General features: G+C 33.1%; 2 protein-coding genes across 3 annotated transcripts; one reads left to right on the forward strand and one right to left on the reverse strand.

The window, feature by feature from the left end:
* Nucleotides 1–16953: 16953 nt before the first annotated feature.
* On the forward strand, nt 16954–69776 carry LOC129218837 (sulfotransferase 1E1-like). Its single transcript, XM_054853159.1, has 7 exons — nt 16954–16966; nt 19862–20064; nt 26525–26651; nt 44834–44928; nt 59198–59381; nt 68152–68282; nt 69640–69776. Exons 1-6 carry the CDS (start codon nt 16954–16956, stop codon nt 68268–68270), a joined length of 741 nt encoding a protein of 246 aa, XP_054709134.1. The 3' UTR covers nt 68271–68282; nt 69640–69776.
* Nucleotides 68366–209231, reverse strand: LOC129219458 (ETS homologous factor-like). Of its 2 annotated transcripts, XM_054853854.1 has the most exons (9): nt 208997–209231; nt 130363–130441; nt 114382–114538; nt 111495–111749; nt 109823–109972; nt 104675–104779; nt 103104–103184; nt 85506–85701; nt 68371–69762 (listed from the first exon to the last, which is right to left on the reverse strand). In XM_054853854.1, exons 1-9 carry the CDS (start codon nt 209083–209085, stop codon nt 69648–69650), a joined length of 1227 nt encoding a protein of 408 aa, XP_054709829.1. In that variant the 5' UTR covers nt 209086–209231; the 3' UTR covers nt 68371–69647. The 2 variants fall into 2 exon arrangements, with proteins under 2 accessions (XP_054709830.1, XP_054709829.1); XM_054853855.1 differs by lacking the exon at nt 85506–85701 and having other exon boundaries at nt 68366–69762.
* Between the last annotated feature and the right edge of the window lie 79127 nt (nt 209232–288358).

The raw sequence follows: 288358 nt of genomic DNA on the forward strand, positions 1-288358 counted from the left end.
GATTACGAAAATACGGCTTTGAAACGAAAATACAGCTAGAAACAGTAAGACTCGAAGTGTGGTTGAAAACTTACTCAGAAATTACGCAAAAAAAGAAAGAAAGAAGAATGAAATCTATTCCCAGACGTTTAAAAGGTGTTCTTGATACTGCATGATATTCTATTAAATAATAACTTAATAAAAAGTTAGATTATTCAATAATATATAGACATTTTTTAAAGTGTACGAAGACTTTTGTGAGATAAAATTTCCGGCACTTTTTAGTTTTTGATTTTTAAAAAATTAAGTTTTAACATTTTTTTAAAAAAATTCATGTAATTCTGTTGAAAATTGATCATAGATCTTATAATTAAATACCTATTCCGAAATATTAATTCTAATCAATGGATAGAGTCCTATATCATTGAAAGTCGTGGGTGTACGAACACTTTTGGGAGCCACTGTATATTGTTTATAAGTTTAGAACAGCGATTCTCTCTTGGTGGTTGTGTAAACCGGTACCGTCCGAAGGAAAATTTGCCGGTCCTCAGGGGTTTTTGCTCGTCCTCGATTTAAAATCTATATAAATAAAACATTCAATATATATATGTGTGTGTATGGCTCCCTATACAAATCCACAGTTTACGTCGGATCTCGAACAATTTGGCAGGGAGGTAATGGAGCACCCACGAAAGAACGTAAGGGGGTTTTCGAACGCCAAAAAAAGAACCGAACCGTTTGAATTCAAATAATAAGATCCTAAAATGGCTTTTTTCTATAATATGAGGGCAAAATAATGCTCACAAAAATTAGAATAAAATATCCATGGAAACCTCTGATTTTTCTGCATCATTTGTTCCAATGTCTCAAGGTGATTAGGACGTGAGTGTACAACTGTTTTTAACTAATTTCAATCTTAAAATGTAGGTAAGCCTTCAATTTGAAATTCATTGCTGCTTACGGTCATTGTTGAACAATGATTTTATTAAAATTAGTAGCGTGAAGAAAATCATTGAGAAGAGGGATCTCTTGCCGTTTTTTTTTTTTTTTTTTCTCGAATATGAACAAATAAAACTCTGCGTTTTGTTTTGTGGCTTTTTCAATAATTGGGAGATTTAAAAATTTTCTATTTTGGTAACTTTTCCTCGCTTCGTCAGGAACTTTTGCAGATTTTTTATATTTTTTAGCCTGATCGTTTGACATTACTTTTATTTTCGAGGTAGACCGAGTGAAGCCCGGGCAACGCAGCTATGAAGTAAACAAATTAAAAATTCTTTATTCAAAAACAAATAAAGAAATAAATAAAGTCTAATAATATCCTATGTAACGATTTTTGCATGAATTTGGTGATTAATTTTCAAAATTGTCTGATTTTTCTCAAATGTTCACTTACTTATGGATCAGACGTGGCTCCAAGGGAGGGGCAGGGGGGGCAATTGCCCCCTCGTCGGAAGCGTCTTGCCCCCCCGTCGGGGAAAATTTAGTATTTCGTCGGGGAATCTGTTTGCTTTGGCGTTTATCGTAAATAATAAAATTTTCTCATATATGAACTAGAAAAAAAAATTAGTAGAAAAAAGTAGAAGTATCTTATATATATATATATAAATGGAAACAAAAATCAATCCCCTTTGAGGCAAGTTTAGCCCGAGTCCGTATAACGTCGTCCAGATGGTGACAAAATATAGCTATTACGGGGGAAATGGTGTGTTTTGATCCTTGAAATTTCTGTTTGTCGATGCAGGGTGTCGATGAGCTGGTTTTGACCTCAGGGTGTCCACTTAGACTAAAAGAGTACCATCCCCGTCCCTGCAGAATGCAGTGGTGATTAACGGTCAGACCTAAGGCGTCGTCATCGGGTTACAAGAGAAATACGTACTGAATGACAATAGCCAGGACGAGACGAGAGGGGATATGGGGGGGGGGGGGTTGTCATCGGGGAAGAAAAAACATGCTTCGGAGATTTTTGCTTTCCTATTACATTCGCTAAACAGCTCTTCATCAGCACGTCAAGTGTGCAGGATCCCGCAGACGCAGACCGCACTTAGTACTTTATTTTCACTCAGAAGTTACAAGTAAGTTATTACTATAGTTATTTACAACTTTTCTGATTATTGTTGATTATTCTGCAACAAAACATATCGATGAGTAAACGATTTTTTTACCTCATACAAGGAAGTGTACTAAAGTAGATTTAATGTTTTAATTTTTTAGTGCAATGATGTCTTGTCTTCAAATGCTAAATGCAGGAAAAAAATTCTTTGGACTAATATAATAAAAGCAAATAGATGTTTAACATTTTAAATACATTTTTCTCAAAAACTTATATTGATCTTGTTTGTAGGCTGCATAATAGTTTTGTTGGGAATGAAGAATGATTTACTAAACATTCAGGCTTGGCACAACTAAACAATCATTAGATTATTAAACGTCGGGTTGATAATGCATCGGGTTTGGGTTCTTTTTGAGAAAAATGCTTGGGGGAGGGGGAGGGGCAAACCTTTTGGAAAAGGCAAAATTAAATAAATAAATAAATCATGTGTTAAAAGCAATTGAAAACATACATTTTGCTTCCTTTTTTTTTTTTTTTTTTTTCAGATGTTATCATGTAGTCGAAACTCATGTTTCTAACTTAAAGTAAAAGCTGCGCTTAGCCCAGACCGCTGTAATCATTTGATCGGACCAAGTCCAATTCAAAAGTCAACATTGCTCCTTCGAGATCGATCAAACCAACTTACAGACTGATACCAGACTCAATCTTGTTTAATTTTTTTTTTTTTTTTTGCAAGCTATATTCTTTTTTTTTAATATACTTTTTTTTCAAGTACTAAAATAGTGTACAAAAGCAGTGCTGCGCAGTCGGAGTCGGACAGATTTTGGAGACAAGGAGTCTGAGTCGGCATTTGTAGGTTAAAAATTCCAATAGTCGGAGTCATTTTCCCTCAATGCCTGTAACACTGCCAGTGATTGCGGGGTCGGAGTGAGAGTTGGAGTCGAACTGATTTTAAGGTAAAGGAGTCGGAGTTGAATTGTTTTTCGGTGAGTTAGAGGGGTGATTAAAAATTAATTGTATCGAAAGCCAATGTGAGCATGAGCACGAAGCAATGCGTTGTCTTTTCGTTTCCCGCGCTGTTTCTCTCTGTCGACTGCTGTCATTGGTTTTTCGAATCAAAAACAATTTTTACTGTGTATTATCTTAATTTTTGAAAGAGTTTATAACTCAAAAAAAGTTTTTTTTGCCTATTTCTGTCCTGATATTTTTGTAGTTGCAACTACATCTTATAAGGCTTCAAAATGCAGAATTTTATATCTATTTTTCAAAATTTCCTCCGGGGAAGAAATCCCCGGGCCCCCTACAATTGGGAATATTTTATACTCCACTTAAAGGGGAGTCATGTGTGACTTTCTTGATAACATTTCCCCTCTTAAGGTCAATCCAACACAGCACATCAGGGAAAACACATTAAAACACGATCATCAAAAATTAAAGTATTGCTGTATGTATCAGATGAAAGAGACCGACATTGTCAAGGAGAAAAAAATTATAAAAAAAAAGTACCTCTCTTACACCACCGAGAGAAACGTTGTTAAAACTGCAAAAGGGGCCCCACACCTAAAATGGCTTAGGGCCCCGTTAAGTCTAAATCCGGCCCTCCGACTCCGTAGATCTGCAAAAATGATCTATGTAGATAAATTTTGGGGTAAGGCTTTGAATTTACATTTTCCCCCTTTAGTCTGGAAAGAGAATTAAAACTTGAAATTTGAAGTTATGACCATTTCAACTGGCATGTTCAATAAAAAGTTTGAAACTAATGGTTATGCATTTTCGAATTATGAATGCTTCAAAAAACTTGAAAAAAGTTAGGTATATAGTTAATTTAAAAAAAAAGAAAAGAGAAAAACCTTACACAAAAGAAACTGGTGCAATTAATGTTAATCACTTTGATACTTAATAAGTTTGTTTATGACGTAATATCGTCGGCACTATGCAAAACTACCGAATGTAAAAATTGGCTCTTTTCAGGAGAGCCGAAACAATATTTTTGTCCACCAGACGCTTTAGTTATTTTCAATTTTTTGATTTTTATAAATAACATTAAGTGTAAATCTTATTGTTTGAAGTACAGTAAACTCTCGATTATCCACGAGTGGATTATCTGCGAAAGTCTCGGAAAAAGAAAAAAAAATAGTTGAAAATTTTTGTTCTTCAAAAACGCGGATCTGAAATCAATTCGTTCCAGATTTTTTTTCCCTTTCCCACGACAAGTGCTCCTTCTCAAAAAACGTGAAAGTCGGTATGCATTGTCATCAACTTCTCTTTGACGACACGTGCCTCAAGGGAAAGCGTTCAGCTAATTTCGGTAAAACACATGTGTTTACTGAAGACCCCTAGTTTAAAAGAGCATAAGACATTATCTTTATCATCTGTTCCGATTGAGAAAGGTTAAGAAAACGCCTACAGGTCTTCTGGGAATTCTCTGATGGGGTCTTTTTTGTTGTGGTCACACACTGTTTTCACTTCTGGGCTGTTGAATGTTTTAGGTTGACGGAAAGTTCCTGATTTAAATTTTAGTTTATTTTAATTCTGTAGAACTTGAGATACACATATTTTTTAATGCCGCATCTCTTTTAAACGTTTCACGTTTTATTTACAATACAATCATTCTCAAGCAAAAGATAATTTCTGTCTTCTTTACCTCTGGTTTTAAACCTTTTTCGGATTATCCGCGGTACCTGAGCCACTCAATTCAGTTGATAATCGGGAGTGTACAGTAGTAATAGCCCTTTTTGAGTACTACGGCAAACCATTGAATTTGAAAAACGAGATTCGCGATTTTTCACCTTCGTTTGTTACCGAGTTTAGCATAGTGCCGATCATATTATCAAGTTTCGTTTTTTTTTTTTTTTTGGATTACACAAAACACACACATTACTTTCGTTTAGTACATTCAAAAACTTAGAACCAACGGGTGAGGAGTTGAAGTCGGACTGATTTTGAGGTAAAGAAGTCGGAGTCAGGAGCCGAAGGTTTAAAAATTCAGCAGTCGGAGTCGATCATTTTCCCTTAAAATCCCCTGCCAGTTCTTGTGGAATCAGAGTCGAAAGCTCTAAAATTCCCGAAGTCGGAGTCTGTCATTTTTCTTGCTTAGAACTGCTGGTGTGACTATTCATTTCAATAATTTAAATCTCGCTCACTACATTTTAACTTTTATTTTCTATTTCAAACATGCTTCGGCGGCCCACACATTTTCCTCCAAATAGCTGTGATTTGTACGATGATATTTGTAAAAATCTAGGAATGAAATATGTGTGCAGCTCCTATGAAACTATCATGATTATTTATCTGATTAGCCCGGTTGCCCGTCAGCTCCATCCACCACCAGCTAGGCCTAATCGATGTAGACCTTTTATTACCATACAAATTAATTAAAAATCGTAAAAATTTGCACCTTTTCTAATTTTTTTAGCGCAAAATTTTTACCCGTTCCCAGTTTCTATTTGTTATCAAATAAAATACTTGTAATGGGTTTTAGCAAACTAGGCTCTTCAAAATATTTTCAATTTTTTGTCTTGATTCTGCTTTGCGCTAGCAAAACTTAGTAGTTGTAATCGTCTTCCCTTTTCCATGCTTTCCCAAGTTATCCCGGAAAAATAATATAATGAAAGAAAATATAAATAAATTTAATTTTATACGTGTTCTGACTCGCGAGGTTCATCTTAATATAAAGCTAGGCATCGGGCTCAAGTTTCTTTTGAATTTTTTAACTTAATATTAGTTGCTCTTTTTTTTTTGTTTACTTAAGATGTGGGTTTCTCTGCTCCCCAATAAATATTTTGAGCTAGTGGATGAGCACTGCTATAACCTTGAGCCATGGGAATTTCCCTCCGCAAATTTGTGTGTTTATAAGGTTTGATTACGGAAGGGGGGGGGGAGGGACCCTCAGTATCTTAATCGGTCACTAACCCCATCACTCTAACGTTACCAAACATGACCTACAATTGCGTTTTCGATTCTTTAATTTTAAAACTTTTTCGGGGGTGCACCTCGACTCTCACTCCCTATAAAATACCATTACAGATCGACTAAAAGTTCGTTTATTGGACTTCAATTTCTTAAAATTCTTTGGGGGTGAGCACCCAAATCCTTCTCTCCATGAAATTACCGAAGATCATCTAAAATTGCGTTTTCAGAGCTACAATTTCGAAAAATTTCCGGGGGGGGAACCCCCGGACCCCCCCTAATTTCTACAAGCACAACTAAATTCCTGTTGTTAAGTTTCTTTCTCTGCATAAAATTCTGTTGGGCACACATTTATAATGATTTTACATCATAGTCAGACTTTTCGTCAATATCTAATTCTCATACCAGTTCTAGTTTATTGATCTCGCATGACCCTGCTCACAAAAGCCTAGTTTCATGTTTTTCATTTAAAATTTGATTTTTTTCCCTACATATTTCATTTTATCTATTTTAAATTTTTTATTTTTTGCTTTTAATTTTTATAGGGAATTCGTGTCCTTAGAAGCAAAAAATGATTAGTTTCTTTATCACTTGAATTGGAGGGGGGCAGAGCCTGATTACCGCAGGGGCATGTGGGGCACAGGCCCTTCCTCTTAGATTTCAGGGGGGCCCAAAATAACCTTAATTTATCATGTTAATTAAAAATAAATAATGATTTCACTCAGAATCTAGAGTACAATGATATCATTGATAGTTTTGCAAATGCCAAAACAAGGAAAAAATCTATTTGTTGTTAAAAATTCGCCTTAAAAGTGTGATCTCTTTGCAAATCAGAAAACCACTCCAAATTTAGTCTGTATTTACTATTAAAAGTTATATGATAGATCATTTTGGTATTTACGGTTTATTGCAAAGTTTAACCACATTTATATATTTATCGTATACTACTACATATCTTCTACTTTTTAAATGTATATATTACATTGTGATATGAGGTACCACCAAATTTATTACGGTTGTGTAAAAATGCAAGTAACGAAATAAATATTTTATTGCTTCAACATATAAAAAAAAAGCTGGAATGGGGGGGGGGGCACAAAATGAATTTCCTGAAATAGAAATGTGCCCCATGTCCAATGTCAGGATGATCAGGCTCCTGGGGGGGGGGGGAATCTTGCAAAGGTAAAATTTGGCTATGCCCCCCTGTCGGGCAAGTTTGCCACCCTGTCGGGGATTTCCTAGCGCCACCACTGTTATGGATAGTTGTTACAACAATTAGCTATCTACAACCTTTGCTATGAAATGTTTTGCAACACATCTTTAATATGTAGTAAAAAAAAAACAAAAAAAAAAAACCCCGGTGCCCATTAACTTTTTCCACAACAAGCCGCGAGTCTAGTATTTACACTTTTTTTTGAGAAAAAAAAACAAAAAATAAGAAGAAAAGATGGGGGGAGGGAAGGGGGGTGGGGGGATTCTCCGGTCCGAAAGTTTTTTTTAGCAGATTTTTCAGGTTCTGCGAGTTAATTTCTTTTTTTTTCATATTAAAAAAATAAATAAATAAAGAAGAGAAAAAAAAAAACTGACCGGTCATGGAGTTCTGTTAAAAAGATGTTGCCGGCCCGCGGGTCAAAAAAGGTTGAAAGAAAAATCAATTTGGTGCTTAGGTATTATAGTAGTTAGTCACTGGCGTAATCAGAATTACAATCTGGGGAACTGGGGCGTAGCCTACGGCTCCTGCTTTTGAAATGCTCCCAAGTGGCTACGATTTTGATTTAGCCAATGGCGCACATGGCATCCCCGCAACCCCGCGGTGCGGTGGGGTATAAGGGAGTACGTTCAGAAAAATAAGCTCTATGGTGAAATTTTTAAAAAATCTTGCGGGGGGGGGGGGGGAGAGCATCAAGGTCTATCTACGCCTCTCTCCCCATATTTTAGTCGGATCCTGCATATGATTTTGATTTCAGTTACAGTTGAGGTAAACCTAACCTGACAGCGTCGTGATGTTGTCATTAGGATCTGCTCAGCCTTCAAAATGCTGCCAGGTTAGGTTTGCCCCATCGACAGTTACATTTTGTAAACAGACTCTTCTTCAATTGTAAATTTGTTGTAGACGTCGGTTCCGAATGACAATATAACATATACGAAGCATTCAAGTTTATCGTTTAACAAAAATAAAATTGCTGTTGAATTTTTTACCGGCTTGAACTTATTAATACAGAACATGATAAATTATAAATGTTTCAGTCTGAATTTCATTGCTAGAAAACTTTGGTTTTAAGTTGGTTGGAGCCAAGGAAACACTAGCACACCCAAGTAAATGGGTTTGACTCAAGCCATACGTAATGAAAGTTAATGCCCCAGCTTTTGGCTACCATATTAAAATTTATGCAGCAAAACTATAAACCGTTAGTTTGTAAAAAAATAAAATAACATTACTTGTCATAGTATATAATCATGTAGCAAATACTAAGCTTCGCAGTTTTAATAAGCAATCTAATTGTCCATAGATTATAAAGAACTTCATGTTAAAGTTTGTGGTAAGGGAAAGTTATTTCAACTTCCATCAATTTTTGTTTCTTTTTTAAAATCTTATTTTCTTAAGTTTTAAATTAAATTGATTTAATTGCGCAGTTTTAAAAGTTGAACAGCAAATTTCAATAACTAAACTAGTTGACTAGAATTTACAAAAAATATAACGTCTGTCTGAACATAAGTAAATATTTCGAAATTTCGTAGTAAAATGCTTAGAGGTCCTTTTGAAGCTAGGAGAATTTCAAAATGGTTTTCAGAACAAACCTAAGAAAAGAGAAAGCCAAATGAATACATTCCAGCTGTCATCCTCAACCTACCCCTTGCACCTTAGGGACAGCGTCCCCTCCCACTCTTTAGAAACTATCGCACACTGGATCCCCATAATGGATTGATTGATCAAGCAGAAGCTCCTTTGTAAAACGAAAGAAGTAGCAACCCAGGAGGTCCCGGAACCAAATGCATTGCTGGGAAGTGAACATTTCTCTTCAAAATGTTTACGCATAAAATGACCTTTTTTGGTGAAGAAGTTCCCACAGTAAAGAGGTTAAGAGAGATGTCAGGGTTTGGTTGGCTCCAAGTAATTTTTTGACCTTGAAGATTTAAAAACCAAATTCCATTCTATATGTATAAACGTTAGAAGAAGAATGGTAATTTGCTTTCTTTAGAATTGTTACGGAGATGTTTTCCGCATATTAAATACGCAGTATTTGAAGTTTATCATTTATTTATTTATTTTTCAGAATTGCACTTACGTTGGTGTTAATTGTGTAGTAAAAAAATTGGCATTGCTGCTAAGTTTTAAGATTTTTTTTATCAATACTAATAAAGAAAGTAAAAAAAATAATAAAAGTAAATATATAAATGAAATTAAAAAGATAGCGCTGGAAATTCCTGAAATTTCGGAGTTTCATGTAAATTTCCGCATTGCCCATGTAATACGAGTAGATCCTGGGATAGGGGGTCCTTGATCCTTACGTTATTGCGGACTGCTAATAATCATTAAAAATTTGTACTTTGGTTCCCCACTACCTAGTTCCTTTCTCTTGATCGGAAGTTATAGGATACAGCAGGTATCGCCTTAGATATGGATTTAAAAATTTTTAGCTGGCTGTATGTTTTATTTTTTTCTTCAGGAAATTTATTTGAGACTAGTAGTTTTGGGACTTAATAGGGATGCTAAAAGCCTCAGGAAATTCCCCCCTATACTACCTCAATTGCACTGAAAGTAACTCTATACCCGCCAGATTAAATATCAGTTAAGCATATTATGATTAATATCAGTTAAGTTCATTTGAACCTTATTGAGCAATCACGATTGCTTATTGTTCTCATTTGACCGTTTTTGGTGTCCGTGCCTTTTTCAACTTGGACCAGACGCTTCTGTAGCGCCACCGCCCACCGTCCTCTGCTGGCGGCGCGGCGCGACAGCTCCGGTTTTGAGCTATCTGCTTTTCCTGATCGGAGGCGTCCATGTCCTACACACACGCACATTCACACACATACACACACACACGATTTCACACAGGTCTACGCACACACACAACTATGCACACGTAACCGCCCAGGAGGAGAGGCAGGATTGGGGGGGACAGGAGCCGTTTCTAGAAACAATAACTCCAATGAGTAGGGTCCTGTCTCAGTTCGTGATTGCGAAAAACATAATTTGAACTCAAAATTTCAGAATTCAAATTAATTTTTTTTTATTTCCTTTATTTTCTTTTGTGAGGAAAAAAAATATTTTTTTAGAGCGGGGCCCCTGCTGGCGCGGGGCCCCATTGGGATCTTTTGCTCAAATCGGCTTAAGGCCGGCTCTGTTAATTCACTGACTACAGTAATTTCTGGAAGGAACACTGCGGCGTCTGCATGTTTAAAAGTTAAGTATTCGTAAGTGACTTTTATGCCATTGCAGCATTTATGATCGACCTTTCTTTTTTATCGCCCCGACTTCAGTCCTACTGTTTTAACGAAACAATAAAGAAACAGATACTGGCCCATTCTGATGCAATTATATATTATTTACCCCTCAATTAGAAGCTTTAATTAAAGTAAACAGCCGACTGTTCAAAAAGTGCGTGAAAAGCCGAATTTCCTATTTGCCAAGTTTTTATATAGTTGATTACAAGTGAAATAGAGCTCTATTTAAACAGAAAGGCAATGAAAAACCATTAAAGGAACGTAAGGAAGCAAAAAATGAAAAACCTGTACACTGTACATATTTTATTCATAGTACAAAATAAAAGGCACAGATAACAGAAATTCGCAAAAAACGGATTACTTCAAAAATAATCATGGAAACAAACTTTTTTTTATACATAAATATGATTATTGTTCATTCTAAATCATAAACATGATTATAAAATTTATAAAATTTCATTTTCCTTCGTTGCAAAGAGTGTATTTGCAAAAAAAAAAAAAAAAAAACACGGCAAAACCTAGATGTGCAAAATGTTCCCGATTTTTTAGAGAAAAACCGGAAATCAATTTAAATGCGAGATTCCGTTTTTATTTCTATGCATTTTCAAAAGTTGGGGGATAGAGCCACAAGCAAATATGTACTGTTTTTTTCCTTCTTTTTTAATGGGTATTTTCTACTCTGATAAATCATCAATATCGAGGAGTTTGCTCATAATTTTTATGTGCTGCATTTATGGCAATGCGGCATTTCGGAACATATAATTTTTTTTTGACCGACTCTTTTCGGGGGTGTGGCAGTTATACCGGTGCGGCATATTTGCTGTAATCTATTGTACTCAGGGCGCCTGATCAAAGGGGGGGGGGGGGGGTTAGAAGAGATATATGCTGGCATTTGATACCAGGTATACTCCCCCTCACTCTGAATTCTGTGAACAATTTCCGAATGAATACTGTTGTCGTATGATGAGGATCGAACGAAACTACATGTCTTCGCTTTTATGCACAGAGAAACATTAGTAACTGATCTTTGGCATTGATAAAAGTGTTATGTTTACCATGCATGTATTTTTCCCTTTTTTTTTTCAGTGACAAATTTTGGAACAAGGAAGAGGCAAAAAATCATCAAACCAATATTGCTTGATTCAAATTAAAACTGGCCCGTCATTCTGATTTTCCCCCGGGGGTGGCTAGCAAAGAATGTATACTGAATGCAAATTTTATCTGAAAACAAGAAAAACCGCACAAACTTGTATAGTTAAGCATTAATTTGCCAAAAGCCAGTGAAGGGAGAAATTGACCCCATTGACCCCCCATAAATGAAGTGTCTGAAACAAAAATGTATGTTGAATGTTAAAAGTGCACAACATAATACAAACCCTATAGTGTACTTATTTCGTTATTTATTTAGTTTAATTATTTTAATATAAATTTCATGTCCCATATTTAAGAACAAATTTATTTTAGTTCTGCATTTTCAGTCTTTTTCCATTTTTTTTTCCAAATTCAAACACCTGCCTCAGTTTATGCAAGAATGCATGTCAGCTGCTGATTATTTTTAACTAAAACTAATTTAATATTTGCTTTGCTTTTTGTATCATAGTTTATGACAACAGGAGCTGAAAGCGTTATTATTTTCAAATGATAAATGGATGCTCTAGAAGGAATGTTTTTGACAAAACAAATTTTTGACAAAAATGGTTTTATTGCACCAACATATGATTTTTTTTTTCTTTTTGCGATTGCTATATTGCATTTTATTCTTTCACACTTAAAAATTTTATTACTGTATTGTTGAAAAATGTTTCTTTGTTCATATTGGATTTTATTTTGATATATCTTTGTTTCCACCAGTTAATTTTTCATACTGATGATTGTCAGCTTGTTTCTTTCATTTTGTTTTTTTTCGATTCGGCCTTTCATTAAATCCCTTTAATACTTCAAAAGTACTGTAAGTTTATTTTTGGGACAGTTTTAAATCAAAAATACTGTTAGGCTTGCCAGACGTCCTGGTTTTTAATCAAAACCCTAGCGTTCCGGACAGTTTGCTTCACGTCCCGGAAAACGATAAATTTGATTATAAATGACCAAAAAATTCCAAAATTAGTTAACTCTGAATGATTATTTCGAGTAATCCTTTTACCATTTGTATCATTGACTTGTAAAATTAATACCGGATTAGCTTGTGAGGATTTTTGCAACAAGATTAAGACCAAAAAAGACTCTAAAAAAAATCCTATAAAATAAAAAATGTATCTCAATATTGTTACATTTTTTATTCCTAATTCAAAGTATTTTTTTAGCTGAAATAAATTGTAAATATTTACATCTCAGAAGTGAAAAGTTCAAATTTTAGCTGCTTATGTCATTTTTTATCACCCTTGTTTTGGTTCATAATTAGTAACTATTTGTTCAAAGCATTGAGAATATACTACCCTATAAAACGCTTTTTAAATCAGCCGGGGGTGTTTACCTCTTTGAATACTAGCGACGCGGGGGAGGAGGGGGGCAGTCCAGTGTCCTGGTTGAACATTTCAAAAATCTGGCAAGCCTACTGTTGGTTTATTTTACATTAGAAATAAAATTTACTCTAAATTTGTATCCTCTTGACGTGTGTGTAGTCCCATCTCTTACTTTTTATTCCTACTTTTTTAAGTGATTTTTTTCCTACTTTTTCAATTTTTGATTCTTTATTTCCTACTTTTCCCCTCCAAAAAACCACGAAGGGGTCTGGGAAAATCTATGTCCTTGTTTTTTGACAAAAATCTCACAACTTCAACTATGGCTGAAAATAAACAAGGAGGCTCCCTTGTATCATGAAAAATAAAATTTGATGTCATTACTGCAACGTGTTAGTGAGGAATAGCATTTTAAGTTTAGGTCACGGAGGTGGGGCATTTTTTGTGTGACATGACTACTGTATTCAGGGGTCTGGCCAGAGGATATTTGGGTCCGTTAACGGACCCTTCACAAAAATCCGATCAACCAAAACGGACCTTTCACAAAATTCCGATCAAACAAAACGGACCTTTCACAAAATTCCGATCAAACAAAACGGACCCTTCACAAAATTCTGACAAACAAGATCGGATCTGTCACAAATTGTTTATTGAAAGAGCAAATTTGAAAGCAAAATAATGCATATTTCTGTGTATAAACCGATCATTTTTGGAACCTTTTTTTAAGTCAAGTTAGAGGGATCAGCTTATACAAGATCGGCTAATTTCGAAAAAAAGAAAGAAAAAATCGGCACTCTTGCGATGCTCCTGCAAGCGATAAATAATTGCTACTGTCAAATAAATATAATGGTTGTTTGTTTTATCACAGCTAATTAGCAGCGGTGTTGTTGTAATCTTTTCTGAAAGGCATTGGTAAGCACTCCCCCCCCCCCCCCGCTCATGATTTAATAAACAATAATAATATATATCTGCGAAATTGAACTTAGAACTGCAAAGGGATAGTAAGGGTGAGGAAAAAATATGATCGCTTCAGATAGGGTTACCAACTTCAAAACTATCACCACTTAGCGTCTGGCGTTGAACCTTTATAATAACTTGATTAGAAAATATTCTCATCATTTTGTCGGCTAGTCAATATTTGCGTTTTTACGGTGCGGTGCGATGTTTGTTATTTTGGGAGGAAAATTATATGGATTTTGATTTTTCGATGCTAACAAGGATGATTAACTTTAAATAAACTCTTTTAATTACCGTTTTTTCTTTAGATGTCTACATTTTGAAAAATGCAATCTTTTAACATCCGATATGAGAATCATATTTTGTTCTTTTTTCAAGCTAACTTCGCTTTATTAGGATTCAAATAAATGAAAAGTCTCTTTATTTCTGTTAGAACTCTCATTTCAAGTTTTTAAAGCAAAATTCCATTTTTCTGTTATGAGTCAAAACTTAAAATGCTGAATAGATGGTTTATTTTATTTTATTATTATTTTTTTTTTTTTTGGGGGGGGGGGGGGGGTCAACTGTGTCCACAGATATTAATGATATGTTATCATAAGGACTCTTAAAATGCAATTTTAAAATAATTTTATCAAAAATATTTCTTTTACAAGCCGTTTTTATACTTTTGATGCCTTCACTTTGAGAATTGCGATCTCTTTGAATCCGCTATGGGAATCCGATTTTTCGAATTTTTGATGATTATTACGCTTTGTTAAGAGGTAAACAATTGAAATATCTCTTTATTTTTGTTAAAATCACGGAATTTATAAGTTTTAAATGAAATTCTGTGCTTTTTAAGAGTGTCTTGGGTCAAAAAGTTGAATGCTGAACCCTATTCTGAATTTTGTTTAATTTATTTATATTTTTGTTACAATTATTTTAAATATTGTACAGAAATATATCTAGTATACAAATTCAACATAATGCAGAATGGTAGATAAATATTGATACTTGAAAGAGCGATGCCCCCCCCCCCCGCCAAATATCAGAAAAAAAATCCAGAATGATTTTCTCGCCATAGAAGAGGAAAACACTCAACTTTAAGTTTAATTGATGCAGTTTGTGCCATCTCTAAATTCTAAAATTTCGTTTTAACAAATTTTTTTTTTTTTTTGGCGAAATTTTTTGATTTTTCACAAATTTAATTCTTTTTTCACAAAAATATTTGATTTTTCACAAAAAACGGACCCTGTGAAAAATCCTGGACAGACCCCCTGGTATTTTAGAAAAAGCGTTACTATTTAACATAAATTACTGTTATGAAGCTCAAAACCAATGATCAATGAGAGACATCAATTATAACAGTATGGTACCTACATTAAATACATTACTGCATTATAATAGCAAGTAGATATTGTGAACTTAATTATAATTTTTTAAAATGATGAAGATGATAGTTTATGCAGTGTGAGAACACCCCCTCTTTCTGGCCTTTTTAAGTCACAATGAAAGAGCAGCTTCAATTTTCATGATATTTGTATTTTGCTCGGACACTACTATGAGAGCTTCATTAAAACTAAGCTCTGAACGTTTTTGGATTTGGTTTTTCTTGAATTTTAATTGGTACGTATCAGAGATTCACTCATACCTAATTGTTGTGCAACCTTCGAAACACTTTTTAATTGTTCAAGCATATTGAGAATATTGACCTTTTCTTTAATGGTCAGAAACTTCCTTTTTTTCTTTTCCCTACTTTAGACAAAAAAGCGCGTTTGGGAGCCCTTCTATTTTATCAACGTTCATATGAGGCAGTGAGAAGCAAAGGGATGCAAGTGGCAAAATTAAAATTTTTTAGTTAACTAGTACAAATGGTAGGTGAACCTCTCCACTGTCTTGGGGCAAGATATAGTACTTTTAGCCCTGGTAAGTGCTGTGTTATACAGCATGATTTAGAAATTTTTTTCAATGAAAGCCTACCTAGGACCTTATCTTAAAATGTATTTTACTCAAAACTTGAAAATGTCCGCTTGCATCCCTTTGCTTTTCACTGCCTCCTACGTAAAATGAAAAAAAAAAAAGTTAAGAATCAGAGCTGTTATTTGTATAAGCTGAAGCAAAGTGTTTGTTTAGACTAATACAGTGTGTGACCTTCTGCTTTCAGAAATGCTAAAGAGATGAAAGTCCATTCATAAAACCAATATTTAGTGTCAACGAAGCCTATTCTAACGCTCCGCCGCTCCTTTCAAAAAAATTTCATGTTGCAGGCGAGCAATTTGTGTCGACAATAAAAAAAATCATTACTCAATGAAAAACTCATGTTATAGCCATTTGGTGTAAGTCAGATCGCGTTTGTAGCGGGATCCGACAGTATTGTGAACCTTAATACCTTAGTTTATATGGTACTTACAAGGCCGATTATGATCAGAAACCTCACTCAGAAGAAAAGTTCAGGTTGCCCTACTAACCCATTGATCAAAAGTATACTTGCAACTGTTGGTGAGATGCAGTTTTACCATTACTGGTACATGCGAAAGTTTATTTGTTTAGCATTTGACGAGATAAAAGAACAGAATGAGATATAATCAATGTGTTCAAAACAGGTCACCTCTTTCACTTTAAGAAATATATTTGCTCTTAAGCTTTTTTTTCTTTGAAAATTGGTTTTATAGTTAGAGGTTGCCCTCCCAAAAAGCAATGGCACCGTTCCAAAGCCCCAAGAGCGAGATTGCCCCCCCCCTTAAAAAGATCTTCAATGACCCAGTCTGCACCGTGATCCACCTAACTGGGCACTCTTCTTATAGTCGCCCAAGATTATCTTTAGCAACACATAGTGACATTTTAGTCACTAAAGCATATCCTCCAAAGATCAAATATTGATGTGAAAAATTGTTGAGTAATTCTAAAAGGTAAGTAAGGTTTAGTGAGACAGCAAAAATGGTTCTAGCAAAAATTATTTCGAAGGGTGGTTCAAGCTTTTTGTCTCCGATGCCCAGATGTTTTGCAATGACAATAAGTTTCAAAGCACTCACAGAAAGATCAGTTCTCGTAAATGTTTCTGCATTATATAAAGATGAAATCACACATGTGGTGACAGTTCTCAATCTTTGTCATTTTGAAGGTTCTTACAGCCTCCAAAAGAAATGAGAACCCCCCTCCCAAGCACCAATGGTAATGGCCCAGGATGGTATTATTCGGTATACATTGGAATTGTGGGCTCTGATGATGAGAATAAGGATTTTAAATTTAACCTGAATATTTATGTTTGCTGAGAAAAGTAGATCTGAAAAAAGAAAGAACGGGAAAAGAGTGAAGAATTTTAAAACATGAATTTTTTCTGATTTTTTTTTTCTCTCAGAGTGGGGGGGGGGGGCAGAAGTGCGTGACCTGTAGCATTTGCTACTTCTGCTCTATGACTAATCTGGCCCTGAGCACAGCAGCCAGGGTTGTATTTGTCCAGGAGCATCCTCGCTCCCTCCCCCCTCTCCCAACATTTTAAAGAGGATCTAAATTTTCAAAAGGTTTCCGGAGGAGAGTCTTTAAACCCCATCCTGTCACCCAGCAATATCAGATGCATTAGAGGTAGTCCAAATGCAAATTTATTTTCAGGTGACTGACCTTTTAAGTCTCACTTCCACATCATAAGAGAGTGTCGGAAATTTCGTTTTTGGGACCTTAAGTTCTAAAATTTTTCTCTGCACTGACCCTGATTTCAGCCCTCCTCTCAGCTCATTGAAAACCGTCTAAGATTTTGTTTTTTGGACCTCAATTTTGAAATTTTTTCCTAAGAGCTCAACCCGATATCAGCCCTTCTTCAGTATTATTAAAATAATCCAAAACAGTTTTGTTACGAATTCAATTTTGAAACATCTACAGAAGAGAGTTGCCGAACCCTATCCCTTCTCTTGATGTCATCAGGGCTTCCGATTGCATGTTTAAGTCTTCAATATCAAAACCATTTTGGAGAAGAATGGCTAAACCCCATCCATTTCCCGAATGTCAAAAAAGATGTGCAACAATTTTTTGGTCTTCAATTTCGAAACGTTTCCTCGCTAGAGTCACCAATCACCCCTACATCAAAAAAAGAGAAAAGATCGTTTGATATTGCGTTTTCGAACCTCAATTTCCAAAAAATTCTAGGAGAGCAGTTCCGACTCCCATTGTTAAAAAACATCATTAGTAAATATTGTTGAAAATTTTGTTTAAGATTGATTTTGACGGGGGGGAGGGGGGTTGAGAGTCTCTGAAAGCATTCCTTTCTCTAACATCATCAAAGAAAACGTACAATTCCATTTTCTATTCCAAAATTTAAATTTTAGAGCCTGCTAAAATTTAAATCTTTGAATGGAAAATCTGAACTCTAAAATGGAAACCCTGTCTTTCCTTTCCATGGGATGTTGATCTTGTTGGAATGTGCTTAAGTGACATTAATGTAAAAATTTTCTATGTAAGTTTTGTTGCAGGAGTTTTCATTAATTTTAACAAACCTATGTTTAAAATAAAATTAAATTTAAATGAAGAGATAAAATTATGTTTTTAGCTTTATTTTGGAATAAATGTAGCTTCCTTAGTTGTAATGTTGCAGAACGGGGAAACTTTTTACAAAAATAACTAAAATAAGAAACGTTTTTTCATCATCAATATAACTTATTTTTCAATAATAAAAAAGATTTTTTTTTTGCTTTCTAATAATAAAATGTTTTTAATTTACTATTTAATTAGTACAACTTGAGGACTTTGTATTTTCCAGGGATAATGTTTTACTTCATTCAAAAAAAAATAAATAAATAAATAAATAAATAAACAGACTATGACTCCGGGACCAGATGATATTTATCCAAAAATTTTTGTTGAGTGTGCAGAGGAATTAGAAGATGTAACTATAAATATTTTCAATGCTTCTTATAACACGGGGACAGTGCCAGAGGATTGGAAGCTGGCTAACATTACACCGCTGTTCAAGAAAAGGTCTAAAAGGAGCGCGGAAAATTATAGACCTGTGAGTCTAACTTCAGTGGTTTGCAAAATTTTTGAAACATTGACAAAAATTAAGATAGTAAATTTTTTAGAGACTAATAATTTATTGACTAGTTTTCAGTATGGTTTCAGGAAAGGTAAATCTTGTGCAATTAATTTATTACATTTCAATAACAAAGTAACCATGGCTTTAAACAATAAGAAGCCTGTAGATGTTGTTTATATTGATTTTCAAAGAGCTTTCGATAAGGTACCACATGTTGCTCTACTTAGCAAACTAGCTGATATAGGAATAGGAGGGAAAATTTTTTATTTGAGTAAAAAACTGGCTGATCGGAAGGAAACAAAGGGTAGTTGTAAGGGGAAATTATTCTAAATGGAGTGAGGTTTTAAGCGGGGTTCCTCAGGGATCAGTGTTAGAGCCTGTTTTGTTCATAGTTTCTATTAATGATGTTCATAAAAATATTTCTGGGAGCATGAATTGTTTTGCTGATGATGTCAAAGTTATGGAGATTGTAGAAAATGAAGAAGAAGCAAATCAGCTGCAAGAGGATTTAGATCATATTATGGAATGGGCTGATAATTGGGGTATGGCTGTTACTGTTCGGAAATGTCAAGTGCTACATTTAGGGCATGGAAACAAGTGTACAAGCTATTATTTGCAAGGTTCAGTCATTAGTCAGGCAGAAAAAGTTACTGATCTGGACGTTTAAATAAGTCAGGATTTAAAGTTTAGTCAACAGTAAAGTTTAGTCATTCAGTTGTTTAAATTTATTAAAATGAAAGATGTTACAGGGCTAAAGTTTAGCAGGACAAGGGGTCATTGTTTTAAGGTATTTAAATCTCAAGCTAACATTGATATCAGGAAAAATTATTATTTTAGCAGGGTGGAAACTTGGAACAGCTTACCGGAAGAGGTGGTAATGAACAAGGGAGTAGATAGTTTTAAAAGGGTCATTGTTCTTCACTGGAGTTTGTAAATTGACTAGGACCAGCCTAGCTGGGCCCAGAGCTTGTTGCTGGTCGTCACTTTTGTATTTGTATTTATTTGTATTTATACAAAACAATTTCCTTTTTTAATCCCTTTTTAATGAATTTCGCCCAGGAACTACATGGCTTCAAGAAATTGTATATTCTATCATGAAGGGTATTGAAAAGTCTGAAACTAGCATTGAAGATCGATTTCCATATTTAGAGTTTATATACCCAGGTTTATCATCAATTGAAAAAATTACTGAACAGAGGTTTTTGAAAACTCACTTGCCATATTCCTTGTTACCAGAAAGTGTACATCAGAAGAAGCCTCGGGTAAATATGTGCACTGAGTTTATTTTTATTTTATTAATTTATGCAATTTTATCAGAAAATTCAAAAAATATTCCTGTGCTTTTAGTTTATTTAATCAATTTACTTTTTGAGTTTAACTTAAACTCAATTTAAAGTACATTAAATTTTAATTTATTTTGTATAATTTAATTTTTAAATTTCGGTTTATAGCTTTTATATACAGTAAACTCATGATTGTCTGTGGAATAGGGTGGCTTGGTAGCCGCGGATGTGAATTCGCAGATAATCTGCGAACTAGGTAAAAATGATGCTAGTGTAAGCAATAGCTTAAAAATACTAATAACACTTGCACACATTTAAAGTACAGCATTTAATAAGTGTACGTAAAAATGCATATAAAAGCTAAAAAAGGATTGTTCATTATTGTACAGATTACACACATATGCAAGCAAATCATGCAACTAGATTACCTGCAACAGATAAAACAAGGTTGTGGCAAAAACACACTTGGGAGGTGCGTACATTTTGTTCAAGACTGATCCACTCACCCGTTTATGCATACAAGTAGTGTAGATCTAAAAATCAGTAAATAGTGCAGATCTAACCATCAGTAAATAGTGCAGATCTAAAAACCAGTAAATAGTGCAGTTCTAAAGTAATAAGTAGTGCAGATTTAAAACTCAGGTTTCAACTAGTCAGATTTCGGCGACTGTGCAAAGTTATGTCATTGGAAAAGAGGGAAAAAAAGAAATAGGAATATCTAAAAAAAAAAGATGTTTTGCACTTCTTAAGATAAAATGTGTGTTTTTAACTACATTCAATTTATTATTGCCTTTAAAAAAATAAATAAAAATAAGTGTGAAAGGCTGCTTCACGGTTAAGCACTCACAGATAACTGAGTTTACTGTAGGCTAGTTCATAATAATACATTTCTATCTGGTAGTATAAAGCTCAGAATAAAAAAAACCTATCTATGTATAGTTAAAGGAATTTTTTAATTCATGTCTTGAAGATGCAACTGTTCTTGGGTTTTTTAACGTAGTTGCCATTTAAATTCAGGACCTTTTCATTATATTTTACTGCATGGTATTTTGACTCTTGCATATAACATTGTGACCAGATCGGCTAGTGGGGCATTCCTGATTGGACCGACTGCCAACTGGGCCACCAGCATTTTTTTTTTTTATTAAACTTGAAAAACATTTGAATTCACACCTAACATTTTTAGTGTCCTAATAGTAACATTTAAAAAAAAAAACATGTAATTTGTTTACTTTCTGTGAAAAAAAGTTTGGAAACAGGTTTACTTTTTTTCAATCCTAAGCAGGGAGCAAAGTAAATAGCTGAAGTCCACTCATGCAATTCCTTTCCTCTCTTATCAACTTTCTCTCCAAGAGCTCTAAGTTTTTACAGCTCTTGGGGCCATGGCTCCCACTTTGAGGAAACGGGAGGGGGCCAGAGAAATTGGGGTCTGACACGCCCTGATAAAGGGCCCAGTACTAAAAATACTTATATTTGTACATCTATTTACAAAAATTAAAGGGGTCTACACCATTAGACAAAATGGCCCCAGCCCTGCCGTAAATTAGTGGGCTATGCTTTGGGATGTTGATTCGCCTCAGAGCAACAATAAGATATCTTAGTGTTATTTCTAGGATTAAATATCTTACTGTTGATCTGAGGCAATGACGGTATACACAGGGAAGGGGGGGGGAGAGAGAGATAAGGGACATCTGTTGGCCCGGTTCCGAGCCTGAAGGGAGCCTGAGATTTTTTTTAATGAGGGGTGAAATGTATGTAGGGACGTAGGGGGTAAACAAGATGGAGGGGTGACCCGTAAAAGTCATTTGTGACTGGCTCCAAAATTTCTGTACATGCCCCTTGTATTCACTGTTTATGTCAGATTCAACTAAATGCTGTCAGTAGGCAAGAGATTTCATTGATGTATTGTAAATTGTCGCTATATGAGTATTTACATCTCGGAATTGCATACGGGAATGCAAATCTGGAGTAGGATAAACTGAATGTGAAACAGAACAAAATTTCAACTTAGAAGGGAGAGTTCCTGAATATAGGCGGGCTTAGGACTGAGTTCAAGGGGGGGGGGGGGCAAGGTTATTTTTGAGCAGCATTAGATGTAATCAGGGCCAGATTTAGACTAAATGGGGTCCAGAAGTATTTGAAGTATAAGGTCCCTTTGTAGTTCTAAACTCACCAACGTTAGTCTTAAGTCTACAATTGAGGGCTTTGATGCAAGAACCAGTTACATCCAAACTTTTTCCTTTTTTTCAATTCAGTTTTGCGTGTGGAGAATACAGATGTTCTGATTGGTGCAACAACGAGACACTAATATAAGATCAGACCTCTGCTTTGTAGCAAATATTGTGGGAAAGATATTGCTCTTTCTGTCGGACACATGATGTTATTTGTTGGTCTTACCAAAAATGAGTGAGTCTGGACTTACCTGGTTCTTGCATCAAGGCCCTCATTTGTATTTTTCAGATTTAAATTTCGAAAAATTGCCCCACAAAGTTTGCGAACCTTCCCCATTCCCTTAATGTCACTAAAGATAGCTTAAAATTTCACTTATAGAAATTTCCTTGGGAGAGCTGCGTAACCCTTTTTTCTGCACTATAGCCTAAAAGATTTCAGTTCCAGAAAAAAATGCCCAGAGGGATCTAATGTTTCCCTCAGACCAAAAAAGGGGGCAGTCTGCTTTCAAACAAAAAGGTGCTTTTTAAGAGAAGTTTTGTCAAATAAAAAAGGTGCTTCTTTTACTTTTTGGTACACTAGGTACATACAAAGTTCAAGTGTTTTCGGTAGTAATTATTTTTTTTAATATTAAAAATCTTTTTGATGTTTAGTTTTAAAGTTAATGCAAAAAACATTCAGATATATTCTAATCCAATTCTCATGAATAAGTGTTTCAAGGACAGGCTTGTGTGAATTTTTATCTCTTGGAAACAAATTTGCTTTTGTGAAGTTTTGTTTAAATTTTTAAGAGGCGAGGAGAGTTGATTAAGTTAAGAGTGGAAGTTAATTTAAAAGCGGAAAGGGACGGCTTCTTCGTAAAAAATCTTGGAGGAAATACTCGGGGAAAATTGTTTCCTCTCCTTTTAATGTTTCCAAACATATTATAAGATTATGTTTTTAAAATTTCAATGTCGAGAAGTTCCAAAAGAGAGTTTCCATATTCCCTGTAAGAACTAAATGTAGTTTAAAATTTGGTCGAGTATGCTTCAGTCTTTAAAATGCTTTCAAATGAGATTGTTGATCCTCCTATTGTCTCAAATGTGACCAAAGATAGTTTTGCGTTTTTAATAGTTCAAAGTCTAAACGTTTTTGTAGAGATCTCTTGATGCTTCCCTGTTCCATTAATTTTACCAAGGGTAGCCTAAAATTGCATTTCTAAAAATTCCCATTTCGGAGAATTACCGGGAAGAGCCTTGACATTTTGTTATAAACAAAAATAGACTAAAATGGACTTCATTAAAAAAAAAAAGTTAAGAAAACAAAATTGTGTGTGGGGGACCCCTTCTTTTTCCTCTTCTCTCGTTACCAAAAATTCTAAAATTGCGGTTTTTGACATCAACTTTGAAAATATCACTTGGAAGGGAAGTGGAACCCCTTCTCCCGATTCTTTTCTCCTTAGACCTACATAAATCAACCAATTTCGAAAACTTTCCGGTGGGATTTACCTGATGCTTTCCTTTCCTCGTATCCTTCCTTTGTTGTCAGTATAGAAGCCTAAAGATGTGCCTTTTCAGACTTATAACCATTAGTATCCTTCTTTCAAGCCACATAAAAAAAAATCAGTGTTAGCTTTATTTTACATTTCACATTTTTCTTTTTTTAGAACCTAAAACTTGATTTATAAACTTAAAGGTAAATAGGAACTAGCGGTAGTTTAATGTGTTTGCTCGACTCGGAAGAATCAAGATCCGGTACTGTTTAATTTAACTCTTTCAAATCACAGAGGTGGGCCGCAATATTCTTTTGCCGACTGGGCCAAAGGCAGCTAGTCCGCCCCTGCCCCTGTGCATAAAGCTCAGGCAACTGTAGGGTCAACCAACCTGTCATTGCATTTAAGCCTTTTGCAATTTACAATTGAGGCAGTGTGTGTGTGGGGGGGGGGAGGGATGTAAGTGGAAAAATTAAAAATTTGGAGATAACCAGCACCCAGGGTAGGTGAACCTCTCTTCTGTCTTGGGGCAAGAGATGGTACTAGTAGCCCTGTTAGTTGCTGCTATACAGCATGATTTAAAAAAACTTTCAATGAAAGCCTACCTAGGATATTATCTTTAAAAGTGTTTTACTCAAAACTTGAAAATGTCCACTTACATCCCTTTGCTTCTCACTTCCTCAATTTATGATGAATGTCTGCTGACAGAAATTTTTCCCAAAAGTCTCATTTACAAGCCTTATAGTTGACAAGATTTTCAATAGCAGCATATGTAGTCACATGTTAGGACACATGAACCATGATACTAATTACTTTGTGTGAACCGGATAATGATCAGTGATTGTTAACTCATGGGACCAAACAAGTATTTCATGTGAAGCGATATTTCACGTTAAGCAATTTCGTGCTAAGACTACACCAGTAAAAGCACTGCCATATGATATTTTTACTCGGATATCTGGAAGCTCACCGAATCTCCTATTGATTGATATAACATCTGCACTCCACCTATTATTGCAGAGCCGTGCCACATCAGAATTTACTTCATGAAAATACCTGGTTTTATCTTTTGTGGTCACAAAAAAAGACACCAATTTCAAAATTTTCTAAAAAAGAGAGAGATTTCAATTTATTTTTGGAAGAATTTCAACAGTTGACTAGACGGAAGTCATTTTGAAGATACTTCTAGTAGCAGAGCCGAATTTAGCAGACTTAAAATCTGCCGACCCTTCTCCCCTCCGTTTGAAATTTCTATCTACTTACCTTGAATGTCTCTTCTAAAGCTTCCTTAAAAATGATTTCAAAATTCAAGCTAATGAAAAACAAAGTCTAATTACATTGAGCAGCAAAAAAAACTCTCAAAATGCTTCTGATACCATTCTTGCTGATTCCTATGTAAAATAAACTCCTGAATCCAAATATGACCCCCGTTTTCACCCATCTCTCTCCATTTTGGAGATAGTGCCCCCTCCCTCCCATTTTTTTTTCAGTTGTTGACAGTTTTATAGCCATTGTTTTATTTGGAGCGGAAGAGAGCATTATAGTAACTGTGAATATTCTTTTGAGAGACTAGAGAAGAGATAATAGTTCAAAAGTATGAACATTTGTAGCAAGGAGGGACCCTCAGGATGGTACTCCCCCCTAAAATATTTTAAAAAATCATCAGGCAATCTTTTTTTTCCCTGTTTTTTTCTTTCAAATTTTTTCTGTTACTTTTCGGTATAAAACCAAGGTATTGCCCTCACTTCTATGAGCCTCAAAATGCTCACATTGCAAAAAAAATCTTGGATGCACTGCATATTGCATACAAATGGCATCGCAGATCTTCAGTCACTCACAAACCTTCCCGAATTTTCTATATTTATTGAAGTTTCATTTACAGATGTAATAAAGATTTCAAATAAAATTAAATATGCCTGTAATTTAGCATTAATATGTATTCTGGGGATTCACCGCCTCCATTGTTTATCCCTTCTTGATGTAGTGATAAAATTTAATGATAAGAAAGTCATCTCACCATAAAAAATCTAAATACTCTGTGATATTTTGTTTTCAAGAATAGTAAAAAAAAGTGGTTAATTTAAAATTTTGTCGCCCTAAACAACTTCCTACTCTGCTTATTTGGAAGTTGGGCCCTGTCTAGTAGTCTGCTATTTCTGTCTCTGGTTTATGCTTTGGAAATTTCTCTCTCAAAGTTTTATAAACTTTTATTATTTGATTTTTTAAGCTTTGAAATTCAGTATAAAGTTTATTTTTAGCATTTATGTTGTAAACCTTAGTTATTAATAATTATTTTGATGAAATTAAATTGATTTTATTGTTTGAAAAATTAATATATATAAAATTTAGTTTCAAAATTTTGTAGTATTACTTAAAGTTTTGTATTTTTAGTCTTAAATTACTTATTCACAAATAAACATCTTTAAAAACTGAGAGTATTCATAGTTACTACTATTTTCATAAAGGATTTACATATTCATCTCTGAAGATTTTTTTTAAACTGATTTCTCTTGGTGGGTGGAGAATTAAAACTGAAATGAGGATACAACTCTCAGTAAAAGGATTTAACTTAGAAAATTTTTAACCATTAAATCTGTGTCTAGATATCCCATTAATTCCATTCCTGCTGTTTTTTCATCATATTTGCTGAAATTTTAATGATCTGCATCTGAAACGGATACATTGATCTATTTCATTAATGCATGTCAATGTGGTAAATTTATTTCTTGTCAAATTATTTTTAATTAGGTAATGCATTTAGTTTGAAGTACTGACAAATGTTTGGAAATTTTTTGCTAGATAATTTACATGATGAGAAATCCAAAAGATGTGGCTGTTTCCTATTATCATTTTGTTAGAATGATGACTATGACAGATTATGTTGGTGATTTTTCCAATTTCTTTCAAGATTTTTTGAATGATGAAGGTAAGAACTTTTTGTTTAATTTTTCTTTGTTTTTTAGCGCTCAGGGTGCCTAGATTAGCCACCTATGGCCGCTCAACCTGCTTAGATCAGGTTGGTAGACAACTCGAGTGCCCAAAATATGGGAGTACACTGCCTTCTCCATGTACTTGCGGCCTGAGGCAGCTTCAGTTAGTGAATGCATTTTAATTGATGTTTTTGGAGCATAAATTACAATCCTTTGAATGAAAAAATGAAAAAGCGTTGCACCAAAAACACACTTTACTTAACTGGCTTTCACTAGAAGTGAGCATTATTGGCTAGCATCAAAATTTACTTAAGCCACTTTTACTCAAAAGATTCATTTTCCTCTTGTCAGTTTAGTTTGAAGCAGAGAAAAAAAATGATCGACAATCTGTTAGTAGCTGAATGTGAGATTTTGGATGAATAAAGGAGGGAAAAAAATGAAGCTTTTAGTTAATATCTGTGCTAATTACAAGTGTACAATGATGCAATTTGGCCAAGCATGATCCCCAAAATATTGCAAATCTATCGATACTTGGTTTTATTGTGCATTCTTAAAGTTTGAATGACATAGATAGATAGATAAATACAGTCAGATTTTAATATAATAGATCAGTGGTTCCCTAACTTTTTGAGCCCATGGCCCCTCTACAGGTTGACTGACACTAATCGTCCTCCCCCGTTTCTTCCTTGAAAAAACCTTAAGTTGGCACTAGTGAACATCGATATTATTGAAAATATAAATGTTAAATTTTAATTTTAAATGAAGTGTACACAATATATAAAGCAATCTTATCCAGTCACTCTTAATCTTAATACTAATAATAATAACAAAAAGAAGAATAAATAAATAAAGGAAAGAACCTTTTTACATATATTTCTTGCTTTCTTCTACACAACAAACTGAAATTGATAGCCACTTGTAGGGAAATACTTAACTAAGATCATTGACATACTTTTCAAAAACAGAAGTACAGTTTTATGTAATAATTTTCTTTTTTAAATTGAAATCCGGGATAGTTAAAAACACTGACATTTTAAGTTAAAAAACCCCAGGAAATTTGAAATTTCATGAACTTGGTGATTAGTGTTGAAATATTTCCTTAAGGTTCAACCGGGGTATGAGGAGGAAGCTCGTGAACTTCAGTTTGTTTTTTTTTACTTGTGATTCATAGTCAGAACTCGGGACAGTCAGTTTGGTGTACATTTTCAATTTTCATATTTGTTGGCTTTTTTATTATTATTTTATCTTTTAAATACTCAGTGCCCCCTATTGTCCTTCAAAAATTTATTGCCTCCTTGAGGGACGAAATTGCCCTTCAGGGGCAATCACCCTCGGGTTGGGAATCACTGTAGTTGATGAGTACTTGTAAAAGGTACATGACTACTCTGCAAAGTATATAAATTTCTTTAAAATGCATTAATAACTTTTTTTTTCTTCCAGGGAACTTAAAAATTTTCTTTTTTATGAGCACCTAAATTTTTATTGCAAGTTGTTTTAAAATAATGTTTAATGCTAGACAAGAATGAATAGAAAATAATGTGAGAGTAGGCGAGAACTAAAAATAATAGTAAAGCTTTTGTGCATAACACAGACAAATGTCAAATGTAAATCAACCCCTATTAGGGTACATGGGCTAAAAATGATTAAATTGTATCACTTTTAGTTTTTATAACTCAGTTTAAAACTAACGTGTTTCCTCTTTTTCTGTTTTGAAAACTGGTTGTTGTACATCAGGATGAACCTCTTACATAAGAGTACAGTAAATAAATTGTATTGTAGAATTCGCTGTACAGAATTGAATTTGTATTAAATGTAAAGTCATGTGAAGAAATTCATGTACATAACTGCAACATCTGAATGGTAACTCATTTGAAGTTAAATAAGTTACCTACAAATCAGAGAAAAACTGTTAAATAATTTACCTATAAACCTTATAAATATCACATGAGTAAAAATTTTATTTGAGTTCCATGCCACTGCTTTCTGTTAGGTTTGCACAGGATCTGGCTTTGAAATATTGCATCTGAGAGCTTTTTATTCTGCTTTGATTGTACAGATCAATCAAACCTTCTGCATTTTGTGAAGACTAAAGATTTAAATATAAAGCCTTGCTTCTAAGACTTCAATATTATGTATTGTAACTTTAATCTTATTGGCAATTGTTAAGAGTCATAAAATTCCATTTCTTAATCATTTCCAGGTTGTTCGGTTTTTTCTCGTTAATTAACAAATGACGTATTCAGTGTTTTGCAAAGCAGGAGGTGATTTAATTCATTGCCTGTGAAAAAAAATCTACGGTTGTGAAACTAACAAATGTAGATGTGTCAGTTAGAGTGATTGTCTATCAATCGTTTAAAGCCCGTGATAAATGTTTACTAAAAATTTCAGCAGGCATGTACAGTGTATTGAATATCTTTTTTCATAAGATTCAATTTCAATTGTTAAACAAATCGTTTCACAGAGCTTCAAAATATCAAGTACCAGTAGCCTATAGAAGGAGACCAAAACTGAACAGCATACTCCAAATGAGGTCTTCCCAAACTTCTATATACGGGCAGAAAAACTTCTTTAGATTTGAGGAGATAACAGTCTCACCAAACTCAAACCACTGATGATGGCTGCAGCAAAGCAAGCCGAAACGTCTGGAATTTCTACTCCAATTAGACCACAGCCAATAAGCCAGGAAATGTTATCTCCTCATATTGACGCCGGCCGTGAAAGCCTTAAACAGTTCTTTAGATTTGTTTGAAATAGATTTATTGATAAACCCAAGCATCTTATTGACTTTGTTACTAGCTATGCTGTACTGTGTTGACTAAACTTGAAATCCTGACTTTTTTTGACGCCTAGATCTGTAACTTTTTCTGCCTGACTAATGACTGAACCTTGCAAATAATAACTTGTACACTTATTTCCATGCCCTAAATGTAGCACTTGACATTTCCCAACATTAACATCCATACCCCATTTACCAGCCCACTCTATAACATGATCTAGATCCTCTTGCAGCTGATTTGCTTGTTTTTCATTTTCTACAGTCCCCATAACTTTGACATCATCAGCAAAACAATTCATGTTCCCAGTAATATTTTTATGAAGATCGTTTATAAAAATAATGAACAAAACAGGCCCTAACACTGATCTCTGAGGAACCCCGCTTAAAACCTCACTCCATTTAGAATAATTTCTCCTTACAACTACCCTTTGTTTTCTTCCGGTCAGCCAGTTTTTTTTCCTAAGGAAAATTTTTCCTCCTATTCTTATGTCAGCTAATTTGCGAAGTAGAGCAACATGCAGTACCTTATTGAAAGCTTTTTGAAAATCAATGTAAACAACATCTACAGGCTTCTTATTGTCTAAAGCCATGGTAACTTTGTCATAGAAATATAATAAATTAGTTGCACAAGATTTACCTTTCCTGAAACCATACTGAAAACTAGTCAATAGATTATTAGTCTCTAAAAAATTTACTATCTTAATTTTTATCAATGTTTCAAAAATTTTGCAAACCACCGAAGTTAAACTCACAGGTCTATAATTTTCCACACTCCCTTTAGACCCTTTCTTGAAGAGTTGTGTAATGTGAGCCAGCTTCCAATCCTCTGGCACTCTCTCCAAGTTATAAGAAGCATTGAAAATATTTACAATTGCATCTGCTAATTCATAGCACATTCAACTAAAATTTTTGGATAAATATCATCTGGTCCCAGGGCCTTATTCTCTTTAATTTTTTTCAAATGAAGTAAAACATCATCCCTGGAAAATACAAAGTCCTCATTCTGTACTATAGCTTGCGTCTTGCTGGTGTCAACTGTTGAGATACAGTTGTCGTTAAAAACACTCGAAAAAAGTTATTAAGAACATTAGCAATATCCTATCGCCCTGAATTAAAATTCCATGCTCATCAACCAGCAGCCCAATATGACTATTTAGAACATTTCCCGAATTAGCGTACGCAAAAAACCTCTTAGGATTCCAGTCTGCGTTATCTGCCAGTCTTTGCTCCAACTCTGTTTTCTGTATCTGTACCAAATACTTAAATTTACGCCTTGCCTTAAAATATTGGAGCCTATCTGCACAGTGACCAGTTTCTTTAAACCTATGAAATGCGCCTTGCTTGTAATTTAGAGCGTCTTTAGTTTCCCTGGAGAACCACATCGGCCAAATTTTTGTGTTGACACCCTTTCTATTAAAGGGAACATGGTCCCCAACCATTTTCGCTAGATTTTTCTTAAACTCTGCCCACTGAAGATTCACATCGCTATTGTCCAATCCGGAAGAAAAACTGCTTTTAAACTCCACCTAAGTGCCACAAAATCAGTATTTCTGAAATTGGGCTCAAACCTAAAATTCTCTACTTTGTGCATATCTAATTTAATCCCAAACCTAATACTGTTGTGGTCACTATCTCCAATGTGTTCCCCTACACATAACCTTTGAACAGAACCTTCCATGTCACAGAAAACTAGATCCAAAATCACGTCCTGTAGAGTACCCTGAGTTACAATTTGATCTAAGAAACTCATCAATTACTTTCAAAAATTCCTCTGCTCTGCTATTTCTGTGGTAAAAATTATTCCAATCAATTCCTGGAAAATTAAAATCTCATTAAGATGACTGACCCCTTGCTTGAAATGTCACTACTAATACTAAACATCTGTTCAACTTGACCCTGGCTTAAGTTGAGTGACCTATAAATGTTCCCTAAATGTAATTTTTTGCCCTTATTAACCGACTTCAAAAAAGGAGGTTATGATTTCGTATTGCAGCTTTTTATGTGTGTTTTCCAATTATTCCAACACTACTGGACCGATTTGAAAATTTTTTTTTTGTTTGGAAGGGTATACTTCCCAGATGGTCCCATTGTAATTTGGTCTGGATCTGATAAGGGGTCCTGGAGAAATCCAAGAAACTTTAAATTTCATATGTCACGGTCACGTGCTTTTACTGTGATCAATGTATTTTCACACCTAAGGTTTTGGCTTTCTCTTGAATGATATTTAATTCTCGCGGCACATGGATGATTATTTTTTGCAACGATGCACAGCCTGTTAATTTTTTATTGTAGGTGTTACTAATGTATTTATTACTACGTAGCAAAGCAGTAAATTAAATATATTTTGCTACTTTAAAAGTTGAATCAATGACTTTAATATTTTATTTACTAATAAATGACTTTATTTAGGCACTAAAATATAAAGTTCTTTATTTAATATTCCAATTTTTAAATATATTTAGTGTTCAATTGAGGGGGAATTGAATATAGAACACCCCTCCCCCACAATTTAATTCATATTCTTTAATAATATACATTATAACTGTGTATGATTGCTGAAGTTTGACCAATATTCTGGATTTACTATTTCACGATGGCGCCAGTTCAATTTGAAATTAGGGTTATATTAATTAGCAGGCTTCAAAAAAAGGAGGAGGTTCTGAACTCATTGGATTTGTTTTTTCTTTGTACAATGTTCCATAAATACTTGAAGACACCTGTACGCAGGGGCGTGCACAGGGAGGGGGGAGGGACACCTGTTGGTCCAGGCCTGAGCCTGGAGGGAGCCCAATATTTTTGTAACTAACGGTGAAATATAGGGGTAAAGAATATGGATTGGGGCCCGGAAAAATCATTTGTGATGGGCTCCGAAATTTCAGTGCACGCGCCTGCCTGTACCGATAAGGAAAAGTCTTTTTTTGTTTGAAACAGCATAGTACCTCGGCGGTCTAATGTTAATCAAGTTCAGGTTTGATGAAATCGAGGGAACACTTCAAATATCATACTCACATTTAAATCGATTTGTACTTTATTAACTTTGTATATCGTCTCACTTAGTGAACCGGTTTTTATGCTTTTTTTGTTTAGTGGTGGTTTTGTTAAGGGGTGGTCTAACTTAGGTTCCAAATCTTTGATTTACCCTATTTGTTCTTTAGGGAAAAGTTAAGGGTAAAACAATAAATTTCATGCAATTTCTCTCACAAACGATTAAATATAAAACCCATTGATAAACATAGGCCATAAAACAAAGGTTTATACTTTCTTTTAAAAAAAAGTACTAAAAATATATATTATTAAGAGTAATGATAATGAAAATTTTGAATTAAGGATTCTCTGAAGCAAACATAAAATTCATTCTAGTGGAATTTTTAATCTTCATCTATAGTGGGGCCATGTGAAGAAACATGCAACTTTTATCATGAGTTACATGACACTAATTGCGAAACATAAATTACAATTTACAATATTACAATTCTGAAATTTACAATTTTACAAATTTAAACTTAAAGCAATTTCGTTTTTTTTCGTGACTCGTGCATTTGCTTTTGGAAAGCAAACTTTGATAAAGTTGAACAAATGATGAAGACAATTTTTTTTGTACATAGTTACGCATTTCAAAAAGCCTCTCTTCACAGTCATCGGAAGTCTCCGAGACGCTCGCCGTGTTATTTATACCACTAAAAAGCAAAAAATAAATTACTTTTAAATAAATAAAAAAAAAAACGCCTTCAAAAAATACCCAGGAACTAAAAAGCAAAAAATAACTAATTACACTTACATTCTATTTCCTACCCAAATTAGAAATGAAATTTATTTTACAATTCCAGTACAAAAATCAACTAAACTAAACACTGAATTATAAAATAAACACTGATTTAAATTACTATACGATGAATGATTTTAAATACCTAACTAATTATATACGATCTCTTAATTTTTAATAACCTTTTGAAGTCGGGGCCTCCTATAAACTACTACCTAACGTAACTGAGTAGGTTTAGTTTTAAAGACTAATGTCGCGTATAGTTAAATTAGTGTTTAATTCAGGATTCGGTGGGTTGTCAGTTACATTATGTAGTTGTTTATAGGAGGCCCCGACTTCAAAAGGTTATGAAAAATTAAGAGATCGTATATAATTAGTTAGGTATTTAAAATAATTCATCGTATAGTAATTTAAATCAGTGTTAGTTTTATAATTCGGTGTTTAGTTCAGTTGATTTTTGTACTGGAATTGTAAAATAAATTTCATTTCTAATTTGGGTAGGAAATAGAATGTAAGTGTAATCAGTTATTTTTTGCTTTTTAGTTCCTGGGTATTTTTTGAAGGCGTTTTTTTTTTTATTTAAAAGTAATTTTTGCTCATCAACTCCAGCCAAATCATATCAATTTCATTAGGTTTATCATTAATTACCATTTCATTGCAAGTTAAAGTGTTTCTGACATAAAATAAAACCCCACCACCTCTTTTACCTACTCTATCTTGTCTAAACAAATTATACCCAGCAATAGATAATAAATCTGCATCATTTTCAGTAGCCCATGTCTTGGTAACTCCAATAATATCTAACCTCTTGTCCATTATTATGCTTTTCAATTCTTCCATCTTGTTCCTAATACTACGAGCATTGGTATAAAAAAACCTTATGTAAGCCCATCTTACTTTCATCATCATGCTGTGTGATTATTTGAATCCCAACTGTTAAAATCTTTTCTCTTATTAGCCACCCTATTTCCGTTTCTACTAAAATCCCAATAGTTAGCACCTTTTCGAATTCTGCTCCTTAAACCATGCCCTCCCTCTTCCAACTTAGTTTTTTGATTCTGAAGCCTCTAAAACCAAACCACTAACCATTTTGACCCCTGTAGAACTCAGATGCAGGCCATCCTTAGCAATCCAATCGCGTTTTACATTTACTCCACACATCAATAAATCTGATACTATGCTTTACGCAAATTTCCTTGAGTACCAGGTTCATACACCTAGCCCGTTGGTTTAACCAACTCCTATGCACTCCATATCTGGGAAGCAAACAAACCACTTGGAAATTTGTCAAACTGTCGGTTGCTTTGTCCAACAGGGAATCCCATTCTTTTGTAAACTCATAGTTGTTACTATGGCCTACATCATTAGTTCCCACCCACAAAGTAACTACATCCTATTAATTAAAACCCCCCTTCTTTTTAGCAACCATATTTACATCTCTCACCCGAGCTCCTGACAAACAACATCTAGCCACCTTACGTCTAACTCTGCCTATCGAGTTTCCCACCTCACACACCATTGAATCTCCCAAAATTATACCCTTTGTTTCCCAGTCTGTTTCGTCAGCAATATCTTTCCCCTTTACCTCTGGAATATTCCCACTATCTAACACACAGCTAATGCCCACCTCCTTCTTACTAACTTCCCCCTTTCCCCCTGGAGTGTTTACCCCATCTACAATCCTACAGCCTAATGCTAACTCAACATCCAAAGTTTTTTTTTTTATTTCCAATGGCACATTTAAAGACAGTTGAATATCAAAAGAATAACAACAAAACTATAAATGAAAACGAGCAATCCAATAGCATTCCCAGATGGATGTCCGAGGGAGAGCAGGATATCTGAACAAATGAGGCATGTCCATTACTTCGTGGAGATCACACAAAGTGCAGAAAGGGTCAGGAACCACGTTGATACGACAGAGATGTTTTCGTAGGCAATCATGGCCAGATAATAAACGAAACATGGCGACAGATTTCATCCTAGGCCAAATAGGGACATTCAGAATCAGCTTAAACCATGGTTTATTGCTGTTGCGATTTTTGAGTTCTTCGTGAAAAGTGTCTTTAAAGATTTTCTTTATTAAGCTTTTGATGTTACTAAATGGAAGCTTAGGATTGGTTCTCTGAAGAACCGATGCTCCCTTTTTGGCCAAAAAATCAGCCATCTCAGTACCTTGGATTCCACAGTGGGCCGGAATCCACTGAAGAACAACTGTCTTATTATTTCTGGCCATAGGCAGATTTAGGACTGAGTTCCTGGGGGGGGGGGGCAGTATTTTTTTTTTGGAGCAACATTTTTAATTGCCCTCCCCCCCTCCCATGTTTTTGTCTGTTTTCTGTGACGCGTAAGGCCATTCTTTATTTTTTTATGTGTCGTTTTCATTACTGTGAGTAATCATGCTGTCCTTTTTAAATTGACCTTAAAAGACAGGGGGCTGGTATAAAGAGAGTAACGCAGTGCTCCCTTTTATGTGTCGTTTTCATTACTGTGAGTAATCATGCTGTCCTTTTTAAATTGACCTTAAAAGACAGGGGGCTGGTATAAAGAGAGTAACGCAGTGCTCCCTTTTAAGTGGGATATAGAATATCTCCAGTTTTAGGGGGCCCGGGGGTTACTCCCCCGGAGGAAATTATCTAAAATGGATATAAAATTCTGCATTTTGAAGTCTTATAAAGGTTAATTGGAAATAATAGGCAAATAATTTTTTTTTAATTTTTATGCTTTAAAAGTGCTTTGTGATGCAAGTTAATACTTTAAAAGAAATGGTGCACAGATTTAGAGAATAGGTATCAAGAGAGTAACATACTACCCATTTGAACAATTCTTAATTTATACACTTGAAAAGAAATAAAATTGAAGCCCACTTTGCTTAGGAGTTTCAAAGACTTGTCTAATTATTTTCAAGGTTTGGTTGGTTAGATTGGGTTTTTGGTTCAAGAGCCCTTGTAGGCTATACTGCGCCAATTCTTTTCAGGGATTTTAGAACCTAACAATAATTTGCACTTTCCAGTCTCTGAAATTAAGTAGTAGATTATACACTTGTACAGTACTGTTCAAACTTTGTAAGAAATGGCTATTTTAAGTTTAAAAGAAAAAAAAACTTTAATTTCCTATTCAAAAAAGAAAAAATCATGATTTTTTTTTGTTATAAGATTTTGGAAGATAAGTTGTTACTATATAAACTCCTCCCAAAACTGGGCGGCATTGTCCCCTTTGTCCCCTCCCTCCCCTATAAATCCACCCATGCTCTTCTGAACTATTCAAAAACGGAAAAATAATGATTTTTTTTTTTAATTTTTGGAAGATGTGTTGTTACTACATAAAGTCCTCCCAAAACTGGGGGGGCATTGCCCCCCTCTGACCCCCCATAAATCCGCCCATGTTTCTGGCAAGCCGGTTAAGGAGCTTCAAACAATTATCGGTGGTTAAAGTTCAGGAGTGGCTAGGTGTATCAATAGCTTGGAGTGCAGCCTTTGAGTCCGTTAATACAACTGCTTTTGAAAAAGAGTCTAAATGTGACTGGAGCTGTGACAGGGCCTGGCAAATGGCAGCAATCTCGCCATCAAAAGCTGATCTATGGTTGCCAATGGGGTTGTAAAAGGAAAAAAGTTCACAGTAAACACCAGCACCAGTATTAACACATCCATTCACTTTAGAGCGTTCAGTATATATTCTCAACCATTTCTCTCTGGGGTAACAGGATTCTATTGTTTCAACCTCCAAAGTAGTCATCCAAATTTTGATTGTTGAGTGTTCAACACACTTGGTGCAAATGAAATCCTTCTCAGACTTCTCCTTCCTCTTAAACAAACAGAGCATCTGACATAAGTCACAAGAAATCCACTTGTCCCCTTTACCACTCTTAACCTCCTTCAAAATGCATATAACCCCCATTCTAGCTCAAAATGATACACTTAAAAAGTCAATACAAAAATGCAAAATTGAAGAATTAATGCTAATTATTAGAATTAGAAAGCATTGGAAGTAAAAGATACAAATATTACTAAATCCTAAAACAAGCAGTAAATTAAAATAAACAAGTTACACACTTAACAGCACACTCAGGATTAACAACAAAGAAGTCAGCACAATTTAAGTCTTAGCTTCAAAGAATAGAAAAACACTTTAAGAAAGCAAGTAAATCAAAAATAAGATTTAAAAGCTCAAAAGTACTTAATTGTGTGATAAAATACATTAAAAATACTGAAACTAAAGCAGTAAAAATAAACAATTACACTAAAAAATCACTTATCTCAGGAGCTGCAAAAACTCTTCCCAGCAACACTAGCGCCCTCTAGTCCCATTTCCCTCCCCCCCATACCTCCATTTTTTTTTGCAACTTCCTTCTGATAGGATATTTGTGAACTATATTACTTTGTAATATTGTTTTTAAATGCTTAAATACGATCCACATGAGGAATAGTTCCGCAAATAATTTTTACTTATTTTTTCCTTTTTGTCAAATTCTTTTCTATCCACTGTTTTGTGTTGGTTGTAGTGCAGAGTCGGGAAAAAGGAGTACATAGCATTCGTTTAACAAGAACCAATTTAATATCTTAAAAACATTAAACAAGTACGAGCATTGTAAAGAACTAAAAACAAGTAAAAAACATTCAAAGATAAAACTTCAGCATGACAAGTCAAGAAAAAAATGACTAGCTGCTGATTGCCGTGTGCAGGCTTTTTAAAACGTCAACACTGGCGAGTCGAGTTGAGTTGTACTCTGCTATCGCTGCAAACCAACTTCTACAAGAGCCGCTGCATACTCCCCCTCCGGTGTTAACGCAATCTAGCTGGTAAACACCACATGACCTGAACGTGTCATCCGCTCAGACTCCGCAACAGCGAGTGGCTGTACAGGCCGTGGTGCAGATGACGATGCCTCTGGCTCTTCATGGGTTATCACGTAAGCAGGTTTAACATGATCCACTGACACTGGTGTTGACATTCCATTAATACACAGGTGAAAAACTTTATGTGATCTCTGCTCAACAAAGAAAGGACCATCATAAGGGGCTTGAAGTGGACGGCACCCCATATTGCGACGAAGAAAAACATGGGTACAGTTCTTCAAATCTCGGTTTACGAAAGTTTTTCTTTCGCCATGTCTCTTTGGGGCAACGGGACAGAGAGCTTGCATGTGTGTTCGCAACTTATTGACAAAATCGCTTGGTTCAAGTGGTTGCCGAGAAGGATCCAAAAATTCACCGGGCACACGAAGTGTAGACCCAAAAGCCAATTCGGCAGGTGTGCAGGCTAGGTCCCCCTTCGAGGCAGCACCGAAAACCAAGGAGAATCACAGGGATAACTTCAGTCCACCGCTCAGTGGCGTAACACTTGATAGCAGCTTTGAGGGGACGAAGCAACTCCTCTATCAAGCCGTTTGATTGAGGGTGGTAGCTGATCGTTCTAGACTTATGAATTCCCAGGTGCTTCGCAAGGAGCGAAAAAGTGCAGACTCAAACTGTCGTCCTTGATCAGTGGACACCACTGAAGGTACTCCATACCAGGAAATCCAACATGTCACAAATGCTTCTGCAACAGACTCTGCTGAGATATCTTTGATGGGTTGAGCCTCAGGCCAATGAGAAAAACGGTCTATCATTGTTAGGCAGTAGGAATAACCATTGAATGGAGGTAATGGGCCAATTAAGTCCAAATGGACATGATCAAATCTACTGGAGGACTCTTGAAAATTTGCTAGTGGTGCTTTTGTGTGCCTATGTATCTTAGCCTTTTAGCATGGAATGCAGTATTTTACCCATTTGGCGATATCTGATGACATTTTCTACCAAACAAATCTTGATTTAATCATAAGTTGTGTTTTGCGCACACCAGGGTGTATGTAATGAAACAAAAACATCTTGGCGACAACTGATAGTCACGAAGGGTCGAGCACGGCCTGTTGACACATCACATGTTAATTCAACATTGGCTTCCGGAAGGGTAATTTTCCTCAGTTGCAAAGATGTATCCTTATCCAAAGACAAAAATGATTCCAATTCCTTGTCTACACCTTGCTCTGCTGCAATTGCCACAAAGTCAATAGTTGCTGGAACATTTATGGCAGTATGCGAGACATGATGTCTGCAGTAATGTTTTCAGAACCTGGAATATGTACAAAAGATGTTGTGAACTGTGAAGTAAAATCCAGTTGGCGGATCTGCCTCAGCGAACACTTATCATGCCTCTGGCGGAAAGTAAACGTCAATGGCTTATGATCACTGTACGCTGTAAACTGCCTTGCTTCCAGCATATGGTGAAAGTGATGAATAGAGGAGTATAACGCAAGCAGCTCATGATCGTATGCACTATAGGAAAGTTCAGAGGAAGACAGCTTTCTAGAAAAAAACCCAAAGGTTGCAATTCCGACTCCACAATTTGATGTAAAGCTATGCCAATGGTATAGTCAGAAGCATCAACATGAAGTGCCAGGGCCGCTGATTTGGAAGGATGAGCAAGCATTGTAGCATTAGCAAGGGCCTGCTTACATTGTTGAAAGGCCTCGGCTACTCTGGGGGACCAGGCGATCTTGCGTTCATCTTTCTTCTTCTTCGATCCCTTCAACAAATTGTGTAGCATTATCTGTTTATCAGCTGCATGAGGGATGAAACGACGATAAAAGTTCAATAGGCCCAAGAATTTTCGAAGATCAGCCACAGTTGCTGGTTGTGGATAGTTCAACACCGCCTGCACCTTGCCTGGAACTGGCCGGATACCCTGTGGTGTTATGAGATGCCCGAGAAAGGTTAGCTCTGAAACACCAAACACACATTTGGAGACATTTACTTTCAATCCATAACGATTAAGACGCTGGAAAATTTCACGCAAATGTTTTTTGTGATCTTCTTCCGAATCCGAAAAACAGAGTATATCATCCAAGTAGGCATAGCAAAACGACAGTTCTCTCAAAACTTCATGCATAAAACGCATAAAGATCTGTTGCAATGTTCATAAGACCAAAACTCAGTTTAGTATACTCAAACAATCCCCAGGGTTCATAACAGCAGTCTTAGGTATGTCAGACTCATTAATTGGAATTTGATGGAATGCCTTAAAAATATCAACTTTAGAAAAAATTTTCTTCCCATGGAGTGCATGTGCAAAATCATGTAGATATGGTATAGGATAACTGTCAAACTCCGTCACAGCATTAAGTCTCCTGTAGTCTCCTACAGGGCGCACAGATTAATCCTGTTTCGGCACAACATGTAGAGGCGAGCTCCATATGCTCTTCGAGGGTCTAATGATGCCCTGAGCAAGGAGAAATTCGAACTCCGATTTAACAGCATCGTATTGCTTGGGATGCAGGCGTCTTGGCCTAGAAGTGACCGGTGGACCCTGGGTCACAATATGATGCACAGTATTGTGTTTTGATGACTGGCCCAAGAGTGACGGATTTGTAATTGCTGGGAACTCGAGGAGAAGGCTACTGAACTTGGTGGATGAACAAATTGTCAACACCGAAGAGTGTAAAATGTTCTTAGAAATCACCGGTGTGTGAAGAGATGTCTCCATATTAATTAATCTTTTCTTTCTAAGATCAACCAAGAGGCTGAAGTGCTGCAAAAAATCAGCACCAATTATAGGTGAAGACATGTCGGCCACTACAAAAGACCACAAAAAAGGTTTATGCAGTCCGAGATCAACCTGTCTGTTAAATATTCCATAGGCCAAAATTTTTAGTTATTGTCTGCAAATAAGGTAAAGTCAGAACGAGGTCTACAGTTCTTGTGTGCCGGGGGAATCACAGACATTTCACTCCCTGAATCAATGAGGAATTTCTGTCCACTTCTGCGATCTGTAACAAATAGGCGACTGGTCTTCCTCACAGGCTCTGACATGCCAGCTATGACAGAGCTTGAGCATTTTTTTGTTGATAGGCACATGGTTCAACACATCTCCTCGCACGATCACCGAAACGCTGATGATAAAAACAAAAACCACTGCTTCCAGATCTTGATCTACTACGACCGCTATTTTTACTATCCTTCAAATTCGGGTAATATTGGCGCTCCCTCTTTAAATCCGCCACTTGTAGGGACAGCTTATCGATTTTCAAGGCAAGCTGCTCAAAAGAAGGAGTTTTAGGTGAGTTACTGTCAGAAGGGGTGGTGGCGTACACAGGTGATGGCTGCACCACCTCTGCTATCCTGTCAGCAATCACTGCCAGCTTATCAAGGGGCTCAGAAGACGCAGAAAGAACCACCTGAATTTGTGAAGGTAACCTCTGAAGCCATAAAATCTGTAAAAAATCATCAGTGACTTGACCCTCAGCTGCCTCTTTCATTTTCGTCAGCAATTGACTGGGCCGCTCGTCACCCAAATGCAGCTCTGTAAGTAGTTTTTGCAGCTTTTGGTGTTTTGAGTCCTCAAGACGTTCACAAAGTGTTCTATACTTCTCAGTTTGCGGTGGAGTTACGATTATGTCTGACACTCGTGAAAGAATTTCAGCATCTATATTTGCGACCAATGCAGCATATTTCGTGCTGTCAGCAGTAATTTCACTTAGAGCAAAAGCGTTGTCACACTGAGCTATCCAAAGTCCAATAGTAGACTTCCATAGCGGAGGAAGTCACAGAGCGATACGGGAGACCTGCACAGACTTGCCGTCCGCTTCTTGCATATTTCAGTCCAACTCCACAAATAAAACAGCTAGCAAAATTAACGCCAGGCGAAGAGGAAGCACAGCAGCTGCAGAACAATAATTAGCGGTCACATGGCTTTAATGATGGCAAAGTTCAGAAACACATTTAACCACGTTTTTAAGTTCAGAAACACCAGATGCAGAGTCAGAAAAAGGAGCACATAGCATTCGTTTAACAAGAACCAATTTAATATCTTAAAAACACTAAACAAGTACGAGCATTGTAAAGAACTAAAAACAAGTAAAAGACATTCAAAGGTAAAACTTCAGCATGACAAGTCAAGAAAAACATGACTAGCTGCCGACTGCCGCGTGCAGGCTTTTTAAAACGTCAACACTGGCGAGTCGAGTTGAGTTGTACTCTGCTGGCGCTGCAAACCAACTTTTACAAGAGGCAGTTGTTTTAATTCTTAATTTTGAAAGTATGGCAATTGTGGGCAATTACTGTCTCAGTTAAGAATTTTCTAAACTAAATGTACTTAGTTGAATGTAAGCAAAATTACAACTTTCAGAAACACTGATTATTATCATCTATATACACTACTTGAATTCAAAAACTAATTTTCCTGAAGCGAATCGCAGTTATATTACATTAAATTAAATTTTGAAGCGTAAACATTATGTAATTCTATACATTTTTCAGTGTCCTTTTTGGCGGTTCTCCTACTGGCATCGTGATATATTTACCATTCATATGTGCCCGTCCTTCAATATTCAGTTGGAAGGAGAACCTTCAACCATTCTGTCATTGCGGATGCAGAGTACTCAGGGTTTGTTTTTATGTATACTATAAGAACAAAAACGTACGAAACAGTAACTGTTAGCGAAGACAACATATTAGTTTTTAAAAAAGTATAAAGACATGTATGCATAATTTATAGCCTGCGTCACTCAGTAAGAATCCACCTTTTATATAATGAAGGAATTTTTCAAACAGGTGCAGTGGTTCCGGAGATTACTTCGAACATATAAGCACACAAAAATCCGCTCTCTCTCTCTTCATAATATTAGTATATATTCGAGTGCTCTTGACTTATTTTTTGCAAAGCATAATGCAGTCAAACCTTGACAGTGGCTGCGGTTCATGAGGGGGGAGGGGCAACCGCCCCCTCACTTTTTATGGTTAATTTATTTATTATATTTTCCAATTTAGGTACCAAAACTAGAAATTATAAAGAAAGCAGAAATGTCAAAATTTTCGGAACAAAATTATTTTACTTTGTATATCTGTTTACAAAACGTTATTTAACACAAGCAATGATTTTTGATCTATGTATTCATTGTTTAGATATTAGTAAATCAATTGTTTTACTTAATCAAGCCATACTTGTTTAACCCACCGGTGTTGCCTTGACGCAACAGTCAGTAAGAATAATCACAAAAAGTTCACTATAGAACTTATTTTTGTTTTGATTCCTGTTTAGATTTAACATGCCCACTTTGAGGACAGGAGGTTTATTTTTCATAACTGATCAGTTTTCAAGCTAGAACGAGAAAACAGGTTCTTTATTATGATGTGTTTTTAACTCTTACAAAATGGTTTGTGAACACTTAAATTGAACATGCTTGAAGATAAAGAAAAGATCATTGAAGTTTGTAAAGGAAAAAGGAAGTCAACTTTGCTGTTCATTGATCGAAATATTAAAAAACCAGTAAGGGTGTTTTACTTTAGTAATTTTACTATAGTAATTTTACTCATGTAGTTCAATGCTTATACACTTATAAAATTGGGCTGAAAATGTCCCTTCTCTCCAATCCTCCCGATCCAATTACCCAAAACTTTGATTTCTCACACCTAACTGGTTCCAAGGATGTTGGACAATCAGAATTTTTCTCTACTCTATGTAATCTATCATTAATGTATTCTGTTTTGATCAGTCTTTTTAAATGTAATATGTTAAAGTTTTTCACTGATTATAGGAGTTTGTTACAGAAAATCTTAGTATACTGAGAAAAGACACTTATAAAGATTTCAATAAAACTACTAATGTCAGTAAATTTTAATGTGAACACTATGTGATAGGGGACTCCTGCTTATCATATTTTGTTCTAGCGTTTGGAATGTCTGATTAGAAAAATCATTTGGTATTTACTGACTGTGAGTGTTCCAATATCTTCCATTAGTGTTGTTGCCACTCTGCTCTTTATTTACACTGAATAGGGGAAAAAAATCTAAAGCAGTATTATCAGCTGAGTCACAGCCCTAGTATTGAACAATATTTTGCAAGAACTGCAATAGCATTTATATTCTGAAAGCTCCCTTAGCTACTCATAATAAAGTTTACTGATTCAGTTTTATTAAGGGCTTAATGTCTACATAATTTATTGAAACAAGCATATGCTCAATCCTGATAATTGTTTCACAAAAAATACTCTTGATAAGTGGAAAATTTATCACTTTCCTGTACTGCATTTCATGCAACTTATATACTATCACTTGATGTATCAAAGAAATTTGTTATTGAATTATTTTATGTGAAAAGCTTTGGAAAGAGACTCCTACTTAATTAAAACCCTTATGCTTCACCAGTTTTATGCAAATAGCAAGCAGTAATAGTTTTATGAGGTGAGAATCAGAGCTGTTGTTAAGAATGTCAGCAATATATTTTGAGCAAAAAGAACTGTAGTTAAGAGTATGTAGTTATTAATATTTTAAAGATTACTACCTTCAGTTTGTAGTACTCTTTCCCATGGTTGCAGGTATCTGTTTGAATTTTTTGAGTAGAGTCTCAAATTATAACTCATATTAGTACATTATATTATGTGAATGAAATCAAAATTGTCAGTATTTTTACTTTCTTACTTTGAAATATCCTTATCAAACTATTTTTAAGTAAAAGTTAAGGATAGCTTCATAATAAGTATTCTTATCGTAACCAAATTTTTTGAAGCATTGTTTTTAAAAGTTTATATGCACTTTGTTTGTTATTTTGCTAAATAGATAATATCTTGTTAAAATATGGCAATGTTTTCCTGTGTGTATTGATAGTGCCCTATGGCCCAATTTGGAAGCATTATGCTGATGTTTGGGAACATAAAGATGAACCTAATGTTTTGATTTTGCAATATGAAGATTTTCACAAAGTAAGTGAGACATAGTTTTTACTTTACTAAGTATCATATTGCTTTAGAAAAAGTATGAATATAGTAAATGTACTTCAAATGAGAAGTTCTAGTACATGGAGTGTGTGGCCTGCTTGTGCTATGTTCTTGTATTTGAACATGTTTTTGCAATTGTTCCTGTATTTAAGCAAACATTTTTATGGTATAGATGCAAATTGCAAATTTTTCATTTTCATTCATGCTTTACAGGAATTTAATGTTCAAACGGCAGCTACGGCATTTGGTAATCTGCAAAAATCACACTAGCAGAAAAGCTAGTATTCATTTTTTTAGAAAAAAAAAAAACTATTATTTCAAGACTTTCTTTAAAGAAAAATTTAGTCATTTATTTAATGCAGTACCCATGTTTAAAACAGCTTGTCTGTGGGGATGTGATATCGGTATCGATATATTTGAAAATATCAATGTTTTTACCTTAAATATATTAAAAATAAATTTCTTTAACATCAATGTTTTGTTTTTAATGTTGTTGAACACAAAAGTATTAGAGAAACAAAAATATACTTCTACTTACAAAAATTCAGTTTTGATGAAAATTTAAGCTGCATTCAATGATTGCAGTATCCATTCCATTGAGAATATTTTTCTATATGTTTTTATTTGAAAAGAATTTCACTGGAGAAAGGGGGTAAACTCACATTAAGGGTTAAATTCCAAGCTGGGTTGACGCCCAGTGCTGAACCTTCCCTGATGCAATGCAATACACCTATAAACCGCTGTCAGCCTCCAAACCCAGCCATATAAGGGCCTGCTCTGTGCTTCTCAAAAATGTAAGAAAAGGTCCCTGAAAACAGCCTCTTAAAAATTTTGGATGACTTTGTTTCAGCCATGCCCCCCCCCCCACACCTGGTGGGTACTCCTTGTTAATCTATATATTACAAATAAAGCAATAATTAATCCTTGTTAATCTATATATTACAAATTAAACAAATATGCATTTGCATATTAATATATTTTAGTCCTAACTGTACCTAATTAAAATTAGCAAAACATTTTTTTCTCAATAAAATCCCACATGTATACCTAATATTGCATGAGCCTCTTAGCAAAGGCAATACCATTTAGTTCATCAAAAGAAAGAGTGAGGTAGAGAGTTATGGTTTTTTAATCATTAACTTTTGTAATTTTGGGGTTCTTAATTTGATTAGAAAAGTGTATAATTAAGTATGTGATAATTATGTTATATACTTTTCTGGGATGTTTTAATTACTGTTATCTATTTCATTAAAATTTACAAAAATAAGGAGACATTGAAAAATAGACTTCAGGATATTGAATTCTGAGAGAGAGACAAGTTAATTATTTAAAATTCAGTTTTGATTCCACAGTTGAGCAATTACAGATGAAGCATTTCAGCAATTCCAAGGACACTTCTTATTTAGGCTTGAAAGAGTTTGTTCTTAATAAGTAGTTAGGCAATGTTTTAAATTCTTATTTCCATGAATCTCAATATTTCTCACAGACAAAGAGGAAAATCAAGAGGAATTTTAATAAATGAAATTTAAACGCCTGATCTGAGAAAAGACAATTGTGTATGGGGAGGGGGAGGAATGGGACAGCTGCATTTATAGGTCGAAATAAAATGAAAAATAAATTTCCAATTTGTCTGGTAATTGTAGCATCTTTAGACTCTCACTTGACACTACTCTTCCACATCTACTGGACAAGATGAAATAATTTCTCATGCTTTATTTTGGCTTTTACAGACCTGCCAACTCTCCCGTTTTTTACTCCATTCTCCCGGTTGTACGTTTGAGTATCCATTTCTCCCGTTTTTTTACTCTTTTTGGGTTTTTTTCTTTTTTTTTTAAAATTAAACTTAATTTTCTTCCTTAAAATACTTACTCACAGCCCTAATAGATGGCGTGACTAACAGAACAAACCCGCACTGCTCAGTGAGCTTACGTTCGACGAGCACGACCAGTTAGTTAATCACGTGACAGCTAATGATCACGTGCTCAATCAACCAATCAACTGCTTAGAATGGTGATGGATGCGGTAACCGGTTGATCATAGAACGGTGCGGTTAGTAACCGGTTACTTACCGGTCGACCGGTGAGGTTCGTCGAACGCAAGGTGAGCGGCAAACATTCGATGGGGGCGTTCGGAGTGTCGACCGAAATGCTTCCGGCGATGGTGTTTTGGTTTAACTCCACGTTCGCACTTCTACTTCTCTCTCACGCATGCGCCGTTTACGCGGTATCGTTCAGTTTCAGACGCATGCTAACTGCGCCGCGTGTTTTCATCTTGTTCCTTGATCGACCGCGTGCGTTGTAGTTTAACATTCATCTTTAGCGATGTCTGAAAAAATGAAATATCTACAAACTTATAAGAGCTATTATACGAGTGAATTCTCTTTCATGAAAAAATCAAATAAATACTTGTTATAACAATGTTTTTTACTTATTATAGCATCGTTTAAAATCTCCCTTTTTCTCCCTTAAAGCTTCGACTGGATCTCCCGTTTTTTCTTTTCATAAGGTTGGCAAGTCTGCTTTTAGATGTAGCTGTACCACTCTTCCCCACAGTCCTATTCTTCCTGACTCTTCCCTAATTGTTGTGATTATTATAAATGTGATAATTATAAATAAGTAAATATACCTTTGAGAAAAACAGAACATTAAAAAATTCTCTCAAAAATAACATGAAAATATCATGTAAAATATTATCATATAACTTTATAAGATTACAATCTTAATGACCAGGCAAAAATCTCCTTGGACCAGTCACATTTTTTGCAAACTGGTGCCAGTCCGGTGGACCAGTGGTTGAGAATACCAGTTTTAAAAGACATGTAACTTTCATTTCAAGACAAAAATCAAAATACTTACTTATTGCAAAACATCATCTATTGTGATACTTTTAGTTAAGAAACTCTACTGAAACCTAATTCTAAGACTTTTTCTCCTGCCAAACTTTTTTATGAAATAACTTGAAGTCTAAACTAGTTTTTAATAGAAATAATAATTTACTAAGATCACTACTGAGAGATGCAGACTGAAAAAACAATGTTGGGAGACAGCTAACGTGGTCCTAGAATGGCAGGGAGAGCGTGGAGGGGAGCGCCCCCCCCCCCCAACCAGGCAAGTGACATTGTCTGGATTGCTGTTCAATATCTGCGCAGGAGAGTTTCTATGGCTTAGCGCCACCGGAAAACATTGACTGAAGCTGACAGTTTTTTTTCTGCCACATTTTCAGTTCGACTGAAAAAATACTTCGTCTATTATATTTAAATACTGATTATTCATCAAATACCAAAAACCCATAAAAATGTAACTTTTTCATTATTTTGGAAAATTTTGGGGCCCATAAGCGACCGAAAGATATTAGCTGATCAAAACCAAATTTAAATACAATGCTTTGAAGCTCTGTTTAAAGACGTTACAAATTATTACACTAAAAAAAAACATCAAATTAAAATTTTTCAAAAAAATCTTTAAAATGTTTTTTTCATATTTTGTCAAACTTTAGGCCCCATGCGCGAACGGAAGATGTCAATTGATTTCCATAATTCTTTTTTTCCTTTGTTTGTCTTTACGCAACTTTGCCGTGCTATTACAACTTCGAAATAAAAAAGAGTTTTTTCAGCCTACCCTAGTACACAGTAACAAGATTTAACTACGCAAACTCCATGCCCGCAACACAAGATTTTTTAGAAACCAAGTGTGGGGCGTAAGCATGAGCTTCATAAATAGACTTGCATTCCCGTAGGCTCACTAAAAGTAGAAGTTCCCACACTGTACAAGTCTAAAAGTTGATCTGTTAAGTCTATGCAGATAATATCTCATGCTGTTGATTCACTTTTTTTATTTTAAATGAAAATTAATTAACTATAATGGCAGCTAAGTGCACTGCTTCATCTAAAGCTAATGAAGATGGAACGAGAAAGAGAAAGTTTCTTACTGTTAAAGAAATATTTTATGCATTGTAGCAGTATTTTATTTTGAATAACAGCCTTTTTGAAAAATACAGAATAAAACAACACAAAGTTTTCACTTGTACAGGGGGTCTGAGAATATATCCTTCAAGTCAGGTTAAACTCCACTATATATATATATATATATATATATATATATATATATATATATATATATATATATATATATATATATATATATAAAATAATAATAAAAGTGAAAAATATTGAAAAGACCACACCAAGAGCCCATAGATGCGCATCGCAGCAAAACTAAAAAGCCAAGTAAATATAAAATTAAGCAAACAGAATTACAAATATTAAACAAATTATAAATAACAAATGATGATAAAAAGGAAAAATGCAAACAGCTATTAAGTAGGAATAGAAAAAGAGTGAATCCAGAGCTCATCAGCCGTGGAGGATTCATTAATTATGGTCAAAAGACCAAAATTTTAACTATAAACTAGAAGAGAATGCTTAAGCTCCAGTACATGTAATATAGAGTAACAATGGGCAAACGCACCACTTGTTAAGCTAAAAACAATAAACTAGAGCTCAAACCTAAAACTAAAAGCAGGGGGTTTCGCCTCGACTAATTAGGAAAACAAGTTCCGATAATTAGCCTTCCACGGGACAGTACCTGCCAATAACAAAATTGTCTTACCTTGAAACAGGCGCGGATCCACGGGAGGGGAACTGGGGGAACGTTCCCCCTCCAAAATCCCAAGTGTACCTAAAATTTTTCAGAATAGAATACAGGAAAATTCCTCCGTTTTTTAAAACTTGAACTAGAAGAAAGACACCAGGAAAAGCGAGGAGAGAACTGTAAAAGTGGATCCAAAGAGGGGATAACTGTGAGAAGTTCTCCCCCCTCCCTCAAAAAAAAAAAAAAAAAAAACCAAGAGTACCTAAAACTGTTCAGAAAACAGAGTACAGGAAAAACTTTCCGTTTTTTAGAACATGAACTAAAGGGAACCAGGAAAAGCAATTAGACAACAGCAGAAGCGGATCCATGGAGGGGAACAGGAGGAATGCTCCCCCCCCCCCGAAATCTCAGAGATACCTAAAAAATTTCATAACAGAGTGCAGGAGAATTTTTCTGTTTTATAGAACTTGAACTTGAAGAAAGGCTCCAGGAAAAGCGGTTAGACAATAGCAGAAGCGGGTCCACGGAGGGAAACTGGAAGAATGTTCCCCTCCCCTCAAAATCTCATGTGTACCTAAAAACTTTCAAAACAGAGTACAGCAAAGTTCTTCTGTTTTTTAGAACTTGAACTTGAAGAAAGGCACAAGGAAAAGTGAAGAGAGAATTGCAAAAGCGGATCGGGGAACTGGGGAATGTTCCCCTTTTCCCTCAAAAAAATCCCAAATGATCCTAAGACTGTTCAGAAAACAGAGTACTGGAATTTTTTTTGTTTTTTAGAACTTGACGAAAGGCTCCAGGAAAAGCGATTAGACAATAGCGGAAACGGATCCACGGAGAGGAACTGGGGAAATGTTCCCTTTCCCCAAAAAATTCCACACGTGTACATAAAAAAATTTAAAACAGAGTGCAGGAAAATTTTTCATCTGTTTTCCAGTACTAATCTTTTAATCTTTTAAAATAAGTCATTTTGAACACAAACCTGTTTAAACTGTCTTTTGTATTTATTTGGTGTAGAGTATTATTATATGGGTAAAACCTAAAGCTTCCATAATTTAGTGGCACAACTAGAAGGGGGGGGGGGTACCGCCCCAGAAGGCAGATTAGAATGTTTTTGAAAACATTTATTGTAATTAAAGAGAAGAATAGAACGTACCTGGGGAAAACGAAGTTATTTTAATAAGAGGGGGAAAGTGTCGCGAAAATAATATAAATTTCTATTGTAAAGAACTTAAAAAATTTTCAATCGTGGTAGATTATTGATCAGTTAATTACATCCCTCACCTCCTATTTCTTTTATCCTCCTTCCTTTTTTTTTCCTTTTTCCTATTCGGTTTAAAAATAATAAAGTCTTCATAATGCTACGCTTTGGAAATATCCTTTCCCCTGCCAAAACATTTCAAGAGCTCCTCAAATTTCGTTTTCAGGCCTTCAATTTCAAAATTTTCCAGGGGACTACCTAACACCTCGCATTCTCAAAACATCGAGAATCGTTTAATATTGCTTTTTTGGAGTTTCAAATTTGAAAAATAGCCGAACCCCTAACGTTACCGAATATCGTCTACAGTCACCTTTTTAAGACGACAATTATGAAAATTTCTGGACAAGGGCCCGAATGCTCTTGTAGGAAATCTAAAAATGAAAAAAATTATAATTTCAAAAAATCTAAGGGGGAGGAGAACGTTTAAATCCTTTGTCACTAAAATCGCTTTAGAACTTCATTTTCTAAGACTTCAGTTTCAAAATATTTTTGGGAAGAGTCCCAGAACTCCACTGTTCGTAACATCATCAAAGTTTGTCTGTAACTGCCTTTTTGAACTTCAGTTTCGAAATATCGGGCAGAGGGGTGATCGATTTCGATCTCTTCTATACAGAAAAAAAAAAAAAATCGGGGTAAACTCCAAAAAGTCCCATTTCTTACCTTACTGTTAATAACTATCGCTTTTTAAAACTTCAATTTCTAAAAATTTCCTCCAAAGACCTCCTCTCCCCGAACCTTTCCTCCCCGTATAACCTCATCAGAGACAGTCTAAAACTGTTCTTAGGATTACAATTTCAAAATTTTCTCGGGGGAGAACCCCTGGACCCCCTAAAAGTTGGTGAACATTTTAAGATTAAAATATAAAAACGACAATACAAATACAGCAATGAGCAAAACGGTTTTTAAAATTATTTTTTGAGAACTGTACTTGCAGAATTTGTAATGCACAAATTTTTTTTATGCGAAGCGTTAAGACGCAGAGGATAAGATGTATATCTCAATTTTTATGGTTATTTTTTTAATAAGTAATATCATATACCCTCCCCACCCCCATAAACATAAATGGCTGAAAAAGTTCCCCTCCCAAATCCATAGTCTGGATCCGCCACTGCCTTGAAATCCAAGTAAACATATCCAGTCCATTGTTCAGCATGATAAAAAAGCCTATCCATTCGTCAACAAAACATTAAAAATATAAAAACCATGTCCAAAAAACAGTCCAAAGACGTACCAGGTCGCCTGTTTTGCACGTGTAAAAATTTTATCCACTACGGTGATTCATAAAAAAATGGTTTGTCACGATTGTATCATACATTTACACAGTTAAACAGTTTCAAAAGAAGCGAAATGTTCATCGAAGGCTATACTTAAGCAGATGTTTTCAACTAGATTTTTAGGGAAGTTATTATGAAAAAGTAAGTTTTTGAGTACTGAAATTTCTTGCTTAAATGCAGAAATGGTGTTGCAAATTCTTTTAATTCTGATAGCTTGCGAAACAATAATGCCAATAAAAACCTTTTTACTAAGGCAGGAGGAGAAATCTTGTAAACTGTTAACTGCGAAATTGAATTCACGTCTTTTATCATAGATTGTAGTGGAACAATTTAAGTCAATTTGTATGTTGATATCCAAGAAATTAAAGCTATTATGATTAGAATTGGTCTTTTTGAGCGTTAATGAACTATGATAAATAGTTTTGCTGAGTTCAGAAAATTAGGAAAATTTATACACAAAAGGTCATCAATGTATCTACAACAAAGAGGTGTAGAGGAAGGATTGTCAATGAAATATTTTTGTTCATAATATAAAAGAAAAAGGTTGGCTTATGTAGAGCTAAAATTAGCTCCCATTGCTATGCCATTAATTTGAAGAAAACATGAATTACCATTTTTGAAAAAAATATTGAAAATACAAAATTTAAAAAGACCAAGAAAAAACAATTCATTAAAATCAAGGGAATCCTTGACTAAATTAAAAAGTTCTGAAACAGAGGAAAAAAGTTCAACGAGTGGGATATTGGTGAAGAGGTTTTCAAAATCAAAAGTTTCTAAGTGGTTTATATCAAGCATATTAAGTAAATTGATGACTTCAACACTATTATTAACAATCCAGAACCAATTCATTTGTTGAAGTTTAAGTTGTTCAAGAATTTTTTTGAGAAATTGTTCAAGCTTTACACTCAGATTTTTTCCAATGGTGTTGGTGGCAGAGCAAATAAATCGAAATCCAACAGGTGTTTTATGAAGTTTTGGAATTGCATATAAGTAAGGTAAGTTAACAGAATCAGGACGTGGCAATTTAAAAAGTTTGTAAGCAGCAGCAAATTTTTTGATGATGGAGGATTCATTAAGTTTGGAGGAAACATAAGTGGTGGTTTTTTCGAGTTCATTTTTCAAAATATTAGCATATAATTTTTTGCAGCAGATAGAGTAATTAGAACTTGCTTTATCAACAACTGTAAAGACAAAAGCTTTTTTAAAATTATTGATGGCATTATTTTCATCAGCAGAAAGATGGAAGTATGAAGATTCAGTGTTAGCAATATCACGTAAACGTGATTTCAGTTCAATTAAAAAGTGGTGTCTATATTCAAGAAATGCATTGAGTGGAACATTAAAACAATAGGAGATTTTTCTTAAAAAATATTCAAGTTCAAATGTAAGCTTATTAAAAGCTTTTAGGAAATTAATACGAAAATTAGGCCGATATTTAGTACCCAAACTAAAAAGTTTAATGAGTTTTTTGTTTTGTAAAAAATTCAAATCACCGGTCAGAATATGACCAAAATCAGAGTTGAAGAAGATGGAATTAGAGAAATTAGCACAATTACAATCAAAATTCAAATATTTTTCAAAATTTTTTGCAACTTCTTGATAGTTTAGAATATTTTTTGAGAAAGGAGGATTGAATTTGTAGCTGAAGACAATTTGTAGATCCTTGATGGGAAAAAAATCCAAAAGTTTACTGTGTAGTTTAGAAAAGTTTAAATAGTCGAATGATTTTTGTAAAAAACTAAAGGTGCAGTAGTAAGTTTGATGTTGTTGCGTATAACCAACTTTGTAGATCAGAAGATCATAACAAAGAAATTCAAAGTGTGAATTTTTAAAAAGGTAGTTCGGAAGGAAATTTTTAAGTTTTTTTAGAAATTTTTGTTTAAGACCAAAAAGAAATTTCCTAACATATTCAGTATCATAAGAATGACAAAAAGAATTTTCAAGCTTATTAAGGATTTCAAAGGGCGAAAAAATGCAGAAACGAGGAGGGGATTTTCCTGATCCTCTATTAAAACGAGAAGTACTTGTATTATTTCCAAATCTAAACAAAGAATAATTGTCATTCTTATGACACTGAATATGTTAGGAAATTTCTTTTTGGTCTTAAACAAAAATTTCTAAAAAAACTTAAAAATTTCCTTCCGAACTACCTTTTTAAAAATTCACACTTTGAATTTCTTTGTTATGATCTTCTGATCTACAAAGTTGGTTATATGCAACAACATCAAACTTACTACTGCACCTTTAGTTTTTTACAAAAATCATTCGACTATTTAAACTTTTCTAAACTACACAGTAAACTTTTGGATTTTTTTCCCATCAAGGATCTACAAATTGTCTTCAGCTACAAATTCAATCCTCCTTTCTCAAAAAATATTCTAAACTATCAAGAAGTTGCAAAAAATTTTGAAAAATATTTGAATTTTGATTGTAATTGTGCTAATTTCTCTAATTCCATCTTCTTCAACTCTGATTTTGGTCATATTCTGACCGGTGATTTGAATTTTTTACAAAACAAAAAACTCATTAAACTTTTTAGTTTGGGTACTAAATATCGGCCTAATTTTCGTATTAATTTCCTAAAAGCTTTTAATAAGCTTACATTTGAACTTGAATATTTTTTAAGAAAAATCTCCTATTGTTTTAATGTTCCACTCAATGCATTTCTTGAATATAGACACCACTTTTTAATTGAACTGAAATCACGTTTACGTGATATTGCTAACACTGAATCTTCATACTTCCACCTTTCTGCTGATGAAAATAATGCCATCAATAATTTTAAAAAAGCTTTTGTCTTTACAGTTGTTGATAAAGCAAGTTCTAATTACTCTATCTGCTGCAAAAAATTATATGCTAATATTTTGAAAAATGAACTCGAAAAAACCACCACTTATGTTTCCTCCAAACTTAATGAATCCTCCATCATCAAAAAATTTGCTGCTGCTTACAAACTTTTTAAATTGCCACGTCCTGATTCTGTTAACTTACCTTACTTATATGCAATTCCAAAATTTCATAAAACACCTGTTGGATTTCGATTTATTTGCTCTGCCACCAACACCATTGGAAAAAATCTGAGTGTAAAGCTTGAACAATTTCTCAAAAAAATTCTTGAACAACTTAAACTTCAACAAATGAATTGGTTCTGGATTGTTAATAATAGTGTTGAAGTCATCAATTTACTTAATATGCTTGATATAAACCACTTAGAAACTTTTGATTTTGAAAACCTCTTCACCAATATCCCACTCGTTGAACTTTTTTCCTCTGTTTCAGAACTTTTTAATTCAGTCAAGGATTCCCTTGATTTTAATGAATTGTTTTTTCTTGGTCTTTTTAAATTTTGTATTTTCAATAATTTTTTCAAAAATGGTAATTCATGTTTTCTTCAAATTAATGGCATAGCAATGGGAGCTAATTTTAGCTCTACATAAGCCAACCTTTTTCTTTTATATTATGAACAAAAATATTTAATTGACAATCCTTCCTCTACACCTCTTTGTTGTAGATACATTGATGACCTTTTGTGTATAAATTTTCCTAATTTTCTGAACTCAGCAAAACTATTTATCATAGTTCATTAACGCTCAAAAAGACCAATTCTAATCATAATAGCTTTAATTTCTTGGATATCAACATACAAATTGACTCAAATTGTTCCACTACAATCTATGATAAAAGACGTGAATTCAATTTCGCAGTTAACAGTTTACAAGATTTCTCCTCCTGCCTTAGTAAAAAGGTTTTTATTGGCATTATTGTTTCGCAAGCTATCAGAATTAAAAGAATTTGCAACACCATTTCTGCATTTAAGCAAGAAATTTCAGTACTCAAAAACTTACTTTTTCATAATAACTTCCCTAAAAATCTAGTTGAAAACATCTGCTTAAGTATAGCCTTCGATGAACATTTCGCTTCTTTTGAAACTGTTTAACTGTGTAAATGTATGATACAATCGTGACAAACCATTTTTTTATGAATCACCGTAGTGGATAAAATTTTTACACGTGCAAAACAGGCGACCTGGTACGTCTTTGGACTGTTTTTTGGACATGGTTTTTATATTTTTAATGTTTTGTTGACGAATGGATAGGCTTTTTTATCATGCTGAACAACGGACTGGATATGTTTACTTGGATTTCAAGGCAGTGGCGGATCCAGACTATGGATTTGGGAGGGGAACTTTTTCAGCCATTTATGTTTATGGGGGTGGGGAGGGTATATGATATTACTTATTAAAAAAATAACCATAAAAATTGAGATATACATCTTATCCTCTGCGTCTTAACGCTTCGCATAAAAAAAATTTGTGCATTACAAATTCTGCAAGTACAGTTCTCAAAAAATTTCAAGGTAAGACAATTTTGTTATTGGCAGGTACTGTCCCGTGGAAGGCTAATTATCGGAACTTGTTTTCCTAATTAGTCGAGGCGAAACCCCCTGCTTTTAGTTTTAGGTTTGAGCTCTAGTTTATTGTTTTTAGCTTAACAAGTGGTGCGTTTGCCCATTGTTACTCTATATTACATGTACTGGAGCTTAAGCATTCTCTTCTAGTTTATAGTTAAAATTTTGGTCTTTTTACCATAATTAATGAATCCTCCACGGCTGATGAGCTCTGGATTCACTCTTTTTCTATTCCTACTTAATAGCTGTTTGCATTTTTCCTTTTTATCATCATTTGTTATTTATAATTTGTTTAATATTTGTAATTCTGTTTGCTTAATTATATATATATATATATATATATATATATATATATATATATATAATACAAATATAATACAAGTACTAATATATTTTAAATAATTGTTTTTAAAAATTGAAAGAATTTAATGGCATAAAAAACTAATGAAATGTACTGTAGTCTCAGCGCTAAGCTGCTAGAAGCAAAAACAGTGCATACATAGTCAGTGAAAACATAAATTATCAAGAAAAAATGTCAAAAATATAAATTTTGAAAGGAATAAAAGGTGGAAAAAACAAACACAAAATAAAACCAAGTATAGTACGCAAAACAGGAACGGTTTAAGTTGTCAGTGGAACTAAAATTCTGTTATTTGGGTTCTTTTCTTATTTGCTGCTGCACTTTTGCAAGTTAGTGATTTTGTTCCTTTTCTGTTTATGCTTGAAGGCTCTTGGGCCTTCAAGCATATGTAGCATGTTTTTGGGACTTTCTTTCATGCTAAATAGAAAGAGCCTTGTGAAGTAAGGTGCTCGTTACTCCCCAAGTAACACTGAAACGTTACGTCATCGTTACATCACGTTGCATGCAGCTGTTTGCGGGCAACGGCTGCAACCGGGCAACGGTTGCAGAGCAACGTGATGTAACGTTATTTATTAGTTAAAACATCGTTATCGTTTCCCACGCAACGTGATATCACGTTGCTTTATCGATTCGTTACAGAATGTGTAATTTTGAAACATTACATCACGTTGCAAATTTTTTAAATTTGTAACGTTGACAAACAGTTGCAAAAGAAACGTTACTTATCATTACTTTTCATTGCACCCTGCCTCGTCTTCGGCAACCTCTGATTCCTAGTGGCCATTTTCAGTAAACAACTTCTGGCTTGCTATGCCGCCATTGTTTTGCAGCTTCGCAATCGCGATCTCTCATCACTTTTAGCGGTAAGTACTTTGCATTATTGTTAGTGTAATATTGTTGATATATTTATTTAATTTAAAAAAAGTGTTATTACATATTTTTATGAAGTTAATGAACCGCCATTGGTCGGAGTTTGAGTATTTTTCCCACCGTACTTTTATTTAAAATAAATAGTGTTTGAAAGGATAATGTGAGATGTTTTTATTTGAGTATTTATTCATTGATTTCTTAAAAAAGATGCTGAAGCTTGGGGATATGTTCCATTAATAAGCGATAAATGATACCATTTTTTACTCAATCGGCTTTTTGCAGAACGATTTTGACGAAATAATTGTAGCAATTTTTTGAAAAAATTTTTGTCATGTAACTGAAATTATCTTTAGCAATAATATTGCAAATATTTGTTAAAGCACTGATGTAAGAGGATTTTTTCAAAACTTTCATGCCTTTCGAAAAATATTTGTGGAGTTCTTTAGTAATAATAATTATTATTTTTCAAGGATTTATTTATGAAAGAAATTTTTATTTGATTTGTAGTAATATCGTTAATTTTAACTATTAATAGAACTCCACTTGATGTAAATTCGGCTATGCTATGCTATGCTCTGCTTATTTTTATATATTAGAAATACTCTTACAAAATATTGTAAATGAAGCAACAGTGTGAGAATACTCGAACGCCTTTTAACGGCATGAGACATTTTATAAATTGAAAAAAATAAATAAATAAAGATTTTATAAAAGTATATTAACAGTAATTGCATTAACAAAAAATGCAGAATACTTACTGTATCAAAAATTAAGAGCTCAATGAACCCACTTCCTTCTCACCAAGAAAAAAATACTTTATTCAAGCTTTGAAAAAGGAAAAAAAAAGCTTAATACAACGTTTAAAAGCAACGTGCAACGTGATGTAACGTGATAAATAAAGGTTGATGTAACGTTTCGAAAATCGTTGATGTAACGTTACTGAAACCGTTGATGTAACGTTACTAAAACCGTTGCATTTGCGTTTTGCAATGAGACATATTTTCGCTCTATCAACGTTACCAGTAACGTGATGTCAACGCTTCAGAGCAACGTGATGTAACGTTATTTATGTTACTTGGGTCATTAATTACTTTAAAGAAAATCCTGAAGCGGTCTAGGGGACTTTTTCTTTTCCATGGGACAGTTTGTAATCTACGTTTCTCTAAAATACTTGCATTCATATTTTAGTTTACTCAAGTAGCTTTTTAAATTATTCTTCTAGAGTTTTAACCATCTCAGTTAAGCTCTGAAAAAGATTTTGTATCCTTGAAACAAGTTCTTGTTTTTTTTACAAAGCAATTTATTTGTGCTTTAATAATGTTAATTTTTTGTACTTTTATATCATTTTTATGCATTTTCACCCTATAAAATGACAATTTTGCTTGTGTCACCTGATTTAAAGCTACTTATTTTCTTCTGTATTTTGATGAGTAAATATTTTTTAGTGTAAAACACATGAACAGTCTCATAATGTATATATTATTGCTGTTTTTAGGACATACAAGGAAACATTAAGAAAATTGGATTGTTTTTGGGAAAACATTTAACTGATAAAGAAGTAGAAGATATTGCTTATCATTGTTCATTCAGCAGTATGTCAAATAATCCTAGTGTTAATTATCAACATTGGGATGATTTAGGTATAAGGAAAAAAGATGAAGCAAAGTTTTTCCGCAAAGGTGAGTTTGTGTAGCAAGTAGATGTTTTCTTTTTTGAAATGGAAGGTGCTCATTTAAAAATTAAGTGACGAAACATAATGCAGAAATAATAATAGTTCACTGCATTTGAATAAAAAGTTAGTTTGGTGTTTTAACTACAAAGTATCTTGGTATATTTTGCTTAATTATGTCAACTTATTTCATCTATTTGTTATATATTTTTTAAATGTAAGTTTGGATACAACTAATGAAAATATAATGCAGAAAGTTGATATAATTTCAGTGTTACACATAAAATAAAATAGTTTATGCTTTAAAAATTTCATGAATATTTTCCTGCCCCTCAAGTAGCTGTATATGTTTAGTATAGAGCCATCACATTTCAGATCAGGCAGGGCCTGTCACACAACCATCACCGATTGTTTTGAAAAGATTTTAGTAGTTACAGTAGTTGGGACATATGAAATATCCCAAAAGGATTTTGCAAGAAAGATTTTTTTTTCTTCAGTTACAGCCTACTAGAATTCCACACAAAATCTGCCATTTTGGAAAAAACCAACAAAACACTCCATTTTAAATGGACACTATTTCAAAAGTATTTAACCTATTTGAACAATTCTTTTTTCTAAAAATAAATGAAAACCCATATATCTTCTGGAAATCGTTTTTGAAAATTTAGTTGGATTTTTTGATAAAGAAAAAAATTATCTTTGTGGCGAAAAAACTGCATTTTTACCGATTTTATGATTTTTTTTCTCCATGAAAAAAAGGGTATTTTTTACTAAACAAAGATGGCAGTCTAAAGCCCTTATGTGATAGTCTCATAAAATATTTTATTATAATCTTTAGATGCATATACAGCCTTGGAAATAAAATTTGAAATTTTGAAAATTTTCAAAAATTAGCGATTTTTGAAGTAGATTACTCAAAAAACCCATTTTTTAAAAATCTAAAAGTTGGCTCATTTCAACTCATCTAATGCTTAACAAGTGGATAGACACCGCATCCTGTATTTTTTCCCATAAAATGTTTTATGATTTTTTGAAAGTGACCTTATCACCCATGACATTCATGTGAAATAAAAATGTCTAATAATTTCAGTTACTGAAATTCTGAATATATTAATGCCTAATATCTACGATAATGATGTACTTTACCAGTAACAGCTAAAATCTTTCCTTTTTCTTATTTCAATATTAGTTTATTTTTTGTCCAAAGCTATGCATTTGCTGTTACTTTCGTATGTCGCAATGAATCACATTTTTTCTCTTTCAAATACAACGTGCAACTCAATTACATGACAGGGGAAACCATCAAACGGAAGAACAGTACCTAGAATGCATTTAAAACGATCAATTTTAATTTCATGCTTTGGTTGTCATTGGTGAGTATTGTCCCAGAATTTTTAGATCCTACCTGTATGATTACTTTTATACATAAGTATAGGTATACTAAATTCAAAACCCAAAACTCACCTATAGCTTAAGAATTTAAAGAGCCCACCTGTTTTATCAGAGAAGTAATCAATTGAACATGGTTGTAAGTTGAGGTAACCAAACAGATCACCAAAGGTAGCTATTATAGCCAGGTCTCCAGTTTCTAACAAAAGAAGTGCAGGAGCCCTATAGTCTTCAGAACTTACTTTAATGCTTAAGTGAACTGAATTCGGACAAAAATACAAAAATTTGATTGAAACAAATAAGAAAGTATGGGAGCTCAACTCCCATAACAATTAGGCACTGATCAGCAGAAAAATATATTTATATAACGAAGTCAGATGGTCACCAAGGCTCTTCCATAATTACACACAGAGTCATACAAAGAGATGAATTGAATGGGTCATCAAAAGCGTTTTGTTACAAGTATATTATTAAAAGTCAGTAAGATTTTAGTTGTTGCTGATAAAGTGCAGTTATTGTAGCTATTAGGCATTAATATAATAAAAATTTCAGTGACTGAAATTATTAGACATTTTTATTTTACATGCATGCCATGGGCGATAAGGTTACTCTCAAAAAATCATAAAACATTTTATGGGAAAAAAAACAGGTATTTGCCCATGCGGTGTATATCCACTTGTTAAGAGCCAGTTTTTATAAGAGTTAGGCAGGTTAGATACATGCCATTTTTGATTTTGCTAAAAATTTTACAGTGGTTTCTTTAAATGATTTTAGAAGACACATATTTTTCTTTTCTTCCAAAAAAATTTTTGTGACCCACAAAAATTCCGAAAGTTGATCCCAACTTAGGGTTCTTCTTAAATCAACATTTTTTAATATTCAACTATCTCTGCGCATTGAGCATTAGCAAAAGTAATCTTTGTGATTACAACATGATATTTAGTGCCTCAAATGAAATATATCGTAAATTTTATGGCTGACCTTCAGTGGACCCTAGCAGGGGTGGCTAAACTGTGCCAAAGAAACTGAAAATGTGTCATGTTTGAGGCATCCTGGTTCCATGCACTGAGGTTCAACCATAGTTTTTGCGAGCAATTTGTTTAGTGACATACATAAATTATTAAATAGGCTCATTAAATGCATGGTTAATGCTTACTGCTGCTAAAAAATAGCAATTTCATCATCAAAATATGATAAAAAGTGTCCTTTTTAGGGCCCGTATCTCAGTGCACTGAGGGTCAGCATAGAACTTACTGCCTGCATTTCAAACTAGAGTATGTGTATTTTCACAATCAAGTGACAGAACTATGGGCAAATTCTTTTCAAGAACACAATACGCATTTCAAAACAATAAAATCGATTATTTAGTTTTCAATTCAATCAACATATCTGGGTTTAAACTTTCCTCCAGGGATTTCCGGATACTATTTAAAAAACTAGTATGATCAAAAACTTACCATAAAAGAGTTTTAGACTTGCAGATAGACTGATTATGCTTACTTGCTTACTTTATAATATGATAACTGGAAGCAAAGTGAAAAAAAAAAAAAAAAAAAGATTATTATTGTGGTAGAAACGTAAGTTTTTTGTAACACTTTTTTGAAGGTGTTTTAGGTATATTTTTAATTATTTTAATTTATATAGCTTTTTTTTCGTTTGTACTGTACATTATAATTCGTTGACATTCGTTTAGGCTGTACATTATAGTGACAAAAATTATTTTCTCTGCATTAAGGTACTATGATACCAAACAATTACTAAGCCATATTTTATTGCTTATGATAAAAGCAATACTATAACATTATAAAACAAGGGTATAGTTGCCTAACTGACTAGTGGGACAGTAAAAAAATATAAGATAAAGCATTGTAGCTTGAATACTGGATGCGTCGTTAACTCTTATGCAATTTCCTCATCTTGAAGTGTTTTTCATGAGCCTGCAGAACCATTGCCCATAGTTATGTCATTTGTTTGTGAAAAAACATACACTGTAGTTTGAAATGTAGGAATCAAGTTCTATACTAACCCCCAGTACACTGATATACAGGCCTCTAAAAAGTACGTTTTTTATCATATTTTGACTTTTTTCTTCCAATTTGCTTCTAGTTATTATATTATAAAGTATGCGAGTAAGCATAATCAGTCTATTTACAAGTTTAAAACTTTTTTATGGTAAGTTTTTGATCATACTAGTTTCTTGAGTAGTATCTGGAAGTCCCTGGAGAAAAGTTGAAACCCGAATATGTTGATTGAATTGAAAACTGAATAGTTCATTTTTTTTTTTGAAACACGTAATATGTTCTTGAAAAGTATTTGCCCATAGTTCTGTCACTTGCTTGTGAAAATACACATACTCTAGTTTGAAATGCAGGCATCCAGTGCTACACTGACCCTCAGTGCACTGAGATAAAAGCTTATGAAAACTGCACTTTATAGTATTTTTCAATACAAAAACTGCCAGTTTTTGGCAGCGCAGAGGGTTATCCATGCAACTAATGAGGGTATTGAATAATTTATATATATTCTTACACAAATTACGTACAAAAACCATGTTTGAGCCTGAATGCAGGGAACCAGAGGGCCTCAAACATGGCACTTTTTCATTTTTTTCGACCAAGTTTGACGACCCCTGAAAGGCTAGGTACTAAATGTTATATTATCAACACAAGAATTTTTTAGCTGATGCTTAATACACAGAAATAATCGCATTAAGAAAAAAACGCTGTTTTGGAAAAACCTCTACATCGGGCTCCACTTTACACATTTTTACAGGTTCCCAAAAATATTTTTGGAGGAAAAGAAAAAATACTTGTCTTCTAAAATCTTTAAAAGAATCCACCATAAAAATTTGAGCAAAATCAAAAATGGTGTATATCTGAACATCCCATTTCTGCCCGGTTCTAATAAAACCTGGCTCTTAAGCATTAGATGGGTTTCAAATGAGCCTATTTTTAGATTTTTAAAAAATGGGTTTTTTGAGTAATCTCAGTTCAAAAATCACCAATTTTTGAAAATTTTCAAAACTTCAAATTTATTTCCAAGGCTGTCTGCATCTAAGGATTATAATAAAATATGTTATTAGACTATCATATAAGGGCTTAAAGGGGATATCACACGAGAGAAATTACAGGACATCGCAACCACAATAGCAACCGTAACGCTATCCGGAACTGGTTTTTCTACTCACTTCCACAAACGATTGCTCCAAAATTCTCGTGTGCTATGGAAATTCGCAGTTGCTCGTATAGGGGCAAACTTTTTCCTCCGCTAGAAAAAAATTGCCTTTAATTCTGGGCAAGTTACGAAGGAACCAATCAGGGCGCTGGGATTGCGTGACGTCAGGCAGCGTCACTGTAAAATACATTTGCAATCGTGGCGACAGAAATGTGGAGATTCCTTTTTATTGTTCTATTTATTTTATGTTTCAAAAATTTTCAGTTACACTTTAAAAAACGGATGAGCGACATTTAATCTTTGGTTTTGCATCTGATTTTGAATTTAAATTGCTACTTATATGTTAGTTAACATCAGTGCGAATTTTATGCATTTCTTAATTTATATTGGTGTTTTTCGTTTCATTAGGTTTTTGAAAATTGTTTTGCACAAATGTTACAATGGGGTCGTTTCCAAAATTTTAAACGTATTTTTTTCTGAAAGAGCATGGTTAAAAACATAGGATCTGACCATTTTTTAAATAATTTGTTTTTGTTTAATATTTTAAAAATATTACTTAAATCGTGGCGTTTTCATTGTTTACATTTCTGTCGTGTGACGTCACGAATGATGAAGTGCCATTCGTGTTGACATTCACAGAGCAAAATATTAATTCGCATCTTTACTCACGTGTATTTGTGACGTCATCAAGACCACGCCTTGTTTGAAAAATCGGACATTTAAAAAAATTATTTAAAAAATAACGGTTGGGAAAATGAAAGTATTTTTGGGTCCAAGTTATTATTATTTTTTTTTTTGCTTATTCTATCAATTTTAGTGATAAAAGTACTACTTTTGACTGGAGGAAACCACCCCATTCTGATACTTGAACAATTGCAGTAAATTTTTTCCTTGAAAAAGTTACGTAAAAATTCCTTTTTAAAAATCATAGCATTGAAGCTGTACTTTTCTTTTTTAATTCAAACTGATGGGTACATACAGTATGTACCATTTGAAAATACTTAAAATGTAGGAGAATGTGAGGCAAAGTGAAATGGTGAAATATTTACTCTACTTTTAGCTCCACCTATTTAGTAATATTTTGACTGTGTAGTAACACATGTACTCTATTCCAGTGAAGAAAAATAATCCCTCTGAAAATCAAAGTGTATGATAATACAAAGAATTTTTTTGAAATTGATACGCACATTGTAATATTTTGTTGAGATGTCAAAAATTATGTTTGGCATTATTAAATGATAAAGTTATTTTTATTAACATTTGAAATATTGATTGAGACGTACTAATATTCAGTGCAGTGTTAATTTGCTCAGTATTAAGCTTATTTGTATTATAAATGCTTGTATAGCTTGTATAAATGCACATCATTGTTTCATTACATTTTTTTAAAGCGTCACTTTATTTTTAAATGTCTGGAACTATTTTAATAAACTCGGCAACAGATTTTCCTTTGTGTAATATGTATCTAGTGGCGTTATATTTGTGTAAGTTAAAGTGTTAGCACATCTCCAATATATTTATGAACTCGAAGTTTAAAAAAATAATTATGAGAGACCTATTGATCAGAGTTTGCTGGCTTTTTTTTTAATTTTTCATGTTTGTTTTTAGCTATGAATTTAAGTATAATTTGTTAGAATTAAAATTTCTTCTTACCTGTCAATAAGTGACTAATAATTTATTCCTATCTAAAATTAAGATTTAATTTAGTAGTTATGGGAAAAAATAAGCCTAGATAAGTCATATATTCTGTATGTCTTCTTTAAATGCAACAAGAGTATCACTTTAAATCAAACATTCAATTAATAGTAATAAAAGTTTTCTGTTTTTCTGAAATTTTCACCATAAGTTCTACAAATTAATGTTAAAACTCAAATATGAATTTAACAGGAGGAGCTTTGGTGACTGCATGAAATAATAATTGATTCTCTAGCTCTGAAATCATTGCCTTGATCATTTCCCTTTTTTTTTTTTTTTTGCCATCTTTTCACAAATCCACATACAATTAAAGCTGCAAGAGCTGCATTAAATATTTGATTACTAATTTCATCCATAAGTGTCGAATTAACGCGACGCAGCGTGATAATCAAATGCGGAATTGACGAAAAGCGATGAACAAGCGCAAGCACATGGATGTAAGCTAAAAAATGGTAGCACCCATTGTGAACAAATCGAGCAACTGTCCGCGCAACCGGCAGTAACCCTGTAGGCAACTTCCTGTCCGAAAAACCAGTTCCAGATAGAGTTGACGGTTCTTATTGCGGTTACGATGTCCCGTAATTTCTCTCGTGTGATATCCCCTTTAGACTGCCATCTTCGTTAGCAAAAAAAGCTTTTCTTTCATGGAGAAAAGAAATCATAAAATTGGTAAAAATGCAGTTTTTTCACCACAAAACTAAATTTTTTCTTTATCAAAAAACTTAACTAAATCTTCAAAAATGATGTCTAGAGGATATATAGGTCCTGAATTATTCAAATAGGTTAAATACTTTTGAAATAGTGTCCATTTCAAATGGAGTGTTTTGCTGGTTTTTTTCCAAAACGGCGGATTTTATGCAGAATTTTAGTTGGCTGTAAATGAAGAAAATAATTTTTTCTTGGAAAATCCTTTTGGGATATTTCATATGTCCATTAGTTGTAAGTACTGTAAGTTTTTCAAAAAAATCTTTGGTGGTCATATGACATTTTTCATACCTGCCTGCGTGATTTAAAATGAAATGACTCTATAAAACTTTGTTTTGCTACTATTTTAACAAAATGCATTTACTAGCGCACACAGAAGTATTAGACTGGATTACAGTCAAAAAGAAATCATTTCAAACCAATCTTACCCTTGGCATACAAGTAAATCTTTACTATAAAATAAATTCATTATGTTTCATATTCCTTGTCTCACTTCAAATGAAAGAAAAAGCTTCACAACCCATACGTTCTTAAGCATTCATAAACACATCTCACTGTTAGAAATGTTTTGAAAGGCAATTTAAAACCTGAAGTATTTAATTGTGAAAATTTAAAGACTAATAAAGGGAAACGTTAAGGTTTTCAGTTTTGATTTGTGCAGGTTTAGTATTGATGTCTTATAATGATGCTTCAATATTTGAGCAGTTTTTGCTACAAATAAAAATCCTCATATACAGTCGAGTCCTGACTTATGCGAGGGATGTGTTCCAAGACCCCTTGCATAAGTCGAAATTTCGCTTTGTGGAAAAGTAAAAACTATTATAAACATATCCAATTATTTTAGATACTTGTAAACACCACCTCAAACTGTTAAAAACTATTTCTTAACCATACAGTACTGTTTCTTCCAAAAAAAAAAAAACTGAATTTTTATTTGTATTTCAAATTAAAAAAAAAAGTTTAATCAGCATAAAATACTGCTACGATGCACAAAATCAATGATCAATGGGAAAGAAAGACATAAAATAAACCAGTATGGTGTACAGTAAGAAAAACAAATGCACTATAGTTGTACTGTACAGTAGATCCAGTAATGATATTTGTAACTTAAAAAAGTGAGGATGATGATGATTTATGCTGCATGATCAAATTTTAAAATACTTCCTGGTTTCTTTCATTCACAATACAAGATCAACTTCCATTTTCACAATTTTTGCATTTTGCTTAGGTACAACTCGGTGAACTTTGACGGATTTCCTTTTCTTGACTGTTAATTGTACTTATGGAAGATTCACTCATACCTAGTTGTCGTGCTACCTTTGACGCACTTTTTAGTTGAGTTTCAGATTTTCGAGAAGCTTTAGCTTTTCTTTAACTGTCAGAAACTTTCACCTTTTCTTTATTCAAACTTTAGATGAAACATCGCTCTTAGATGTCATTATATTTCATCAACTTTCGCATTTAGAACGAAAAAAAAAAATAAATGGAAAATGTGGGGTAGCTATTTGTGTAAGTGATGTTCAGACTAGTACGGTGTGGGAACTTCCACTCTGTGATGCTAAAGGGATGAAGGTCCATTCAGGAAAAAAAAAGTTTAGTAACCAATAACAAAGCCAATACTTACGCACTGCTATTCCCTTTCGAAAAGTTTCGTGTTGAGGGTGAGGAATTCGTGTTAGGTCTAAAATTCTTTCCTGGTGAAAAAATCGCGTTATAGCCATTTCACGTAAGTCGGATCACGTTGTAGCGGGAGTCAACTGTATAACAGAAACTTGGCTTAATTTATGTATTAATTGTCATATTTTTGTACAATATAGGTCAAGTAGGAGACTGGAGAAATTATTTCAACTCTGAAATGGATGACCTCATGAACGTTTATATTGAAAACCATTTCAAAAGTAATGACATCAAGTTCTGCTTTGACCTTAATATGTGAAGAATAAATTTTGTATCCTTTGGTTTTGATAAAATCTCATGCTTCTGTGATACAAATTTAGAAAGTGAAATGTCTTCCATAAATCTGAACTGTATTTCATTTAATACTAAACTATGTTATGTTAGTTAACTACTGTTACTAAATGTCTTTTCATTACTCTACACTTATGGAATGAAAAATCAAATGCCAGATTAAAATATATCAAAAATATTTATTTGAAAAATTAACATGAAGAAATACACAAGAATATTAAGTATTAAGCATGCTTTGTGACATATTTCATGCTTTTTATTAATGTATTAAAATTTCACATTTAAATATTTACAACTTCTTAAGAAAATATAAATTTCTTCAATTTTTTGAGAAACAGGTAATTGCGTTTTACAGAAAAAGATGTGATGCAATGAATAATAGAGGCATGCTTGGAACTCTTTTTGAGGAAAAATATAACTTGTATACTTTTATATACTCTATAACTTATATAACTCTGAAAGATTATTTTCCCACATACATCTTTCCCAATTTAAAAACTGTATACAAAACATATCCTATATATATTTACATAATCACTCACCATTTTTTATGCACAAAACTCATTTGAAAAAAAATGTATTTGAAAATTTATTTGCAGTTCAATATAGTTAAAATAATTCGATTGTAATCAAAATTTAACTACATATGTTTGATGCACATTTTATTTTTATGTAAAACCTGAATATTTTATTTATATACTGAATTTTATTGATTGGTCAACCTCTGAAACAGTTTAAAATTTTATTTGAATTGAAATGATTTTAAATACACTTGAGAGTAATTTAATCAATTTGACAACAGCTATAGAAATAGTGTCATTGAAGAAAAAATTATAAAGCTCTTAAAAATGTGACCTAACTATTCTTCTTTGTGAATAGGCATTATGTATCAAAACATTTTACAAATTTACGTAAGATATTATAATACTTTGCAATTTATTTGTATTTTGTATGAGTTTTAGGAGACTTATTTCAACAAACAAACAAACAAAAAAAGGTTAAGAGTAATTTTTGTTTCTAAGAGAATAATAGTTGTTTCCTGTCCTTCAAATCCTCCCCAAATAATTAAATACAATAAAATGTGTTATTCTTGAAGTCTTATATTTTCCCCTTGTAATTAATGCTTGTTTAGTCAAAACTATTTTAATATGCAATTTTGGAAAAAAAGAAACAACACTATTTGTATTGAATGTATCGCTAGCCTTTGTTTCCTGCTCATTCACATGATTAAGAAACCTAATTACATCATTTTGATACATGCAATTGCTGGGAAGTGTTTATGCATGCAATTCCACTTGATGTTTTAACCACTTATGATTCCTATGCTGAATAATTAGACTCATCCTCACATTACTTGGGAAGGATGTATTATAGGTCTCCAACCAGTTGCATTTGGGCCAAACTTGTATACAAGACGACGTCCAAAGACTGGAAGAAGAACCTGACTTTTGTAGTAATAGCTGCAAGAAAATAAATTATTTAATCTATAGAATTCCCTATAGCAAATGTGAATCAAGATTTTAAGTTTTAAAACAGTATGTTAAAATAAGGGGGGAAAAATCAGGAATAAAAAATAATTTGGTTTTTGATCTAAAAAATTTGATACACCAATGGACATGCTTGTTCAATGCCATTTAAATAACAAAAAAACATTTTCAATGTCTTTCTTGGTACTTATTATATTTTTCATTAGTTTTATGCAAGACCACTTAAATCAGATGTTTGCTAAATTGCATTTCATTTATTGCTGACGATGACTGCATTTAATTTTGTTTCTGTACTTAATGCTGCTTCTAAAGGAGAGAATAAGTACCTCAAGGAAAATAAAGTAGGGTTGGTCAGGGTAAGTGGGACTCCTTTTGAGAACAGTTTGTTTTTGAAACCTTATACAAAAGTTTTCAAACAAAAAAAATTTAAACTTCTTGTCTTATTTTATCTTAGGCATTATTAATAAACAAAAGTTCATCATTATTTTATAAAAAATTGCTTCAAATATTCTTAACAATTATATTTTTTTTAAGGTCAGATAGTTATTTCGCTTACCCCATAATAAGGGGTAGATGGTTCATTCCTCCCACCCCTTTTATTTAAATTTAAATCGAGCAGACCTAAAAATGGGAAAGGAGATTTTACTTGATAAAGTAAAAATTTTTAGTATGAATTATTTTTTTATAAATGCATCTATTTGAAATATTTATTGAGTTTTAATTCTGTATGATGGGATATTTTAAGACAAAAAATAAAACAATAACATCTGTGAAATTTATTGAAAGCCTATAGGTACATATTTTGCTTTTACATATAAAGGTGTTTTGAATGTACATAATATAGTTGATTAAGATCAATTTTGGTAAATTATCCAAAACTATAAGTTGAAAAAGAAATTGGAAACATTAAATGGCTGTGTCAATTAATATTTGGCTAAGAGTAAGAACTATTATCACTTTATCCTCAGTAATAATTCCAAAATCATTTGCAACTGGCCAATAAAAATTTTTGCTTTTTCTATTCAGTTAGAAAATTCTTCTTTTCTTTTATTCTTCTTTAGATTAAATATAATTTTAAATGTTGGGTATTTTCAGAATTGAAGTATCTATATTTTTCATAAACTCTTAAATCTGATTTCGTGTCAGCCCCACTCTAGAGGGTGTCTACCAGCGCAAGTGCCCCATGGTGGTGCTGCTCCGTTTGATAGAGTATATGTAATTTAAAATATTGGGGGAAATTTTTTGAATTGCAGTATCTATATTTTTAAAAAACTTGCAATTGCACTTCATGGTGACACTCGAGGCGGACCGCCCTCCTCTGCCCATCGTAGCAACACCACTGACTCTATACAAGTAGGGTCTGGTGGGTAAAGTGGTCATAAAATCGTAGGTTTTCAACTTAAGTGGATAATAAAAACAATAAATTCTTTAAACACTTCGACTTTTTTTGTTGTTATTTTACATTGCATCATTAAAGAACACGGTACATTGCATTTCAGAAAAAAAATATTGAATTTAAGTAGTTTTATAACACATTCATTTCCCTTTGTATTTATGACCACTTTACCCCATGGGATGGGGGAAAGTGGTCATAGCATGGGGTAAAGTGGTCATAGTTTAAAAAAACTGTAAAACCGTTACAAATAACCCTAATTTTTGTATATTTCGGTTATTTTCATAGTTACAAGTATATGTACGAGTATATACGGGTATACACGAGTCTACTATACGTGTCGTGTAGACATGAGTAAACATGTTCATAGATGAATAGATACATGTATACATCAGATGCATGCACATGCCTACTCAAGTATATACGTGTATACACGAGTGTATACACGTATATACTCACGCATGTATACGTGATTACCTATAGGAGTGTATACATGTCTACACGAGTATATACGTATCACGTGTATATGCGAGTAAAGCGTAGAAAAGAATATCATATGCATATTTTGCGTTTGTATCTCGAGTATATGCGTGCATACCTGAGTTTATACGTGTACAGTCGACGTATATACGCATATATAAGTGTACATACATACTTATACGAGTATACACGAGTTAATTCGTGGATATATCCAGTGCGTGTTTATACTTGTCTACTCACGAAAATATATAGGAAAACACGAGTATATTCGTATGTTTACGTGTAAACACGATTATATACCTGTTAGACGTATATACGTGCATTTACGTGTATACACCAGTACATGTATCCACGTATATCCACGAGTATATCCGCTAATATACATGTATGCTTACAGAATGAATCCAAGATTTTTTGCAAAACCTAAGTGGTGTGAAAGGGGAGGATAAGAAGCAAAGAATCATAAGGAACTTATGGTTGCTGACGCGCTACATGCACAAAAGGTCAGAAACTGACGTTAGCAAAACAGGTCACAAATTTGTTACACAAAGATGATTTTAATCGACATTTTAGTTTTTAAGACATATTTAGAGCAGTTGTTAAAAGTTACGGCCTGTAGTAATTCTAATACACGCATCGCAACGAAGGTGCAGCGACTAATGAAAGTTTTTCAAAAGTCTCGTAATTGCAACAGAGTGATTGCGATGCATGTATTACAGCTGCCGGCCGCAAATTTCATCAATAACTTAAAAATTTTCTTAAAACCTAAAATGTTGTGTAATATTGTCTTCGTGTAATAAATTTGTGACATGTTTTGCACCCATCAGTTTCTGGCTTTGCGTGCATGTAGCGCGTCAGCCTTGAGTTTGATTCTGGATGTTTCTTATAATTCTCGCTTCTTATCCTCCTGTCTAACACCTTTTAATAATTTGATCAAGAGTTTAGACTCACCCTGTATACATGTATATCATATGCTTGTATGCAAGTGTCTACTCGAGTACGTACGTGTATATACGTGTCTCCCTGAGTATATAATTGTTCGTATATATACGAGTATATAAGCGGGAATATACGTGTATAGTCGAATGTATATCTGTATAGATAAAAAATACTTGCAGGTACCCAAATACGTGTTTATTGGTGCATTTATGTGAATACGTATATATATGAGCAGGGACGAGTATATGCGTATACATACGCATATACTCGTATATTTAACCCTGTTTATTGTAAAAACAATACATATTAAGTGAAATTAATATTTAATTTATATCTGCCTTATACTTAAAGATTTAGTGACTTTAGAAGAACAATATTCGTTAAGCCTAATATTATGACCACTTTACCCCATCTTACTTAAATTGTTCTAACAAATTATTAAAAACAGATTCAGCTAACTGCTAATGAGTAAGAGTTCTTGAGACATGTAGGAAGCTTCCTGTACAATCAATCTGTTCATAATTCTAACAAACAAAATTTCCCAAGGAAGTTAAAAAAGGTGTTTAGATTTTAAGAATTTTCATATTTACACAAAATATTTTTTTTTACCAAATAAAATTTTGCCAGTTGTAAAATTTTGTATTCAAAATATAGCTTATAAATGCACCTACCCTAAAATAAAATTTTCACATTTATTCGAACATTAATTTCCAAGCTATAGCCATTTATTTGAATTATGACCACTTTACCCCATTGACCACTTTCCCCCACCAGACCCTATATTATATATACTGGTTCCAGCAAATCCTGGATGCCAGGTTACCTGGATGATCTTCTTTTAAACGCTACATTACACTAAATTTTCTTATAAACTCTGAGAAATAACTCATGTGGCATCTAATTTTTATTCTGGCTCCAAAGATTTTGCAATTTTTGCATTTTGTCTTTACATACACATTACACCCACACATGCTTCTAAAATACAAAAAAAAAAAAAAAAAAAAAAAAAAACAATAATAATAATTATAATAATGAAGGAGCCATGCAAAAGAAGAGGAATGATAGATTGCAGAAAAATTGCCATGCACACGTGCATATGTCAGCTATTAAAAATCCATCACCAAACCTGAAGTGAAAGTCATTCAAACTCTAGGAAACTTATCATCTACAGAAACGTACTGCATCTGAAAATGAATTATTTTCTTTAGAAACTTATGTTCTTTCAAAAATTTTCTTATCAGAATCTATTGTGATTATTTATGGCACATGTGATTATTTAAATATTTTTATTCAAAATAGAGGAGTGCTCCACCCACCAAGGTGGATAGCGAACCCCCTCAATTCCTATTCAGCACCTGCTAGAACAAAGGCGCCTCAAAATGTGAGATCAAACACCCACTAATTCCCTCCCACTACAAATTTCAATAGCCATGGACCCCACCCCCCATCTTTTTGGACACCCCTTTGAGATATTTTTTTAAAAAAGTAAAAATTTCACTGCAGACCTACTTCAGAGCCTGTATGGCAGTGATTCTCAACCGGTGGGGTGCACTCCCCTAGAGGGGCGTGAAAATATCCAAGAGAAAATATTATTTAAAAGAATTGATCAACTGAATGAAAGGAAAAGCGGACATACAAATAGAAAAGAAAATGTATTTTAACATATTTAATAATTATGTTATTAAAGTAAACAATTGCTGAATCTAAACTTACTTAATAAAAACAAACCAAATTAAAAAGATGTTTCGTAATTATTAGTGACTTCCTTGGGCCCGTCTACCTTTCTTGATGAAAAAGTCTTTCGAAGGAGGGCTTTCGAGGGAGGAACTCTTTAAGACCGGGAAGGGGGAAATTTTTTACTGCAGTTTAAGTCCTGACTTTTTCAACCAAGCTATTTAGGAAATGGAATGGTCCACTCTGTGAACCCCATTGGCAGCATCTCGTCAGTTCTTGCGTGCACTAATTGCTGGAGGCGTGATAAGCTGTCACCTTAATCTCTGTCGCGCTTCAGGCGTGCAGCCTTTTTCGCTATTTCCCTAGTTTAGTGCCTAGTGTTTATCGCATATCTTTCTTGTTGGTTCAGATGTCTGCGATCTATGGACACATGAGATGTTTTAAAATTACGAATAAAACATCTGAATCAGAAAAAAATATTCAAAAATCAAAAGCAACTTCGGAATGAAGAATTTCAAAGGGAAAAAAATAGAACAAGTCGTGTGAATGAAAAAGTTAGAATGAATATAAAGTTTCTTCATTTCCCCTTCCTCCTGAAAAGCAGGCATCTTCACAAGTTATTAGCTATCAATCCTTGTAGTTGTATTGCCATTGGGAATTGTACATCACCTGTCACTTGTCCCATCAGTTGAAAATACGTTGGGCGGAAGAAAGGATCTTTGAGGTGGTCTCACAGTGTGACTTTCCATCAGTTCCTACCCATATTGCTAATCAGTTTGTTATTTTTGGATATCATCTTCAGCCTACAGCACAAAATGCCTAACCTTTCTAGTAACTTTAGTTTTTGGGAACATTACCCCCAATTTCAATTGATTAAAAAAGTTTGAGCATAGCCAATAACTTTTATTCTTCTGCAGAATAAATAAATTAAAAAACATATAGTTCTTTTTAATACATGTTTTGCTTTATTATAAAGTTATTGAAAAAGGCTATAACAAAATTATAAAACATTCTTTTTTTAGAAATATACATATTTTTTTAGATTTTTAAGAGACAGATTTTTGAATTACAGAAAATCAGAAAATATATATGTAACAGGGGCATGGCGAAAGAAGGTTTGCCTGGTTAATTCCCAAATCCCTTAACTTTCGCATATTGATTGTAAATCTTAATATATGTTGTACATATATATTTGCCGCCTTCAACGCGTAGATGATTCGCCTTTTTGCACAATTCGCTTTTTATGCCATACGCTTTCTTTCTCCAAGAATGTCCTTTGCTGACTGCTTAAGTAAATTTGATGGTTCTTAAAAAGCATTTCCAAAGCCTCATGTGATACTTTGCGGTGCATGAGGAGTTTTTACACTAGAGCGACCTGAATCTTGGAGTTGGTCGGACCATGCTTACATAATATACATATGTGTGTGTATATGTAGTTATTATCTCTTAATGTAATTATGACCTCGTATCTCATTTTTTGTTGTGCTACTGTTTGGGTAACAGTTGTGTATGGAGGGTCGGGAGGGGGACGCAGTTTATTTTCAAGGGCCCATTCAAACTCTTAACAGATCCGTTTAGATGCCTTTTAGCTGTGATTTGCTAAGCGTTGCTTTTGAGATTCTTAAACTGGAAAGAAATAAGTACTACTTTGCGGCTGAAAATAAAAATAATGAAAAAGTTAATAGATGGCAAAATTTTGCAAATAGTAGGTGCATACATGTGTTTCGAAGTTCCTTTTAACCCCGAAGCATGTATATGCAATTATTTGCAAATTGTGTGCTTTATCAACATTGTTTTGTAGTATTTTTACTAATGGTAATTCGTACATAAATTTATAAAACCCAAAATACCATTTGTTTCTAAAAACTGGCATAAAAAGGTGAGAATTAAAAGTGCAGGAAAATAAAACGCAATTGTACAACAAATTCGTCTTTTCTCATTTTTTGAGGATACCACGTGACCTCAAGTCATTAGCAGCTCTCCATTCATGCAATTGTTTCTGTCACTTGCAAAATGACTACCGGTGAGAAGAAAGAAACTTCCTTGGGGAGTCTCCTAGTAGGGGATCTCTTTCTGCCCACTACCCCGCGTTCTTTTACGTGAGGGGGTCTCGGATTTAAGCTACAAAGCCACTTTTGGGCAGACTAGGTCGTAAGGAGTTAATATTAGAAATAGCCACACTCTGTTCTGTTTCTGTATTTAGCCGATATCTACATTTTGTCTTCAAAGAAGCCGTAGCAGAAAATCTAGTTTCACAATGGCAGTATGTTGAAAATGGTAATAGCATGCAAAATGCCCATGTTTTTAGTGCGGAAAAAGAATCCTCTACTCCTGACCGAAATTCAAATAGTGATTTATTATTAAATTGTCTTTTATTTTCGCCACTTGTCGTAAAGTCTATGAATTTTTCCTCCTCATCAATGGAAAATCCTTTGGGAATCTTATGAAATGGATCTCTAACTCACTTGTAACTTGCTATCAGTTTGTCATCAGCAAGAAAATACTTTTTAAAATTCTTTTCAGGCATGGCGAAATGATTTTTAATGGTTACAAAAACAACTTTTACAGCTTTATATATATTTTCAGCTTTATATTTTTATATTTTCAGCTTTATAAATTTTATTACTCTTAAGAGGTTGATGATCAACCTCATCTAGGTTCTAGGTTGCTTCTAATTTATGTGCATTTAGTTCTTTAATTTCCCCGTGTTCTAATAAGACTATGCTCAAAACAAAATTATGCATAGTAATATATATCAAATTTGTTTACCAAATTATCAGTATTTTAATTTAATAACCTACCTCAGCTTTCCCAACTAGCTTCAGTTTCAAATTTCGACTGTGCCCACGTATTGAGGGGGGGAAGGGGGAGAGCACATGAGCTCCCGTCTGTGTTCGAAGGGGGCCTAAAAGGTTGAGAACCTCTGCTGCATGGGATTCCAGTACGGCGGGGGAATCCCTCACAATCAATGAAATAATTTTTCCTCATCTTGTATTGAAGACTTAGGGCAGCTGGAGGAATAGTGGGTGCATTTATTGAATACAATTACTCATTTAATACTGTTACAAATTCTGTAAATAGTAATTATTTTTGTGATTAATTTATCGTAATCTAGCTAAATTTGGCATTTATTAAATTATCTTTCATCTAAAATTATTGTAGTAACGTAACCTTTAAATAGTTTTTTGTAATAAATATACAGCCCCCGTACATTCGGCTGAAGCATACGGTCCCCTCATTTCTGAATGATAAAATTTGTGAATGGAAAGAAATAAGAATACGGCCTACGATTTTCGGGAATCTTGTGGAATATTTGAGAGTTCTCTTTCAATGTCTATAAATTGCCTTCCCGCATGATAAAAAGTGAGTCTCGAGTTAGTTTTTGCTTGTGAATCGTTGCAGCGGTACGCTGGAGAGTATGTATTGCTCTGTTTTGTGAAACCTTTTGAGCTGTATTTTTGCTTATTTGGATGTAAATACGTGTGTAATCGTTGAGTTTACGGTGTTGATTGATATTTGATTAACTGCTGATGATTAATTTAGCGGTTGTTAACGATCTTTCCTCTACATAGTGTAAATATATCTCCTGTGTTTTTCTCAAGAACTGTGTCGTTCTTTCAAGAAAGTTTGAAGCTGCATCGGAACCTCTAACATTTGGCGCCCAACGTGAGGCTTCTTCAGGATTTTCTTGGAGTAAGTGTGACCTTGGACATTTTTTCATAAAGACTGTTGGAATTTGGACTTTATTTTTATGGTTATTACTCGCGCAATGGATGATCAATTAAAACAACTTCTTGATGCAATCAACTCTGTGAAGAGTGATTTGGCGGCTAATCAAGAACAATTAACAGTGATCTGACTGCAAGTATGTTGGCAAATCAAGACCAATTAAAAAGTGATTTAACGGTGCTGAAAAAGGACGTAACTTCTAACCAAGAAGAAATTAAAAACGACCTTATTTCGGTAAAGACTGTGATGGAAAATAAATTTAATGACATAGAGCATCGAGTTGATGCTATTGAAGAAAAATTTGATACCGTTGAAGGCCGATTCAATGCTGTAGAAAATAAATTGGAAGAAGAAGATAGAAAATTGCATCTACTTAAAGAAGAGATCTTTAAAGACATGGAAAGGAAATTGGTGACGCTTGGAAGCGGTGCTGCTGATGTTGTGCATTCTGCTACACGACCTTCAATTAAGCTCGCCACATTTGACGGCAAATCCTCATGGCAAGTGTACAAGACCCAGTTCCTAATAGTTTCGGAGGCAAATGGTTGGGACTGTGTAACCAAGGCTTGCCATCTTTCGGCATCCCTGAGAGGTGACGCAGCGGACATTCTACAGACTCTTCCAGACAGGCAGCACTTGGATTTCGCCGCCCTCATATCGGCGTTGGAGCTTCGCTTCGGTGAGAAGTGCCAGAAAGATTTCAGTCGGCTCCAGTTGAAATCCCGTTTCCAGAAAACCGGAGAAACCCTGCAAGAGCTTGTGGCGGACGTCGAGAGACTGTCTTATCTTGCTTTTGGCGACTGTCCTGCGGATGTTCGAACAACCTAGCACTCAACTACTTCATCGACAGAGTTCGGAATCCTGAAATCCAGAAGGCCCTCCGGATGGCGAATGTAAACGACCTGAAATCCGCTTTGGTGTATGCGATGAGATACGAGGCCGCCCAAGAAGCAACCCGTGTGGATCGCCATCTAATCCGGACTCAGGAAGCTGATGAGTCTGAATCCAGGTCGTCCTACCTCGCTGAACTTGAGAGACAACTCGGTGACTTGGCAAGACATATGAACAGCATAACAGCCCAAAGGAAACAAGAGCAGAAGTGCTGGAAATGCGGTAGTGAAGGGCACCTGCGAAGGAGTTGTCTGGCTCGCCAAGCTACGCGAGGGAAGGAAATCACCACCACCAGAGCTCTGCAGATTTCCTCTTCTAGTTGTGGCAGTAATGGACTTTTCATTTACGCACATGTAAATGGGAATCCCTGCAAACTGATTGTCGACACTGGAGCCAATGTGACAATCATTAGGACAGATGTGGCTTATAAATTTGGATTGAAACTGTTGTGGACATCGCCATGCGTAAGTCTCCAGACAGACAGGTGACAAAATCGAGATTGAAGGTAAAGTGGACTTGGAAATAGTGTTTGGGAATGCCACCTACCATCATACGGCATTCGTCGCTGATATCACGGACCCCTTCATTCTCGGATTGGACTTTTTAAAGAAATATGACTTCACCCTGGACTTCAAGACTAATGAACTGCACTCGATGAGAGAAGACATAGCCATCTTCAACGCTGAAAATGATGTAAAATCCGCTCATCAAAAAATAGCCCAAACAGATTTATCGATTCCCTCAAGGTCAGAATCATTAATACCTGGCTCCATTGAAGAAAGAAATAGTTTTCGACTTGGACTCATTGAATACCCCAACTTAAACAATAACCCAAAAGGAGTGCTGGTAGCATCTACGCTTGTGGACCTTTCTAAGGATGTAATTCCTGTGAGAGTCGCCAACGTGAGTGAAAGGCCAAGGAATATCCGGAAAGGTGAAGTGTTGGCAACTTGTACTCCAGTAAACTGCTTCATTAGAAGAATCAATTGGGGCCGTGGTAGCCCGATCGGTAGAGTGTCGGATTCGGGGCCGGAGGGTCCTGAGTTCAAACCTCAATGGTCGAAGACCCACCGTCGTCATTAAAGGGGACTGGGCGACGTTAAATATGCTCGTGGTCTCAATGTCCTCCAAGTGAAACGATACCTCTGGGGGTGCTAGCACCAGGTAGCTATTAGCTCCTGGACTAGTTCTAAATTTTCATTAACTGTTCGATCCGGTGATGGTGCTGCCATCTATCGGTATATAAAATAATGGAGGCAAGGCACTTTGTATGCAGTCCTCGACATAAATACAGTTGTAGTCAGTTGTGACTCTGAATAGGAATAGAAGAATCAATTACCCCGAGACTGTGTCTTCGGAGTCCTTGACATCGAAGTTAATTGGGAGTGCGCCATTATCGAAAGATCAAAGAACTGCTGCGGAACAATTGGTGGACGACTTCAAGCATCTGTTTTCATCTACATTGGAGGATGTTGGCCGTACGAATTTAACGCAGCATTGGATCTACACTGGAGAACACCCGCTTATTAAGCAGCTTCCAAGACGACTACCGTTTGCCAAGAAGGAAGAGGTTGAGACCCTCCTGAAAGAGATGCAGGAGAATGATGTCATCGAACCCTCGTCCAGTCCTTGGGTCTCTCCCATCATCTTGGTCCGAAAGAAAGATATGGCTCTACCAGATTTTGTGTCGATTACCGACGGCTGAATGAAATCACCAAGAAAGACAGTTACCCTCTTCCACGGATCAGGGCCGGATTTAGGGGGGGGGGGGCAGGCGGGGCTACTGCCCGGGGTCCCCACAAAAAAGCCCCCCCCCCAATAAAATTTTTACGAAATATCCTAACTTTCACAGGTTAGCAAATTTCACGTTTTTTCTCCCAGACTTTTTTCTTTTTTGCATTTCTACAAAGAATGCTCGCACAAAAATAATATTATTATCGATATATCAGAAAGCCCTGATTGCAAGTATCCATTTACTATCAATTTTTTTTATTTGATAGAGCATTTCAATGGCAATATATATGTATTTTTTTTATTTCATTTATTTTGTAATTTGTACCTATGAGTAATAAAAGAGAAATAAAGTAAAAAAAAAAAAAAAAAAAATCCGGAAAATGGTTAACTTTGCAGGTCATCCTTACATCTTCTCACTTCTTGAGCTCAAAAATTTTAAAATTATTTGACGAAATGACTTGAATGGAATTTTTTTAAATCGAAAATATCGGATATATACATATATATCAAAATATTCGGATTTTTTTCAAAGTATTGGATATTTTCGAAAATATGATGATCTTTTCGAACCCTGATTAGGGGCCTCCACACTTCCAAATCCGGCCCTGCCACGGATAGACGACACCTTGGACACTCTTTCCGGACACAAGTGGTTTTCGACCCTGGACTTGAAGAACGGCTACTGGCAGGTTGAGATACACCCTGATGACCGAGACAAGACAGCGTTTACAACTGGACAAGGCTTATGGCAGTTTTAAAGCAATGCCCTTCGGCCTCTGCAATGCACCAGCTACGTTCGAGCGTCTTATGGAGACAGTGTTAAGAGGACTCTCCTACGAATCCTGTCTGGTCTACTTAGACGATATCATCATCGTGGGACGCAGTTTCGAAGAACATCTGGCTAATCTTAGGAAGATGCTGCATAAGTTTAAGGAAGTAAATCTGAAGTTAAGCCCGTCCAAATGTAATGTCCAGAAAAGGTATCTGCGGTCAAGAGTTGGAATAGTCCCGAAAACATCCATCAGCTGCGAAGTTTCCTGGGGCTCTGCACGTTCTACAGGAAGTTTGTGAAGGGATTTTCCAACATTGCACGACCTTTGCATAAGCTGACTTGCAAGCAAAAGTTTGAACGGTCCAAAGAATGCGAAGATGCATTTCTACGACTGAAGGAGACTTTACATCAACGCCTATTCTCTCATATCCTCAGCGTGGAAAATCCTTCATCCTCGACACTGATGCGAGCCACGAGGCATTGGAGCTATATTATCCCAAGAAATAGACGGCAACGAACATGTCATCGCTTACTGGAGCAAATGCTTATCAAAGTCGGAGCGAAATTACTGGGTCACCAGAAAGGAGTTACTGGCCATAGTGAAAGCTGTAGAACACTTCCATCATTACCTCTATGGCCGAAAATTTCTGCTTCGGACAGATCATGCCTCGTTAACTTGGCTTTTGAACTTCAAGAATCCAGAAGCCAGATAGCCAGGTGGATACAGCGGCTCCAGGAATATGACATGGAGATCAAGCACCGAAAAGGTTTGTCTCACGGTAATGCAGACGCTTTATCAAGGAGACCCTGTCCTGAGAACTGCCACTATTGTTCCCGAATCGAGAAACAGTATGGAACGACTAGCCCTACTGCCTATCAGGTGACAGTGACTTCAACATCATCAGAACCTGCTCCATGGAGTGACGACCAAGTTCGAAAAGATCAACTTGAAGACCCAGACATAAAACCAATTTTGGAGTTCATGGAAAGTGACAGTCAGCGACCTAGCTGGCAGGACGTTTCCATCTTCAGTCCTGCAACAAAAAGATACTGGACTTTATGGAACTCACTCCATCTACGGAACGGCGTACTGTACCGAAAATGGGAATCTGATGACGGCAAAACCTGATCAAGGATTTCAGATGTCCTGAAAGAAATACATAGTATTGCAACTGGAGGACATTTTGGTGTCTTGAAAACCCTCAATAAAGTTCGAGAGCGCTTCTTCTGAAGCAAGGCGAAGGATGACGTGGAGAAGTGGTGCCATTCTTGTGACGCTTGCGCTGCCCGTAAAAGACCGAAGAAAAGAAGCCGAGGGAAGCTACATCTGTACAACGTTGGAGCTCCTTTCGAACGAATCGGGATCGACATCCTGGGTCCTCGACCAAGAACTGCCGACGGGAACAAATACAGTCTTGTTTCCATCGACTATTTCACCAAATGGCCCGAAGCATATCCCATTCCAGATCAAGAAGCTACCACCGTAGCAGAGACTCTAGTCCAACATTGGATCTCGAGATATAGAACACCTTTGCGGATTCATTCCGATCAAGGGAGGAATTTCATCTCTGCTGTGTTTAAGGGCCTATGTCAAATTCTCCGAATTGAGAAAACTAGGACAACACTACTACACCCACGATCGGACGGCATGGTGGAGAGATTTAACCGCAGAATCCTGAATCATCTCTCGCTTATGGTCTCCAGAAATCAACAGGATTGGGACAAGAAGCTACTTTTGTTCCTGCTGGCCTACCACAGTGCTGTCCACGAGACTACCGGATATGCCCCATCTCAGATGCTCTTCGGACGAGAGCTTCGGCTACCTTGTGATTTCGTCTTCGGTCGTCCTCCGGATGCGCCTGCATCGCCTGAGGAGTTCATCCAGGATCTCCAGGCCCGGTTGGAAGACGTTCATAACTTTGCACGAGAGCGAATCAACATCGCAGCGGAGAAGATGAAGACCCGATACGACAAAAGGTCTACTGGACATGAATTCAACGAAGGCGACAAGGTTTGGTTATATAAATGTCCTGGTGAGTCCTTTAGACTCAAGGGTAGACTCCTCCAGACAACATATTCGAGATTCCTGAGTGGCCACACAAAAGCTCTTAGATTCTCTGGGAATATCAAGACTTTTCCGGAGTGTCACTGGTGCTCTGCTGGAGAGGTTTCACCTGAGCACATTCTATCTTGTTTGGGTTTTACGAAGGATGAGGTCCTTAGTGACCCATTGCTGTTCTTGGATTTTTTGCAGATATTTGGATTCATGGGGGTTGTTTAGCATTGCTAAACATGCCCGAGATAAGTCAAAAAAAAAAAGGTTTGGTTATGGAATCCCATCCGACGGAAAGGTCTTTCACCCAAATTGCAGTCGCATTGGGATGGACCCTATAAAGTCCTTAACCGACTGAATGACGTCGTAGTGAGGATCCAAAAATCACCCAACGCAAAACCTAGGGTTGTACATTATGATCGGTTAGCCCCATACTATGGCCATAGTTCATGAGTATTACGTAAACAACCATGGTTGATAACATAAAAGTTGTAGATAATTTTTGCTTTTAATGTCAAATAATATTTCTTGTTATTATTGTGTTTTCTGTGTATTATTGGTTATTATTTAATGTGTGTATTTGTGAACTTGTGATAGAATTTTGACACCCTTTCTGGGGATTGTACTGCCCCGGGACGTGCAGTTCTTAGGAAGGGGGCAATGTTACAAATTCTGTAAATAGTAATTATTTTTGTGATTAATTTGTCATAATCTAGCTAAATTTAGCGTTTATTAAATAATCTTTCATTTAAAATTATTGTAGTAACGTAACCTGTAAATAGTTTCTTGTAATAAATACACAGCCCCCGTACATTCGGCTGAAATATACGGTTCCTCATTTCTGAATGATAAAATTTGTGAATGGAAAGAAATAAGATAACGGTCTACGATTTTCGGGAATGTTGTGGAATATTTGAGAGTTCTCTTTCGATGTCTATTAACAGCCGTCCCGCATGATAAAAAGTGAGTCTCGAGTTAGTTTTTGCTTGTGAATCGTTGCAGCGGTTTGCTGGAGAGCATGTATTGTTCTGCTTTGTGAAGCCTTTTGAGATTTATTTTTGCTTATTTGGTTGTAAATACGTGTGTAACCGTTGAGTTTACGGTGTTGATTGATATTTGCTTAGTTTCTGATGATTAATTTAGCAATTGTTAACGATCTTTCCTGTACATAGTGTAAATAAATCTCTCCTGTGTTTTTTTTCTCAAGAACTGTGTCGTCCTTTCAAGAAAGTTTGAAGCTGCACCGGAACCTTTAACAATACTTTTTCAATCATCTACTATTTATTAAATCACATTGCTAATCTGTTACTTTTGTTAAGTAAATAACCGATAGATTCACTCAAACCTGTTTTTATGCTTTCTTTTTTTGTGCAGTCAAATTCAGACATAATTGATAACGAGAGCGAGGTAGTATCGTAGCATCTTCAAGTGACCAAAGTGATTTTGAACTAGATTACCACTAGGACATTCACGACTTTTCAGTAAAGATTAAATGTAACTGCAGTGTCTTGAGTTCGTTTAAAGAAGCAATGCCTAGTTATATTGTGAGGTTTTGAGTTATTTTCTACATGAGAATTTTTTTTATGCAGCCCCTATCCACCGCATTAAAAAAAATGTGTTGTAAAAACTAATTTTACAGCTACTCGTGAAGTTTTTGGCGAATTTTTTTAAAGCGGTCCTTTTCCACCACACAAAAACAAGTTTGAATATACTATGTATAGTGATATTCATACATTGCAGTTTCCAAGAGGGAACCGCAAGTTAGTACTAAGTCCAGGCCGGGTTAATCAGGCCCTGTTCAACTGAACTGTTTTCACAGAAATTAGAGTAAAATAGCAGTTTTCTTCATTCAGTATGAGTGATTAAAACTTTCAAACATAATGAGATTTGTGTGTGAAACAGTATATGAGGTTATCATTATTTTACAAGAACTAAAGCTTTGCTCACACCAAAGGGACAAAATTTATGAAGGTGATTCGTACTTACCGAATCCAGAATTAGACTGAGTACAATTTACAAGAACTAAGGGCAATAGTATCTTAAAAACCTACCGCATAGCTCTGCTGAGCTTCTCGTAAGTCATCCTTGGGTTCTGTTTACGATCTCCCCAAAGGCGAGCCACTTTATCTGATTGAACGAATTTGAAAATTCCGTCTTCTCTTCGCTCCCAGCGTATCATGCTTGGATTGGTAGCTGGATTCAGTAGCAGATCTCGGATGAACTCCCACAGCTTACCTGTTCCCTTACCTGTAATGACCAGCAAACTTATTGGATTTCATTTGTGATGGCATAATACAGGGTGATCCAAAAATCAGTAGACTTTTTTGAATCTTAAAATTATTGAACTATTTACAATGAAACGACGTGGTTTGCATAAAAATTCTCAGAAACGTAAGGAATTTCAGTTTAGAATGGGGGATTTTTTTTTTTTTTTTTTTGACCAAAAGGTGGCACAGGCGTTCAACTAATGCGCATGTAATAATACAGCTCATTTTGATCAGAAAAAATGTTTGAATCACAAAATATTTGCGTTTTGCATCATTAAAAGTTACTGCCGTCAAACGATGGAAAACACCCTGCTCAGTGTTAAAAAGCACTTCACAGGGTATACCAGAAAACAAGATGGCATATTGCTTCTTTTAACTGGACCAAAAAAGAACCCGATCTCTATTCACACGTTAATTTAAATGACCCCACAAGCAGAAGTCACAAGGTGTAAGATCTGGAAATCATTGGGCGAATCATGTTCAAAACATCGATTAAGGGCACAGCTGTCTCCATATGTTTACCTCAGAAGGGTCGTAACATGAGTACTTAATGTGCGGAGGCGCTCTATCATGCATTGAAGTTATGAATTAGATGCCTATCTTGCAAGTAAGAGATCACTTTATTTTTTCATATCGCTCATCTGTGACAGAAAATTTGAAATGCGTCCCCATGAAGCTCTTCGAAGAAAAAAGGGCAAGTTGAACTCCAACTCCACCTTTTAGCCAAAAATGTATCTAAAATAATTTTTTCCATTATAAACAAAATCCACCATGTTTCTGAGTATGTATGGGAAAACCGCATTGCTTTATTGTAAAATGTTCAATAATTATAAGCTTTTGAAAAGTCTGACTTTTGGATCACTCTATATAATATACAAACGTTGCGGTTTTTTTTTTTTTTTTTGTAGAATTTATCTGACAATATAGTAGCTGACAGAATCAATTATTAATCAATTGTCTTTAAATTTGAAGGGGAACTTGAGAAAAAAGGAAAATTTCAGTCCTTTTGAGTTCTGCAGCAAAGTTTTAAATCCTAGTTCACCAAAGAAATATTTTAGTTTAAGAGTTTTATGTCAACGCTTAACCCTTTGGACTCGAGGCTTTTCTCGCTCATTTTTCATTTCGAGCTCGATATTCATTTTGGAAGACGTTGCCGTGGGAAAAGTTGATTGTCCCAAATCAGTAATAAACTTTAATGTCCCCTCATAGGAGACACTCAGGTGGTATGCTAGACTTATGATGTTCTCTGAGAGGGGATATCAGAGTGCAAAAGATTAGTAATAGTATTACTTACCTGGAAAAAAATGTCTTAAGTAATTCCAAACATCATGTGTAGAATGTTATAAATTAAAACGAATACCTCATAAATCTTTTTCATCATAAACAAGTAGCTCATTCTATGTATCTAATTGAATCACACCGAACTCCTAATTATCTATGTTAATTAGTGTTGGGATTTACACAGAAAATCGGAAAGCATGGATAATATTACAATAACCACAAATAAACTATGAGCAGTGGCGTACCTAGCACGAGTGACACACGGAGCGGTAATTTTGGGTGTGACCCCTCCCCCTCTCCCTATAAACGCAAAAGGGAAAACAAATCATGAAAACATGAAATTCATGCAATTTTCAGAAACGATTACATTTGTATTATAGCGAAACTTTAAGTCGGCTAATGTACAAAAAACAAGCAAAAGGGGGGGGGGGGTCTGGGGGTTTTCCCACGGAAAATTTTCAAATTTGTAGTCTTCAGATTACATTTTAGCTTCATATTTTTCAAAAACTTGCAATTCCACTTTATGTCTCACTCTCCAGCCGGGTGACACCCGGGGCGAACCGCCCCCCTCGTCCCTTTCCCGTAGCGACGCCACTGACTATAAATACATTATTAATGATTTTTTTCTTATTGTCGTGTTTTGTAAAATTGAAAATTGATTTGTAAGCGACCATTTCCTTGGAGAAAAAGGGACCCATTGCCATGCCCTCCCATTTAGGGACAACCTGATTCCTAATTTGAAGAACAAATGCCTCACAAATTTCGTTTTTCAATTCTCCCCAGAATTTTTTGTGTGAGTGTTTTCCAATCTATCTATAGCAACAGTTTTAATTTTTCAGTTACATGCACGGATGCATCGACAATATTTCAACAATATTTAAAGGGTTTTTAAAAGTTGCTAAAATTAAATAAGAGCCTGATAATTGGGTTAATTTTAAACTGATCAGATAATCTATACATAGTCAATCAGGAGTTCAATGTTGATAGTAATCTTACCTTTCAAGTAGAGTTTTCTCTAGGGAAAACACGGCTATGTTTCAAAAAATAATTAAGAAATGAAAAGCGATATTTAAAGAATTTTCATTATTAAACATTTAGGCAGATGTCTTAAAGAATAAGAAAATAATCACTTATGAATGATAAAATATTTAGCAACTTTTTTTTTATGAGCCTTCAAATCAAATTTTCTCTTTCCCTTTGAAAGCTAATTTATTATCACTGTTCTTTTTTCATTTTCAAACTTGACTTCTTATTTAAAACGCATTTCTATTCATTTAAATCGATAGTGTCATTCTATTACTTCGTTGTAAGAGTTGTGGATGCCCTACGAGCTACTGTGGGTGAATCCGCGGTAATTAGTAATAGTTAAAAAAAAATAATATACAAAATTAGTAGAGTTGGTGCTTAAAAATGTAGCCCTTATCTAGTTTATTCTGCTTTAAATAAAACAGTAATCTAGTCTGTCTTGCCTTATCTGTAGTAGCCTTTTTCCAAATCATACCGCACGGATTTTTAGGTTTTAATTTTTCTGCGCACTTCAATAAGTGTTCTCGTTCTAAGTAATCAGAGATCGTTAGCATCTATTAGCGTAAAACCGTGGTTTACTCTTCATTTCGGCATAAGATCCTCTTCTCTGATTCTGATGCAGGGGCTGATTGATATAAGAGAGGGGTCATCGGTCATGGGTATCATGACCTCATCCAAACCCAAAATTTTGTTATGTAGAAGAAAATCTGAAGTTGATCGCATTTGAATAGTTAGTCGGGTAATGATTGTTTGAGTTATAAAATCTTTAGAAAATATATAAATAAATACAGAAAACATATCTTCAGAAGAATGCAGACTGCAAAATAGTTTTGCTGGAAACGTTTTTTCCGTGAAGCTGTCCCTAAAAGCCAATTAAATAATAGGGAACAAAGAAGAGTGGCACCCGATTGTGTTTGATACAACAAATTCATTCGACAAGTATTACTGTGAATTTAATCCGCAGACATACGGTAAACGAATAAAACATTTGCCTGTAAATATTTTAATTTAGAGTCAATTATAGTTGTAATTAATGTTTCCGTTTCCTCATTATTTTAAGGTAATCTAGTTTCTAAATTTTATGGAAAAAATTAATTTTATCTACTGCTTAGAAAGTCAAGTTATGCAAAAGTTTTTGAAATCGTCCTGTACCGTGCTAGGTCGATTTGCGTTTTACGTGGGTCACCGCGATTTAGCCCATCGCATTATACCAATACCGTACTTTCATAGAAAGCCATGTTTTAAGAGGGCTCTTCGCTATAACAAAAACAGACAAGAACAATGAAACATCCGGTTGATATATAACATTGTTTTTTTTTTCTTTTTTTTTCGGAAATTAAAAAATAAATAAATAAACAGATGAAAATCTATCCAGAGTTTCTGAATCAGATAGACTCTGTGATTGCTGGGGCTAAGGTAGCAGCGATTTTTTCTATTACTCATAAGTAATCAGTCTGTAATCTATCAGTGAGTATCTACACTATTAAAAATCATACTTTTAAAAATGAGCATATGTAGCTACTCATTTTTTCCAAGTCATTTTTACTCACATATGAGCAAGCCACATGCTCAAATGTAAAATGCTATTCAATAGTTTCGACTTTACAGAAAAAGGCAAATATTACTTGATTTGTATTGCAATAAATTAGGAATCCGTGCAGTCAAATTACGTTCACAAAAATTATAGCTTATATTTCATTACTAGCAGTATCCGCACGGCGATGCCCGTGCTAAGAATTTAAAGGAAGGCCGTTGATGAAAAAAAAAAAAAAAAACTTCTGATGTGAAATGATAATTTTTTTTCAACTAAAATGCGTACACACATTTTCAGAAACCTATTAGAGTCTCTTTGGAATTTAAAACTGTATTCGCCAAAACACATAAAAAGATTAACATTAGCTTTAAAACTCAAAATAATCCTTCAACTGTATAGTTCATCGCTTAACACGCCAAGCAACCACGCTACCGTAACCTGCCCTTTAGCAAGTGAAGTGGTTTTTTTCAGCAATTTAAAATGTTTCGCCGAATAAACAATATATAATATAATAAAAACGTTATAAAGAGCAATCACAATTGAATAATACGACAAATGAAATTATTTACTTAGATAACTAACTATCTTCAACTATAAGAACAAAAACAAACGCTGTAGAAATAAGGAAAACAAAAACCAATAGAAAAATCCTGCAAAATCAAATTATATACCTGAATATCGATTTAAGAATAAAAAAAAACCGCATTCAAAAATCAGTTCGCTGACCACAACAGTCCCAATATAGCGTAGCTATCGACACTGACGAACAGCGCCCTCTTGAGTTAACTTACCTCGCCATCGAATCGGGCTAAGCATAACAGTTATTAGAGTACGTAATTTCTAGTCAAATGCACGGGGTGGGGGGTGCGCTAACAAATACCATTTGAACTGAAATATTGTTGTATTGTTCCGCCTCGCCTTCCCAAAATTTACAACATGGACCTTGAGTAAACAAGTTTTGGAGACCCTGAGTTTTGCTACACATTATTTATTTATATTATTTTTCAAACGTATGACTAATTACAGGGAGAGTGGGTTCAACTTTCTGTTTTGGGGTGGAGTCATTACTAGATGTTATACAATATGAACCTTGAAACGGAAATATAATAGCCACTAAGCTAGGGGGTCCGGGGGTTTCTCCTCCGGAAATTTTTCGAAATTGTAGTTTTAAAACCACAGTTTTAGACGATCTCTGATGATGTTATGATGTTAGGGGGATAAAAGGTTTGGTGGCCCCTTTCCGGTAATTTTTCAATATTGAAACTTCAAAAACGCAATCGTAGATAGTCTACTGTTGTGATAGGAAGAGGGGACGGGTTTGGGGGCTCTCCTCCGATAGGTTTTTAAAATTGTAGTTCTAAAAACGCAGTTTTAGACTATCTGTGGTAATGTTAGGGAAAAGGGAGATTCAGGAGCCCGCCCCAGGAAAATTTTCGCGATTAAAGTCTTAAAAATACTATTTTAGGCTATCTATGGTTGGGGGTCAGGCAGGTTTCAGAAATTGATCCTTTAAAATTGCAATTGTAGCCGACCTTTGTGACGTTAAGAAAAAGAGTTTTCTGAAGCTCTCCCGTCATTTTCTCGAAATTGAAGTCTTGAAAATCAAATTTAAGACGATCTTTAATACTGCTGACGAGAGTGGGGGAAGGGAGAAGGGCGCTTCACTTAAATTTTCGAACTTGTAGCTTTAAAAACGCAGTTTTGATAGATCTTGATAATGTTAGTGGAAGATAAATTTTGGTGTCATTCCCCCGGCAGTTTTTCGAAACTGATACTCCAAAAACGCAATTTCAGGATTGCCTTCGATTGTGTTAAGGAGAAAGAGGGGGGGGGGGGATCAGGGGCTCTCTCCTATAATTTTTTCAAAATTACAGTTCTGGAAACGCAGTTTTAGGTTACTCTTGATGATAAAGAGGGTGTTATTCGAGCGTTACAGTGGGAGCGCTTACCTGGAGGTTTTCCAAAATGGAAGTTGCATGCAGGGACCGATTTACACACTTGGGTACTCCGTCACTGACAGATATGGTGCCCCCCCCCCCAAAAAAAAAAATATGGAGGTAAGTGTTGGATATTATTTTGATAGAAAGAAAACTTTAAAATATCGATTTCATACGAAAAAAGTTTATAATTAAGGTGTTTTGCAAACAAATCATTTAATATAAATCTAAAATGATTTTATGGTTTTCATGTTAGAATTTTTTTTACAGTCACAGATGGAAAAACTATGATAAAAATGGTAAAGGTAAATCATAATGTGCTTTCTGCGCATCAATGATTCTTTATATATTTTCTCCTTTGTTTTCTTGTAGTAAATTCATCTATAATGTCCTCATAATCAAGTTTTAGGTCAAACTTACTTCTATTGATAACAGAGCTAATAACCATCAGAAATGAGAATACGCAAAGGACACTTAATTCTCTTCAATAGCGAAAATGATCGTTCTCTACAACAATTGGCTAATATGCTTTCATTTAATAAAAAAAATTGTCAAATGACAAAATTTTTTTGTTTCCTTTAGTTAGAGGCCCCGAACACTAGTCCTTAAAAAAAATTGATGACAGAAATTTGGTGCCCCATTTCCTTTGGTGCCCCGGGCCCGGACCCCGAATGCCCTGCCGCAAATCAGTCCCTGGTTGCATGGCCAGAAAAGATGGCTCACTGTGACAGATATTTTTCGGAAATCCTCAAAAATGGATTCAGCTATTCAGCACACATCGAAAATCAGAGTTCAAGAGTTTTAACGTATCAAATATTCTTCAATGTATATCAGATATAGGAGAAAGTAAAAATGGTTTACGAAAAATAATTAAAACACATTAAGATCAGATTGTTCTGCTTCCATCAGCGAAACCAACATCACTGAAAGTTTTAATAAAAAACATCTAATGATAAATTGAAATAATCAGTTTAAAAATGGTAGAGAAGATGATAGTAAAGTGGAATGAAAAATTCTGCATAAACTTAAGCTAGTTTATGAAGAAAATATAATAATTTTTAATTGGAGGGATTAAAAATATGTTATTCGCAAACTTCAAAACTAGTTCTTAACGATTGTCAAGGTGCAAATGAATCAATGAATGACTAGAACACAGTGGTCAGAATTATTACAAACAATGAATAAAGGAGAGGGGAAAAACTTTTTATTTTAGTCATTTTTGATCTCTCTCCCTCTCATCACTGTTACACGTATTCATCATGCAGAATTGTGCTACTTCCAGAAAATTTATAATAAATTAAAAAGAAAGCAAATCGTCTGATCCAGCTTTGAAACGAACACCAACTCCATCCCGTCTCTGATGTTCCCTTTATTGAAAAAGAGACAGTCATGAAATTTTGGTAAGGGGGGAGTACGTGGAAAAAAGTATTATTTCTGCATCTGTTACTTGTTGAATAAATTTAAATATTTTTCCTTCCAAAAATAAAAAATTTCATGTTCTAAAGCAGCGTTTCTTAATTTCTTTGATCAATGGAACCCTTTTAAATGCTCACTTTTTTCGTGGAACCCTTAGTTTTTTGTCAATAGTTTACATTGGCGTAGCTAAAGTTCTGTTTGAGAGGGAGCCCAGGTTCTTATCTCAAAGAGACTATCACATTAACTATTTATCGTTAAATTGATAATTAAATAGACTTAAGTGTAGACCACGGCAATTATTGCTAACTACTAATCATTATTTATTATTATAAAACACGAAATCCCTCCTTTTTGCATGGGCGGCTGGTGCCCCCAAAAATGGGGGCTCAAAGGAGGTGCGGGGAGGGGTGGCAGGTGTGGTGGGTGACACACCCTTACAGCTAAATTTTTTTTTCAAAAATTGGGAAATTGAAATTTTACGTCATTATTAATAAATTGACCTTCTTCCCATTGAGAAACTGACTTATAAAGCAGGACCAGATGGCCACAGAAGATTCCTTCCTACCAAAATCAAAGTTCCATTTTAATTTTTACGTAATAATAACCAGAAAAAAGCATAAAACAAGCACTTATTAAGTCAGTTCTTTCTTTAATCACGTGAATAGATCATCACTGTCATTTTTCATTCTACCCTTATTAGTTTTGTACTTAGAAAAGTGTAGGGGCAAAGTCCCTTTACTGTTGAAAGTGAGAGAGCAATTGCCCCCTCGTACGAGCTGCCTATGCCTATTTGTGATTCTCAGTATTTTTAAAAGGGATAAATGAAGCAGCCAGAAGCAAAGGGATCTAAGTGGACTTTTTAAAGTTTCGAGTAAATCGCGTTTAAATTTCAGATCCTTGGTAGGCTTTCATTATTTTTTTTTTCTAAATCATGCTGTACAGCAGCACCTACTAGGGCTACTAGTACCATTTCTTGCCTCAAAGCGGAGGAGAGGTTTTCCTATCATTTGTACTGGTTATCTCCAAATTTTTATATTTTGCTACTTAAATCCCTTTGCTTCTCACTGCCTCATATATTCTCCTGACTGCAAAAATTATTTCTTTAAAGCTGTATCTTCAGTAGAAAAAAATCTTTCGATATTCCAATAACATGGGGAAAAAAAAAACGTCCTTACATCCCTTTGCTTCTCGCTGCCTCAAATGACCTCAGAAACTATGCATGAGCTATATGATTAAAATATTTTCTTAGTAAGAAAAAGAAATACTAATGTGTTTTACCTACAATAGTGTTAATAATTCACTAAAATTTGCAAAGAAAAAGTTTTTAAAACTTAAAACATTTCTTATTTTACAATAATTTTCAAAGTTTTTTTTTTTTTATAAATCAGAGACTTTGATGTTACTGTATGTCACGTTGACTTAAATTGATCTTCACTCGTTAAATGTTAAAATTGTGCTTTCAACTGCTGCCATAGATACTGGGAGAGTGGCTAGTATTAATAATAGAATATTTGAAATTTACGTCAAAAATCGAAATTTTACGTATTATTTGGTAATGATGCAGAAAAGGGAATTTGGGATGTCCTTCCATAAGTTTTTCAACATTGAAGTCACTTTTAAACTAATCAGTAGTTTCTCCCGGATTTTTTTCGAAGTTGAAGTGTTTAAAAGTGAAAAAAGGTGCTTTTTGACTGATCTTAGAAAAATTTCAAATTTGCATCTTAAAGGCACAATTTTAGGCGACAAATAAAATTATTCCTATAGTGGCTAACATTGATGGGTAATAAAGCTCAGATTAGTTTACGAAAGTAAAAGTAATTTTTTTTTAAATTTTGGGAAAGCGTTTTTATCGATTTTTTAAGTGACAAATTTGAAAGATGTGGAACCCTGGGGTTCCGCGGAACACAATTTAAGAAACGCTGTTCTAAAGAAACATAAAACTTCCAGAAAAAAATTCCCCCCCAAAAATTTTGATGGCGCAACTTGCGCCATAATCCCCCCCTGTGGGCACCCCCCTGGTGGAATCGTGCTTTAACGAAGCGAAATCATATGATGTCACGTAGTCACACAATATAGTGACATAATGCTGAAGTAGGAGAGGAGGTAGAAAGACGAACGTTATGGTTCGACCGCAGTCGTCGATAATATGAATTCTGTTCTAGACTTAAACGAGCTGATGTGTGCATCACATGACTTCCTTTTACTCCAATTTAATGTCATTTTCTCATTATTGGCAGTTTTAATATGATTCAATAGTTTACTCTCTAAATATCACCAACAGTGGCCAAATTGAAACCAGATTAAAATAAAAAAAAAAAATTCGTCGCCAAGTTGGCGAAAAAACTTGGCGACCAAAAGCTTGGCGATACGTCACCAAGTGTTTACCAAATTATAACACCACTTAAGTTTGCATTGATATTAACAATGATTTCCCCCCAAAAAGGTGCAAAAGACCCCCTTAGGAACATCCGAAAGCAACCAAAAGGGGAGGTGCACAACTAGACCCCACTACGAGTCTATGTACCAAATTTCAACTTTCTAGGACATACCATTTTTGAGTTATGCGAGATACATACGCACATACGCACATACGCACATACACACGTACGCACATACATACAGACGTCACGAGAAAAGTCGTTGTAATTACCTCGGTGATGGTCAAAATGGATATTTCGCGTGTCTATACATTCTTAGGCACTTTTCCGCATGTGGTCGAATCGAAAAAAAAACTCAACATTCATTTGGGGGTGAGCAAAATGGAAATTAAGGGCGATTTTTGAGTGAAAATTTTTTCGCGAATACAATACTTCCTTTTTTGTAAAAGGAAGTAAAAATGAGAAAAAAGAAAATCATATTTTTGAAACTTTTTATTTCTGAAGAAAATTAGAACTTTTTCGGCCGTAATATACCTAAAGCTGGTAGAATAGGGTTTCTGACTTTTCGCTTGATGACTTAAAAAACATAAAACTTCGGTAAAATTGCGTTTTAAAACAACTTTACAAAGGCTTATAAAGAAGTATTAAAGTCGCTCGCCTTTATTTTTTTATACTCTGAGTTAAAAAATATTCCTCTCACGCAATTTGTTCAGGATCTGTGGAGTAAAAAAAAGTTCTAAAAAGCATATAAAACATCACTATTTTTTCTAATTAATGGAAAATCGGATGACGAGGTGTACAATGTCGGCAAACTCTATACCTGTGCCCCAAGTTTCATGTTTATAGGACTTACCGTTTTTCCCGGGAAGAGGCAGTTCGTTAAAATTTAGAAAGATATCAATGATTTAGTGAGTTGGTATTTCAGTGGTTACGGTAGCGGAAATGGATCGTAAATGTTTATTCGCCAACTGTCATTTGTGTTCAATCATTCACTCTAATTATGCTGTAATTTGTCAGGGGTGCCCCTTCCCCAAGAGCAAGGGCGCACCCCCTCTAAATGTCGCGAAGGTTTCCCAAATCAAGAGCCCCTCAGCCAAAAAAAAGTGAAAAATACCCCTCAAAAAATCCCTCCTAAAAATTTCAATGGCGCAGACTGCGCCATGACCCCTCCCCCCTAGGTGGGCACCCCTGGATTTATGAAGAAAATTACTTGTTTGCGAGCATTGTGTAGCTCTGGTTAGTTGAGCTGTGACCTTGACTATGCTTACCTGTTTTAGGGGATTTTAGTGAAAAATAGACGTGTTATTGGCTCGGATTTTAGTTAAAATATTTTTGAAAAACTACTAAGAAAGTTTCTCAACTCAACTTCGTGCCAATTACCCCTCCCTATTTTCCGAAACAGGGGTAAACATTTTCAGAGTCGGAGCTCAACTTCTAAGAGCCGCACAATAATCCCTTATTGTCCTTCGACTTTTCGGCAGTAATTGAAGAAGTACAAATTCGGTCGTCGATATCTTTCTGAATTCTTCACGATATAACAAGGGCGTATATAAGGGAGGGGCTGAAGGGGCCCGGGCCCCCTCCAAAATCTGGAAAAAAAATAAATAAAAGTAGTTTTTATTAGTTTTAGTTACTCACAAATCATTTCCAAACTTAGCTACAAAAAAAAAAAAAAAAAAAAAAAAAAAATAAATAAATAAAAATAAATAAAAAAAAAAGAATAAATAAATATGATAGTGATAATAATTATTAAAATACGTTAGATCGGAGATTTTCGAACTGGGTGCCGCAGGAAGAGGTGAGAGGTGCCGCGGATAAGTGTCCATGGTAACAATAATATGTTATATAAAAGTAGTCTAGGATGCCGTGAGGAAATTCTAATTCTTCAAAGGGTGCCTCGAATAGTTAAAGTTTCGTAACCCTGCGTTAGAACAAGGCACCATGCAATGGTGTTCGGAAGGAGTCAGGGGATCCGTATCCCTAACTCAAGAAAAGACTGTCTTGGGGAAGCGAATTTATTTTAACAAAAAGAAAAGCAAATAATGTTGGGGGGAAAATCTCAATTCTTCCCAAAAGAAATCTTTAAATTAAAATTATTTTAACAGATACAGCTTATTTGCTTAGCAGATTAAGCTCCCCTCTGTTGCTTTCACTTCCCCCCTCCCGCCTTTTTTTTTTCTTCCTAGTCAGTCTGAAAACAAGGGTCTTCAAAAAGGTTTCTCTCCTTAACTCTCGTTCCCTGCAAGAAATTTAAAATAAGTTTTAGTTCGTGAAATACACTGTTATAACTAGAGGTTCCAGACGAGTGAATATATTCCCCCTAAGGTGAAAGCATGGTGACCAAGGGTGCCATATTGGCCAGGAAGTAAAGCAGAGGTGCGAAAGTAGCAGACAGTCGTAGACAGGGGTGCCAAAACAGCAAGCAATCGCTAAATGACTTGCTGGCGCATGCGCTTCCGGCATACATTCACCATTCAACCACTTCAATATGGCGGGCGAATGATAGGTTGCACTACGCGTGGCTTCTACGTCTGTCACATTGAATGAAGTACACTATTGGATTAAATCTCAACTTTTGTAGGATAATTCTTTAAAATAACAAGTAAGTACAGCTTTTGACCACTTTGTAGCTTTTAGGGCTTTCAAACATAGTTAAAAGTACGTTTAATGCTTTTCAGTTACCGTTAGTCCGTTACGATACCGTAATACCGTTAGTTGTTTATTTTCAGGTTACCGTTACTATCGTGAAAATTCCATCATTCACACAAAACGCTACTAAATTTATCTATCATTATTTTCTTGAATACTCGATAAGCAACATTTAATCACCGAAATAGTAACCGCAATGATATTTTCAATAACCAACAAGTGAGAACCTAAATAAAAATGATTCTTGTGCTTCGTGTAGCGAGTGCAAAAAATAAAAAAGAAATCTCTCTCCGTCTATCTTTTTCTTTTGCTTTTTCGTTCAAGTGTTTGAATCATTTCCTGTTAGCGGTTATTCGATAGTGTTAGGAGTTTCTTTAAATTTTTAACTGTCGAAAAATTTTATGCGCATTTTATTTTATTGTTATTTTGATTGAAATGTTGAACCTTTGAGAAACGATTTTGTTTTATCGTAACTTTAATATCCCAGAATATTTTTGGCTGTTCATGTAAATAATTCATAAGTACACCTACACTTTACTTTCGGTGCGGTTATTTCTCACAAATGATCATTAACTTAACTATGATTATTCAAATAATTACTCGTCTTTAACTTTAAATATATTTGTGACAACTCTTTGATACCAAATAAAGTCTGTAGATATTTATTGTTTTATTCATCTTTAATATTACTTTGTAAAACAAAACAAAAAAAAAAAAAAAAACTCATCAGTACGCATAATTTTTTCACAAGTTTTTTACCGCCCCGAGAGTTATTATAATTATTATTATTTATTTTATTTATTTTTAAGAAAAGGTTAAAAATTTCACAGGTCCGCAATGTTTTTCATTTGTTTTTACCGACCCGTGGGTCAAAAGAGGTTGAGAAACACTGATGTAGAGAACGATCAGATGAATTAAAGCAATGAGCACTTCTTAACTATGTTGAAAACTCTGAAATATGGTCAAATGCTGTAATTACAAGTTTTAATCATTTCCAGTACTGAATTCATGCAATGTGAAAAGTGTGCAAAACGTAGACTATCATGAATCAAAACAAAACTATTAAAAAAAGAAAAATACACAACTGTATTCAAAAACGCACACAATACGGGGGAGGGGGGGGGGAGGATCTACAGTAAGGGTGCCATTTCTCTCTCCGAAGGTTCATTCTTTTCACTCCGGCTGCCTACTTTTTGAAAGGTGCCTGTTTTTCACCCTAGTTAGAGGTGAAATTTCGGCTCCGTATTGGGTGCCGCTGGTGAACAAGCGTTTCACCCCTGAAAGGTGCCGAATGCAACCTGTAGTTTTAACAGTGTACACCGCCAGCTCAGTCATTTCCAGCCGAGGACTGCAGTTTCGTGCTTATTAGCACTCATCAGCCCGGCATAGGAAAGTGACTGAGCTGGAGATGGAAAACCTCTTAAGGAAGCCAAGAGTGCGAAACAAACTGGTAGCTAATATAGAATTAGCAGACCAGACGAGTTTGTTTAGGCATTTTTCAGACATCAATTTCAAAACATTTCTGGAGGAAGGTACCCGAACCAACACCCTTTCACTAAGGTTACTACCAAAAATAGTTTGAAATTGTGCCTTTAAGATTTCAATTTTGAAAATTTTCGGAGGAAGAGAGATTCCTGAAACTGCTCCTTACCTCTAAACGTCTCCAAAGATGACCTGAAATACCTTTCAAGGGAGGATTCTCGAACTCTTCCTTTCAAAAGATTGCCTAACGTTGCGAAAAAATCTTAATTGCTTTTGAAAAGACTCTTAAAATAACAAATTAAAGGTTAATGATTATTGATCAGGTAATTTCGTCCAACACCTCCTATTTCTTTTACCTTCCCCCGCCCCATTTTCCTCCTTCTTCTTAGTCGGTCAAAAAATAAGAATGTTACCAAATATGATCCACAGTCTCGCTTTTAAGACTTCAATTACGAAAAAATTTCGGACGAGGGTCCGACTGCTCCCGTGTGAAATCTGGAAAGGGAAAAACTACAATTTAAAAAATAATAAGGCGTACAGCGTTTAAATTCCTCCACCAAGTATCACTGAATACCTCTTTAAGACTTCGTTTTTTAGGACTTGAATTTCAAAATAGTTTTTGGGGAGAGCCCCAAAGCCGCCCTGGCCGTGACATATCAAAGTTAGTGTGAAACTGCATTTTTTGAACTTAAATTTCGAAAAATTGAGTGGTTGGGTGAAGGATTTAACTCTATTTTTTAAGAAAAATCAATCGGTGGCAACTTCAAAGAGTCCCATTCCTTTCATTACACTAACGTCAACAAATATAGCCTATAATGGCGTTTTCAAGATTTCAATTTCTAATAATTTCCGCAGAAGGCCCCCGAATTTTTCTTCCGGTAGCATCACCAGAGACCATCTAAAACTGCGTTCTTGGGGCTACGATTCCAAAAAATTTCCGAGTGTGAACCCCCCTCCCGCTTATAAGAAGCAAGAATTTTTTAAGAGTGTCCTCCTAAAACTATTTTATGGTTGCGCCACTGGATGGTAGTATGAAGTCCTTGCCCCTCCTCGAAAAAAAAAATGAGAAGATCAGGTCACTGTGGCTCCCTCCCTACCCCCCCCCCCCTTTAAAAAATTGAAAATAAAAGAAAAATGACTACATGGGCCCCCTCCAAAATAAAAACATGTATACGCCACTGTGATATAAGAAATTTATGCAAAAAACTTTTCAAAAATTTGTAAAATTGTTAGAAAGGAGTATTGTAATGTGACACTAAGAGTTTTGAACGCTAAACTTAATGAGTTGTAGGGTTTCAGACCGTGCATTTTACTTCCTTTTACAAAAAAGGAAGTATTGTATTCGCGAAAAAATTTTCACTCAAAGATCAGCCTTAATTTCCCTTTTTCTCACCCCCGAATGAATGTTGAGCTTTTTTTTCGACCCGACCACACGTGGATATATGCCTAGGAACCTACAGACACCCGAAATATCCATTTTGACGACCCCCGAGTTAATTACAACGAATTTTCTCGTGACGTCCCTATGTACGTATGTATGTGCGTATGTGTGTATGTACCTCGCATAACTCAAAAACGGTATGTCCTAGAAAGTTGAAATTCGGTACGTAAACTCCTAGTGGGGCCTAGTTGTGCACCTTCCCTTTTGGTTGCATTCGGATGTTCCTAAGGGGTTCTTTTGCCCCTTTTTGGGGAGGAATCATCGTTAATTTCGATGTAAACTCAAGTGGTGTTATAATTTGTCAGACACTTGACGACATATCGCCAGTCTTTTGGTCGCCAAGTTTTGTCGCCAACTTGGCGACAAATTTGGCGAATTTTTTTTTGAAATTTGGTTTCAATTTAGCCACTGTTGGTGATATTTAGAGAGTAAACAATTGAATCACATTAAAATTGCGAATAATGGGGAAATGACATTAAATTAGAGTAAAAGGAAGTCATGTGATGCACACATCAGCTCGTTTTAGATGATATCTGTTTCTGTATCGTTGGGATGTTGTTTATCACAAGGATAAGATTGTGTCGGGTTATATGGAATGCTAGGATGGAATCCTCTCCAACGAAAAAGATTTCTGAGATAAAAGGTACTAACCTGTCATCTATTTTGAAAAAAAAAAACTTAAGAGCGGAACTCAGGGTTGAGGAACAATAAGAAGCAATAAGAAGTAAAGCAGCCGAAGACACAAAACTCAAAATGTCTGAGACAGTCCAGAAATGAAATAAAAAATTGGTTGCTTAAATCAAATTTCTAGTAATTTCAACATTTTTATGTATGTCATCAAAACTTGTCTTACCAGTTAGTCCCTCTCTTTTTTTTTCATTTTCAATCCGCTATTCCATATTACCCAAATATTTCATTTTACACTCAAAAAAAAATAAAAAAAAAAAAAGAGAAAGAAAGAAAAAGTCATTGAATTTATTTTCAAATTTCTCGAGTGGAAAGCTTTTCGAAAAATTACTTTTGGCCATGTATAAATGTTAACAACTGGTTATAGATTGTATCAGCTTTGAGCTTAACTTATTAAATATACTCAAAGCGAAATTTGCAAATGACAAGAAGCGAGCTCAGAACTAAACGAAACGAGTCTACTTTCCCGAAAATCAACTATGGTTACCTAACATCAATTAAATCTTTCCTTTATTTTTCTTAGGTTGCAAGTTATTTTAAACTAAAATTCTTCATAATAACTTTTTTTTGAAAAAAGAAAACTATTAGTTAGTATAAAAATCTTTCCATTAAACTACAATGTTTAATTATATCAGCGAATTCCAAATTTTACGAGCTACGTTTTAATAAATGGTGAGATACTGAAGATCTCACCATTTTTTGGATGATTTGTGAGCAAATAAATAGCTATTTATTTCCAGCTCTATACAAATCAAGAACTCTCCAAGAAAGTACTCTTTTAAAGTAAACCGAACAAAAACTGCAGCTTCCAAAAGTAGAAGAATTCCAGACAACATTTGGAAGTCTCTCGAAAGCAGCTTCTAGAACGTTCTTCACAAATTGAAAATGATCCTCTGCAGGTTCCGATCAAGCCTAAGTGATGCTCAGGGCCTGGTAAAATTTGGTGCTCCTATCACAAGAAAATCCACACATTTTCAAAGTAGTAGTTTTAAAAAAAGGGAAGAAAGAATGAAATTTACCCTATATTTTTATGCCTCTATAATTATGGTGCCTAAGTCCACGGACCTGCAGGACCGTGCCTTAATCAGGCCTTGATCCTCTAAGGTCCTTTTGCCCACAGGTCTACTCAAATGCACTAAATACCACAGCAGCTCACAAAACTGCAATACTTTCCACGTAGTGAGTCAATCACAGAAAAATTCAAATAGCTACCACAGGATCAATGAATACCAAATCTGACCCTAAACCCTTAGAAAACTTGACTAAAAGTGGTATTCCACAAAACCAAAGTTCCTTCACAACTAAGCTTGCTGTCTTTCTATCTTTCTTTTTTAACGGGCAAGTGGATTAAAATAGTATTTTTTATATCTGAGATTATTTTACATCCAAGCAAAAACCACACCATTATAAACTTTGAGATTAATACTGCAGCATTCGGGAAAAAAAATCAATAAGAATCACAAATGAAATCTTCAGTGTTAAGTTTTTAAATTTTGACTTCTAAATACTATGCCTGAAGTTTAAAAATAACATTAAAGAATGAGACTTTACCTTGTTTTCTCCCGAGTTTCCCATCCTTCTTCGGGGGTCTTCCTCTTCTGCCAACTTTTTTAATACAGATTCCTGTACCTTCTGCAAAATGTTATTCGACACACCCAAAGCAAAAAGAGAGAGGGAGAAAAAAATGTGTCAGTGTATGAAAATCACACATACGTGTTATGCATTGAAGAGAAAATTAATTGAATTTAATTTTAATTAATGCTATAAAGATGTGGCACCTCATAGTCATAATGTAGGTGCAACATGCTTGCATTCTGATTATGCAGATGCATGAAGGCATTGAAGAAAAAATTAATTGAATTTAGAATTAACGTTTTATTATGAGTATGAGGGTGTGGTGTCTCCCGGTGCTCGTTTCGCTCGCCAGCCCCCGTTCGCCGCCTGTGGAGGTTGCCTCACCGCCAGGGCGACTCGGTCACCAACCTACCTCCGGTGGCTTGGCGTGCAGCAATTACAATGATCACCCTCATGCGAAAAGCAAACTTGCTAAGGTGTTTGAAATGAAGGTTGCCGAATTTGCAGCAACCCAGACTTATACCAAGTCAAGTTCGTCATTTTGGGCTCGCTTTAGGAAATTAATGCATTTTAATGTATGTGGGCATTTTTTTTTTTTTTTTTTGGTTTTTCGATCAAATACACATAGATATGTACCCTTTGACCCCACCTGGAAATATTTGAAATGGCGAGCCTGTACCAAGCATGTTAAATCATGTCGGATTATTGCGGTGCACACACTAAACTGGAAATAAACTAATGGAATAGTCCAAATTCTAAGTCAGACGCTGTAGCTTTGTTAATATTCAAGATATCGCACTCTGAGCAGCTTCCAGAACCTTTCTTTTCTTGCTAAATTTGGCGACTTTTCTTACAATGTCGCTCGGATTTAAGACCTCATATCCCGATACCGAGGGGACGAGAGCAAATGACTTATGCCTCAAAAAACATGTATCACTATATACATGAAATACACAGCCAGCTCAGTGGAATGATTGAGCTGGCGGTGTATTTCATGTATTTCTTCCTTAGCCCTGGCTATAGGGCGGTAACATACTGAAAATGTATCACTATGTTCTTCCAATCACTTCTTCTTTAAGTTTTTAGATTTTTACATTACACATGTGGTTCCCTGGATAATATTGTCACTTCGGCATAGCTGTGGTGACCGTCGATAGTACAGCATCGGCGTACCTCCAGGGTGTCTAAATATGATAATGACACCGATTCTAGTACCGTGTGTCGCTCGTATTGACGAAAAAATACTAATATCATTTCTTCTCCGTTTTCAAAACTGAACATAAGACAATATTTAAGCAAAGGCAATTGTTTTTAGATCAATTCTTCTTCAATATTTCATTTCTTAAAATGTTCTTAGCTTTATATTAACAAGATTGGTTTAAATGACGGGTTAAAATTTAATTAAGATTAAAGCTGCTTTAAAAAATGAAGAATATTTAAGTAATACAATTTCTACTCAATCGTTGGAAACATTTTTTCTTTAGCATTTCATAATGAAAATTTATACAACTTTGAAAAGTTAATAAAACATTTAAAACTCCACTTACGTGGTTTAATGAAGGTTTTCGCCGAAGAATGGTTAAGCAAGAGACCAAGATCCGATCTTTCGTTTACTGTACTGATACTGCTACTTGCACTTTCACGGTCAGAATCTGAAAATATTAAGATTTTCAACTGAGCAAGACTTTGTTAGAAATTCAAACTTTGCATAAAAATAACCAGAGAGTAAAAAATTATTTTACAGATCACAGTCCCTTTGCACAACGTCCGTTTTACTTTTTTATGGTTTTTGATGAAATGAAGCATCATGCAATATTATTGATGAAGTATCATGCAATATTATTGATAAACAGAGGAAGTCACTCATTGTTTTATTTTAAAATACATACAATCGCCCAATTCTAGCAGCCCTTATGCATTCACACTCCATAAAGGATGTCTCAAATTTGAGGGAATATCTTACACAAGATTTCCCACACGCGCGTTACTTTTTAAACGCCAAACCCGAACACCTTTCTGTTCACAGATAGTTCATAAAAAGATTCATCACTGAACATAATACTTTTCCAACCTTGTTGCCCCTGTTTGAGCTTTTTTTTTTTCTCCAGGAGAGTCGTGCACATTTCTGCTTCATATGTTTATCTTGGGTCTTACTTCGTCGATCCGCAATTGCAACTGCAGTTTATGCAACCATCCAAGTGTAGTTTACGTGGACACGATAACTATAGATTATTTCCAACACTTATGGACGTAAGAAGCATTTTTTCAACGATTATTTTGGACGATTCACTTTAATTTGGGTTCATCTCTTTCAGTTGAAACAATTATTTTACCATATTTACTTCAGCTACTTTTTAGTTAGTCAATCCTTCTATATTTCTTTACATACCGTAGATTGTGAAACATTTATTTGAATTGAGTTGGATTGTTTTTTTTTTCTAACTTTGAGCAATAATACAGTACGTAACTTCGTTTTTTCCATATTTATCACCTTGACAAACCATTTTGAGCAATAAAAGGCTTTTAAAAGGGCGTAAAATTATCCGGGCACCAAGCTTCATACTTGTGACAAACTATCAGTTAACAGGTATGCAAATATTTTCGCTATTTTTTAAAAAATTACATGGAATGATTTGATTATTCAAATTTTTTGACCCGTATACAAAATCAAAATAATTTTCAATCTGTTAATGATCCATAAGTTGTTAAAATAATACCTGAAAAGTTGTTGAAATTGATTTACCCATTTATGAATAACGTGTTTTATTCCTTTTAATTTGCAAGCGTTTTTTCCCTGACTCAGGGACAAGTTTTGTTCAAACAGTTCAGATATTCTATTATTTTGAATTTGGGTTGCACAACATTTTATGATTATGAATGGAAATTACTCAGAAGCCTAATTTTTATTGAACCTCATAGTATATTAAAGTATTTCATTCAAAAAACCATGTGTGCAGAGGTAGTGCTTCATTCATTAGAAATAACTTTTTGAAAAGGAAGATATTTTGAAAATTTTCATCATAAAATTCTGAACATGAAAGTTTGAAATAAATTTTAACATTAAGCAAAGTTTTCCGAATTCCTCTTTCTGCAGTCTAAATATGTGAGAAGAAATGCAATATTGAGAAGCAAAATACTTTCTTGCACTAAAATTGTCAAAACCCTGGATATTTTTGTAAACCAGAACTATTACCCTGGACAATACATGTACTTCAAACCCAGGTCGGTGGTCCCGGTTTCCGGACGTACGGTTTGCCCAGGCCCTCGCAAGGAGAACAGAAGTGAGTCTCGTCCCTTCTATCTCTTCTAGCCTCCTTAATCCCTAGTCACAGGGCAGTCTATTCCAGCTCTCCGAGCATTTTTCTTGTAATGTTCAATAATTGAGATGGAAGGTACTGGTGTTTTTATTGGAAATATTATTCCAATTAGTTTCAAACAGTTGGAAGTTAGTTTAGTTTCAAACAATTGTGTTTTTATTGGAAATATTATTTCAATTAGTTTGAACATTTCCAACAGTTTCTTAATTTTTGAAAAAATCCGCTACAGGATTTTATCAGAAATTAAAAAACTGTCATCATTAGTGAAATTAAGAGAAAAAAGTAATGAATAGATGAGAAAAAAATGTAAAATAATAAAATTTGAGATTGGTTCAAATGTCAAATCTTTGTGTAACAGAAAAAAAAATTTAAATATATTCAGGGCTCTTAAAAGGTTATCATAAGGATGATGTTGTGAAATTTTTAAGAGTAAAAACATGTGCTACAGCCACTTTGCCTTCAGATGTCTGAGTAAGAATTATGAACATCGATTTTTAAGATTAATTTTACCACTTTTTAAGAGTAAAAATGTGTGTGCTAAAATTACATGGAATGGCATTACATTAGGCATTTGCCTTCAAATGCCTGAATAAGAATTATGAGTATCGATTTTGATGCTTAATTTGGAGTTTTTAAACTTATCAAGAAATGAGCATGATTACGGCATTTGCTCACGTGTATTTGTACTGAGTATGCGGTAACGAATTTGATAAGTACTACTCTTTCTTATACAATCAATTTTTTAACCAATTTTACATAAAACGCTCTTTTGTATCACTTGTTACCGTGCCAATTCCTAGAATAGTTGATTTTATGTTTGGGTCAGTTGGGGTAAAGGGAAATGGAATTTCAATGTTTTAAATATACGAGTAAATTATTCTCTTTCCTCTGGATGAATTGAGAGATCAAATTTTGTGCATTGTGGCCAAGAGCCCACTCTCTAAGAGTAACTAAGAGCACCACAGTTTAAGGGAATGCGAAATGATCATATGAATTGCGTTACGTGTATGAGTTAAATTCCTTTTTTTTTTTTTTATGGGGAAAGGGGGAGCGGTATTTTCCTTTTGCATTCGCAATTCGGATTTTTATTTTAATTTTTTCTCCTAAGACAGTGGTGCCCAACCTCTTTTTTATATCCGAAGACCGCACCACATATTAAAATGATTCCCGCGGACCAGAACACATGTAAACTTTCAAAATGTTTAAAAATTTCTTTAATAACATGGGAAAATATGGAAAAGGAAATTATCTTAATAACCGATAACTGTTGTTAGCAATTACTATGCTTTTTTTTTTAAGTGCATCTGTTTTTTTAGAAACCAATTTCTGAATATTTGGTTTCAAATTTGTAACATTGTCATCAATCGTGCTTTACAATTTGTAACATTAACAAAACTATGGGCCACACGGATCAGCTAAGAGGGCTGGATGTGACCCACGAGGAGGAAGGTTGAGCACAACTGTTCTAAGCGATGGGGAATGGTCAAAGAAATTGCGTTGCGTATTTGAGTTAAATTCTTTTTCTTCCGAGGAGCGGGATTTCTCTTTTGTTCTAGATGAATGTGTTTTTTAAATTTTGTCCTTTTTCCCGCGGGGAAAATGAGAAAGCGGGATCAATTTTTAAACGTTTTCGTTAGAAAGATCGGATCACTAATCGATTGGAGTTCGCTAATCAATTCTGTTACGGTAACGTTGTCTCTTAGCGAGTTTAGCAAAATCAGTAGAGTTGCGGGATTAGTTTACATTTAAATGCTAAACGTAGTTTAATGTATTTGCTGCTTATTTGGCGAAAAAATTTTAATTGCAAATAACTGTTTTTAGGTTTTTTAAAGATTGTTTATGCAGTTTAGTTAAAGAAAATTATTATTTTACATCATAGAAGGGTGGAGGGATTTTGTTTATTCAAGGGACTTTTTTTTTCTTTTCTCAAACAATAGCTTTTCGACAGTCACATTCTTTTTTACACGGGGAGGGGGGAGCGGGATTTCCCTTTTGCTGTAGATGTACTATATTTTTAATCACGTTGTTTTTCTGCTGGAGGAGAGGAGAGAGCGGGATTTTCATACAAATATTTTTGCTGAAAAGATCGGATCGGTTATCGGTTAAGTTACGGTAGCGAGTTCACTTTGCGAGCTAGGCGATAAGGTGGAGGCAAGTTGGTGGACTATTTTACGTTTCAAAGCAACTGTTAATGTAATTCCATGATTTTGTGAATTATTTTAAGTTGTAAAAATTTTTTTCATGTTTTTTAAAAAGTGTGTACGTATTTTAGTAAAAGATAATGGATTATTTCAGATCGGGGGGGGGGGGGGGGGTATTTATTCAAGGGTTTTCCTTTTTAAGTGCACGGACATCGCCTTGCAGAAACTACTAGTTGATAATAAATAGAGTATTTTTATAACTTACTTCACAAGAAGGTCCAAAAAAATTCACAGCACAAAAATGAGGCGCATTTGTGTCTTTACGGGGTACGTTCGAATAGACCAACCGGTTAACCCGGATTCACCGATGTCTAACTAGCGTTGTACTAGATTACTGGTCAGCCGATCGTGTATGAAAACACTCTATAGGCACTCACCGCATTACTACTGGCGTCATCAAACGTCATGAAATGAACCGCCCGGGTTACCCGGTTGCTCTGTTTGAACATAAACCAAAGTTATATAGTTGGCAGTTGTTGCGGGTGAGTAGACTTTGCAGGGTTTTTTGTCTATGTCGCAGCACTAGTCATTAGAAAATTACAATGAGCGATATTTGGGCCTCCTACTTTGCATGTAAATTAATGTTAAACAGTTGAATGTCAGTATTTTAAAATTTAATTTATAATTGAAAAATTCCGTCACTTACTCACCAATTATGTTCCGAAAGTTAATTTACAAAAAAAAAAAAAAAAAAAAAAAAACATAATAGTACCTAACTGGATACAGTTGCAATACATCTAATATATTTCTAAACACTCTAAATTGAGAGAAAAAAAAAGTGACATGGATCTTCAAGTGTTTCAAGGAAAGGATTTTTCCTCTGTAGTTTGTCATTGTTTTCAGATCTATAAATCCGGTTTTTTCATTAATTGAAAAGATAAGCTGTTCATTACAAAATGATGCGTGAACTAGCCATGTCACACAGAATGTTTCCCTAAAATCAATAAACTCTGAAAAATAATTTTTCATCTGTGACTCCTAAAAATGTTTCCTTGCTTCTAAGATTTTTCAATTTTTGTCGGACTCGCTCAACACCATACTCTGATTGGAAATGTAGCTTAACACAAAGGATTCTGGAGGTTCACTCCAATTTCCCTTTGCTGCATTCTTGAATCCTCTTCATTGTTATTGTATTACTTCTAACTACAAACCAGCTCTGTATTCTTTTAGTACTTACCGCATCCTGAATATCCTGATGCTGGGCTTGGACCTTGAGTATCAACTGCGAAAACATTATGCCATCGAGAGCATTTGTCCCATTCGACATCTTCTACCAAATCATGGTCAGAAGGCAATAGGTGTTGATCCTGAATTGCAGATTGTCCACCTTAATTATTGGAAAGAAAATGCAGGATATAAAAAATGAAATTTATAGCTTATATAGTATAATAACTAAGTGCCATTTTATACGTAAGTGAGGATGTTGTAAAACGATAAGCTTCATGGTTTTGCCAAGCAGCATGAACTGAGTTAGAGAGTTGCAATACGTATTATAAATCAAAACTTTAACGTGAATATTATACTATGTTATTATACACTCACATATTTAAAGCTATTTAATAATATTGAGCAATTATGCACATTATTTATTATTATGTGTAAATAAATAAGACTCATTAAAACATAATGAACGACACATTAAAACATGATCATTATGAACATTTTAAAGTAAAAATAGGTATAAACATTACCATTAACATTTGTGGGGTCCCCGATCCAATGAATGTTTGGGGAAGCTAGAAAATATGTTCTCGGGCTCATTTTTTTTATTATTGCTCGTTAAAGGTGTTTTTTTTTTTTTTTTTTTTTTTCAGGCTTCAGAATTTTTTATTGTGTTGCTGAATATTTAAAAACCGCATCCTGATAATTTGGAAAAAATCTAATCAATGGAGAAAAATATAAATATAATCGAAAAAAAAGGTCAATTCATTACCACTCTCTCCTATGTAGAGATGCAAAAATCTCACAGTTTTTGAGCTACGGGAATAAATCCGAGAATTCCGGGAATAAACCCGGAACTTGGACGAACATTCAAATTTTTGGTAGTTAACTCACTTCATGTTTTTCCACGTTGATTCTAGGCTTAAAACATGATTATGTAAGTTTTTTTTCAGATGACATCGTCCAAAAAAACAAATAATAATAATAATAATAAATAATAAAAAATAAATAAATAAATTTAAAAATAAAAAAAATTGCATGTCCTCAGTATAGAAAAGCTGTTAAAATTGAAATCAAATTAAAACAAAAAATGTGCTTGTTGTGAACAAGTTTTTTTTTTTATTTTTATTTTTTTTTTTTTTAAGAAATTCAAATTCTTGAGTGATGTAAAAAAATAACTACGTAAGCAACTTTTGCTGATGTGATAAGTATTATGAATGATAATGACTTATCTTCATGCTATTTATTAAAGAGTGCTAAATATACAAATAAATCATTTTAATGTTTAATTACAGATTAGTAGTGCTCATAAAATGTTAAACATTCAAACCAATGAGTTAAATATTTAATTGCAAACCAATGAAAAATTAGTCAGTTAAGGTAGTTATAATGCTCGTAACAGTCTATTTGGCATACTTTTTTTTAGAGAAAAAAGTTACATAATTTGTATTTACAACAGCAAAAAGCGGTACAATTTCAAAATCGGGAAGGAAAAAGGTTAAAATATAAAAAAGTTTTCCTTTCTTTAAATTACTTGAAAATCTCCAGGAACTTTCAAAATCTCTCTTTCAAAAAACATTGTTTATTCCCGGTAATAAACTTAATTCAGAACCAACAGTTTCATTTATTGCATATCTGGACTTAAGTTATCCTTAATACCAAAGGATTCTGTTTATGAAATAACTCACTGTATTGGGCAATCAAATACTGCAAGGTATCGTAGAGGGCACTTCCGTACTGATTGTCGATGGAGCAAAATTCGTGTCTTGTCATTCTGCATAGATCTCGTCCTGTCAGAGTATTGAATATGAGCATATTTACATCCAGGAGATCAACTCTATTTTGCGCTGCCCAATGGAATATCCAGTCTATTACCTCTGCTGATTGCCATTGGTCTGGTGGTTTGAATTGCCATGGTTTATCGGACTCTAAATCTCCAATATCTGAAAATATTTGCAAAAGAACTGTTTAATAATACTTCTTACTTGTCACAGAATGACTCTTACATTCGATTGTCATTGAACCCGTGACTACATGACGAACAACTTATTTAAAAAATGTTACGAAAAGTGATTGATACAAAGAACTAATACACGGGGACGAAATATGGCCACTGTACCCTACAAGAGTTGTATGAAATATGAAAACAAGCCAATCAAAAATAGTTTAAGAGGACTAAAAAAAGTCAATTACGGAAAAATAATCATGAACATAAATCACAGCCGAAATGTCTTAAAAGAGTATAAATTAACAATGAGATCTCACATTTTAAACCCCCCAATTAATGTTAGCAAGTGTTTTATTCTTTCTCTCAGAGAGAAGTACACTGTTAAAAATTTTCCGGAAAATTTACGGTAATTGTTACTGGCATCCATGTTGCCAGTAACTATTACCGTAAAAATCAAATGTTACTGTAAAATTTTACGGTTTCCTCGGTAGGCCACAGCAACCAATTGGCGCTGGGATCGCTTATTTCTCCGGTATAAATTACCGTAAAAATCAACGATGCGTTAGCGATGCCATTTTACAGTAACAATTACCAGAAAATCTTCCTGAATTTTTAAGTGTAGTAGAGTCAAGATTCTTAATTTCTCGCAGAACCGATAACAATAATTCCCGGAACTTTATAGTTCCTGGTAACTTTGTTAGGAATAACTTACATGGTTCCATAGAATTCAGAACCTATGATTCTTTTTATTAAATAGCTTAAAAAGGAAAATCAGTCTGTACACAATTAGTGTTTCCATTTAAAACCGTACTTTTTTGAATCGTAAGGTCATTTTTATTTATAGGCAGCAACTTCATATATTCAGTATATTATATTGCTTACGCTTGTTTTTATTAAAATAAATTAAAATAATGTTATTTTTAAACATATGTAGTAGTTTTATTTACTAAATTGAGACCTTTAATTCTTTCGTTCTTTTAATGCTGAACATAAAAACATACATTTGCAACACACCTACACTACTTGCACACCTACAACATAAAATTGTTTTTGTCTAAATAATTTTGGACTGAAAAAAAAATGAATATTGAAAAGAGAAGCTATGAAAGTAGGCAATGCAGCTAGTCACTGACGGAGTCTATAGTTAAATTATGTTATGAAAGAAAGATAGCAAACCAGCTCGTCACGAATGTTGGCTATAAGAGCAGAAAGTTCTGAAGCCTAGAACTCGGAACCGGGTTGGCGCAAAATTGTTACATGAGAGGGAAACATATAGACAAAGGAGGCTTTATTTCATAACCAACTGGTCACCAAAAGTGGCTTTTTATTCATACGTATTAAAATTCGTAAATATTTCAACGGTTACTGCTACAATAATTGTAATTTGTTGATGCAAATAAATTGTATTTTTAATGAACGAAGTTAGTAGAAAAAATTATCATTATCGTGCAAATCATGGGTATTAAATCACTATCCAAAATTATAAATACTTCAAGTAAAAAGACCTTATTTCATAGAACACTATTTATTAAACACTGAAAAGGATCGAAGTGAGCGACCGGACCTCCAAAATCGTGAGTTTTGAAAAATTTCAATGCTCGTATTTAATTTTTAAGATTTTTTAAATTTTAAGCTTACTATAAAATTGGGTATGAAATTTTCACAAAAAGAGTTTAGACTGTCATCTCTCTTTATTTTTAAAAGAAAATCCTAAAGTAATCCTTAAAACAGAATAAAAACACAATTCGCTGCCCCGAAATTTTTTTTTTACAACTTCTCTTATGTAACGTAAAACCTGCTGGATTTTCTGAAACTATAACCAGCACAGGATAAAGCGGCAGCGAATCCCTTCGACGATTAAAAATTACCATTTTGTGACGCTTGCTGTACATGTTTAGCATGTGCACGGTAGAGTTTCAAATGAAACCATTTGGAGTGAAACATTCTAAGGGGTCTGCATTCAAGATTTATCAGTATTGACGATATTAATCTTAAGAAAAATACCCATACTAATTTTTCTTCATTTTTTTTTAAATTTTTTCTCCTACATATGAAGTAATGCTTACTAAGAAACCATACGACAGTGAAAAATTGAATAGAAATCTAAATAAGTAGCAATCGAAAGAAATGTTTTTGGACTTGTAAGTTATTTGCCCTTGTGTCTCCGTTACCGAAATAAGAGGTCTTAAAGTCTGCTGAAGTTTTAACAGAAGTCACCAAATTTTGCGAGTTTCGATGAGAAATGGAAGATAACTTTCACACGCTTTGCAGATGGATGTTCTCTTACATGTAGACGGTGTGTCACCTATTGCCAACCATTTATCGTCAAGTCTTTAAATTAGGCCCCTTTTCCCAAATTTTCGGCAGACTTTAAGACCATTTTTGCTTCAAAATAAAATTTTCACTATGCTGTTTTGATTGCTACCTTTTCTTTTTTTTCATCGTGTGCTTCCCTGTTTAGAAATAAAGATACAATATATTCAAGGTCGATGGTCAGTGTATCCAGAATTGTGCAATTATTCCTCACTGTAAAGAGTTTCATTGTAAAATCCATTGTTTTATACAGCAAAATAAGTTTCGTATTAAAAAACTGTTTGAAGCAATATTTCTCGAAAAACACAACTTACCGTCAAAGCTAAATGGCCTTTGGCTGGGTAGAAGATCTTGAGGAGTACTTGGAGGCATATGGTCATTGCTCTCAAACACGATTGGTTGGAGATCACCGTAAGATATTTTCCCATTCTCTTGTTCATAAAATCGAAGTTGCTCATCCATATATATTGCCTAAAAATGTACAGATTGGTGGTAATTAAATTATTGAGTAGAAGTTTCGCTCCAAATTTCATTTTTAAATCATCATGGCAACAAAAAAATAACTCTCTGACTTAGATATGTTTAGAATTTTTCTATTTCATATAAACGGAAATGTATTTGTATGCTTTTAATATGTTACGTTTCACTTCAAGGAGCTTAAAATAAACCAATAGGAAAATATCAGAGCTCCAGGTAAAAAAAAAAAGTGTTAATTGTTTAGCAAAAAATTGTTTAGCTACAAAATCAGAGGTTATTACATTATATGTTCATAATTGGCTGCTTACTTCAGTCAAACGGCTGGAAAAATACTTAGCGATACTGATTAATCTTGAAATTTCAGATTTGTAAAGAATATGTAATTTCATATCTTAATTTATTCCTGAAAAATAGACACATTTTATGAGTCTCAAGTAAAAACAGCCTTCAAGTATGAAGAAGTGCCTTTTTTTCCCTGTGGGTACACATGATATATATATATATATATATATATATATATATATATATATATATATATATATATATATATATATATATATATATATATATATATATAATCTTTGCCAAATTTGGCACAGAGGTCCTTTGATGCTTAAGAATACACACAGAGGGTTTTCGAAAGAAAATTCACGAAACTGAATATTTACTCCTATTAATAACAATGACTGAATTTTTAGAACTTAAAAATAAAAATAATAAAAAAAAAGATGCCTTGATTTGAATTCTGAGTAATTCTGAGTCATAAAATTGCTCTTTTCTACACTTAGACGAGAATTTTTTAACTTTCTTTTCTTTTTGTTAAAGCTTTATTGTTGAACATGCGTCACTTGAGGCAACTTTTATTTTTGATGTAGAACGTGCAACTCCTACTATTATTGTACGTAAAAGGAAAACCACTGAGGAACGATGCTTTAGATATTTGAACTCGTCAAGGAAAAATAATACTTTCGATTGTTTAATAAAGTCGCAATGAAGTGAGTAACCATAAATAAATTGTAATCGAAAAACCGAAAAGAAAGTTTTCTGGTATAGCACAAGGGGATGCACCACCACCATTCCCCCCTCCCTTTCTGGCTACATCACCGACTCTTCTAAACTATCCGAAAAACAAGTTTTTGTTGGTTACAAGTTACTAAGCTCCACTTTCAAAGATAAAGTAAAAAAAGAACCACAGGCTAGAACAGAATTTTTGCTTTTTTGACCATAAAAACGGACTAAACGTAATCTTATCCCCTTCTGAAATTTAACCATATCCCTTTCCGAAAATGCTCTTCGGCTACTCCGCGCGTGAAGCAATGGAAGTTTAAGAGCAAATTCAGAGGAAAAAGAGTCATAACTTCATTAATAGATGGCGCTGCTCTCGCTTCGGACGACTGATCAGTGGGATTTAGTTGTCCCTAAACTTGTTTCGAATCTTATCCGTGGAGTGGAGTAGTGAGCGGAGCTGATACTTTCTATATTTCCTTTTATTTTCCAAAAAAGTATCGGAATATTTGACAAACAATCATTGTTTTTCACTTGACAGCACAGCTTCAAACGCACACAGAGCCTTTTCTTTTTTCTTTTTTTCAACCGACAGAGTATACTGTGTTGTAGATGCAAAATAAGGATACCAGAAGAACTTAATCAGTATTTTTAGAGCCTCCGTGGTTTGTAAGGGCCATTACCAAGGGTGTGAAAGTGAGAAAGGGGAGGGGGGGGGGCGCTACACCCTCTTCAATTTTTCGAAATGGTGCCGCCATTTTCCTTTTGGTGATGAAAAAAAAGTCATTGAATTGAAATAATAATAATGAATGAACAAATAGAATAAAAGAGACAATTAGTATTTTTTTGTGAAATTAAAAAAAAAAAAAATACAATCTTTGAATACTATATAGGAATATTCAATATTCCATGTTTTAAGTTACCTAACTAACGGCCGCCGACAAATACAGGTCTCAAACATTTTTGATCGAAAAAAGGGTTCAGTGCATAGTGTAAAAGCAAGACACTCTTCAGTTTAATAAAATATCATATAAAAACATAATAGCTTCATAGAGGACATCGACATATTCGCATTTATAATTTTTCAGTTAAAATATCATCATGAAAAATCACAGCTAAATGGAGAAAAATTCATGGGCCACCGAAAATTGTTTTAAATAGAAAAAAAAAAAAGTAAAATACTGTCGGGAGCGAGATTTAGAATATTGTAATGAATAGTCATATCCAGCACTTCTAAGTGTTTAAATGTAAATAACGAAAGTAAATTAAAATTTATCAAGAGATTTGGTAGACATGATATGCTCGTATAAAATAAAATAAAGTGAAAAAAAAAAAAGACCTGGTATAACTGAAAAGTACCATATCAGCCCAAATGTTAAAAAGCTTTTTTCTTTTTGCTGGGGACGCAAGAGCTTCTAATAGTTTATAAGCGTAAACGTTATCTGTAAAATTAATGAGCAGTAACTTTTTTTTACAGCAATTAATAGAGTTAACTCATAGTTTCCTTTGTGAAACTTTGGATTTCATGTCTTCAGCTATAGCACCCACTAAATTTTAACTTTTATTGTGATCAAGTTTTGAAAATTCTTCATTATTGGTTTTTGAAACATTGAATATTTCAGAGCTTTCTCCAGGTTCGAAATTTTAGGATCTTCCGAGCGTTGAAAACAAACAAAAAGGCAAATTTTCTAGTGTTTTAAAACTTTCCAATTTAGTTTGTTGACTCACATGGCGTCCTAAATGTATTTTTACTCTTTAAGCGCCAGTGGAGAATACAAGGGGGGGGGGGGTCATGATCTTCTCCAAACCTGCGATAATATTTCAATGTTTGCTTTAAAAAAAAGTTGATCGAAGCCATAAGAAAAAGTAGATATTTTTTTGAACTCAATTTTTGGGGCATTACATGAAGGGATACAAGGAGAGGGGAGGGTCATGGGGGTCGGGACCCTCCATCCCGCGTAATCTGTGACAATACTTTGTAATCTGTTATAAGATTCATTGCATTTGAGCAGCAAAAATTCCTACAAAAAAAAAAAAAAAAAAAAAAAAAAAAAAAAAAAAACTGACCGAAACCACGAGAAAAAGTAAATAATTTTTGAATTCCTTTGTTTGGGGGCATTACATGTCATTTTTCTATTTATATGTAGACAAGTAAACAGCTTTGCTTGAGATAGTTTTTCTGCGGCGCTGTCTTCAGGCGCCAGTAAAATGAAAAGTAACAAATAAGTGTCTGCCGCCCTATCGCATTTTATACAACAAATTTAATCGCCGATGGTTATTGTAAAACTATTTCCAGAGCTGCAGGTATCCCTTCGATTGATAAAACATTTGATTGTGTAAATATTTTTTCATTTAAAGTCTCTTCATTATTCCTTTCTGTTGTGATTTTTAGATAGTTTCGTTTTTGTTCGTGCTGAGTTTATTTATAAATGAGCTGTGAATAGTTAATTAGTTTAAATCTTTGTTTTGGACTTAGTGTCGTGCAAGAAATGTAAAATTTTAGTTTCGTGTTAGCCCAAAACCTCGTTTTACGAGGGTTCCCATAAATTAGCCTATCGTATTGCAAGGAAAGTTAGTTGAAAAAAGGTGCGTTTGTGAGAAAATGGACTACCTTTAACAAAGCATTCGGATGACCAAACATTGAGTTGTCTTTTTTGAAAAGTTAAAAAAAAAAAACCCTGATGTACCCAAAACCAATGGATGGAAACAAATCTGGAGCTCCTGTATCAGACTCAGACTGCGACGCCTTCATTCACCTATGATTTTTCTACAATTGAAAAGAAACAGTCGGTGAGTATTAATCAATGTCCGAATTCTATTCCAAAAATATTTAATTTTTAAATAGATTTTCGCCGCATTTTTTACTATTTCTTTAAGTGAAGTTTTAATAGTATTTTTCTGCATACAAGATGTATGTGTTGTGTATCATGCAAATTTACAATCAAAAATGGTTGTGTGTTCCGTGTCGAGTATTATGCAAATATTTAATCAATATCTAAATTTATCATGTTCGTAATATTTATTTATTGTGTTGGCTGGCGCGAATACTGGTCTAAAACAAGTTATAATACAATTTAACTCACAATTAGGTCATTTTAACGAATTAAATTTTTTTCAAGTTTTATTGATAAGAATTTAAGTATTTAATTTATAGTAGTTAAAATTAATTAAGTTTTCAGCCAACTAATGGCCGATTTAGTGCTTTTTGTTGACAGTTAAAGAAACTTAAGTTCAAGAAAATTGTCGGACGTTAAGACTACATTCTTGAGCTTGACTCCCCCCCCTCCTAAAATTAAATTCTGTACCCACCACTGTTAAGCTCCATAAGTTTCGAGGTAAAAAAAAAAAATAAAAAATCGAAGTTAGCGGTATTTTCAAAAAAAAAAAAAGATATTTTTTAAACAATTACTTGTTTTGCTAACATTATGTTGTCTCAATAGCATAAAAATATATATAATTTATAACTTACTCGTATTTGATAAATACAATTAATTTGAACTTAGGACTCACATGACCCATTACCATCTTCAAAGGGTAAAGTGCTTTAACCGATTGCAACAAATTAACCAAATCTTCGGAATCATTCTCAATTTAATTGAAGATGCCACAGTGAAGGACAATATTTGTTATTTATTGTGCTACGTAAAATCGCTTCATTGTGAAATAGTAGAGTTTTACTAAGAACCAAAAAATTCGCATGAAAAGCAAAGATAATAGCAGGAATATACATGTATTTTATATTATCTACCTTAACTCTGTATCTGATTTTCCAACTTCTTTCATCGACTCTTGCATGTTTTTTTTTCTTTTCAAATAGGTCTATTTTAAGAGCAGCTACTGTTATGAAGCATTATGTTGGATTCGAATAGTTTTCATGTTTTCAAAAAAAAAAAAAAAAAAAAACTCTTTCGGTGAACTTAAGGATTAATGTTTGTATTACGAAGAAAAAGAAAATAGAAAGAGAGAGAGAGAAAAAAAATATGAGTTTCAAACCAACAGAAAGATCTCTTAAATAACTTCATCAAGCAGGCCCGGCTCCTGGGGTAGGCGGCTTAGGCGGCCTAGGGCGGCCGATTTTAGGGGCGGCAAATTTCGAAGTTAAAACATTTTTTTTAAATTTTTAATATGAATATCTGCTTCAACATTATAAGATTTTCACATCTTCAATGCTTAAAAAAATAATAGAGTGTGTACCAGTGCCTGTATATGCAAGACATACACTGGTGTGCAAAAATTAAGGACGAAGTCGAAAAATTAGCATATCAGCTGAACGAAGAGGCAGAGCGGACAGAAAGACCAACCAGGAGATTAAGTAAGGTGATGTACGGTAGCACATGCGCAGATATACAGGCAGACGTAATGGGGGAGTGTCTGAGTAGTATAAAGCATGTTGTCGGTGTAAGATCAGTATTTCTGGCAAAGAGATTGCACGCCGTATAGCAGTTAAAATCACACCAAGTTGCTGCCTCAGCGAGAAATGGCGAATAATCAATCTGTTAGACGACATCTGGATGTTTTACCCGAGGTCGAATCATTGGGAAGTTGGAGGAAGGCTGCAGTGTGACAAGTGTGGCTGCAGAGTTCGGAATTTCTCACAGCATCGTTCCACGACTTTGAAGACAATTTCAAACTACAGGAATATCCGGGGATTCAGTATTGGTCGTCCACGAGGAACCACACCCGCATATGACCGGTATATTGTCTTACAGGCCAGAAGAAACAGGCGGCAGACAGCGGGAGAAATCGCTAGACACACGACACAGGCGACTGGACGACCGATATCGCGTTTTACCGTGGCCAGAAGACCGCACAGTGGTGGTCTGTTTGCACGACGCCCTATACGGTGTGTACCTCTAATGCCTGCCCATCGGAGAAGGCGTTCTCTGTGGTGCCGGGAACACCGGAATTGGAGAGACAATGAATGGGGACGAGTACTCTTTACAGATGAGAGCAGATTCAGTTTGAGTAGTGATTCTCATCGCATACTCATCTGGAGAGAGCGGGGGAGCCGCAATCATCCCTCGTACATCATTGAAAGGGACAGGTATGGAGGTCGCGATGTTCTCGTTTGGGGAGGCATCATGCTTGGTAGTCGTACAGACCTTCACATCTTCGACGCAGGTTCAGTCAACCGGACCCGTTATTGTAACAGGATTCTTCTTCCATATGTGCGTCTTTTTAGAGGCGCTATGGGTCCGCAGTTCTCTTCACAGTAGCTGCCGAACAGCTCTTAGAGAGTGAGGATATTGAACGTATGGATTGGCCGGCACGATCTCCGGATCTCAATCCCATCGAGCATGTATGGGATTTTCTAGGCAGACGCTTGGCAGCTCGTACCTTACCACCAGTAACGATTCGGGAGCTTCGATTGCCTACGCAAGACGAATGGGCAGCAATGCCTCAACAACTCATTGACACCCTCATTCTCAGCATGGGCAGACGTTGTGAAACCTGCCAAGCGGTCGGGGAAGATCATATCCCCTACTAAAGACCGGATGTTTCTTGCTGGACACCCATCACAGGGATGTTTCGACCTTCAGTCGCAATTGCGCTCCATGCTACTTTTTCGATAAAGCTTCTTTTTATCCCTCTGATTTCTCTTTCAGTACGTGTTGCTTATATATATATATATATACATTACACATGTCCTTACGTATTGGGGATCTTACGGTATTAAATGTGTTGATTTGCAAAGCTTTTGTACAAAGTTATATTGAAAAAACCGTCTCGTCCTTAATTTTTGCACACCAGTGTAGTTCGGAATTTAAATAGAAATTTAATTTAATTTTAGAGGCGGCGAATTGCGTGACTTAAAAATCTTTTGAAAATATTTATGTCTGTTTCAGTGCCATAAGATACACTACTTTAATGCTAAAAAAGATACTTTAAAGTGTGTACCAGTGTTTGAATATGCAGAACCTAGTTAGGAATTTAACTACAAACTCACTAAAATTTTAAGCACTTTACTATTATTTTAATTTTATTAATGCATTTTATATTATTATTATTATTATTATCATTATTTTTCAATGGGGGAGGGGGGTGGCCCTTTTCGATATCACCTAGGGCGGCAAAACTACTACAGCTGACCAGGGTCGTCGGAAGAGCTGACGGCGACCGGAGCGAAAGTTTCCTGCCCCCCCCCCTATACACACAGAAAAATCAAGTTAGTTATAACATCAGGGCATAGTACATACTTGACTCAATTACACATTGATAAACAGAACAATCAAAGAGCTATGCATAATACAAATTAAAACACAAGCAATGAATTTGTTTTTAATATTTGTGAAACATTAATGCCCCAAAAACTTTTCGAAAAACGGAAATATTAAAAATCCAACTAGATAAAAAACAAACAATTAAAACTGAATTGGTTATTCATTTTGATCAAACTAAGAACACGACTATAATTTGCTGATTATAAAGAGAAAATGTATTTATCGAAGTAAATTACATCAAAATTAAATTTTGATCTGAACTCATCCAATGATTCGTTTAAAGAGTTTTTTGGTTTTACTTGTACCAATTTAATATCAGCTTTCTTATATGTTATAAACAAAGATGTTATTCCTTTGCATCAAATATTTGTAAGCTTTAGGGAGAAGCCCACAAATACTAAACAACACCGAAAATCGCTCAGAATTGCGTTTTTGGAGTTCTAATTTCGAAAAATCACTGGCCCTAATATTATAAAATATGGCCTTACAAATTGCGTTTCAAGACTTGAGTTTAAGAAAATAATCGTGCAAGGGCCCCCATGCCGCCTTTCTTTAATATCACAAGCAATGGGTTTTTCAAACGACACTTAAAAAAATGTAAGCGGGATAGCTCCTGAAAGTAAAACACTGCTTAAATTTTTTGACCATAATTTTGAACAATTTTCCTGGGAGATGCTCCAGATCCTCCTATCCAAAAAATATTTAAAGTTTGTCTAAAGCTGCGTTTTTGAAACTTCAATTTCGAAAACTTCAGGGGGGAGAAGGAATTGATTTTAATCTATTTAAAAAAATAATCGATCGGAAACAATCTCTGAGCTCGCTCCCTTACCCTAACGTCAATAAACATGGCCTGTACGAGTAATCGCGTTTTAAGGCTAAAATTGCGTTTTAAAACTAAAAGTTTCAAAATTTTGAATGGACACCTTTTGACCTATCCGACCAATCAAAAAAACTTTTTTTTTTCAAAGTGACCCCTTAAAAAGTTTTTCTCGTTACGTCACTGCATGCAGGGGCAGAACTCAAGCAAATTTGGTGCGAACTATTAGACAAAAGAGAAGTGCCTTTTGTTTGATTCTAAACAGTTTTATTCTCAGAAATTGTATCTGTTTCAATGATACAAAGGAAACGAATGTTTTGGAGACTGAGAGACAGGAATATTTTTGTGCCATAGAACAAAATAGAGAACCATTGCAATGATTATCTATTTTGTGTGTCTATGGCTGCGTATCTATGATACCTGAAATGAGGGGGCACCGCAAGGCGCCTCTAATTTTATACAATCAGGGCATTTTATACGAAGAGAGGCACCGCAAGGCGCCCCTCATTTCGTGTGAATGTCGTCGTGTTCCGTTGAACCGAGGGGTGCCTTGCGTCGCCCGGGGCGGTTGCCCCGCTCGACCCCCCCTTCAGGACGGCCTTGCAGCCGGCCCTGTCATCAAGCAAATGCAATCATAAAAGTTAGTTAAAGTACATTAGATTTTATTAGAGTTTCAAAGTTCTACAGTTTCGCTACCCCTTTCTTTTTCTGGGTGTAAAAAGAAATGACCAAGTATGTGGCACGTATAAAAACACTTCGTTTAGTAATTTTAATATTTTTGTGAGTAAAATGGTAAATATTTAACACTTCAAAACTCTTTGTAAAATATAAATAAAAAGTGTTCAAAAGTGCTGCAATTTTAAATGTCAAAAACGAAACTATTGATTTTATTTATCTAAAGCTTCATAACAGCTTAGACGAGAAAATAGTATACCGGAAGAAAAGCATAAATCAATAAGACTTTGGGAGTATTTACGACTAAAAAATACGTGGGGCTCCATACACGGGGCAAAATGATAATTAAAACATTTTTGGAATCAAACATTTAGCATTTAATTATAGAAACAGTTTTCTTCAAGAGAACGAATAAATTAATCAATGAATAAATAAACGAAACAATAAATAAACAAATAAAAAATGCATAAATGAGCATATAAAAGAGAGTAAACAAAATAGTTAATTATTAAGAAAATAGTTGAGTGAATAAATAAATACGAGAATGGAAAAATAAATGAATGTAAATGAAGTAACTAATGAATGAATACGTAAACTATTCATTTTGACAAAGAATAAATAAATAAATAAACTATTTAACTTTAACCGTAAATTATATGGTTTCACCGTTTGGGTTGCACTTGACAAATTGTGTTTAAAATTTAAAATGAAATCACTTTCAATTTTAAATAAATACTGCACTGAACATCATCAGATCTGAACTAAAATTTGAATTGTTAATAACAAGAACGTTATCATTTCATTTAAAGAAAAACCTATTTTGATATCTTACAAAATATCATAATATGATCATCAAATTTCGAAAATGACTTGTATTATCTTTTTCCTTATACCTTTAGAGGTACTTATTTTTTAACTACGAATCAGGTACATATTTAATAACCCAGCTAAAATGTTGACAGATTAGCGACGCTGCAAGCGATGTAAAATATTTCTCTATTTCATTTTGCCTCACATTTCCTTACCTATCGCTCCGCGGGATAGTAGTGACACTTTACCAGAAAAAGTATTGGAGAAAATCAAAGATTTGTGGAACACTGCTCAGAACTGATTTATTCTTAAGTACTAATGTGAGCAAAAAGTTTATGATGTTGTGTTTACGGTTGGTTTTTGTAGTAATTTAAAATTATTCATGTATAATTAAAGTTTGAAACATTTTCCTAAAAATGCGAAATTTTAATGGATTTGAGACTCTTGATTATGTTGTTTTTACGGCACTAATCATCAGTTATCTAAGTCAGCCAGTATTGTAGAATAAAAAGTACTAAGTACACATTTTAAATCAATAGTTCTCCCCTTTTCCTCAAACTTTTGACATATGCCACTTCTGCTGCAAGTATGTGATTTACTTTTGAGTAATATGAGCGCATGTAGTTTGGAGAAAAATATTAGAGGGTGTATCTTAAGTTATTGAAGAGGTTCAGATAAGAAAAAGTATAATGTCAACGAATAAGTGCAAAAAACAAGCATCTAAAGAATGTAATTAACCAGAACAATGTCTAAAGTTATTTAGCAAAGCTGAGTGCAATGAAGAAAGTATTACTTTATTTCCGTAGATGCCACCTTAGTCTATTTTGTTGAGCATTTAAATTAAGTGCCGCTTCTAGCTTGTTCTCTTAATAATGCCCGATTAAAAATACGTTTCGTAGATAGCAAACGTCAAAAGTTATGTTCATTTGGTGCAGATACATCCAAAATGTGTTTTTTTCCATAATTTCATTACCCCAGAGGAGGAAAATCGTCAAATCAGACGACATTGAATAAGGGGGCTTGACTTTCCTTAAGGCGGCTTTTTCCTTGATCGCTTTCGGTTGCCATTATCTTTCGAATGAATGATTTTCCTGTTCAAATTGTATATTGTTCAAGATAATGCTTTTTTCGATAAACAAAACGAAGCATTTTCTTACTCATTGGCTTTTCATGATGCATAAAAATAATGGAAACGTTTTGGGAGGGACATTCTTTTAGTTATAAAAATAAATAGGTGCTTACCTAAAAATTATTGCTCAACGGTTACACGGAAGTCATTATACTTCGAGTAATGCGCTCCATTTCTATGCTAAATTAGTAAGTTTTCTACATAAACAGATATATATATATATATATATATATATATATATATATATATATATATATATATATATATATATATATATATATATATATATATATATATATATATATATATATATATATATATATGCATATCAGGTACCGCCAGCCCCTGCTCGTTTCGCTCACCAGTCCAATAAAGTTTTAAAATTATTTCAAGAAAATTTTCTGAAAATCTGAGAAAGTAAATGGTGTAAAATAATAATACTAATATATTATTAAACATCGATGGGTAGGTAGGTGCACGCAAGAGAAAATTCTCTGTCGGAGAATTTTTTAGGGCAAAAATTTTATTTAGAGTTTAGAAAACGTAATGTATTATACACATAATAAAAAATATCAAAAAACTGTTTTTGGAATTTGCTCTTAAAAAAGGAATGAAAAGTGTCTATATGTATTCAATATATGTATTTTAGGGCTAGGACTAGCTTTCGTTTTTAACTTTTTTATCTCCTGTATTTGAAATTGATGAACGTTTGGGTGTTAAATGTTAAAAAACTGTTATCGGGTCATTCATTCCATGTCAAGTGTGTGTGATCCAAAATTTGGGAAATTTTTCCCTCACCTTTTTGTATTTCTTTGAAATTTGGCTCATCGATTGTACCCCTCAAGGTAATCAAAAATCCAAAATTTTAGAATTTTATTTTTTTATTTATGAGACTTCGATTTTTAGAAAAATCCTCTTTTTTCAATTATGCTTGAATATAAAATGGATGATAACTCAGCACCAAATATAGATAGATAGATTTGGTAAAAAGCATTTTAAAGGACATTAGTTGCTGTGTAATATGATATGCAGCATGACTGATTTCATAAAAATTTCATTTTTAAAAATAAAATTTAAATTTAAATTTCTCAGAAAACGTATAATGATTTTTTAAACAAAGTTCTCAAAATTTTGTGAGTATTTTATCTTTGTTTGTGCAAAACTTCAAGTTGAGATCTCAATTGGATCATATTTTTATGAATTTTTGAATAAAATTTGACTAAAGAAATAATGACATTTTTCGGATTCTAATTAGTTAAATATGGGGTTCCCTTACTGGTAATGGTGTAGTGAGTTTTAAGTAAACATGGCTATGCTTTAAATGAGCTGGCGTTAACTTGTAGACTGGTAACCCCCCCCCCCCCCGCACCACCACTTTTAATCCTTTTTTTTTCAAAACAGTTTTCAAAATGTAAAAAAATAAAACAAAAATAAATTTAAAAAAAATGAATAGTAAACGTATTAAAAGTTGGTAAATGTTCTTCTTCAAAGCAAGAAAAAGTCCCCCCCCCCCGAACCACCATTTCTTTCTTTTTTTTTCCAAAACTGTTTTGAAAATGTAAAAAATAAATAAATGAATAAATTAAAACAAAATGAATAGAAAACGTATTAAAAGTTGGTAAATGTTCTTCTTTAAAGCAAGACGAAGTACATTACCCCCCCCCCCTACCCAAACATACGATTAACATTGTATTAGTATCACGCCTGACCTGATGCTTTTTTTTTTCAGACCAAGTGTTTCTTTTTCAATCCGAACTTCACAAAGTATACTTGATTAATTCACTGTCTGATAAGGAAAGTTATGATTCATTTCATCCCCTACCCCTGCACCAACCTTCAATTTTGCAGGGAGGAAAGAAATCTTTTCACACTAAACTAAAAATAAATCTAAGTAAGTATCAGATCATATGTCTGTCCGCATAAAACTGTCTTTCTACAACATTTGGAGGGCAGCTGTTTTTTTCTTTCCTTTAATCCTAGTTTTCTTTTTAATTTCAGTTGTAAAGGAGAGTAATGCAACGAGATCTATTTATGCATATATTAAAAGCAGTTATAGATCAAACAAATTTTGCTGGTTTGAGCATAACCTTCCATGTTGTTAAGCTTCATTCCAGATTGCCCCCTTCCCTCACCCTACCGTCCCATTTTCCGAAAGAAAAAACTGCAAATGAGTGGTTCTATTCGTCTGTTAACGTTTTTCTGACTTTTAGTTTTTTATGACCCCCCCCCCTTTATAAACCTTAGTCACTACTGATGTTTCGCAGCGTGCGTCCCAGTTTATTATGATTATAATTCTTGCATGGTTGTTTTTTTTTCTTTTTTTGAATACAGTTTTGAAGAAAGAAAAAAAATAAAACATAAAAAGTGGTTGTGTGGCGGAGAGGGTACCAATCTACAAATTCATGTCAACTCATTTCAAGCATATTTATGATGAATTACTACTTACTAGATCATCCCTATTAAGAGAACCCCATATTTAACTAGTTAGAATCTGAAAAATGTTATTATTTCATAAGTTAAATTTTATTTAAAAATTCATAAAAATATGATCCATTGAGATCCCAACTTGAAACTTTGCACAAATGAAGATAAAATACACACAAATTAGAGAATTTTTTTTTAAAGAATTCATTATACGTTTTCTGAGAAGTTTAAATTTAAATTTCAGTTTTTAGAAATTAAATTTTTTTTGAAATTAGTCATGTTGCATATCCTATTAAACGGCAACTAATGTACTTTGAAATGCTTTTCACCAAATCTTTCTATCTATATTTGGTGCTGAGTTATCGTCCATTTTATGTTCCATGAAAAAAAAAGAGGGTTTTTCGAAAAATCAAAGTCTCATAAATAAAAAAAAATAATAGAGATGAAAATCTAAAAATTTCGGCTTTTGATTAACTTGAAGGGTACAATTGATGAGCCAAATTTCAAAGAAATACAAAAAGATGAGGGAAAAAAATTTGGATCACTTGACATGGAATGTCATGTTTTTCTCTTAAGAAAAATTTCCCGCACCGACCTGTTTCAAGTTTAGTGTACTGAATGTACGGTGCTGTAGCTTGCAACAACTAAGAAAGCCCTCATAGTGCCATTTCTGATAAAATGGCTAGTAAAGTGGGTTCATATTTTGATAAAGATTATTTAAATCGATGTGTACGAATTAGGGACAACCAAACCCAGAAATCTCCCATTCCGTATTCTCTACAAGCCAAGCCAGTATGTAGGGGAGCCTTGGTGGAGCGATTGATAATCTCGAGTTTCAGTAGTACATCGTGGAAAAGAGAATGCCAGTTAGAGATGCAAAAAGTCAAAGGTTTTGAACAATATAAATAAAACAGAAAATTATGGGGAACAAACATGAAAATTTAACGAGCATTGGAAAATTCGAGAGAGAGGGAGAGAGAGAGAAAGTATTTTTAAAAGTTAATATTAATCCAAAAACATGATTGCATAAGATTTTCTCCAGCCGATTTGATTAAAAAAAAACTTTTATGCTCTCAGTAACAAGTTGCTTAAGTTAAACTGAGCAAAAGCTGAAAATACATTTGTTAATGAAATGTTTTTTTTTTCTTTTGCATGAATACATAATTCAAATTTGCGGTTGATGCTCTGGGAGAAGTATATAAGCATCTCTTGCTCATATAATTGGATGTTATGATGAATGGTATGAGATGTTACTGGGGTGATGGTTTTATATTTCTGTACAATTTCTGAACAGCATTTAGTTTCCTTAAAGAAACTGATGCGTGCTTCATAATTAAACGAGAAATTTTCGTTCACAATGTCAGACTGAATCCCTGTGATACGCTTTTTAATCTCAATTTGTACTTTCTTACTCCCAAATGGAGAATACTACTAAATACTGTGCGTTTTCGTCTCAAATACATGCCAGGAAGTACGGTTTTGATGAATCAAATTTTGAAATTTAATTGCTCTGCAGCTATGAACTACTTTTTACTTGTATTGAACTATCCTCTGTCGATACGCGACGGACGAAGATTTTTGCAGTACGAAGGTTGAAACTAACGGCTGCACCGTGGCAGAAATGCAAAACATTGGTATTTGAACCTGAAGCTTAGTTTATCTAGCATATCTCATGTTCTCTAGTATTCACGGTGAAAGTACTAAAGTTTAAGGATTTTCAATGTCATTGGAGCGAACCGTTTTTTCTTGGAAATTAAGCAAAATAATTATAATTTTCCTTATTTTTTACCAAAAAGCTCATAACCATAGTTTACCATAATCCAATGATTATGGTAAAATGTACCCCAATAAATATCATCACTTCAGAACAACAGTAGGATAACTTACTGTTGTTTCTGGGATTAGATGTCTTACCGTTGCTCTGAGGCGATGATATACTATACTCATTTGGACTTTGATACACGTAGCCAGTGATATTTCAAGGGTAAGGTAACAGCACCAGTAACAGACATGCTTAAGACATCTCTCTCAGGTTAACGCAATTTTTTGAGCCTTTTAATGTATTTCGACTTTTTAAACTATTTCTCTCTCATGTAACTATATCTCATCAAACTTTTGGCTGCTTCTAAATCCTTTGAACTTGTTAATTCGATTTTTATTCGCTATAGTTCGAAGAAAGGTCTGACCCCTAGTAACAGACACCGGAAAATCTGATACCCAACACAGATAGGATGAGGAAAGGATGAGTCATGGACAAGATTTCCTTTTTCTCTTCAAAATGTGCAAGAGTTCTTGATTTCTGGAACTAAAGTCTTATTAAATTCAAATGAACATGGAACACCAGCTGACCTCGTGGTGGCTGTTTATAACTTTCCACCACCGCCTTGTGAATACCAACTGGTTCATAAAGCTCCCTCTGATAACACTAGATGGTTGCACCGTATTCATGGTCCACAGCAACATCAGTTTTACCCGCTTAAAATTCTTATTACTTAAATTCAAACTTATGACTGTCTGTTACTGGTGCCGTTATCTTAATAATAAATTGATTTAATGTATTGAAAAAGCACAAGAGCAAAGTTTCTTAAAAAAACTTAATTTTTTTATGACAGACTCGAGGGTCAAATTTAGATATTTGTACTTTTGGGTATAAAGCACAATATATAAATGAAGATAAATGTTTAACTAGGTAAGAGAAATAAATCTAGTTGAAGTTATCACAAAATAAATTTATTACCTCTAATGGAGGAAGACCCGGGGGCTCTGGAGCGAGCATGATTTTAGTCGTGGGTAAACCAGGGTGATGACGATACTCTCTGAAAGAATGAATAAGATTTTAAGTGTTTGGAATTAATTATATAACACAGTATGAACATTAAAAGAATATCAGGACTTGGGGACCTGAAAGTAGTATGTTCAGAGAAAAATTCCGACAAATTTACTCAGAAAAATCATCATAAGAGTGAAGAAGAAAAATGCCGTAAGAGAAAAATAATGGGACAAAGAACAGCAACGATTTAAACTCCATTTATTCATATGCCTAGAGAATTGCTGTCTATACAGAGAGTTAGGATGCTGACTCAGTCTTTTCTTGAGAGAAATCATTTAGAAAAATGAATGCAAGATCAGAAATAAGTTCCAATTTTGACAGTTTGAAATGAATTATTCTTAGTAATGCCGACATAAAAACTTATTATAATATTAAATTTCATTTATTTAATGAAAAAATAATAAAATATAGCACAGCTTTGTCTTTCACTCTCTTCGATTACAAACCAATCAATCAATCAATAAATACATAAATAATAATAACGTGTGTGTATTAAAGGGACGTTAAATTCAGATCAGATCGTAGACTTTAAGTCTGTTGTTTGGATAATGCCTTGATAAATGCTCCCAAGGCGTTGTGTAAATGACATACAGTGGCTCCCAAAAGTGTTCGTACACTTTGAAATTTTTTAGTAAAACCAAAATAACGCAAAACTGAATTCGAATATGAAGTCCAATATTTTTTTCACATCATTCCTATGTCATTCTAAACAAAACCGTGTAGTTTTTGTTCAAAATATTGACGGATCTTCTGTTTGAAATGGGTCAGAAAACGAAGAGACAGAGGAATAATACGCCACAAAAGTCATCGTACACTCAAATATTTTCGAATAAATTCATGATTAAAATTATCATATGTCTTTTTTTTTAATTATTTTTGCATTGCGTTGACCTTGAAAGGTGATTTGGCTATAATTTTTTATTTATTTATTTCTTAATATTGTGCTTATTACTTTAAAATGGCTGGTATTCGAAAAAAACCACAAACACCATTCGAAAGTTGAATTTTTCCCCACAGTAGCGGTAAATTGGTTTGACATTTCTCTAAGCTAGTTAATTTATTCCATTCTATAGTAAAGTGCTTGATAACATGCTTAAAAGAAAAGAATCGGACCGAAAACAAGGTAAGAAAAGGTCAACCGGTAAAGTTGACAAAGCGTGATCGGAGATTTACAGTTAAAAAAATTATGAAAAACACACATTTGAGTGCTGTAAAAGTTTCTGCAGAGTTAAATGAAAATTTGTACATTTAATTTTCACCTAAAATTGTTCGCAAGTTCTTTGATTAGCTGGATTACATGGGACCTCTTCCCGCAGAAAGTTTCTTGGCCGTGCGAAAAGCAGAAAGCTTACGCTTTTCGTCGCAAAACCAATAATAAATAAGCTCAAAACATTTTGGAATTGCGTCTTACTTACAGATAAAAGTGAATTTAACATTTTTGGTTAAATTGTTGCATAATTGTAAATCGAAGGAAAAATATTAGGAACTTAATCTTAAGAACTTGGTAGGACCAGTAATCAGGACGGCGAAGGTGTTCTTGTGTGTGTGTGTGGGGGGGGGGGGGTGCATATCAGCATCAGGACTTGGTAGTTTGGAATATTTTGATGAAATAATGAATCATGATGTTCATTTAATATTTTAAAACCAATTTTAAACTCTTAGCCAAAAATTTGGTTATCGGAAACAACTTTGTTTTTTATCAAGATAAAGATAAGAAGCACATGATTTTCAATGCTTACGTCTAGTGCCTCAAAAACTGTCCTAAAATTTAGAAAATACTCCTTAAATCTCCAGATTCGAACTTAATGTAATATATTTAGAGATATCTGGAGGCTAGGTTACGAAAATATGGCTTTGGAACGAAAATAGAGCTAGAAACAGTAAGACTCGAAGTGTAGTTGAACACTTGCTCAGAAATTACGCAAAAAAAAAAAAAAAAAAAAAAAATGAAATCTATTCCCAAACGTTTAAAAGGTGTTGATACTGCATGATATTCTACTAAATAATACTGTAATAAAAAGTTAGATTATTCAATAATATATAGACATTTTTCAAAGTGTACGAAGACTTTTGTGAGATAAAATTTCCGGCACTTTTTGGTTTTGGATTTTTGAAAAATTAAGTTTCAATATTTTTAAAAATATTTTCATGTAGTTTTGTTGAAAAATTATCATAGATCTTATAATTAAATACCTGTTCCGAAATATTAATCCTAACCAATGGATTCCTATTTCATTGAAAGTCGTGGACACTTTTGGGAGCCACTGTATAAAGTTTCTTCGTTCAAATTTGAAACATACTTTCATCTAACAGACTGTCTGATCCATCACATGATTACTGTGATGAATCGTGACATTTGTAACATTCAAAAGCTTGCCAAACAAAAATTGAATAGCAAATAAGTCATTTAAATTATAATGTTGTATAATGTGTGCAAAAGTATCAGCAGTCCTGAACTTAGGTGTATTTATTATTATGAATAAAACATTAACTTTTCTTTTGCATAAGATGAACATTATGCAAGGTATGCTTTTCAGTCTTCCAATAACTGCACCATATACACAAAAAGTTTTGGTTTAAGAAAACCGTGACTTCTATTTCCGTAAATGTCATTGCTTATAATAATTTAAACATAAAATTTAGACTTTTTTTTACTGTTCCAAAGCTTCCACCTCAAAGGAAAAATAAAATGTTACTTTAAATTTCTTGTAGTGAAATTAATAGAAATTTTAATTTACGCTTTTTAACATGAATTAATGTATCTCTGATTCACGTAATTAAGGTTTTGCAATATTAATGCTGAAAATTCGAATAAAACATATTTCTTTCTCATTCTCAAAATGAATAATATCGAAATAAATACACAAAGCTGAAAAATATTTTTTCGGTTCATTTTTCTAAAAAACCCCTCTTAGATCAAATATTTATTTTCAGTTTAGCTTAAAAGTCTAAAATAAGTTCACATGATCTCAAAAAGAGACATTTCTTCTGTGGTAGCCTTATTTACCTGAGCACAAAAGCGATGAGGAAATAACTTGCTTTTTAAAGTTTTACAACTACGAAAGTGGAGGGAAATTTTTCTCCCAATTAGCTAATGTACATGTTGATCAGTCTATTCAAAGGCACCAGAAAATAGTAGTCAGAACATATGCTTCTTTGTAAAGCACTTATAACCTTTGGATTTCGATACCGTAAACATATCTATTAAGCGGAAGCGTGCAAAAGGTATTTTTTTAAGCAAAACTGTTGTAGGAAATTAAGGAAATTTTCAATCTGATATGATTTGTGGAACACGCAAGTAATGAAAATAAAAATAAATACAGCCGAGTCAAAAAATAAAATAAGATTTATTTTTGAATTACATGCATAAGAATGTAATTTCGAATACACCCACACACACACACACAAAAAAAAAATAATAATAATGAAACATAAAATAAAAAAAGGAAAAAGAGATACAATGCAAAATCTTTGTGCTGTTCCTATTTTAAAAAATGAGTTTTAGTTAATTATCTCTTCCGTAAAACTACAATCATGTAACTGGATTCCGAAGTTTTAATTCAGATGTTAAGTTACAGGAAGTTGCCTGAAATTATTTAAATGAAATCTGCTAAACGGATAAAAACGAGTGAAAAAAAACCTTTTTTCTGATTCGTTCAGTATGCCAATATATTTTTTCCAGATAATTATCAATGTCAGATGTTATGCTACATATTTGTCACTTTCTGGGGTTTTGCAAAATTGCGATAGTAATTTTCAAAGTATTTGAAGCTTCTGAAATAGCAGATAAGAAACTCACTCTCTAGGTCACTGTCAAAAATGAAACGCTCAATTTTGACGATTCGGCAATCCTCGAGCACTATTTCGTAACTTTCGACGATCCTTTCGTCACCGAATCACGTGATATTTGACAAAGCCAGAAATCTCAAATTTTTCACGAAATTATTTCGTCCCGATTTCGTCACATTATCTTACCTCAATGATTCTAAAGGATTCATAAAAAAGGTTAGTATTTATTGAAATTTGTATGTGCAATGTGCCTTCTTTTATGTATTGTTACATTTTTGTTTAGTGTTGTGTTTGCATTTGTATTTAAAACACATTAAAATTGAAAACGAACGGTTCGATTAGGTTTAGAATTCTGTGTGTGTTAACTTTGAGTCGCCTCCACGTTAGGCTTAGCTAGCGTTGTTTTTTTTATTTGTAAAAGAAAATGTTGGTTCGTTGACATTTGTTTCCAAAAGCGTACTCCCTTTATTTCGTTAAAAAAATTACAAACATGACTAAAGAGTTTGTACGAATTTAAACTTACAAAAAAAAAAAAAAAAAATACCTTCACCGTAGCTTAACTAACACAGGTGATAAATACAGCGCTTTTATAAAAGGCATAGAACTTTGAAGCTTTTACTTTCAACATGAAATATATTACATGGTTATGTGTTTTCATTCTTCTCCACGAATTTTATAAAAATAATTCTGTTAAACGAAGTGTATTTTTTAGTTTAATAGTTCAAACTTGTTTCATTCTGCATTTTTATTTTCTTAAACAAATACTATATACCAATCCCCCAATATGATTACCAGCTTACCCCACGTTGTTTATAATAATCTCTTTCTGCGGCAGATGTTTCTAGCAATAAGTGCTTATGTTCATTATTTGTGCAGCCTTTTTTTTTACTTGCATAAACATGAAGTAAAGTAAATATCAATTTGATAAAATCATTTTAAGATAGAGAAAATATTAATTTCCATAAAGAACTCTATCTTTGTGCTTGATATTTCAGCAGAATATTTTCAATATTTTTTCAATTTTCCGCAAATTAAAATAAATTATTGAAGTGAAGTTTTAATGTTTAACCTCGATTTAAAAAAAAAAAAATAGTATAGCATGTTTGAAAATTGTAATAACAATAATAAGCATTTTTTGTTGTTTATTTTCCCACTTCATGCACTAAATTTAAAAGATTTTCTATGTCAATTTGTGTTACATGATTTGTCATAATTATGAATTTTTTCCATTATGCATAGTTTCTACAGCCAAAATAAATGCAGCATTAATTTTATTGCCATATTTGGCGCCTCAAGATATTGTCAACAAAAGTGAGAAATCCCGAACTACATTAAATCAGACTAAGAAGCATTTTATAGATGAACTTCCAATAAATCTAAATCTTTTAGTTGGAGTTGTGATTTTGCTGAATATAAAGTAAAATGTCTGAAAATTTAACCGAACTTCAATTGAAAAATTGAAAGGATAATGAAAATATATGAAAAATTAAAAGGATAATGAAAATATATGATAAGCTTTATATATGTAACAAGCTTTGTTCACCATACTAGTCCTTATTTTCATTATATACCTTTGAAAAAAAATCCATTGATATCAGTCAATTAGTTCTCAAGACACAAACAAACAAGAAAATTCACTTTGTTATTGGGTTTCCCCTATCTTTGGCAACGCTTCTCTCTAGGCGTTTTTTATTTACTGCGTGAAAATTGCATATTTTAAAAATCAAATATGCTTAGTTAAAAGGTGATACTCCCTTCGTCTCCGTCCCAAACTTAGTAAGTCGAGCTACGTTTGAATATTTTTGTACTAGTGATTGATTCTGATGATTTTATGATTTTGTTCGAATATATTTTAAAGATTTCAAGGTACTATACTATCAATTAACAACTTTACTTGGCAACATTCCCTCTTAAAATCATTACCAGCTGAGTTAAAAAAATCCGAAGTACACACGCCCTTAAGCTACGCCCAATTTTTGTAAGTAACTCTATCCCCAGTATAGCAGAAAAATTAGTTTTTTTTCTACTAAATCCCTATCCATCAGCTAGAAGATAGCTTTATGTAACTACTAGTTAACTTATGAAATGGGAGCGTGGCTTCGAGTGTTGGAGCCCTGGGTTTTTGACTCTAATTTGATAGTGGTTTAAGGAGGTAAAGCACGGTAAGTAAATGTTGTTTATTGATAACATAGCACAATAAAATCTCTGAAAAAAAGTGCAAATAAAATCATAATCACCAGTTTCAGTACTACTTAATTCATAAGTACTTTATTGAAACTAATTTGGGTAGGAGGGGGGTACTTCTGAAAACATTCGTGAAGAAAATGGAAACACGAAAATCGGAAAAAAACGGTTGTATTTTGGTTATTGGTTAAAATAAAAAATAAATTTAAAAAAAATCACAGATCAACAATTTTCACACCCTTGATTTTTTTTTATAGCTCAAAAAAAATGAAAATTCACGACTTGATGTGCAAAAGAATTAACTTGTTTAATGGCTAAATAATGCTGATTCTGGATAAATTGAAGAAACTCTAATTCTAGAATATTATTCAGAAATTAATTTCAGAAACTAACTGAGAGTGTAGCTGCCTAAATAAAAATTTTGTTCATCCGCTGTAAAAATAACTCATTCTTGCAATCTGCTTGAAAAAAAGCTGTCAGCATCGAAATAATAATATATTTTTGAAAAATATGAAAATTAAATCAGATGCTTTTCAAAGACACAAGCGAATCGTAGCTTTTTAACTTAAGAAAAAAAACTGAGATTTTAAAAGTAATCGTGAAAACATGTTTAATTTCAGAAATAAACTGCTGAATTTAATCGTAAAACTTTCCTCGAAATAGAAAAAAGATTCATGTGCATGAGGGCATACACCCATGGACTTAAACCTTTACTTATTATGTATATATTCTCTTTTTAAAACTTTTTAGGGTGGATCCAACATGACGGAGATAATCAGAACAAGGACAGACGAAGACTTTTTCATAATTATAACAATATTCTAAATGTTCATATATTATACATTGATTTCATGTTACACATGTTTGGAAATAAAAATAAAAACTTAGGGGTAAAAAAGCGAAGGTATATTTTTTATAATTATTTAACAAACATTACATTAAATTAATTTTACCAAAAGATTTATTTCACATCAGCATTTTTTTAAGATTTATATTTTCAAATACCTTTTGCAATTTTGTCAGAGAATTGTTTTCGAAGTATGAAGTATGAAATGCATGCAATAATAAAGTTAATGTATTAAACATAAATTTGGCCAAATAAACATTCTACATACAAGCAAAATTAATAAAACAAATAATTAATTGGAAAACGAAAAAGGTAAGGTTTTTCTTAAGATTATCTAATTTTATTTTCTGTATCTAATTTTAGAACAAATATGTACTAACTTAAAGTTGTCCATTTTATTGTACTTTTTTCTTTGAAATTTGTGGTATGAGTTGGATAAAAATCTTTTTTTTTTTTTTTCTGGATTTTTTTTCATGCGATGCAATGAAGAAGAAACTTCTCAGCAATTTTTCTCCCGAGCATATATCGATCTAACTGTGCATAAAAGTGGCACATGTTTTATTTTTCCAGAACCCAATGTCTGCTGAGGAAATAGCACTTTTATATTCCCAGTAGGGGCAAGGGCGATGTAGGAATTTCTACATCGTGATGCATCGCCATCCTTACATCGCGATGTAGCGATGTAGTTCAAACAGTTTGAAATATTCTTTCCGCTTTAGGGGCACCCCCCTCCCCAATTAGGGGAGTTTTCCTTACAAAAATCCAGGCTTTTGTCAGATCTTTTTCTAATTTGGCACATAGGTTCTTTAATCACATGGGGTAGTACCCCATATGAATACTACACCATGGGAAACTATCCTATGTGGATTTCCAGCATTAAAGGACATCTGGGCCGAATCTGGAAACGATCCGACAAAAACTGGATTTTTATAAGGAAAACTCCTATGGGGTTTGCCACACATAGCGGGACGAAAACTACACTATGAGAATTCCCAAACATCAAAAGACAAATGTACCAAGTTTGGAACAGAGCAGACAAAAACTGGGTTTTTATAAGACTCCTCCCCCACACACACGTGGTTTCCCACTCCATAGCGGGACGAAAACAGGAAATCCCGAGCGTCAAAGGACATCTGTGACAGTTTTGGAAAAGACATGATAAAACTGGTTTTTTGTAAGAAAACCCCTCATTTGGTGGTTGTCCCCCATAGCAGGGCGAAAACTACCCTATGAGAATTCTTGAGCATCAATGAACGAACTTCTAAGCCAAATTTTGGAAAGATCCAGCAAAAAATGAATTTTTTTCAAGGAAAACCCCTATCGGGTTGCCCTCCCCCCACCCATACATTGACGAAAGCTAACCTCCATGAATTCCTGAGCATCAAAGAACCTCTATGGCAAATTTAGAAAAGATCGGACAAAAACTTTTTTTTATATAAGGAGAACCCCCAATGCGGGGTTGCCCCCCCCCCATCATGGAGGGTTGAAAACTACCATGTGTGAATTCCCGAGCATCAGAGGACCTATGTTCCAAATTTGGAAAAGAAATGATAAAAACTGGTTCTTTATAAGAACCCCCCCGTATGGGGGTTGCCCCCCATAGCGGAAAGAAAACCACCCTATGAGAATTCCTGAGCATCAAATAACGAAACTCTGCCAAATTCGGAAAGATCCAACAAAAACTGGATTTTTTGTAGGAAAACTACCATAGGGGTTGCACCCCCCCCCCCCCCCGGAGGCCGAAAAGTACCCTGCGTAAATCCCCGTGCATAAAAGACCCTAAGTGTCAAATTTTGGAAAGATCCGACAAAAATTGGATTTTTTCAAGGAACCCCTTTTCCCCCCTCCCCTTATAAAGTGATGAAAACTACCCTGCGTGATTCTTGAGCATCTAAGAACCTCTGTGGCAAATTTAAAAAAGATCGGACAAAAACTTTTTTTTAAATACGGAGAACCCGCAATGCGGAGTTGCCCTCCCCCACCCATACACTGACGAAAGCTAACCTCCGTGAATTCCTGAGCATCAAAGAACCTCTATGGCAAATTTAGAAAAGATCGGTCAAAAACTTTTTTTTATATAAGGAGAACCCCTAATGCGGGGTTGATCCCCCCCCCTCATGGAGGGTTGAAAACTACCATGTGTGAATTCCCGAGCATCAGAGGACCTATGTTCCAAATTAGGAAAAAATATGATAAAAACTGGTTCTTTATAAGAACTCCCCCCCCCCCGTATGGGGGTTGCCCCCCATATCGGAAAGAAAACCACCCTATGAGAATTCCTGAGCATTAAATAACGAAACTCTACCAAATTCGGAAAGATCCAACAAAAACTGGATTTTTTGTAGGAAAACTACCATAGGGGTTGCCCCCCCCCCCCATAGAAGGCCGAAAACTACGCTGCGTAAATCCCCGTGCATCAAAGAGGATATGTTTCAAATTTTGGAAAGATGCGACAAAAATTGGATTTTTTCATATAAGGAGGATGGATTTTTTCAAGGAACCCCCCCTATCCCCCCTCCCCTTATAAAGTGATGAAAACTACCCTGCGTGATTCTTGAGCATCTAAGAACCTCTGTCGCAAATTTAAAAAAGATCGGACAAAAACTTTTTTTTTTAATACGGAGAACCCCCAATGCGGGGTTGTTCGTCTGCCCCCCGCCCCCCACATAGAGGGACATAAACGACCTTGTGTGAATTCCCGAGCCTAAAATAACGAACCTCTGTGCCAAATTTGGAAAATATCCGACAAAAATTAGATTTTTTGAAGGAAACCCCCCCATTATGGGGGGTTTAATTAGATACCATGGGGGGTTTAATCTGCAATGATTTGTTTTACCTTTTTTAAGAAGTTGTTTGTTTGCATTTTTACATAAATAAAAATTTGCTTGACATATTTTATGTGCCTCTTTTTTTAACAATTACTTGTCTTCTTTTTTTTTGATGGGGGGGGGGGAGGGGAAGGCTGCAGGCCCGTTGTTTCAATTTTTTCCCAAATATGACAAAGAGTCTGTACTCAATAAAAATTTTACAGAAAACCAACTAAAACAACGGCCAGTAATGTGTAAAAACATGAATGTTCAAAAATCAAGACGGGAGGGGGGGGGGTCAATTGACCCCCCTGACCCCGTAAATGACGGGCCTGTGAAAGTAACTATACGCAATAAAGTGGGAAACTACTGTGGTAAGATTCTGAATTTAGGATTTGATCACACGCACACAAATCTTATAAAATACAGTCGAACCTCGTTATAACGAAGTTAAAGGGACCATTAAAATCGATTATTATAAAACGTGGTTCGCTTTATCCAAAAAACAATAAACAGTAAGACAAGAATTGCAAAAAAGTTCATTTCAGCAGTTATTTGTTTTAAGTGTGCTCGAATTAACGAGGTTCGACTGTATTCTCAAAAAAAAAAAAAAAAAAAAAACCTAATGTGCTCAAAGAAAAAAAAATAAATAAATTTTCTTAAAAATTTACGAAATTAACGTCCTCATGTATGACGAAATTAATTTGACGAAACTAATGCTCTCAAAACTACGAAAATGATTGTTAATTTGACGAAACTAGAATGAAGAAATATTTCGTTACATTTGACGAAATTAGCATTCGCAAACCACTAACAAAAGCAGTTTCTTCAATTTGACGAAATGTTCGCTCGGAGCATATCCCTGGAAGTGGTTTCGTCAAAAACGAAGAAAATTTCGTCAAATTTGAAAGTCCATTTCTGAGAGTGGTCTGTGCCGCTGTTTTCGTAACAAATGTTTTATATTATGCCTGATCTCAGAGTCCGTTATTTTTCCAATTGTATTCCAAATGTCGCTTCAGTTTCATAAATTCTCAAATTCTATGGTTCTCCCAATAGACAATGAGACCCTTTAAACCCCCTGAGCAGCCCCCCAAAAATTTCAATTCTGCGCCATCACACCTCCCCGTCCCGTCTTTGATCGTTTAAAGTTGTTACCACTAAAGAAAAAATTAACGTGAAAAGAAAGAAGAAGAAGAAAAAAAAATCAATTACGCAATATCGATAGCGTGAAAATTGTATTTCGAAAGTGATTATTGTTACTCAGATTGCAAATGTTACAGAGAGATATTAAGGCACACATTTGCAATGCAAAATGGAGACATAATTGCGTGATTTGCAGAAAACACCGTTTACAATGAATCTTAATGGTAACTGTAACTTAGTACAAAGCAAATATATATCATACAATAAATGTAATTTTCCATCTAAAATATTTTAAGAAATTTAATCTCTAATAATATGTTCTCGCGGATAAAATAAATTTAAAAATTATCATAATTGTAAATTTTGAAATAACATTATTGTTTAAAAACTTATTTCAAAGCAAAATGTGTATTTCTTTAAAATCAATAACTTTCTGTGCATCTTATTACGAAACATGTAAGGAACACTAACACACAATGTTTTCTCGCAGAATATAAAATAAAGAAATAAAAATGCATGCTTTGTATTTGAAAAAGTGTCAGTTTTTCGTGCGTTTCGCACTAGTATAGTTCTTATGTTTCTTAAAATACCGTTTTAAATAGTATAAATAAATTTATGGCTCTTTTACAAAATATCCTACCAAAATGTAAAATTTTTACGCTATGAAAAACATTTATACTATATGATAGAGATAGATGAATGCACGTTGCAACTTTTTATCCATTTCTTTTATATTTCAACTCAGATCAAAATAGTAATGCTGGAGGGAAGTAATACATTACGTCAATATATGAATGAAAACTCTCTATTTCATTTTACTACATTTCAAATTTTCACATTACTTTCAAAAACCAATAGAGCTATGTTAGAAACAAAACAATTTTGACATTTCGATGAAGACAGGCTTTTACACGATAAACTTTTTTTTAAGAATTATATTTTTTACAATAAAATTTCACAAGATTTCATTTAAAAATGTTTCAGAAAATCTAACGTTTGAAAAAAACAAAACAAAAGGCTATAAAATTGTTTCAAAGACTAACTAAAATGATGATTAATATCTCGTTGTTACGTTAATCATAAGGTAACAACCACGAAACATTTTCTATGATCTTGTTTGAAAAAAATGAAAAAAATGTTGAAATGAAAACAAAAAACAAAAGAGGCTAGAAATTGTTTTAAAGACTAATTAAAATGATTAATATCTCGTTGCTACGTTAATCGTAAGGTAACAATCACGAAACATTTTCTATGAACTTGTTTAAACAAAATGAAAAAAAATGTTGAAATGAAAATTGTTGAAATGAAAAAAACAAAAGGCTAGAAATTTATTGAAAGACTAATCAAAATGATGATTAATATCTCGTTGTTACGTTAATCGTAACGACCACGAAACATTTTCTATGAGCCTGTTTCCAAATCTAACTCAGCAGGGTCCTTTGTCTGTTAAGCTCCAGGACGAAGTCAAAAGTTGTGGCTTCTGCGGGAAGCCATCAATCCTACTCAGCTCCTATAAATATTGCATACGGCTCTTACGGCTCTTTCACAATATCTGATAGTCTGTCAAATTCACCATTAATAACTTTGTACATCTATCCAAGTCCTTTTAGACACATCGGACAGCTACTCTCACCATGAATCCACTGCGCACGAGGTGAACAGGATCTTACAGCTGAAAAGTAGATAATAGAACGTCGCACGAAGTTCAATTTTTATTAAGCTCTGTCAAAATGAGTCCTAGAGACTTATACATTTACATTATTATTGGTTTTATTTTAATTAGTTTTTAATTTATCTGAGACTCATCAAGACTTTGATGCACTCATAATACTGATGTGTGCCCAATTAATAAAAGATACCCTTTCGTAAAGAATTCTCCCTTAAGAATCAATGAAATCATTTTCTACACGAACAAAATGGCTGAACTGCATTTAGGTGATTGTCTTAAATGAACTTAGGAAGAGGACTCTTTGATCTATTTGGAAGTCACAAGATTTACTGAAATATACTGGATTAAATGTACTAGAAAAAGTACGTCGAAAAAACAAAGAGTTATGTTACAAGAAAAACTGTTTTGACGTTTCGATGAAAACAGGCTTTTACAAGATATTTCTGTAGAAAATGTTTCAGAAAATCTAACGTTTAAAAAAAGAAGCCAGAAATGGTTTTAAAGAGAAATTAAAATGATGATTTATATCTAGTTGCTACGTTAACAGTATGCGTTAACAGGGGCGTGCACAGAAATTTTGGGGCCCGCCACAAATGACTTTTACGCCTCCCCCTTCTTATTGTTTACCCCTATATTTCACCTCTCATTTTAAACATATTGGGCTCCCTTCAGGCTCGGGCCCGGGCCAACAGGAGTCCCCTCCCCCTGTGCACGCCCTTGTGCGTTAATATATATGCAACGTGAATCTACATACACACACAAAAAAATAATAGTGAATAATATTAATTTTAAATATTTTTACGAGTTTTAGTACCAGTTCTAATGTATCGAGTCAGTTACTAAAGTTTTTAGCACTTAACTCATAAACCGGCAGAAGTTTTTGTGATCATATGTAAAAATCAACCGCTAAATAACAAGATCATTTAGATATTTTAAAATCAGAGCTCAAGAGTCGGAAAAAAATTACAACTGTAAAAACGTTTCACAAAAGGACTGCATTGAAATTATTGATAATCTAAACGAAAACAATCTAAAACATTTTCTACTTAAGAATAGCTCTTTTACATGCAAAAGGAAAAATATCTTGAAACAAAAACTCGTTTCGACATGAGTAAGATTACCAAAACCTTCAAAAATATTTTTAAATTGCTTATAAGCAAACAAATAAGGTGTCTCGCCAAACGAAACACAGTTCTGCATTTAATATCATTTCTGAAGATGTTACCGATAAGTCAAGACAAAATGATTTAGATTTTAACTCATGCTAATCAAATAAAATTGAAAGAAACTACAGATTTTGTTTAACGAATGTTAGAAATCCAGCTTTTCCGAGTGCTTATGTAAGGATTGAAAAGCATGGAAGGAAGCATGTTTTAAAAATAACTAAAACAAAACTGAACAAATTCAAAAGAAAACATTGATGAAATATAATTTAAATTTTATAGTATCGATTTGAATGCAATTGAATATATGTGAGTCCGAAAACTAGTCCTCTCAATTGTACGAACCCAAGACATGACTGATTTTCAGACTCATCAGTTCAATTCCAAATAAATTCGTGCGTGAGGTATACCTTCATTAAGCTTGTTAAATATTAAAGAAAGGTTTGAAAAACATCTTAAACGTAACTGAATATAGGCTGCAACTGAAATTAACTTGAAATACTGTTAGATTTTTCTGAGAAATGAAGATTATTATGACAGTAAATAGTTTACAACGGAAAACATGTTCAACATTCTTCATTCCCCATTCCATGAATGAAAACTTGCAAGGGATATTGTGTCCAAAAACTAGCACATTTTTAATGAATAATTTTGTGTTCAAATCGATTACATAAACTCAAACTTAGAGCTAAAAATGTTTCGAGTATCGTATTTATTAATATATGTTATTTTTTAATAATAGTTTTAGTACTTAACTCAAGCTCATATATCAAACTGTGAATCTATTAGCTTTCCGATCACTACGTTACTGGAAAACTATAGGTATCGACAAAAAAAAAAAAAAAAAAAAAAAAAAAAAAAAAACAACGTTTTGGAGTTAAAAAATATGTTGCAAGTTCGGGCAAATCGGAAAAAGACGCCTTCCGACTCGAAAGTTGTTCAACCGTTTGTTTAACAACGCTATGAATGGAAATGCAAGATTCACCTGTTGATTTTGAACATTTTTTTTTTTTAAGGCTAGTTAAAATGAAACTGATTAATTGTTCTCACGTAACTCATTTCAACGTTGTTAAATTGTAAATTTATTTTGATGAAATTTTGTTTTGTTTATGAGTTTTAAATGAGGTTTAACAGCATATTATTAAAAAATTGATTGCGGCGGAAAACTATGCAATAATTTCAAATTTTTATTTTTAGAAGTCAATTGTTTAAAAACTGCACTTTAATCTGACCTGAATTAAGCTATTTAAAGAAACGCATTAACGAAACCTAGTAAACGCTTAGTGTTAAAAGAAAAGTCATGCAAATTAGAATAAACCAGCCGGATAGCATCTTCGGTGGAAGGTTACCAAGTTCACTAAAACAATGTTCCAGTTCTCATCCACAAGAGATTGTACTCCACAAGAGAAAACTTTTCACCATTATGTCTTCATGCATGTCAGAAGACTAAGAAAATACCCTAAAGCCGTCACCATAATGATGGTATTTAAGTTGTCAGTATTAACTCACTGTGCAAAGAAGTCAAGAAATCTTATTTTATGCAGCTTCTGTGTTTACACTCACAGGTGTGTTGTTGATTGGCGTATATCCGTCCGTGGGTTTAAAAGCAATGAAATGATTTTGAGTACAGTAATTGCATCTTGCCTCAAAAGGTTTGTAAGGAACGCGTTGAGGTTGAACAAGCAGCCTCTTTCACGTAATGATTCATCGGCTATCTTGTATAAATAGAAAGTAATTAAAATTTAAACCGTAAACATGTTATTAAAACTGAGCGTCTTAAATGTAGATTGAAATGGACGAATGTTTTTGTTGGATTTCTTAAAATAAAATCATATAACTTGTCAATGTACAACTAAATCAAAAGAAGCGCTAATTCATTGTATCATTACAATTATTCATGAGATAGAGCTTTTTTTTTTTTTTTTTTTTTTGTAAATCACACACTAACAACGCTACAAGAAGTTACACATCGCAAACAAAATGCCCCAGTTTTGGAATTTCTGGTAGTTCTGTTTTTTGTTTTTATAGCAATTAAATTAACGAGCTGATGTGTGCATGACTTCCTTTTACTCCAATTTAATGATAATAGTGAATCGGAGAAAGCAAAGAAACACTTTAAACGTTTTCAACTCAAGTGTGTTGCGAATCGAAGCAAAGAAAACGTTTTATACAGATAAATTTTCCCAATATTGGCAGTTGTAATGTGATTCAATTGTTAACTTTCTAAATATTGCCAAATTGAAAACAAATATAAGAAAAAAAAAACTAAAAAACGCCGAATTTGTCGCCAAGTTGACGATAAAACTTGGCGACCAAAAGCTTGGCGATTTATTGCCAAGTTTTTGCAAAATTATAACAGCAATTGAGTTTGCATTGAAATTAGCACTGATTTTACCCCAAGAAGGTGTAAAAGACCCCCTTAGGAACATTTGAATGCAACCAAAAGAGAAGGCGCACAACTAGACCCCACTAGGAATCTACGTACCAAGTTGCAACTTTCTAGGACATACCGTTTTTGAGTTATGCGAGATACATACACACATACATACACACGTACATACAGACGTCACGAGAAAACTCGTTGTAAATAACTCGGGGATTGTCAAAATGGATACTTCGGGTGTCTAGACGTTCTTAGGCATATATCCACGTGTGGACGGGTTGAAAAAAAAATTCAATATTCATTCGGGGGCGAGCAAAATGGAAATTAAGGCCGATTTTTGAGTAAAAATTTTTTCGCGAATACAATACTTCCTTTTTTACTTCCTTTTACAAAAAAGGAAGTATTGTATTCGCGAAAAAATTTTCACTCAAAAATCAGCCTTAATTTCCAGTTTTCTCAACCCCGAATGAATGTTGAGTTTTTTTTTTCGACTCGACCGGATGTGGATAAGTGCCTAAGAGCCTACAGACACCCGAAATATTCATTTTGACGACCCCAGAGTTAATTACAACGAATTTTCTCGTTGCGTCTGTATCCTCCTCAGACCCGAGAGAAAAATAAAAGCTTGATATTTGGTAAGAGGTACTTAAATAGTTGTTATGGTTACTATGATGTAGAAAAGTGCAATAAAAAAATTATTTTTAATTTATAGCAGCTAGGGGGGATGTATCACATGTGATACATCAGGACCAAGATACTACAATCAGAATTTTTTTAAGTATCAAGCAAGATTAAAATAATTAATTAAATCTTAGTCTTTAATCACACAATACATACATTTAGTAAATCCAACATGAAAATCAAGCTTTATTGACGTTTTAGGTACATATTAGTAGTATCAGAGTAGTACAGTAACATTATTTTTTATTTTCGTGAAAAGCGTTGAGCAAAAAAAGTCAGATGATACATCCGGATCATCTTCTTCTTCCATCTCACTTCCATGATCACTTTGATAATCATCTTCGTCTGACAGTGAACTTACATCAGAATCATCACGATTCATCAGCTCCAAAACTGCATCTAGTGTCAAATATTTCACTGAAAAAAAAAAAAAAAAAAAACTTATTAAAAAAATATCATGAAAAATAGATGAAAATAAAAAGCAAACACCTCAACTAAAGATTTTACCTTGAGAAATAATTATATCACTCTTCAAATTCTTCCAAAATATTTCAAAAAATTAAAACAAAATAGATTAAAAAAGTGTGTTCATAAAGTGATTAGGACCCCTTGTATCACATGTGATACAAACAAATTTAACAAGTCATTATGCTTAAATATTTCAATAAAATTTTATTTTTTTGGTGTTAACTAGTAAAAAGTACACATGCAAAGAAAATGCATAGCTTAAAAAGAGTTTAATATTTGTATATAAATAAGAAAAAAATACTTACTTCGAGTACGCGCAGCCATCTTGTTTTGATTCTGAGACTCTACTTGAAATCCCTATCATGGAAAGGTACTACCATCTGCTGACTAAACGAGAAAATTATATGCGGTATTTCAATTTGTATCACATGTGATACAACCAGTCCCAAATTTGTTTTTGCGTTTCAGGTTTCACAAAAAATTATGAAACTTATGTATCACATGTGATACAAGGGGACCGAGGAGGGTATGTACGTATGTATGTGCGTATGTGCGTCTATGCGTATGTGTGTATATATCTCGCATAACTCAAAAACGGTATGTCCTAGAAAATTGAAAGTTGGTACGTGGACTCCTAGTGGGGCCAAGTTGTGCACCTTCCCTTTTGGTTGCATTCGGATGTTCCTAAGGGGTTCTTTTGCCCCTTTTTGGGGAGGAATCATCGTTTGTAATTTCGATATAAACTCAAGTGGTGTTGTAATTTGTCGGAAACTTGGTGATATATCGCCAGTCTTTTCGTCGCCAAGTTTTGTCGCCAACTTGACAACAAATTTGGCTGATTTTTTTTTTTTTTTAAATTTGGTTTCAATTTAGCTACTGTTGGTGATATTTAGAGGGTAAACAATTGAATCACATTAAATTGCGAATAATGGGGAAATGACATTAAATTGGAATAAAAGGAAGTCATATGATGCACACATCAGCTCGTTTGTAAAAGGAAGTAAAAAGGAGAAATGATCATAAGCATGTGGATGTGAGGTGTTGCGATACTTGTAATTGAAAGCATCAGAAACTATAATTGACTCCAAATATGCTAAGTTTTAATTTTATTTGAAATAGCAAAACTAATAAACTCGAATTTCCTGCTGGTTTCTTTAAAGTTTTTCAGTATTTTTTTTACGAAAGAAAATTTCAAAAATCCTTTTCTGTAGCCTGTTTTTTTTTGTTCCTACGCGAGATCTTTATCAATTCTTGATCGATTTCATTGATTCACACCTCATTTTATAGCTTATCGTGCAGCTAATGACGAAAAATAGACCCACGGTCTAAAAATTGTTTTTTTCAGTCAAAAAAAAAAAAAAAGTTTGAAAGCACGGGACTGAGGTTTTCGGTCAAATTTATAAGTTTAACTTGCACTGTGTCCGACAGAGCTAGATAGCTCGGTGGGCAGAGCGTTCAAATGGTAGCCAGAAGAACGAGTGTTCGCGCCCGTCCCGGACGATCTGCGTCAAAAAACTAGACAATCATCGCTCATCACTTGAAAACAATAAATTACACATGTGAGGTAATAATATAAATGTAATGGAAATGCTCCTTGCTGGAACGAAAACTTGATGTAACCTGTAGCTAAATTGCTTCTTAGTTGTATGTTTTTATTTGTTTGTTTTTAAAGCTTTGGCCCCGGTCAGGAAACTGAAGCATAATGTAAGCGAAAATATAAGTAACAGGTTTAAGATTTCAGTTTTTTAATAGGAAAAAAAAACAAAACCGTATACTGAGATGTAGATTCTTCTAATGACAGTTTTTGACCCTTTGTACAAATAAAAAATTTCTACCACAAATTGAAATTACGCTTTTCATTTAGTTAACCTATCCTTATATATTATTTCTGTACCCTGTTTTTTGTCGCTACGCGAGATATTCCTCATTTCTTGATCGATTTCTTTGATTTGCCCCTAATTTTAAGCTTATCGTGCAGGCTAATGACAAAAAATAGACCCACGGTCTAATTATTGTTTTTTTTTTTTTTTTTTTGTCAAAAAAAAAAATGTTTTAAAGCACCGGACTGAGGTTTTCGGTTAAATTTAAAAGTTAAACTTGTGCTGTGACCGGTTGAGATGAATAGCATTAATAGAAGTATTAGTTTCAAGGTTTCAGATCTCAAGGAGATAATTTTTCTGCAGATTTTTTTTTTTTTTTTTTTTTTTGCATACTGAAATGCAGATTCTTCTAATGACAGTTTTTGACAATTCGTATAAATAAAAAAAAAATTACTACTATAAATTGAAATTACGCTTTTCATTTAGTTACGTATGAATATTTATGAAAATGTGAAGGAAAGCATAAATATTACTATCAATGTCATGAGTAAGATATTATTTTTTCTTCTGCTTTCGGCAAAAAATAAATAGCCAGTCACATTTTGACTACATTCGAAAAGCTACGCTTAAAAAACGTACATAGTTCAACTTTTTTTGTATTTTAACCGTTCGGTTAAATGATGAACACACTGTAAAAAAAATCCGGAAACGTTTCTGAGTATATCGTGCAGCTGCGGTTCATGAAATTTTCAAAAACGTTTCTGAGTATTTCGGAATTCTCTTTTTGTAATGTCCAGAAACGTGTCTGAGTATTTCGGAATCCTCTTTCAATGTTTCTGAGTATTTTGGAATACTCTTTCTGTAATTTTCAGAAACGTTTCTGAGTATTTCAGAATCCTCTTTCCGTAATTTCCAGAAATGTTTCTGAGTATTCTGTGCAGCTGTGGTTCATGAAAGTTTCGAAAACGTTTCCGAGTATTTCAGAACTCTCCAAACAATTTTCAAAAACGTTTCCGAGAATTTCAGAATCCTTTTTCCGTGATTTTTTTAAAAATATATTTCTTTACTATAGTATTGCATACCATATCAGTTTCAGTTCTTTCATATTTAACAGCAATGAAACAAGCAATTTTAGAATCATTCGTGGATTTTTTTTTCTGAATTTCTAATGACAAATAGCATGGTTAACAGCATAACATATGCACAGTTATAAATTTTTGAAAATTTATGAAATAATATAGTAGCTTCATTCGTAATCACAAAATCGTCAGGGGAGGGGAGGGGGGGGGGGGTACTTTCTCAAAAGTGGGATTGTTTGTTAAACAATCTTAAACTTCAGTTTTTCTCTCAATGTTTTCAAGACAAAATTATCAAAATATTGTATTTTTAATGCAGAACTTAAAAACATATCTTGTATCAAACTTGATAGCTTTTATTTTCGGATAAAATTTGACAGAACTTACCTTCCCTTCGCGTCAAGTCTATTTGTCTGACGAACAAAGTGAACCGAAAAGTGCAACAGAGAAATTGGTGAATTTAAATATGACACCAAGTCCTTCTGTTGGAACCATTCGGGTTGATTCTTCTGTTCTTGCCCTTTTCCAGTTCATCACAAATATAAATACTTAATCAAAATAGGTTACTGATTTTATTTTTACAATGAGCGCAAAAAGCATTATATATTTTATTTATTAAAACATTGAATTCTATTGCATGATTACTCCATTTCATATATACGAGATTCCCCCCCCCCACACCATAAGAGTGATGGTGAACCCATAAAATGCTATAAAGCGCCCCCCTTTTAAAAAAAAAAGCAATCCCTGAAAATGCTAATGGCAGTCTGCGTGGTGAACGCCCCTCGTCTTCTCCCCATATGTACATTGTATATTAATAACATAGTATTTAAAAAACGATCACTTTTAAAACAATGACATGAAATATTATTTCTTTTTATTTCGGCTTGTAAATGCAGCTGCTCCATTTTTGCTACTGACTCATTCCTCCTGACTATCCTATATTAAACTAGTATATCCACAAAGGAAATGTTATTTAACGAACAACTAATGTCAAGGAATTTTTTTATTGTCAACCACATTTAACAAAATGAATAAGCACATGAATTAATTGCATAACTATGTTGCTTACTAATAGATAACTGGGCCATTTTCTAATGGTATAAATATTTTTAAATAAATGAATAAATTATAATAAAAAAAGATAAATAATACTGGCACATTTTTTGTGAAGCATATTACAATACTAGAAAACATTTGCATTACCATATTTTTAATGAATTAAACAACTGATTTTTTTTTTGAACCAATGTATGTATATCCAAGTATTTCGAAATAACTTTTCTGTGATTGCTTTTCAAATATAAATCATATTTCTTTTGCGTAATTAATCAGTTTCAATTGGTTACAACAAATAGTACACTGCACACATAGGTATGTAGGATAACTTTAAATTAATTCGATAAACCCAAAAACAGTTACAATTGGAGCCTCATCAAATGCAAATCAACAAAAATATAAATGTATATAACAACATGCTTTAAAATATTCATTAATACTTGCAAGTGAACATGAGCGGAAGAAAATCTAAGTACCTCCATTACAACTGGATAAGTAATCCAAAGGGTTTCGTTTCATTAAGTATAAAAACGGGTGTTGAAACTATTCACGCTTGAACACACAATATATATGTAATCATGGTCGCACCGGAAATTGTAAAGAAGCAAATCGTTATTAACTAACTTAATAGCTGCGTACATCGTCTAAAAAATCAAAGGCAGCCCAAAATGCAAAGGCGTAAAATTAGTTTCGACACAATTTACTACTCTCTAGACATGAAATAACAAGTAATCCAATGCTAAACAGTTGCTGACTGCAGCAACCATAGAAAAGGAAAAAAAAATAAGCTCTCGTTATTTCCGACTCACTGGCGCCAGTGTTGGAAGGATAAAATACGTTTCGAAGCATTGCGTCTCACTTCCGCTTCTAGATGTTTTGAAATAACAGAAAGCTTTCTGAATAATGAGGAGTTCGCTATTGGATGAAGGATTCTTATTATTTCGGAAACGTTTCCGATATACCCAATAACGTTTCCGAAATTTGATACAGTGCACGTGCTTCCATCTAAAAGCTGTACCGGTTCAATCAGCTATGTCAAATTGTATTTAAAAAAAAAAATTCTTATTTTCAATATCTTATCTTATATATTATTTTTCTATACTGTTTTTCTGTCGGTAAGCGAGAACTTTCTTACTTACTACGGCCTAAAAATCAATTTTTCGGTTAAAAAAACCGTTTCTTTTTTTCTTTTTATGTTACGCAATAGTTCAATGAATAGCATTCGAAAGATTGGGTTAGGTATTCGCTCGGTTGGATGGAGTGTTGCGTATAAACGATAAGATGGCAAAATCGTATCTGGGACGGAAGTTTTCGGTTCAATTTTTTTTCTTTTTTTTTTTCATCAGCAGAATTCTTATTTAATTTTCCAATTTTTCCAAAAAATCTCACGTTTGGCCTGTGTTTTAAAAAAGAAAGTTTAAAAGGACCGGACTGATTTGATCGGGTAAATTAATCCTTGCTTTCTGACCGACTGATCTGAGTAGCTCAATCGGTATAACAGTCGGCTCATAACCCTCTACCAGCGTTCGGGCCTTGTTCGCACAATTCGCCAATATCAAAAAACCTGACCAATATATCTGCGTCGCATAGGCAGAGTGACGTAGGTCCGTTTTTTTAAGTTTTTTTTTAAAAACTTTTCTTCTGTTAAAAAACTTTTTTTGCTGTTTTTTTTTATTGCACATTGCTTTATTGCTCGGTTGGTTAAGGTGTCGTGCAGATAATCAGAATGGCGTCAGTTCGAATCCGTGCCAATAACTATCGTTTTTGTGTTTTTTTTTCGTTACAGGTTCACATAGGCAGGATAGTATTTGCCACAATCCGTTTTCTCACATGCACAATTAGTGCTTTTTCACGAATAAAAACGTTTAATGATATTGATGTTTACATTGACGGTACGTACAGCCAAAAAGTGAGCAATGGTCACATTATCACTACCAACATTGTAATTACAGGAGTTTTGTTACGGATGTCTTCAAATTCCAGGCCTTCTTTTGTGCCAACATCCGTTTACTTTTTTTTTTATTCTTTTCAATAATGTCCTTTCTGTGAAATTTTTAAAGAGTGGAATGCCACATAAAACAATTTAAAGCACAGTGCGGAGTTCTGCACGGGTCTCAAAGTGTTCCTTATTTCGCTAGACGTTTCTTTTAGCATTGAGGATAAGTTTTTCCTAGTTGAAGTACTTTTACCATTGTGCACTAGACAAGTCGCATTTTTGCTACTATTCAAAAATTTACTTAAAAAAAAGGGGTTTTTAATGCTTCGCACGGATCAGGTAGTGTTCATTATTTTGTCAAAAGTATCTTTCTCAATCTGTGTTATCTAGCTGAAGTACTTCCACTATTAAGTAGTTTAAAGTTTTTTACTGTATTACAAAGGTCTTAGAATTTTAATGCTGTTTTAACGTCTTTTCTCATGTCGAGAGACAGCGATTTTTGAGACTTAAATTTTTGTTGTATACATCTGGAGCTAGACGAACAGAAATGCAATCAAGTGTAATTTTTAAGTTGCATAAAACTCTTGAGGAATGTGCCTTGGTAATATATGAAGCGTGTAGCTGCAAAAATAGGTATCTCCAATTACAATTTAAAAAAAAAAAAGGTTTTTCCGTTGCAATACTTAGGTAAACCAACAACGAGACAGCCAGAGAGCTTCAAAATGGTCCCTAAATGGTTTAAACGAAACAGGAAAAGTTATTGTAACTCATATCATTTTGTAGCAACAGATATGTGAATTTTTGCCTTATTTTTGAGATAGCTACTTTTGCAGCTATACGATTTATATACTTATTGTATTTTGTTTGCAATGTGCATGCTTTCTGATACATTTTTGTACAAAATTCTTCCCATTCTGGGAATCAATAGCTGCAGATTACACATATTAATAAAAGTATACATTTTTATAATGAGTATGAAAAAAATTGCTCTTTCAGTTGATAAAAAATAAAAAAAAGATTGCTCTTAATTAAATATGTTTTGTGCAAACACACATAAAATGAGAAACTCGTAGCGACATTTAATTATCCACAAGTTGAAATACGCTTTCTTTCAATTTGGAATGCATTTAAAATTTTATATTAATTTATTGCTCTGGTTTTGAGTTCATTTTGGTGAATTGTGGGCGAGCATTTTTTGAACTATTTTGTGACGTTCCAATTGCATTTAGCAGACTGATCCGCTGTCCTTGATTGAACATGACAGTTTAAATGAATCTTGACACTTATTACCGACGGCTATAGTGCGTAAGTTTTAAATATTATAAACAAAACTAACGAACTGACAGATTTTACCCTTGACTTCAGACGCGTAAATATCCGTCAATCAAGGCAAAGTGAAACGAAAACGCAGCCGCGCACCGATCAAGCCCAGGGAACGAAATTAAATGTACCCCAGAAACTTGAATTTGGTTTCTGATGTTTTCATTCAAAGATTTTCGAGGACAAGTTTTGTACAGATATCAAGCTATTTAATTAAAGCTGCATTACTCATTAAAGCGTGTCTTAGAGAGTTTCTTTCAATAGCATGACAAGATTAGTGAAGAAAAGCTATAGAAACCTGGCTCAATGAATCAGTCAAAAGTTGCGTTTGTGAAAAGACGTCTGTCGCCCTATAGCGATTCAAGGCCTTTAATTTTTTTCTCTCCTCTTTTACTAGTAGCATTTCTAGATGAGTTTCGACTTCATACAAAGCGAGAATTCATACAAGATTTACTGAGTGAAATTTTCCCTCTAATTTTCGTATAATTCTGAATTAAAAATGGAACATTAAATTCTAGGTCAGAGGCATGGACGTAGCATGAGGGTTCCTGTTAGGGAGGGGCAAGTATTGGCACAAAAAGATTGCGGTTTTTAGTTTGCCCCCCCCCCCCAATGCGAACCTCGGAAATTGCTTGAAATTATAGTCCTCCTCTCCCCCTAAAAAAATCATTTTATGCTTTTTCTAAATAGATGAGCAGGAAAAAGCGGTTATATGACTTTGCCGCAGAAATTTTTCGAAATTGAAGTTCTAAAATTACAATTTTCAATTATCTTTGCAATTTAATTATCTAAATTGCAGTTATCTCTTTATTTATCGTAAGTGCAATTTTTAATTTATCTATCTGACATTTGAAAGAGCGTGGGAGTCAGAGGTTCTCTTCTAGGGAGGGGCAGTTTCCCCTCTCTGCTCCCTTTTGGTTACGCCCATGGTCAGTGGTGTTACTAAGAGACATTAATCAATTTTGAATTAGATGCTACATTTATACAGGGCGTCCAAACGCTGGAAAGCCAGATTCTGTACTTGAGTACTTTTCGAGAAAAAAGCGGGAGAAAAGTATGACTATCTATCCGGCGAAGAACTTTCACTTAGAAGCATGAACTTCGATATTTGCATACAAACCTCGATATGAGATACCTCAATAAATATTTTGAACATGTTCTTCTGCAAAAACCGAAGTTAATGTTTCCAACAAAGTTTATTTTTCATTCAAAAGATTTGATTTTTCTTTACTCTCGTATTTATCTCCAAAACTATACATAGGTCGTACACTGTTAAAACCAGGGGTTCCAGACGAGTGAAAATATTCCCTCTAAGGTGAAAGCATAGTGCCTGAAGGTGCAACACAGGCTAGAAAATAGAGCAGAGGAGCCAGAACATCATGCAATCGCAGAAAGACTCATTGCGCATGCGCTTTTTGCCTTAGACATAATTCAACCACCGCAATATGGCGGACAAATGATTGCGTTTGTGTGTCTTTCACATTGAATGAAGTACACTATTGGATTAAAACCCAACTTTTCTAGGATTAATTATCCGAAATTACAAGTAAGTACAGCTTTTGATCACTTTGTAGCTTTTAGGGCTTTCAAACATAGTTAAGTGTTTAAAAGTGCATTTATTGCTTTTCAGTAACCGTTAGTCTTCTAGTTCTCGTTTACCGTTACTATCGTGAAATTCCCATCATTCAAAACGCTACTAAAAATATCTGTCATTATTTTCTTGAATACTCGATAAGCAGCTTTTATTAGTCACCAAAAGAACCTTAATAAAAATGTTTCTTGTGCTTCGTAGATTATAACATAAAGCTAGCGAAAAAAAAAAAAAAATCTCTCTCAGTCTAGCTCTTTTTTTTTTGTTTTTTTTTTTTTTTTGCTTTTTCATTCAAGTGTTAGAATCATTTCCTGTTAGCGGTCCTCGAAAGCGTTAGAACTTTCTTTTGGTTTTTTATTTAACTGTTGAAAAACTTTATGTGCATTTTCTTTTGTTACTCTTGATTAACGTTTATGAAACGATTTTGTTTTTCCGTAATTGTAATATCCCTGAATATTTTTCGCTCAACATTTAAATAATCCATAAGTACAGCTATGCTTCATTTTCGGAATACGTCAAGTTTTAGTAAATGTATAATTTCTCACATGTTTTAAATAATTACTCGTTTTAAAATTATAACGTATTTGTGACAGATCTTTGATACAAGTGAAGGGGTAGATATTTATTGTTTTATTAATTTTTAACATTACTTTTTGTAAAAAAAAAAAAAAAATCAGAACCCTGAATTTTTTCACGTGTTTTTTAACGGCCCCAGAGTTATTATTCATATTATTTATTTTATGATTCTTTAAGAAAACGATAAAGATTTCACCGGTCCGCAAAGATTTTCATTTGCTTTTACCGCGCCCGTGGGTCAAAAGAGGTTGAGAAACACTGAGTTAGAGCACGATCAGATGAATTAACGCTATGAGCACTTCTTAACTATGTTGAAAACTCTGAAATATGATCAAATGCTGTAATTACATGTTTTAATCATTTCCAATACCGACTTCAATGTGAAAAATGTCCAAAACGTAGAATATCATAAATCAAAACAAAACTAAAAAAAAAGTACACAACTGTATTCAAAAACGCACGCAATACGGGGGAGGGGGGAGGAGGGTAAGGGTGCCATTTCTCTCTCCGAAGGATCCTTTTTTTCACTCCGGCTGTCTAGTTTTTAAAAGGTGCCTGTTTTTCACCCTATTTAGAGGTGCGATTTCGGCTCCGTATTGGGTGCCGCTGGTGAACAAGCGTTTCTCCCCTGAAAGGTGCCGAATGCATCCTGTAGTTTTAACAGTGTATTTACAGTTATCTAGGCATGCTTTATGCATTCCAAGGAACAGTATATCGCTACACGTTTTGCATTAGGTGGAGGTACGACCATATTACACAAAGGAAATAAGGGTACTTTATGAATACATCATAAATCCTCCCCCCCTCCTAATGCTTCATCAAACTTCAGAAGTAAGACTTTACTTAAAGATTTTTTTTCACCACTATCAGCAGACAATAAACAAGTCACACTTTGGCTGTTATTCGAAAAATTACGCGTTAAAACCCGGATTTTTTGAATTCCGACTGTGGAACGCGAATACTTTATTATACAGCGTGTCCCCGTTTAAACTGCAAAAACCTCTATTTTCGCAACCGTTAGTTAGAGATGCATATTTTCAATTGCAAAAATAGTTAAAATAAGACACTGAGTAAAGGTATGAAAAGTTTGAAGCAAAAAAAAAAAAAAAAAAAAAAAGAATAGTGAAAAACATACCAAATCTAACTTTTTGTATGGTGTTTAAGTCCCCCTACATTGCATTTGGGTAAATCACAAGCATGAAAGAACAATTCAAACCCAAAGCATTTGTCATTAGTACGACCAATATTCACCGAGATATGAAACGCAGCGTTTTGTGATTTACACCACTCTACACTCGCAATCAATTTCGTATTCTAGAGAGAAAATATGGCACTTGACAAGCGTTTAAAATTATAATTGTGCATAGAGTACATTTATCCAAATTGTACGTGTTTTTTTAGTAACTTTTTACTTACCTTAGCATATCATTTTTCAATTTCAATGCTTATTTCGAGAACATGTTATTCTTCTGAAAGGACGATAGGTTCTAATCTCATCTTCTGCATGGTCCCTACTAATTTTTTGAACTCCAATAACTTCTTGAATTTTGATTGCAAATGGTTTAAATTTTTTGCGTTGATTAGTTTTCATTGGAGATTATTTCCCTAAATGCAATGCAGGGTACTCGGGGATCAAATAAAATGTTAGCTCTCTTATTTTTTCCTACTTTTTTTCCTTCAAACTTTTCATATCTTATCTCTGTATCTTATTTTGACCATTTTTGCAACTGGAAGTATGCTAGGACTAACGATTGCCAAAAAAAGAAGTCTTGCAGGTTAAACGGGGACATGCTGTATATCAACCGCATCCGTCATTAAACAAGTGAAAATGAAAATATTTAAATATTTTTACTTAACTTCTCTAATTTAAACGAGACAAAAAAGATTTAAATGCTACAGCAAAAAGGAATAAATTTTTAGCACTAAATATGTAGCTATTAATGTCATATCTTACTTCAGTGTCATTAATTTGAACCTATTTTAATACTTTTATTTGTTTTGATACGTAAACCAAATTTTAACTTTTTCACTCAAACTCATAATGCTAAATAAATAAATGAATAAACAATAAAAAGTGAATACTTTAGAGGATATATTACATTAGAGGCTCGGATGATTGGGTGGTTGCTAAATGCTTCCAAAGTTATAACAAGAAAGTTATGTCATAGGGTCATTTTATTTCACATATTTGCAAGCTTCAATCTTGAAAGCATTGATAATTTCTCCCAAAACCTATAGTTTGTTATGTAATCTCAATTGTAAACTGATGTCATTGAGGATATATTTGGAAGACATGGAATACATTGTTCATTGACCTTGAAGAACTATTAATAATGAAACTAACATAATTTTATATTGGTTTCAACGGACAATACAATCTTTTATTAAAATTATACAAAAGTAGGTCTGATTACACGTTGTTTTTTCCTTTTGCGTTATTATTATTAAATTCTTTTGATAACTCCCTGCTTTGTTTCAAAAATCGCAGTCCATCTCAATTATCACTTGGCATTTAATGTTGTTTTTCGTTCAAAAGTTTATTTCTCAGTCACTGATACATTTATAAAGCTACTCAAATCAGTTTCTTAAGCACATAAAGCGTTGTGAATCAAGTAGTACGTTAACTGAATTTTCTTGAAGACAATTAATTGTGAAACTAATCAATTGACTGTACCTTTTAATTTCTTATCTCTCTATTTCGTTCTCTCTTATCTTTCTTTTTTTCAAAATTTTTCAAAGCTTAAAAATTATCAAAACAAACTAAAGAAAGACGCTCTTTGCTAAACTGAAAAATAAAAGAACTATACTATGTGAACTAAATAAAAGGCACGAAAAAGCCTTTTATTTATTTGCTGAAAACAAAAATATTATGTTTTATTCTAGCAACGTTATTACTTTTATCTGCCGCAGTTAACAATTGGTATTTATTTTTATATCGCGTTTTTTCTTTTTTTCCTTTTTCGTAACTCCCAAATCGACCACTACCGATAACTTTCCGATACGACCATGTCAGAACATAGCTCCCATTCATTTAATATTCCCGCAAAAATGTGTGTCCCCTTTTTCTTGAAATTGAAATCTCCAAAATAAACAATAATTTAACCCCCTCCCCCTGTTATTTGTATCTGTATGCACTGTTATAACAATCTTTGAGTGGTGAAATGTAGTGCAATGTTAGTGGAAATTTATGATCTACTTGAAATCCTATTTAAACAGCTTTAAGAAGTCACATTTACTTTTAACAAAACTATTTTCTCTAAGATAAAGCTTACTAATTTATGTAGATAAACCTCAAACCAATTTTTTAAAACCAATTTTCTGATGTGTCTCTATATTTATTGTATAAACTATAAGAGTAAGGTGAAGTGTTAAGTTATATTCGATACATTATTGCTTCAATGTGGATTGCTGGTACAAATTCCATAAAGAATTTTAATAGCAATTTTGTCGTATCTAATACTAAAATCAAGACTTTAAACGGTGCGGTATGGTCATATCACAATATTATTGTTCTTAAATAACAATCGAAATTATTCGTCCGGTAGTTGATAAGTATGTAAATCATCTTGTTTTGGGCTGCGTCGGTCAGGAACCTCTTTGGAAAAATCGTCACTTTTAGTAAGGGAACGGATAAGTAAACTTTGAAGGAAATTATTACCTACTTAGTTCATAACAGAAATACTTAAGCGATTGAGCCATTTTGAGGGGGTTTTTAAACAAGATAAGAAGACTTAGTATTTTGTTCCCAGGGTAAAAATTTATTTCATGCAACTTCCCTTCACAAAGAAATAATCTTTTTCGTCACTTACATTTACAATGTTGCGAAATTCGTTGCTAAAAATAGGATTATGACAAACAAAACAGCTCCAAGCTATAATGAAAATTTTAGTTGAAATAAACATTAAAAATCAAATGAGTAAAACGCAATTACTTGATCTCAGATTGTAGTAAAGTGACACAGGCAGTGCTGCTTCAATTTTATTTGATTGATAGTTCAACATTCAACCAAAACCTTCCTGCTTCTTCACAATTAGTACGATATTTTTCTACAAAATGTCCACTTGACTATTAAGATACTTTAATTTGACAACACAAATGACAATGATTTATTTTAAAAAATTGCTTTCAGAAGTTTCGATTTTTTTTTTGGAATGTATCGCTTTATTTATTTATTTATTTTTGTTTTTAAAAATGAACTATGGACTTTTATAACCTATAAAATTTATGTAAGCTAAAGAATTCAGCTGGGTTTAGATTAATAAAAAAAGCAGGCATTTCGAAGGGTTTTAGAATGTTCAAATACAAAAGTATTTGAAATTTCCGAACGTGTTATTGTATAATATGTCCATGTGTCACAATACATTTGTTCCTGAAACCCTAAAAGAACACTAATTTATAAATTAGTAAATTTTTTTAAATTTTCCTAAAATTTAGGGAGGGGGACGTAACAAAGCTTAAAAAGTAAACAAAACCTATCTAAATAGATCAAATTCTGTTGTAAAATTTTTATAGGAGATGATTCAGTGTCAGATTCTTAGTGCAAATAATTTTGTGCAAATCTCTTTAGTAAAAATTTTCTGACATTTGGCTTAAAATTCTAATTTATTTTCGGTTTGAAAGACAAAAAAAAAAAAAAAAAACACTTGAGAACACATTTAAATAGTTTTAACATATCTGAAACATACCTCCGAAACATAGCCATGAAAATAGCGAATAATATTTTGTTATTTTTCGAAATAAAACGTGTATAATTTAATCAAAACTATTAAACTTAAATCTCTCATCACGTAGCTGAAACGCTCAAAAATGCTGTCCTTACGTTTATGTACGTGATTTAACATAATCGTTTGTTCATCTAATAGAAAATGAGGAAAACTGAACGGAGAAAGTTTCGCGGTTATCGAAAATCCACAACGTTCATTGAACTGTCGTTTAATAGTAGCGGTCGTTCCTCCCATCAGTAAAATTGTCATCAGGTAAGCTTCCTTTATTAGAGTCATGACATAGTCCTCCCTCAACGTCTGAAGCGAAACCGCAACGATTCCAACTGGTATGAAATGCGTGAAGAAAAAGCGATTTCAAGAGTAACGTGATCGTTGAAGCGCAACCAAAAAATGACGAGCTCGTGTTAAGCCAACGAACCATTTCTAAAGTTCTAAATTAAGTTCCCGATTAACATACTAAGATGAATCGTCTAACTAAAGCTCTTTGTGGTCCACTTGAATAATTGTCTTCGTAGAAGATGAATTTTCAATATTGTTGAAGTGAAAGGAAGAAGAAACAAATAATCAATTAACTTGTTTGGAGGGGCAACAACATAAATATTTTTTGTTCTTTTGTTACTACGGGGAGCTGTTTACATTTTCTGTCATACCGTGTTAATTACGTTCTTTGGAATATGATATCTAACTATAAATAAAGGATAACTGAATCAGTTTTTGCTAAACGAGCGTAAGTCTATCTGCGTTGACTTACGCATTTTCAACAAAAGCGATTCAAATGCCTTATTTACTCTCGGTAAGGACTCACGTGGTACTTCTATTTACGTATGCACACTATTTATTAAAAATCGACAGTATTTTTGTGATTTCATATGGTGTTTTTGGAAGATTTTTAAAATCTCCAGCAATATTTTTTTATGTTTTCGTAAGATAACTTATTACGTCTTGATGGCAAAGTGAAAAAAAGCTGGAAAAGAGATAAAGAAACTGACCAACAAGTTGGAAATTGCAAAGCTTCTTTCTAGTATTATTGAGCGTAATACTGTTTCAGATTTTGCATTTGACCCATGATTAGAATCATCAGACCTTAGTGTAAAAAACTGTTATAGGATAAAACTATAGAAGTCGAAGTTCCAATTCCTAATAGGAAAAAAAAAGAAATAGAAAAAAATATATATATAATATGAAAAATATTGAAGCTAAGTTTCATTTGAAAATTCAAAAGAAAAATGTTTTTTCTTATGACAAGGTAAATTAAAAAGGCATTCGTCCATTATATTTTGAATTTTTTCTCTTTACATATTTTTTAAGTTGTGAACTTGTCCCCATCAACTAAATTTTAAAAAATGCGATTTTCAATTTAAACTTTTTGCGGATAGTTGACATTCACTTAATAACCATTTTTGACGCTTCGTAAACTTTTGCCAGAAATATTTTCGTGCTCTGTTGAGATATGAACTAACAAAAAACTTCATAGTTTTATAAGAAATACAAAAATAGCCCCAAAAGGGATTCTTGCTCCTCACATGCTCTATCAGATGCTTCTTTATGATAAAGCAAGAAATTGACGTTGCAAAGATAAGTACAGAGAATATGCTGTGACTTAAACTCATTTTAAAGCAAACTTGTCATGTTCTTATGCTTCATTTTAGTACACAGCATTCCAGTTTATACATTTTCGTGTAATCGAATTAGAGAATATTAAAGAGAAGAAAATGTTAGAACATGATTTAACGTATCTAGAAGAAGTTTTAGCTGAGAGAAGGTTCATTATTGTTGCTGGTTTTGCATGTAACAGTCATAATAATGACAAGTGAAGAAACATGTCATGGATAAACTTGGCATACTACTAGAAACATATTTTACTAAAATATTCAATCATAAAATACTGACCCTTTACCGCTTTTCTCTGCATCATTGTAAAGCAAGCGGTCAAATGTTCCGATTCACTGTCGATTTCTAGAAGCAAAAAATGGAGCGAGAAATAGCTATCAGGGAAATACAATTTGCTGATAGACCTGCAAAATCTTGCTAAATTGAATATTGAAAACAAGAAACTTTATTTCCGTAATGACCATGAAATTCGTCTAAAATGAGTGCAAACAGCTTCTACGTATCACTTATGTTATATTTTAACGCATAAAGTGCAGGTGCACATTCTTGTTTAATCGGATAATCTATCACTTTCGTTTAAAATGAATATTTTGTATTATATAGCAAGTAATGTATTGTTTAGTAAATATAGCTTATTTTGCACCATACGGAATAAATCAACAATTGTTTTCAGAATATCAAATTTCAACACTTTTATTGTGTTGTGTTGTTCTCTAATGAAACATAAGAAATTATTTAAATTTTTTATTGTTCTTAATTCTCAATGAAAAGAGCAAGAAAAACTATTTTCTAAAAAAAAAAAATCTATCAAACTGTGGGTCAAAATTGACTGTTGTAAATGCTTGCATAGCATCATATAATTCATTATACATTGTTATGCAAGTGATAATAATAACATTTTGTATTAATGTTTCTTACTGCAGATCATTTCCCGAAAAGTATCCATTTCGTAGCAATAAAATGATAAATATACAAAATTTTACTTAATTTGAAGACAAAAGAAAAAAAAATAATAAATAAAAAATTAAAAAAATAATAAATAAATAAATAAATAAAAATAAAATAAAAAATCCTTCTTCCTCATTTTAGTCTCGGTAAGTATTTTAGAAATAAAATAATTTTAAGCACACAGTTTTTTTTTTTTTGAAATCTGAAAGGGCTGACGCAAATATGACGTACCTTTTTTTAACAGATTCTTATTAATTGAACCCAGAATATAATGATGTTATTCTGCATTCAGTCGGAAAGTGTATTATGCAAAATATGCTTCTACAACAATGCTGAAACACAACAAATATTCCCCAAGAATAAACTAACATTATTTAGGCCTGTTCATTTTGCGATGCAAAGTTCATCCGTTGTTCATCATTTTTACTCTTTCCATAAAAATTTAAATCCATAACAAGCACAACAGAACATAAAGCCGTATTTCTTTTCCAATTTAAACGTTACTTTAAATAGGCACAAAAACGGATAAAAACGGCTTTATACATAAGCATAATTTATAGCTTATTAGAGAGCACAATTACATGCTATCACGCCAACCACAAAAACAATCTTGATTCAAAAACGTTCAAATCTGCGTTCCACATTCAAAACAGAAAAAAAGGGCGGAGAGGTGGAGTTAATAGCATTACCATTTCTTCTTCAGAAAGTTTGCCAAACGAAGCTTTCTTATTCCGAAGCGTGGACATGGTACTTAGTGGGTGAAACAGAGCGCATAACAACAACTTCTAATAATAGCAAATAAGAGAATCATCCGATTTATTTGTTACTTGCACTAGCAAAACTTTTACGTGTCGAGTCGAAGAATTCCGTTGGCGGAGCTTATTAACTCAAGTGATTATGCTACTTTGCATTAAATAGCTACATAACAGTAATCTTCGACCGGCGCGTGTTTTAGTGTTATCGCTGCTTAAGAAAAAAATAATTTAGACAAAGCTTTTGACGTTTGAAAACTTGTAAAAATCAGGAATCAGTTTTTGAACTAAAAAAGTTGCATGGGACGAACTGAAGCTGCAACTGGACTTCGAGTAGGTGGCAGTAAAAAACGTAGGGTGGGATACTCCTTGCTTAAAATATTCATACATTAAACAATTGTACAATGCGACTGACTTAATGTAATAATTTATTCATGTTAACAATTTATTTATTTAAATTATAAGTTTACTTCTGATTTAAAAAGGTTTACATTTAAATAAAGATTTCACTTTAAAGGGAATGTGTTTTTATTTGAACCAAAAAAGCTGCATGGGATAAGTTGAAGCTGCAAATGGATTTCGAGTAGGTGGTAGTAAAAGACGTAGAGGGTGGGAAGGATAGGATACTTCTTGTTTAAAATATTCAAACATTAAGCAATTGTTCAATGCGATTGAATAAATGCAATAATTTATTCATGTTAAGAATTTATTTATTTAAATTATAAATTTATTTCTGACGTAAAAAGGTTTACATTAAAATAAAGATTTCACTTTAAAAGGAATTTGTTTGATCATTTATGCTCTATTTGAGTACAATCAATTAATGACTTCATTTATTCAGCAAAACTACTTAAAAAAATTCTTACAGAAATGCATAAATTTACAAAACTTCACTTATCTTTCTCTCTCCACACACACACAATATTTATTACCATTTTCTTACGCAACCTTTAATTATGACGTAAAATATTAGAAAAAAAAGAGTGGTACGAGATTAGGATAATGTGAAAATGATCTTTCAACTCTGCAGAGCGGTAAGTCATTTTATGGAGTCCATTTTTGTTTCAAGATTAGTTTTGATTATCCGTAGCACCTCTCTTTTATAAGCCTCTCTTTCAAATTTTATCATAAAACCAAAGTTGAATGAAGCTTATACGATTTTTAGTATTAAAGTCAAATTTAATCTCCAAGAATGTGGTGATGTACACTTTAAAACTGCTAGCATCACCCATGTTCACCATGGGTTCACCATGTTCACCATGTTGTGGTGATGTACATTTTAAAACTGCTAGCATCACCCCTGTTCATAGCCAGTTGTTCAATATCATCAAAGAAGTTATTCAGCTGGCGACTCTGTAGTCGCAACTTAGAATGTAAAAAACTAGGAAGTTATTTCTTTTAAATTAAATGGGCGACTGGATACTACTAGGCTCTTCCAATCGCATAAATCGACGATTACCTGGAATCACTAATGCCAACTATGGTAACCAATTGTAACGCGTAAAATTTTTTTAAAGCAATAATAATAATAGACATAATTTTGGACCTTAATTTGAAGGCAGCAATGTAATGGCAGAAGAAAGAGCAAAAAAAAAAAAAAAAAAAAAAGATTACAAGGAAAAAAATATGTCCTCAAGTTTTGCGCCTTAAATTCAAAATCTGTAAATGAAAGTTCTATCGCGTAAAATATTTAACTATTAAAACTGTTATATCCTGCATATTATTCCTAGCAACCCAAATAACAAAATAATGTGAATTTCTTTGTTCTTCCTTTTTTCTATTATAGTTCTTTTGGATTTTATCTGAATCTCCTTCGTTTCATGTGAAATTCGAGTCTACGTAGAACTTAAAATATTGAGCAAGATGCAAATAACAATTCTTCTAGACAATACTCAAAATAGGGAAAGAATATTGAATCTGACCCCTGACCCTACTGTATTTCGTATCAGTATTCTTCTTTGTCTGCAAGCAAGGCCATTACATGTCGTTCCATCAACAACACCGTTGACCATTCTCGTCACGCGTGCGCTTACGTTATTAAAAGTATAGAGATGACTTGTGACGAATCATCCAACTGTCTTCTCTTTGCGCTCACAGTTTTCATTTATATAGATAACGTTTTTTGGCATATTCTTTATTGTGTTTCAGTATTTATCACTAAATGTGAAAATAAATGCCATAAAAAGAAAAAAAAAAAAAACACTCAACTCGATTTCGTTAACCTCATTCAGTTTGGACAGAGATGTTTTACCGTATGCTTTACATGCAGTAAAAATAAATAGATAAATAACAATAAAAAAAGCACATTGAGACTGTAACCTTTTAAGTTATTTGTTACTTTCATGGCTTAAGTTTTTATCGTTTTGGTGATTTTTCATACGATTGTTCTATTTCTTCAATTTGCTTTTTAAATTGTAGTTTTATTACCTGATTTCAACGCAGAAAAAATAATTTTGTTTAATTATTACGTTTGTTTGCTTATTATTATTACTTTACTTCTTGGAGTCTGTCCAAAAGGTATGAATAAATATTTTTTAAAGAAAAAATATCTTTTTAGGGGAAAAAAACATAAAAATTGCTGCTATATATGAGTCGATGAGTTCAAAAACCAGTCTTCTCCTTTGTTAAAACCCAAGAGAGATGACTGGTTTTCGAACTCATCTATTCATATATGAATAAGTTGGAACAAGCCAAAATCAATCAATAAATTGGAAAGACATTGCTTCTCTTCAACCCTCGGGTGCCCGAAGAGTAGGATTTTCGTCGATTTCCATTCTCCTTTCTATTTTTTTGAATTATATTAATTTGCTTCATGTTCTAACATGTATTTGTTCTTTACCGCTCGGTGTAAGACAGTTACACTGGATGATTTATATGTTTTTGGAGGATTTATATTTTGTTCTGGTCTCATCTTTTAATATATACGTGCATATCTTTTGCTACATGTGTGTATATTTTTGAATATGTACTGTTAACAAATTATGTGCTCAGAAACGAAAACAAGTAAATGCCTATATTTTCCATTAAATTTTGCCTTATAAATAAGTACGCGATGTTCTCAGTTTTTATACACTTGAACCATCGTAGTTACAGAAAATATGTATGGATATTAATTAGATAATTGTAGAGCAAAGTTACGATCATTATTATTGTGAGGATTTTTAACGATTGTTTTCTCTAAAACACCGTTTTCCCCACCAAAGTTATTGAAATATTTATTTATTTATTTATTTTGCGCGTGACGTTTGAACGATTCAAGAATTTGATAACTCAATTCAGCGTACGATTACAAGAAAAATATTCAATTCAGCAGGCTTTGAACTTGGAAGAAGAGCCTGAAATTCGAAAGGCAAGAAATAACGACTAAGTAAACACTCGATTAGACTGGGGCCTAGAATATTTTTTGTCAAATTTTAAGCTTAATTAATGTTTAATCCAATATCAGTTATTTTTTTAAAGCTTTAATCATAGTGTTCATGTACCAGTTGGAATGAGTTTCTTGAATTTGCTATGCTCCCATTGTTCTTAGGTATAAATGATTGTGATACCGAATGCTGGTATTTCTTGATAGTTTGCAGTTTCGCTAAACCGGTACTTTCTGAGGTAAAATACCGCTATTTTCAGTATTTGTGGCAAATAAAAAAAATTAGTTGAGTAGCTTTATTTTGACTTATTAAATGTGTTTGAAATACATAATTTTTATTTGATGAGAACCAAAATAATAATTTTGACGCAAAAATTAAGCTTTAAAACATGAATTAATTAAGTATTAATAAAAAGAAAAAGCATAGGAAGAGTAAAAAAAAATACTTTCATCAATCGAGGGTGTGATTAATCACATTTTCGCGCATTCATGTGCAACATGTTTTTATTTGTGCTACTTCCTTGTTTATTTACTTTCGCTCACTAAGCTATCCCACTTGCCTATTTGTAAAAATAAACTTCCCGTTAGTTACATTTATACTAAGAATGATTTATTCTAACTAGCAATTTTAGCATTGACAGACTGATTGATGCAGACTGATTTTTTCCACAATTCCAACGATTTTTTTTTTTCATAAATTTGATGGTTTCAAGGTCCTGTGTCCCCTTAAAGCATATTTAAAATTTTTGAAACTTGTTTTCTTACATACAAAACAATTTTGATAACAGTAAGCAAAAAAAAAAAAAAAAACATTAGGATTTAAAAAACAAGAAAAGAATAAAACAATAAATGCCAAATTGATGATTAACTTATATAATCATTTTATACAAATATTAATTATATTTATAAAGTGCTTTGAAATTAATATCATGTTTGGCAACCTAATCAACAACTAACCGGTCACTAGTTTTGTTTTGTACAAAGCTGCGGTAGTAAAATAAAAAGTTCACTTGTAATAATTAGTTAAAATATAAATATTTTTAAATCAAGCCTATTTTTTACTGTTAAATTTCTTTTTTGTAAACTAAACAAAGAAGTAGATAAGTATTCTACACTTGCTTACTGCTTCTTGGGCCCCAATGAGACGTCTCATTGTGCATCAAAAAATTTGTCTCATTGTGGCCCAAACAACAAAATAAAGATTTTTGCTTCATATCATTAAAATAAACCATGAGTTAAAAATAATATAGCTGAATAACAGAAGATTTAAGTGTCAGTAACAACATAAACTACAACACTTATCTTAACTGTTGAAGTTTTTCAAGATCATGATAGATGCGTGAAATTATCCAAATAACTTTCAGTGTGTCCAAATAGTATTTTTTTTCTACAAAACAAAAGCATAGAACAGCATGAAACTAGGAATACTGGGAATCATTTTGGTTATGTTTACTCCTCCTAGGTGGTGGTAGCTGTCAGAATTGTATTTATTTTTGAATTTACAATGTCTCATTGTGGCCCAACCTCCCCTATATATGTTAAAAAATAAAAATATGTATCCAGAACCCACCGGAATGCCGTTCCGGTACTGCTTTTCTGAAAAAAAAAAAAAAAAACCTTCATAAGAAATTGGTCGCGACTCAATTGGGCTCTTTTTTTTTTTATTTTTCCGTTACTGATAAATTTATGAATTCATTTTATATATATATATATATATATAATTCTACAAATAAAAATATTTGCTCAGTTGGCATTGAACATAGATTTAAATGCATGTTAACATAATAGTTTTCTGACTTAGTTTTTTTTCTTTTCTTTCCAGAATGCGGTTTAAAACATCGAATGAGCAAAGCATGGCTACTTAAAGAAAGGCACATAATGTGCTTTTGCACTCACTGACTCAGAAAACTGGTCACTGTTCCTGCATGTACATAATTTTGAGAAGGTATCCACCATGCCCATTTCAAAGAAGATCAAGACACCGGCATTTCTCTAAAGAGTATTTGCGATGGAAACATAATTTATTCCACCGTTATTAATTCCTCATTAAGAAAAACGATGTCATTGGAAATCATCCCCTCGAATCATTCCCTAAAGTGCTATTTGCATTAAATATTTATTCAGTTGGCATTGAACATAAGTTTAAATGCATATTCAAAAAAAAATTTTCTAACTTCGTCTTTTTTTTCTTTTCAGAATTAGGTTTAAATCATCGAAAGGGCAAAGCCGGGCTAGTTAAAGAAAGACACAGAATGTACTTTTGCACTCATTGATTTAGAAAACTGACCGCTGTTCCAAAATATAAAAATGTTCCTGAATGGCAAAAATAGGCATCCATCAGCCAGTTTCAAAGAAGCGAAAGACATCGGCATTTCTCTAAAGAGTATTCGCGATGGAAACATAATTTATTCCACCGTTATTAATTCCTCATTAAGAAAAACGATGTCATTGGAAATCATTCCTTCTAATCTAATAAAGTGCTACTTGCATTTAAATTGCGCTTGACATTCAAAGTCGTACAATCCCATCCGAAATTGGCCCCAAGACGGTTTAACGGTACGTAGCTATAGGTAGGCGTCGGAAGCACTGAATCGGTAAGTAAGTCAGTAGGGAAACTGGAGAGAGCTATTTTGCAAGTAAAGAGGTCAATACCACGACGTTGAGGGGCGAGTTCCGTAAGAAGGCCAATTTATTACATTCCCAGTCATTCCGCTGTTTTTTTCTCTTTGCTGGGGTTGTTACGATTGCGGATGATTTTTTTATGCTGTCGGTATGAAAGGAATCTGTTTAAGATGTCTTATTTACCATCAACAACCTACTAGCATCAACTTTTTCTTTCGGTTTTTATAAGTACGACACAATACACAGGGTTTTTCATCAAGAAGAAAATTAAAATACGGCTTTTTTGTTATTTAAAGAGTAGTGATGATTGCTTCTGAAATAACCAAAACGCTGCGTGACTCATTCTATTTATTCACCGTTAAATTTCTAGCATTGAACGGTACGCATATTATATGCGCAAAAAATATTTTTGTTTCCGAGTCAAAATTAATTAGCGTTTAAATATTATTGGGAAATATTGCATGAAATTTTAGTTTGACAGCATACACGTCTCTTTTCACCATGGCATTTTCTCAAAAAAAAAAAAAAAAACCCTTTTAATTTCATTGCGTAAAGTAATAGTGTTAGCATGAAAGAATATCTCGGTTTTAAAGCAATATGTTTCATAAATTATTACACTTAGCACTATAAATGGTACATAAAAATATCGATAAACATTCTGAGTTTCTTTTCACTCACAAATGTTCGATGTGTGAGCTTTTCGTAACGCGACACACATCTAACCTGTATTCTAGTTCGTTCCATACATTTTGGAGTGTTTCACTGTCATTTTTTTTGTAATGCTACACACTTGCGATCTTTTAGTTCTTGCAATATTGTAGGCAACAGTGGTGTATAAACAATGTCTTTGACGAAACAACATTATAAAAAATCACATGGGGTTAGGCATGGAGATCTGGCTGGCCAACGCATAAAGAGTAAATCATCATTACCCTGCACGACCAATCCAGCGTTGCAGAAAGTGCACGCTTAAGTAATCACTTATCCGTTCGAAAAGCACTTGGAACGTTTATCTTTATTTTTACGTATCATGTATAGTGGTAAGTGTAATAGTTTATGAAATATAAATTTTTAAAACCGGGATATTTTTTATGCTAACTCTGCATAATAATATTAATATTTAATATATTGATACTTTTAGGCTAACCCTGTACAATTATATAAATATTTAATACAATTTATGATGAAAAAAAAATATTTTGGTGAAAATAACTACAGTAATCGCTGTGAGAAACTGAACGGTCATATTTGATTAAACTGTTCGGTGTTTGAAAAAAATTATTTTTTTTAAAGAAAGAAACTTAACGAAACAATAAAAATGAGGTATTAATAAAGCACACCTATGGGAAGGTGACAAAACTAAAACCAATCGGGGTCAACTTTTCTGCTGTTTACGAAAACAATATGTTCTTTAAAGAATAAATATTATGAAACAATAAAGAAAAAAAAAAGATGAAACAATTTTGTTCAACAAGCGTTTTCTAAGAAAACGGCGAAACAAAATCAGTGGCTTCCTTGTTTTCCTGTTTACTCAAAAACGCACGGCTTTTAAGAAATAAGAATGATCTAAACAATAAAAATCAGTTAATGTAACCATGGCTACCTGCGATCTTCCTATAAGCAAGATCGCAGGTAAGCATGATGCAACAAAGTATTTTCTAAGAGCACAGCAGAACGAAAAACAACAGGCAGCATAAAAACTTTTCTGGTTAATTCCTGAACATTAGCTTTTCTTAAGTTAAAATGAGGCAAAAAAACAGATGTTCCATACAGGATCCGAAAAATCCCGGGCGCCAGTTCAGCCGAACGACTCAAAATATGCCTTGGCGACTTGTTCGTTCAGAACAAGAATCTTTCAGAAGATATGTTATGCTGAACTTTACTACAAACTCTGAGAAAAAACTTGTCCGGCACTTATTTTTTTTCTTGTGTCTAAGATTTTATAATTTTTGTCGGCCCCAGTGTATATATATATATGTATAACAGTTATCATAATCTTGACTGAGTAGAAAATTCATAAAGTCAAACTTTACCCTATCCAAGAAAATTCAGTGGTTAAAATCTTCATGATAAAAATCATACTTATCTACAGGTCGGTAGAACTAAAAACATCACTAATGTTCAAAGTTCTAACTCGAACACCTCTTCTAAGTTTCACAACACGAATTACTTTCAATCATGTGTCCTGGTCAAATGAGGCAAGATTGTGTGCACTTTTCTTTACCACATTAATGACAGCTACCATTCATTCGCGCTGGTTAGATTGACAGCGGAATGGAAATAAAGCATATTACAAAAGTATTCGTCAGGCTTATTCACAACTGTTTTTCAGTATCCTGTTGTGATAATATTTACTTACACATTTCAGCTACTGCTTTAAGCTTCTGTAATAACTCAAAATTATGCTTTAGAGATAATGTTCTAGGGCTTAATTTTTGCTTAAAATGTATGATAGAAATTTAATTATATACTTTTCTTAAAGGTTCTCCTACTAGTAACTGTCGCTAGAAATTGTACATAAGGATGTGAAAATCTTATCTTAAGTCAGTAAGAATTTACGGAGTAATAATGTAACAATGTTTTTCCACGTAGTATCTTCTTTGTACATAAAATGTATACGGAGATTTTAGAAAATCAATACAATTCTTAATAACATTAGCTAAGTTATTTTAAACTTAATTTTCGCAATTTTAGTTTTTGTATCGTATCATCCATTAATGGTTATTATATTTTAACAGTTTTTATTGAAAAAAAACTCTGTTTCCTTTTTTTACCGCTGATGATCAAGAATAATTTACAGTCAAGTCTGTTTCAATATAACATTTAATACACATTAAAACCTTTTATACAAAGCATAAAATTTTAACCAATGCTAAATTTTAGACTTTTTTTCAAATGTGTGCTAAATCTCGGAGTTCTAGCCATGTAGGTTTTTTTCTGCAGGGAACTACTTCACGAAATATTTTTTTTCTATTAATGATTTTTTTTATTTCGAATTTTTTTCTTAATTATTTTGTAATTATCTTGATTTTGATGAACATACGAGAAATGTGTTTTCCTCTTTTTACTCAAGTCGATTTGATACAGCTTTAAACTTATTGTATGAAAACTATAAGATTGGTTATACAGGGTGTCTCAAAAGGTCGTTTACAAACTTAACATGCTGGTCTGTCATATCATGATGAATAAGATTTACATAGGAACATGTGTTCGCAAACGCAATGCTGGCACACTCCATGCACACAAAGTCAGACACTAACGGATGCACAACATGTCACATATCTATTATACAAAGACGGTTTTATACAACATTTTAGCCTTTTAGGAAAGCTTAAAGCAGTTGCTAAAATTTGAGTCCTGCCAGCTCTCATAATCACGTTGCAACGACAACGCAGCGATCAGAGAAATCTTGTCAGAATGGATCGTTATTACGACGGTCGGTACTTCGTTCGTTGCGACGGTGTCTGACAGTTAAAGGCAGCAAATTTCAAAAACAGCTATAAGCCTTCCTTGAAAACTAAAATGATGTGTAAAATCGTCTTTGTGTAATAAATATGCGACATGTTCTGCATCCGTTAGTGCCTGACTTGGTGTGCGTAGTGCGCCAGCATTGGGCTTGCGAACGCATGTTACTATGTAAATCTTGTTCATCTTGATATGGCAGACCAACATGTTAAGTTTGTAAACGACCTTTTGGGACACCCTGTATTAGTTGATTACATTACTACTTTAAGATTGGGTACATTTCCATGAAAAACGCGAATTTGCGTGTTGCGCAAAAATTTAGATACTTTATTCTAACGATAATTCAAATCTCAACGCAAAAAAATAAAAGGCAGCCTATGTACTTAATATCTACATTGCAAATAATTATTGAAGCCGATTGGGAGAAAGATTTTTCTTTGAAACTCGGAATAATATGGTTGGTACCGTTTCTTATGTGTTTTTTTTAATAACAAAAACTTGTAATAGAACGGAAAAACTAATTATCAGTCTGGTGTTAATTTTTTCTAATATGAGTGAAGCTCTGGCCCATGAGGAAAAATTTTACTAGTTTATGCCCAGCTTTTCATTTGGTAAAACGTTCTTACTGCGTCTCAGGCAATATTTTTTCAATGAAACTCTGTTAGCTGAAATGTGAATTTAGTACTACTATCTTCTAAATTGTAAAACTGACTGATAAAGCTTTTTTTTTTTTGAATGTGCGTTATCTTCAAATATTACGTAAAGAAAAAAATTGTTGACAGTGACGTTTAGCAATGACTAATGACAAATTTAAGAAAATGAATGACGCATTTAAAAATGACTTGCTGTACATTAGAACTAAGACGCAACAAAAACTGCCCTTTCTGAAACGTAGTCAGTTCATTTCAAGTTGGTTCCTTTGATGTTAGAAAATTTAAAAATACTTCTGCAAGTACTTTCTTAGAATTTTGAACGTTCCTTTATATATGATTGAATTGCAATTATCTATGAAGAATTACGTTCCTGTGACATCATAATATTACTGGTTAAAACATAAGTAGTGCATGACAATAATTCATTTCTTTCGTGGCAGAAATAAAAAATATAAATGAATTTTTTGAGATTGCGAAATCGATTAGAATTTGATAACAAAGGCTTTTATAAGGTAGTTGGTTTCATCTTTTGTTAGAGAACACAAAATTATGAGTTACTTTTCCAGATAAAATCAGCAGATGTATTGTCACGGTAAACTGTTTAGACTTCAAAGTTCCTGGTAGAAAACTAGTTCGGTAAAACCCACCTGTTAAAAACATTTATTTGCACTAATTAAGTAAAAGCTACTCGTACTTATTTTCAAACTAGTACTCTACCGATCAATTTCGCAAAGGATTTCTTTTCCTTGTAAAAAAACTTTGATGATAAACAGATATGAAAATTTAGGTATGGTATGAAGACACGTTAATGATTTTAAATTCTTCCTATTTCCGCAGAAGATGATCCGACCCGCAAAATGAATACGATCTTATTATATTGCTGAAGAACAATGATGAAGTGGCGACATTCTTGCTATTGTTTACATGGCTCGTGTCCCAACTTAAATGTCCTCGAAAATTTTAGTGAAACAATGAAATTGTTCAAATCATTCTAGCCACACATAACCTCCATTTAGTAAGGACATATGTTTCCGTAATCTGCATCGTGAAACTCAACAATTTTCGTGTCGATGCGTTTGAAAAGTTTGAAAAGTAGTTCAGCGAATCACAAAGTCGACACAAAGTTGAGGTTTTATTGTGATTTGTAAGATTTTATAGCTATAACATTTGAAAGTATGCATTTAATGATTCTTCGAATACTTTGCTGGTTTAGCGTGCATATTCTTTAACTTCAATAAAAATTTACTGACTAGCTGAATGGCGGAAATTTATCTGACAAATATCCAAGTTGCAGTTTAAACCAAAAAGCAAGAAAAGTTTATCAGCTTATTAAAATTGAATCAATGTAACTGAAGTAGAGATTGCTAATAATATTAAGAGCGAAATATGCCGGTTTAAATCATTATAGATCATTATTCAGCTTATTACATTTGTTTTGAAACGGATCTTTCAAAAAATGCTTGTCATTTAAAAGTTCACAAATAAATCTTTTTAAAAAGCAACAAAATAACATTTCCTGTCACTATGTCCAATCGCCTGCTTAAGGAATTCAAGAATCATGTTAAATTAAAATTATCAGATTTTTTTGGTAGAAACGAGAAAGCAAGGTTTAAAAATCATTTTCCTTTACAGTCGAGTCTTCGTATTAATGCTTAAATTCTTGCCACTTTATAAAATGTCTAATATAGATATGCGTTTTCTTCAATAAGGCTATCATAAATAACTACATATAAATAAAATAGTAACTCCGAATGTACCCAGGTTTTACATTATTCAGCCAACTCCGCCTATTTCAGTTGATGGCTCAAATAAATTCCAGAATTTTCAGCTAAAATTATTTTCTCACTGTCATTTTTAAAAATGAATAACGGAATAGAATTTAGTTTCCAGTCAAAAAATTTGAATAAAAGTTTTAAAGATCAGAACTCGTTTCTAGTTGAAAATACGGTACAAAATTTTCAATAAGGATCAAGTACTCTAAGAAATTCATTTACATTTTACGATCAAGCTCTTTTACTTATTTTTAAATTTTTACTAATCAGTATGAAAGAAAAAAAACTGTAAAAGATATTGTTATGCTGAATTTGTTATGTAAATAGCTATAAATCGATGAAATTGTTATGCGTTGTCAGTAAACTATGAGTGAATTTTGAAACTTATACTCTTCTCCTATTTTCTAAATAGATAAATAATTTCATTTTTGGTCTCGTCGAAAAATAAATAAATAAATAAAATGAAACAAAAAATTAAAAAAGAAAAAAAAAAAAAAAAAAAACGTGTTTGACTCATATGAAGTTGAAAATAAACTGAAGGTTTTCAAAAATGGTTTACAGCTGGGTAAAAAAATAATAAGGATATTTAAATTTAATACTCAAAGGAAGTAGTAAAAAATGACATAAATTTTCAAATTTATATCATCATCAAATTTATCATTTTCAAAGTTTTTCTCTGCGAGTAAACAAAAAGTTGGATTTATTACTATTCAGCAGCCCGAACTAGATAGAAACCTTTGTGGTGATTCAATTGTAACGTTGCCAAATGCAAACCATAAAGATTGGAAATATTTTATCTTCCAAATTACTTGTTAATTGAAAAAAAAAAGGAAATTAGTAGATTATTGGTGTTGCTCTGTGACCCCATAATAACAGAACCAGATAATTCGCAAATAAAATCGATGAGTATTTTTAACATTCAATAAGGAATAATGCGTTAAAAAGTTAGTTTGATCGTCTTTTAAATAGATCCACATCATCAAATTTGATTCGACAGCTCTGTTCTTTCTGTACATTGTAACTAATGAAATTTCCGCAGTCGTCAGAGAGGGTAAGACTAGGGGAAAAACACTTCGAATGTTGGGCCAAGAACTTCCTTGTCAGCAGTTCCTCAAGTTTCGTCCATGTATGTCAATGCCAATCAAGATGTTCATTTTTAAATCTGAGACTGATTTACAAGTAAAATTTCTCAGCAAGTATGAGATTTGAAGCTGAAAATAATGTTAAAGCGCTTTCTCGAAGACATGTATTGAACTTTTTGAACTATGATCGAATGTACATTGATGACAGTAAGGTTGGCTATATGTTAAATCGAAGACATCACTTTTGTATTGAAAAAGAAGTCAGTGTGCAAAACACTTTCAAAAAGTTTATTTTCATATCTCTACTGTAGTTTTATTTGTACTGTGATTTGCAGTGATGCAATTGAATTCTTAAAGGCACATACATATTTTATAACATGTATTAAAGTGTAATAAAGGGTGCCTTAATGAGCAAAGTTTCAATTTTAAACTATCTACTAAACGAAATATTCCTTCGTTTTTATATAGCTTCGGGACTTTAGTTTTCAGAAAATATCACAACGTTTCATCTAACGACATTATAGGATATGTTATAAACTTGTTTACTGAAAAAAAAAAAAAAAAAACATTCTGCAATGAAATGGTAATTGTTTTAGCAAACACTTTTGCTACAGGTCATTCTATAATAAAACTATTCATTTTGAGCAATATTCAGATGTGTTTTTCTTGCAAATGATGAGTAACTAAATCAAACGTAATAATCAGAATAACAACTGATTTTCTGAGGCCCATTACATCTTACTTACAGACTGTAAAAAATTAAAATATACCCGTATGAGTCACTTATTCCGCTTGAAATGTGATCGTTAGCGAATTAAGGGGTTTCTAATTCTATTATGTTTACTCGGAACACTTTCAAACTTTTTTTTTTGAACTATGGAACGATCTAAGATTTTCACAGTTTGAAGGTGGTTTTGATACCCACTATATTGTTTTTGTTCGAGCTCTATGCATATTTAAATACACGATTTGATACAAAAATATTTTCAAATGTGTGCTATGACCAACGAGCACATTTGTGAATACTTCAAAATATGTGTATTCATAAAATATTGCATGTGAATTTGCAAAAAAATAATAAATGAAATAGTTAAAAAGGACAAGATCGAATAAATAATAAATTGACCCCCCCCCCCCCGAGTTTGAGTATGATGAATGAAAAAAGTACTCTGTTTCAAGCATGTTCAACCCTTTCCCCGTCCGACTTCTTTGAATTTTGTGTCTCAATACCTAAAGCATTATCCAGACTAGCTTTCCCACATTTAAAAAAAAAAAAAAAAAAAAAAAAAAACTTGATAAATTCATGTCAACATTTGGATTATTTTCAACCGATGCAAAAATTATCCAAAAGTGTGGAAATAGCAATTAAAAGTTAAAAACCTTCCTAAACGCATTGAAAATAACTTAAAGTATTTAAAATTATTATTCGTGGTAATAAATTTGAATATAGCGTCTCAACACCTTAAGCATTATCCCGGGCTATCATTCCTATATTAAAAATAATGATAATAATATTAATAAAAACTCTCTATATAAAATCCGGTCAACATTTGAATTATTTTTCCCGGATGCGAAAAATGTCGCAGAGTACTAATTAACGGCTAAAAAACTTTTTGCACGCGTTGAAAATATCTTGAAATATTTAAATTTATTATTCTTGGAAATAAAATATTGTTTTCTGTTTTAATTTTTCTTTTTGCTCTGCTAATGAACCAAGAGACATCTTTGAAAATATTTAAATGAGCATAACTGCATTACATTAAGAAAACAGAGGAGTAATTAAAAACGTTGAAGGGTGTAGGTGGAGATGAACCTAAACTTAAGAATTGATGACATGATGGAGCGATCGCAACCACATGTAATTGATGCTTACATGTCCGTAGCAGTTGAAGCACTGCATGTAATATACCGACAGTCCGGTTATAACATCTAGGGAACGCAGTTTCGTCCTTGTTATGGACTCATCAGTCTGGAATAGTCAATAACAGAGTTAACTGCATTAAAACACGTCTAACTATTGCGTTTTTCCTACCTTCTGAAGGTAAACAAAATACTGGTTGAAGCGAAAACAAATATTATAGAAAAGTTACGTATTTAACATTTAATGCTTTGATATGAGATTAAACAGCACTTTAATTATTTTTTCAAACAGCTTTTTTCTTTATCTTATTCATATTCCTAGGAAAAAAATATCATATGTTATAGTTTATATATATTCTTTTTTTTCTGTACATAGTTTATATCAGATAATGACGTATAAATTTGGGAAAACTTTCGATTTTTACCTTCATTTTGAGACTGCAAAAATACAAATTTAATTCGTTCAATACATTTAACTTATTCACTATACTTATTAATTTAAAAAAAATAATTCAAATTAGATATCTTCAAGTTTGGGGTACATATTTCTGCTAGCCGCTTAACAATAAGAGGAATTATTACTTTTTTTTTTCTTTGAAATGATAACTTCTTATGGGAGGGTAAATCGACTTGTGACATAACGCGTAACGGCGTGACTCTCGTCTGGCATTCCTTTCGTTCGCGCATACGACAGAAGCGCACATGCTGGGGGAAATTCTGTTTTTTTACTCTTTGGGTCAGCTTTAAGCGTTAAGTGATAGTAGAAAAAGTAATGAAACTAACAGAAGATGGATGATCGTTGCGACATAACGCAACGCAACCTCCTAACGAAAGGTGAGTTCAACAATACAATATAATACCAATAACATTGTAAACAATATATATATATATATATATATATATATGTTGAAATCAGCATTTAATCTTTAAATTTATTTTCAAAACAAAAACATTTTTGCGATTAGTTATACTAAAAATATCTCGCTTCATTTAGGGTTTTGAACTGTGGTGAGGTGTACATATTTTAAACGAACTTCATCCCCACAGCCTCCGCAACGCGGGGGTTGGGGAAGGCCGAGAAAACAAAAAATAATAAATAAACATTTAATTTGTGCATCACAGAATAAAATCTAAACTGACTTTAATTTTAAAGCAATCACTCGTTAAAAAGGTAATTATTTGGGGGGGGGGATCCAATAAAGTGTGCGGTTAGGGTCCCTGGTGATTTTTTCAGGGGGGGGGGGAATATAGATCCTAGCATGGTCGTAATAATACACCAATTTTATCGTTTCAGATTTAAACTTAACCTTGTGGTTTGTTTATAGTGATAACATTTATTTACAATAAACTTTTTAAAACAGTAAAAAAGTTGAAAATAAATTTAAAACATCTTTAAATTTATTTTCAAAACAAAAACATTTTTATGATTAGTTATACTAAAAATATCCCGCTTCATTTAGGATTTTGAACTGTGAAAAGGTGTACTTAATTAGAACAAACTACTGTATTACCCCGCATTAGCCGGCATGCCACATAATATGAGGGTCACCAGATTTTCAACAACCCTTTCTTGGTCTTTTCTGGCATGCCGGAAAAACAAGGTTAAAAAAATCATATAATAATTTAATACTATAACAAATATATATTCAACTTAAAAAAAAAATAATATAAGTTCTATACTGGTGTGCTAAGCACATGAGTATAATTCGTATCTACACTTTTTATCCAAATTATTGTCACTAGGTGATTCTTTGTAACATATATTACCTAAATACATTGTTTTATGAATATTTGTGAATGGGAAACATTAAAATAAAATTCCTGAAAAAGTGGCATCTTTAAATAAAATACATGGAGGCATAAAAAACTAAAAAGTGATTCCAGATTTGTCATTTTGAGCTCAGCTGCAGATTCCATTTTTGTGCTTAGCCAGGCAGTACAGATCAGTTTATTAGTATTAATAAACAGTTTAATTTTGTACAAACATTTATTAACTATAGTAAGATAACGCATCATCAAACTGCCACGAATTTTTTTCATCTCGACGACCTGAAATTTATTGGTTCATTTTTGAAACGGAGATTACTTTGGGAATTTATTATTATTTTTCCTTGTAGAGTTTGCTTTGCGGTTGAAAAAGGGGAAAATTTACTTTTGTGTGGTTTCAAAATGAACCTTGAATTATCCGGCATGCTAGAAAATTCGAATTTCCAGGCACGCTGGTCAACCTCGATTTTTTCCGGCATGTCGGCTAATGCGGGTAATACGGTACATCCCCGCAGACCCCGCAACGCGAGGGTAGGGGACGACCGTGAAAACAAAAATAATAAATAAATATTTAATTTGTTCATCACAGAGTAAAATCTAAAATGTTTCATAAGTTTGAGTGTTTTTTCTGATAAGCGAAATATTTAGAAATGACGCGTCATTTAATTTATTAACGATATTGGTGAAATGTATATAGGGGAATGTCTCAATGAAGCAAAGCAACAAATTATTATTGCCAACATATATATATATCTCCAAATAAAAGTATTTTAAGTATTTTTCAATTTATTCATAAACAGCTTTTAAATTATACACAAGAAGGTTCTGTTTTAGTTAATGAAGATTATTATACAATTCCTTTAATTTTAACCGGATATTTTAATGTTAATTTTGTTCTGATCGAGCTAAAATTTAGTATCGTTTTTACAATCCAAATTACAATTACAAATGATTAATAAGCCAGAAGAAGCCTCTACAAGTCACGGAAGTGTACTTGATGCAGTCTTAGCAAGATTTTTAGATAACACACAATGCAAAAATTTTGTTGCTTATTATAGCTACCATAAGCCAATTGTTACTTTCATAGGATTAAATAATGATAATAATTTAATACTATGAAAGTTATCACTTCTGCCGAGCGTCCGGCGACGCACATTTTTTTTTTTTTTTTTTTACACATGGTTTATTGGTTTTATTCCAGTATCGTTCGTTGAGTTTTTCTATACAGAGACTTAGAGAAAATGAGCAATTAAAAATTAACATTTTTCAACTAAGCCATTACCTTGTTAAAACTTTAAAATTTTGATGACAGCAAAAGAATTCATGATCGCTCGTCAAAAAAGAAATGTATTTCAGCTTACACGCGTTACTTTTCCAAGAACTTATCAGTCTGTCTTCAAATTCATTTTTCTTAAGATGCAATTACGTGATCTCCGTACAAATGAATTTGCCTAGACAGTTAACAGACTTTTCGAAAGGATTTCGGAACGAATCCTTTGTGATGACATAAACGAATTATTTCTTCGCGAAGTATTTGAAAAAATTAAAAGATTGGGGCAGGCATTTAATGGTCATTATATTCGTTCTTGAATGTTATTTTTAATTCATGTCTAGAATCATTCAAAATAGAGTGCTAATTTGTTGACACTGAATTAATTAGACAGATGTAACTGTGTCAATTCTGAGAAGTGTTATTAAATGGGTAACGTTCATGCGTTTTATTTAAGAAAAAATTTATTTTCTTGTGAAATTTTCTAAATAAATGTTTATTTCAACTAAACATTGCCAAACTTATAACCGTTTTTTATTCAACTAACTTAATCTAAAAAATAACTGGACCATTTTTAAAATTATTGGAGGAATATCATAATCAAATATTGCTTCGTTTGTTGTCAAAATATTTTATTGTTTAAAAGAAAGGATACTTGTGCGAATATATGTTTGATAAACTGAAAACTGTTCATTTTTCATTTTAGTTATTGCTTGGTTTTCCCTTTCGAAGGAAAAATAAATCGAGTTAGGTTTAGGGCATACATATACGGAATCTTCAGAATGTGTTTAACTACGTACCTATGGTAATATAAAACTATTTTTTTTTATTATTTGCAATTTAGCATCCACCTCTAATATGCATTAAAAATCTCAAATAGCAATGTCATTTAATGCATAAAATAATTACAGTAATGACGATAATCTATTATTTAACGAAAACTTTCTCATCAAATATGTCCAGTCAACAGTTAATGTACTTGACTACTATTTCAATAGAAACTAAAAGACTTAGATAAAAATAATAATAATAAAAACAATAATATATAACAAAAAAAAAAACTACTTCTGAAGTTTTCTCATACATCAATTTTTGAACAATGGGCTTGCAATTGATAGCTATTCAATAAATTGGTGAGCTTTGATTTCATGAATCTTAAGAAGTCTCACTGTTTTAGATAATATGGTTTCAGTCGTTAATTTTTCAATTTTGAATGTTCCGCCAAATATGCCGGAAGCAAAATTATACCTTTCCTTTGAAAAAAATAATCTTTTCTTCTAATATTTTGTAGGAAAGCTAAACTACTATAGTAGAAACATTTTCACATTGCGGTTCCCCCTCCGTTCCCCTCAGGGTCTTTTGAATGAGAGATGAATTAAAACGTGCTGGAAAACATTATTATTATTATTTTGCATCTGCTTTAGAAGGTGCTTCAAAATGCGCAATTTTAAATGTAACGCACCATTGACGATATAAAAATTATTTAATACAAATTCTTAAATGTAAACTCTAAATTAAGTGCAATTAAAAAAAATCTTTCTATGGTTGCTAATCTTAAGGACGCCGTCATACGTGGACAAGAAAAATATTAAATTATATTTTCATATAAATGATATTTTTGTCGCAATTATAATTTCGCACCTCCAGTACAACATGGTCTTAACTCAATAAATAAATAAATAAACAAAAATAATAAATATGCACGAAAAATAATAAATAAATGAACAAATAAATAAAACAAAAAAGCAATAAATTTAGAATTAAATGCTTTCAACTGAGTACTTTGTGTGCTCTTTACTTTCGTTAATTCCAGATAATTCAAGTAATAGCCGGAATTGAAATGTCAGATAATCATAATTATTGCACAAAATTGTACATGCATTTAAAAACTTTTTTTTTTTTCTGTGGGTATTATACCCACAGAAACATAAACTGTACAAAACGTTACTTAACCTCAGATAAATGCAAATTACAACGAAAACTACATTTTAAAATTTGGGTTAAAAGATTTTTAAATGCCTCTTCTGAGAAAGTAGTCGACAATGAATCGTGTCCTTTTTGCACTAGAGTTACGATTTTATGAGTACAAACATTACACTATCCTAGAAAGTTAACGTTACTTTCTCAGTACGCTCTAGAGGAATGCATTGAACTCAGAATAAAGAGTAATCTTGTCAAACGTGGGAAAGGCAAGGAGAAATTACGGCTGTTCCCCTAGGGTGATCACGAGTAACGGACGAGCCTCGAGATTCAGCGAAGAAAAAAAAAAAGAGGCTAAAATGAGCCTAAAATACCCACAAGAGTTTACTCGCGACGAAGTATTCAGACCGAATCCCTTAAATAGGAAAAAAATTTGGGTGAAGAGCAATAAAAGTAACGGTATTTTGTTCACTTGTAATGTTTCTTTTTCTTGCAAATATTATCTTTCTCTGTCTCTCTTTTTTACTCCCGTCAGAAAGTTTTTCATTTGAAGGCGTTGTGTTTTAATGATGGTCTTTATGTTGCTAAAAGTATTTATATGATCTACAACTATAATAATTTTTGAAAAAATCTAAATACTACTATATATATATATATATAGGGGAGGGAGGGTGACCCAAAGCGGGTAGGTTTTCGAAGAACGCTCAAAAATTGTAGTTTTTGAAACTTTATCGCAACAATTTTGGTTTTGTTTCCTAGCAGGGTTCTTGAATTTCAAAATAAAAAGTGATTTTTGCATTATTTCAAACCCAATATTTATTTATTATGAAACTTCACAAACAATTGAAAAACCCGCTTTGCCCTACCAGGGAGCCTAAAGCGGGTAAACTGAACTAATTCTGGTTTGGTACATTTGCCAATCAAATATGAAGTTATGAATGATTAAAATAGTTGACTAGCTACCTGCCATCATATAAAAAATATAAAACAGTTGCACTTATCCGATTTAAAGTTAGCACATTTTTTTAAAATAAAACATAAAGAAATAACTGATTAAATTAAAAGACTAACTAATTTCCATCCTAAAAAATAACTTTTCAAAGTTATACTTATCCTATTGAAATAGAAAACCTGTCAGCACACGAGTCAAGTAATTATAAATAAATATATGGTTAAATCTTATATTCGCTTTGCCCGAGTACACGTTTTTTATTTCAATAATTATACCCTAAATTTAAAAAAGGAACAAAGGAAATGACTATCGTAGTTTGTAGGTGGATGATGTCAGAATAACTTAATATTATTGACAATTAAAAAAAAAAGCTGGTCTTCAACTAATCACAAGTTACAAAACTTCATTTTTTTAGGAATGTATCATTTTTTAAATTTTAAGCCTGGTTGCGGCATGCCGCTTCACTGCTGCTTCGCTGGGACTGATAAAAACTCAGAGGTGTTCATGTAAACACGACATACGTATGCATCGTCGCTTACACCCCATGGGGGGGGGCATACGAAGGAGTACCCGCTTTGTGCCACCTTCCATTACTACTTGCAAACTCGGACCTTATTTACGTTGCAGTTAGTGAAATCTACTAGCTGCAATGGTTAAGTTGATGGACCATTAAAAAAGCATAGGTACTGCTCATACATTTATCAACTCATTTTGTAACATTATTCATTTTGAAGGATTTAATTTTGCTGATTTTGTTTAATTTGACAAGTTTCAGTTCACATATCGTCGTTAAAAAGACGAATGGGCGTATGTCAAAAAAATCGAAAAATGAGTTACGACCACCACAGAAATGTCCAAAGTCGATTTTATAATATGACCATTGGGCGTATCTCTACAATAAATAGTCCCTCACACTGGTGGCGGTTCTCAAGCGATACAGTAAACTGGAAATCTTTAAATCGGTTTTCTGCAAAATGCTTAAAAGTGCGATACGCCCATTCGTTTTTTTTAGCGACGATATACAATGCCACTCCCCCTTTAAGTTAAATTTTTTTAAATATTTAATAAAATGTATTTATGAACACGTGAGTTTTTCTGTTAGCCGAAAAATAATTAGGGTCCTACGACACTTTTAGTAGGACACACACACTACTCATACTGACTAAATTCGAAGTCAAGTTTTATAAATATAGATCAATAAGGGCAAGGAGTACTTTTTCCTGTTGACAAGATTATAAGCATATTGAAAAAAATTCTTTAACAGTAGCGAACTTATTGATAAATAATTAACTAAGTTTTACAGCATACTTTAATTCTCCTATTTCTGTTTTACTTATTATAAAATTCAGAAAAGAGCTTATCAGATGTATGTACGACACATAAGAATCAACTGTACCAAGTCGTTTTGTATGATTCTGAAGGTTCAAGTAAATCCTTTGAGCACATGGTTCATTGCCCCCATTTTTATTTAAAATTTTCTATAAACTTTACATGCATCTTATTACTTGTTTTGAAGTATGCTTTTTGAATTTCACGAAGCCACAGGAGGTCAAGTTAAGAAACTTTTTTCTTGAAAATTTGATAAAAATAATAGTATAATTCAAAGCAACCAATTTTTTTTATCCCATGCGCTTTATTTGCAAAAAGGCTGTGTGTTTTTTTTTTTTTTTTTGTTTGTTTTTCTTTTTTTTTTCAGGCACAACAATTTTTTTTTAAATATTCTGAAAAACAAGCAAAGAAATGCAAATTTCAAATATTTTTGACTCACCTTCCATGTGTGCCATTTACCCTAGAAAGCCTTTAACAGATAATAATAAAATACAAATTGTTGAATACATTCGAAATTTAAGTCACTACAAATGAGGATTGTGCAACGTTTGCCTTTCAAAGTGAGGAAAAAAAAATTCACCCCCCCACAAAAAAATTAAAATGAAATAAAAATAAATAAAATTGAAATTAAAAAATAAAATAAACAAAAGCACGAAGCAAATAATTCATGGTATATCCTTTCCTCATAACTGATCGGCTAAAAATATTAATCCAGTTATATAGGAACAAAAATAATTGAACTAATTGAGGTTTCTTGTTAGTACGGATTTATCGCATGCAGTCATTAAATTGGGTGTCGCTTCATCGAATGCCTACTGTACGGAAAAGTAAGCAAGCGTTGAATAAGTATTCAAAACTTAATCTTTGTTTCTAATGCTAAACTATGCATATTTGTATTATTCAATGTGATTATTTAAAAATTAAATTTAAAATTGTTTCCAGTTTTTTAAATATCGATACATGACCGAGTACTGAAAAATATGTTTTTGATTTGCTCCAGTTTTTGCTGAGATTAATAATGTTTTTGCCAGTTTAGTATTCGAGTTAACTAGTATGCTGTGATTACTAAATGCAGTTTCTCTGCAACTCAACTCGAAAGTGACACGTGATTTAACATTTATCTGGGAAAGTGCCTGTTGTCATGTTTGACGGACACTTTCTTTTTATGCGACTTTTTTTTTCCTGGTGGCATGTTTATTTGCCTATTTATATTAAAAATCACGAGATGTTGATTGGCTTAATGTCCTTGGTAGTGACCAATGAAGAAAGAAGGCATCAATTTCGGGATGCAATAGTATGAATAATCCAAGTGTCAATAGCGGATTTGCTGATGGGTGATTTGAAAGCGCAATTATTCGTTCTTTCTTTTAAAATAAAGGTCAGAATAACTTAAGTTCTCTGTTTGAATGCCACTTTGTATCATATACTGTCAAAAATATTTTCTTATTTCTTTTAGATTTCTCCCAAAAAATATAAAATAGCTTCCTCACTCCTTGTGAAGCAGCTTCTTTAGAATTCGTTTAAATAAGTCAATGCTTTTAGAAACATTAATTCAAGGCCTAAACTAGTATTTAAGTGCTTTGAAAATAGCTTTTAGCTAAGTGAAGAAAATATAAAATATCGTCTCAAAGTTTCCTCTGAAATGACCTTTATGAAACTAACATAGTACAGAATACAAAAACCGTTTGCCCATCGTAGAAGTTTCGAAAATTCATACTTATTTGTCTTGTTAGTATGCTTCACTTTAAAAATCCATGACAAGATATAGATTAACATTTTCTAATTGATGATACCAAATGCAATCAAGCTTAAACTCAAACTGTTATGATTGGAAATATAATGGATTAAAAGTATTTCGCAAATAATGAACTATTAATTACATGAATGGTCGACAAGGTATGCTAAATTTTCCGGTTTTTTCCCACATCACATCGACAAAAAAAGTCACAGACAACTTATTTGAAGACTATACTACCGTGGAAAGGCAAAGGACAGCACCTGCAAATTTTTCTTTTTTCTTTGGCATTTTTGCCATCTATTGTATTTTAGCTTCATTGAAGAAGCTTGCTCATTTAGTTTCCACTAAAAAAAACCCGTCAAATTTCAACATTTGATAGTATTGGTATAAAATGTCACAAAACGCGTTTCTTGAACAATCTCTAAAACTCATTTCTGCAGATACTGCCTTTTCCCTTTCCATGGCTGTATAAGAATCTGTTGATTAGACCAAATGTGGATCATTGCAAAACAGAGCAACAATAAGAATAGAGAAAAATTAACTTCTAACACTTTCCGTGCTGTTTAGTAGTCTTTAAGTTTTATGCACGTAAAGATTCACTTTATTCACTGATAACTGTCTTTTTCTTGAGATTTATGTCCTAAAATCGTAGTTTCTTATCATCTGTTTGTTGAAATGGTCTCAAAAATTGTTACAATATTAATAGCGAGCTTTTGCTGAAAAACATACGAAGGAAAAAATAACATCGTGTTTTAAATTTTTATACATCTATGTAATTTTATTATTAGTTTTTTTGTTTTTTAGTAAAAAATATAAAGATTAGACGCGACAGTTTTTTTTAGTAAATAACGACAGTTTGACATTGACATGCTAGTTCTACACTTAATTTATTAATGATTAAAAAAATATTTTCAGCGTAAAAGCCCATAAATTATATAGATCGTCATAATAAGTTTTTAAAAACCTATTGATTCCTATGAAACAATAGATTTCTTCTCCTAAATTATAGAAACCATTTATTATCTTCAGCATTTGGAATTATAGGTGTTTGAAAGACACTAACTTTCAAGCTGCTTTACAAAGTCTCAACGTCATGGTGTACATGGTTATGCGAACAAAACTTTTGCTTGTCAAAATTTATTATAGGTGTATGAACATTGATTTATAAATTCCCGAGTTCGAAGTTACACCCTAATCTTTTATCCCTAGCATAAAATCGTTAAATGTGTTTGATATAAATTCTGCCGTGGGCAGGGAAAGGGCAGTAACTGCAAAATTTTTCGTTTTTAATTTTTTTTGCATTTTTGTCATCTATTGAACGTTAGCTTTATTGTACAAGCTTGCTTATTTGTTTTCCGTTGAAAAACAAGGACGAAAAAAACGTCTAACTCCAACATTTCCCTACTGTTAGTATTGAATCCAAAACGCGATGCTTCGAATATCTTGAAGAAAACTCATGTCTGCAGATACTGCTGTTTACCTGTCCACAACAGAATTGGCCGAATTTAATCAGATGTCACACAGTTTTTATTTCTTTTTTGTTTATTTTCACTTGCTTAGCTTCAAACAAGACTTAACTTGTTCTACTCTTATGAACAAATGCAGTCCCATCTGTAAGCATTTTTGATGAATGAATCATAGTGAAATCGCTCTTAATTGTGACCTCCTCTATCCCTCCTAAACACACGAGCAAGTACAGACACCGTTCTTTTGCAGTTCCAAACCGAAATACAAAATAAGGAATAATCTAGCTTACTTGATTTTAACTAATTTTCTGTTATGAATATATTTTTGTTCACGAGGTGTGTTATAGTGCTTAAAATTAATGCTTTCTTAGCTAAAAATTAAGTGAACGTACACATTTTTGACCTGAAAGTTATATGTATGTTGACAAAATATATAGGTTTGTATCTTTAGTGTAGCAAATGAACCATGAAACAACAACGCAATCAATGCACAAATATTGCATGAAGCTTTTCTCGGATGATTTTAGATCCAAAAGCTTTCAATTATTTTTGCTTTGAAAGAGGGTTCCTTGATGTTCCGAAACATGTGTCTGCAACTTCTTGTAATATTTGTGCTTTGATTAAATTGTTGTTTTATGATTATATAAATGTTATTTGAAGAAATATTTTAAAGAGAAATGAAGTTGCTTTTATCGCAAGTGACTTATCAATTTCATAATTTGTTTTTTTCTGTCTCGTTATTTATATATAAAAACAGAGAGTATGTGTACGTGTTGGTGTATTTGTAGTTCGCGTCCTGGCCAGATGAAAGCGTCCAGAAGTACGAATTTTTGATTCTAGTACCTTAGGTCAGGTTCTGATGCATCTCGAATCGTTTTTCTCAAAATTCTGAATTTTTCTTTTTCAGTCCAAAATTAAAAGTTTTTTTTAAATTTTAGCTGTTCTTTCTGTGCGAAGGAATAGCTGTATTCCTTCGCATTTTCGAATTTGAAATCGGTAGGAAGCCAGTATAATATACTCTATCTGAAGTTTTTTTTCCCCGTCGAGCTTGAAGCTTCAAAACTATCTAGAAAAGGAGCTTGATGCATTTTCAATTTATTGAAATTTCACTTTCAAAAAAACATAGCTGATTAACTGATTATTTTTTATCGTCTGAAATCATCATGGAAAAATAACGAACGAAAAAAGAATATTAAATTGAAAAATTTTCACTACTAAATGAAAGTCGTGTGTGATTTGTTTTCTAAATTTTTATGGAATTATAAATATATTTATAAATTAAATACATGCAATTTCATGAAGAAGTAATTGAACGAGTTGAAAAAAAAAGAAAGTGAAAAGAGACTGCAAACCGCATGCGGTTCAATGAGCCTTTATGGATGGCTTGCTATTATAGTCGGTAAGTGAAATAAGATTTAATCAGCCATGATATATATACATTTTTTTTTTTTTTTTTTTGCACGCATATATTTTCATAAACAATTTCAGAATCGATTGGTCTTGAAAAGAATCCATTGTTCCAACATTATTAAAGAACAATTTTTTCTAATGCATATTAGTTTTCCGACATTTTGATGTCGCTGCCCGTGCAAAATAGTGGTCATGTGCAGGAGATTAAAGAATAAAAGGAAGGGGTGCGACTGACTTAGCTCTCAGTTATTTACTTAATTTACACCCGGCAATACCCAGTTCTAATTACCAATAACATATTTCTCCTAGACAATTAAGAAAATCAATTTTCTCCAAATAAGTGAAAAAAACAACATCACTTCCACCTTCCACGTGTACACACGCATTAGCGTTTCAATAAGAAGAAATGATTACTCATCTACTTAATTCATTTTTCATGTTAGTATTGTTGCATGGGCTCTTTGATAGTCTGATAGGATTTGAGCAGAGCATTTTCAAATTAGTCAATTAGAAGCAAATATTCCAAGTATCCCATTCACCATACAGACTACGCAGAAACTTTATTCGGTAGAGGTAAAATTTACAGCGATTCGAAAATTCGTTCGCGTAAAAAAGTAGTTACGTCAAACGTCTATTATTAACACTAAAAACTGCAGTAAAACGTTATTTAAGAAGAAACAGTATCCTTACTAGAAACATTTATAGAAGCCTAGCTTTCCACACATTTCCTAGAACTACTGTTTTTCGTTTTTCTTTTTTGTGTATCGAGCGTACAACTCCATTAAAACAGAGAGAGAAAAGCAGACATTTAACTGGGAAATTTTAAACTTAATTCCATTCTCACGTTGATCCTATCTTCACTTTATTTAAAACTGGCACAGATAATGCGAAAAAAATAGAAATGAGCCTTTGTTAATAATTAGTTGAAAATAACTAAGTTCCGCTAACATAAAAACGTTTATCACTTCTTGTGTAATTAATTTAGGTGCTCTGATTTACGACACAAGAAGCAAACTATGTCTGGATTAGTTTATTACGACATTTCAATGATGTCTAATTCGCTCGGAAACAGTAGCTTTATGCAATATTTGGACTTTAAAATTGATATTCAAACAGACAGGGTTTTTTCTTGTGTCCCCCCCCTCCCCATGTGATTCCTTAAGAGCAAGAATCTGAGAGAGTGTCACGCTTGTGATTCATGCCCTCTCAGATTTTCTCCAAAAAATTACCAGTTATTACTTACCTTGTTAAAAACCTAAATTCAGAAATTTTATTCTGAAGTTGAGTTGTTCAGTTTTTATGGGCACCTGAAGATCAACGCGCGGCAGCAAAAATCGAGCGGATTTATAAGACATGGAACTTGCTATGAGCCACAATTATTCCCAAGAACAATTTGCCTCCAAATTCTTTTTATGTCTGAAGGATAGAAGGTTAACTTTACAAAATGAATGCTAAATTTGTGGCAAGTTATTGCCGCAAGGTCAATGAAGATCACAAAAAAGTGGCATTTTTAAGGTTTTTTTTAGCATTGTTGAGGTCGAAAAACAGATTGCACCTTTCAGTTGCCACGGCAAAAGTACTGTCGCTCGAAAGGTAAGTATGTGCACTTTGAAAAAACTGAGCATAATTAACTGAAACAAGTTTAATTTGCTTTTAGTTACATTAGGCAGGAATAGCGAAAATGTCACATTTTACTGATATTCAAACGGTCATCACTCCTTGCGCGAACAACATTTTGAAATAATTTTTTTCCCTTATCATGCCCTATTATTAGTCTTACCAAAAGAGTAAACTCCATTGAGGCGAAATGCTTTAAAATTTTTTTAAAAAATAATAAATTTGCCTATTTTTTTCGTCATGGATTTTTTTTTCTTCATACTATTTTCCTGAATTTCTGGTATTCTAATAATATTATTAGTATATAATATTATAGTTTGCAATATAAATTGATGTTTTATTGTTCTGTGACACATATATGATATTTTTGACATTCATTTAACTTAACATAAGACATTAATAACATTTTAATTTTGCATATTTCAGAGCAAAGTAATTTAGTCAACATTTTCAATGTTATTATATTGAAATTTCTTTTTTTTTTTTTTGAAATCAAATATATAGTTCCATTTAAGACTCATGAATGTGTTTTTAGCACGGCATTTTAAACGGATCAGTAACAAGACAATTTCATTTTAAAAAAAAATAAATAAATGAAAAAAAGACTTTTTTTTTTAAAAACTTTATACTCGTGGCTGTTTTTTCTTCTGAAAGCTACTTATTTGTACATTTTTAACATTCGAATAAGAAATGAATGTAAAATTTTGTTTTTGACAAAGTATATTGTAAAACATTATTGATTCAACTTTTAAAATTTACATCTATGTTGACTTCAGTAACATAATTCGCTGCAAAACGATTTTTTTTTTGTTTCTTGACTTTTGTATTTTTACTACTACATTATAAATAAATCCGAAATATCAGAACAATAATACTATTGAAATTGAATTTCCAATGTTTTAAAATTAAAAAAAAAAAAAAAAAGAAAAGAGAGAAAGAAAATTAGAAGGTCGAAAAAATAACTTCGCCTATTTCTGTCGTCATGGTTTTTTGCTTTACTATTTGCCTTAATTGCTGTATTTTTATAATATAGTTTGCAATATAAATTGATATTTTAATGTTCTGTGACACATTTGACATTCATTTAAATTAGCACGTATCAGTTAACATTTACAACTTTCATATTTAGGCGCAAAGTCATAAAATGAATGGAGAAATAATTATTTTTCTGCATCTGCAAAAAGATGAATTTCGCCCCTGACATTTCCTTTTTCAGTAATTTCATTCTCTTCAATCGTGACATGAAAAGTTCATCATCGTCATCTATTTCAGCATCAAAATATTTAGCCGCCCTTTTCATTCTGCCAAAATAGGACATAACCTGTTCTTGTGTTGAATATTCTTCTGGGCTAAACTTTTTCTTACCTTGAAAAGTTAAACATCTCATCATTTTTACAACATTATGAGCTGTAGATTTATTTCCTTTTTTCCCCTTTGTTGAACACTCAAGAAGAAATTGCTTTCGACTTTGCTTTAGCCGAGTGATTTTTTTTTTTTTTGGGGGGGGGGGGAGGGAGGGAGCTCTAGTGCTTATCCATATTGTGAAACCTGACTAAAAAACATTTCATAGCTACTCGATGCAGTAGCACTTTCAGAAAAGTTGATAATTGGGTAGCTTTTTTTATTTGTAATAATCTTCATTATTTTTGCAAATTTATTTTTCTCTTTATCCATTCCACAGAGAAGTTAAGGAATTTTGTGCTCGCCTCTTGCTATATGAATTGATATATCATTGGCAGTTTTAGATGTGCAAGTACAGTTGTCTGCAGGACAAAACTAAATTTACGAATTTTCTGCCAATATATACATATTTCTGGCTCTGATTTCTGTCGGAGTTTCGTTGCTGAGCTAAATGGGTGAATTATTTGAAAACACGCACAAAAAACTAATTTATCTCACATTTATTTCTTATTAGAATGTTAAAAATATAATAGTTCAAATAAGTAGCTTCAAGAAAAAATAACAGCCTTAAATACAAAATTTTCAAAAAAAAAAAAAAAAAGACTTTTTTTGTTACAGAAATTGTCTGAAACTGATCTGTTTAAAGTGCGGTATTAAAAACACGTTCAGGAGTATTAGATGGAATTATATGTTTGATTTCAAAAAAAAAAAAAAAAAAAGAATTTTCACTATAATAGCATTGAAAAAGTTGACTAAGCTACTTTGCACAGAATTATGCAAAAAATTAAATGTTATTAATGCCTTATGTTAAGTTAAATGAATGTCAAAAATATATGTGTCACAGAACAATAAAACATCAACTTGTATTGCAAACTATATTATTAGACTACCAGAAATTCAGGTAAATGGTACACTGTAAAAAAAATCCGTAAAATTTACGGAAAAAAAACTGTCAGCCAGGACGCCAGTTTTCTTCCGTTTATTTTACAGAAATCTTCCGTATTTTTATTATTTATTCAAGCTGATTTATTATTTTATGAAGATTAAAAAATGAAACTATACTTTCATAAATACATTTCAATATTTACTATACTACTACGAAATACATGTATACAAAGGTACATTTCCGAATATGCCTCAGTAACAGATGACAAAAAAACATAATAATAAAATATTGATTAGGATGCAATGAAATGGAAGTTGCAAACGATTTAAGACTTACTCGCTTTAAATAAATATGAGATCAAAAACTCGAGCACGAGAACCAAAATCTAAACACGCGGGCGAAATGTCGAAGATTCGAAGAAAAACAAAGTATTACCGGTTCCAGATTCAAAAAAACAGATAAATCCTGTATTTTATTACGAACAGTTTTTTTCTGTAAAAAATACGGATAACTTCTTCAAAATTTAGTTTTTTTTTACAGTGTATGAAGAAAAAAAATCCATGACGACAAAAAATAGGCAAATTTATTATTTTTTAAAAATTTTTGGAGCATTTCGCCTCAATGGAGTTTACTATTCTGGTAAGACCAATAATAGGGCATGATAAGGGCAAAACATTATTTCAATATGTTGTGCGCGCAAGAAGAGATAAGCGTTTGAATATCAGTAAAATGTGACATTTTCACTATTTCTGCCTAATGTAACTAAAAGCAAATTAAACTTGCCTCAGTTAATTATGCTCAGTTTTTTCAAAGTGCACATACAGTTAACTCTCTGTTTAACGACGCTCTATTTAAGGACTTTCTCTATTGAAAGACGGCTTTTCACGGTCCCAGATGGTCCAATATAGTTTTAAAAGCATTCTATTTAACGGCGCCTTCTACTTAAGGATGATTTTTTGTGGTCCCTTGAAAGTCGTTAAATGGAGAACCAACTGTACTTACCTTTCAAGCGACAGTACTTTTGCCGTGGCAACTGAAAGGTGCAATCTGTTTTTCGACCTCAAAAATGCTAAAACACGTTAAAATTGCCACTTTTTTGAGACCTTCATTGACCGAACGGCAATAACTTGCCACAAATTTAGCATTCATTTTGTAAAGTTTGAACTTTCTATCCTTCATACTTAAAAATAATTTGGAGGCAAATTGTTCTCGGCAACAATTGTGACTCATAGCAAGTTCCATGTCTTATAAATCCGCTCAATTTTTGCTGGCCCGCGTTGACCTTTAGGTGTCTAGAAAAACTGAACAACTCAACTTCAGAACAAAAAATTCTGGATTTAGGTTTTTAATAAGATAAGTAATAATTGGTATTTTTTTTCCTGAAGAAAATCTAAGATGGCATGAATCGCCTCATAATACTAGAAGTTAAAGTTTCTCAGACTCCTGCTCTTAATATGTATTCAAGTACCTCCGTGCCAAATTTAGCAAAGATCCGAAGTAAATTTCAGAATTGTACACGGAACATAAACCCAAATCCACATGCATTCATTTTTACGGAGACCGTTTGTATTCGTGCATTCGCATTCTTCTTGACACAGGTTGGAGCACCTAAATGAGGCAATCCCTATTGTATGGAAAATTATTTAACGGCTGCGACGCTATATAGTTATATACGCATTTTGATGTTTTGACTATACATTTTGAGAATTCAATAAAGATTTTTTTTTCCTCGATATTGTATGATTTGATTTCCACGTATTTCCTTCATTTTCTTAGGCAAAGGCAGTAAAAGTCTTCAAAAAAAAAAAAAAAAAAAAAAATAGAAATAAAAATAAATAAATAAATAAATAAATAAATAAAATAAAGTAAAATAAAATAAAAAATAAAAAAAAGCTAGTCGTTAAATTATTCGTAAATTATAATTTTTAAATGTTAGAGGCGAGTTTTCGTTTCATCTACACATAATTGAATTCTGAAAATAATTTTTGCAAAGAACTGGACTAGAGAGAATTAAGATAAATAAATACCTTTGTGCTGAACAGTAAAGTAAGGCAAAACAACGTTAGAAGAAGCACAAATTTGTAACTTACAGCAGACACGTGTTTCGGCGTTACAGGGAACGCGTTTTTCAATGCAAAAAATAATGAGCTTAGAGAGAATTATTCTTTCGTGACATGAAAAATTCGCCTTTTTTGCGTCTAATTCCTTCTAGTAAAAAATATGTTCAAAATTTTCAATCATGGTATTAAAGAAACATATTCTACAAATGCTCAAAACATTTTTTACCATTTTCTTCTCTGATTAATTTTAAATACCATACGATTAAAGAACGGTCGTGTAAAATGGTGGCTAAATCCTATGACAACTCTAGCTATCATAGGTTAGTAATTATCATACAATAAATAGAGCTGAATATTAAATAATAATTATAAGCGTGTAAAAATGTTATATAATAATTCAATAACAGAAGTTACATTATCTCTATAAACAATTACGTAATACAGGGTGTTTCAAAATGAAAAGCGGGGTTTTAACATGTTATAATATTTATTACACCAAACTTACAGCCACAAGTGATATATCAAATGAAAGAGAAACTCAAACAGTTTTGTTTGTTGGCATCAGTGCGCATGCGCGTGGAATGTTTCTGCTGCAATCCGCTAGAAAGCGCTTGTAGCAAAGATGGCGACTAAAGAACAGAAAGCGTTTTGTGTTTTACAGAAAACTTCATCTTTCAGCAAGATGGTGCGCCGCCTCACTGGCATAACGAGGTACGCGATTGGCTTAACCTAACTGTACCCGACCGCTGGATTGGCCGTATTAAGGGGCCTAATGACAGGGCTTGTTTCCCATGGCCTCCACGGTCACCCGACCTAACGCCGTGTGATTTCTATCTTTGGGGGTTTATTAAGGACCGTCTGTATGTGCCTCCACTGCTAGCCAACCTGCCCGAATTAAGGAACAGGATTGAAACAGCTGTTGCAGCAATTACTAATGAGACACTCATCAAAGTTTGGGAAGGACTCGCATATCGTCTTGACGTGTGCCGAGTGACGAATGGTGCTCACAATGAACACTTGTAGACTATTATGTAAAACTGTTTGAGTTTCTCTTTCATTTCATATATCACTTGTGGCTGTAAGTTTGGTGTAATAAATATTATAACATGTTAAAACCCCGCTATTCATTTTGAAACACCCTGTACAATGAAATAACTCAAACACTAACGGGAGGCTCACCACAAAGGTTGTAGGATCGGAAGTAAAAATGTTTCAGTGCCATCTTTTGATTAGGTCTCTCCCGCTTCCCCACTACCTCCTCTCCCGAATTTTCCAATTTATCATTTAATACTAATTAAACCAATTTTACAGACTCAATGTTAATTTTTTTCTTTTTAAATGGATAATTTTATATAAGTACGTTTGGAATCATTAACAATATTTGTTACTTTTTCTGCATTATACTGACAGACATTGTGCCAGTACGACACATTAACAAAATACAAGCAGAAATGCGATGTATATTAACATAGCTCTAAGCAAACAACAGTTAAAGTAAATAAATAGTAATTAGCAAATTTTGTTGTTTTGCAAGTATATGACATTCTACGTTCTTCCAAATTCAGGTGTTCTAAATGATTGTTAATTGAACGACATTACACTGTCAAAGATAACTGGAGAAACAGTTAGTCGTTAATGTTAAACAATATTTTATTCACAATTTCATTGCTAATTGGGATGAAACTGAGCTGCATTGGCGTTTTTATTTATTTATTTATTTACTTTTTACAAATTAATGAATACATTGTTTTAGTCGGACTTGAAAGAATGCCCATACGATAAGTATTTCGCAATGAGGAGTACTGTTCCCCTCTGAGAAGTTGAGCCATGGCCTTGAACAAGTCCATTTCTTTCAAGGGAGAGCAATCAGTAAGAAGAGGAATTGTTAAGCGCAGAGTTAAGCTACCTTTGCAACCCTTTTACTGGCGAGAAAATCCTGTACCGCTTGCTACTTCTTACCTGAATAGTAATATTGTTTGCCAAATGGGCAATAACACTACCAACTAAATCCGCAAGTTCTTAAGCCACTTTTCCACACTCCTATTTCAACTAATGAAATCGTTGTCGGGTAACGGCCAGCTACACTTGCCAGAAGTGGACAGCACGACAAGTATTATTATCTCTTCAGAAACATAGGACACAAATTACAAATAAACAGAGATTAGCTGACCCGTGCACTTGACAGCGGTAATTCAAAAGAACTTTTTGTTATGGTAATTTTTCGAAAAACTGTCACAATGTTAATCTTTGTTTATTTTTCGCCATTGGTGGTAAAATATAAAACAAAATGAGGCCTTACTTTTGTAGTTTTATGAAGAATAAAGGAAGCACCGAAAGAAAAAGAAGGAAATATTATTCATAATACTGCGATTCACCATCCAAAAATAAACATTTTCATTTTTGATTTTAATGCATCAGTACGACTGCGGTTGAGAATCCCCTCCCCCTCCAACTGCCGTAAACTTAGATTTTATATTCTCCGAAATTTGGATCAAGTGCCATTTTTGAATTTGTGTTATTTTGATCCATCCTCATATATATAATAGCGAATGATCAAGTAACGCTTCTGACGTCATCAACAATGAAACTCGCGCCAAGGCATGATAATTTGGTAATATTTTTTGGTAATGTTTGACATGCAGGAAATTGCTTTAATTCTGACAAAGCTCGACTGAATCCGGACACTTAACTGTTTTACTGGTAAGACTCATTTTAGGAGATTAAAGAAACGAAAAAGTGGTCAACTATTAACGCTATCTACTGGAGTTTAAGGTTAAGCCACTGGAGTTAGGGTTAAATTTTCAACTATCAAAATATCACCAGACAGTCTATTGATGCGTTCAAATGTAGAAGCAATTTTCACCCGTCATACCTTGACGGGCGATTTTATAGTTTTATAAAAAGGCCAAAAATATTTCTTGAAACTTTCAATTAAAAGCTACCTTTAAAACATTAACTGTAAAGAAAGTTTTTGTTCACTGATGAAGCAAGAGTAAGACATATGCAAAGTAAGGAAAACATGTTATGTAGCATAATCAATAAAAATATACTAAATATAAAAGTTTTGCAACGCATAATTTACAACATCAACTATCTTTAACTTTTTGTTTCATTTCAAAATTATCGTTTCATTTATACTTAAACTTAAACTAATTACTTCATTGAACTGTACGATATATTTTGTGTATTTGAATTGGATTGCAAATGTATCGTACTGATTTCCAATTCTCTGAATAGACGTTTTACCGACCATTTTGACTGTGCAAGCGATTTATGTGCGTAATATTAAAAAAAAAAGATAACGCTATGGCAATTTTCCCAGCAAAATTCTTAGAAAGAAAGTTCACTAAATGGATGTTAGAAATTTAAATTCTAACTTAACCTAATAAACATGTGATTTACGAGTCCAATGTCACCTTGTTTTTTATTGTGACATTTTGGAATTTTAAGGACAATATTGTGTTTTCCCCTCCCCAATCTTTGAAACACTTCGTTTCAACTTCATTACAAATTGTATTACTCCATACAAACTACTAAAAAAACGGGGCTCATCGTTTTCTTTTTTTGAACGGGAAAAAATCTACACTCCTGTTTATGAAACTTGCAACACTACGAAGGACTTACGCGAGTGAGCTGAAAATTGCAGGAAATGGGCACGATATGCAAATGATTAGAATTGCAGACCGGTAGCGCATGCGTATGCCGAGCAGCGCCCTCTGAACGGCGGATCGAACTGAATATAAATAGACGGCTGTGGCGAAGCGTGTATAATTATCGGTGGTTATATGCTAGAGCAAACGTTAACTGAATTTTTACTATGCCTCTTCGACGAAAGAAAGCGAAATTTGAGCAAATTTCGGAGTTTGAACGGGGCAGAATCGTCGGCCTTCGTGAAGCTGGATTGTCTTATCGTGCAGTAGCCGCTCGTGTGCAGCGTAACAGCAGCACAATCATGCGTGTTTGGAAGCAGTGGACGGACGATCGTCGGACAGCTCGGAAATCCGGGTGTGGGCCCCGAAATGTGACGTCAGCTCGCGATGACAGACACCTGGTGCGTATGGCGCTGACGGGCCGCACAGCTTCTTCTAGACAGTTGGCAGCACAGTGGTCAACAGCTACAGGTGTTTCATTGTGTGCTTCATCAATTCGGAGACGTCTGCTGCAGCGTGGGCTGCGCGCAAGGATTCCTTTATACAGGATTCCTCTCACGCAAAACCATCGCCGCCTGCGGCTACAATGGACCAATGTGCATAGGAGCTGGCGTGCTGATTGGCAGCAGGTCGTCTTTTCTGACGAATCCCGCTTCAATTTGTGGCACCATGATGGCCGAATTCGTGTCAGGCGCTATGCCGGAGAACGGCACATTCCGGAGTGCATTATCGAACGCCACAGTTCACGAACACCCGGAGTTATGGTCTGGGGTGCCATAGCATACCATGGACGATCACAATTGCTACGAATTGTGGGCAATTTGAACAGTACCCGATACATAAACGAAGTTTTGCAGCCCCAAGCTATTCCTTTCCTGCAAGATTGCCAGGGGCCAGTGTTAGGCCTTAATCAATTATTTTTTCAATTGCCTTGTTAATTGATCAAAAAAGTAATAGCAATTAAATTAATTGCAATTAAATCAATTGCAATTAAATAGTTAATTGTACTTTGCAATTAATTTAATTAGATTAATATACGTTAATCGCTTATCTCAATTAAAATAATTGCAATTAATTTTTTAAATTGTTTTATGAAACTACTAACAATTAACTTAATGTATCAATAGGTACAGCGCAGCGTACAGAATTCAAAGTATTATTCGAATTCGTATTTTCGTTCAGTGTTGACTGCTCGCTCGCCGCGTGAACTATTCTCGTCTTAGAGAGTTTTTTCCACACGTATATGTTGGTGTTTTAATTAAGTGTATTAAAATTGTGCAAATCATTATTTTATAGTTTAACCTGTAACAGGGGAAATCAGAAAGAAGGACATAACAGGGGACGTAAGATCTCAGCTCTTTTTAATTTTTTTTAATCGTGTAATTAAGATGCATTTCGTAATTTCCCTCAGATATTCTTCGGACTTTTATTAGTACGGAAAAAAAAAAATTTTTAATTGAAATATACCTTTTTTGAGGATATTTTGCTGGAGTCATAAGATTTTTTGAGCAAAGTCATATGCTGCAGTAAATAATTTATTGCTCGTAATCAAGTTATTGATAAATGAAATTCACCGCCAGCTCAGTCAGTTCCGCGCTTATTAGCACCCATCAGCCCGGCAAAAGAAAGTGACTCAGCTGGAGATGGAAAACGTCTTAAGGAAGCCAAGAGTGCCAAACTGGTAGCTAATATAGAATTAGCGCAGACCAGACGAGTGACCGAAGCAATGGTTCGGTTCAACTCGAGTATTTCATATATGTCTTCTTTAGCCCTGGCTATTGGGCGGTAATTTACTGAAAGTTACTGATATTTTATTGATATTTTATTTGTTGCTAACATGTGTATTTAAAATGATAGTAATATGGTACCCGTTTAGCGTCCACGTCCCAGGTAGACCTGTCGTCTGTAGAATGTATTGTACAAAACCAGTAGTTTTTTTATGACTTAGTTTTAATTAAAATTCACAGAACAATCGATAACTGTTAATTGTAGTAAACTGCAATTAACAATTGTTAATTGTAGTAAACTACAATTAACAATTAATTAATTGTTAACTGTGGTAAAATACAACTAACAATTAATTAATTGTTAACTGTAGTAAACTACAATTAACAATTAATTAATTGTTAATTGTAATTTTCCACAATTACAATTGATCAGTTGTTAGTTGTTGTGGTTACGTTTACCAATTAATCAATTGTTAATCTTTAATTGTCAATGCAATTAAAATTTGCCCAACTCTGCCAGGGACTATATTCCAGCAGGATAATGCCCGTCCGCATGTCGCCAGGACTGTCAAATCCTACCTTGATTCGCAGCAAATACAGCTTCTTTCTTGGCCTGCATAATCCCCGGATATTTCACCGATTGTACATGTGTGGGATATCGTTGGGCAGCGTCTCGCTCGTGATCCTCGTCCTGTTGCTTCGACAGACGAACTTTCGTTGCGCATACAAACAATATAGAATACTCTACCGCAGGTAGATATTCAAACTTTGTTTCACTCCATGCCGAGTCGTGTAACAGCTCTTATTGCGACACGTGGTGGCCACGAAAAATACTAATTTCTACCTCTTTTTATTGTTTGTTTGGTTTGAAAATGTAATCATTTATTTGTACTATTACCACTCAACTGTGTATTAAATTTCATTCAACTATGATGCTTTTCCTTCATGGTGTTACATTTTTCACAAACAGGAGTGTACACGTCCGTTTAGAAAGAGTGCAGACTGAATGGAGAAATTTTCTAAGCGCACCTGACACAAACCGACTATTTTTCAATTTAAACCGTTGCATTTAAAAAAAAATGTTAAGAACTTGCAAAGAAACTTGGAATTTAACAAGGAAAGTATCATACATTCAAATATTTTTAAGGTTATAAAAAAAGAAAACCAAAAAAGAAAAAGAAAAATGAGAGAGAGAGAGGAAAGAAAAGATTGAAGTCTGTACGGAAAGAAAATAATGAATGAAAATTTCTAACACAAGACAGGCAAAGCACCGATTGGTTTTTGGTTTAATTTTTCAAACATTATTGCAATGTCTATAGGGAAAATATTCGCGCAAGCTTTTTATATCATTTCAATATATACGCGTCAAGAATATAACTTGATCTGTGAAAACTAGAAATAAAGTATGTTTAAAAACATAATTTGCATTTACGAAATTCGCTAACAAAGTAAGGAAGAAGCACACGTTTTAGCAACGATGAAATGATGTAAGCAATGTAAGAGCAAGAGAAATGTAAGACTAACATCATGCCTTAATTTCTAACAAGGGAAATACTAGAGCCTCATAGTCTTCGGAACCAATTTTCATGCGCATTTAGCTTGAATTCAATCTTGCATGAAAAAAAATTTCATAAAATTAAAAAAAAGTACATTTTTGAGCTCCCATGAGCTCTCGTACAAATTAATCTCTGTCTAACATATTGGAATTCAATGTTTTTTTAATTATTTTTTCAATTAAGCAGCATACTAATTAATCAAACGTGTTTATAAAAAGCAGCATGTAAAAGGCATCACTGCTATTAGTCAAATTTAATTTAAATGAAATTAAAATAACTCAAATAGTACAATAGACCTGAGGTCTCAGTGCTCGCACTAGTTTCAAGCGCCCCCCTTTTCACTTCATACTTCAAAATAACTCAATAAAATTTTTTTTGAATTGTGAATTAAATTTAAAATGCTGCATTTATATGATAATTTTATTTTTGAATTTTTTTTAGAATAAAGTGTTTATTAACCCAGTAATTCTGAAGATATTTTTGGACCTATTTCTTAATTAAAATTACAGATCTATATAGATTAAATATCGCATTGTTTTTAGAGGAAGCACGAGTTGGATATTATGCAATTTACAGTTTAAAATAAATAAACCTCCAAAAATTTAAAGATAGAGTAGAACTCCTCCCCCCCCCCAGTGAATAAACAGTTTATAAATGTTTAGAAAAAAAAAAAAAAAGATTTTATAACTATTTTCTCAGATGAATTGAAAGTACACCCAAACTTGTTTTTTGTGCGGTAGATAGAGAGCGTATAAAAAAATCACATAAAAAAGTAGCTCAAAAATACACTATTAAGCACTCATTTTAAAGATAACTTAGTCAACTGAGTCCCAATTTGTGTGAAGTTCTTGTAAACCGCACAAAAAAAAAAAAAAAAAAGACTTCACAAAATCAGGTTTGGGTGAAGTAACTTCCTTTTATAAATTTAACGAAAACAATTGAAAAAATTCTGTGTCTGTTCGCTGGATGGGGTGTTCATTCACTGGGTTGGGGCATATTTTTTTTCTTCATTTCAACTCCGTCAAAAAACCTGCTGTATAACCATAAAAGTTCTTAAATTTTTTTAAAAATAATTACATGTATCATCAAAAGTGTTTTTACTGTCGTATGCTAAAAGTTGCAGCTTGTAATGGTGATCTGAATTTTTGAAAAAGAAACTGCGCAAGTGCGTGCACTGGTCTGTCAACCCTATCTATAAAAAGATTATATTTTTAAAACTTGTTTTTCATATTAAAACTTTCAAAATCATGCAGGCTTTTAACCATTATTTTAATGTGACTGAGGAGGAAAACACTAGGAGTAAAGCACAAGTTTCCCATTTCCACATTAACTTAACGACATTCAGAAAAAATTATCCTTTTCATGTTGGTACAAGTTTAGTTTGGAAAAAAATACCAACAGATCCTCTAAGTTTCCAACCTGTTGGGGCCATTGAATAAACCTCACAAAGACAAACTAAGCTTCATTACTATCTAACACAAGATTAAAAGAGTATCACTACAAAATTTTGGCATTTTTTAAAAGTAAAGACATTTTACGAACATTAAATCAATGAAGATTTTTATATTAGCTATGATGTATTTTTTTTAAATTTTAAAAAATGCAGACATGTATTGCAATTTCTTATTCAAACCTTTATACGATCACTTATGAGGTGATTCCCGATAAAATCCTGAATATATTCACTATAAAGAAAGTTCCAATGAGGCAATTAATTAAAAAGCCATTGATCAATAAGTATGGAAAAATTCAGATTTTTTTTTCCAAGTACGCGTCAAAAATCAAGGACTTTAAGTAGTTTCACATTGTAATAGCTCAAATATATTCGCACTCAATGACACAACCCGAACTTATATGAATTATTTTTAAATGATTCATTGATTCTGGAACTTGACAAGTATCGTATTAATGAGGAATATTATTTAAAAAAGTTTATTACCTTTATCATTATTCCTTATTGATATTATTCATAACAGTCTAAAAAGTATAGACATTTTTATGGATATGATAGTTTTATGAAACATCACATGACAATTAATTACAAAATATTTTTGGATCACTCATTTTAAGCACAAGATGCTAGTTGGTATCTTATAGGTTTTAGCAAAGCATATTTGTTTTCAAAGAAAAAACGCATGAATAATATCACTATTATTATTATTATTTATTTATTTTTATTTATTGTTATTATTATTGTCTTACTATGAAATAATATTGGTTCCGTGTACATAAAAAAAAAAAAATGCCGTCAAACTTCAAGCCATCATTTTAAACCGTAATTTGAACTGGTTGCACAAACTGTGGAACGTACTGTAAACTTTCGTAAATTAAGCTTTAAATTTAATTAAGAAATTTGTATTTAGGATTTTGTTTGGTACAATTTTCTCAAACGAGTCCTAGTGACAGATTGAAACCGGCATATCGATAGGTTGTAATCAAAATTTCACCAGTAATTTATCTTTCCTATTGACTAGATTACTAGTAATTTTTAATTATAGTTTAATTCATGGCATAATTGCATAAGATCATGAATTGGAACCAAGACCTTAATCAAATTACTTACTATTAATATTCATTATTTAAAAGCTAAGTTTATATTCATCGTACTTTTGAAAGGCTCTAGAATATGCTACCCATTTCTTAGATATTTTAAAAGTGTTTTACAAGAAAAGTAAATGATTTCATTTTCCTAAACCAGAGACTTGAAGAACAACATTTTATACCTTCGCTTTCTACGTACTGTCGAAGTGATTCCCCATGACCCTAAAAAAGGTGTTAACGAATGTCACTAGAAACGCAATCAACTCCATTACCACAACCCCCAACGTTGCTTTTCACAAATATTATTTATTGCTTTTATTTTCAAATGCGGAATTTTTTAAAATTTTATTTTTGAATTAACTCAGGGTTAGTTGCACATTTGAAAATAAATCTCCTGGTTGAAATGAACAGCGAAAGAAAAATCTAAAAAGCAAAGTTTTATAGCACAATTCAAAAATGCAAATATTTCCTCGGTGTTATTTCTGTGATAAACAAGTTTTGCAATATTAAAGATGCTTTAATTTTTCAATATAGGAATAATCATATTTTTTTTTCTAAGTAGAGAAAAATTCTGCGTGGGAAGGTAAAGCGTTGTATCTGCAGAAATGAGGTTTTGAGACATTTGAAGATACGCGTTTTGGATTCCTTACCAACAATACGGAAATGTTAGAATTTGGCAATTTTTTTCGGGCTTTACTCTCAGCGGAAACTAAATAAGCAAGTTTTTGTAACAAAGCTGAGGTACGATAGATGAAAAAAATTGAAAAAATAAATAAATAAATAAATAAATTAAATAAAATAAAATAAAAAACTAATTAAAAAAAAAGAAAAATGGGGGAAAAAAATGCCGTAACTGCATTTCACCCTCCCTCGGCAGATTTAATGTTTAAGCATTTTTACTTTATTCTTAAATTAACTTAGGGTTATTCGTATAATTCAAAATGTCCCTTCTTTGAAATGAACAGAGAAACAAAAGTCTAAAAGCAAAGTTTTATAGTCTCAATATAATAATATAGGAAGAAGAAGATTCGTATAGAAATAAAAAACGTGTTTCTCTTGGATTTCTACCATTAACAAGTTTTACAATATCAAAAAAATTTTGGTGAAGAGAGTAAACCCAAATCAGAGGAAACGCAAGAGCCATGCAGCGAAGGAAAAGTTTAAAATCAAAGCTTATACTTTCAGAAATGCAAAATTTTCTTCGTCGGTTTTATACGATAAACAAGTTTTACAGTATAAAATATATTTTAGTGAGGAGAGTAAATGCAAATTAGAAGAAGCGGGAGAGCTAAGCGGAAAACTAAAGGAAAAGTCATAAAATCATAGTTTCTTATTTTTGAAAATGCAAAGATTTTCTTCGTGAGATTTCTAACGCAAACAAATTTTACAATGTTAAGGCGTTTAGGAGAAGAAAGTAAACACAAATCAAAGGAAGCGAAGGAGCTTCTCAGTAGAGAAACTGCCTTACCAAGCATTGTTTATTAATGTTTTTTTTTTTTTGTTAATATTGAAAACTCTATGTTAAATCATTTTTATTTTATTCTTAAATTAACCTATGGTTTGTCGTAAATTTCAAAATATTTCTTCTTGTTGAAATAAACAGCAAAAAAAAAAATATATATATAAAGCAAAGCATTAAACATTCAAAAATGCAAACATTTAGTTCGTCAGATTTCCTCGATAAACAAATTTCACAATATTAGAGTTGTTAGTGAAAACAATTAACGCAAATCAGAAGAAGCGCAAGAGCGAAGAAAATATTTTTTAAATGAAAATATTTTCTTCGTCGGATTTCCACGATAAACAATATTAAAGATGTTTCAGTGAAGAAAGTAAACGCAAATGAGAAGAAGCGCAAGAGCTTCGCAGCAGAGAAACTGACTTACCGGCTATTGTTCGCAATGTGCTGCTGCAATTGAGCCAAAGTATTCGTATTATCCCCGCCGTAGAATTGTATCGAGGCAGCTTCCAGCATCACTAGCCGATTGAATGAGAGTAAGTGAGTCGCTCGAAAGAGCAACTATCGCCGGAGAAACCAACTGCCCTGGATTCCCAATTCTAACGGGAGGAGCCAATCGCCAAAAAGCTGTGACGAGCAGCGACCTTGGGTGTGATTTTCAATTGAGGATCATCGCTAAAAGAACTTTTTCTTCTCGATAATGCTCTTTTGAGGAGTTTTTGTTTCTCATTTGTAAGGGTACATGTCGTGGTTTGAAGTTTGACTGAATAAGTAAACTTGGATTGCGTCAGTGACGTTAATTTTGCTTGAAAGAAATTTTGCGTTAAAAGGCAGGATAGGGAAATTCATTTTAATAATTGCATTTAAAAATAAAATGTATTGTGATATGTTATTGGCAGGATATTAAGAGTCAGAGTTTTATTTTAAGAATTATTAAAAGTATATTTTTCAGTTTATATTTGATTTTGACATTTGTTAAGCAATCAAAATTCATTTTGCGGTGGCTTTGTGATTCGTAGATAGTGAGTCATATGACCCATTGCCATTGCTTTAAAATTACTTTCAGAAATCGCGTTTCTTTTGATAAATATTATCGTCTGTTTTTTTTCTTTTTTTAATGCAAATGGCAGTGTTTTTTAACATTTTAATTTTTTATTTTTTTTTTTCAATTCCTTGTAAATTGAATGCCGTTTGTCTTGCTTATTGCAATTTAATTTGAAACATTATTTTAACTTCAAACGCTTGGGTACTTTTAAACGCTTATTCTTCAAATCATATCTAACAAAAGAATTTCTCATAGAAAAAATATTTAAATGAATTACGATACAATACATTTTTCATTTCATTTTGACCGCTTTAAAATGAGTAGATTTTTTGCTTTCTATTGGGACTAAGATTGAAATAATTTTGTATTTATTTAAAAAGTTCTCTCATATTTTACTGATAAGATAGTTTGTGCATTACGGTATAACTTGTAAAATGTTATTATTTATTAATGTTCTGTTTGTATGATATTTAGTATGAAAAAAAAATTAAAGCTTGGCTAAAATTATATTCTCAAAATTATAAGTTTTCGAAACAAGAAGCAATCAATAATACATAAAGAAAGAAGAAAAGAAAAATGTTTTAAAAAATGAAAAGCGATGCTCCAAAAACCTGGATGCAATACTTAATTGCAAACATTTAAATTTGTCGGAAAGAATTTATTTCTGTTTCTTTTAAAATTTCATCTATTTTTGTCATACATTTTTAAATTTTCATTTAAACGAGAAACGCTTCGAGAATAAGTGCAGAAGGAAAAAACATCAAAAGCATTTAAATGAGCTATTTAATGAATTCATAAAATTCCTGGAATTTTTTTAAAAATAGATTGAATATATTTTATTTCATTAAACTTTCAGTAAATTTTTCCAACAATAGTTTCATTTGCTATGCTTAGTACTGATAATATTCTTTAAAAAAAGTGCAAATTATGTTTTAATAGAAAACAGAACGGATGCTCATGCATGCGTGCTCATTCCATTGTGGTCTATTTAAATCTATGTCGACTCAAAATCTCATAATTATGTTTTGACTGTTGATTAAGGACAGTAAAAATTATACTTGTATGCTTCACATCTTTCTTTAAGTTTCAAAAAATATTTGTTGCTGTATTATTTTCATACTGAAACTTTTATTGGGTTGTAGAAAATACTTCAACAATTTTCAATGATGTAGATGTCTTTGCAGCTAAAAGAAATGAATATAAATGTGTCCCCTCCCCTCTTTGTCTGCTTTGTAAAAATTGTTTCCATGCGTTTTTATTTCTCGCACCCTAAAACTTCAAAAACTCAATCATAAAATATTTCCTCTCAAAAAAAAAAAAAAAATCCGCTTAAAAAATTTTTTGCTAAATTTAACATCTTACGCAGTTTGGAGGGAAAAAAATCAACAATTTTAGTAGTCGAGTCCCGACTTACGCGAAGGATGCGTTCCAAGACTTCTCGCGTAAGTCGAAATTTTGCCTTGTGGAAAAGTATATGTATACAATTTTTTTAAAAATCATAACAAATTCTTTTAGGCTTTTATAAACAACTCTCAAACTGCTTTAAAGCAATCCTCAACTATAGACTACAGTTTCTTACATAAAGAACTAAACTTTTACTGTATTTAAAAATAAAAAACTGTTTTATTCAACATGAAATACTTTAAGATGCACAAAATAAATGATCAACGGGAGAGAGTGACATAAAATAGACCGTACGCACAGTATGTAATAAAAATAAAATGCTGCACTATAATAGTACGGTACAGTATATACAGTAACATATTTATGAGTTAAAAAATGAAGATAATGGTGATTTATACTCTATTATCAGATTTTTATTATTATGTAATACATTTTTAAATACGGTTGCTTCGCCTTTTCTTTTATAACGTTTCAATTTGTGGCAACAGATCCTCTTCCTGATCTCTTAAATCCATAATACAAGAGCAGCTTCCATTTTAATAATATTTACCTTGCTTGACTGCTCTGCAAGCTTAACTATTAAATATAAGTTCTGAACCTTTAAGAATATCTTTTTACAGTAGAGAACCAATTATCCGGGAAGTTCGGGACCATCGCTGTCCCGGATATCTGAATTTCCTGGTTTTCTGGATCGTTAAAAAGCGCTATTCGCCGTTTGTTTATGAAACTTTAATTACTATAATAAATAGTAATGCTTATTAAAATAAGAAGAAAACAGTTCAGAAATGCTTATTATTGAAAGTTATCCATAAGACCTGAGACCCTCACATTCATTTTGAAAAGGGGAAAAAACCCACTTTTCCATGTTTTAAAACAAAAGAAAGTGAAGGGAAGGGCAAAAGCAACAAGTTTTTGAACATAAATGTGCGATTTTTCTACTATATTGTATTAAAGACTTCGTTTTCTTGAACGCGCTTTTTTTTTTTTTTTTTTAATTTCTTGTAAAGGTTTGGTGTTTGCGATTACGGTAGTAATTGATAACTATTGCTTTTGCATTAAGTTCATACCAATAGAAATTAGATTTATGAGTCTTGCGTTTAACGATTTCTAGATTCCACCATCAACTATCCAAAAAATTCGAAAATCTGGTTTTCGGTGTTTCCCGCGTCACTTACGCTCCGAACGGCTTTAATTAGAGACTATTCAATAAAATATTGCATTAGAATGTGACAATATTCATTTCTTTAGTATTCAGTTGGAATAAAACACGAAAATTTCAGACCCCTGCGTTAAGGATAACCATCTAAAGTTCGTTTTTGTAAACATTTTCCCGAATTATAGATGAGTAATATGGTATTTATTAAGAAACCGCTCATATTCTTTTAGATATTTCAAAAAAAAAAAAAAAAAATGCTTAGTTTTTCAAAAATTGCCGAAAATGCGCATTTTTTTAAAAACTCCGATTCCTATTCAGAGTCACAACTGACTACAACTGTATTTATGTCGAGGACTGCATACTAAGTGCCTTACCTCCATTATTTTATATACCGATAGATGGCAGCACCATCACCGGATCGAACAGTTAATGAGAATTTAGAACTAGTCCAGGAGCTAATAGCTACCTAGTACTAGCACCCCCAGAGGTATCGTTTCACTTGGAGGAAATTGAGACCACGAGCATATTTAACGTCGCCCAGTCCCCTTTAATGACGACGGTGGGTCTTCGACCATCGAGGTTCGAACCCAGGACCCTCCGGCCCCGAATCCGACACTCTACCGATCGGGCTACCACGGCCCTATTTTTTAAAAATGGCGGGAAAATTGGCAAAAGGCTGCCGGTTTTCTGGTTTCTCGGTTTTTTGGTTCCTGGATAAAAGGTTCTGCACTGTATTTTGACTTTTAATCGTACGTATGGAAGATTCAATCAGATTTATTGTCGCGCTACCGTCGACGATTTGTAGTTGTTAAAAAATCTGGAGAATCTCTGCTTTTTTTTTTTTTTAAATCAGAAACTTTCATTTCTTCCCATCTTCACAAAGTTTAAATGAAAATACCACCAAGATACCAATATATTTCAACAACTTCAATATTTAGAATGCAAAAATAAATAAATGAAGGATACTGAATGGTTATTTGGTGCACTAACAACTCGATGCGTAGATTAGTTTGATGTGGGAACTTTCGCTGTCAGTGATGCTTTGAGGGATGTAATAACATTTACGAAATCAATATTTAGTAGCCAATAACGAAGCCGATACTTTCTTCTAAAAAATTTGTGTTGTGGACGAAAAATTCGCGTTAGCTCTAAAATTTGTAACTCGTGAAATATTCGCGTTATAGCCATTTCGCGTAAGTCGAATCGCGTTGTAGCGGGAATCGACTATATTCATTTTTACTTTAATAGCTCATTACACGCATTCTTCGGTTTCATATTGCTGTAAAACTCGTGTGAGATTTTCTATGATGATGGAAATTTTCATTGATTTTTGTTTGCCATTCTGTCTATTTTTCTGTCATTGAAACGACTATGTCTATTTGCCGTTGAAATTCCTTACAGGAAATATAAATAATATTTCCTTTAGAGGTGTCGTTCTTTTCAATGATCCGTTCATCAGAGGATCGTTCATTCTTTTAATCCGTTCATTCAACTCGTTCATTTGAACGATTTCGATCATTTCTAACAGTTGCAACCTGATCTATCTCTCTGCAAGAAATACTTACGCACATTCGAAATGTTACGTTTGATCAGTAATATTCTTTCAAGGAAAAATAACTAAAATGAGCTAAAAGTAAGAAAATATGCCCATGAAAAATGAATCAAACATTTTTTATCCAGGTTCAGATGTATAAAGCAATTATAGTTCATTTTGTAAGATAGTTCTTTGTTGTCGAATGGCAAGATATCACTCATTTGGAAGAAGAATGCCACAACACGATGAAATGAAAGTTTACAGGAGAAGCGTTTGAAGTTTAACTCTTCTGGAAATTTGCTGTAAGAAAGTTAAACTTCTTGTGCTCTCCACTCTTCAGTGGTTAATATTAGAATAAACGAGCTGATGTGTGCATCACATGGCTTCCTTTTACTCCAATTTTAATGTCATTTTCCCATTATTGGCAATTTTAATGTGATTCAATAGTTTACTCTAAATATCACCACCAGTGGCCAAATTGAAACCAGATTTAAAAAAAAAAAAATGCCAAATTTGTCGCCAACTTGGCGATATATCGCCAAGCGTACGCCAAATTGTAACACCACTTGAGAATGAACAATGATTTCCTCCCCAAAAGGGGCAAAAGACCCCTTTAAAAACACCGGAATGCAACCAAAAGGGCAGGTGCACAACTAGATCCCACTACACTGTTAAAACTACAGGTTGCGTTCGGTACCTTTCAGGGTTGAAACGCTTGTTCACCAGCGACACCCAATGCGGAGCCAGAATAGCACCTCTTACTAGGGCGAAAAATGGGCACCTTTTAAAAGACAGGCAGCGCGGGGGGAAAGAAGGAACCTTCGGAGAGAAAAATGGCACCCTCACTGATTTCTACAGTAGATCCTCTTCCCCCTCCCCCCTATTGTATGCGTTTTTGAATATTATTGTGTTCTATTTATTGTTCGGGTTTATGATAGACAAAGTCTTGGTACTTTTTTCACATTGAATTCATTTTGGATTAAAACTTGTCATTTAAGGCATTTGATCACATTTCATATTTTCCAACATAATATAGAAGTGTTCACGACTTCAATTCCTCTATCTGAGTTCTAACTCTCATAAAACCCCTTGGATTGCTCAATAGTTTTAAATGATATTGACATTTACTATAGCATGATACTAAAAAATAAGAGTGTAGGCATTTATGGATAATTTACAAGCACAGCCAAAAATATTCAGTTATATTACAATCACGGAAAAATCAAATCGTTTCATAAAATGCAGGCGTTCAAAATATTTTAATCAAGAGTAACATATTGATACGTATTATATAGTGCGACATTTGAATATCCTATTTGAACATAAGTAATCTAAAAAAGCACTTTTTTTTCTTTGTTAAATGTAAACTTTTTTGACATTAAAAATGAAAACAAATTTTTAGCATCCTACATAATGAAAAGCATTGGGAACAGAAATAAGAGAGAGAGAAAAAAATAAACGCGTCTAGACACTGCATTCGATTTTTGAAATAACACCAACGAAATATTTTCACGTAATGAGTCATGGCATGAAACACACAGAGAGATTTCTTATCAAAGCATTTTTTTTTCTTTGCTACGTCTACGCAGATATTTTATTGAGAAGATAAAGACATTTAGTGTATCTGCTGTAGCTGTTAGTTACATCATTGAATTTTCATCCCGGTTACTTATTAATTATTTCGTATTGCTAACAATAAACAATTTTGCGGAAAATCCGTGAAACCGCAGACGTGACAAGCAATGAACACCATATATTAGTACACGTGATAAAAAAAAGCCATACATCACTATGTTAAAACGGTTAACTGTAAACAATAAGCAGTACTCAGTTTACTTTGTTGAAACACAACTCTGAAAACACTAAAAGCCTGTTGGAAAGCCTTAAATGTTATACCATGATTAAATGCCTGTACTTACGCAAGGTTTTGAAGGTTTGTCCCAGAAATGTGGAATTTTAATCCAGTATAACTGTCTATTCAATGTGAAAATTTAATGTACCAACAACTACGTTGCAGCATCGTCGTCCGCCATTAAAGTGGCTGAATTGAACTTATGCCGGAGTGCACAGCGCATGTGCGAGCGAGGCACCTTTGCGGAGGAAAAGAGTCGCTATTGGCTACTGCGTGAGCTGATGGCCCTTCATTACCTTCTTTCATCCACTGAGGTGCTAAAAGATATCGGAACAATATTTCCTAGCTTCTGTGGCATCCTGTGGCTCCGTCTTTGCACCCTACGGCAGAAAATCGCACCCAGCTGGCACCTCTGGTTATAACAGTGTAGGAGTCTACGTACTAAATTTCAACTTCCTAGGACATACCGTTCTTGAGTTATGCGACATACATACGCACATACGCATATCCGCACATACATACGTACATACGGACGTCACGAGAAAAGTCGTTGTAATTAACTCGGGGAGTGTCAAAATGGATACTTCTGGTTTTTATATGTTCTTAGGCACTTATCCGCGTGTGGTCGGGTTAAAAAAAAAAAAAAAAAAAAACATTAATTCGGGGGTGAGCAAAATGGAAATTAAGGCCGAATTTTGAGTGAAATTTTTCGCGAATACAATACTTCCTGTTTTTGTAAAAGGAAGTTAAAAAAAACTCATTTTTTTTCTAAAGAAAATAACGTCATTTAAAGCCTTTTAAGCAAAAAAAAAAAAAAAAATTCATATTGTGGCACTCTTCTTCCAAACGAGCGATATGTTTTCCATTCCAAAAATCGCAGGTTCCATTTCAGCATGTTAAAAATAAGTTATTATTTTTTCCAGCTACAGCACAGTATTGTATGTATAATTATAGTATTACCAATTGACCATGTATAACGAAAAAGGTAACAACAAATATATCGGTAGTTTAGCCGGAGTACCGAATAACTTAAATAAAAAAACAAACCTCCTAAGAATATTACGGAACTTCAAAATTATTATACAACTAGCTGCGTGCCCGGCGTTGCACGGGCTACCTAAAAAATAAAGAGATGTCCAGTTGATTTTTTCGTATTACTCTGACATCAGTTTCCAAAGCGTTAAGGAATAAATAAATCCGCGTAATGCAAGATTTGCAAAACACCAGTAGAGCATATTTTTGGCAAAAATCTCATTAACGTTAATCATAGTTATCAATGATACAAGTTATGAGTATTTTCAATTTGCACAAACGATGAAAATATATGCATTATGCAACTATAATCAACTATAGTCAATGCAACTATAATCTGTGCTAAACTGAATTACACCTGATAGACTATATCTGAAATATTTATGTACAGTTACAATCAGCTTTTTACATAGAATGATACATACTGTTTCGTTGAATACGTGAAACTAAAGCACCAAGACTTAATAAATACCAATAAGCATTAATTTAATACCAAAAAAGTCATCAGATTCCAATTAAGCTTTAGTTAAAATCCTTAAAAACAACTTTTTTTGTTCAACTCTGTTTCACTTAAAAAATCCAAACAATCTTGATTTAACGTGTTCTTTTAACGGTACAAAGTATATTTCAAAAGTAAAAACAGGAAAGAAAAAGAGAGTTATTACAATTCGAAAACTCATCCATGTGACGGAAAAAAGTCCAGCAAAATAAACATAACTAGTCGCACATCCTAAATTTACCAAAATATGAGGCCGGTCAATGATAAACTTACACTACAATAAATAAACATAATTAAAGAAACATCTTTCATATGCTGAAAAGAGTTCAGAACGTTGGCTGTAAAAAATAGAAGGACAGACGATAAAATAAAGGCTACGTCCGAATAGGAGCAACCAATTTTAAACTAATTTAAAATAAAATTCTAAATGGAGACGTTGTTTTAAGATTTGGACAGCAGTCAAAAAAATCTCTTTTAAAACAATTATTAGAATTTTATTTGTTCACCCAGATTCAAAATGGCAACAGGAAAGAAATAAATATTCCTGAATAACGTAATGTTATTTAACGTTTTAATTAATATCTCCGCTAATTAAAGTAGTACAATTACGAGATTGGTCCTATTGTTTTCTTTGGAAAATTTTGAATTGATCGGTATCTCGTTCGACTCTCGATTCGCAGCGGTTCTCGAGAAGATAGATCTTCAGACAGACAGACAGACAGACGCGAACAGATTTTAATATTATAGTGGATAAAGCCACATCAATATACACTATATGACCAAGAGTATTGGGTCACTTTTTAAAATTCACATTTTTAAGGATTTCTCGCGAAGTAAAAGACCTATTGCTTTGAAACTTTTGTCTCATAAAAGGTATTTTTTAGCTGTCATTTTCCATTAAAAGTTCTGTCACCTATGCATTTAGGGGACCAGCAACAAATTGAGGAAAACAAAAGTGTTTTTTGACCATCTTTCATCGTAAATATCTAAGAATAAGCTGTAAATTTCAGAAATTAGTTACCTTACTATGTACAATTATTTTACGTACTTTTGAGAAAATGTCACTTTTCCATCAAAGCTTACCAAACTTTCAGAAAATTTGACAGCACACAAGAGAAGTATAATATAAAAATTTGAAAGTAAAATGTTGAAAATTTGATAAAATATGGACATTCAAAGCAAATAATTTTTCTTTGCTCATGCGTGAAAGATATCATTTTATAACTTTCATAATCCAAACATCAACTAGATTCTCCAACTCATAATAAAATTCCATTTTAATATTGTTACGTGTTCGGTGCAACTTCAAACTTTCTTTAAATGACGACACAGTTCTTGAGAAAATCACAGGAGATTTATTTACAACCATGTAAAAGAAATACTCTTTAACAACTGCTAAATTAAAAATAGCAATTAAGCAAATATCAATTAAGACCGTTAACTAAATGGTTACACACATATTTACATCAAAAACACAGCTCAAAGGCTAATACACACTTCCAGCGGAACGGCTGAAAACGAAACTCCACAGTTAGAAAGCAATACTAACTCTCTTTTATTCACAAGACGCCCGGCGTTTTATACCTAGCAAAGAAAGATCCAGAAAATTCTACAATGTTCTACCAATTTCTCATATTTTCTTTTTATTTCATTCACAAATCTAATTGTTCAGAAAGGGAGGGACCGTATACTTCATTCGAATGTAAGGGGGTTGTATATTCATTACGAGAAACTATTTACAGGTGACGTTACTAAGACAACTTTGAATGAAAGATAAGGGAATAAACGCCAAATTTAGCCAGATTACAACAAATTAATCATAAAAATTAGTGCTATTTACAGAAATTGTAACAATATCTTAAAAAATTAGAAAGTAATAAGTGATATAATGAGCCGTTTTTGAATAGTCTTGGATAGGCGACGACTAATTAGGGATCTTTCGCAAGTTTGCAACATTTGCTTGCAATCGCTCAGTGTGATTCATGATGAAAACAGATTATTTGCGAACGATCAATAACGAGTTCTGCCGATTCGTAGTCTGCTCAAGAGCTATTCAAATTCAGCTTATTAGAAAGCTGATAACTCTTTGAATTTTAAAGATATTGAACTGAAATTTCATTATGAGTTGGAAAATCTAGTTGTGATTTAGATTATGAAAGTTATAAATTGCTATCTCTCGCGCATGCGCAGAGAAAAATTAGTTGCTTTAAAAGTTCATATTTAATCAAATTTTCACCATTTTAATTTTAAATTTTAGTATTATACTTCTCTTGTATGCTGTCAAGTTTTCTGAAAGTTTGGTAAGCATTGATGGGGACCTTTTTGCGTTATGAGTCAAAAACCCTCAAATAAAATATGTATTTCTGAAAGAAATGCTTATATCTTCATGAATGTCAGCGATATTTTCTCTTAAGTATGTAAAGTAAGTGTACATAGTAAGGTTCCTAATTTCTGAAATGTACAGCTAATTCTCAGCTACTTACGATGAACGATCATCAAAAAACAGTTTTGTTTTCCTCAATTTGTTGTTGGTCCCCTAAATGCATGTGTGATATAACGTTCACTGGAAGACGACAGCTAGAACATACCTGTTATGTGACACAAATTACAAAGCAATTGGTATTGTATTTCTCGAGAAATCCTTTAAAATGTGAATTTTTGAAAGTGTCCCAATACTTTTGATCACATAGTGGCTCCCAAAAGTGTTTGAAAACCTTGAAATTTTGTAGTAAAACCAAAATAACGCAAAATTGAATTTGAATATGAAGTCCAATTTTTTTCACATCATTCCTATGCCATTCTGAATAAAACGCAGCAGTGTTTTTCAAAATATTGCCCGATTTTATTTTTGAAATTTGTCAAAAAACGAAAAGACAGAGAAAAAATACGCCACAAAAGTCATCGTACACTGAAATATTTTCGAATAAATTCATGATTAAAATTATCTTATATGGTTTTTTATTGTTTTTGCATTGTAATGACACTGTAAAGTGATTTGCCTTCAATTTTTTGTTTATTTATTCCCTACTATTCAGCTTATTATTTTTAAATGGCAGGTATGCGTAGAAAACAACAAGCATGATTCGAAATTTGATTTTTTTCCCTCACAGTAGCCATAAATTGGTGTGAAATGTCTCTAAATTAGTTAATTTATATCATTCCATAGTGAAGTGCTTGATAAAATGCTTTAAAGACAAGAATCGGATCAAAACAAGGTAAGAAAAGGTCAACTGGCAAAATTAACAAAGCGGTGATCAGAGGTTTACAGTTAAAAAAATAATGAAAATACACATTTGAGTGCTGAAAAAGTTTCTGCAGAATTGAATGAAACATTTTACGTTTAGTATTCACGTGAATTTGTACGCCAAGTTTTCTGATTAGCTGGATTAAAGGGGACCGATTCCCGCCGAAATTTTCTTGTTCCTGTGAAAAACAGTAAGCTTACGCTTTCCGTCGTAAAATCAATGATAAATAAGCTCAAAACGTTTTGGAACAACGTCTTACTTATAGATGAAAATAAATTTAATATTTTGAGTTAAATTGTTGTGTAATTGTCAAGAGAAAAAAAAATGGGGAATTTAATCTTAAGAACTTCCTCTTCCTATTCCGAGTCACAACTGACTACAACTGTATTTATGTCGAGGACTGCATACTAAGTGCCTTGCCTCCATTATTTTACATACCGATAGATGGCAGCACCATCACCGGATCGAACAGTTAATGAGAATTTAGAACTAGTCCAGGAGCTGATAGCTATCTAGTACTAGCACCCCCAGATGTATCGTTTCACTTGCAGGACATTGAGACCACGAGCATATTTAACGTCGCCCAGTCCCCTTTAATGACGACGGTGGGTCTTCGACCATCGAGGTTCGAACCCAGGACCCTCCGGCCCCGAATCCGACACTCTACCGATCGGGCTACCACGGCCCTCTTAAGAACTTAGTTGGATCAGTTAATCAGGACGGTGAAGGTGTGTTTGTGTGAGGGTGCGTAACAGCATTAGGACTTGAAAATTTGGAATTTTTTGATGCAATAATAAATTATGCTGTTCATTTAAATATTTTAAAAATAATTTTAAACTTTTTGTCTAAAATTTGGTAATCGGAAACGACTTTGTTTTTTATCAAGATAACAACAATAAGCACACGTTTGCGTTTGGTGTCTCAAAAATTGTCCTTAAGCTTAGAAATATCTCCTCAATCGCCAGATTTGAAATTAATTTGGAGATATCTGGAGATATCTGGTAGCTAGCTTACGAAAATACACCATTGAAACGAAAAGCGAACTAGAAACAGTAAGACTCGAAGTGCGGCTGAACACTCTTACTCAGAAATTAAACAAAAAAAGAAAAAAAAAAAAACAATGAAATCTATTCCCAGACGTTTAAAAGCTGTTGTTGGTTGATACTGCATGATAGTCTACTAAATAATAACTTTGTAAAAAATTAGATTATTTTTCGATTTTTTGACATTTTTTCAATGTGTACGAAGACTTTTGTGTGATAAAATTTCCGGCAATTTTTGGTTTTTGATTTTTTAAAAATTATGTTTTAATGTTTATTAAAAATTTTCATGTAGTTTTGCTAAAAATAGATCATAGATCTTATAATAAAATACCTATTTAGAAATATTAATTATAACCAATGTATAATGGCCAACTTCATTGAAAGTCGTAGGTGTACGAACACTTTTGGGAGCCACTGTATAGTGTAGATGGTAGTTGATAGGAATGTTATAGAAGAAAAAAGTGTGCCGGAAAAATGATGAAAGGTATTTTTAAAAATAATTTTGGCAACAGAGAAAGCATGAGAAGGGTTTTTGCAGATGCGTGGGGCAGGCAGAGGAATGTTCCAACATTTTGTTAGTAGCCCAAACAAGTTACACAAAACATTACCAATGGATACATCGGAAAATTGCAAATGAACTGTAACGATTGAAGAAAAATGATGAATAAAGCAGAAAGTAAAAAGGTTCGAATGAATATATTGCACTCCACTGAGGAAAAATAATTTTAAGATTGATTGAGAGTTAAAAATTTAAAGATGAATGCATTTTTTTAAGGAGATTTTATCACAAGCGTATCAATATAATATTCCAAACTGCTCATCGTTCAAAAGAACGGTCGTTCATTTTTTAAGTGAACGAACGGATCCGTTAATTTTAAGGATTCGTTTTTTTGACCCGTTTGTTCATGGACGAAACATCCCTAATATCCTTTAGCATTTCCCGCATTTCATTACGACGAAAATGATTTACAGCGCTAAGATTTACACTATTATTTATTTGAGGGTTTAAATTTCTTGAGCATTTTGCACTAATAATGATAATGTTGATAATTTTGCACTCCCACTCGCTGCCAACGCCTGTAGATATTGCTTGATAGTACTATATCTAAGTTTAGTTGATACACTGTCGTGATGCATACATTTAATGAGGTTTTTTTTTCTGGATTGTGGAATGGAGAATTGATTTTGCCTTTTAGGTATTTTTTAATTGAAAAAATGAAATGATGGTTTAACCAGATTCAAAAATATGGTGGAAGATTGTTACGAATAACACCGTTTTTCTGTTTAATTGTCTGTTCTTTGAGTGAGGAAAAAAAGCTCAACGGACTAATGATTTTTTTTTTTTTTTTTACAGCAAAATATTGATATGAACCCACAATATTTTTCAGAAAAAAGGGGGAGTAGAAGCACTTCTTGAACCTACTTTTACGTTAGGAAGATAATGTAAAATAGTAATAATAATAAAAAACTTAATATATCGTGAAGCAGGGTAAACAAAAAAGTTGAAGTGTTTGAAGAATTTATTGTATTTATTATCTACCACACACACACAAGTGGAAAATCTACGATTTTAGGACCACTTTACCCCACCAGACCCTATACAATGCTTGAAAATAGAGAAAAATCTTAAAATACACTGGAATCTTAATTATCCGAAACTTCTTTAACCGATATCTCGTTTAACCGAAGTCGGTTTACTGAATTTTTATTCATTTATTGATTTATTTATTTTCCTTTTTCCATTTTTCTGTTAATTAAACAGCATCACTTCAAGGTCAGCAGATACAGCCATTTCTACAACCCATTAGTAAATTTTTGAAGTATTAAATAAATTCTGTTCTTTAAAATGACATTAAATTCTAGATGGATCTATTGTGAAAGTACAGGATTATTTTGTACGTATTATGCGTTAAGTTAAAGAACAAAAACGACAGTCGAATGTAATATTAACACATCGAAGATTAAAGTTTACTATATTACGTAACATTGAATTTACACTGCAACTTCTGACTTATGCGAAATTTACTGAACAAATTTGTTTATTATTATAGCAGTACAGTTAATTCATCATATGTAGTAGTTATTTTGAAATATGAACTTGTTTAAAACCAGCCTTAAGTTTCTGATGTCTCCAGAGAGAAAATTTTAGTACCTCGATTAACCGGAAATTTTGATTTACCGAATGACATCAGGTCCCAATCACTCCGGTTAATTGGGATTCTACTATAATAGTATCTAAAGAAATTATAATCGACAACGTAATGCTGCCATGAGCAGGTAAACGGCAGTATCTGCAGAAATGAGTTTTCGAGATATTTGAACAAACGCGTTTTGGATTCCGTACTAACAATAGAGAAAAGTTAGAAGTTGACTTTATTTTCGCGGTGTTTTTTTTTTAGTGAAAACCAAATGAAGCAAGCTATCTTGCCCCAAGAAAGAGGAGAGGTTCCCCTACTATTTGTACTAGTTATCTCCAAATTTTTAATTTTGCCACTTACATCCCTTTGCTTCTCGCTGTCTCAAATAAGCTTAACCATTAACAAACAAATACTGTACCAAATATTAGTAGGTCTCAGTTAATATTTAACATGTTACTAACAAGACTTTATCATTTAATGATAAAAAAATAAGTTTTGACTTACAACAAAATATTACAGTATGAGCATCAAATTTTGAAAATTGCTTGTATTATCATATTCTTTGATTTTCAGAGGTAATTTTTTCTTGAATGGAATAGACTACATGTGTTACTACATAGTCAAAATATTACTAGATAGATCGCGCCAAAAGCAAAATAAATATTTCACCATTTCAGTTTGCCCCGCTAGTTCAGTTCGACCCACATTCCCCTACTCAGTTGTAATACAAAAAGTGGAAAACATTTCAAAAGTAAAATGACGCTCGGAAAAATTTGTAAGTTTAAATTAATCTACCATTTTGCCATTAACTTTGCTTTCCAAAGCTGGTGGTCTACAATCAATATGCTAGTAATCCAATGACAACTCTAAACAATGCTTTTTGCAGTGTTTTCAATTAATTTTCATAAACGAACATGAAGTCATTCTCTGAAGCGATTAAAATACCAGAGAATGACCAGAGAAATAAGAGAATGTAGGATCGTATAATTGCTTTGTGTTTTGTCAATTTCTCTTTAAAATATAAAATTACAGCATCCAAAAGTTCATTTAATGGTATTGAGCGAAAACAGAAGAGGGACATTTTTCTTTTTAAATTTTATTTTAATAAGAGAAAGAACGTTTCAAAACAATGTCTCTGGACTTGTGTAATATCACTCCAATGATTCAGTTATGCAGGTTGTCCGATAAGCGCTTCACACATTTTTAAAATTCTTATAAAAGCAACAAATTTTCGTATAAATATGCAGTTAATAATACTTCACAGGTTCACGAATTATTTGGTGTTCATTTACGTCAAATTGTGTTGCATTGCTAGCATTGAAGTTGAAGATCTTAAAATGCGAATTACCCAAGTAGGTATAACTGTCAGCACTCCATGCCAGAACATACAATGAACTTGAGTACCGTTTAGATGTGGTTTGAGCAACAAACGGTGCACGCATTCAGCTTTAGTTGTGAAAAGTATTGCTTTCTATTTGATAAAAAAAATGATCAAACATTACGTTTGTTTTTCTTATTGTGACAGTACAGCGCCACATTTTGGATTTTTTTTCTTTTTTTCTTCTTTTTTCTTTGAGCAATCACGATTGCTAATTGTTTTCATTTGACCGTCCTTGATGTTTGGTTCCCTTTTCAACCTCACCGTCTTCTGCAGGCACGGCTCCTCCGGTCCTGAGCACTGCCTCCCGGAATCCGCTTCTCCTGGTCGGTGGCGTCCATGTCCTACACACACGCACGCTCGTACACATACACACACATACACCCTCACACATACACGCCTTTACCCACATACACTACACACATGGCAACGTGCATAGACACAGGTCTACGCACACACACTAGCCTACACATACACAACTGTACACACGTAACCGCCCAAGAGGAGGGGCAGGCTTGAGGGGGAGGGGAAGACAGAAGCCGTTTCTAGAAACAATAACTCCAATGAGTAGAGTTCTTTCGAAGCTCGTGATTGCGAAAAACATAATTTGAATTCAAAACTTCAGAATTCAAATTAATTTTCTTTTTTTTTTACGATGTCATAAAAATTTTTTGAGTATATGAAGTATTCTTGTGCAAACCGCATAATCATACGACAGTTTGTTGCTTTTCTATGAATTTTCTTAAAGTGTCAATGACTTTTTGGACACCTTGTGTATCAAAAGTTAATAGTTGGGAAATTTTAAATTTTAAATTATGAAATTAAAGTTATATTCTTTTTTTTTTAAACTTATAGTAGTAAAATTTAAAAGCGTAGTGAAATTACTTTTTTCCGTAAGTATCTGTTCATCAAAGTGCATGATGGACAATTTTCATTAGAAAAATCATAAAACTTCCTGAACAATTGTGACCTTGATTCATCTAGCATGCATGAATCATATTTTTATGCAGTATATTTCTTTTGTGTGTATGAAAGTTTAAGTTACTGATCTAGTTAAATTGACATTAGGGCAAGAATCCTTCCTGCTGAGGGATACTCCGAACTTAAATGTTTGGGAGGGCGGAAATTCTCAATTTGCAATGATGATAACTTTGACAAATGGATCTCCAAATTTTACCGAATATAACTTCAAATTTCGCCGAATGATGATAATCTTGTCGAATATAACTCTACTTTTGCCGAACGATGATATTTTTGCCAAATCATCAGACAAAATTTTCCAAATTAAGAAATTTTTGGAAGGTCACAGTGACCTCCAGAGACTTCCCGCCAAGAAGCCCATGTTCTTGCTCTGAGCAAAGCGTTTCTTGCACTTAAGCTAGTTGCAACTGAAACAAGTTTGATAATTACTGAATAGAAAGTAAAATGCATGCCATTTTCAAGAAACAGGATTCCAGCCTTTTATCTTCAGTTAGGTTAGCGCGGCCAGTAAATAAACAAATCCTAGTGAATGATTTGTTTCCAGTAAAAAAAAAAGTTTCAAATTTGTTTTCTTTGGCACAATTCGGAACGTTTATGTTTGTCCTGTGGTTATATGTGTTGTGCATTACTGGGTTCCTACAAACATTTTCATTTAAAAATTTTAAAAGTGCTTCGTGCATAACTAGAACTTGACAAAGCCCGAAAGCCAGATCACCCAGGTGACTAAAGATACACTTCGGTGATTATTTTTTTTGGAACAAGGATCTTTCAGAAGCCATTTTAAATAAAATTTTCCTGCAAACCTTGAAAAATTATTTTCCTGAGACCTAAATTTCAATCCTGGCTCCCAAAATTTTGCAGCGTTAGCCGGTCTCTGAACATAACCGTAAATCATAAACCTTCTCCTTGGTTTTTCTTAATAATCACGCACATCAACTAAAATGTTTTTTTATGTAATGCACAAAATGCTGTAGTTTATATAGAATTTTTGAATTTCTGAAAATGAAATCGTGCTTAAGTGTTTATATACTGACCCAATTACCCTGTATTTTAATATATTTGAAGCTAAGTAATTTTAACTACTTCGAATCTATCACTTCTACTGGTATTAGAATCTTTCATGAAAAAAAAACAAGCTGTTTTTGGAAAACAGAGCTTGCTGTGAGGGTTTATCATGTATAAATTTCTTCAAAAAATGTTTTCAATTTGTACCAGCAGTCCCACTTCCCCTTGGGATTGCTTGTAAGTTCTGTTGACACAACCGATCTTACTTTTTTGAAGTAAAACATTTTATGCGAGGGCTCTGAAATTCTGATCCGCGAGCTGTTTGGGTGACGGAAGTGACTTAGTTGTTTTTACATTGTTGCCGAAAACAATGAAAAAAAAATAAGTGTTAATTCACATTGCTTAAATTCAGCCTTGAAGTTAGTTTGCTAACTTTTATTATGAAAATTAACTTTGTAATTACTAATATTTTTCAATATTTTTGGCAGCAATTAAAAAGCAGATTTTGAGTATTGTTTAGTTTTCTCGTGGTCTATTATCTATTTTCTTTATTAAATTATATAATTTTGTAGTGAATATAACCAACTCAGGCGCAAAAAAAAAAAAAGAGTTTATTATGAGAGAAAGTGAGCAGGTGAATTAACAGTTCAGAATATAAAAGAAGGAAAAAGAAAAGAGATAAACGTTTCACTTCTATCGTGTGTCTTTACGAGATACATTTTTCCCCTTTGGTTGACGAGACTACTGAAACACTACAATACCTTCGTATGTACGCGCAACGGCTATGGGTTCTTATTCGGCATCTTCATGATACATTTTACTAAAAAATAGTAATAATTATTATTATTTTGCACACAACAAGGTTAGAAATTTCAAGAAGCAGACTACACGAGAGCAACACCTCCTGCTGTTATGTTAATAGCTGCCACAGTGACAGTGAGAAAGGTAAATTAGTTCAATATGTTCTCCGAGGGTCGAATATTTATTTGTACTTCCACTAAAAGGAGTTCAATTTCTAGTACATCAAGCTTCTGCTGCAAGTTCTTTCCATGATTGAGGCAGAAATACCTTAGCTAGGGGAGGAAATGAAGATTCCAGACACAGATTGTCTCATGTCAATAGTTTAAAACATCCACTTATATCCATCCTTGAGAGAAAAGAAAGACTGGTGAAGTGTTCGGAACGTAAAGTATGAGCCTATAAACAGTGCCCGAAGTATTAAAAATCTGCGTTCTATATATCGCACCCTGGCTAGAAAAGTGAGAACTCGAAATTTGGGGAAAACGTACTTGCTATTGATTTATAAGCTAAGTTTAATGCTCTTTCTTGCCACAAAACTCGCACGAAGATGGTTTATATAACTTGTGCGTGGTGGCATAAAAACGATCTAGTAAATCGCGGCACATCATTAAATTTTCATAACTAAGAAGAAATATTGTCGAGCTTTGAGTCTTCATTATTAAATTAAACAAAAAAAAAAAAAAAAATCCAGTAAACATCACATCATTTTTTTGCTCGTGTTTTAGTATTTGAGAGTAAATCACTTAAACTACTATTGCGTATAAACTTGATTTTCTCCCCAATGCTGTTTTTTTTTTAATAAGTTGCAACACTTTCCTTACCAGTGTGCGATACGTCAAAAGTATGTATCTGACTCATAGGAACCTAAGTTTAGACTTTATTGCAGTACGTTGTCAGTTGTGAATAAAAAGTATAAGCATAATTTTCAAGGCATTTAGCACTTCAAAATGCACGTGACAACCCGCCTGTGAAGAACAATCCATGGATGAGGTAGGTTTTCACATTTGAAATAAATTTATAAAATATTAATTTTTTGAGGGGGGGGGGGATTGGTAACAAACATGATTTATGATAGAAATAATTAAGTAATAAAAAACAAAAATATATGACAGCCAGTCCTATTCTCCCACAGTTACAACTGTTTTATATATATGCTGGGTCGAAATCAAATCAATGGCTCATTAGGCTGATAAAAAATTTGCAACTTCCTTTAAACTCCCCTCCCCCCTTGTTACATTTTACTTACAAGGACAATTATGATCAAAAAACCACCTTCAAAACGTATATTCTGGCTGCGTTAGTATCAATTAAAAATACATGAAAGCAAACATGATATTCAATTTCTAAATCGGATTTACCGATCAGTAACATTCTGAAACAAATATTGCAGTGCGTCAATCAGTGAGAATACATCTCTACTGTATTTTAAGTATACGAGATGCCAAACGAGAACCACAGCAACAAGTATACGAGACGCCTGTAGTTTACGATTTTTTTCAGTAAAGATTAGTCTTGTGTCTAATTGAAAATAAAATAGCTAAAGAATAAGGAACAACACATGCAGCATGCAATGTCTATATTGTAATGAACACAAAATGTAAAATCTAGTGAAATAAGTTATGGTACGTTTGGGATTATATCTATTATATTGCATCAACAGAATGTCTAAAAATTTGTAACAAACCTACAGAGCAAATTTCTCTAAACTGATATGCGTTCAAATCGTCTGAGAAACAGTGACAAGAAATTAATGAATAAGTTAAATTACGGAACCTGTTTTTCACCATTTCAACGACAGTAATGAAATTAAAGAACGGAAAAAATAATTAAAATGTAGAGGCAAATGACCTACAATTAAACTAAATGACTAAAAAATACTTTTAAAACTAAATTGAATCGATTTAATAGCTAAAAATAAAAATAACTAGTTAGAGTTAATTATGTAAATGTGAGTAAAGGAGAAAAAACTTTAATTATAAATCCTGTATAGAGAAAGGAATGTGTCCAGCTATGAGAAGCTTTTTTAATTTAAAACTAAATATTTATGTCTTTTGCTAAGGTCAATATCAGATTTTGAGGTTGTATTAATTTTTTTTTCTGAAAAAACCAAGGGAGTTTATCTTACAATAAGGACAAAATGTTTTAGGTCGATCACAATTGTCTTGTCGTGGTACTAAGATCTAATTGTCGAAGATGAGATGAATCGGGCCCATTTTTGGTGGATTTCATTTTTTAATGAACCGCTTTAAAAACTAGCACGATAAGTTTCAAGAGACTAATTACTCCTCTCAATAAATTTAAATATTGCATAAGGTAGACCGACCAGTGAATGAACACTTAAGCGCATTTTCATTTTTAAAACCTATAGCATCGTTAAAAATTGTAGTATCTGCCACATGACAGTAAAAACGCAATTAATGATGCATGTAGTTATTTTTTTTTTTTTTAATGGGACAATTTTTTCAATTTTTTGTACAAAAAAATATGAGATGTTCATTCACTGGTCGGTCTCCTCTACACTTACTTTCACTGGCATTAAATACCATTAAAAGCATCAACGAAACAAAAGAAAATGAGCAAAACTGTAGTCTATTTCGTAAGAAGTGATAGAAGAGGCAAACAATATAGCACAACCCTTAGCAGTACCGTTGTCATCTCGAAAAGAAGGAAACAGCATACGACACTTATGACATTACTTGACTTTAGCAATTTTAGGGAATGCTAAAAATGAATTTGAAGTAGCTTCAATGAAACAAAGAGTATTGCTGAATGAATGGATATTGAAATATGGATTTCTAGAACCGACGCTGTTCTACAAAATCGTACTAATGAGTCCATATCTGATAAAGTGGATTTTTTTCAAATACAAATATATTTAACCACTGATTTTCTTATTTTAGAGGCAACTGTCAGTTTTGATAAGCAAAATAATGATACCATATGAGGTAGTGAGAAGCAAAGGAATATAAGTGGTAAAATTGAAAATATGAAAATAACCAGTACAAATGGTAGGTAAACCTCTTTTCTGTCTTGGGGCAAGAGATAGTATCTAGTTGCTCTCGTGTGTGCTGCTGTACAGCACGATATAGAAAAAAAAATCAATACAAGTCTACCTAAGAAGTTATCTTTAAAAGCATTTCACTCAAAACTTGAAAATGTTCACTTTCATCCCTTTGCTTCTAACTGCCTCATATGGAAGTACAAAAAGTACTTCACACATTTTACTTTAAACAACTTTTCCTTAGTCTGATGGAAATTTTATTGATGATCCTTGAAACTATAAATGATAATGAGCATTGACGTTTTTCCTGGACAGGTATTTGCAGAAAGAGCTTTGATTTTTTTAAGAGTAAACCATCAAAATGACGGTTCAGTTGAGGTCGGTTTTTTTTTTTAATTTTTCAATTCAATATTAGTTTTTTTTTTTGCGTATTGTTATTCTCATTATTACTTTAAGCATTTACTTACTATAGGTTAATAAAAAAATCCTTAAAAAAAACATGTCTTTGTGGTGTGCCCTGTGTGTGTAAGTCGAGTATAATAGTTGGAGATTGAAATTTGGAGAATAATTTAGAATGTTCATTTGTCTTTAAACTAAATTTAAAAAAAAAAAACATAGACGCATAAGTTAAATATGAAACAACTGAAATTTTTTGAACTCGGATGATATGGACTCTATGATTAATAAGAAAAACAAAGATCTAATGTTACGAAATAAATGCTGATGAACGAGAAAGTAGGTACGTTTTGAGTTAAACAAACTTTTTGTTAGTTATGCAATACATTTGTATGTACGATTAGTCTTTAAAACGGGACTTTTTTTCTATTTGAAGGAATTCGTTCACATCTAAAAAATGTAAGGTGACATTACATATTAATGAAACTAGTTTTTAGAGGAATATTCTCGAACATTCTCATCCACGAGAATGTTCTCAAGAATATTCCACAAATCATGATCCAGCTTAGCTTAAACAAAAATTTAATAAGGACTGATATGAAACCATTTATATTTAAATCCAGTACACACCTCAATAGGTTTTGCAGTAAACAGTAGTGACTCATTTCATATGACAATTGTCTGACGGTTCCCGAAATTATTTTGCAGAATCCAGCTTGGTTACAAATATTTTATTGGGTTTAATCTCAGTAGCACATAAAAATAAACGCAAAGCGTACATTTTAAAAGATTTTCAGTATTTACGAAAGTTTCCAACTGGAGATTTTCATTATAGAGACTACTGATCACTTAAACTTTCTTTCAAGGGGACTCGAATACGTTAAAAATTTAAATAAGTTTTCTTATAAAGGAAATATTTCATCGTATGTTTGAATTCCCTGTGAATATCTGAGTGCTATCAATCTACTTCTGAAAGTTTTTTTTATATATATTTTACTTTGATAATCAAACTGTGTAGTGTGTATCTACCTACAATTAATTTTCTTACCTTTTCATCTGGTGGTGATATTAAATTCCAAACTTTACGTTTTCCATCATTTAAATGTTCAACTGTACGTTCCCGATTTGAAGATTCGAGAGATTCTCACTTTAATTAGCATTTTTGGAATTTTTGGAAACAAAATCTAAGTTGACCACCACTTCGAGTTATGATTGAATTTCGAGCTATATTGAGTTGATTGAAATCAGGAGACCCGAACAGTTTTTTTCACCCAATCCACTCTATTTTTAAAGGAGATCCTCTGGCCAAAAATCTCCAACCCTCAAAAATTAAAAAACTTCTTCATCCACTAAACTCAACAATATCACTTGCTATAACTCAGTTTCAGGGTTATAAGAAAATATTCTTAATGGAAAGTAACATGAACGAGGTTCAGAGGACATAGATTGCAAGAAGGCAAACAAGATCAGAGTTGAAGTTAAACAAAATTAAATTATGAACAAAATTAAGTAAACTAACCCTCTTAATTAAAATCTAAAAAGCTGAACTCATTTATTTTTCAAGGAACTAAACAGCCTCCCTCTTTTGACGAAATAGTATACCAAATTTTAAAAAAATAATTCCCGAAAAAAAAAAACGAATGAACTTGTCTAACAAAATTATTGTGATTTCCCATGATTTACAAAGATTTCCGCGTTTATCGCGCAAGTTAAGTATGAATAAATCTTTACAAAATGAGGATAAAAAATTCCACACCGATTTCTTTAATGCTAAAATTAGGATACGCACTCACTGTTAGCTAAAGGAGTGGTGTAATAGTAATTTATGCCAGAGATAAACATTATTAAAAGAAAACCTTGACGCTTTGTTGAAACTGGGGCGCAATTTCTTTTTGCGTTACACTGCATACACCGGGACTAAGGTTTGGTCCTTCCAAATAAGCAAACAGTAAAATGAACAGTTCAGTGACAAAATGCAGATTATATTTATGTTCGTGTTAACCATGGCAAAGAGAACAGGTATTGTGAGAAAAACTAGAAAAGATATGTTTATCGCCTTATTCACCAAATAATGTCTCCGCACGTTTTATTCTGAAAAAGAATCGAAATGAAATTTCGCCTTTGTTAAATAATTTGAAGCTCAACAGAACAACTTTTTAAAACAGCATACCAGACATAATTTTTTTTTCTATAACAACTGTGACTTTCTATGCTTATTGAAACTATAATTAAATGATACAAAGCGAAACCGAACTCAGAAAATAAATATAAAATGCAACAAAAATTTTGTTACGTATTTCATTTGAGATAATATCAACAATTGATTCAATTATTATAATTATAATATTGTTCTTATTTATCTGATGCTAAGTTTCTTCTTTTGAGTTCAGATTTCCAAATTGATTATTTTCCGGGTCGACAAAATTTTATTTTTTATTTCAAAATGTTGCTATTTTTTATAGATATTTTAATTAATCATTTTTTTTCTTTAATTGATTTTTTCTCGACAACTTAATAGTTTCACTATATTTTTCCACTATGAAAGTAACCATCGAAAAGGGGAAATTTCAGGTGTTACAAAAATTTCCTTCGGTGTATTGTTTTTTAATGCAGCAGATCCCAAGAAATTTCAGTCAGATAAAATCAAAATGGTCACTAAACTACATTCCAGGCTTTAAACTTTGGATAATTTTTCAAAATAAATTATACTTTTATCAAAAAGTTTATGAAACAGCTTAATATTTGTTTTTAAGTTATTCTTCAAATTTGAGTAACATATTTAAGTATTTTCCCCTTATAGCTTGTAACTACTAGATAGCTGCTGGCAGAATCTTAGAAATTGATTTTAGCAAAAAAAAAAAAAGAAAAGAAAAGAAAACCCATTAATTCTCGAGAAAATGTAGCTTTGGTTTAAGTTTTAGAAGAAAATATACTATTATTTATCATCATCAAATCACGGAAAGTACATTATTAGAAAAAAGCTTGAAATCTATATTTTAGATCTCTCATCACTGAATAGAATACGGTCATTAAGACTAGCTTTAATCCATGATTTTACTGCTTGAAACTGCTCCTGATATGTTTAATTAGTTTTATTGCATTCGCTGGCATAAAACGGAAGTAACTTTTCTATTGTATTGTATATATATCCAAGATTAAGAAGTAATAATTATGAAATTCATTAAAAATGAATTACTAGCCTTTTTCAAAGTTATCTCGCCATTTAGGGTAACTTTGAAATACGTCAGAAATGGGGTGTGAAGTAAATTATTTTAATAAAGTAGTGTAAATTTAACCAAAAAAAAAAGTTTCTAAACATTCATAAAACCCTCGCATTACTCAAAAAACATAAATAAATAAATAAATAAATAAAAATAAATCAACACAATATTGCACAAGGAAGAGGGATTTCAACATCTCTAAAAATAGCTTTCAAACAGAACTTCAGAAAAAAATGAATGATGCAATGTGCTGTGTTTAGTAATGCTACCTTTCTTCCTAATACATAGAAAAGAATACCTATTCCAATACCTTACAAAGAGAGTACAGCACTGGGCCGTCTAGTTATTATTATATTATTATTCAGTAACCTCCCGATTATCGGTGGTCAGATTATTTGTGGGTCTTTTCACATTTTTTTAAACTAATGATTGTGTTATTGCTCATTTTTACCTTTTAATATATTTTTTACATTCAATGTTAGTAGATGCAATGTAACAATATTATTAACTATAATTTAATTTCATGTGTGAGTGTTATTCATATGTGTTAGCTATTGTATACAGTGGTATCGTTTTTTACCTCTAATTTGGATTATCCGCGGTTGTCTTACCACCATATTCCGGGGATAATCGGGAGCTTACTGCATTAATATTTCTCAGTGATGTGTTTTTGTGACAATGCCATAACTCCTTAAAAACTTGATCAAACTTTATAAGTAAGGCATCATTTTAAAGATTCCCCCTTCCCCCGCTTTTGGTGAAAAATAAAGTAACAATGCACATTGTGTAACAGGAAATATCCATGTGTATTTGTGCTAAACAACGTTGGATATTTCCTGTTATTCCTCGGCACAAAGGTATTTATTTATTGCTTAATGCACATTGTGGTTGTATTTTCAACCTTCCTCACCCCATTCCAATCCATATTTTATTACGCTCTGCTTCAATGCATAGCATCCCAAAATGGAGACAATTTGACTCAGTTGGTTAGAGCGTCAAACTAATAACGCGAAGGTCGTAGGTTCAAATCTCATGAGCCGAAAAATATCGTTTTAATGATTTATTTTCTTCAGTAGAATTCTAGCACAAATTTATATCAATACGTAATCTAAACTCATTGCAGGATTTGTGCTACATGTATGTTGTTAAAGAAAGGAAGCAAGACATTGATTTTAACATGGTAAATCACAGCTCAAAAATACTTTAAAACAAAGTATATGCATAATTTCAATTTATTTTGTTGCTTTATTATGCAGTGCTTTAAAGTATGGCATCCCGAGATGGAGACCCAGCAGCTCAGTTGGTAAAAACTTCCTGCTAATAACGCAATAGTCTTGGGATTGATTCTCCCATGGGTCAAATAAATGTAGTTTTTGAATGAGTAATTTTCTTCAGCTGAATCCTGATTCAAATTTCTCGGAATATATTATCTAAGCACAGCAGGGGCAAGATTTTAAACCACAATTGTGTTGTTACATTGAAATCAGAAAAAAACCCTGCATTCTAACACCGTAAATCATAGTGTCATACAACATGACTTCTCAAAGATGTTTTTGTCGATACGCCATTACTTCTTAAATACTTCATCGAATTTCAAAAATAAGATATCTTTTTAAAAAAATCACCACTATCGATGACAAATAATAATCAAACAAATTACATTTTTGCTGTTATTAAAAAAATTAACTTCAAAAACCGGGATTTGGAATTCCTTCCATCAAGCGCGAATGCTTCGCACGGGTTAACTTATTATTATTATTATTATTATTTTAATATCAAATATAACAAAAAAAAATTGAAGTGACTCAAAGTTACCTTGACTGACTGTGCTTTGACGAAGCCACAAATTATGAACGATTAATAAATTCCTGTTATGTATTATATTTATGTTTAAAATGAGAAATAATATGCTTTATACTGTGAAATACTTCCTTCTTTTCGAAGTACTAATGTTTACAATTCCGAAATGATATTTTTATCTTTTCTGCTTCCGTGAAAATTCTCTTGACCTGTTTTTACTGTTTATTTTTATAACAGTTAGCACCATTTTTAAGCTCTAAAATTAAGCGTCATTTAAATTGAAAAATAGTATTGTTTTTCTTATTTGATCTCTAGGCTTATAAGCAAACAAGAAGTGGGTAGAATTTCTTCTTACTGAATACGATTATTTTTATTGCGTATTAACCCTATGCTTAACATTTCAAAGATCTGGGTGAATATACGCTATTTAAATTCGAATGGGGCATATAATGTTTTTTTGGTGAAACTAATTGCACTATTTTTATTGTATGCTTAGTTAAGAAAGAATATTGTCTTTTGTTTGGCCCACACAGTCCATTCTTAGTAACTGTTTCATTTTAGCATTAATAGCTGAAAATAGTTGTTAGATGTATACTCCCCTGGCTTGCCTTTCTTCTACTTTTTATACAAACACGTTTAACGTTCTTTTTGAAATTACCTAGCATAATACTTTTTGCCATAATCATTCACCTAAATAAACATCAAAACATATTTTATCAAAATACATTGAGAAAATATTTATTTAAAAAAAATACTTATTTTCACGTCACGTAACAATAATGTCACCCTCATCTGGCAAAATTAAGAGACCGAAATTTAATATAAAAACTGCTAAAGGATGTCCTTGACCAAGAATAACCCGCGTAATAGAAACTAAAGTTAAAAGCAAGCTAACGGGGGCTGAACAAAATTCAAATAGTTATTCATAAATTCTCTTTGCACTGCCACAAAGCGTGCTTGTGCCAGTTGCTGCAGTATTTCCCCTGGAAAGTATATATTTTAAAAATTTATCGTTACCTAAATGTAAGTTAGTACAATGCAATATTTATTGTGTGCAGACATCATGGATTACGTTTAAGTTCTGGTGAAAATAACGCGTGATGTTGTTTTTATAGGTTATGTGTGATTTTGTCACTTCTTTGGCGTCACTCTTCTGGCAGTTTTTGTGTCATCGAAAATACATAGTCATCAAGGGGATGGAGAAATTTTATTTCGTTAGTATTTAATATTATGACTTCTCATTTCATCTATTCTAGTTGCTGCTCCTGCGTACTCATATATCATGACAAACATTGAAAAGAAGAAAACAGGGAAAGATAAGACTGAGAAAAAGCGTCAAGTAGAAAGATTACGTTACCAAAGAATTAAAAATGATTCGGATAAAAATTCTGAATTCAAAGAGAAAGAAAAGCAAAAATGTTCCTTAAAAAAAGGAAAAGGGTCAGAAATTGAGTGTTACACAATACACACATGACTGCCAATGGTATCACTCCCCTATCAGCATATTTTCCCCTATTTCCTAAAAATTTCAAAAAAAATTAAAAACCCTTCTGTCCTTAATCTTTACAAACAAAAATACCGGCAACTATTGAAATAATGAATATTAAACTAAACAGAATACTTTTTCTTCGGGGACGCAAAAAACTCGTTTACCGTATATTTGCCCATACAATGTAAAAGCACTTTTTGTCGCGAGGCTTTAACTTTCGCGAGCCCTTCGTAATCGCGGAAATTTTATTCTCGCGAAGTGTTTAAACTTTACATATGTAATAATTTTCGGTTCTGTTCATATTAAATACGCGGAATTTTCAGCTCGCAAAATCATCGATCTCTTCATTTTTTAGAAAATTACGGCTCGCAAAAATAAATGCTTTTACAGTACTTAACCCACTGTCTAAATAAAAGCCAATGGGTTATTACAAGCAATATATAAACTAAATTTACACAAACTACATTAGAAATTACGCTTAGCATGATAAAACAATATTAAAGGCAAGGTTCTCTTTCAGATTCCTTCCACTGGATTCAAGTTTCTATACAAATGTTCAGCAAACAACACACAGTGCTTGAAACATTTTCTAGATCGAAATGCGAGTTATATGGTTTCCAAAATGACGATTTGTCAAACGAATTCATTCAGGGGAGCTTTCAGCATTCTGGTTAACTTTAGCACCACTTCAAATTTTTAGTTTATCTGTCTTTGAAAAGAAACTGGAAGTACCCAGTGATGCACTCCCCTAGCAAGATTATAAAAGAAAAGTTTTCTGCTTTTTATTTTTAAAAAAGAAGAAGCGAATAATATTGCATATATTTAATTGAATCCGTCAGTAATTTGGAAGTTACTGTTCGGTATAGCTTTTGTTTTTGTAGTTGTTTGTTGAAAGTGGTCTTCATTTGCTGTGTTTGTTTGTAAAAGGTTTTGGAGATTTATACCGTATCTAGTAGGCTGGCTTACTCTCTTAAAAAATTCCAGCGATTTTAACTCAGACTGAGTAAATTTTCACTCCTTTCCAGTATTGAAAACGCACTTTCCTTATAGGAGTGAATTTCATTCTTTTTGCGGAGCGGTTATTTTCACTCCTTTTGGATAAGCTAATTTCACTCCCTTTTGATAAGTGTTTTTCACTCTTTTTTAAGACTAAATTAATATTCTAAATGAGTGGCTGCTTTCCGTTTTGGAAAGCCGCTATTTCACTCTTTTTTAGAATAAAATAGGTAAAATTATTTCACTCTCATTTGGTGAAATTGTTTTTTAAACCTGTTTTCATGTGCTTATTGTATTTGAATTTAAAACTGCTACTTCATTTGAAAAAAAAAAGTTTTTAAGTTAAAAAAAGGAGAAAAAAACTGTTTTTAGTGTTTCCGAAGAAGATGCACAAAAACTGTATGGTAAGTACGAAGAATTTTCTTTTTTATTAAAACTTTAACTGGTAATATTTCTTGAACTACTCGTATATCGTTACAAATCATCCATGTGCAATATTACGTACAATTCTCACTCTAAAGATTGAAATAAAATTAAAAAACCCACACAGTTCCAAATAAATAGATTTAAAATTTTGAAACTCTATATTTATATTCTCGGTGTGCCTTTTAACATTAATAATGTTTTAAAAGTTACATCAATCCAAATTAAAAGTCACTCATAAATTGTGACAAGATACGTTTGAATTCAATTTTGTTTCTTCGGGGCCATTCATTAATTACGTAAGGACAATTTTGGAAATTTTTGACCTTCCCTTCCCCCTATGTAATAGTATGTAAGACTCCCCCTCCCATCTTACGTAAGATTCTTTTTTTTGTTCACAATAATAAAATAACAAATATTGCATCACTGGGATCGTTCTTAAATTAACTATCATTATTTTTTTTAAACATTTTTGAGTAAAGAAAGGCTTACTGTAAGGAATCTAGACCGAATGTTTTTTCGACAAATAATTTTTGTATATAATGCGATAATAATTAAAAGTAAGACATGCAAAACACAGTGCGATTCTTTTATTATATTTTACACGTTTCATTCTTTGAAACACAAGTAAAAAACAGATCATCCTATAATACATACTTTTACCTTCCTGAAGCAAATGAAATATAATATTTGCCAAACCACTTGACCGCGGATTTCTATATAAAATATCAGCTTGGAAAATATTACGTAAGAATGGATCTAACCCCTCCCCCCCCCCTCCAAGCAAGGGTATGTAGAGAATTTTTAACCCCCTCCCTCTCAGGACCCTTACTTAATTAATGAATGGCCCGTTACACATTGAATGAGTGTAATATACAAAGTTCATGATACTCTTTAAAGTTTATTATACACAAAAACAATATTTGATTAATTTAAAACTATGCAGTGGTTGGAGCTCCGACCATCGGGAGCGGATTCGGTATCCGACCTATAGATTTGCGCATGGTCGGGTCTGTAACACCTGCCTAAAATATGTATACAGTACACACACACACACCAAAGATGGTAACGACTGTTTCAAATGTCATATTTTTGATTCGATGACCGAAACAAAATTGTTGATGAAAGTTTCATTAATTTGGAAGGAAAAATTACAAAAAGTTCGCCGTAACATTGCACGTGGGTGATTTGTAACGATATACGAGCAGTTCAAGACATATTAACAGTAACAAGTTTTAATAAAAAAGAAAATTCTTCGCACTTGCCATGTAGTTTTTGTGCATTTCCTTCAGAAATCTCATTCGGCAACAAATATTGTTTAAATTCATTAAATGAAGACATTTAGATAGCGACATGCACTTGGTATTCGCGACCAACGTTAGTTAAGCCGAACGTGGAGGTATAGAAGATTCTCCCTAAACAAAATCACGTGACAGAATCGAACCAATGAAAATGCTTTTGAGTCCTTCTTTTAAAGAATGTTTTTATTTTTCGCTCATCAAAAGGATTTTTTCCGAATTTCACGCGAATAAGGACGAATTTTAGTCTTGGTTTTTTCGTAAAGCGTCTTTTTTCGATAAAGCTAGCACTCAGAAAGAATGAATGCACCCGCAATAGATTTCACTCTTTTTAAGAGTTATTTTTTCGTTCTTTTGAATCAAGAGTGTACATCCTGACGGTAATAGTACAATTAAAGCTTGACCACCGAAAAACGGCAGATGACCTTGAAGGGGAAATATTTTTTGTAATAAATTGTTTATCTTCATTTTGTAATTGATAGGTTTAGCGAGATCGCGCCTCTTACTACTCGGCGCTTTTTGACTGATTCTACCAATTACAAATGATATAAATGATCGCTCCGTGATCAAGCTTTAGTTTTTCAAAATTCATTGACAAACACGTCACCACAAAATAGATTTACGGCAAAAAGAGAGGAAATTATACCCAGTGCACCTGTAGGAATCTAATCCACGACCTCTGGCTTAGAAGACGAAGCTTCTATCACAGAGCCACGGAGGCTCCCGTCCCTACGTTGTAATATTCAATAAAATATTATATAATATAGAGATCTTGCGATGTTGTGAAGAGCACAAGGTTAAAATAAAAACATTTAGAAATTGCTGTACTTTATGAAAGTATTTTTTTTTTTTTTTGCTCCCATTTCAGACATATCCCGAAGTTACCCTAAATGGAACGATAGTTTAAAACCAGAACAATATTTCTTCATAAAGTTTTGGATTTTTTAAAGTAGTATATATATATTTTTTAATTTTGTACAGCTATCTAATAGTTGAGGATAGTTTCTTCCACTTTATAACAATAAAACCAATAAAACTATGTATTAAAATGTGAGTAAGGCAGTTTAAAATGAAGTTTTGTCTCAAAGTTACCTTGAATGACGCAACTTCAGAAAATGATTACTGACACATAAACAGTGAAATAGCGGCTTACTGCTTTAAATATGCGTCATGCACCTGGAAATCACAGGATGAAAATAATTTGCTACATTTTCGTTGCCCGCCAGTCTGAGGGTTAAACAAGTTATGCTTCCTCTTCAAATTATAATACTTATTTTAAAAAATCATGGTTTCACCGAAGCAATTACAAAGTAAATAACGCCATGAGGATAAAACACCTTTTCCTGTCATTTTCAAGTGAGCCATTAACACAGCTGTTTCAGGAAGGTGGGTTTCACTAGACCTAGGGACAGCCGAAATTAAGGAGAAAACTTTTCTTGTAACTTTGAAAGTGGTGTAAAAACATGTTTCTACAGTTGAACTAGTAAAAATTTAACAGCGTAGCGACAGTAAAAATTCAACACCGCGTGCGTAGAAAGAGCTGAACATCTACAGTGGCTCCCAGAAGTGTTCGTACAACCACGACTTTCAATGATATAGGACTCTATCCATTGATTAAAATTAATATTTCGGAATAGGTATTTAATTATAAGATCTATGATCAATTTTCAACAGAATTACATGATTTTTTTTTAAAAAATGTTAAAACTTAATTTTTTAAAAATAAAAACCAAAAAGTGCCGGAAATTTTATCTCACAAAAGTCTTCGTACACTTTAAAAAATGTCTGTATATTATTGAATAATCTATCTTTTTATTAAGTTATTATTTAATAGAATATCATGCAGTATCAAGAACACCTTTTAAACGTCTGGGAATAGATTTCATTCTTCTTTCTTTCTTTTTTTTGCGTAATTTCTGAGTAAGTTTTCAACCACACTTCGAGTCTTACTGTTTCTAGCTGTATTTCCGTTTCAAAGCCGTATTTTCGTAATCTAGCCTCCATATATCTCTAAATATGTTACATTAAGTTCAAATCTGGAGATTGAAGGGGTATTTTCTAAACTTTAGGACAATTTTTGAGGCACTAGACGCAAACGTTGAAAACCGTGTGCTTCTTATCGTTATCTTGATAAAAAGACAAAGTTGTTTCCGATAACCAAATTTTCGGCTAAGGGTCTAAAATTCATTTTTAAAATATTTAAATGAACAGCATGATTCATTATTTCATCAAAAAATTCTAAACTATTAAGTCTTGGTGCTGATATGCGCCCTCACACAAGAATACCTTCACCGTCCTAGCTCCAACTAAGTTCTTAAGATTAAGCTCCTAATTTTTTCTTCTATTTACAATTATACAACAATTTAGCCAAAAATCTTGACTTCATTTCTATATGTAATTAACACGTAATTCCAAAACGTTTTGAGCTTATTTATCATTGATTTTTCGACGAAAAGTGAAAGCTTTCTGTTTTTCGCTGGGCCAAGAAAATTTCAACGAGAAGAGGTCCCATTCAATCCAGCTAATCAGAGAACTTGGCGAACAATTTTAGGTAAAAAAAATATATAAAATTTTTCATTTAACTCTGCAGAAATTTTTACAGCACTCAAATGTGTATTTTTCGTTAATTTTTTAACTGTAAATCTTCGATCACTCTTTGTCAACTTCGTCGATTGACCTTTTCTTACCTTGTTTGCGATCCAATTCTTTTCTTTAAAGCATTTTACTATAGAATGGAATAAATTAACTAATTTAGAGACATTTCAAACCAATTTACCCCTACTGTGCGGAAAAAATTCAAATTTCGAATGGTGTTTGTGGTTTTTTACGAATACCAGCCATTTTAAAGTAATAAGCACAATATTAAGGAATAAATAAACAAAAAATTAAAGCCAAATGACTTTTAAGGGTCAACACAATGCAAAAATAAAAAATAAAAAAATGACACATGATAAATTTTAATCATGAATTTATTCGAAAATATTTGAGTGTACGAAGACTTTTGTGGCGTATTATTTCTCGGTCTCTTCGTTTTTTGACCTGTTTCAAAAAGAAGATCTGTCAATATTTTGAAAAAACTACGGGGTTTTATTTAGAATGACGTAGAAATGATGTGAAAAAATATTGGACTTCATATTCGAATTCAGTTTTGCGTTATTTCGATTTTACTTAAAAATTTCGAAGTGTACGAACACTTTTGGGAGCCACTGTATATATAAAAAAATTAATGTATGTTTGTAGGTGTGTTTGTGTGTGTATGTTCCTTACACAAATCCACAGTTTTCGTCGGATTTCTTCCAAATTTGGTACAGAGGTAAATTGATACTCAGGAATTCACAAAGAGGGGTTTTAGAATTTAAAAAGATTCAAAAAGGTTTAAATTCAAATTTTGAGCCATGAAACTCCAGTTTTCCACACAAACGAATTTTTGTATAGTTATGAATTCGGTCTGAATAAAAAACCTGTACAAAACTGGCCCAAATGAAGTATCTTCAAAGAGAAGCTATCACCGTTAAATCTAAGAGCCTTGGTTTCAAGCAAATTAAAATGGTAAGCAACTTATAACCACCAGAAAGTAATTTAAATACAACCCCCAGTAGCACCAGAACGTTCAAATTCGGTACAGGAATCTTGTTATTGGTCGAATGACGGTGTTAAGTGTTACTTGCACGTAAAATTAGACGTACAGCAACAGTAATATTATCACGGTGCCATTCTAGTTCTGAAATAAGGTTATATTAGACGTTCAAAAATAGTTCTAATGCCACGGTGTTATTCCCGAGCTAGAAGAATGTAATATTTGACGTTCAAACGTCACCGCATCCGAGCGCCCTCTATTTCTGAAAACCGTGGAACAATTACTACAACTTTCTTTGCTTGCCAACTTCAACCTTTTCCGGAGCTGCTCGCAACTACAGAAGAACAATTCCAACAGAAGTTTATTCTTTCATCAAAAGTAAGTCATCAATTTAGGTATAATTATTTTTAAAATCTTTCACATATAAATTTTATTTATAAGTCGAGTTTTATTAAAATTTTGACTTGTGATTTTTTTACATACTGAGTTTAATCCAGTTCGAAACATTTACTTACCTTCGAACTTTGGCGAAAACTAATTATTCCATTTTTATAACTTATTATCAATAACTATTTCGCAGAAATATTTTTCGCTAACATTTCTTAGTGCAAATTTAATTTCTGATTTGTATTCGAATTGATTGGTACACATTTGTTTTCCTTAAAGTGAACGTTTTGCTTATTATTATTTCCGACTACGAAATTTTTATTAAAAAAGTGTTGCTGCTATAAATGTGGTTCATACTGAACTCAAATTCAAAAAATAATATACTTGAATACTGAGAGAGAAAATGAATACAATTATTTAAAGAATTGTTATTCAATTTAAAATATTCATGGTAAAGAATCAATTTTACTAACAGAAAAGGTCTCAATCAAAATAGTGTTTGAAAAAGATAGAAGTTGAAAATAATCAAGAGAAAAAAATAAAATTCGTTGTATGACGCAATTTGTTCTATTTCAAAGCAATATCCTGTAGTTAACGGTATTATGTTTGAAAAGGCTTTCAGTAAATTTAATGGTGTTACGTTTTATAACTATCGATATTTCCGTGCATAAACTAAGAACATTTGAAACATTTTTCAAAGTTCAGCTACTTTTACAAAAAAAGGGGAAAAGAAACACTTTCTGTAATGCACGCAATTGATAAATCACTAAATACTACCAAATATTCCACTTATTACTGTAGTTTTTTTTCCCCTAAGTAACTTGAAATAAAATGCTAGGTTTTGTTTTTGGTTTTCTAGAATAGAATGCGCATTGCTTCTTTATTTTATCACAGCAAAACAAAATGGCGAGCGGCTTCCATCTGGATCTGTCATGTTTCACCTGGTAATGCAAGTTTTCAACGCTAGAATTCCCCGCAAAGATTCAACAAACAAAAAATAACTTACTGGAAAAACTAGCATTGGGTTAAAAACAGATCGGGAAAGAAAAAAATAATAAATAGGCGTGATAGCTTTTTTATTTAGATTAGGTGGCTTGACTTAAAATTATCTCCTACTGTTGTCTATCGGAAAAAATATTCCGCCCCGTAACGAATAGTTTGATCAGATTTATTTTTTTTTTTTTTTTTAGTTTTTGTTTCGAGTTAGATACGGGTTTTGAATTTTTTATATCTATAACGGAAAAAAACAACCTTACCTCTTACATGAATCGGCATATAAGTGCAACTTAATTGTATGTAAATTTAACATGAGTAGACTATGTTTTGGGCCATTTTTTATTACGCAGTCGAAACAAGGGGGGAAAATGATCAACATGACCTCATATTTTCATGAAACTTTTTAAAAATCTTACTCTCTCGCATCTTAAATAATGTCTATTTTTTACACTTGATTAGGTACAATTTTAATTTATACAGGGGTGCCCACCTAGGGGGGCTATTGTAATTTTTAGGATGGGCTGGGTATTTTTCTTACTTTTAGAGGGTGCCCCAATGCTCTTGGGAGGGGGGGGGCACCCCTGATTTATAACACTTATTCCGTCCAGTGATTCAAATAAAGATTAACTTGTTGTAAGAATAAATTATTATTCTTTAAAATTATTGAAGATTTTTTTCAATTAACTTATGGAAAGTTATTACTTCCTTTTACAAAAAAGGAAGTATTGTATTCGCGAAAAATTTTTCACTCAAAATTCGGAATTAATTTCCATTTTGCTCATCCCCGAATTAATGTTGAGTTTTTTTTTTTTTCAACCCGACCACACGCGGATAAGTGCCTAAGAACGTAAAGATACGTAAGATAGACAGCCGAAATATAGACATTCCCCGAGTTAATTACACCTTTCTCGTGACGTCCATATGTACGTATATATATATATGTATGTGCATATGTATGTCGCATAACTCAAGACCGGTATGTCCTAGAAAGTTGAAATTTGGTACGTAGACTCCTAGTGGGGTCTCGTTGTGCACCTCCCATTTTGGTTGCATTCGGATGTTCCAAAGGGATTCATTTACAGCTTTTTTGGGGAAATCAATGTTAATTTCAATGCAAACTCAAGTGGTGTTATAATTTGTCGGACACTTGGCAATATATCGAGAAGTTTTTGGTCACCAAGTTTTGTCGCCAATTTGGCGACAAATTTGGCGGTTTTTTTTTTAAATCTGGTTTCAATTTGGCCATTCTTCGTGATATTTAGAGAGTTAACGATTGAATCACATTAAAATTGCCAATAATGGGGAAATAACTTTAAATTGGTATAAAAGGAAGTCATGTGATGCACATATCAGCTCGTTTTTTTATTTTTTTTTACTTGACGATGGATAGAAGTAAGCGTCAAAATGATGGTATTAAACAAATTTATTTTTTTTAAAAATCAAATTACGATTTTACATATTAAGAAGTGAATAAACAAATGAATATTAAGATTCAGCTTACTATAGTAGAACCTCTCAATAAAGGACACTAACTTTGTTGACACTAGACTTTGTGTTCCTTAAATAGAGGTGTCACTGGCATATGAATTGATGCATGCTGTGTACTTTGAAAAAAAATCATAGTGGACATTAACTATTAAGAGTAAATATTACAAATGTTTGAAAAAGCTAAACTAAAATTTAAAGTTATTCAAATTGAAAAAATTAAAATTTAATCAAAAATTTTGTAGAATCAAATTTAGGAATTCATAGAAATAATTTTTGTATAACTTGTTTCATTGATTTGCTTCATGTCACATAATTTACAATGCAATGCAATGTAAATACAGTGTGATCACGTTTTAGGTTTTCTATAAAAAGTTGATCATTGGCGGTGCACTATTTGTCTGAGTTGAACCCATGTGAATAAATTAATGAGAAGGAAAAAACACGAGTATAAATCTCAACAAGAATTTTAAATACAATTTAAATTGCTGCTTTGCATGTTCATGTCAAGGCAAACCATGGGCGGATTTATGGGGGGTCAGAGGGGGGCAATGCCCCCCCAGTTTTGGGAGGAGTTTATATAGTAACAACTTATCTTCCAAAATCTTATAACAGAAAAAAATCATGATTTTTTCTTTTTTGAATAAGAAATTAAAGTTTATTTTTCTTTTAAACTTAAAATAGCCGTTTCTTACAAAGTTTGAACAATACTGTACAAGTGTATAATCTACTACTCAATTTCAGAGGCTGGAAAGTGCAAATTATTAATAGGTTCTAAAATACCTGAAAAGAATTGGCGCAGTATAGCCTACAAGGGCTCTTGAACCAAAAACCCAATCTAACCAACCAAACCTTGAAAATAATTAGACAAGTCTTTGAAACTCCTAAGCAAAGTGTGCTTCAATTTTATTTCTTATCAAGTGTATAAATTAAGAATTGTTCAAATGGGTAGTATGTTACTCTCTTGATACCTATTCTCTAAATCTGTGCACCATTTCTTTTAAAGTATTAACTTGCATCACAAAGCACTTTTAAAGCGTAAAACTTAAAAAAAAAATTATTTGCCTATTATTTCCAATTAAGCCTTATAAGACTTCAAAATGCAGAATTTTATATCTATTTTAGATAATTTCCTCCGGGGGAGTAACCCCCGGGTCCCCTAAAACTGGAGATATTCTATATCCCACTTAAAAGGGAGCACTGCGTTACTCTTTTCATACCAGCCACCTCTCTTTTAAGGTCAATTTAAAAATGACAGCATGATTACACACAGTAATGAAAACGACACATAAAAAAGTAAAGAATGGCCTTACGCATCACAGAAAACAGCCAAAAACATGGGAGGTGGGAGGGCAATTAAAAATGTTTCTCCAAAAAAAAAAAAAAAAAAAAAAATCCTGCCCCCCCCCCCCAGGAACTCAGTCCTAAATCCGCCTATGAGGCAAACTCCTACCAGTTAATTTTTAGACAAAAAAAAAAAACTTTATGTATATGCATTTTTACAATAATTACTGCAGTTTTTCTCTCTGACTGTCCCTTAATTAGAGGAAAAACCGTGGAAGTTCCAAATTAAAGGGACTGGGACCAGAAAAAATGTCCCTTATTCAGAGGTACCCCTTAAAATAGGTACTGCTGTATATTTGTTCACTCATTGATATACAGTGATCGATGCTTATTTGAATCACGTTTGTTCTAAACCGTTTTGATTCCTTAAAGCGGCTGATTCAATAAAGCTGGATTTTGTTCTGTTTTTGACAATTTGATTCATTAAAGAGGTTGATTCAATTAACCACTGATTCAATTAAACGGCGACTACTGTATGTATAAGATCTTTTAGTTACCCTGCTCCTCCTTTTTTTTTTTTTTTAGGCAAGACTGTTTTCATCCAAAGTTGGGATAGATGTGAAACTGGCAACAAGAAAAATAATGTCTGATATTCTGACAAACCATCTGGCAATATCCTTCAACTGGACAGGCAAAAAGCCAAAGAGATGCTTCAAGACATCAAAAACTTCTCTTAATTATTGGTAGCTATTATTTTTAATGTATTTCATAAAAATATCAATATAAGTGAGATTTTTAGATGTTTAATGAATTTTTTTTAATTAGTACATAAAACTAGAGTTAACCAAGAATATCTTGGTGCAGTGAAACCTGTGTAAGCTGTCACTTCTGGTATAGTACTTAAGTGGTCCATAGAAGTTGATAAATTAGATATAAAACAAATTCTGTCTCACAAAAGCAGTCAGTTTAAACAGGTGGTTAACTTTACAGGTTCTACATAGTAGAAAACAGTATGGGAGTTTGGTAGAATAGTTCTAGTGCTTCATTAATACCGAAATACAGGCGTACCCATGACACAAAATACACACTTGAAACTATTAGGGAGTAATGTGAAAGGGTTTTTGATATTATGTAGTGGAGGGGGCATTTGAGGGGGTGCAACCTTGGAGAAGATGACCACCTCTGCATAATAAAATGAAAAATTATTCCTAGCTTGTCCAGTAGCTGTTGCAGCTTTAAACTCCAGCTTCCATATTTAGGACAAAGCTAGGCATATTTTTCAATTTTACTTTGGCATAAAATGCAGCTGTCCTATTCATTGTAACTCTACCCTATAATGTTGGGAATTTTTGAGAGCTTGAAAAATAAAAAAAAAATAATTTCGTTTATCATTAAGTTGCCCAAATTTGTTGAAAATATTGGATTATGAAATTTATATTTTTTTTTTTCAAACTGATTCATTTTTTTTCATATGAATTTTCAATCTGCATACAAAAAGTTACAAAATGAAGGTTTACGATTTTTATCATGATAATATATAATATCTTTTTCTGAAAATATGATATTTTGATAGAACTTTTCTAATTACAATATTTTCGGTAAAAAAAATGTGTGTTTTAATAATATTAATAGTATTAATTTATCATTAAAAATTGCCAAAAAGTAATGTACTATATTAAAGTGATATATTAATATATCATTAACATCATGTAATATTTTTTTTTCATCACAACATGATTCTAGTCTACTTAGGTAATATGTAACAATTATTTCCAAATTCTTGCTTCACTAGATACAGAAACATTCATGCATTGTGTCATAAAAATGTGAAAAGTAGGATGCTAAGCAGCTTTTGAGAAAAAGATACACGAGTTGTTTTGAGAGAAAAAGATTAAGGGGTCTAAGGACCTTTAATCTTCAGAATTTTCGATTTTCTGGAAAAAACATATGTTATGCATAATTTTATTCTGAACAATTTGATACCTTATTTATTACCATACGCCAAAAACTTTTTGAGTTATTGTAAAAATGCGTAAACTTTCCCCGTAGAGATTTATGTTAACAGCAGCTGTTTAAGCCTCTTTTTCTCAGGTGCCGATTTCTTCGGTTTTCTCGTTTTGCGCGCATGATATTTCAGAAAGTTTCTAATATATTTCCGTAAAACTTTTCATGCATGTTTGTCTGATACATCTTAGCGATCTGAGCCTAAATTTCAACTAAAAAATTAAAGTTCATATTTAAAAATAAATATTTTTTACCCAAAATTTTGGAAATTTTCGATATTTACTTACCAAATTTCAAAAAAATAAATAAATAATTTTCAAAAAATAAATAAATTTAGGTTCAGGTCATAAATATAAACCAGATAAACATACATTAAAAGTCTTACGGACATATATAAGAAACTTTCTGAGATATCATGCGCGCAAAACAAGAAAACCAAAGAAATCGGCTCCTGAGAAAAAGAGGCTTAAACAGCTGCTGTTAACATAAATCTCTATGGAGAAAGTTTAGGCATTTTTACAATAACTCGAAAAGTTTTTGGCTTATAGTAATAAATAAGGTATCAAATTGTTCAGAATCAAACTGTGCATAACATATATTTTTTCCAGAAAATCGAAAATTTTGAAGTTTAAAGGTCCTTAGACCCCTTAATTAAAAATCCTACTCCTTTAAACATTCCCAGCTTCATAATAACTAAAGAAAATTCACAATTTTTAAAGAAATTATGAATTTTTATATCATGCTTTTTATATGCTTGCATTAATATTATGTTTTTTTTTCTCTCTTTTTAGCTGCAATATGACAAAATTCCAACATTCCATACATTTTCAACGGGAATTGCAGTAGAGGTTGTTCAAAATACCATTAAAGATTGGTTGAAGCATGCAAATTTTCGGCATAGTTATAACTTTTAAAAAAATAATTGAATTGTATTAACACTACCTAGAAAAGCTTAAAAACTCATCACGATCATTCGCTTTTTTCATAATGAACAAAAATCATCAGGAAAGACCTAGCTTGAACTTCTTTTTCCTACGAGCAAAGTACTTGAAGTAACGGGTATAGTAAAAAGTGATGAGAAAAGCTCTCACCAAAAATGGTGAAAACTCGAGTGAATTCCAAACAAATTAGTTTTTGCACATTATTTAAAATTGTTGTTAATATTTTTGTGTTTAATGTGTATACATTTTTGAATTGTGTATGTACGTATTTTTGCATTTAAAAAACCGTAAAAATCGTCCTAGCAAAAATACATTTGCCGACAATACATTTTGTGCCAAAGGAGCATACATTTATTTTATTTACAGGTGCTTAATTTTACATTATTAATTATAGAAAAAATTTCATATGTATGCATAAATATTATGGTTAAATCTGTATTTTTGTGTTTTACATGTATTATTCATATTTCATGTGAGTGCATACATATGTTGAATTTGGTATCTACAATTTTTTACAGCATCGAACATTATTCATTCTGTATCTGCATAGCTTTAAACGTATCTTCCTGACTTATAATACTTTGTAGTAATATTTAATTTATTTTACTTGAACCACATCCTTGATCAAGGTCGGTTCTATAGAAGTATCTTAATATTTTTTGAGAACAAAAAAGAGGTTGGAAATGCCATGCATTTCTGATAAAAAATATCAGTACAGCAATTTTGAGTTAAAGAATAAAATAAAATCAGTGTTCTAACAATATATATATATATCCCATAAAGTTTTAAAATAGTAAATAGAATGCAATTAGGACACTTTTATGACAACTTGATGGGTTAAATGCTTTTGCTTGTGCTGTACAAAATTTGAAATGTCTTAATGCTGACCTATCATTCCTCTATTGTGATTTGTATTAACTTTTAGTGTTGATAAGAGCAGTTTATCTGCTCTTATCAACTGTAAAAATTAATTAGGAGGAAACGAAAAAAGATTCTGAAATCGGCACCTTTACATCAAGCTCTGATTCATTAAAAATCTTACTCTTCTGATACGCAAGTTTAGGCTTAAATTTTCCAACTGCTGCAAACTTACTTAGAACTAAGTGATTTTTCCCTTTATACAACTTTTTAGTGAAAAGAAGCATTTGTGAGCAAAATGACTTTGTCTTGAACCAGGAATATTTTATAGTTTTTGGAAAATAGAAATTTGTTTGCTTCATTCTGGGTCGACAAGAAACAAGAAAAGACAAATAAATTATCAGTCAAATAAAAACAAATAATATCAAGACTAACGTTAGAATTCAGTAAATTTTTTTTTTTGTCTGGTATATCAGGACCTGATGATTGAAGTTTTTAATTGATTTCTTTTACTAATTCATGTTTAATTGCCATTTAACCTAACTTGAAGAGTTATGGAGCTTCAAACAAATTGTTATTTTTATTTTGAAACTCATTTCTCCACTTGCCACACTAATTGACAAAGACAGCAAAATTCTTAAACCACTAATACGATTTTTTGCGATACCTAGAGTTGAAGATAGTAATAATTATTTTACTGAGTTTTGCATTTCACAGAATAAGACCAAAACTTTTTCATCTGCTTAAACAAGCGTGTTTATGTCTCGCAATTCTATATATGTCGATATTATTTCCAAATGTATTTGCAGTGTCTGGTGAATACAATTTTATGGATACATTTTACATTGAGTTAAAAATTTAAAATAATTGCTATAGTACTCATTAAGTAAAATTTACCTTTTCAGGCGTCATTAATCGCTTGATCTATTGTAATATATATATATATATATATATATATATATATATATATATATATATATATATATATATATATATAATTCTTCTTTTCCCTTCCTCTCCCACCCATTCAGGAATTGAATGTCTTCCCTGCCGCTTTCTTTCTTTCCCTCTCTCTTTTTTTTTCTTCGTGTGACATTCAGCAGGCTTCCAAACAACAAAAATAAATCTTTGTAAAGCACTTTTGACAGTTTATTTTCATAAGGAGCTGTGCATAAATGATTGCCCTAAAATGGTTAATTTTAAAACAGGAATCTCTTCACGACTGTAACTTTCTTTTACTATGTAGACAGAAGAAGAAAGTTTAAAAAAAAAATCTTCAAATAAAAGCATTGGAACAAAAAAAAATTCTTAGCCACCCCCCCCCCTTAAAATTACACATATGGGCGCCATTTCCCCCTTTGACGAAGTGCCACACTTCGCCGTGCCCCCACCCCCTTTGTGACATATCTCGCTCTTTTTATAAGCATATTCTTATAAAAAACGCGTGATGTAACACTTCTGACAGACCCTGCCTCCTCCTTGTCACAAACTCAATTTTACGACCCCCCCCCCCCCTTCCTCAAAGCGTGACATCATTTAAGGACAGCCTCCAAAGAAAAATATATTTTTAACGATCGTGCCAAAATGCCGCCTCTAGAATATATTCACTAAATCAATTTTCGTACACATTGTACATTTTGATAATTTAATCTGGGATATTTTTGTTCTTTTTGTGTGTACATATTTGCATAATCTTTGTATTTAATAAATATATGTTTATATATATCCATCAATGTGTATTCAATTTTATTTTTATAACAAACATTATTACATTAACTCTCTCTCTTATCAATTACTTTTAACATTACTATATTTATTTATTGCAGATCATCTTTTAACCGGTACTTGAATATAATAAGATCTCTTAACGTGTGACTAATTTCATTTTTTAATAGTTATTTTCAATAATGGTTTTTCATTGTTAGCACATATTTTTAATATTTCATAATACGGTCCACCTGCATGATTTAAACTTACCAAAAGTAAAACGGAATCGAACTGACACTTTAAAGAAAATCTTTTATGATAATATATTTCAGAAGTTGTTGAATGAACTTGATTTATCATAAAGAAGGGGAAAGAATAGGCTTGAAAATAGGTTGTTTCTCAAAAAAAAGCGCATAATTGTTGCATATAAATTATGCAATAATTATACTTTTTTTTTGAGAAATATTGCATTTTCAAGCCTATTCTAATTTTCCCTATTAAATTTGCCTTTAAAACCAAAATATCAACACCGTGTAATGAGAACTAAAATCAAACGTATTCCTAGCACCTAAATATAACGTAACATTCGACGTTCTACTGAACACCAAAATGAAACGTCTTCCTAGCACTTTAACATAACGTTTTATTCCACGTTCAAAATTGGTGCAAAAGCGGTGGTACAACACCAGATTTCGACGTGCTATACGACATCGATCGATGAGACACATAGACGCTTTTTAGACCGTTCTGGGAGAACGTAATTTGAACGTATCGGCTGGTGTGCTTTGAACGTGTTATAGAACGAGTTTTGAGCGCCTCTGTGCTGCTTCCTCAGTAGCACCGGAACGTTCAAATCTGGTACAGAAATCGTGTTATTGGTCGAATGACGGTGTTAAGTGTTACTTGCACGTAAAATTAGACGTACAGCAACAGTCATATTATCACGGTGCCAGTCTAGTTCTGAGGGGACGTCATATTAGACGTTCAAAAAACGTTCTAATGACACGGTGTTATTCCCGTGCTAAAATAACGTAATATTTGACGTTCAGCTGTCACCGCATCCGAGCGCCCTATCTATATCTGTTTACCGTGGAATAGTTACAGAAACTTTCTTTGCTTGCCAACTTCAATCACTTTCGGAGCAACTGCTGAAAAACAATCCGAGCAAAGGATTATTCTTTTATCAAAAGTAAGTGATTAATTTAATTATAATTACTTTTAAATCTTTCACATGTTAATTTTGTTTATAAATCGAATTTCATTTAAATTTTGAGTTAATTGGGGGTTTTTTCTTAGCTTCGAACATTCTGCAAAACTTAATTGTTCCATTTGTATAATTTAATATCAATGGCTAGTTCACGGATATATTTTTCGCTAACGTTTCTTTGTGCAATTTTCATTTCTGATCTGAATTCGAATTGATTGCTACATTTATTTTCCTTAAAGTGGTTGTTTTAGTTATTCTTGTTTTGGACTATGAATTTTAAGTTGCAATAGAGTATACATATATATATTTTGTTTTTGCTGAATCTCAGTTTTTGATGTATTTAAAATGCATCATTTTAAAGTTTTTATACTTTTAAGAAAGTAGACGGCTCACATAATGATTCTATTATTGCAAAAATAAACCTCCAAAATTTTTATGAAAAATGTATTGCTGCTGTAAAATGTGGTACATACTGTACAGAAATCAGAAAATTAGTATTCTTGAATGTTGAGACAGAAAATGAGTCTAAATTATTTAAAGAATTTTTCAATTTAAAATATTCATGATAAAGAATCAATTTTATCAGCAGAAAAGGTCTCAATCAAAATAGTACCTAAAAAAATTATGGCGTTGAAAATGGTCAAGATTATAAAAACAAGACGCGTTGTATAACGCATTCAATTTGTTCTATTCTAAAGCAATATTTCCTGTTGTTAAAGATATTATGTCTGACTATGCTTTTTTGTTTTTATTCATTTATTTTTTTTCAGAAGCAAGTTGAAATAAATGCTAGGTTATGTTTTCGGTTTATAAAAATAAAATGCGTATTGCTTGTTTATTCTATCGCAGCAAAACAAAATGGCGAGCTGCTACCAGCTGTTGATTACCATCACCTGGTGCTTGAAAGTTTTCTGCGTTTAATATTCCCGCACAGATTTAACAAATAAAAAAGACTGACAAAAATCAACTAATTGAATTAAAAACGAATGGGGAAAGAAAAATAATATTAAATAGAAGTGTTGGCTTAAGAAGTTAAAAGTATCTCCCAGTGTTTTTTGTATTAAGAAAAATATTCTCCCTGTAACGAATTGTTTGAACATAGATTTTTTTTTTTTTTAATTCTTTATTTCGAGTTTTAGATTCGGCTATATTTTAAATTTTCGTTGTCAAAAGTTTTGTTTAGTTGAAAGGTGTTACTTTAATGGTGTAGAAGTATATTTTCGTCCCTATTTGGAATTTTTAAAATAATGATGGGTGCCATTTACTGGTGCTTCAATTTTGCTAGTCCCCAGTAATTGGCATGTGTGCCAAGTACTGGGGAAATAGCGTCATTTCCGAGATAAATCTGAGTGAGGTGTCATTATCTTCAGTTTTTTGCGCAGATTACGAATATGATAAAGCGGAAATTGAAATCGGTAGCTTTTGTACAGTAATTGTCAAAAAAAAAGCATAAAAATCATCAATTTTTGAAATTGCGGCTTTTTGTCAATTGGAGTGACTTTCACCAGAAAAAAATCCAAATGAAAGTTAGTCAGTAATTAATTTTATACTGGGGGTTCCGTCCTCTGCTCGATTCACTCGCTAACCCCCGTTCGCCACCTACGGTATATCAATGCCGCCTGCAGCGGGTGGTTTTTCAAGAGAAAGAAAACCGACTTGTTGCATTTGATAAATAAAAAAGAGGAAAACTTATGCAAAAAAGTATGCTATATGAGTTTTTAACTATACTTGGGGCAAACCTAACTTGGTAGCATTCGTAAAATCAAAACTGTAAACCGAAGGATGAAACAGCATTAATTTCAATATCTTTTCCATGGAACATTCAAAATTTATATTTTAATTTCTCTAAAATACTTTTCCAACATGAAGAAGAGTGATTTAGCATTAATTTATATAAAACAAGTGGTTCCCGCACGGCTTTGCCTGTAATAGAAAAATTAAAAGGTCTTTTGGTTCGCCTGTGTGGCGAATTTTCTCTCCAATTGGCTTGTGCCCATGTCACGGTTCCACGTTATGATAATTTCGTAACTTACTCGTCCATCTTATGATAATTTTGTTCTTAAAATTGGAATAGAAAAGGAACTATATCGAATTTTCGAAAAATCGCTTCGAGGTGCACAATCTCATGCTACAAACTAATTTTGTGCCAAATTTCATGAAAATCGAAGGAGCGGTCTAGGCGCTATGCGCGTCACAGAGATCCAGACAGACAGACAGAGATCCAGACGGAGAGCCTTTCAGCTTTATTATTAGTAAAGATCAAGATAAAGATAAAAAAAAAACAAATTCTTCCCCATATTATCAAATTTATATGAAAAATGGGCTTAAAATTGGAATAGAAAAAAGAGCAAAATCGAATTTTCGAAAAACTTCTTCGAGGTGCACACTCCCAGCGAAGCGAGGTTTATGAAGTAATTAGGATCTGCTTAGCCTTCACAATGCTAAGAGGTTAGGTTTGCTTCAACTATAGTAGTATTTTTATCGTTATCAAGTATGCCAATAACAGATGATTTGGGCTGAGTAAGGAGATACAGGATTGCACAAAAGCAACTATGATGTGAAATGTAAATTAGTTAGGGAAAACGTAATATTTAAATGGTTATAATTAAATTAACACACAAATGAATTCCAGCGAGGAACAAAGATAAATTTTTATTGTCAATCGCTTAAAGTTTAAGGCGTGTTTTTATTTTTTTAGTATGGAGCATTTTTATGAAAAAAATAAGGTAAAGTTTCGTTATAGTAACTTCTTAATATTTCTGAAATACATTTACACTAAAAAGAGTAAAATAAAAAAATTTTGAAGAAAAAAAAAATAGAACCGACTTCAAAATTGCTCTAAAAAGTGAAAAATAATTTTATTCTTTAAACACCATCGATAATACTTTTAAACATAATTTTTGAAGTTGGCGCAAAAACGATCGATAAAATCATTCACAGCCATAACTCAGTTACAATTATAAACAAAATCAGGCCCAGTTTCTTCACTACCACATGCATTGATGACAGCATATTTGAGTAACGATATAAATGTTTCGTTTCTAACTTTGGATGATTTTTTGATAACAATATGAACGAAGCATGGTTACAATGGATTTTACTTTTTGTTTTTGCGCCAACTTCAAAAATTATGTTTAAAAGTATTATCGATGGTGTTTAAAGAATAAAATTATTTTTCACTTTTTAGAGCAATTTTGAAATCGTTTTTTTTTTTTTTTTCAAAAAATATTTTTTTTAATCTTTCACATGTAAACTTTGCTTAGAAGTCGAATTTCATTTAAATTTTGAGTTATTTTTTTTTCCTTCTTAGCTTCGAACATTCTGCAAAACTAAATTATTCCATTTGTATAACTTAACATCAATGACTATTTCGCGGATATAATTTTCGCTAACGTTTCTACGTGCAATTTTCATTTCTGATCTGAATTCGAATTGATTGCTGCATTAATTTTCCTAAAGGTGGTTATTTTAGTTATTCTTGTTTTCGACTATGAATTTTAAGTTGCAATAGAGTATACCTACACACACACATATATACACGGAATTCAACAAGGGACGCCCCCTAGTTTTGTGACACTATAATAAAAAGTAATCGGTGCAAAATTTGAACTCGATCGGTCAATAATAACACGTGCCCCTAGGACGTTGAATTTTAACACTTTTGATAATTTTCCCACAAATCTTCGAGTTTTTATTTCAGATTCCGTACATCGTTTCTCCTATGTTTTCAAAATATTTTTACAGCGAGGTAGCACTAAAATTAATCTTTTTAATTACTTTATATCGTCTAAAGATTTTGCATTGAATAAGAATGAAATATTGCTTTAGAAAATTTACCTTAATCGTACGCTTTTCTCAATGTATCTCAATCATGTGCATTTTTATTCTGATAGTCTTTGAGTGTCTGTAAAGTACTAAATTGTATTTGTGACTCAGATTTGGTAAATTGATTGTGAAATTCTTCGATTTATTGTGTTCCTCTTTCAGTTGTATCATTCACAACTTTCAGCATTTTAACGATATCTCTTCCCTTTAAATAGCTTCCTTCATTTTGCCATGAATCAGGATCAAATAGGAAAACATCTTTTGGTGTTTGTAACTTATCAAACACTTTTATTGACTTGTAATTGATTCTATAAAGAGGAAGATCTTTGCTAAGAAAGTATTCCAAATCATCTACTGTTATTTGAAATTTTTTATACAGTCATCAGACACGTCTTCCTATTCAGTAAGCATTTTTTTGAAGTAGTCTTTTCCTATCTTCAAAGTTAATTCCTTTATTCAATACGGACAAAGCTACTAGTTCATCCCCTAAGTACCATAAGTGATTTATGAATTTTTCAATCACTGCTTCTGCTGCATGTTTGTCATCATTTTGTACGCTGCAGGTTTTTAGACTCTAGACTTTATATTAATTTAAAAGGCCTAGAAAGGGTTGTTGAGAAACTCTTATATCTTCATACAGCATTTAACTGTAAAGCAGCATTTACGGGCAATCTCTTCATGTAAGGTCAATTTAAATTGTTTCCTAAACATATAAATATTCAAACAATAAATTCCTTTTAACACCCATCTGGCTCACAGATAAGCTCCAGGTTGCCGAAAACATATCCCTGTAGGAGCGAGGACTTCACCAAGAAATATTATTACACGTTATGAGAATTCTCTGTAATATTTCTTAATTCCGCTTTCTATGAACAATAATATGTCATCAAATTCTTCTTTTAGAATTTAAGTGGTATGTGTAATTTTTGAATTTTGAAGCGCTTAAATAATGGAATATTGAGTCTAGAACTAAGAAAGGCAAGAACTTCTTTAAAGACACTCTGCAGTACGATTTCAAGTGCATGATGATAGCAATACAAATGCAATATATCACCGTTCAGCTTTTGCTCTAAAAAATTACATGCACAATTTATACGTCCGGTATTGTAAGCCGCTGTATAAAACACTACAGCTTGAACAGTTAGCAATAAAGAGCAATCATCTAAGATATCATATACAACTGAAGAAATATCTCAGAAATTCTGAATAGCTGTTCAACATTGGAACCTGAAAGCTATCATTGAAGCCCGTAAGCCTATCGTGCGTTTTTTTCCAGTTACATCTGGATGTAGCTTTGTATCCCAGGGAATAAATAAAAAACCTAGATTTAAATTCATGAAATCTGATTTTACCTCTCGAAGATTTTCTCTTGCTCCCTTAAGGGATGTACGATTGATCTTTAGGTTATTTGGATTTATTTACTGCATCTACATAGGCTGTTAATAAATGAGCAGCATCTTTGTCCCTAATATGGCATTTGTCTAACATTGATGAAATGCGAGCAGATCTCAATAGCTGTCAAGCTTTTTTGCGTTGTGGTATACCAAATATAGAAAAAAAGGTTCAACAGGTTAGGATAGATACCCATTTCGGTTTCTAAATCCTGTGAAATGCAAGAGGAATTTGATGATAATAAAGGACAATGTACTGAAATAGAAGACAGTTTAAAGTATAGATTTTTACATTATTCCGATCTGGAATTTTTTTAAATTTATATTTTAGATATGGAAAATAGAGTTTATTTTTATGGTAGGGTAATCGAGGATTTTTCAAAATTTAAATTAAAGGAATGTATAAACATTTAAGTATATAACTAAAGAACAGCGAATTAAAATATAATTGTCATTACTTATATTTATAGCATGGAAACCTAGTGACCCTATTTGCCACACCTATTACATACACAGAAAATTTTCTAAACCAACACACCCAAAGCCTGGAGGAGACAATTTGTTGTTGTCAAAAATCATTCATAAATGGCCTAGGCCATTCATTAATGGCCTTTAGAATCCCTTGTGTCCATCTTGTTGGAAAGAAATGTTCCCCTGCCTCTTGGTTTGAATAGCGCGAATAGCGGTATGCCTGTCCCAAGGCCATTGGTGTACTTGTACCCTATGTAATATGTCAAATTTTACAGAAAGTAAGTGAGAGAATGATTGGTTTGGAAGTAGCAACATCTATTGATGTTCAAAATTACTTTAAATATGAAACCTAGGAATATTTTTACATAAAAATGAGAAAATCCGCAATTTTTTCTTCAAAACTCAAAAAAGGGGGCCCTAGGGGCACGTGTTAATCATTTATTTGTATAATGGAACAAATTGAGGGGGCGTCGTATAAAATATCTACAACTTGAAAAATAAGGACCACTCTATATATATATATATATATATATATATATATATATATATATATATCACTGAATCTCAGTTTTGATGTATTCACTTGAGTTTACATCGAAATTAACAATGATTTCCCCCAAAAAAGGGGCAAAAGACCCCCTTAGGAACATCCGAATGCAACCAAAAAAGAAGGTGCACAACTAGGCTCTACTAGTAGCCTACGTGCCGAATTTCCACTTTCTAGGACATACCGTTTTTGAGTTATGCGAGATACATACGCACACACACACATACATGCGTACATTCGGACGTCACGAGAAAATTCGTTGTAATTAACTCGGGGGTCGTCAAAATGGACATTTTGGGTGTCTGTTGGCTCCTAGGCATATATCCACGTGTGGTCGGGTCGAAAAAAAAATTCAACCTTCATTCGGGGGTGAGAAAAAAAGGAAATTAAGGCCGATTTTTGAGTGAAAATTCTTTCGCGAATACAATACTTCCTTTTTTGTAAAAGGAAGTAATAAGGAACATGGATAGCTAAAAATAAGCTGTGTAAATAATTGTTTGAGTTTACCAATTGCTTTTATGCTTCCAAATATAGAGGGGAAAGCAGAAATATTATATTTAAAAGAATCAAGTAGTCTAGGGCGTCATTCAATGTTTTAAGGGGCAAGTGAAAAGGTGCAATGTTTTCAGGGGTTGAAATCATTGGAAATTTACAAGATTCTATTATTTCTACCCAATGATATTTTTTTCTTTATTGGGTTGTAAAATAAACTTCTTTGAAATGAAAGTTGATGCCCCAAACTATAATCTATTGCTGAATACATGAAAGAGTAATCAAAATAATAAGTGTCCCAAGTTAGGGAAGGGGGTCCCTAACTTGGGACAATGAACATTTTTTGTTTTATTTTTAATAGGACATATCTACACATCTATACCTTGTCTTGAGGTGAAGTACTAAGGTACATAAATACAGTACTTAAAAAGAAAAGTACAAAATAGAATACTTCGTTCGAATGGAAAACGTATGATTAATATGCTACTAAAGGTAAAAGTTCAAAACTGTCCCAAGTATTGGCACTTGAATGTAGGTACATGAAGAGCATCGTTTACCTAATATGTCGAAAACAAGCAACAAAAATCTCTCTCTCAAGAAATTAAATGAAATGAGATAGTAAGTTCAATTAATATCCTTCAGAAACTATCATCAGGAAAAAAAATTTGAGGAATTGTATACATTTTTCCCAATAAGTTATGCTTTTTACAAAAGTAAAAATTACTGCACGAAAACGGCATTTTCGAAACTAAACAACCTAAGACTATACTCATAAAGTAACCATTCAATAATCTCGTTTGTCGAGAAGAAAATAAATATAAACAAAAATTCATATCACAGGATTTAAAAATTCTTTGGTTTTATAATTGACGTTCAGTTATTTTGAACATAAATGAGAACAAGTTCTAAGGTTGATTACTGAATAAAAACCGATTTTTTAAATGTTTAATTGAAAAATAAAGAATATTTTTATATCCCAGTCAATTCATAAATTTCAATTTCATAAGTAAGTATTGTTGCATCAGCATTTCATATGTAAGATTACGACACACTTGTTGAGTGCAGTATCATTCAAACATTATCCTGATCGTAAATATTGTGAAAGTTTAGCTTTACTGAAAGTAATCTTCTCAGCATAGGCAAAGCCAAAATTTAACTTTTGTAGACAATGGGCATGAACATGATTTGGTGCTCCCCCCCCCACCCCCGGGCTTTTGCAATGCAATGAAGCGTAATAAAATATTTTGGATCTTGAATTCGTAAAAATGTTTCTTTTTTTATATTTTAGATTAAAAATTTACATAGTACGATATCAAATTACTCCATTTCTTAAAACTTTACATACAGATTTTTTGCCCCTCAAACTTAAGTGCCCTGGGCATGGGCCCCATGTGCAGCCCTTAATGAGGCCATAAATACAGGAGTTTCGGAGAAAAATAAAAACAGAATGATTTCCTCTTAAATATACCTTAAAATACGAACAGAAAAAAAAATAACTATTTTCATTGCCTAGTAGGGCTGAGCGATATACCGATATAAGTAGTGTATAATAGGGTGTTCTAACTCAGCGGAGCCAGGGGAGCTGGCGGAGCCGTTGAGTTGTTTTCCTCCTGCTGCTGAGTTGAGTTGTTTTCCTCCTGCTGCTGAGTTGAGTTGAGTTGTTTTCCTCCTGCTGCTGAGTTGAGTTGTTTTCCTCCAGCTGCTGAGTTGAGTTGAGTTGTTTGCCTCCTGATGTTGAGTTGAGTTGTTTGCCTCCTGATGTTGAGTTGAGGTGTTTGCCTCCTGATGTTGAGTTGAGATGTTTTCCTCCTGATGTTGAGTTGAGGTGTTTTCCTCCTGCTGCAGACGACAAAGTAGTTTCGGTTTTGAATTTATATTTTACGGATTGGCAACGGTAATTAGTTTCGTTTTCAAACTTAGACTTTTCACCCGAAGGCTTGATGTTGAGTTGAGTTGATCCCTCCTGCTGCAGACGACAAATTAGTTTCGGTTTTGAATTTATATTTTACGGATTGGCAACGGTAATTAGTTTCGTTTTCAAACTTTGAATTTTCTCTTATATAGCTATGATATGAAAAAGGATGAGTTGAGTGGTTTTTATTCCTTCTGGCGGAGCCATTATAGATTTCTAGATGTGTTGAGTTGTTCTTATCCTTCTGGCGGAGCCATCATAGTTTCTTTCGCGTGTTTGGCAACGGTAATTAGTTTCGTTTTTGAATTAAGCTTTTCTTGATTGGCAACGGAGAGTAGTTTCGTTTTAGGACTCGGAATTTTCTCTTATTAAGCTATTATGCGAAACAGACTGAGTTGAGTGGTTTTTCTTCCTTCTGGCGGAGCCATTACTGATTCCTAGATGCGTTGAGTGGTTTTTTTTTTAATTAAGTTTTCTTGATTGGCAACGGAGAAAAGTTTCGTTTTTGGACTTAGAAAATTTTCTTTTACAAATGTGATTTCTCAGAGGTGCCATCTGTCGAGGTATTCATGAGTTATTTTATTAAAAAAAAAAGAAAATTTCTTTCACAATTAAAGTTGTTACCTCTGACTGATTTAAATGACTAATTTTAATTTTATTAATTTTACCCTTTTTACATGCTTAATGATCTTTAAAAAGAAACATTCTACAAAAAATACTATCATTTTATATCACTGAAAAAATAAGTAAATAAATGAATAAATGTAAAATAACAAAATCAGACGAAAAAGTTTTTTTTTCTTTTGGAGAGCATTGAACCTGCAATGGTTTGGTTTCAAAAGTAATATTGGCCTGATTGACTCGCGCGTTTGCCAATCGAGCCAATATTACTTTAGTCTCTTCACGTTTCTAACCATAGTCATCATCTACAAACCTGATAAAATACTTAAATATTGCTTCCACGAGCATAATCATTTATTACGTTTATTAATTCCAAAAAATGTGTTCCATTACATAATGTTTTTCATATATAATGTATACATTAATATATAAAGCAATAGTCTTTAGAATTATATATAATATATTCTTTAACATTTTCTCTTCCAAACATTCATTAAAATTTCTCTCGAATACGCGAGCAGATTCACAGCGTCTTGAACGTGAGACACACGTTATCATCAGGCTGACTAACACCCCGATTCCTTCCCGGTATTAGTCACCAATAGCACATTCTTTGGTGGGGAAGAGACGATACTAGAAGTATGACGTGTTCCGCCTTCAAGAAAGGGGTAGTGGTTTGAATGATAGTACTAACATACTTTCTTTTGCTGTCAAAATTCGGATTAGGTGTTCTATTATTCTCAGGTGGGGGAGGGGACTTGCTTCCTACGATACCGAATTCTATCTTTCAAAACAGAGACGAAGACGGTTTAAAGGGAAATGAAGGAGCACTTTCTGAACGATTTAAGGAACTTTGCTTATTCATAGCATGACTAATAGCTGTTGGTTATAAAAGAGAGCCCCCAAATCTAGGAGTTGTGAGTTATGTTAGTCTTCATGCAGAGTTCGCGTGAATGTGCGTTCTCCTCCAAATTCAATTATGGAAGCTCCAATTTGTGAAATTTGTAATGTTAAGTTCTCCGCTCGGAAAAATTTATACAGGCATCAAAGATCAAAGCATGGATCAGAAAACCATAAGTGTCCTGAATGCGGGATTTCATTCAACAGAAAGGATATTCTGTACAAACATCAAAAAAACGCATTCTCGTCCTGAAAAAAGAAAACGGACCAATTCTCGAGAACCAAAGCCAGTCAAAAGAACAACTGTTCGAAGACAGCAGGCTCCATCGACAGCAGCCAGGAAGGAGTTTCCCATTGAAGCAGCTTTGGAAGGGCGTTTGAAATCAATCCGATTGGAAAATACCGAGGGACACGTTGAAATTCAGGACTTTCTAGAGTCCAAAAGAGAAAAATACGAAGAATTGTTAAGGGAAGAACTTGCTGTTCAAGAGTTGAAAGTTAACTGCTGGCTTTTCTGTATGTATGAAAAAGTCATGCCGGGCGGAATAGTTTCAGAGGAAAAAAATTTTAAAACACAAAATGCCGTTATCGAGTTATCATCAGATCTGAATGAGCTTTATGATATTACAATAGAAAAACTGATGAAGGAAAGCTCTGAATTTGAAGAAAAGGAGAGTGGTTGGACACTTTCGGAAATTTTATACTTAGAAATTCGTCTCAATAAGTATAATCCTTTGAGAGGTTCATCATACATTGAAGTCCCTTCATGCATTCAGAAAAAGAGAGCTATTGTAAATGTTCGAAATTCTGACAATAAATGTTTCCTTTGGGCCATTCTATCCGCACTTCATCCGGTAGAAAAGAACGCTGAGCGGATAAGTAATTATTCACAGTATGAAAGTGAACTTAATTCTGAGGGTTTGGAATTTCCCATGAAAATTCAGAACGTATCAAAATTTGAATCTAAGAATAATATCTCAGTAAATGTGTATGGCCTAACTGAGAAAAATCAAGTTTTTCCATTACATATTACGAAGGATGAGAAAGATCAGCACGTGGACTTAATGTATTTGACATCAGTAACTACGGCTCATTATTGCTGGGTTAAAAATTTGTCGAGACTTTTAACGAGTCAAGTTTCAAAACATCACGGCAAAAAATTCATCTGTCGAAGGTGCCTTCAATTTTTTTCTACCGATATTATACTGAAAAAACATAAGTTATGCTGTAACTTGAAGGAAGCTGTGCGAGTGGAAATGCCAAAAGATGATAACAAGTGGCTTTTCTTTAAAAACATTAAATTCTCTCATCAAGTACCATTTGTTATATACGCTGATTTCGAGTGTTTAACGAGACCTTTGGCTTCCTGTGAACCAAGTACAGACACTTCTTTCACTCATCAGTATCAAAAACATGAACCAATTAGCTTTTGTTTTTACGTATCATTTATGGGAAAACCGTATCAAGTTCCTTCAGTTTACAGAGGGGCTAATGCAGCCTCAGTCTTCATTGCTAAAATGCGTGAAGAGGTTAAAAAAATTGAAGAAATGTACAGAAATCCATTGCCAATGTCTCCATTAACAGATGCAGAAACAGAAAGCTATAGTTTAAGCCAGTCATGCTACCAGTGCGGGCAGAACTATACGGAATCTAATTATAAGGTACGAGCTTTTATATTAAGCACTGATTTATTATTATTATTATTATTATTATTATTATTTATATTATGATTGTTCATAATTATTATTATCAATATTATAATCCACTCTTCTAATTATGTACAGGTAAAGGACCATTGCCATTTGACAGGGAAATTTCGTGGGGCCAGTTGCAATGAGTGCAACTTAAAGTCATCAGTACCCGACTTCGTACCTGTCATATTTCACAACCTATCTGGATATGATTGCCACTTATTTATTAAAGAACTTGGAGACGATGAAGGGGATATAACAGTCATTCCAGAAAACACCGAGAAGTACATTTCAGTTTCAAAAAAAGTGTCGAAAACGTTAAAAGTAAGATTTATTGATTCTTTCAGATTTATGGCTAGTAGCCTTGACCGGCTAGCAAAAAATCTTTTAAAAAATCAATTTCAACATGTGAAACATCATTTTGATGCTGAAAAAGCACAGCTACTTCTTAAAAAAGGTGTTTATCCTTACGATTATATAAACGACGAAATGAAATTTCAAGAGCAATCGCTACCCTCAAGAGAAAAATTTTATAACAAACTAACGGAAAGCAAAATATCTAACGAAGATTACTTGCACGCAATGAATGTTTGGAACAGTTTCGGCATTAAAAATTTGGGCGAGTATTCAGACCTCTATGTGAAAACTGACGTACTTTTGTTAGCCGATATTTTTGATTTATTTCGTGAAGTGTGCCTAACTACATACGGATTAGACCCCGCGTGGTATTTTAGTGCTCCGGGTTTATCGTGGGATGCCATGCTTAAAAAAACGAACGTTAAGTTAGAATTATTGTCCGATTATGACATGTTGATGTTTATCGAAAATGGAGTTCGGGGTGGGATTTCCCAATGTTCACATAGATACTCCGAAGCAAATAATAAATTTATGCCGAGCTATGATCCTAATCGACCCTCCCATTATTTACTCTACCTTGATGCAAATAATTTATATGGGTGGGCGATGTCTCAGTATCTCCCTCTTAAAGATTTTAAATGGGTAGAATTTAATTCTGATATTTTGAGCACTGCTGACGACTCGGATATTGGATATATTTTGGAGGTTGAACTTCAGTACGATCTCAAAATTCATGACGAACACTCAGATTTTCCCGTTGCCCCCGAAATGATAGTTCCCCCCAAATTGTAAAGAAAAAAGACTCCTATTAACGTTGAATGATAAGAAAAATTCTGTCTTACACTATCGCAATTTAAAACAGTACCTTGCATTAGGATTGAAATTAACTAAAGTACATCGAGTATTACAGTTTACTCAAGCTCCATGGTTAAAATTATATATTGACTTAAACACGCAATTGAGGTCTTTAGCTACAAATGAATTCGATAAAAGTTTTTTTAAACTTATGAACAATGCCGTTTTCGGCAAGACTATGGAGAATATAAGGAAACGCGTGCAAATAAAACTTATTAATAATCCTCAAAAAGCAGAAAAATGGATAGCTCGTTCAAATTTTCAGGATCGAACTATATTCTCCGAAAATCTTGCTGCGTTTCATATGCGGAAAACAATTATTACGTTCAACAAACCAATTACTGTTGGAATGGCAATATTGGACGTATCTAAAACGTTAATGTTTGATTTCCATTATTTTAAAATGAAACCAAAGTATGGCAAAGCTTTAAAGTTATTATACAGCGATACTGATAGTTTTATTTATGATATAGAAGCTGAAAATATATATTCTGACATGAAGAACGACTTAAATCTATTTGATACTTCGGATTACCCCGAAAATAATATTTTCAATATGCCGCGTGTTAACAGGAAAGTACTGGGGAAAATGAAAGACGAAAATAATGGAAACGTAATGACTGAGTTCATAGGACTTAGATCAAAAATGTATTCTTTTAAGGTGGGTGATAAAACTGTAAAAAAATTAAAAGGTATTAAGAAAACCGCAATCGATAGGAAAATTTGTTTCGAAGACTACAAGAAATGCCTTTTTGAACATAATCAACTTTTAATTGAAATGAATTTAATTAGGTCAAAAAAGCATGAGTTATTTACTGTAACTACTAATAAGTTAGCTCTATCTCCTTATGATCAAAAACGGCATGTATTGGAAGATAAAATCAGTTCTTTACCCCACGGACATTACTCTTTACGGTGACAGAAGTTTAAAAAAATAAAAAAAAAATTTATGTTAAAAAAAAGTGTATTAAAATTCTGATTGGCTGCATAAAATACATATTTATTATTATTATTTTTAATCATTATTTAAATGTTTAAGTATTTATTATTAATTATTTAGTTATTTTGAAATTTCTCGTTTTCCTATAAAAGCAAGGTAGAGGACAAGCTGGTTTTTCATTTAAAATGGAAACTTTGAAGTTAAAACATGCTTTCACAATGATGGTTGCGGGCCCGACCGGTTGTGGCAAGAGTCATTATGTAAGGAATTTAATACAGCACAGAATGATAGAGCCGTTTCCAAAAACTATAATATGGTGCTATGGTGTTTTTCAAAGTCTTTATACACAAATACCCAACGTTACATTTCATGAAGGTATTCCATCCAATTTAAATCAATACTCTCATTGTTTATTGGTGATTGATGATTTGATGAGCGAAGTTTGTTGCAATTCAAAATTAACTAAATTATTTACAAAAATATCCCATCATCAAAATGTTAGCGTAATTTTTATCGTTCAAAATATTTTTCACAAAGGAAGAGAAATGAGAGATATTTCCCTTAATTCCCATTACTTAGTTTTATTTAAAAATCCGAGAGACAGATCCCAAGTCATGCACTTAGGAAGACAGTTATATCCTTCAAACGTAAAATTTTTTCAAGAAAGTATGGGTGGGCGATGTCTCAGTATCTCCCTCTTAAAGATTTTAAATGGGTAGAATTTAATTCTGATATTTTGAGCACTGCTGACGACTCGGATATTGGAGGTGATTGATGATTTGATGAGCGAAGTTTGTTGCAATTCAAAATTAACTAAATTATTTACAAAAATATCCCATCATCAAAATGTTAGCGTAATTTTTATCGTTCAAAATATTTTTCACAAAGGAAGAGAAATGAGAGATATTTCCCTTAATTCCCATTACTTAGTTTTATTTAAAAATCCGAGAGACAGATCCCAAGTCATGCACTTAGGAAGACAGTTATATCCTTCAAACGTGAAATTTTTTCAAGAAAGCTATGAGGATGCAACGGCAAAACCATTTCATTACCTTCTTCTAGATCTAAAAAGTGAAACAGACGATTCTTTACGCATGCGAACAGGGATGTTTCCTGGAGATGTTTATTATGTTTATCAGCCTCGTTGATTTTATTTTACTTTACTTACTTTATATATAGTAAAAAGCGAAAATAATAATAATAATAGTAATAATAATAAGTGAAGGTACCATCGCACGAAACTATTTAAATATCAGAGATCGAGTGTTTCAATCCGCATTTATCAACAAGATGCACATATGCTCGGAGCAAACATTAGAGCTCCTTAAGCTAATTGCGAAAGGTAAAAATACTCCACTTATTCTTCGAAAGGCCCCAAATAGCGTTATAAAAACTTTGTGTGAATGCATATTAAACGTAATTCGTGGAAACGTCCCTTTAACAAAAAATCAGAAAAGCCGCCTTTTACCGCATAAGAGAACCTTACGTAAACTGTCTAATAAGAAATTTCCATTGTATAAAAAGAGGCGATTACTTGTTCAGAAAGGTGAAGGCTTCCTTTCCTTTTTGTTACCTGCTGCTGTTTCAATTATTAGTTCTTTAATTAATGGATCATAGCCGGAAATTCGTACTCATACCTGAGGACAGAGTTCAACTTGCGGAGCACTTATCAGAGCTAGACCAGCAAATGAAAAGCATTTTACAAAGCAAAGATCTGACAGAAAGTGAGAAAGCAACCCTTTACTTGCAAACTCTCCAAAAGTTCACAAATTTTGCTAACGAGAAAGGCCCAAAGGAGCAAGATGTCAACGTGCCAGAAGTACCGACAGAAAAAGATAATTCCCCAGTGGATACTCCCACTGATACGATAGAGAGAGAGGTTCTGAATACAGCCCCAATCCGCTTTAAAAACAAATCAAAAGCTATTCTTGAATTCTTAAGAAGTCAAAAGTCATTGCGATGGACTGAAAATGGAGAACTTATTTATAACGATAGTATTGTTCCAAAAACGAATATTGTGTTGCTTATAAATGATTTTCTTCGAAATAGAAAAAAAGCTCCTATGGGTCGAAACTTGTTTCATCAATCATTACGAGCTATAAATTTACCATCAGCCTTGGATGTAAATAAGAAGTTGTATGTTGAAAATCAAATTGTAAAACCAGTTATGTATGCAAGACGAAAAAAAAATGTTTGGATTAAATTTTGATTTTTTAGAAAATTTGTCTGTTTTTTTTTTCTCTCCTTTTGTTAATATGTTACTGCAAATTCACACACACACACACACACACACGCGGTGATTAAAATTTTAATGTACTTACATATATATTTCTTAAAATATAGTAATTTATTATGAATGAATATATTGCGTTCCTAAAAATATTACTGAAAAGAAAGAAACCAGACACATGGATTTTAGATAATTAATTATTTTTTATTTTTTAAATACCATTCTTACACCATACTTCTTTTTTACAAATTGATAAATTTGAAAATCATTTCTTTTGCTTTCATACAAATCACGAATAATAAACAACATTGACTTTCCAAAGGAACGTTTAACAATAAAATAAATACAATATGCTCCGCAAACGTTGGAAGTAAAACTTTGAAATTGAATTTTGTTCCAACAAACATTGGTATATTGAGACACATAGTCCTGAAAATATTTTCCGTAAAAATTAGGTGATAGTCCATAGGAGTCAAAGAATTCTAAATTTTTCTGCTTATCCATGAAGAAAGCCAGCCAGTGTGATCCAGGTTGAGATGAGTCATCTTTGTTGACAACGATTTCAGTGTTTTCTTGAAGTGGAGGGATTGAAACAGCGGGGAACACTCCTCGAAAAAATGGAGCAGTAACGTTGTCCCGTGATAAAATTATCCTAATTTGTTCCCCATTCATACTTAATTTCCAAAGTCATATAGAATATTTCTCGATTTATTTATTTCTATCAAGTTTTCAAACTCTGCAAAAACAATAACGCATACTGTTTGCGTTAAAGGTGTCATGAACTTTATTTCCAAGCGTACATTACTATGTTTGATAAGATTTAAGTGATCTCCTTCGCACAAGTCTGCCGATAAATTAAACGCGTAAAGCACATTGCCTTTTATATAATCGTCCCTAGACATGAACAAACCTTTATCTTGCCCCAGTTTTTCAGATCCTAAAAAGAGGCTTTGAAAAGCTCTTATGAAATTATTTTGAGAATAATTTAGTTCTAGCGGATTATGTGGCGTCGGTTGACCATCTACATAGATTCCTAAAAAATTAACATCAAAATGCTCAAAATTAAAAGGAGATTTTTTTAATGAACCATGATATGCTTCGTTATCAACTAAACCCAGTATTACGCGTTTAGGTGTTTGACCTACATACACGTTATCTTGAACAAAGGACATGTTTCCTTTCGGAATCGAGTACACTTTACATAAGACTCTATTTATCGGGTATTTCGCTGATCCTTTCTCTAGTGCTTTTGTGTGACCTAAAATGACACCAGGACTTACTCTAACTTTACGTATTAATAAGGATGCTTGGTCTAACACTACTTTAAAACCTTCATTTCCCATAAGACAAAATTCGGGTTTGCTTCGTATTAATTTTATTTTTAAGTCAACTAAATTTAATAAAAGTCTTTCTTGGTGAAATAAATCAGAGTGTATACAACCAATCATTTCCACAGATGTACTATTTTTAAAAAGTTCTGATCGTTTCTTGAAGCCATCCTCAGAATCTTTATAAAACAGTTCCGCTGTAAGTTGGGACGTTTTACTATCAAAACCGTGATTAAGTACAGTCTCAATGTAAGATCTATAAGGATATGTATTGCTTGAATTTGAAATCAGACGATCGTTTAGTGTAACATCAACTTGAGAGAACATAGAATGTAGAAACAAGTTTACAGGTCCGATGACATCACCTTCTTTAATAGAAGTGTTATCATTTTTCAAAATTTTTGCTTTTATGTAAAGCAAGGTTTGACCAAGATCGATATAATAATCTTCACTGCTCCCAGAAACGTAAAATTCTATGGGTCCATCAGAAACATTTGATAAAGGATGATATTCTATCCACTGCCCACTTTGGATGACAGTTTGTGTTCCAGGTAGCTGAAAAAGCTCTAATTCTGACTTGACACATTCGGGGGAATCTTTAAGTAGGAACGCCATTAAGAATCAAAAATATCACGTCCTATCACCTTCCTCTTTTTTGATAAAATAATTTTCTTCCTAGCATTTCGTTTCCTTTTATACTTTCCTTTCCCAACCATGTTCTGAACTTTATCAATAGCTTTTCGAACCATTTTCTTCCCACTTTCCTTTGCTCTTGTTTTCATTGAATCTTTTATATTCTGTCCTGATAATATATCAGACGCTACACGTGATCCGGTTAAAAGCGCCTCTTTGCCGACTGCTTTTGTACCTTTGATAAACAGCGGCAGAGCTGCTCTAAACAGTCTTCGAAATACGCCACCAAGACCATATCCTCTTTGAAATGAAACTCCTTGATAATGAGGCAATCCAGATCCGATTTGACTGGAATAATGATCTTCAAATTTTTTCAAACAACACACGTAAGGCACACTCATTCTTGTCCAATTCCTGATATTTAAATGGTTGTATCGTTTTGATGCGGTAGTATTTATAAGATTTGTCTCTGTCTGAAGTGGAGCACAACAATCACTTTACCTTTTTCAAATGGTACGAAATTCCCAGAATTTAGTCGAAGTTCGATATTAATGGATTGAAACGACTGTCGTATTACGGGTAAGTATTGGGGTCTATCGTAATACTGACTTATAGTATCACCATTTTCGCCTTTTATTCTAACTAATCGTAAAAGGGGAGCGTGGACATTTCCCACAATTTGTGAAGCAATAATATCGGTGTACACATAAAAGAAAGAAAATGCAGACTTCGTATCCACTGAAAATTCACTTTTCATGTTTCCTCTAATTATTGTATTGTGGGGGAAGCCTAACATTATACTGATATTTCCGAGATGAAGAGTTGAGCCTTGAACAGCATTTATTTTAACCCGCTTCGTATTTTTATTATATACAAATGTAAATCGATTTGGATTTTTTGGCAAAAGAAGTTGTATAGCAGAAATTAGATCATAAACGTTTTCATAACATCCGATATCAATATCTTTTTTAACCATTTTCCCATCACCAATGTCATAGAAAAGAGTTTTATTTGTTTCATTTACATTATGCCAAGAATGAGGATATATAATCTCTGATAAACCTACTTCGAAAGCTTCATTTAAAATAATTGGTGATGGTAGTTGTGTGATGAAATGGGATAATTTATTATTGGGGAAATATTCAAGAGAGCTGTCTGAAGGTAATGTCACGTAGAATGACATGATTAAAACTGATTATACTACTCAAACTCCTGTCTATTTATATTGCTTTTATATCTGTGACCCATGCGTTAAACTTTTTGGGGTATCCTAAAAATTTTACGTAATATTCTACAATGCCTTCTCTCTTCCTTTTCTTTATGACTTTTTCTACAGGATAAAATCCTGAATCTATGACTTTCTGCAATTCTTGCTCATAAAATGTTCCGTTAATGTCTTCATTTTGTAGATCTCGAAGTTTGTAAACGATAGGAATTCTATGAATAATATCACTAATAGTAAAAATTTCGCGACTCCAGTTTTGTTCATATCATTTTTCAAACTGACGTTTCTCTTTACTAATGCGTACAACGTCCCCTTTTTTGAATTTAGGGGCCTTTTTTTTTAATTTTTCAAGATCCCCATACAAATTTCTTCTTACTTCGTTTTGATTAGATTTAGAAACGGAATTTGGTTCCATTTGTATACTACTATGCCAAGTATTGTTATAACTATGAATAAACTTTTGTAAAACATCTATGTAGCTATAAGTATTGTATTCTGTAAAATATTTCCACATCTTCGATTTTAGTGTTCTGTTGAATCGTTCAACTACACTTGCTTTAGTCTTATTATTAGTGCTGAAATACCGTATCTTCATCTTTCTCAAATATTTTTGAACAGTTGTGTTTCTAAACTCAGTGCCTGCATCAGATTGTAAAACTTTTGGTGCACGCTCCTTAAAAATATTTTCGAGTGCGGTTTTAACATTTTCCCCAGTTTTACTCTTCAAAGGAATGGCCCAAGCATATTTTGAAAAAATATCAATGCATGTCAACAAATATTTATATCATTTGTTATACTTAGATAAAGATTTCATTTCAATTAAATCTACCTGAAATTGTTTATCAATACCACTTACAAGAACTCTATTTTTCTGAAAAATTTTAGAAACGGGTTTATGTAGAGTATAAGTATCCTTTTGACTAAAATATTTTACCAGATCTTTCTGCTCGATTTTTTTGTCCAATGCATACTTTATAGCATTTAAACCACCAAAACTTGCAGGTTTTTCTGGATTCTTGTAAAATGACTCGATACGATCCATGTTAACACCACCAGTGATTATCTGCTAATGAAAGATTTTTTTTTTTCATCCATCAACCTTTTATACACATGAAAAAAAAAGAAAGAAAGGAAAAAAAAACACCCAGACACAAAAAAAAATGGAGAATAATTATTTATTTAATTTCTTATTCAAAATACAACTTTTTTTTTCTTTTTAAAGTACAAGATCAACATTTTTAAGCAAAATCTTCAAAAAACTCAAAAGCATTTGGAGGACATAATAGATCTCTTACTTTTCTAAGCACAACATCTAAACGCAAATTTTTAAAGAACATTTCAGTGACATACATTATTGGTTTCAACGTTAAAAATAGTTCTTCTACAAAAAGTTTATTATAAAAATAATCGGCTATTTGAACTATATCCAAAGAGAACGCTAAAGAATTAAATGTTTCCACACGATTTGACCAAAGCTCCTCAGCCCTTATTTCCGGTTCTTGCATTCCATTTTCTTTTAATATAACACAAATTACATTTTCAAGCAATTGTGTAAGATATTGTGTACCTAGTCTGACGTCTAAAGAGCTTGGTAAAGGATCTTTCTGTATAGGAGCATCAATAAAAGTACTGTAAGCTTTTAAAAAATCAATCGAGTGAAATACATGATCCAAGACAAAAGAAGCAATTTCGTTATAACTTTTTAGCATTACAGACCATTGCATATTGGAGATTGAGATACTTTTTGAAACAACTATGCTATCTGCGGTCTTAAAATTTCTTGTAAAAGTGAAATGAATAAAGTCCGTACTTGTAATTTTAAGTTGATTCTCTGGACACAAAACACTTCCGCCTAAATCTTCATCTGTCTGAGGTAAGTCTTTTCTCCCCATGATATGCTCAATCCACCAAGGCTGTAATGTAACACCTTCAGACGTCGGATAGTAACTAAGACCGTATTTTTTATAGCGTCTAATGTGAACTTGGACTTTACCTCTAAATGTAGATGGAACGACAAACACAGATCCTCCTAAGGAAAACACTCCTTCCGGCAAATTGTTCTCGACAAAAATTCCATTTACCTATAAACAAACAAACAAAAAAAAATAAAGCAAACTAAATATCGATGTAATTAGAAAAGAAGGAAACATGCATGTTGTAGTGTACTAAGAAATCCTCAAGTAAATATTAAAAATTATAATAACTTTTTATCTGAAATGTCAACATACCTCATTGTTTGTAATTTTCATCTTTTTTTCCCCTTTTATGTCATCATCATCATCATCGCTCTTTCGTTTCATAGTAGTCACTTTCAACTTTCGGAATATCAAGTTAATATGTACGCCGCTACGCTTCCTTTGACGAGGGATACCATGACTCCATTCAACGTTGGCAGGAGGCTTCATAACCAGCAAAGAGTTAGGCTTGAGGTCGAACTTTTGATCTTCACAATTTACTTTTTTAAAAAGTAGAGTCCTGGGTTTTCCAAAACTAAGATAAGAAACGGGGCAGTTCTCATCCGTATCAAGTGCATTATCTTTGTTCTGTTCCGAAAAGGAACTCTGATTTTGATATCGATTTACAAGGACAAAATTGTAACTAACACCAGCTAGATTTTCAACAATTGTCTTAATTTCTGACAGAAACTGCGGCCAAGGTTGAGATGAAACTGTGATTCCGGAAAACATATAAGTCAGATCTTGATCTCCATAGGCTTGTATTTGTCTCGAAATAATTTTAACGTTCGTATTAACTTCGCATTTAGTAGAAGGTAAGTAATTAATTTCATTTTCTAAACGTTCAAAGATTTGCTCTGGTGATGCGAAGACATTTTCACAACGATCGATGTTTAATCCTGTCTCAATTTGTAACTCCATTTCTGCAAAAGTAAGAGTTCGTAGCAGTAAACTTGTTTCATGCAAAGCAAAATGCTGAACTAAAATTAAAGAGAAGCTATCAACCTTCAAACTTATCACATACTCCTGAGTTTCGCTTTCTGATTGGTTGAAGCATCATACGTCACCGATGAAATAGATAAAGAGATAAGAGAAAATCCTGAGTCACTGCGTCATTTTAAGAGGCAGCGAATGTTAGTAGTCTGTGACTCAAGAAATAATTAAACAAGGTCATAAAATAATTAATTAATAATAATGTAAAACGAAACTTCTCTCTGTTGCCAATCAAGAAAACTTAATTCAAAAAAAAAAAACCACTCAACGCATCTAGGAATCAGTAATGGCTCCGCCAGAAGGAAGAAAAACCACTCAACTCAGTCTGTTTCGCATAATAGCTTAATAAGAGAAAATTCCGAGTCCTAAAACGAAACTACTCTCCGTTGCCAATCAAGAAAAGCTTAATTCAAAAACGAAACTAATTACCGTTGCCAAACACGCGAAAGAAACTATGATGGCTCCGCCAGAAGGATAAGAACAACTCAACACATCTAGAAATCTATAATGGCTCCGCCAGAAGGAATAAAAACCACTCAACTCATCCTTTTTCATATCATAGCTATATAAGAGAAAATTCAAAGTTTGAAAACGAAACTAATTACCGTTGCCAATCCGTAAAATATAAATTCAAAACCGAAACTAATTTGTCGTCTGCAGCAGGAGGGATCAACTCAACTCAACATCAAGCCTTCGGGTGAAAAGTCTAAGTTTGAAAACGAAACTAATTACCGTTGCCAATCCGTAAAATATAAATTCAAAACCGAAACTACTTTGTCGTCTGCAGCAGGAGGAAAACACCTCAACTCAACATCAGGAGGAAAACATCTCAACTCAACATCAGGAGGCAAACACCTCAACTCAACATCAGGAGGCAAACAACTCAACTCAACATCAGGAGGCAAACAACTCAACTCAACTCAGCAGCAGGAGGAAAACAACTCAACTCAGCAGCAGGAGGAAAACTACTCAACTCAACTCAGCAGCAGGAGGAAAACAACTCAACTCAACTCAGCAGCAGGAGGAAAACAACTCAACTCAACTCATCAGCAGGAGGAAAACAACTCAACGGCTCCGCCAGCTCCCCTGAGTTAGAACACCCTATTATACACTACTGATATATCGTAATATATCGATATATATTTATTACTACGGTAACGATATTCAGATTTCAATCTGTCTGATATATCGAAGAACCGAACTTAATTAAGATCTAATTGAAATAACGACTTAAAAACGAGCTGATGTGTGCATCACATGACTTCCTTTTACACCAATTTAATGTTATTTCCCCATTATTGCAATTTTAATGTGATTCAAGAATTAACTATCTAAATATCACCAACAATGGCCACATTGAAACCAGATTTAAAAAAAAAAAATCGCCAAATTTGTCGCCAAGTTGGTGACAAAACATGGCGGTTAAAAGACTGGTGATAAATTGCAAAGTGTCCTCCAAATTATAACATCACTTGAGTTTGCATCGAAATTAACAATGAATTCCCCCCAAAAAGGTGCAAAAGATCCCTTTAGAAACATGCGAATGCAACCAAAAAGGGAGGTGCAAAACTAGTCCCCACCAGGAGTCTACGTGCCAAATTTCAACTTTCTAGGACATACCGTTCTTGAATTATGCGATATACATACACACATACGCACATACATACGTACATCACGAGAAAACTCGTTGTTATTAACTCGGGAAACGTCAAATATGGGTATTTCGGGCGTCTATACGTTCTTAGGTACATAAGTACGTGTGGTCGGGTAGAAAAAAAAACTCAACATTCATTTGGGGGTGAGCAAAATGGAAATTAAGACCGATTTTTGAGTGAAAATTTTTTCGCGAATACAATACTTCCTTTTTTGTAAAAGGAAGTAATACATATTCATTCATAATTCTTTGTGCTTAGTGAGTGGATCATGCCGGCCAATTCCTCCAGATTTCCTAGAAGTTTTACGGATTTTCATGCCTTTTAACTGCTTTTTACAAAAAAGGAAGTATTGTATTCGCGAAAAAATTTTTACTCAAAAATTGACCTTAATTTCCATTTTGCTCACCCCCAAATGAATGTTGAGTTTTTCTTTCGACTCGACTACACGTGGATAAATGCCTAAGAACGTATAGACATGCGAAATATCCATTTTGACGATTCCCGAGTTAGTTACAACGAGTTTTCTCGTGACGTCTGCATGTACGTATGAGCGGATATGCGTATGTATGTCGCATAACTCAAGAACGGTATGTCCTAGAAAGTTGAAATTTGGTACGTAAACTCCTAGTGGAGTCTAGGTTTGCACCTCCTCTTTTGGTTGCTGTTTCTAAGGGGATCTTTTGCCCCTTTTTTGGAGGGAAATCATTGTTAATTTCGATGTAAACTCAGGTGGTGTTACAATTTAGCGGACACTTGGCGATATATCGCCAGTCTTATGGTCGCCAAGTTTTGTCGCCAACTTGGCGACAAATTTGGCGAAACTTTTTTTTTTTCTTTTTTTTAAAATCTGGTTTCAATTTGGCCACTGTTGGTGACATTTAGAGAGTAAACTATTGAATTACATTAAAATTACCAATAATGGGGAAATGACATTAAATTGGACTAAAAGGAAGTCATGTAAGGTACACATCAGCTCGTTTCGTTGACCAGATCATGAGCAAAATTTTCGAGTATTTTCGTGCTTTGCAGAACAAAAAAATTGTATCTCGCCAATTTTGGTGCTACGAGCGTTTTGTGGATCTGGAAAGTAGCACCGCACCGTGTTTAAAGCCGACAGGGTTGCCATAAGAGAATTGTTGCTTTCAGATTCTCAGATAGAATCCAAAATAGACACTCGTTGGGTTAGATCAGCGTTTCTTAATTTTCTTTGATCAGTGGAAGCCTTTTAAATGCTCACTTTTTTCGTGAAACCCTTAGTTTTTTTGTCAATAGTTTGCAGTGGCTTAGCCAAAGTTCTGTTTGAGAGTTAGCCAAGGTTCTTATCTGAAAGAGACTATCACAACCATTTGTCGTTAAATTGATAATTAAATAGACTTCATTATAGACCGTGGTAATTACTACTTACTGCTAATTGTTATATATAATCATAAAACACCAAAACATTCCTATTTGCATAGGCGGCTGGTGCCCCAAAAACGTGGGGGGTCAAAGGAGGTGTTGGGGGGAGCAGGTTTAGTGGGCGACACACCCTTAAAGCTAAATGTTTTCTTCAAAAATTGGGCAATGGAATTTTTACGGTCATTATTAATGAATTGACCTTCTTCCAAAAATTCTAGAAACGGACTCAGAAAGAGGGTCTAGATGGTTACAGAAGATCTCCTCCTACCCCCCAAAGTCAAAGTTCCATTTTAAATATTACGAAATAATAACATGAAAAAAGCATAAAGCAAGCACATATTAAGTCAGTTCTTTCTTTTCAAAACACGTAAATAGATCCTCACTATCGTTTTCATTCGACCCTTAGTTTTGAACTTAGAAAAGTATAGGAGCGAAGTTCCTTTACTTTTGAAAGTGAGAGGTTAATTGCTCCCTCGTACGAAACGCCTATGCCTATTTGTGATTCTGAGTATTTTTAGAAGAGATAAATAATCTTAGAATTTATGCATGAGTTATGTGATTAAAATATTTTCTTAGTTTGAAAAAGAAATACTCATGTATTTTACTCCACGATAGTGTTAATAATTCACTAAAATTTACAAAAAAAAGTTTTTAAAACTTAAAAAGTCTCTTATTTTACAACAATTTTTAAAGTTAGTTATAAATCAGAGACTTTGATGTCATTGTATGTTATGTTGACTTAAATTGTTCCTCACGCGTTAAATGTTAAAATTGTGCTTTCAACTGCTGTCATAGGTATTGGGAGAGTGACTAGTATTATTAGTAGAATGCTTGAAATTTACGTTAAAAACCGTAATTTTAGGCAATATTTGGTTATGGTGCAGGAAAGGGAATTTGGAGTGTCCTTCCACAAGTTTGAAGGACAAAACAACATTGAAGTCACACTTAAACTGTCTTTGGTGATATTAGAGGGTTAGTAGCTTCTTCCGGAAATGTTTCGAATCGAAGTGTATACAAGTGAGAAAGAGGTGCTTTATGACTCATCTTTGAAAAATTTCGAAGTCGAATCTTAAAGGCACAATTTCAGGTGACAAATAAAATTATTCCTATAGTGGCTAACGCTAATGTCGTACTAAAGCTCACATTAGTATACGAAAGAAAAAGTAAACTTATTTTTAATTTTGGGAAAGCGTTTTTATCGATTTTTAAGTGACAAATTTGAGAGTTGTGGAATGAAAACATGCTAGTATCATGAAATTTCTGAGAGAACTTCGTGGAACCCTGGGGTTTGGCGGAACAGAATTTAAGAAACGCTGGGTTAGTGAAAAATTACGTACATCTGCGAACTTCCGACTGACGGTACTTCTGGAATGAATGCGCGAAAATAGGGTTTTTATGTAAGTACTACGCATTCATGGATTTGAAGCCGTAATTATTATAGCAAAGCGAATCCGAGCATACTTACGGCTTTACGTTACGTTGGTCGGCAGTTCTTTGCAGCTCTTTTGTTTTGTATTTTTTGACTTCAGTTTGAGTCGTTATCAAATACCGGAATTGAAAAAGTGAAGAAATGTTCTATTCGTTTTTTGGTTAAATTGCTTGTGACATAATGACATTGATGAGATAATTGATTTACCTAATAATATGGATTTTGTATTGGATCTGCTGAAGAAAAATTATTTGCATTTTTAAAATCAATATTGAAATATGTGTGTATCGTTAAAACACAATAGTTTTTAATGTATTATATATTTTAATTAACCAAATAATGATTTTATTAATGCAAATTCATAGTCCACGTCAGATTTTTGCCAAATATGGCAGAAAGGTCCTTTGATGCTCAAGAATTCACATTAGACAGTTTTCGTTCGCAATCGGAACCCCCCTCCTCCTCCTACCAGGGGTTTCCTTTTACGAATCCGCAGTTTTCATCGGATGTTTGCCAAATTTGGCACAGGGGTGCTTTGATGCTTAGGAATTTTCATAGGGAGTTTTTCGCTTACCGAAGAGGGAGGTGTGGTGCGAAATCACCCCACGGAGGTTTTCCTTATGCAAATCCAGTTTACGTCGGATTTTTGCTAAATTTTGCATAGAGGTCCTTTGATACTCAAGAATTCACTTAGGGTACTTTCGTTCGCAATAGGGGACCACCCCCACTCCCACAGGGTATTTCTTTATACAGATCCACAGTTTTCGTCGGATCTTTGCAAAATTTGGCACAGTGGTTCTTTGTTGGTCAGGAATTGTCATAGGGGTTTTCGTCTACTTATGAGGAAAGGGGGGAGGGTGCAAATACACCCCACAAGGGGGTTTCCTTATGCAAATCCAGTTTTCGTCGGATTTTTTTCCAACCATGTCGCAGCGGTCCTTTGATGCTCAGGAATTCACATAAGTTTTTTTTCCATCAAAATGGGGTGTATGGGGACCACCTTGGGGGGTTTCGCCAGAAAATCCAGAATGATTACGAAAAAATCCAATGATGTCTAAATTTCAATTTTGAGTCATAAAATTGCGCTTTCTACACATTGACGGGAAATGTTTGCGCTATTTTTTTTCCTTCTTTTTTTAAACCTGATTGTTAAACATGTGTGTCACTAGACGAAACTTTTATTTTCGAGGTAGACCGTGCAGCGACGGGTAATGCAGCTAGTGACACATAAATTAAAGGTACATTTCATAGTTCTGTGTGCTTAATGGGTGTATGGTGTGATAGTTTCCAAAATTTATAGCTGTATTCTTTAAAGAGATTTATTATTAGTATTTTACTTAATGTTACTCAACTAAGAAGTAAAAAGTCTTAAAGCAAGAGCTATTAAATGACTAAAAATAAACTATTTAAGACGTCAATACGAAATATAGTTCAAATTACATTCAAATTATTGAGACTGCTCAAATTGAAAGATTTAAACAAAATATTGAATTGAATATTTAAAACTTCTTCGTTGCGAAGCACTTTTGTCATGCATTGACCTATACCATTTGCACACCCTCTCCCTCCCCCCCCTGCAGGGAAGTTTTGAATTAGAGAAATAATTGTATTTATTATATTTGGAAATGTTTTTTGTTGGTTTTCGATATAATATGCTCTGAACTATAACCTTTGCAGCCCCCCCCCCCCAAGAATATAACGATATATCGAAAATATCGATATTTGGAGAGTGATATATCGCGGTATTAAAATTCTGATATCGCCCAGTACTTTTTCCTAGAAACTACATCTTTATATAAGCAGTTAGTTATGGGGTCCTAAACAACCAGGCAGCAACTTCTGGAGGGCAATAAAGTCTCCCCGTTTCTGTGGGTTTTTTTTTCATTGAAACTAGATCTAAAAACTTGAAGGAAGGTGGTTAAGAGCGGCAGCTTCAAGTTTCTCCCGGTTCGGAAAATTTGGAAGATTCGGCACTGAAAAAGCATCTTATAAATACAACTTCTGTAAATCTTCAAATCTTAATTGCATTGTAAAGAAGTAGAGTCCGTGTTCTTCATAAAGTTCATGCAACGAAACAAGGATCTAATATATTAGGAACCTTTATGGGATGTTTCGTGCAACTGACGCTTTTCTTAAAATGGAATTGCCCCACTGTCACATCTCAAAAACAGACATATTTGAGACGTTGAAAAAAAAACGTGCACCATAACCCAACTGCTTTTACAAAAAAAATAATTTTGTAAAAGCAGTTGGGTTATAGTGCAGTCAATAATAAGTTATTTATGAACATTATGGTTCACTTTCATTCATATTGTTCTTAAAACGAACTGTTCCTTTGATTTGTAAATCATCTCTTCGCACACATCTCTAAACATTCGGAATTTTTACTTTTTGAGTTGTGCTACTCTTCTTCTAGGTGTGCAAAATGCAATATTATTTGCTGTTTATGGTGCAGTTCAATAATTAGTTATTAATGAACATTAAGGTTCACTTACATTTATATCGTTTTCCTTTGATTTGTGAATGATGGCTTCATGGACATCCCTAAACATTAGGAATTCTGACTTGTTGAGTTGTGCCACTCTTCTTCTAGGTGTACGATATGCGATATTATTTGCTGTGCCCTTATTTAACGCAATTTATAAAAGCATTTTATGAAGAATAAATGTGCATGAGTGGTCATTGCTGAAAATTAACAACTACTAGCCCCTTTTCTTGTATTGAATTATTATGTCTGTTTTAAATCTATATAATTTGTTAAGTTTTAAAAATAAGATAAACTAGTCTATATAAGGTACCAGGCTATCGAGCAATTAATTGATCTTTGATTTCTTAGGTGCAGACAGCCATCTTTTCCTCCAAAGCGTTTTTACCTTCCAACTAGAGCACCTAACTGATAACGCGACAGGTTTTCTCCAGCAATACCCTTGTATTTACGACAGCTCAAGAAGTGATGGATAATGGGTTAGAAGAAGGAACGATAACCAACCACTCTGCTCTCATCCTGTTAGCAACTACCCTTCTCGCTTTCTGCCAACTGGTGAGGGTCGGGTAGAAAAAATGGACCGAAAAAAATGTCCCCGAGTGATCCGACGACCTAAATATCCTTGTTTTCAACATCAGCTTTTCGCAAAAGGATAAAAAAACAGAAGAAGCCCCACGATGTTGCAAAAAACTTTTGTGCCAAAGGATTTTGACATATCAATTTTGAACTCTGATCACATACTCACATGAACCAATCGTAATTACTACTTATCCCACCGGGTCTTATCGACATGACGCAAGGTTTTTAACTGATATAATATTACTTGTGAGATATAGTATTGGACTTCCTTAAATCTTCGGACCCATACTCTCTCCAGCTAAAAATTCAGGTTTTTAGAGAAAATGTTACACTTGAACTCAGTCAGTATTTGTTAATGATTTCAAGTTATTTATATAACCGGGGAGGTGGGAGGGGTAAAGAAAGCTGGCGTAGTCTTGTAACGAAATTCCTTCAACGCTTCCGTAACATGCAATAATAGTTGGTCTTCTTTTAAAATGTGAAACGATGAAATTATAGCTTGGATATGTCTGTCTTTGAAGTCTAGATAGAGCTTGATTTGATACTAAGGGAATGTGAACACTTTGTAACAATTGTGAACATTATACACGAATTCTATCACAATTAAAGTCCCAAAATACTCTAATGCAACTCTGCCCATTTCACAAAACATTTTTTGTCGAGTTCTTTTTTTTTTAAATATTTTACTGCTAATGCAGGAGCATAAGCGTTTCTTTTTTTTTTGGGGGGGGGGGGGGTATGAGCAATAATATACATGTATATCAATAGTGTACATTTAAGGTTTAAGGAGTAGATCTTAAAAGCTGAATCTCTGGTTGCTGTTAATAGATAATGCTGATTCATTTTTTTTCGTTAAACGCATAGTATCAAATATATTCAGCTTACGTGGATAACTGTGAGTCATACCATTTTTGGTGTAAAAGTATTAAGACAGTAAAAAAAAAAAAAATTGCAAACTAATTTATCTAGCTTGAAACTTTTTAAACAGTTAAATAAAAAACTACAACTAACAAAATAATCACCTTCTTCTGTCAGTTTAATTTAACTACGTCATGATTTTATGTTTAAAATCTCTTCTTTTTCTTCAAAACTTACGCTAGCGTCATTCCTTACATATTAAATACCTTCCGTCTTGATTTATTACTTGATTTTAACTTTTTTTTTTTTACTTACTGATTTTTTTTACTTACTGATTACTTAGTTTGATAGGGGAAACTTGGGAAACGTGACCCAATATTTGGTTTATTATTATTATTTTTTTAAGAATAATTAAAATGAAATAAAAAGTATACGTAAATAGTTTGGCATTTAGCGCATTATGATGGCTACAAATAATAGCATAATTCTAAGTTGAAATGGTACAAAAAATTATATTCATCGCGTCTGCAAATGGGTCGAGTGTCCCTTAGGGTGGTTTAAAAAAAAACTTTTTTCAGCTAGAGTCCTAGACACGCCTTTTTTTTTTTTGAACTTACTAATAGTATTATGCTGTAAAAGTTTTAGCTTTTTACTCAAATTTTAAAACGTTGCTCAATGACCCCTCAATTTAACATTAGCCGTAGCATAAACAATGCCACAAATTTAGAAACATTTAATTTCCCCAGCTGTGTTTTTAAAAATAATTATTTTATTGCAATGTATATGCATATTACTCGTGTATATTATAATATGTACCATTGTTTTTTCGGTTCAATGTATTTTTTAACCCCCCTCCCCATACTTATGAAGTTTGGGGGAGGAGATTGAGCACCCTCTTTCATTTGCAATAGGAAGCTAAAATTCTTCCAGTATATTACTACCCACAAGTTTAAAAATTTGGGGGGGGGGGGGGTCCAGTTACCTAGGGGAAAAAAATTTTACGTGTATTTTTGAACCACTATACTGTCCCTAGAGCTAGGGAGACTTGACCCAACATCTAGGGAGACATCAAAGATAGTGGAGACATGCCCCCTCATGAATGTAAGAAGATTCATAGATATTGAAATCAAAAACGTAGGTTTGATGGCGTTTTTTGAGTAATAAGTGATACTTGAAATGAACAAATGTTCACTCTATATGTGAAGCGTTATAGTTTTTTTTTAATTAATATTATTGCACATCAGCAGAAAAGCAGAAATCTAATTCAAAACTTGATCAGCTAAGACCTGAACAATATTTCAGTTATTTTATTAAGGAACATATCATTGGGCTTAAAGATTATTAGTATTTTAGTTATTTGTTAAATAAAAATAATTTATTATATCAAAATATTTTAGTTATTTTTTAAGTAAAAAAAATATTCCCCCTTCATATTCACTATATTAAAGTTATTGCTTAAATAAAAGCAAATAATTAAGGTCTAAATCACAATATTTTAGCTATTCATAAGCAAAAATTCATTGAAAAAACATCAAATTATTCTTTGGTTCAAGTATCTCTAGTTAGCTTGGGTCAAAGCTCCTTAAGTAGCTTTCGCTTGTTTACCTTAAATTTTTAGAAAGTTCGATCAATAATATCAAATTATTGGGCCTAAATCACAATATGTTATCGATTCAAAAATTAACATTCATTGAAGAAACAGCAAATTAAACAAAAACATTAAATTAGTCGTTGGATCAAGTCTCCCTAGTTAACTTGGGGTCAAAGCTCCCTAGTTAGCTTCCTTTTGTTTAATTTAAATTTTTAGCAACTTAGATTAAAGTTATATAAACCTACTGTGAATCAATAGATAGCTAGAAAAGTGACTAAAACATGCATACTTTTAAAATTCATTTCCCTCAAAGCCAGAGGATAAAATCTAAAAAATTCCAAAATCTTCAAAACTTACTTTTTAGGTGCAGTATCATTTAACACTGAATTTCTTGAAAACCACTGATGATTCTGAAATGGCCTATCCCTGCAGAATACTGATGTATAACTCGTCAACTAATAATATGACTAAAATTTTCCCTAAATATCCTTTTCATGGAAACAATCCTCATGGGTCAAGTCTCCTTATTGGTCAAACCTCCCTAGTTTCCCCTAATTGCTATTAATCCTCTCGCTGCGTATCCCGTGATTTCTTCTGGGAACGTAGAAGTAAAAAAAAAATGCTCGTCCCGCGATTTCCACGTGTATGACGTAATTTAAAAACCTTTTTCCGCTATTTCATCGTTAAGTTATGCATTTTCTGAAGTATTTACCCTGACCGCTCTTCCATTTTTCCAGCCACATACCTCCTAATTTAATAAATAAAAGGTTTCACCGAAAGTGTACTGTTTATTACTCAAAAAGTTAAAAGAAAAAAAAAAGTAAGGTATCTCAAATTTCGTGTTGTGGCCGTAACAGGTCAGTCTCCTGGGTTCGAACCTCGATGGTCGAAGACCCACCGTCGTCATTAAAGGGGACTGGGCGACGTTAAATATGCTCGTGGTCTCAATGTCCTCCAAGTGAAACGATACCTCTGGGGGTGCTAGCACCAGGTAGCTATACGCTCCTGGACTAGTTCTAAATTATTATTAACTGTTCGATCCGGTGATGGTGCTGCCATCTATTGGTATATAAAATAATGGAGGCAAGGCACTTAGTATGCAGTCCTCGACATAAATACAGTTGTAGTCAGTTGTGACTCTGAATAGGAATAGGAACAGGTCAGTCCACCGTACACATACATAGACATCTTCGACCAGTTAGTATCGAATCCATGATCCTTTCACAATCCCAGTACCTAACCAAC

The sequence above is a fragment of the Uloborus diversus genome, chromosome 3 (genome assembly GCF_026930045.1).
Source record: "Uloborus diversus isolate 005 chromosome 3, Udiv.v.3.1, whole genome shotgun sequence".
Classification (NCBI taxonomy): Eukaryota; Metazoa; Arthropoda; class Arachnida; order Araneae; family Uloboridae; genus Uloborus; species Uloborus diversus.

Excerpts from the sequence above, each read along its gene's own strand:
- LOC129218837 (XM_054853159.1), top strand. Across the intron at positions 20,065-26,524 it reads TACATCAGAAGAAGCCTCGG|ATAATTTACATGATGAGAAA; the intron begins GTAAATATGTGC and ends ATTTTTTGCTAG. Across the intron at positions 44,929-59,197 it reads AATATGAAGATTTTCACAAA|GACATACAAGGAAACATTAA; the intron begins GTAAGTGAGACA and ends TGCTGTTTTTAG.
- LOC129219458 (XM_054853854.1), bottom strand. The coding sequence starts at position 209,085 with ATGCTGGAAGCTGCCTCGATACAATTCTACGGCGGGGATAATACGAAT. Across the intron at positions 111,750-114,381 it reads AAGGCCATTTAGCTTTGACG|ATATTGGAGATTTAGAGTCC; the intron begins GTAAGTTGTGTT and ends AAATATTTTCAG. Across the intron at positions 69,763-85,505 it reads AAGCTCAGCAGAGCTATGCG|CTATTACTACAAAAGTCAGG; the intron begins GTAGGTTTTTAA and ends ATTTTCTTGCAG.